The sequence below is a fragment of the Mugil cephalus genome, chromosome 4 (genome assembly GCF_022458985.1).
Source record: "Mugil cephalus isolate CIBA_MC_2020 chromosome 4, CIBA_Mcephalus_1.1, whole genome shotgun sequence".
Classification (NCBI taxonomy): Eukaryota; Metazoa; Chordata; class Actinopteri; order Mugiliformes; family Mugilidae; genus Mugil; species Mugil cephalus.
The window spans coordinates 26,478,965-26,767,322 of NC_061773.1; the positions used below are offsets into that span (position 1 = coordinate 26,478,965).

General features: G+C 40.7%; 6 protein-coding genes and 1 long non-coding RNA gene across 30 annotated transcripts; 1 reads left to right on the top strand and 6 right to left on the bottom strand.

The window, feature by feature from the left end:
- Positions 1–297: 297 nt before the first annotated feature.
- On the top strand, positions 298–62,495 carry LOC125006971 (CD276 antigen homolog). 9 transcript variants are annotated; one of them, XM_047583513.1, is made up of 10 exons: positions 298–738; positions 4,374–4,709; positions 4,945–4,952; positions 21,597–21,627; positions 22,223–22,501; positions 25,099–25,128; positions 25,962–26,057; positions 26,233–26,295; positions 27,142–27,189; positions 27,735–29,283. In XM_047583513.1, the coding sequence occupies exons 1-10, from the start codon at positions 642–644 to the stop codon at positions 27,839–27,841; spliced, it is 1,095 nt and encodes a 364-aa protein (XP_047439469.1). In that variant the 5' UTR covers positions 298–641; the 3' UTR covers positions 27,842–29,283. The 9 variants fall into 9 exon arrangements, 8 of the variants coding, with proteins under 8 accessions (XP_047439469.1, XP_047439471.1, XP_047439476.1 ...); XM_047583515.1 differs by having other exon boundaries at positions 26,233–26,259; XM_047583514.1 differs by lacking the exons at positions 4,374–4,709; positions 4,945–4,952 and adding exons at positions 19,668–19,994; positions 20,230–20,237 and having other exon boundaries at positions 308–738.
- A 21,149-nt stretch (positions 62,496–83,644) lies between these two features.
- LOC125006052 lies at positions 83,645–92,031 on the bottom strand. Of its 3 annotated transcripts, none has more exons than XR_007112527.1 (4): positions 91,914–92,031; positions 87,623–90,417; positions 85,291–85,392; positions 83,645–84,574 (listed from the first exon to the last, which is right to left on the bottom strand). It is a non-coding gene; the product is annotated as an uncharacterized LOC125006052 (long non-coding RNA). The 3 variants fall into 3 exon arrangements; XR_007112528.1 differs by having other exon boundaries at positions 85,291–86,879; XR_007112526.1 differs by having other exon boundaries at positions 85,291–90,417.
- A 986-nt stretch (positions 92,032–93,017) lies between these two features.
- Positions 93,018–98,330, bottom strand: LOC125006510 (N-acylethanolamine-hydrolyzing acid amidase-like). The gene is made up of 11 exons (XM_047582590.1): positions 98,045–98,330; positions 96,787–96,951; positions 96,543–96,666; positions 96,366–96,456; positions 96,200–96,285; positions 95,947–96,119; positions 95,795–95,857; positions 94,882–94,948; positions 94,727–94,755; positions 93,327–93,396; positions 93,018–93,234 (listed from the first exon to the last, which is right to left on the bottom strand). The coding sequence occupies exons 1-11, from the start codon at positions 98,266–98,268 to the stop codon at positions 93,214–93,216; spliced, it is 1,113 nt and encodes a 370-aa protein (XP_047438546.1). The 5' UTR covers positions 98,269–98,330; the 3' UTR covers positions 93,018–93,213.
- Positions 98,331–102,584: 4,254 nt separating this feature from the next.
- Positions 102,585–106,140, bottom strand: bhlhe40 (basic helix-loop-helix family, member e40). Its single transcript, XM_047582589.1, has 5 exons — positions 105,738–106,140; positions 105,572–105,635; positions 105,388–105,495; positions 104,861–104,984; positions 102,585–104,724 (listed from the first exon to the last, which is right to left on the bottom strand). The coding sequence occupies exons 1-5, from the start codon at positions 105,803–105,805 to the stop codon at positions 103,880–103,882; spliced, it is 1,209 nt and encodes a 402-aa protein (XP_047438545.1). The 5' UTR covers positions 105,806–106,140; the 3' UTR covers positions 102,585–103,879.
- A 1,806-nt stretch (positions 106,141–107,946) lies between these two features.
- On the bottom strand, positions 107,947–195,818 carry LOC125006285 (inositol 1,4,5-trisphosphate receptor type 1-like). Of its 14 annotated transcripts, none has more exons than XM_047582209.1 (64): positions 195,608–195,818; positions 194,293–194,406; positions 189,575–189,645; positions 182,426–182,541; positions 182,247–182,333; positions 181,509–181,667; positions 179,553–179,651; positions 179,373–179,456; positions 179,047–179,193; positions 178,806–178,910; positions 177,857–177,901; positions 177,721–177,750; positions 176,614–176,768; positions 171,958–172,057; positions 171,710–171,870; positions 171,465–171,606; positions 171,228–171,386; positions 170,969–171,141; positions 170,525–170,644; positions 170,253–170,444; positions 169,827–170,078; positions 169,601–169,742; positions 169,342–169,495; positions 168,087–168,280; positions 167,871–168,009; positions 167,693–167,747; positions 167,432–167,597; positions 167,176–167,343; positions 167,031–167,096; positions 166,802–166,939; positions 166,547–166,672; positions 166,265–166,465; positions 165,702–165,953; positions 164,173–164,298; positions 163,922–164,050; positions 163,762–163,779; positions 163,259–163,285; positions 162,858–162,978; positions 162,594–162,778; positions 158,810–158,958; positions 158,142–158,253; positions 156,059–156,094; positions 148,950–148,985; positions 147,909–147,956; positions 147,032–147,161; positions 145,171–145,355; positions 132,256–132,439; positions 131,594–131,856; positions 130,799–130,999; positions 129,244–129,354; positions 128,752–128,847; positions 128,545–128,679; positions 128,206–128,313; positions 127,479–127,671; positions 125,376–125,498; positions 120,719–120,894; positions 120,137–120,301; positions 118,387–118,576; positions 118,114–118,206; positions 117,230–117,378; positions 115,924–116,089; positions 114,828–114,988; positions 110,609–110,770; positions 107,947–109,303 (listed from the first exon to the last, which is right to left on the bottom strand). In XM_047582209.1, exons 2-64 carry the CDS (start codon positions 194,382–194,384, stop codon positions 109,217–109,219), a joined length of 8,355 nt encoding a protein of 2,784 aa, XP_047438165.1. In that variant the 5' UTR covers positions 194,385–194,406; positions 195,608–195,818; the 3' UTR covers positions 107,947–109,216. The 14 variants fall into 14 exon arrangements, with proteins under 14 accessions (XP_047438165.1, XP_047438162.1, XP_047438163.1 ...); XM_047582206.1 differs by having other exon boundaries at positions 127,440–127,671; positions 195,608–195,817; XM_047582207.1 differs by lacking the exon at positions 177,721–177,750 and having other exon boundaries at positions 127,440–127,671; positions 195,608–195,817.
- Positions 195,819–202,062: 6,244 nt separating this feature from the next.
- On the bottom strand, positions 202,063–207,203 carry setmar (SET domain and mariner transposase fusion gene). Its single transcript, XM_047581915.1, has 2 exons — positions 207,074–207,203; positions 202,063–205,369 (listed from the first exon to the last, which is right to left on the bottom strand). The coding sequence occupies exons 1-2, from the start codon at positions 207,164–207,166 to the stop codon at positions 204,581–204,583; spliced, it is 882 nt and encodes a 293-aa protein (XP_047437871.1). The 5' UTR covers positions 207,167–207,203; the 3' UTR covers positions 202,063–204,580.
- Positions 207,204–220,273: 13,070 nt separating this feature from the next.
- On the bottom strand, positions 220,274–233,780 carry lrrn1 (leucine rich repeat neuronal 1). The gene is made up of 2 exons (XM_047583486.1): positions 233,283–233,780; positions 220,274–223,412 (listed from the first exon to the last, which is right to left on the bottom strand). Exon 2 carries the CDS (start codon positions 223,241–223,243, stop codon positions 221,090–221,092), a length of 2,154 nt encoding a protein of 717 aa, XP_047439442.1. The 5' UTR covers positions 223,244–223,412; positions 233,283–233,780; the 3' UTR covers positions 220,274–221,089.
- Between the last annotated feature and the right edge of the window lie 54,578 nt (positions 233,781–288,358).

A 288,358-nucleotide genomic window follows, 5' to 3' on the forward strand; every position in this document is an offset into this window, starting at 1 on the left:
CGTTAATCCTCTTGTTCAGACAGTTCATCTGAGGTTAGATTCTTCAGTAACTCATGATAGTTTCTCAGAGTTGTTGTTAATTAGATGAATTTCTCTCTTTAACTGGGTTTTATTCTCAGGCTGTGGTGGATGGAGGTGAGATGACGACCTTTAATAGACACACATGAAACCTCCTTTAATTTGGGGAAATGAGCCTTTAATCGTGGGCATTTTGTTCCTGTTTGTGTTGATGGCTCAGGTCAGATGGAGTCAGAAATGACTGAAAGAGGAAATGGGAATTAATAGTATATGTCAGATTCTAAGAACTAGTTTTCTTTTCTCCACATTAACAGTCAGTGTGAAGAGCTGCAGCTGACTTTAGCCTCCAAGACTCCAGAGTGAAGTCTGCTTCCTCATCCAGATGGAATTCACTTCACCATAATCAGCCTGAACCTGAGTCCTTTCACCTTTCTGTGCTCAGTCATCGACGTTATTTCTCCGGAAATAACGGAGCTTCTGTTCTGAAGGATTTCACCGGAAGTGTCGGCTTGTTGCTGCTTGTACATTAAGTCTAGAAATCGAAAGTGTCCTGGATGCGTCGGTTGAGCTGTGAGGAGTGGCCTCAAGAGTCCTTATATCTGAACAAATAAACTGGTGTTACGATGTTTCTTCTTCAGAGGAGTTGGACAGAGATGGAGCTTCTTCCTCTCGTGTGTTTCTGTCTCCTGACCTGCTCTGGAACAACGTTTGGTGACGAAGGTGAGAAAATCTAATATATATCTAATATAATCTTTACAGTGTCTGGAAGGAAATGAGCGGACTGTGGATGTTTCAGATCAGTTCTCTTATATTAGTGAGTAGGTCTGAATAACGGCAGCATCTGCACCTGCTACTTCCGCGTTTAGCTCCATTTTATATAAAGAGAATCCACAGACATCATCCTCCACCATAAAATATGACGCCCTTTACTGACAGCATCCTTCTGGTTCTTTCTACTAGTTTAATCGACATGATCAGGGTTTAGATGTTATAATCTGGTTTGTTTTTAACACATGGTGGGACTGAGCTGCGTCCTCCGGATGCGCCTCTGTTTACGAGAATTAAATGCGCAACGTTTATTCCAGATGGTATTTGTGTGCCCACGATATTTATAATAATATTAACGAAGATTAAAAGGAGGTTTATTCAAATCGTTGTCGAGAACTATTCTCTTGCTTCTCCTCAACTATCTGTTTTCTTTAAATTTTCATCCCAAAATAAACATTAAATAAATATACTCTCAGTGTCATTATTGTGGTGTTGTAATGAAAGGATGAACTGCGCAGACAGACGGAGTGGAATGAACTCACGTTTAATACCGACACAAGGTTACCTCCTGGAAAGTTAGAACAGACTACAACTCCCTGAACCCAAGCACTTCCTGTCTGAGCTTTAGCACAAAACTGTGACGGGCTCTCAACAACACCAGTAGACAACTGAAGTTAAACCGGGTGATCATTATGACCTTCATGATGGATCACAGTACTTCATAGTTTGTAAATAAGAAAGCTTTAAATTCCAGAAATGCTTCTCCATCCCACCTTAAACACAGCTTCGGCTGATTCATAATGTTGGAAGCTGTTTGATATTAATACCTGCTGAGTTTTCAGCCTGTTACACTTCTCCCAACATGGACAGAAAAATCAATGAATGCAGGTGTAACCCCTCCCCTCAGCCCAGGTACAGAAGCAGAGTACAGTAATCTTTCTGGGAACCTGTTGTTATGAGGCTCTTCTGTCAGATAATCCTCCAGATCAGTGAAATTACACTAACAGGCATTTCCGATTGGATGAGAAACAAAAATGTTTATGCTTGTAAGAGAAAGAAGGAGGAAGCTCAGGTTCTCATTCAAGTGTGGTCACATAAGAAAATGATTTAATTAGAACAGAAGTTATAGTTCAGTGGAAATAATCTTCATATTTTAAACTGAGACAGAAACAAACATGACTCTGTCATTAAAACTAGTTGACACACTAAGAGGATCATCACGTCCTGACTTGATGAACTTCTATGTTAATATCAGCTTCATGTGAATCATGTCAACCCTTTAAACAGAAGCTTTTTATCAAATCTCCACATGGAAAAAAACACTGAACAACATTGACTCTGTGTCTGAAACACAATAAATCTGTGTCTCCATCAGCAGAACAGAGAAACATCTGAAAAACTGACATTTTTACTAAATGGAATCATCATCCTTCAAACATCCTGATAACAACGAGTCACTGATGTTACTGAACCTGATCTAAAGAAATCTGCAACTGCATCACAACAATGACAATGTAGCACACTGTGGCTCCTCCTGACATGACAGAGGCTTTAATAAGAGATAAAGGGACGTCCAGGGTGGAAACTTTATTTTAGCAATAAAAAGACTTGTTGATTTATTGGTATTTAATATTTATTTAAGGGGGAAATGTTTTGTGAAGAAGCAATTGAAGATTACTCGACAACGATCTGAATAATCTTTCATTCAATTGTTGTTAGTAAAGCTAGTGGACACATAAATATGTCTTGAAATAAAATAATACAACATGTCAGTTTTTCAGATGTCTCTCTGTTCTGCTGATGGAGACACAGATTTATTGTGTTTCAGACACAGAGTCAATGTTGTTTGGTGTTTTTTTTTCATGTGGAAATTTGATAAAAAGCTTCTGTTTAAAGTGTTGACATGATTCACATGAAGCTGATACTAACACAGAAGTTCATCAAGTCAGGACGTGATGATCCTTTTAGCGTGTCAACTAGTTTTAATGACAGAGTGATGTTTGTTTCTGTTTGTCTCAGTTTAAAATATGAAGATTATTTCTACTGAACCATGACTTCTGTTCTTATTTAATCATTTTCTTATGTGACCATGCATAAACATTTTTGTTTCTCATTAGATCAGAAATACCTGTTAGTGTAGTTTCACTGATCTGGAGGATTATCTGATAGAAGAACCTCATACCAACAGGTTCCCAGAAAGTTTACTGTACTCTGCTTCTGTACCTGGGCTGAGGGGAGGGGTTACACCTGCATTCACTGATCTTTGTGTCCATGTTGGGAGAAGTGTAAGAGGCTGAAAACTCAGCAGGTATTAATATCAAACAGCTTCCAACATTATGAATCAGCCGGAGCTGTGTTTAGGTGGGATGGAGAAGCATTTCTGGAATTCAAAGCTTCCTCACTTACAAACTCTGAAGTTCTGAGATTGACACAGATTCAAGTTAAGAAGTAAGTCACTATTCTCCCTTCATGAAGGTGATAATTATCAGGTTTATTTAAACCTACCACGTTCAGTCACAGTGTTTGTCTGGTTGTCGGTGACTGTTGTTGACATTTTGTCCTTGTTCTTCTGAATAAAGTCCAAACAGCATCTGTGTTTCATGGAGTCCTGCTGCTCTTTTGATTTCACATCGTTCTTACAGACACATTATTTCTGTTCCTGCATAGAGACAATGCAGAACAACCTGAATGGGTTCATGGAGGGTTGGATTAATGTGCTTTTGTCTTCCTGGTCATAGATAGAGAACTAGTCAGGAACATGTCTGATTTCACTGAGAGGGTCACTAATCATTTTACTGCTTTGAAAGAGAGACGAGCAAAGTTTCAGGATCAGTGACTAATGTGATGACGCTGATTGTAAATCAAGTAAAGTGGTTGAGTTTTAAATGTATGAATTTATTCCACATTATCATCAACACAAAGTCCCCTGCTCTTTATTCTGGATCTGCTGCAGCTAAAATGAAACATGATGAACTGAATCCCACCAGTTATTTCATTCATTCTGGTCTTTACATCCAAAGTTTGTGATAAATGGAAACCATCCGTCGATGAACACTGTGCCAAACAATGTCAGGAAGAATCTGTTTTTTATATTTGTGTTATGATGCTGTCTAGGGTTTACTGGTGTTACAACTATGTGAGATGATAACCACACAATCCAGAAGTCTGTTAATTGTGAAATGTGAAGTGGAATTTAATATGTTTAAAACTAATTTTCTCTGACTACTTTGAGGATTATCCAGTTGATGCAGGGGTATTTATTCTCTGTATGAGTTGAAACATGCGCCATAATAAAATCAAGATGTAGACTTGTACAGTTTAATTTGTGTTCTGTTTTCCATCTAGTGGCGATAGGTGGTATTGCGGTACTGTGAGTTGATACCACGAGATGGAAGCATTACACAAAAAATATTGTTAATTTAAGGACATATATGGTGCCATTGATTTCAGTTAATTTAAATAATTAATTAACTGGAGTCTTGTTGCTTGCTAAACACTTGAACAGGATTCCCACAGCAAAATAGAATTTGTAGCTTTCCAATAGAAAACACAAAAGAAATCTTACTTGATTTATTTTTGTCTTCTAGGACCACTTGTCACCACAAGGATGGTAAAACTAAATGGGGAAGTCATTTTACCCTGTTCCTTCAGCACCATTGACATTACAGCTGAAACATTTGACTGGAGAAAAGAGGATATGAAGGAGGTGTTCATGTACGCTGCAGGGAGTCATTATAATAACGGACGTCCAGGTCAAGATCCATATTTCAAAGGTCGAGTCTTTCATTTTGATGATCAGCTCCAGTCTGGTAATGCCTCCATAGTTATCAGAAACATAAAGAAGACAGACAGTGGAAGGTACAGCTGTATTTTTCCATTTCCTCAGCCTGGAAGGACAAGATCCATCATTGAGCTCATTGTTGGTGAGTACTTCCATGAAACAGTTAAAGACTCCTGATTATTTACAGAAGTGACTGGTTCATGTGTCCCAGATGAACTCAAGTCAAATTATCATCAGTCAGAGAAACAGTTTACATCATAAAATATGTTTGTAATAAACAGGGTGATCATTTCTTTTCTTGTCTTCAGTTTTATTTGACTGTCAGGTTGATGATTTCACACAAACAACTCTAACATGTATTTTCTTTTCTCTTTTAGATTGTATCTTAACCTCTTAGGGTTTTATTTACGACCATGAACATTTCTGCATCTTTAAACTGGCTAATTTTACTCATTTATAATCTAAATGCTATAAAGAACTGAAACAGACCTGTTGTTTTACCATGAAGAAAACTCTGAGGTTTCATGTAGTGTGTTAGTATTACTTGTTGCTCTAACACAGGTCATTGGTTGGAGGACTTAAAAGAAAATTATTGGAGCTATGTAGTTTTTAATCTCTAACTTCATATTCCATTTAACATTAATCAGTCATAATACAGATTGTTCAGGCTGAAATTTACAGGGTTTCACCTTCATTTAGTTTATAATCTCTGTGCCAGATTTCATGTTGATAGAGTGAAGTGACTCTGAGATATTTCAGAAAGTGCAGTTCCGAGCATCTCCAGCAGGTGACTACACAACTCTACACAAAACTCTACAAAGTGAAAAAGAAATGACGATAAGTCTTATTTATGTCCTAATTATTTAACAAAATTTCCAGTTAAACTATAAACCATATGTCATTGTTGTTCATTTAAATATTTACACGCTTATTGTCCTCTAATTTAGACTTTTTTGACATTTAAAACCAGATTTTCTCTTTAAACCGTGTTCCAACATGCCGGAAACTCCAACTGCATTAACTTCCATATATGGTCAGACAGGTCATTTTACCGGCTACAAACTCCCAGTGTTTTCACGGTGCTGACTTTCTATTGGATGAAAGTAACTGTCACTCACACAAAATTTAAGACGCTCTCCTCCGATTGACTGCTGAAGATAAAAGACCATTATTCTCGTCTAATTATTTCGTAGAAAGATGCTGATTGGTTCGTTTTGTTGGTGGGCGTTTCTTGATTTTGGAGATACTGAACCTCATTGGTTTAATCTTTGGTCAATACTTTAAATGACCAGAAAATTGTAGTTTTTAAGTTTTTGCGTCGCTGCGATAAAACTCATCGACGGAAATAATTCACTTTTGTTTACGTTAATTTTTGTTCCGCTTGGACTTAAACGAGATGAATTTAATGGTTGGAGATTTGTTGTTTAAAACGAGCCACAGTTCGTGAATAAATGTTTGTTTTTCGACCTTTAAAAGGTTTTCAACTGCTGCGAACAAAGTTAGCATGAAAGTCGCTTACTGTTCACTGGCGTAAAGTAAGACGCTGCCACATTTATGTCGTAAGTCCGTCATGGAGGTTCATGAATGTGTCGTAAAAACGATCATCTCAGCTTTCTAACGAGCTATAATATGTCTGGACGGACGTCTCCGGTCAACATGTAAATATACAGTATGTTTATTTATTAATTTTTACTTTTAAATATCGGGTCGCATCCAACCTCCGCACCTTAAAAGGTTAAAAGACAGAACGAAGGAAAATAAAGGTAAGACCTGATTCTGATGACGTCACTGATGAATGATCTCACCTGGATGTGATGAAACTAATCACTGATTATTGGACACATTTATACACCAACATCTCTTTAGTTTGTACCAGTTTTAATCCTGTAGAAGGTTTGTAAATAGTTTTTATATAAATGAAGTGACCTGAAACTATAGAAAGTACATTTTTGACGTCTGGATGATTCTCAATACTTTATTTATGATGCACTAATATTGATAAAGGTTTTGGTTTTAGCTGTTGTAGCTGTGTAGGTTAAAATCAGATGATCTTTACATCTCCATGTATCACTGATGGAGACATTATTAATATTTTATACATATATACCAGTGATGTTCTTTATTTCCATTCTAATGAATCCAGTTTCAGTCAGTGTTTCTGTAATGATCCTCTGACATTGATTGAGGCGTCTCAGTCGTCAGCTTCTCCTTCATAAAAGTACTTGAGTCTAATTCTACAGCTCTGTAGTGTCTCCTACTGCAGTTTCTGATGTTTAGTTTCATGTATATGATCATTAGGGTGAATATTTGTGGAGCTATGATAAGACATTTATTTTGTATTATTATTTCTTCGATCCTTGGTGAAATAGCACTTTATTCTTATTGTTCAGTGTAAATAAAGTTAAACATAAAATTTTATGATAAAATTCTATTCAAATGTTAACTTCAGACAGTGCTGAGAGGTTCAGTTCAGGTATATATTAAGTTTTTATTCACTCCTGCTAAACACATTATAATCCACATATATAGAATCTGAAAGAATAAACCTGAACAGTGTTACATGTTACGTTTTTGTTTTTCAAACTGTTGTTTATTCTGTGCTCACAGGTGCATCTCCAGAACCATCTGTCACAAACCTTGATCAAACAGATGACCGGGCTTTACTGCAATGTAAAGTTCAAGGTGCTTTTCCAAAACCTAAAGTCCAGTGGTTGGACAGTGATAACAACACAGTTCCTGCTGAAGAAACACAAGTCACAGAAAGTGAAGGAAAATTCAACATTATCCTCAAGACTACGGTGACCAAGACGGGCTACTATCGCTGTGTTTCCACACAAGAAGAAATTTGTCATCAGATTTATCATGAGATCCATGTGTTTTGGAGTGGTGAGTGCTATTTTATTTGAATGCGTGAGTAGTTGTCTAAAGTGTGAATTTGTGCTCAGACTAAATGTGGTCTGAAATGAAAGCCATAAAGATAAATGATGCAATTATTAACACAGATGAGGTCAGGTCAGGATAACATACAGGTTCACACATAAGTCCAACCTTTACATTGTGAATAATATTTTTATGTATAAATTATTAGGAATGTGTAGATTTGGTGAAATATTTTATTTATCTTGCGGGAAATTCGGTGTCCAGTAGCTTCATCGGATAGAAACAGAGGTCACAGTTGAAGTTAGTGTTGTACTAGATTATATTGTATTGAGGTGTTTCTAATATTGTGGCCATCCCATATTAATACATTAGTGGAGCAGATTATTAAGAACTCCACTCAGGATAAAACAACACAACACATCACTGATTCTGACCTCAGTAGTTCAACATACAGTCACTGGCCAGTTTATTAGGTACAGCAGTGAATTCATTCTAATATAACAGTCCTGCTCTAAATCTAGTCTCCATGAAGGTTCTGGTGTTCAGCTTTAGTTTCTAATCACTGACACATGTTGATTCAACTGTGGTTTCATTTTAAATACTATTGAATTGACACATGTTCCTATTATTTTGACATTGTAGTCAGTGGCTAGACTAAATAACAGAAACACTTTAGTGTTTAATTCAGTCCAGTTTATCATCACCACAAACTCCATCCTCCACAATGATCCTCCAGGTGAATCACCACCTTTCTGACTCTGATTCAACAACAACTGAACATGAGATCAGTCATGAAGGAGGATTTAATGCAGCACTGTTATATTAAGATGGACAAATCTTCTCTCGAATCAACAAACACCTTTATAATATGTTAGAAAAACATTACAGGCGTCATAGAAGTTAATTTAGAGCAGATCAGTTTCAGTCATTTCAGTAAGAACATGAACACAAAGGAAGAAATAAGAGGAGGAATCAGTCACACTCAGACTATAAAATAGTTTCAGAAACAGCTGATACAATCTCATCTGTAGAAGAAGAAAAACAATAGTCACAATTTGTCACATTTTAAAGAGGAATCTAAAACAGAAGAATGAATTAATAAATATTAAAATGTAATAAAACTGAAGAACTATGGATCCACATGTGGCTCTAAAATATACTGAAGTTCTTATTGTCCGTAATTAGAGCTTTCAGTCATTCATCATTTTATTCAAACTAAAAACTAAACTTTAACTCTAAATATGAACAATGACAGCACCAGGTAATAAAATAATACATAGAAACATAAAGGCTCAGTTTACAGTTTGATGATTAACATGTGATTAGTTCTCATTGTTTGCAGTGAAGCTCTTAATTATCAAACATGTGAATAAATAAGTCCATCACATTAAAACTGTGTCTATTAATGACATTTATTTTAGACCTTTTCCTGATTTAAATAAAAACATTGATCTCACCTTCAGATCCATCAGATCAGAATCAGCTGTTCCACATTAGCTCCAGTGATTAGAGGCTCGATAGAGAGCGACAGGTGGAACCTTCTTCATCTAAACCTCTCTAAGGCCTTCACACAGAAACGTTGAGGACGTCTTTTAGTCTGTAAAGGGATTTAAAATAAATCATTCCACTGTAAGAATATCATCTACAGGTGGTGAAGAGGTCAGATATCTCCACCAGCTCCTCCAGGACTGACTGATTCATCAAACTTAGCCCAAAGTCAGACGACGTTTCTCAACATGTGTCAGTGTCTGTTCTAGTGAAACGTCATCAGTCGCTGCCCAAGTTTTGAACCAAGTACAGTCCAGATACCTGGATGTGTTTTTACCCCGTCCCTTTTATCGAGGAACATCAGGAGGTAACTAGTGTGGATTTGGTTCAGACCGATATCCCAGAATATCAGATATCCCGCACTGTGTCCTGGAGTTGTTCAATTCAAACTTGAGAAGTCAAACTTGTCAAGTCTGAACTACAGTGAACTAAAAACGTCCTCCCATGATCTGCTGGTAACTCTGCAGCTGTTGGTGTCAAAGTGCTGCATCTACAACCAGAAAGAGATTCACAAATCTGAGCTGCATGGAGGAGAAAAAGCCTCTGGTGTCTAAAAAGAACTAAATCAGAGCTACAGTTAGTCAGTGAACATGCAGACAAAGACCAGGTCCTCTGGAAGAATGAGCTCTGGACACATGAGTCAAAGACACGAGTTGTTTGTCCACAGTAACAGTCGACGTGTTTGGATATTTTTCAGGAGACTGATTATCATTCCTATGTATTTACTGGGTATTCTTCCATTTCTAATTCTTGTACAATTGTTCAGATACTTGCACTATTTTCTGTTGTATTCTACTAATTATTACTTAGATTTTATTTTGTTTTAATCCTTTGGAGTCGATGGTGCGTTCAAATCACACGACCAATTTAAGACGACGTAGCAGCAAGATGCTTCTCACTGAGTCTCTGTTTCTACTTTTCTAGACATTATTACTTATTATTACTTAATGTGACATCTGATAATTTTGTAAGTGGTCATAAATAGTTATGAAAAAAAAAATGCCAGATTAATTTCCTGCATTTTAATAGTAGATAGTTGTAAATAAAATAGTTCTTTGCTAAATTTGTGGCTAAGCTTTTGATAAGATATGTATTGTAAGTTATAAAGTGTAACTATAAAATCTAACTTTTTAGAGTTTTTGGTTTTTGGTCCAATGTTTTCATACATTTTGTCAAAATAAAAAAATAACAGTAAAGTCACATGTGAGGCTGAAAAGAATGAAACCAAACAAGAAATAAGATAAAACTAAAAACAATTATACTGATCATTGAACTCCAGAGGGTTAATTTTATTTTATTTTATCTTTCTTTTTACTTGTGGTTCTTAAGAGTGTTTCTTTTATGTTCATCTTAACTACTGTGACCAAACAATGTCCCTTGTGGATCATTAAAGTTTATCTAAGTCTCAGTCTAAGAAGCTCAAAGTGTGCGTGAAGCCTGGAGGTGGAAATGTTGTGGTTTGGTAGCTTGGCTGCCTCAGAGACTGGACGCTTTCAGTCACTGATTCAACTCTGAACTCTGCATCAGTGTCAAAGAGTGACTGGAGATAACGTGAGGACATGTGTCTGAAAGATGAAGTGAACCTTTAAACAGAATAATGATCCTAAACTAACAAATCCACCAAGGAACTGCTCAGAAAGATGAAATGGACCCAGATTTAATCCATTAAATGCTGTGGAGGAATTTAAGACGAGCAGAAAACCTTCAAACATTTTAAAACTGGAGGAATTTATCTGGAAGAGTGAAAATGTCTCAGTTACATATAAAACCTACGAGAAGTTAAATCTGCTGAAGGTGCAGAAGGTTTAGTTACTGGAATATTACATCTGTTGATATTTCTGTTCAATAGATGATTTAAAAAAGAAGAATTTTCCTTGTGGTGTTGTTCAAATAGACACATTTATCTGGAGACCAGTTTCAAAGAGCATCACATACTTGTTTGTCTAAATATGTTAAATGTGATGAACTTATTTCCTCCACAATGACTGCAGCTTCCTAACAGCTGCTTCATTCACTGCAGCAGAACTGAAGAAAAAACACAATTAGGTTTTGACTTAAAGAGAAGATGGACATAAAATAGAGCTCAGAAAATATCTGAGTAATAAACAGAGAAACGCTTTATTTTATTTTCCTCAGTTTTATCTGATTTAGAAGTTGATGATTTCACACAAAGTCTCTAACATGTGTTTTCTTTTCTCTTTCTTATCTTCCAACAACACAATTAAAACATTAATGGTTTCCAGTTTTATTGGGAAAATGAAATAAAATCCACTCCAGTTAAATCTCTGATCAGCTGCTTTTTCGTTCAAATTAATAATTACAATTAATTTGTAATGTGCACAGTTTCCATTTAAATTTACAATTCATGATCAAAAATCTCACTGAGTCAACTCCTCTGTAAACTACCGGACTCCACGACCATAAATTCTACCTTTTGTAAAATGTTCTGTTCTTGTTGACACGGTCAGAAATGTGGCTCCTTTCTGATCGTCCTCCAGTAAAACTCCAATAAGAAGCATCATCAGATGAAGATGTCTCTGAGATGTAGTCCAGAGTCCATCCCAGCCTGGGCTCAGGGTGGAGAAAACCTCCAGACAGACTGTCAGACATGTTTTCACATCTCAGGATCACAGCAGGAGGAAAAGCACAAGTCACATGGAAAAGGCTAAAGTAGAGAGGCAGGACAGAGATTCAAAGCTCCTTCATACTGATGAACAACACGTCTCAGAAAGAGGAGGATGCTACAACATCAGCCTCCTCACTACTGACACCAAAACCTAAAGCAAGCTGTTAGCTGTGAACCCAAGCAGGAGGAAACTGGACATTAGATCCATGCTGACATCACTGAGCCTGCTTTTAATCTGCACTGACTGCTACAGTTTAGATTTCAGGACCATCAACACATGCTGCTGTTCTCTCTGACTGTGTCACATTAACTTTATGTCTTCTGTTTCAGGATCATACACTGGATGGATTGTTGCTGCAGTTGTCAGTGTTGTTGCTGTAGTTCTTGCTGTGGTTGTCTTTGTTCTTTGCAAGAAACAAAATTCTAATACAAGTAACTACTAGATAATTATTTCAACCGAACAACATCATCTTCTTCCTCTGTTTCCATGCCCAGAGTCTTGACAGTAGTTTAGTGAGAAATGAAACAGCAGAAGCAGCTGGAGGAATTTGATTCCATTCCTCAGAACAGAACCACATTAGTTCTGAGATGTTGGTAGTTTCCTCTAATCAACTGATGATACAACATTTCAACATTATTACTATTAAGGTCAGGGCTTTGACTTGTTCATGAACATTCATCTTGTTCTTCTTTAACCATTCTCTTACTTCAAAGAGAACATTCAAGAACCTCACATTCAAGAATGGATTGATGCATGTGACCATGAAACATAATCGACTGGTAGAAAACATGCATGAGAAGAATGACACCACCATGAAGGATACATTCAAAGACAATAAATAAAATAAAAATGTGGTGAACAATGAGGAAGTAAGTTGTTCTGGAGATGAACATGAATCTTATTTATAGGTGAATATGAAGTGACTTTGTTTTATATTATTTTTTACAGCCTGTTACTTCTTGTCATGAATATACATAAGTCTCTCATTTCAAACAGAAACACTATGCTCTTGTTGTTGCCATGTTTACATATATATAGAGTATATGAGGTACGTTTTTTATTTAGAGGTTCAGTTAAATGGTTTTTGTCGTTAGTAAACAATTACTGACTTAATTACTGACTTACAATAATTGCTGAATGAAATTGAATTATCATTTCTTGGAATCTTGATCAAATATTCAGTTTAATTGATTCATTGTTTAATTGTTCTGGCTTGAATGTTAATAACTAATGATGCACTTTCTGATTATCATGTAGTTTCATGCTGTGGTTAATTATTTCTATCAATAAATTTAAAAAAAAAATGTCAAAGTGGCTGTTTTGGATGTTTTTGTGTGATGATGGAAATAGAAGTGATTAAACTCTCAGATGATTCCCGTCTGGCAGCAGTTGTTTTTAATTAAAGATGCTTTTGAAGCCAAGAAACATTCATCAATCATTTCTTTTCTCCTCCCAGAGATATAGATTACATGTGTGAAAATAAAATAGGAGGGTTTTTCATTGTCAGGAGTCACTTGTGTTCGTCAGTGATGTTAAAGTCATGTTTGATCTTTGGAGAGGAAATGGATCAGAGGACAGCTCCTCTGAACCCCTCCACTTTTTAAACGACTTTATTCAGCAAAAAAAATATAAACCCAGAGATCGATTTCATACATTTACCATTCAGTTAGGCGCACACTAAGAGAACTTAAAGAGTTCAATTACAGTGAAGAACAAACACAACGATATTTACATCTTTAATGTCAGTGAATACATTTTTTTTAATATATTTAAGAGGTTCCATAGCAGAGGGCTGTTGGTCTTTGAGCCTATTCACTGATATAAGGTTATGAGATACGACTTTGTCCGAGGAGAGGTCACTTCAGCACCGGACAGCTCCTCTGAACCCTCTCTCCTACCAGACTAAGAAGGAGAGGTCACCTCAGCTCTGGACACATCAACTTCCTCTGTTTCTGGTTGAGGCTTTAGTTGAACATGTTCCCTCTCACACTACAGCTCCAGGTATCTGAAGCAAAACTAAAACCTTGTCACCAGGTGAAAGTGACCTACTTTTGTCGTGCTCGACAAACAGACCTTTCATGACCTGGCTGTTTGGCTGGCTGCCTGACCGTCTATCTGCCAGGTAGAACTGCCAAGAACACACAAACTTTTACAGCTTTGAATCATCTTTGTGTCCTGGTATCAGGACACACCCCTCACACTGCTGGTTACTGATTAAAACACCAAAATAACCAAGCTCATTTTGGAACAGAGAGAGAGTTTGTCCTCCCAGACCTATCCTCTCCACAACAAAAATAACAGCTCTTTCTGATTAATTTCAGTTATGTGAATACATCAGTTATTCTGGTCATTGTTTTCTCGTGATAAACATCTTCATTGTTCCACTTAATATCTCACCTTCCCACCAGTCTCTTAGAATTGAAAATTAAATGTCTTCAAATTTCTTTCTTTGTGGACATATGAAAGAAGAATTACTATGATTTTTTCTTCCCATCCTGTTGTGACTAGATGCTGTTTCCAAGCACTGATTCTTCACCTGAAGCAGATTAACTGCTGAATACTGGTTTATTTATTGAAGGTGTTCCTGTTGACTGAGGGAGACTGAGACAAACTGAAAGTAACTGTTGGGTCTCAGCCCATTCAAAATGGAGGATAAGGCCCCATGGCCCTCTTTGTTCCCCAGACAAAGAAGGCCTTTGGACTCAACCTCCCAGCAGCCTTCACATTTTCACACTTAGGTGTGGAACCTGTGTGTGACCCCCATTGTTCACTGTATGGCCAAGACCTCTGAGGTCATCAGGCCAATAGAAGGGAGAGATGCCTCTCTCTCTTTCTCTTACTCTCTTACTCTTACCGCTCTGACTCTTAGTGAGGAGCTGGCTGCTACTTGTCCCCAGCTCTCTCCAACTTCCATGAGGCCTGCACAAGGCAGAGGCCTCCACTGGACTGGACCTTGGTAGCGACGCAAGTGCCTACCAAGGAATTTAAGGACAGAACCAACTACCACGACACAAAGTCAAAACAGACAAACAAAACAGTACAACTATTCGACTCTTCAAGGAGAACCAAGGACCCTCCTCAACAAAACTGGAACTACACAGCCAGAACAGCTGTGGTTCACTTAACAAGGACAACAACAATTGGACTTTGCAACCCAGCAGCAGCAGGACCGGCAAATCAGCACACTAACCACCATCTTTTCTTCTGGGACGTGACTGGGTAACGTAACTGGGCCTAGTTAGTTTACCTGGCACATACCTTGACTAAGCATAGAAGACTTTAACCATGCCAGTGTATGTAGAGATTGAATCAGTTTAATACTTGAGCTTTGTTGTTGTCGTCTAGTCTATAGTCATTTAACCTGCAACTTGAATTTGTGACCTGGTGGTGAACAAAGGACACACATTGTTCCCCTCCCCCCACAACACATGTGGTTGGCAAAACAACCATCCTCCATCTTGTCCACTCTCTGAGGTCACACTTCACACCTCACACAGACTCACAGTCACACACACAATCATACACTCTCACTGACATACACACAACCACATGTGTACATAGTGTATGTAGCTCACCTTTGTTTAATGTTTTGTTGTTCATTTTCTAGATGTGTCCAATAAACTTTCTTTGAAACTTTGCTCGTCTATTAATGTTGTATAAGAGTGAACATGCCAACCTCTACGCTGTAGATCTCTTAAATCCTTCAGGTTTACTACTGTTAATAAGGTACCAGTGTTTGTGACTATTAAGTTAATTATTAAACGGGTTCTGTGTTAATTATTAGCAGACCCACCATTATGAGACTGATTTTGGTAAATTGGCTTTCTGGTGCCCCAAGGTGAATTTATGTCAGTTAAATCCTATTAATATTTTTATAGAGATTAATATTTCGATATTAATATGATAAAGTAGCTGCTAAAGAAAAACAGATCTGTAGTGATAAACTGTGTTTTTATGTCTGAGGGGTTTAGTTTCCACACAGCCTTAAGTTTACCATCAGGTCATAACTCGCACTAAAACCTTTTGGTCGTCAGTAAACCAGAAGCAGATCCACAGTGAACTCCACCAGCTTTGGCGTCTCTCCACTTGTTCTTCTCTGTGCCAAGTTCTTCTTTGGTATTTCTCATCTTGTGTTACGTCCTGTGTTTTCTGTGCTTTGATTGTTGCATTGGTTTCTCCTTGTGTGCTCTGCCCTCATTCATTTAACCTGTGTCTTGACCAATGTCTTTTGGGTGTGGGTTTTAGGATTACCCTGCCATCTCTGCAGCGCCTTAAGATTTGGTTTGCAAGTTTTCATTAAATATGTTTAATTTCCTACTCCTGCCTCATTCTTATGTTCTGCATTTGGGTCCAACTTTACCAGACACCCTGATGTGGTGACAGTTGAATATCTGTGAAAAGATAAAACATCTCTGATTATGATCAAACTAAAGGTCTCATTATTATCAGAGTGATAGAAAAACTATGAGAACAGTCAGAATGTTAGATGTGAAGTTAAAAGCTGGAACGCAGAACAAGCCTTTCACATGTTATTCACATTAAAAGTACAATTCAAACCCTCACTCCTTTCTGATCTGTTGATAAGGTCAAAGCAGCTATGAAGGCTCCTTTTACTTATCCTGCACAAATAATATCTCTTCAGTGTAAATGTCTGCTCCTCTGAAAGGCTGCATGGTGGATGTAATCTGCTCTTCATGGATCCATGGTGTGTGTGAGCCTCAGTTCAGAGCTGCTGTAGATCAGGACAATAACACTGCAGACACACTAGGCCGTTCAGTCCTTTTTTCTGTTAGAGCTGGGAAGTAAAAACCTGGACAACACCCACTGAAAGCCAGCCCTTCAAAATAAAGGTGGAGAAATTAAGAGCACAAGAGGAAACTGTTGAAATATCTAAAAGGTCGGAAAGTGAGGAAAGTAAATTAATAACATTTCAGTATTATTTGTCCATTTCTAAAAGCAGATTTTTCCAAATATTACTGAATTCATTATTGAGTTAATGTGTGTATGTATATATTAAGAACAAGGTCCTGAAACCTCCAGAGCAGCACTAAGGTGATGATGAAAACTTTATTTTTTTCCATAGAACAATAGTAATTCTATTAGAGGTTGGTTAGCTGGTGTAATGCATGAATATGTGAGTTATAAGCAGATTGAAATGGATAAAGAGACTACTGGAGAAACCATATCAGAAGCAGCAGATCAGCAAAACGCAGTCATGCAATACAGAAAAAAAAAAAAAATCAACTGAAACCACAAACCATGGCATCTGATTATTACACTCGTGAGGACATGAGTGAGCTCTTGTTCAGACCTGTTTCAGTGACACAATCAGAATCCAAAAGTTAAAATGGAGCTTGGTGATTGTCAGGTAATGACAAGTTTGAACCTTAACTGATTCGAGAGAGGTTGGGTGAAAGGCAGCAGTTACCTAGTACAAATGTAGCTCTCATTTAGCTGTTCATTTAAAGCTTTCTATGGTCCAATGTTCAGTTGATGTAGAAACAACCACAGAAAGGTAAGAATTCACCTGGATGATCATTGTGGAGGATCTAGTTTGTGTTGCTGTTGAACTGGATTTAATCTATTACTAGAGACCACAGGCTCCACAATGACAGCTTTAAAAAATGTAGTTTGGTCTGGAGCCAAAGTGAACACTGAACGTTAATCCTCTTGTTCAGACAGTTCATCTGAGGTTAGATTCTTCAGTTACTCATGATAGTTTCTCAGAGTTGTTGTCTATTAGATGAATTTCTCTCTTTAACTGGGTTTTATTCTCAGGCTGTGGTGGATGGAGGTGAGATGACAACCTTTAATAGACACACATGAAACCTCCTTTAATTTGGGGAAATGAGCCTTTAATCGTGGTCATATTGTTCCTGTTTGTGTTGATGGTTCAGGTCAGATGTAGTCAGAAATGACTGAAAGAGGAAATGGGAATTAATAGTATATGTCAGATTCTGAGAACTAGTTTTCTTTTCTCCACATTAACAGTCAGTGTGAAGAGCTGCAGCTGACTTTAGCCTCCAAGACTCCAGAGTGAAGTCTGCTTCCTCATCCAGATGGAATTCACTTCACCATGATCAGCCTGAACCTGAGTCCTTTCACCTTTCTGTTCTCAGTCATTGACTTTATTTCTCTGGAAATAACGGAGCTTCTGTTCTGAAGGATTTCTCCGGAAGTGTTGGATTGTTGCTTATTGTACATAAGTCTAGAAATCGAAAGTGTCCTGGATGCGTCGGTTGAGCTGTGAGGAGTGGCCTCAAGAGTCCTTATATCCGAACAAATAAACTGGTGTTTCTCCTTCAGAGGACTTGGACAGAGATGGAGCTTCTTCCTCTCGTGTGTTTCTGTCTCCTGACCTGCTCTGGAACAACGTTTGGTGACCAAGGTGAGAAAATTTAATATATATCTAATATAATTTTTACGGTGTCTGGATGGAAATGAGCGGACTGTGGATGTTTCAGATCAGTTCTCTTAGTTTAGTGAGTAGGTCTGGATAACGGCAGCATCTGCACCTGCTACTTCCGCGTTTAGCTCCATTTTAAAACAAAGACAATCCACAGACATCATCCTCCACCATAAAATATGACGCCTTTTATTGACAGCATACTTCTGGTTCTTTCTACTGGTTTAATCGACATGATCAGGGTTTAGATGTTTGTTATAATCTGTGTGTGTTTTAACACTTGGTGGGACTGAGCTGCGTGCCAGCCTGAGAATAAAATCCTTCGGATGCGCCTCTGTTTCCGAGAATTAAATGCGCAACGTTTATTTCAACTCATATTTACATATCAGCAAACTTTATAATAATATTAACAAATAACAATAATAAAAACATTAAATACCAATAAACCCGAAAACATTTTCTATAACTAAAATAAACTCTGAGAATAAAGTAAATGTTTTAGAGTTAAATCCACACTTCTACCAACTCTCTTAGTGTCATTATTGTGGTGTTGTAATGAAAGGATGAACTGCGCAGACAGACGGAGTGGAATGAACTCACGTTTAATACCGCACAAACTTTACCTCCTGGAAAGTTAGAACAGACTACAACTCCCTGAACCCAAGCACTTCCTTAATGAGCTTTAGCACAAAACCGTTTGATTTTTAGGATAAAACCCTCCAAGGTGAAGTCACCAGTTTAAAATGTGAAGATTATTTCTAAGGAACCATAACTTCCGATCTTATTTAATCGTTTTCTTATGTGACCACACTTGAATGAGAACCTGAGCTTCCTCCTTCTTTCTCTCCCATGCATAAACATTTTTGTTTCTCATCCGATCGGAATGCCTGTTAGTGTAGTTTCACTGATCGGGAGAATTATCTGATAGAAAAGCCTCATACCAACATCCCAGAAAGATTACTGTACTCTGCTTCTGTACCTGGGCTGAGGTGAGGGGTTACACCTGCATTCATTGATTTATCTGTCCATGTTGGGAGAAGTGTAACAGGCTGAAAACTCAGCAAGTATTAATGTCAATCAGCTTCCAACATTATGAATCAGTGTGTTTAAGGTGGGATGGAGAAGCATTTCTGGAATTTAAAGCTTTCTTAATTCCAAGTGAAGCTCTGTGATTGAGACAGATTCAAATTAAGACCACGTTCAGTCACAGTGTTTGTCTGGTTGTCACTGACTGTTGTTGACATTTTGTTCTTGTTCTTCTGAATAAAGTCCAGACAGCATCAGTCTGTTTCACGGAGTACTGCTGCTCTATTGATTTCACATCGCTCTAACACAATCTGCCATCTAGTGGTGACTGGTGGAATCACCTCACATGGCAAATAGCAGTTAACACAACGAGACAGTTGTTTAGTTGAATCCAGTTAATTAAAACCGGATGAACATTTAATGAAGCTGTTGTCCAGTTGTTAACTGAACACTCGTATGATTTCTATAGTGAAATATGATAATAGTGAAATATTTTCAATATTCTAATAGAAAACCCAATAATGCTGGTGGTGAAACATGTAAACTGTGTTACTGACTGATCACTCTGGATGTGAACACACTGATTAACACAATAAATGTTTTTGTCTTCCAGTCACCAAGATGAGAGTGACAGAAGATGAAGACGTCATTTTACCCTGTTCCTTAGACTCTACCAACATTAAGTCTGATACCTTTGACTGGAAGAAAGATGATCAGAAGGAGGTGTTCCTGTACAGTGCAGGGAGTCATTATAATAACGGACGTTCAGGTCAAGATCCACAGTTCAAAGGTCGAGTCTTTCATTTTGAAGATCAGCTCCAGTCTGGTAATGCCTCCATAGTTATCAGAAACACAAAGGTGACAGACAGTGGAAGGTACAGCTGTATTTTTCCACTTACTCAGCCAGGAACAACAAGATCCATCATTGAGCTCATTGTTGGTGAGTACTTCCATGAAACAGTTAAAGACTCCTGATTATTTACAGAAGTGACTGGTTCATGTGTCCCAGATGAACTCAAGTCAAATTATCATCAGTCAGAAAAACAGTTTAGATCATAAAATATGTTTGTAATAAACAGGGTGATCATTTCTTTTCTTGTCTTCAGTTTTATTTGACTGTCAGGTTGATGATTTCACACAAACAACTCTAACATGTATTTTCTTTTCTCTTTTAGATTGTATCTTAACCTCTTAGGGTTTTATTTACAACCATGGACATTTCCCCATCTTTAAACTTTCTAATTTTGTTCTTTCATCATCTAAATGCTATAAATAAGTGAAACAGACCTGTTGTTTTACCATGAAGAAAACTCTGAGGTTTCATGTAGTGTGTTAGTATTACTTGTTGCTCTAACACAGGTCATTGGTTGGAGGACTTAAAAGAAAATTATTGGAGCTATGTAGTTTTTAATCTCTAACTTCATATTCCATTTAACATTAATCAGTCATAATACAGATTTTTCAGGCTGGAATTTACAGGGTTTCACCTTCATTTAGTTTATAATCTCTGTGCCAGATTTCATGTTGATAGAGTGAAGTGACTCTGAGATATTTCACAAAGTGCAGTTCCGAGCATCTCCAGCAGGTGACTACACAACTCTACAAAAAACTCTTCAAATTGAAAAAGTGATGATAATAATGATAATAAGTGTTATTTATGACGCTAAATATTTAACTAAATATCCAATGTAACTATGAACTATATGCCATTGTCGTTTATTTAATTATTTACACGTTTGTTGTACTCTAATCTAGACTTTTTTGACATTTAAAACCACATTTTCTACTAAAATCTTGTCCCACTATGCCGGAAACTCCAACTACATTAACATCCATATATGGTCAGACAGGTAATTTTACCGGCTACAAACTCCCAGTGTTCTTACGGTTCTGACTTTGTATTGGGCCAAACTAGCTCTCAATCAAACGTAATTTGTGATGCTCTCTTCTGATTGGCTGATGGGGTTAAAAATCCGTTAATCTCGTTTTTTTGCTTCGTAAAAAGATAATGATTGGTTCGTTTTGTTGGTGGGCGTTCCCGTATTTCAGAGATACTGAACCTCATTGGTCAAATATTTGGTCAATGCTTTAAAAAAAGCGGTAAATTGTAGTTTTTAAAGTTTGTGTTGCTGCGATAAAACTTAACATCGGAATTAATTCACTTTTATTTACGTTATTTTTGTTGCACTTGAACTGAGACGAAATTAATTCAATGATTTGAATTTTGTTGCATAAAACGAGCCACAGTTTGTGAATAAATGTTTGTTTTTCGACCTTTATAAGCTTTTTATCTGCGGCGAACAAAGTTAACAAAAGAGTTGCTAACTATTTACTGCCGTAAAGTAAAACGCGGTCACGTTTCTATTGTAAATCGTTCGTGGAGGTTTGTGAATGTGTCGTAAAAACGATCATCTCAGCTTTCTAACGAGCTATAATATGTCTGGACGGACGTCTCCGGTCAACATGTAAATATACAGTATGTTTAATTATTAATTTTTACTTTTAAATATCGGGTCGCATCCAACCTCCGCACCTTAAAAGGTTAAAAGACAGAACGAAGGAAAATAAACCAGGTAAGACCTGATTCTGATGACGTCACTGATGAATGATCTCACCTGGATGTGATGAAACTAATCACTGATTATTGGACACATTTATACACCAACATCTCTTTAGTTTGTACCAGTTTTAATCCTGTAGAAGGTTTGTAAATAGTTTTTATATAAATGAAGTGAGGTATAATAGTAAATATGTTAAGGGTGCAAAACGTGTTTACATATTGCATCAGGTTTTAAGTAGCTAACCAAAAGGTTGAAAAAAAAAGAACAAATTAATTAATCAAAGTTTGAAGGTTAAGGAGGCTGAAGATATATAATGACAATCATGATGATTATAAATAAAAACATTTTGGTGAGAAAAGGACATGAAGTAATACAGGGATGAGTTGGTAGAGACAGATTTATGTTCTTTCTATGTCCAAGAAAGTGGTGCTGTCATATGGCATTTGTTGTTTAATAATATTTATTCTGTCATTGGTGATATAATATGTTGTTCTTATTTTTAGGAGATTATGATCCACATATATAAAATCAGAAAGGGGGAACCAAAACATTTTAGTTTTCTAAGTTATGGTCTTTTTTCAAGCTGTTGTTTATTTTGTGTTCACAGGTTCGTCTCCAGAACCATCTGTCACAATTCTTCCAGGAACAAGTGACCAGGCTCTTCTGCAGTGTAAAGTTCAAGGTGCTTTTCCAAAACCTAAAGTCCAGTGGTTGGACAGTGACAACAACACAGTTACTGCTGAAGAGCCACAAGTCACAGAGAGTGAAGGCAAATACAACATTATCCTAAAAACTACTGTGAAAAAATCTGATGTCTATCGCTGTGTTTCCACACAAGAAGAAATCTGTCATCAGGTTTATCAAAACATACAAGTACCTTTGCAAGGTGAGTGTTTATTTCTGATATTTTTTTTATATTAATACATTATTAATGGAGCAGATTATTAAGAACTCCACTCAGGATAAAACAACACAACACATCACTGATTCTGACCTCAGTAGTTCAACATACAGTCACTGGCCAGTTTATTAGGTACAGCAGTGAATTCCTTCTAATATAACAGTCCTGCTCTAAATCTAGTCTCCATGAAGGTTCTGGTGTTCAGCTTTAGCTTCTAATCACTGACACATGTTGATTCAACTGTGTTTTCATTTTAAATACTATTGAACTGACACATGTTCCTATTATTTTGACATCGTAGTCAGTGACTAGACTAAATAACAGAAACACTTTAGTGTTTAATTCAGTCCAGTTTATCATCACCACAAACTCCATCCTCCACAATGATCCTCCAGGTGAATCTTAATGGTATGAATGAATAATTTCAAGAACATTAACACAAAGGATGAAATAAGAGGAGGAATCAGTCACATTCAGACTCTAAAATACATTTAGAAACAGCTGATCTCAACAACAATCTCATCTATAGAAGAAGAAAACAATATGAGAATTAGTCACATTTTAAAAAGGTCTTTCAAATTTGAAACAGAAGAATTAATCAATAATTTTGATTATTAAAATGTCATAAAAATTTAGAACTATGGATCCACGTGTGTCTCTAAAATATCCTGAAGTTCTTATTGTCTGCAATTAGAGATTAGACAGAGACTTTAATCAACCAGGTCACACATGAATCACAGAACAAACAACATGAAGGCTCCAGCATGAAGGAGCTTTCAGTCCTTCATCATTTTATTCAAACTAAAAACTAAACTTTAACTCTAAATATGAACAATGACAGCACCAGGTAATAACATAATACATAGAAACATAAAGGCTCAGTTTACAGAGGTTAGGTACAGCAGTGTCCTCCCATGATCTGCTGGTAACTCTGCAGCTGTTGGTGTCAAAGTGCTGCATCTACAACCAGAAAGAGATTCACAAATCTGACCTGCATGGAGGACAAAAAGCCTCTGGTGTCTAAAAAGAACTGAATCAGAGCTACAGTTAGTCAGTGAACATGCAGACAAAGACCAGGTCCTCTGGAAGAATGAGCTCTGGACACATGAGTCAAAGACACGAGTTGTTTGTTCACAGTAACAGTCGACGTGTTTGGAGATTTTTCAGGAGACTGATTATCATTCCTATGTATTTACTGAATATTCTTCCATCTCTAATTCTTGTACATTTGTTCAGATACTTACACTATTTTCTATTTTAGTTTACTAGATATTACTTATATTTTATTTAGTTTTAATCCTCTGGAGTCGATGCTGCGTCCAAATCACATGACCAATTTAAGACGATGTAGCAGCAAGACGCTTCTCACTGGGTCTCTGTTTCTACTTTTCTAGACATTATTACTTATTACTGATTGTGACACCTGAAAGTTTTGGAAATGATGGTACGTAGTTGTGGAAAAAAATGCCTGAATTATTTCCTGCATTTTAATAGTAAATAGTTGTAAATAACTTTGTTCTCTGCTAAATATGTGCTTAAGCTCTTGATAAGATATGCAAGTTATAAAATGTAACTATAAAATCTAACTTTAGAGTTTTAGTTTGGTTTTAGGTCCAGTGTTTTCATACAGTTTTTATCAAAATTAAAAAATAACGGTAAAGTCAAACATGTGAGGCTGAAAAGAATGAAACCAAACAAGATGAAATATAAAGATAAAAACAAAAGTAGTCAAAAACCAATTATCCTGATCATTGAACTCTAGGGGGTTGATTTTATTTTATTTAATCTTTCTTTTTGCTTGTGGTTCTTAACAGTGTTTCTAACTCTATCTAAGTCTCAGTCTAAGAAGCTCAAAGCGTGCGTGAAGCCTGGAGGTGGAAATGTTGATTCAACTCTGAACTCTGCATCAGTATCAAAGAGAGACTGGAGATAACGTGAGGACATGTGTCTGAAAGATGAAGTGAACCTTTGAACAGAATAATGATCCTAAACTAACAAATCCACCAAGGAACAGCTCAGAAAGATGAAATGGAGCCCAGATTTAATCCATTAAATGCTGTGGAGGAATTTAAGACGAGCAGAAAACCTTCAAACATTTTAAACCTGGAGGAATTTATCTGGAAGAGTGAAAATGTCTCAGTTACACATAAAACCTACGAGAAGTTAAATCTGCTGAAGGTGCAGAAGGTTTAGTTCCTGGAATATTACATCTGTTGATATTTCTGTTCAATAGATGATTTAAAAAAGAAGAATTTTCCTTGTGGTGTTGTTCAAATAGACACATTTATCTGGAGACCAGTTTCAAAGAGCATCACATACTTGTTTGTCTAAATATGTTAAATGTGATGAACTTATTTCCTCCACAATGACTGCAGCTTCCTAACAGCTGCTTCATTCACTGCAGCAGAACTGAAGAAAAACACAATTAGTTTTTTACTTAAAGAGAAGATGGACATAAAATAGAGCTCAGAAAATATCTGAGTAATAAACAGGAAACACTCTATTTTATTTAATTCAGTTTTATCTGATTGAGAAGTTGATGATTTCACACAAATGTCTCTAACATGTGTTTTGCATCTTAGAAAAAACAACAGCAGAGCCAGTTACCCAAGGTGAGTCCTGATTCTGACGTTACTGAAGATCTAAACTATGTGATTTAGATTCACCTCTTGTCTTGTTGTTGAGTTTTATTTTCTTGACATCTAAATTATTTAAAACATTAATGGTTTCCAGTTTTATTGGGAAAATGAAATAAAATCCACTCCTGTTAAATCTCTGATCAGCTGCTTTTTCGTTCAAATTAATAATTACAATTAATTTGTAATGTGCACAGTTTCCATTTAAATTTACAATTCATGATCAAAAATCTCACTGAGTCAACTCCTCTGTAAACTACCGGACTCCACGACCATAAATTCTACCTTTTCTAAAATGTTCTGTTCTTGTTGACACGGTCAGAAATGTGGCTCCTTTCTGATCGTCCTCCAGTAAAACTCCAATAGAAGCATCATCAGATGAAGATGTCTCTGAGATGTAGTCCAGAGTCCATCCCAGCCTGGGCTCAGGGTGGAGAAAACCTCCAGACAGACTGTCAGACATGTTTTCACATCTCAGGATCACAGCAGGAGGAAAAGCACAAGTCACATGGAAAAGGCTAAAGTAGAGAGGCAGGACAGAGATTCAAAGCTCCTTCATACTGATGAACAACACGTCTCAGAAAGAGGAGGATGCTACAACATCAGCCTCCTCACTACTGACACCAAAACCTAAAGCAAGCTGTTAGCTGTGAACCCAAGCAGGAGGAAACTGGACATTAGATCCATGCTGACATCACTGAGCCTGCTTTTAATCTGCACTGATTGCTACAGTTTAGATTTCAGGACCATCAACACATGCTGCTGTTCTCTCTGACTGTGTTACATCAACTTCATGTCTTCTATTTCAGGGTTCTCTGTTGGAGTGGTTGCTGCTCTTGTTGTTATCATTGTTATTCTCGTCATTGTTCTTGCTGTTGTTCTTTACTTCAAAAGAAACCCTAAAGGTAAGTTTAAATAATTCTTTCTACCAATAAACTTTAACAACTGTAATGAAGATAAGTAAATTTACACATTCATGATATTTTGTATCCCATGTTGAGAGTTATGTTTTATTCTGTATATACTTGATATTTGAAGGATTTAGTCTCTTTAATTATTTGTCTTTCTATCTTCCTGCAGGTTCTCTATCAACAAGAACAAATTCAGGTCCTGATGATGGTCAACACCCTCTAAAAGCATGTAGTATGTCTGTTATTTAATGCGAGAATCAGTTTGGTGTTTCAGAACAAAACTGTGTGAACATCTGGTCTTATACATATTTCATATACATTACCATATTTCAGTTCATTTTCTAGGTCAGATCTATGTGTCAGAGCTTAATGTAGCTTAACCAGTTTAAGTTAAATTAAAGGCTTATAAGTTGTGACAACTGTGCTGTTGTTTTTATTTTTTATTTTCTCTTTTGTTTTGGTAATTCTTATTCTACCAGTAAATCTCATCAGACATCATCATCTTCTTCATCTTTTTCCATGTCCAGAGTCTTGACAGTAGTTTAGTGAGAAATGAAACCTTGTGTTCATGTTTCCACTCATGATGACTGAACCTGTGTGTGATTGCTGTAATCCTTCCTCCTGTTCATACTGATCCTAACATGGACAGGACACAGTCTCCAGTCCTCATTCTATTATCTGGACTTAATGTGAGGCTTTCAGCAGTCTGACTTCATCCACTGGATATTTGTCAAAGTTTTCTCCTTCATCAAACCAAATGTCCTTTCAGTCTTTCTCTTCCTTTAAGTTCTAAAGTGACAGTAACTTGTGAAGAGAGACACTTGATTTGAGTCTGACTGAGACTGATGAAGCTTCATCGGAACTTTACAATCTGGTTTAGTTCACAATGAGGATTGTGGCTTTTGACCACTATCACAGGAGGAAGTATGAACAAGAGGAGTGGATCAGAACAACGTCATTTATTTCATTTCTCATACTAAAACACTTTTAGGTGGAGGAAATGTGTTTGAGTCAGACACACAAATAAATGTTGTGTCAGAGGAAACTGAAGGTGAAATAATTGTGTTTTCTTCTGCAGACAAACGTGAAGCAGACAAATCTGGCGAAGCTCAACATCCATCATCAGGTAAAAATGATGCCGACAGGGTTTGAGTGATTTGTGTGTTTCTTCCTCATCTGTTTTTATTCCTGTGAAGATTACGTTGAGTTTAAGTGGAAACATTTGGTGAAAATTACCACATCTTCTTTTTAGTTTCTCTATAATCTTCCTAAAACACAAACATATTCTGTCAAATATAATAAAACTTACAATCCTCCAAACATTGAACAGAACAGTTTTAGTTGGAGCAAGTTAAACATACTCCCACAGTCTGACGCTCTTTAACCTCACTGGAACAATTAATGAATGAATCTGAGTCTGAATCAATAGAAAACTCACAGGTCATAATATTGATGAGATGAGGATTGATTGAGCTGAATAATCTCCAGTCCTCATTCTATTATCTGGACTTAATGTGAGGCTATCACAGGAGGAAGTATGAACAAGAGGTGTGGATCAGAACAACATCATTTATTTCATTTCTCACACTAAAACACTTTGAGGTGGAGGAAATGTGTTTGAGTCAGACACACAAATAAATGTTGTGTTCCTTCTGTGTTTTCTTTCTGCAGACAAACATGAAGCACTCAGACTAGAGAAATCTGACAAAGAACTGATCAACAATGAAGAGGAGACTATAGTTCTATCATCAGGTAAAACTGATGGTGACAGATCCTGAGTGATTTGTGTATTTCTGCTTTTATTCCTGTGGGGATTATGTTGAGTTTCATTGGAAACATATGGTTAAAATCTTTTTTCGTTCTTTATAAACTTCCTTAAACTTGCTTAAAATCCCATCTCTGTCAAATATAATGAGACTTAAAATCCTCCAAACACTGGACAGAGCAGTTTTACTTGGAGCAAGTTAAACATACTCCCACAGTCTGACAATCTTCAAACTCACAATTAATGAATAAATCTGAGTCTGTATCAATAGTAAACACAGGACATAATATCAGTGAGATTTAAATCATCCCTTCTCTACACACTGACAGCTGGATAAGACTGTAGGGATGAAATATATAAGGGTTTGACTGGTTTTGTCCTGGGTTTTCTTGTTATTTTTCTTCTTCTTCTCATACTCACAGATTTTGTCAACAGATCTGGCCTTGGACAGTCTGTGTTGACTTTAATTAATGTCGATCTTTATGCTGTGGTTTAGTTGAGGTGAAGAGTCAGATTGGCTCATTGAGTATATTCATTTAAAGGGGTCATAGAGCTGAGGCAGGAAAGTCTGGAGGAGGATTCAGAGCTGAGAGTCAGACTGTAGCTGAGATCTAGAGGCTTAAGGTTGTTTATTCTCTAAAATGAGCCAGTCTTTCATCTCAGTGGGTCCTTGTTTCCAGTGTGAGACTGTGCGTTGATTGTAACTAAATGTTTGTGGTAACAGCTGATCAGTGTCTACAGAAGCTTGGAGCAATTTGATTCCATTCCTCAGAACAGAACCACTTCAGTTCTGAGATGTTGGTGATTTTCTCTCATCAACTGATGCTACAACATTTCAACATTATTACTATTAAGGTCAGAACTTTGACTTGTTCCTGAACATTCATCTTGTTCTTCTTTAACCATTCTCTTAAAACTAGTTAGACTGAACCAGAACATTCAAGAGCTTTATTATTAAAATCTGATCCTCACGTTCAACAACAGAACAACAACAGTGAACTGTTAACATGAGAAGAATGACACCACAAAAAAAGATACATTCAAAAACAATAAATAAAATAAAAATGTGGCAAACATTGAGGAAGTAAGTTGTTCTGGAGATGAACATTTTACAGCCTGTTACTTCTTTTCATGAATTAACATAAATCTGTCATGTACAGTTTCAAACAGAAACACTATGCTCTTGTTGTTGCCATGTTTACATATATATAGTGTATATGAGGTATGTTTTTTATTTAGAGGTTCAGTTAAATATTTTTTGTCGTTAGTAAACAATAATTGCTGAATAAAATTGAAATATCGTTTCTTAGAATCTTGATCAAATATTCCGTTTAATTGATTCATTGTTTAATTGTTCCAGCTTGAATGTTAATAACCAAGGATGCACTTTCTGATTATCATGTATTTTCATGCTGTGCTTTATTATTTCTATCAATAAATTTAAAAAATGTCAAAGTGACTGTTTTGGATGTTTGTGTGTGATGATAGAAATAGAAGTGATTAAACTCTCAGATGATTCCTGTTTGGCAGCAGTTATAGGTGAATATGAAGTGACTTTGTTTTATATTATTTTTTACAGCCTGTTACTTCTTGTCATGAATATACATAAGTCTCTCATTTCAAACAGAAACACTATGCTCTTGTTGTTGCCATGTTTACATATATATAGAGTATATGAGGTACGTTTTTTATTTAGAGGTTCAGTTAAATGGTTTTTGTCGTTAGTAAACAATTACTGACTTAATTACTGACTTACAATAATTGCTGAATGAAATTGAATTATCATTTCTTGGAATCTTGATCAAATATTCAGTTTAATTAATTCATTGTTTAATTGTTCTGGCTTGAATGTTAATAACTAATGATGCACTTTCTGATTATCATGTAGTTTCATGCTGTGGTTAATTATTTCTATCAATAAATTTAAAAAAAAAAATGTCAAAGTGGCTGTTTTGGATGTTTTTGTGTGATGATGGAAATAGAAGTGATTAAACTCTCAGATGATTCCCGTCTGGCAGCAGTTGTTTTTAATTAAAGATGCTTTTGAAGCCAAGAAACATTCATCAATCATTTCTTTTCTCCTCCCAGAGATTTAGATTACATGTGTGAATTTAAAGTAGGAGGGTTTTTCATTGTCAGGAGTCACTCATGTTCGTCAGTGATGTTAAAGTCATGTCTGATCTTTGGAGAGGAAAAGGATCGGTGGTCACTTCAGCACTGGACAGCTCCTCTGAACCCATCGCACTTTTAAACGACTTTATTCAGCCTTAACACATGATTACAATTCTACAGTATTATAGTATAAAAGGGTCTGACTTATTTGATCATTACATAGATATAAACTTTCAGACAAAAAAAATATAAACCCAGAGATCGTTTTCATACATTTACCACTCAAACACAATAAGAGAAGTAAAAGAGTTCAATTACAGTGACAAAGAAACAACGATATTTGCATCTTTAATGTCAGTGAATACATTTTTTGTTTAATATATTTAAGAGGTTCCTTAGTAGAGGGCTGTTGGTCTTTGAGCCTATTCACTTATATAAGACAAATGGTGTTTGTAAGGTTATGAGATACGACTTTGTCAGAGGAGAGAGGAAAGGTCACTTCAGCACCGGACAGCTCCTCTGAACCCTCTCTACTACCAGACTAAGAAGGAGAGGTCACCTCAGCTCTGGACACATCAACTTCCTCTGTTTCTAGTTGAGGCTTTAGTTGCCTTTTCCCTCTCATGACAGAGATGAGATCTGCAGTGATGATCTGGAGTGGATAACATTACTATCACCAACATTTATTTCGCACAGGATGAGGTCCAGTATATGGATCTTCCAGGCTAGATCCTACCCAGGTATCTGAAGCAAAACTAAAACCTTGTCACCAGGTGAAAATGACTCCCAGACTTAACCTCTACACAACAAAAATAACAGCTCTTTCTGATTAATTTCAGTTATGTGAATACGTCAGTTATTCTGGTCATTGTTTTCTCGTGATAAACATCTTCATTGTTCCACTTAATATCTCACCTTCCCACCAGTCTCTTAGAACTGAAAATTAAATGCGTTCAAATTTCTTTCTTTTATGGACATATGAAAGAAGAATTACTATGATTTTTTCCTCCCATCCTGTTGTGACTAGATGCTGTTTCCAAGCACTGATTCTTCACCTGAAGCAGATTAACTGCTGAATACTGGTTTATTTATTGAAGGTGTTCCTGTTGACTGAGGGAGACTGAGACAAACTGAAAGTAACTGTTGGGTCTCAGCCCATTCAAAATGGAGGATAAGGCCCCATGGCCCTCTTTGTTCCCCAGAAAAAGAAGGCCTTTGGACTCAACCTCCCAGCAGCCTTCACATTTTCACACTTAGGTGTGGAACCTGTGTGTGACCCCCATTGTTCACTGTATGGCCAAGACCTCTGAGGTCATCAGGCCAATAGAAGGGAGAGATGCCTCTCTCTCTTTCTCTTACTCTCTTACTCTTACCGCTCTGACTCTTAGTGAGGAGCTGGCTGCTACTTGTCCCCAGCTCTCTCCAACTTCCATGAGGCCTGCACAAGGCAGAGGCCTCCACTGGACTGGACCTTGGTAGCGACGCAAGTGCCTACCAAGGAATTTAAGGACAGAACCAACTACCACGACACAAAGTCAAAACAGACAAACAAAACAGTACAACTATTCGACTCTTCAAGGAGAACCAAGGACCCTCCTCAACAAAACTGGAACTACACAGCCAGGACAGCTGTAGTTCACTTGTCGAAGGAGGATATTTTCCTCTCCTTCAGCCCAGGATCATTATACCGTTTGGAAAGGGTAGTTCACCTACGCACAAATCACATGACAACTTCTCACGTTTTGGATATTTATTTGGTTCACAGAGAATAGATATTGATTTCAGCACTGAGGCTTTGGTCAGTTCACCTTAGGCGTAAAAAGAACCAAAAGCCCCACTTCAGGGACGTACAGTGATCTTATTCTACCTAGACTCTGCCCGTAAGACAATGGGGAGGAGTACTGCCTCTCATGTGTCAGTGAGTTTCTATGTGTAGCCGATTAACTTTATCTGGTCTCCAGCATGTGAGATATTTGGGTGTAATGTGTCCTAGTCTGTGAGCAGCTGTAGCGAAGCGAAAGACAACGATTGATATGATGAGATAGCGTAAGTAACATTCTTCTTGATTCTTCCCAAGGTTATACATAGGCTGAAGGCCTTATTAACCCCTTTAAACCCAACACACTCAACAAGGACAACAACAATTGGACTTTGCAACCCAGCAGCAGCAGGACCAGCAAATCGGCACACTAACCACCATCTTTTCTTCTGGCACGTGACTGGGTAATGTAACTGGGCTTCATTAGCTTACCTGGCACATACCTTGACTAAGCATAGAAGACTTCGGTGACCTCGGCGGTGAACAAAGGACACACCTTTGTTCCCCTCCCCCCACATCACATGTGGTTGGCCTTACAGGCTGTCTTGGAGCCAGTTGGTTGTAAACCTCTTTGTCTCAGGACAAAACAACCATCCTCCATCTTGTCCATTCTATGAGGTCACACTTCACACCTCACACAGACTCACAGTCACACACACAATCATACACTCTTATTAACATACACACAACCACATGTGTACACAGTGTATGTAGCTCACCTTTGTTTAATGTTTTGTTGTTCATTTTCCAGATGTGTCCAATAAACTTTCTTTGAAACTTTGCTCATCTATTAATGTTGTATAAGAGTGAACATGCCAACCTCTACGCTGTAGATCTCTTAAATCCTTCAGGTTTACTACTGTTAATAAGGTACCAGTGTTTGTGACTATTAAATTAATTATTAAACGTGTTCTGTGTTAATAATTAGCAGACCCACCATTATGAGACTGATTTTGGTAAATTGGCTTTCTGGTGCTCCAAGGTGAATTTATGTCACTTAAATACTATTAATATTTTTATAGAGATTAATATTTCGATATTAATATTTTAGTAATTTGAAAGCCAATAACCCACCTGAGTGCACTGTAAATAGCGCCCTCTATGTGAAATAGAGCTCGACATTTATAGTGCATAACCTCGGCCGGCACCGTCTGTAGGAAGCAGTGTTCAAATCCCAACATAAATGGTGCTTCCATGAGAGGCATCATATTCTTACTAGAATATATTTACACCACAGTTGTGCCAGAGCACAACAGCAGTAACCGAATGCCTGAATGAAATCTGGGTGTGTCTGCTGCCTGTTTTTTGTCTTTATTGCTTGTAGAAGAGCTTGTGTGTCTTTCTTCTGAATCAGCGGTTTTATAAAGATAAAGTTTATTGTGTGTGGTACAGATTATGACGACCTTTGAGCTTCATTGGCTGAATAAATCACCTTGACATCAATATGATAAAGTAGCTGCTAAAGAAAAACAGAACTGTGGTGATAAACTGTTTTTATGTCTGAGGGATTTAGTTTCCACACAGCCTTAAGTTTATCATAAGGTCATAACTCGCACTAAAACCTTTTGGTCGTGAGTAAACCAGAAGCAGATCCACAGTGAACTCCACCAGTTGTGGTGTCTCTCCACTTGTTCTTCTCTGTGCCAAGTTCTTCTTTGGTGTTTGTAATCTTGTGTTACTTCCTGTGTGTTCCACACTTTGATTGTTGCATTGGTTTCTTCTTGTGTGCTCTGCCCTCTTTCATTTAACCTGCGTCTTGACCAGTATCTTTAGGGTTTGTGTTTTAGGATTATCCTGCCATCTCTGCAGCGCCTTAAGATTTGGTTTGCAAGTTTTTGTTAAATACGTTTAATTTCCTACTCCTGCCTCATTCTTGTGTTCTGCATTTGGGTCCAACTTTACCAGAAACCCTGATGTGGTGACAGTTGAATATCTGTGAAAAGAATAAAACATCACTGATTATAATCAAACCAAAGGTCTAATTATAATCATACTGATATAAAAACTATGAGAACAGTCAGAATGTTAGATGTGAAGTTAAAAGCTGTCATGCAGAACAAGCCTTTCACATGTTATTCACATTAAAAGTATAATTTAAACCCTTATTGCTTTTTGATCTGTTGATAAGACCAAGGCAGCTACGAAGGCTCCTTATAAGATAAGATAGTACTTTATTAAATAGGACAACAACATTAAACAGGCAACAAGCAACAAAAAGTGCCGTATCAAAGTACAGTACACAAAGAGACAGCAGTTGTGGATAAAGTGACAGTGTAAGTATGTTACGAATGGGCTTATCGAGGTCAGAGCTGTGTGCTGTTTACACTGCTGTTGTCTGATGGTAGTGGCACAAAGGAGTGTCTGAAGCGTTACTCATCCTGCACAAATAACATCTCTTCAGTGTAAATGTCTGCTCCTCTGATAGGCTGCATGTTGGTATCTCTTTATACTGAGGCAGAGGCTAAATCTTCCTTCATTCTTCATGTTCTAACATTTAGTTGATGTAGAAACAGCCCCAGAACTGAATTTAATGTATTACTAGAAACCACAAGCTCCACAATGACAGCTTTAAAAAATGGAGTTTGGAGCCAAAGTGAACACTGAACGTTAATCCTCTTGTTCAGACAGTTCATCTGAGGTTAGATTCTTCAGTAACTCATGATAGTTTCTCAGAGTTGTTGTCTATTAGATGAATTTCTCTCTTTAACTGGGTTTTATTCTCAGGCTGTGGTGGATGGAGGTGAGATGACGACCTTTAATAGACACACATGAAACCTCCTTTAATTTGGGGAAACTAGCCTTTAATGGTGGGCATTTTGTTCCGGTTTGTGTTGATGGTTCAGGTCAGATGTAGTCAGAAATGACTGAAAGAGGAAATGGGAATTAATAGTATATGTCAGATTCTGAGAACTAGTTTTCTTTTCTCTTTTCTCCACATTAACAGTCAGTGTGAAGAGCTGCAGCTGACTTTAGCCTCCAAGACTCCAGAGTGAAGTCTGCTTCCTCATCCAGATGGAATTCACTTCACCATGATCAGCCTGAACCTGAGTCCTTTCACCTTTCTGTGCTCAGTCATCGACTTTATTTCTCTGGAAATAACGGAGCTTCTGTTCTGAAGGATTTCACCGGAAGTGTTGGCTTGTTGCTTATTGTACATTAAGTCTAGAAATCGAAAGTGTCCTGGATGCGTCGGTTGAGCTGTGAGGAGTGGCCTCAAGAGTCCTTATATCTGAACAAATAAACTGGTGTTACGATGTTTCTCCTTCAGAGGACTTGGACAGAGATGGAGCTTCTTCCTCTCGTGTGTTTCTGTCTCCTGACCTGCTCTGGAACAACGTTTGGTGACGAAAGTGAGAGAATCTAATGGATGTTTAAGATCAGTTCTCTTAGTTTAGTGCGTAGGTCTGAATAACGGTTCCATTTTAATATAAATAAAATACATTTTAAAATGAAGAGAATCATCCTCCACCATAAAATATGACGCCCTTTACTGACAGCATCCTTCTGGTTCTTTCTACTGGTTCAATCGACATGATCAGGGTTTAGATGTTTGATATAATCTGATGTGTTTTAACACTGGGTGCGGCTGAGATGCGTCTCTGTTTACGGGAATTAAATGTGCAACGTTTATTTCAGATCATATTTATGTGTCCGCTATCTTTATTATGATATAATAATAAATAAAAGAAAGTTTAATCAGATTGTTGTCGAGTAATCTTCTGTAGTTTCTTTATACAATGTCTTTATTTCAAAATATTTACCCCTAAATAAACATTAACCTAAATAAATCCACAAACCTTTTTATTACTAAAATAAACCCTGAGAATAAAGTAAATGTTTTAGAGTTAAATCCACACTTCTACCAACTCTCTTAGTGTCATTATTGTGGTGTTGTAATGAAATAATGAACGGCGCAGACAGACGGAGTGGAATGAACTCACGTTTAATACCGACACAAGGTTACCTCCTGGAAAGTTAGAACAGACTACAACTCCCTGAACCCAAGCACTTCCTGTCTGAGCTTTAGCACAAAACACTTTGATTTTTAGGTTAAAACCCTCCAAGGTGAAGTCACCAGTCCTGTCTGTGTTCACAGTGGATGGAGGTGAAGCTGCTCTCAACAACAGCAGCAGACAACTGAAGTTAAACAGGGTGATGTTTAAGCCTTTAACCCTGGACGTCCCTTTATCTCTTATTAAAGCCTCTGTCATGTCAGGAGGAGCCACATTGTGCTACATTGTCATTGTTGTGATGCAGTTGCAGATTTCTTTAGATCAGGTTCAGTAACATCAGTGACTCGTTGTTATCAGGATGTTTGAAGGATGATGATTCCATTTAGTAAAAATGTCAGTTTTTCAGATGTTTCTCTGTTCTGCTGATGGAGACACAGATTTATTGTGTTTCAGACACAGAGCCAACATTGTTCAGTGTTTTTTTCCATGTGGAGATTTGATAAAAAGCTTCTGTTTAAAGGGTTGACATGATTCACATGAAGCTGATGTTAACATAGAAGTTCATCAAGTCAGGACGTGATGACCCTTTTAGCGTGTCAACTAGTTTTAATGACAGAGTCATGTTTGTTTTTGCCTGTCTCAGTTTTAAATATGAAGATTATTTATTTGAAACATAACTTCTATTCTAATTAAATTGTTTTCTTATGTGACCACACTTGAATGAGAACCTGAGCTTCCTCCTTCTTTCTCTCCCATGCATAAACATTTTTGTTTCTCATCTGATCAGAAATGCCTGTTAGTGTAGTTGAACTTATCTGGAGGATTATCTGATAGAAGAGCCTCATACCAACAGGTTCCCAGAAAGATTACTGTACTCTGCATCTGTACCTGGGCTGAGGGGAGGGGTTACACCTGCATTCATTGATTTTTCTGTCCACCTTGGGAGAAGTGTAACAGGCTGAAAACTCAGCAGGTATTAATATCAAACAGCTTCTAACATTATGAATCAGTGTGTTTAAGGTGGGATGGAGAAGCATTTCTGGAATTTAAAACTTTCTTATTTACAAGTGAAGCTCTGTGATTAAGACAGATTCAAGTTAAGACCACGTTCAGTCAGTGTTTCTCTGGTTGTCACTGACTGTCATCGATATTTTGTCCTTGTTCTTCTGAATAAAGTCCAGACGGCATCAGTCTGTTTCATGGAGTTCAGCTGCTCTATAGATTTCACATCGCTCTAACACAATCTGCCATCTAGTGGTGACTGGTGGAATCACCTCACATAGCAAATAGTTAACACAACGAGACAGTTGTTTAGTTGAATCCAGTTAATTAAAACCAGATGAACATTTAATGAAGCTGTTGTCCAGTTGTTAACTGAACACTCGTATGATTTCTATAGTGAAATATGATAATAGTGAAATATTTTCAGTATTCTAATAGAAAACCCATTAATGTTGGTGATGAAACATGTAAACTGTGTTACTGACTGATCACTCTGGATGTGAACACACTGATTAACACAATAAATGTTTTTGTCTTCCAGTCACCAAGATGATAGTGACAGAAGATGAAGACGTTATTTTACCCTGTTCCTTAGACTCTACCAACATTCGGTCTGATACCTTTGACTGGATGTGATGAAACTAATCACTGATTATTGGACACATTTATACACCAACATCTCTTTAGTTTGTACCAGTTTTAATCCTGTAGAAGGTTTGTAAATAGTTTTTATATAAATGAAGTGACCTGAAACTATAGAAAGTACATTTTTGACGTCTGGATGATTCTCAATACTTTATTTGTGATGCACTAATATTGATAAAGGTTTTGGTTTTAGCTGTTGTAGCTGTGTAGGTTAAAATCAGATGATCTTTACATCTCCATGTATCACTGATGGAGACATTATTAATATTTTCTACATATATACCAGTGATGTTCTTTATTTCCATTCTAATGAATCCAGTTTCAGTCAGTGTTTCTGTAATGATCCTCTGACATTGATTGAGGCGTCTCAGTCGTCACTTTCTCCTTCATAAAAGTACTTCAGTCTAATTCTACAGCTCTGTAGTGTCTCCTACTGCAGTTTCTGATGTTTAGTTTCATGTATGTAACAATTTGTGGCACTTTGATCTGGCATTTATTGTGTAATATTATTATCATTTGTTTTGTCCCCGATGATATTCTTATTTTTAGCCAAAATAATGTTCATTCTAAAAATGATAAGATGAAATTCTATTTATATGTCAAATTCAAACTATGCTGATAGGTTCAGTTCAGGTATATATTGATTTTTTATTTACATCTAAACACATTATGATCCACATATATAGAATCAGAAACGATGAACTTAAACATTTGAGTGTTATATTCCAAGTTTTTGTTTTTCAAGTTTTTATTTATTCTGTGTTCACAGGTTCATTTCCAAAACCATTAGTCACAAACCTTGATCAAACAGATGACCAGGCTCAACAGGAGTGTAAAGTTAAAGTTAAAAGATTCTTTTCTTTTGTTAAACACCTTTTGAATTATGTTGTTGTTTGTTCTGTTTTAACTCCATTCTCCCATGATACAAAATATTTTTGTTGTTAGGTTGGTAGAAATGTGTAAACATGTATTTAATAGTGAAGTTAGTGTTGTACTAGATAATATTGTATTGAGGTGTTTCTAATATTGTGGCCATCCCATATTAATACATTAGTGGAGCAGATTATTAAGAACTCCACTCAGGATAAAACAACACAACACATCACTGATTCTGACCTCAGTAGTTCAACATACAGTCACTGGCCAGTTTATTAGGTACAGCAGTGAATTCATTCTAATATAACAGTCCTGCTCTAAATCTAGTCTCCATGAAGGTTCTGGTGTTCAGCTTTAGTTTCTAAAAATCTTAGCAGTCAACTTTGTGACAGATCAGTTGTTTGAATGTGATCAGATCATTGTACGTCAGCATTTATTATTAATCTATTGTCTAGTTGCTGTTTGTCCTCCTCCCGTCTCTTCTTTTATATTTAAAACCAGAGACATGTGTCTTTGTTGTGCTACTTCTGTTAAACCGTCCATAACTTACTGGACATAGTCTAAAACAGAATCTGCCTCCAGGTGGATAGAAGTGAGTCTCTAGGGCAGTTGTGGTTTATAGTTGATTCACTGAAGGAAGCCATGAATGAGACACTCTCATATGTTGTTTTTCATGGGACTCCTAATAATTGTGTGGTTTCCTGTGTGTCCTGACGGTGAACCTCCCTGCAGCTGGATGCAGCAGCTGTTTGTTCCTTCACACTGTGACTGACGAGTTAGAACAACGGCCGAAACTGTGGAGACTGAATTAAAATGGCTTTAGTTCCAACATGTAGCTCTGATGAACAGAGGAGGAACTAAATATGTGACTCTGATGTGAACTGATCCAGAACAGAGTTGAAGTAGTTGATGATAAGAAGTCAGTGACATTAGAGACGTCACAGTAGTAGAGTTTATGAACACAGCAGTGGTAGAGGAGACATTAGATGGTAATGGTGCAGGTGTACCTAATAATATGGCCACTAACTGACACTGAGAGGATTCAACCCTGAAAATAAAACAAGTCCTTTTTTACTGAGTTATACTAAATATTATCAACATTATAAACACAGAAATTTAAAGCTTGTTCAAACTTCTCTGATCTAAATGTTGTGAAACAGAAACAGTGTTGTTGCCGTGGCGATGAGTTAATAAATCTGGAGTTAAATCTGCTTCAACGTAAGGGTGGTAAAAATATTGATATGGGAATATATCACAATACAACATTGATTTTGAACATCCCAGTTAGGGACAGGCATCGGTGACTTCAGGGCTCGCAGCCCTGGAGCTTGTGCCCTTTAAAAGAACCGGTTCCAACTGGTTCAGTTCATCCGTTATTAACCTTCATGCTTCTTATGAAGACTCAATGGCAGAGAGACTGAAACGGTAGAAAGTCTGGCTTCACTTCACTAGAAGGGACTGTAACAATGTAACGTGCAACTTATGCAGCACCATAATTTCAAGCAAGGACGACAACATCACCAACATGATGAAGCATCTGTCGACATGCGGCAAAATTCAAAACTGATGTTTGGAGACAGGAACTAATGAGACGGACAAATAGTACACAGTTTACAGACTGGGCTTCTCTCCAGTCAGATATTAAAATGACCAACTTGTGTCCTCATCTAATGAATATGAAGTATTAGCGTAGCAGCAGCAGTAAACTACACTGGATAACACAGTCTTACTTAGCTAATACACATGAATAGGCATTTTATTTTTACATCCGTTAAGTGGAGTGTTCAAGCACTGCCACACGATTTAGTTCAAGTACAATTATGAACTGTATGTTGATATTTAATTTATGGGAAACCATCATGAGCTGCTGAAGCCTCTGACCTCAGATGAACTGTGTGAACAGAAGGATGAAGGTTCAGTGTTCGCTTTGGCTCCAAACCAACATAAACACAGTCTAAATGTTGAGAGGATTTACAGGATCTATTTCATTGTTTCTGATCTGATCTCACTTTCACTTTGAAGGGATTCCAGGTGTGTGTGTGTGTGTGTGTGTGTGTGTGTGTGTGTGTGTGTGTGTGTAAGCAGCAACAAGTCAACACTTGTGGAGAAATCCTGCTGGAATTTATCAACAGTTCTGCAGCTGTGAAGAGGAAGGAACGGAGGCAGAGTTTTTCGCCCCCTCAGCTTTATCACTTACAATATGAATAAAAGCTTTTTGTTAGTGTGATAACAATCAGACCTTTGGTTTGACTATAATCAGAGATCTTTGATCTTCTTACAGATATCTGGTGAAGCTGAACCCAAATGCAGGACACAGGAATGAGGCAGGAAACTAAATGTCTTTAATGGAAACGTACAAACCAAAACTTAAAGAGCTGCGGGGATGGCAGGGTAATCCTAACACACAAATCCAAAAAAAAAAGTACGGAGAGAACACAGCAACAGATTGGTAATCTGCTTCAGATGAAGAAGCAGTGCTTGGAAACAGCATCTAGTCACAACAAGGTGTGGAGGATAAAATCTGAGTAATTCTTCTTTCATGTGGCCACAAAAAAAGGAGGGAGTCTCCAGTCTCAAGGTGTGAATGTTGTTGAAACTTCTTAGGGACAGAAGTCAAAACTGAATTATAAATAGATGGTAAATTAAATCTCAGTCCACCTCCTCTGTTTAAAGAAGGTTTTTCCACTTTGACATAGATGGCTTTCTTAACTCCTCTCTCAAACCATCTGTCCTCTCTGGCCAGGACTTTGACGTTGTTGTCCTCAAAGGAGTGTCCTTTTTCCTTCAGGTGGAGGTGGACTGCTGAGTCGTCCTCTGATGAGCTGGCTCTCCTGTGTTGGACCATGCGTCTGTGGATGTGTTGTTTTGTTTCTCCAGTGTACAAGTCTGTACATTCCTCACTACACTGAACCGCGTACACTACATTGCTCTGTTTTTGTCTGGGTGTTTTGTCTTTGGGGTGGACCAGTTCTGCCCAAGTGTGTTGCTGGGGTTGAAATAAACTGGGATGCTGTGTTTTTTGAAGATTCTCCTCAGTTTCTCCAACACACCAGCCACATAGGGGATCGTGATGTTCTTCCTCCTGCTGCACTCCTCACCTATCTAATATAGTTAGGTTCTTTTGTACACTCTAGTTTTAAATGGTAAATGGTCTTGCTTTTATATTGCGCTTTTCTAACTATTGGTACTCAAAGGGCTTTTACAGTCACAGACCCATCCACCCATTCGCTCAAACAAGCACAAACACATTCACACACCAGTGCCAGTGGAGCACTGGGAGCAACTGGGGGGTCAGGGTCTTGCTCAAGGACACTTCGGCATGTGGCACATTCCAGGAATCGAACCTCTAAACCTTCAGTTCGTGGACAACCACCCTGTTTTGTTCAATTCTGACTGCACTGGTTTCATCATTATATTTCGTGCAATAGTTTATTGATGGGGTTGCTCGTCCCGCTTGTTTCTGATCTGTGGTCCTGACCAGTATTCATGTCTAGTCATCCTAAACCTACTGTGGGATGATTAAAGGATTATTTTATTTTATACTCATTCATGCTGCTCCTTGCACTTTTAATTTCTCCACTTTCACTTAGAAGGGTTGTGGTTTCCAGGTGTGTGTGTGTGTGTGTGTGTGTGTGTGTGTGTGTGTGTGTGTGTGTGTGTGTGTGTGTGTGTGTGTGTGTGTGTGTGTAAGCAGCAACAGGTCAGTCAACACTTGTGGAGAAATCCTGCTGGAACTTATCAACAGTTCTGCAGCTGTGACGGGGAAGGAGCTTTATCACTTTCAATATGAATAAAAGCTTTTTGTTAGTGTGATAACAATCAGACCTTTGGTTTGACTATAATCAGAGATCTTTGATCTTCTTACAGATATCTGGTGAAGCTGAACCCAAATGTAGGACACAGGAATGAGGCAGGAAACTAAATGTCTTTAATGAAAACGTACAAACCAAAACTTAAAGAGCTGCGGGGATGGCAGGGTAATCCTAACACACAAATCCAAAAAAAAAGTACGGAGAGAACACAGCAAGAGATTGGTAATCTGCTTCAGATGAAGAAGCAGTGCTTGGAAGCAGCATCTAGTCACAACAAGGTGTGGAGGATAAAATCTGAGTAATTCTTCTTTCATGTGGCCACAAAAAAAGGAAATCTGAAGATGTTTTGTTTCCAGTTCTAAGAGACTGGAGGGAAGCTGAAGTTCATTAGGAGAAACAACCCAAAACTCCCAAAGTGGATATACAAAGACCAGAACAACTGAGATCCTTCCCGTGTTCTTTCATATGACTGAAATTAATCGGAAAGAGCTGTTATTTTTGTTCAAGGGAGTAAATGTCTGGCAGGACAAACTGTAATATCATCTGTTCCAAAATGAGTTTGGTTGTAATGGTGTCCATGCATTAACTGAGTGTCTGCAGAGATGTGTGCAGCCCTGAATGAAAATAATCGTCAAAAAGCCCTGTGATAGAATGGACTGTCCTCTCACCCAATGACAGTTGGGATAGGAGAGGAAAAGTGGTTACAGAAAATGAATGAATGAATAATTGTCAAACACAAGTAGACACTGTTCTTGGAGAATGTAATGGAATTTTATGTATCCTAATGCAACCTTCCTTTGTATCCTTGCATGAAATGTAAATTAACTGCAGAAGATACTCTGGGGGCTACATTTCCTGTTACACAGATGTTATTTTCCCAATCTGTGTGGAATTCTGTCTGGATTCAACCTGAACTGTAGTGTCAGCTGGGGACAGTTGCACCTGGAGAAGCACAATGGGAAGAAATAGCCTACGATCCTGAATCCAGCGTTGAGTGTCTCTTATTGTGTGGCTGCGTGATGGTACAGTCGCTTCACTAGACAGCGGGTGTCAAACTCAAATACACAGTGGGCCAAAATTTAAAACTAGGACAAAGTTGAGGGCCAGACTCGATATTTATTGAAACACTGAACAAAATTCATCATATTTTCCCTTCTCTCCAGATATATAGTGATAAACTTAGTGATAAACTGGAAATTCAGTGTTTATTTTCGATGTAAACCCTTTTTCACAGGACAGCAACAAAAACAACAACAAAGAAATACTTTTCTTCAATGAAAATTCAACTATTAACAATCCTTGCCTTGCAATAGTGCAATAGTCTGTAAATTCAAGATTCAAGATCATTTTATTGATCCCCACAGGGAAATTATTTTGTCCAGGAGTCTCAGGATAACAAAGAACATACGTGAATCAGACATAGACGTAGGAATAAGAGTCGAAATGAAAATAAAATAAGGTAAAATAAAATCCACTGACAGCATTACTTTATATTATCAAACATTAAAGCTCAGGGCAGCAGCAGCAGCAGCAATAAAATACAACATGTCTGACAGGCCACAGGCTCTTCCTTCAGTCACTGACAACACTGCCACCTACTGGAGGGTGTGAAGAATGAGCAGCAAACTTTCATGAAGCTACATTTCAAGTTTAACCCTCTGGATCCCAAGCCGTTTTTGGCCGTTTTTGGCCGTTCTTGGGATCCAGAGGGTTAAAGACCAGTGTTACGTTTCCATTTATTTGGAAACAGTAACGCTGACAATCAACAAAGAAAAACTCAGAGATAATGGGAGGCAGTTAAAGAAAAGAGATTTATTTACAATAGACAACAGACATAGGTTTCAAACAATGTGGGGGGAGAGAGGGACCAGTGGGGCTAGTGCCAAATAAAATAGACAAATTACAATCAAAACAGGCCTAGCTCAACTTTATCTGTGTGGGGAAAAAAAAGAAAAGGCCTGACTGTCCTGGTTACAAAAACATCCGAACATAAAGAAAATAGAGTTGTGGCAACAACCCATGACCTAATGCGATAACATAGTCTGTCTACGTGTGCAGATGTAGAGGGTACCCCAGTCTTACCTTGGTCCCTAGTCCCCATCACAAACCTACCTATCTCACAAAGAAGTCAGAGAGAGAGAGAGCAACACAACAGAAGCTTTTCAAAGGTCCCTCCTTCTCTGATTGGCTGGAGTATGAGCCAGTCCACAGCTCTTCACACAGGCTGGCAGCCAACCTCCCACCTCTCACCTGCAGGACGACAGCAGAGACAGCAAGAGAGAGACACACACAAACACATAACAAGAACGTTTAGTTGAAATGTTTCTCCACAACCATCATCAGGAGCCACTGGTTCATCTCTTCACTGAGACTGAGAGTCAGTTTCCTCCATGAGAGAAAAAACTAACGCTGCCTTCAAATCAAACTCAAATTACAAGTTGTGTTTATTGAATGTTTGGTTATTTAATGTAGGAAATGTTAAAGTCATATTTAAAAGATGAGGCCGTTGTGAATATCAACATTTACCTCAGACGTGATTTAAAATTAAATCTCTATACGACTTAATTACAATATATAGATTAATATATCATTTAAACACATCACAACTCCTGAACTTGGACCTCACACAAAACTTCCAGCTACAAGGTTGTTAACACCACAAGACTAAACCACAACTACTACACAACAAATAAAAACTTAAGTTAAACAAAGTCACTCTGGAAACTAAAGTGAAAAGTAACAAAACTCTAATGAGTCGACTGATTGAACCAATCACAGCTGCTGTTTGATCCCAGAATAAGACTGTAGCTCAGACTGAGATAAACAGCTGATTTACACTCAGACGTCAACACAACAATGAAACATAGAATGATATAAAAGTGTAAAAAGACTGAACTTAGATTGTTCTCCTGGAGATGAAACAACTCTCTGTGTTTATTGATGTGAAGTTAATGAGTCAGTTTGAGCCTATAACGAGTTTCTGAGACCTCTGCTCCACCAACATCATCAACACTTCACTGAAAAACCTGCTGACAACAAGAAGGAGACTTGTCATCTGCCCCCTGGTGGATTTATCCAGGCTCTGCACCCACTGGCTTGTACAGGATGGAGTTTACAGATTTATTTATGTTTTCACAGAAATCTTAGTTCATTTTCAAAAGTTTACATTAAAAACATAATTAATGTTCTGCTGCTATTTCGATATGAATAATTACTTCATTAAATCAACCTTCAACTTCATACTTAATACATTATGTTATAGTAAATCATTGGGGATTAAATGTGAATCTCTGAATAACTTTTATGTATTAACATGAGTGAATGTAAATATTTTATTAATGAGTTAAAAGTGTATTCAGAGGTTGAAGAGGCTCCTGCTGACCCAGCACCAAGAAACACGTCATGATTTGAATCTTTACTGAAGTAAAAGTACAAATAAATACTACAATGAAAAAATGGTCTGAGTTCAAAAGTCACTGAACAAATAAGAAAAACTGGGAAGTTTAAAGTATACAAGTTCACAAAACTAACAAGACTAAAGAGTGAAGGGTATGAAAGATAAATAATAAAATAAAATAGAATAAATACTGAATACTGAAGTATCGGATTACACAGATGATGATTATCATATATTGCGCAGAGTTGTGCACTGTACATAGTAAATAACAATAAATGAAAGTATAAATGAGTATAAATTGTAGTTGTTAGCGTCTTTAAACTGTAGCTGCAGTAGTAGAGCAGTTGTTCTTAGTTTGTCTCCAGCCCTGACAGTCTTGGTTGTAACAGAGCTGCAGCAGAACGTGGAGTCAGATGTTAACATGTTGGTGTTACTGGACGTCTCAGTCTGCTCAGTGAAGCATGAACCTTGTTAAGTGGAGAATATTTGATGTGAACAAAGCTCATCAATAGAAGCATCATCAGATGAAGATGTCTCTGAGATGTAGTCCAGAGTCCATCCCAGCCTGGGCTCAGGGTGGAGAAAACCTCCAGACAGACTGTCAGACATGTTTTCACATCTCAGGATCACAGCAGGAGGAAAAGCACAAGTCACATGGAAAAGGCTAAAGTAGAGAGGCAGGACAGAGATTCAAAGCTCCTTCATACTGATGAACAACACATCTCAGAAAGAGGAGGATGCTACAACATCAGCCTCCTCACTACTGACACCAAAACCTAAAGCAAGCTGTTAGCTGTGAACCCAAGCAGGAGGAAACTGGACATTAGATCCATGCTGACATCACTGAGCCTGCTTTTAATCTGCACTGACTGCTACAGTTTAGATTTCAGGACCATCAACACATGCTGCTGTTCTCTCTGACTGTGTCACACTAACTTTATGTCTTCTTTTTCAGAATCATACACTAGATGGATTGTTTTTGCTGTGGTTGTCAGTGTTCTTTTTCTGGTTGCTCTTGGTTGTTGCTGGTACCAAAGATTAAAAATAAGAAAATATGATGGTAAGTTTAACTAATTGTTATTCTACCAGTAAATCTGATCAGACATCATCTTCTTCCTCTGTTTCCGTGTCCAGAGTCTTGACAGTAGTTTAGTGAGAAATGAAACCTTGTGTTCATGTTTCCACTCATGATGACTGAACCTGTGTGTGATTGCTGTAATCCTTCCTCCTGTTCATACTGATCCTAACATGGACAGGACACAGTCTCCAGTCCTCATTCTATTATCTGGACTTAATGTGAGGCTTTCAGCAGTCTGACTTCATCCACTGGATATTTGTCAAAGTTTTTTCCTTCATCAAACCAAATGTCCTTTCAGTCTTTCTCTTCCTTTAAGTTCTAAAGTGACAGTAACTTGTGAAGAGAGACACTTGATTTGAGTCTGACTGAGACTGATGAAGCTTCATCTGAACTTTACAATCTGGTTTAGTTCACAATGAGGATTGTGGCTTTTGACCACTATCACAGGAGGAAGTATGAACAAGAGGAGTGGATCAGAACAACATCATTTATTTCATTTCTCACACTAAAACACCTTCAGCTGTTTCTATCTTGAAGACTTTCACCACTCATCCTTGTATACTTAATATGTTTATTTTCTTTCCTTCAGCTAGTGGTGATGCAAATAAAGAAAATGAATCTCATCCACTGAAGTGACAGGAGAGTCGACAGCTGGACCAACCTGATTCATTCTAGTCTGTTTTTATTCTTGTGAGGACCACTGAAACTATTCAGTGACTCATCTTTTCTTGTTATTCGGGAGATTGTTTTAAAGTTCAGGTCTAGTTTGTTTCTCTGTTAACACTGAGGTGCTGGTGAAGTTTGAAGTTGTGTCTCTTGGTTTCTTTTTTTTCTATTCTGCTGTGTCTCATTGTGACTCTTGATGTTGCCGATTTATCTAATTCATGCAGGTGGTATAATCTCAGAGGACAATAAAAACCTTCCTCTGGTCTCTGAGGACATTATACTTCCTGGATAAATGAGATCAACCTGCAGAGGAATGAAATAACAACAACAAAAGCAACGTACAGTAGAATTAACATGAGTTGTAGAGAGATGAAAGTAAAAGGAGTTTTTTTGTTTTGTTTTGTTTTCTTTTATTCATAGTTTAATTCAAGCTGCAGCTTTTTCTGATCACACTCTTGGTCATTGTTCAATGAGTCAGAGAAAAACACCAGACTTTACTAAAGCTGTTGCACTAAATCATATCATTTAGAGTTGAATTTAATGTGACTTTGATTTATATTGTTTTATTTGTTGCTTTTTTTATCTGTTAACATGAGTCTCTCATGTACAGTTAAGAACACAAACATTACACTCTTTTTAACTGTGATATTTGAATATATATATGGGAAATGTTTTTCATTTAGTGGTCCAGCACAAGATTATTTCTTCCTGTTGATGAGTAATCGATTAATGATTCACCTGTTTCTTCAATGAATTAAAAAATCAAATGCACGTTTTCCTTACAACCTGTCTATAATCCAAAGGGAATGACTTTGAATAAAATCGAGAAAAATCAGCTGATGATTTTAACACATCACAACACAAGTATTTAATTTAATCAATTCATTGACGAATGACTTCAGCTCTGATTTTGTTAAGTGATGATGCATTTGTTGATCATCATGTGGTTTCATGATGTGCTTTATTATTTCTATCAGGATGTTTAAATAATACATAACAATAATCAAACTGTTTCTTTGTGAGATCAGACCTTGAAGAGAGAAATGAGGCCCCCTGGTGGCTGACTGTAGTACAGGACATAAAGCCCATTCTCTTCCTGTTTGGAAAAGGAATTTTAACTAACAAATGAAAGTAAATGTCAAATGATGTGCCTGAAACACACACACAAAACACTTAAGGGACAACAACTTCACACTAAAAAGACATGAACAGCACAAGGCGTTGACCTGATACTAAGCGAAGCTGACACAACAATATTGATAATGTGTTTTTCCACCATTTGATTATTGTATTCATTTCTCCTTGTGTGCTCCACTCTCGTTCATTTCACCTGTGATTTGTGGAATTGTGTGTTAGGATTACCCTGCCATCCCTGCAGTGCCTTAAGATCTGTTTGTAAGTTTTCATTAAATACATTTTGTTTCCTACTCTTGAACTCATGTGACAGCTAGGGCTCATCTTCCTGAAGCTGAAGAGGAAACAATCTGCGGGGAGGAAATTAAACTGAAGTTCATCAAGTGTGTCTGCAGTGAAGGGAGGAATTATCATACATCTGAGTGGGACAGACTAAAAAAGTGGTCTAGTTATAATTATATTCATACAGACTGAGCTCCTTGATAAACGCTGCTGTAAATGTGTGGAGGTTAATCCAGCTTCAGATTTTATTCTGAGGTTCTCTGAAAACTATTTAGACTCAAACAAGACATTCAAGAGCTTTATTATTAAAACCTGATCCTCATGTTGAAGAACACCCAAAGGCTACAGTAAATGTGAAGAATGACACCACCATGAAAGATACATTCAAAAACAGTGCAGACAAAGTGGCAAACAGTAACTTAAATATTATTTAGAGGTGTAAATAAAATTACTTCATTTTGTGAATTAACAGCAACAACAACAAAATTTACAATATTGATGTGAATACATTTGTTTAATAGATTTAAGAGGTTACAGGACAGATGGTTGTTGGTCTTTGAGTCTATTATCTGATATCAGCCAAATGGTGTCTCTAAGATTATTAAATATGGTTTTGTCAGTGATATTTTTTAATTTTTGATTGGTATTCAACGTGTGTTACATGTTGATAAGCCCTCTTTACTGCCAGACACAAGGAGGAGTCACTTCAGCACCGGACAGCTCCTCTGAACCACTCTACAATAAGAGGTCGCTTTCGCTCTGGACATATTAACTTCCGCTATCTTGGCATGAGGTTTTGCTCCCTCTCATGGTACAGCTTCAACATGTTGACATGACAGAGACGAGATCTGCAGTGATGATCTGGAGTGGACAAGACCACCAATATCACCAATATCACCAACATTTATTTTGCACAAGATGAGGTCCAGTATGTGGAGCTTCCGAGCTAGATCCACGGATCTGAAGCAAAACTAAAACCTCGCCACCAGGTGAAAATGATTTACTTTTGTTTTGCTTGTCAAACCGACCTTTCATCCCTGCTGGGCTGTCTATCTGCCAGGTTGAACTGCCAAGAACACACAAAGAGACGACCTGAAAGTAATTGAACGTCTGAATTAAATCTGGATGTGTTTGCTGCCTGTAGTTTGTCTTTATTTCCTGTAGAGGAGCTTGTCTATCTTTCTTCCTCTTTCTTCCTGGTTTGTAAAGATAAAGTTTATTGGGTGTGGTACAGATTATGACGACCTTTGAGCTTCATGGCTCAATAAATCACCTCGACATAATAAAATAATAAAGTAGATAAGCTGTTACAGCTGGGAAGAAACAGCCGCCACTGGAAGCCAGCCCTTCAAAATAAAGTTGGAGAGATTAAAAGTGCAAGAGGAAAGTGTTCTAATAACTTAATGGTTGGTAAGCGAGGAAAGTAAAATAATAAGAGTTCAGTATTATTTGTCCATTTCTAAAAGCAGACGTTTCCAAATATTAATGAATTTATTTTTAATGTGTGTATGAGGACAGGGGTTCAACAATTACAGTTTACAAAGTTGGTCCCACTCTGGTTCTAAAAGAAATTGTAAAAATCTCTAGTGAACTACATGAAATGATCAGAACAAAACACAAAAACTGTGAAATACACCCAGAACAGCACAAAGCACGAGGTGTTGAATAAAAATTAATTAAAAGAAAATGAACCAGCAGCAGGTTTGACAAACAAATGGCTGATGGATGCTCAGAAAAATATCCAAGAAGAAAAAATGTGCAGCAGATAAGTAAAATACAGGCATGAGAATATGAGTGAGTTCTTGTTCAGACCTGTTTCAGTCTCACAATCAGAATCAGAAAAATTAAGCTTTATGATCATCAGGTAATGACAGGTTTAAATGTAATTACACACACAAGTAATTAAATAGACAGATGACGAAAATATGAAGAAGAACATGATGAGTCTTCACTGGAAACCTTAAAGGACGGATTCAATGAAGATGGGGTGAAAAGCTACAGTTACTGAGTTCACATAAAGAACATGATTCAAGAGTGTTTGTTAACAAATTCTGTTCACATATTTAGCTTCAAATGTAGATACATCTGATGACAGAAGATGAGAATGTTCAGAGTCTCATTTATCTCTTCACTCTGAGGCTGGCCTTGCAGCTTTACCTCATGTCAGGATAATTATGATATTATACACCTACTTGGTAAAACATTAGGTACACTAGTGCACATGAATGTGTTCTAATATAACAGCCCTCCACTAAATATTCCTTCATTCTTCATGTTCTAACATTCAGCTGATGTAGAAACAGCCCCAGAAAGGTGAGAATTCACCTGGATGATCATTGTGGAGGATCTAGTTTGTGTTGCTGTTGAACTGGATTTAATCTCTCACTAGAAACCACAGGCTCCACAATGACAGCTTTAAAAAACGTAGTTTGTTCTGGAGTCAAAGTGAACACTGAACGTTAATCCTCTTGTTCACACAGTTCATCTGAGGTTAGATTCTTCAGTAACTCATGATAGTTTCTCAGAGTTGTTGTCTATTAGATGAATTTCTCTCTTTAACTGGGTTTTATTCTCAGGCTGTGGTGGATGGAGATGAGATGACGACCTTTAATAAACACACATGAAACCTCCTTTAATTTGGGGAAATGAGCCTTTAATCGTGGTCATATTGTTACGGTTTGTGTTGATGGTTCAGGTCAGATGGAGTCAGAAATGACTGAAAGAGGAAATGGGAATTAATAGTATATGTCAGATTCTAAGAACTAGTTTTCTTTTCTCCACATTAACAGTCAGTGTGAAGAGCTGCAGCTGACTTTAGCCTCCAAGACTCCAGAGTGAAGTCTGCTTCCTCATCCAGATGGAATTAACTTCACCATAATCAGCCTGAACCTGAGTCCTTTCACCTTTCTGTGCTCAGTCATCGACTTTATTTCTCTGGAAATAACGGAGCTTCTGTTCTGAAGGATTTCACCGGAAGTGTTGGCTTGTTGCTGCTTGTACATTAAGTCTAGAAATCGAAAGTGTCCTGGATGCGTCGGTTGAGCTGTGAGGAGTGGCCTCAAGATTCCTTATATCTGAACAGATAAACTGATGTTACGATGTTTCTCCTTCAGAGGACTTGGACAGAGATGGAGCTTCTTCCTCTCGTGTGTTTCTGTCTCCTGACCTGCTCTGGAACAACGTTTGGTGACGAAGGTGAGAAAATCGAATATATATCTGATATAATCTTTACAGTGTCTGGATGTGGATGTTTCACATCTGTTATCTTAGTTCTGTGAGTAGGTCTGGATAACGGCAGAATGCACCTGCTACTTTACGTGACTTAGTTTAAATATGATGCCATTTACTGACAGCATGCTGCTGGTTCTTTCTACTGCTATAATAGACATGCTCAGGGTTTGCATGTTTGTTATAATCTGGTGTGTTTTTAACACTGGACAACAATTTCACACTCCGACCCAGCTAGCAGAGGTAAGCGGCAGCAATGAGGTAGTGGAGGGAAAGCTGCGAGCCGTCACTGGTTCTGAATCGTTGTAGAAGCTTCAGCTCAAAAACAAGTTCTGTTCTACTCCCATGAAGACTGATCTCTGAAGGGCAGAGATTTATGCTCCTTTTTTTTTTTCAATCAAACAAATCAAATGCGTTGTTACATAATCGTTAATGGAAGCGCACGGCGACTGTGCGACTGTGTTTATATCCAGCTTGTATAGCGATCTCACACTTTTAAAGATCATGGCAGTGCACTGTATCCGAGAAAAGGGGGGATTTGGAGGCAGATATCGGGCCTTGTACAGGACACAGTGATTTATTCTAATATCAGCAGCCTTTTGTTCTATTCAGTTACTAACTCGGTTACTATTTAGGAGAAGTAACTATAACTAATTACTTTTTAAAAGTAAAGCGCCCAACACTGCTCGCAAGCCAATGTCCGACAGGAAAACATTTTCCCGTTACTTGGACAAGTGTTATTCCGACGTGGAATCCAAGTTTAAAAGAACTTTCGAGTCCCTGGATCATGTGTCCACCACATTTGACCCGCCTGTGTCACACCGTGGTGAGGGTGTCTTGTCTTGGGGTTGTTTTGTCCTGTCATTTCCTGTTTTATTTTGAAAAGTAATTCTCCTCTCGTTTCAGGTCACTTGCCTTTCCTCATGTGTCTCAGTCTGATTGCCCTAAGTGTTTCCACCTGTCCCCTATTTCCCTCCATGTGTTTAAGTAGTCTGTGTTCCCCTTGTCTTGTGCCAGAGTGTTATTGTCGTCGACCTGCACCCGAGCCTTGTTTCATGTCTACACCCCATAGAAGCTGCCAAGTAAGCCAGTTATTCCTCTCGAAGAGAGAGTTTTTGTTTGTTAATTCTTTCCTTAGTTTAGATCCTTAGTCCTGAGGTTTTCCTCCATTCGGAGTGTTTTTGTGTTTTTCGATTTGTTTCTTTGATTTGAGTTTTTCCTCCTTCTGGAGAGTTTTTTGTTCTCAGTAGTCAGAGTTAGTGTCTAGGTTTTTTGTAGCCAATTGTTTGTCTCTCTGTCTGAGATCTCTGGAGAATCCAATAAAAGCCTTTTGTCATTCCTTATCTCTGCATTCTGAGTCCTACTTCGAGTCCCGGCCTGACAGCCTGGAACAAAAGTTACTGAGGAATGACGGTGCACTGGATAGACGGCATTAGTTTTAAACGTAAAAACGCTGCTCTTTGCTGCAAGAGAATGAGAGGAAGACACACTTATGATGTCATAGCTAAGCCATGTTGTCTACATTTATAGAATAAACATTAAGTGATAATAGGGCTATGATGTTTGTCCATGTATCTACTCGATAAATTAAGAAATGGAAAAGTAAAGTAACATAAGTAGTGAAGTTACTTTTCAAATGCAGTAACTAGTAAGTAATCTCATTACAATTTACAGAAGTAACTAATTACTTGTTTTTGAGTAAGTTCCCCAACACTGGAGGAGGATAACCAAGAATTCTTTATTGGCTCAATCCGAGCAGAAAAACATGACTGCGCAGTCTAGCAGATTAATACTGTGGACGCAGAGAAGGAAAAGTGGCATGAAAATCTGATCTGGTTGACTGAACAAACATGGCTTCGTCCACTTTAAATATTACACCTACCAACTCTCTTAGTGTCATTATGGTCGTGTTGTAATGAAAGGATGAACTGCGACGGAGTGGAATGAAACTCACGTTTGATACCGACACAAGGTATATTGTCCTCCTCCAGGGTTCTCCTAAAGATGTTAGGTTAAAGGTTATTGATCACCTTTCAGGTGTTAAAGTACCAGCTGTATGGTGACTAAGTCTTTTTGTGTATATAAGGAGAGTGTTGGAGCTGAACGTGAGGGGATTCAATTGTGCCAATTGTAGAATGAAGCTCCTTCAGATTCAGCAAGAGTTTTTGACACTGTTCTTTCTTTTAGTTGCTAGAGTTGCTAGAGACTTGTCAGCGGTGATCACTTCTTTTCATCAATATCGCTCAGTCCCCTCCAAAAGTATTGGAACAGCAAATTTGTTCACTGAAGACATTTGGGTTTAAGATCAAAAGATGAGTATGAGACAAGAGTTCAGAATGTCAGCTTTTATTTCCTGGTATTTACATCTAGATGTGTTAAACAACTTATATATATCACTCATTTGTATTACACCACAGCATTTTCAGGTGACCAAAAGTAATGGAACAAATCATCTTTAAGTAAATAACATTTAATATTTGGTGGCATAACCCTTCCTTGCAATGACTGCCTCAAGCCTGTGACCCATCGACATCACCAAACTGTTATATTCTTTATTTGTGATACTATTCCAGGCTTTTACAGGATCTTCTTTCTCCACACTTTGGCCTTTCCACCACTTCCATGTCAGGAGGAGCCACAGTGTGCTACATTATCATTGTTGTGATGCAGTTGCAGATTTCTTTAGATCAGGTTCAGTAACATCAGTGACTCGTTGTTATCAGGATGTTTGAAGGATGATGATTCCATTTAGTAAAAATGTCAGTTTTTCAGATGTCTCTCTGTTCCGCTGATGGAGACACAGATTTATTGGATTTCAGCCAGAGTCAATGTTGTTCAGTGTTTTTTTCCCATGTGCAGATTTGACACCATGATTCACATGAAGCTGATACTAACACAGAAGTTCATCAAGTCAGGACGCGATGACCCTTTTATCGTGTCAACTAGTTTTAATGACAGAGTCATGTTTGTTTCTGCTTGTCTCAGTTTAAAATATGAAGATTATTTCTACTGAACCATGACTTCTGTTCTTATGTTTCTTATGTGACTACATTTGAATGAGAACCTGAGCTTCCTCCTTCTTTCTCTCCCATGCATAAACATTTTTGTTTCTCATCCGATCAGAAATGCCTGTTAGTGTAGTTTCACTGATCTGGAGGATTATCTGACAGAAGAGCCTCATAACAACAGGTTCCCAGAAAGATTACTGTACTCTGCTTCTGTACCTGGGCTGAGGGGAGGGGTTGCACCTGCATTCATTGATTTATCTGTCCATGTTGGGAGAAGTGTAGCAGGCTTAAAACTCAGCAGGTATTAATATCAAACAGCTTCTAACATTATGAATCAGCTGGAGCTGTGTTGAAGGTGGGATGGAGAAGCATTTCTGGAATTTACAGCTTTCTTATTTACAATTTATGAAGTTCCGTGAGGGCGGCACAGTGGCTCTGTGGTTAACACTGATGCCTCCCAGTTTGATCCAGCTCAGGCCTTTCTAGGTGGAGTTTGCATGTTCTCCCAGTGTCTGTGTGGGTTTTTCCCGGTTTCCTCCCACCTCCAAAGACATGCTTGTTAGGCTAATTGGTGACCCTAAATTGACCCTAGATGTGACTTTAAGTGCGAATGGTTGTTTGTCTCTGTGTTAGCCCTGTGATAGGCTGGTGATCTGTCCAGGGCGTACCCCGCCTCTCACACGATGACAGCTGGGATAGACTCCAGCAACCTCGAGGTGACATGAAACAACAAGACAGTTGTTTAGTTGAATCCAGTTAATTAAAACCAGATGAACATTTAATGAAGCTGTTGTCCAGTTGTTAACTGAACACTCGTATGATTTCTATAGTGAAACATGATAATAGTGAAATAGTTTCAATATTCTAATAGAAAAGCCAATAATGTTGGTGGTGAAACATGTAAACTGTGTTACTGACTGATCACTCTGGATGTGAACACACTGATTAACACAATAAATGTTTTTGTCTTTCAGTCACCAAGATGAGAGTGAAAACAGATGAAGACGTCATTTTACCCTGTTCCTTAGACTCTACCAACATTCGGTCTGATACCTTTGACTGGAAGAAAGATGATCAGAAGGAGGTGTTCCAGTACGCTGCAGGAACTCATTCTAATAACGGACGTTCACGTCAAGATCCACAGTTCAAAGGTCGAGTCTTTCATTTTGAAGATCAGCTCCAGTCTGGTAATGCCTCCATAGTTATCAGAAACATAACGAAGACAGACAGTGGAAGGTACAGCTGTATTTTTCCATTTTTTCGGCGAAGGACAAGATCCATCATTGAGCTCATTGTTGGTGAGTACTTCCATGAAACAGTTAAAGACTCCTGATTATTTACAGAAGTGACTGGTTCATGTGTCCCAGATGAACTCAAGTCAAATGATCATCAGTCAGAAAAACAGTTTAGATCATAAAATATTTTTGTAATAAACGGGGTGATCATTTCTTTTCTTGTCTTCAGTTTTATTTGACTGTCAGGTTGATGATTTCACACAAACAACTCTAACATACATTTTCTTTTCTCTTTTAGATTGTATCTTAAAAGACAGAACGGGGGACAAAATAGGAGGTAAGACCTGATTCTGATGACGTCACTGATGAACGATCTAACCTGGATGTGATGAAACTAATCACTGATTATTGGACACATTTATACACCAACATCTCTTTAGTTTGTACCAGTTTTAATCCTGTAGAAGGTTTGTAAATAGTTTTTATATAAATGAAGTGACCTGAAACTATAGAAAGTACATTTTTGACGTCTGGATGATTCTCAGTACTTTATTTATGATGCACTAATATTGATAAAGGTTTTGGTATTAGCTGTTGCAGCTGTGTAGGTTAAAATCAGATGATCTTTACATCTCCATGTATCACTGATGGAGACATTATTAATATTTTATACATATATACCAGTGATGTTCTTTATTTCCATTCTAATGAATCCAGTTTCAGTCAGTGTTTCTGTAATGATCCTCTGACACTGATTGAGACGTCTCAGCTGTCAGATTACCAGGTTCTTCTTTTATTAAAGTGTTCGAACATAGGACTTTACTGATCTTCGTGGGAAAAAGGAACGACTAAATAATATGATAACTATATTATAGTAAATATGTTAAAAATACAAATAATATTTACATAATGCATCAGGTTTAAAGTAGCTAACCAAAAAGCTGGAAAACCAAGTGAAGTTAATTCAAGGATGATATGGTAAAAAGACTTAAGATACATAATGACAGTCATGAATTTCCTGAATAAAGACATTTTGGAGAGAAAATGACATGAGGACAGGGATGAATTGGTTTGGACAGATGTATGTTCTTTGTATGTCCAAGAAAGAATTTTCTGGATTTAAAGGTGCAGTCTCTGGCTGAAGGCATCTTTTTTTTTGTCTCTTATAATTTTTAGTTTCATATATATGATAATTTCAGTGACTATTTATTTAATGTTATTTATTCTATCCTTGAAATTCTATTCAAATTTCAAGCTGCTGAGAGGTTCGGTGAATTTTTATTTAGACTTAATCACGTTATATTCACATTATTTTCCAGAAAACCAAAACTTGTGAGTGTCGTTATCTGATTTTGTTAAAGCTTTTTTTTTTATTGTGTGTTCACAGGTTTGTCTCCAAAGCCATGTGTCACAAATCTTAATCAAGCTTATTTCGAGGCTCAACTGGAGTGTAAAATTCAAAGTGTGCCTTTAAAACCTGAAGTCCAGTGGTTGGACAGTGATAACAACATAGTTCCTGCTGAAGAACCACAAGTCACAGAAAGTGAAGGTAAATTCACCATCATCCTCAAGGCCTCTGTGGAGTCCGGTGACTATCATTGTGTTTCCACACAAGAAGAAATCTGTCATCAGGTTGATTCTAAGATACAAGTAACTTTACAAGGTGAGTGTTTGTTTCTAATATTGTGGCCATCCCATATTAATACATTAGTGGAGCAGATTATTAAGAACTCCACTCAGGATAAAACAACACAACACATCACTGATTCTGACCTCAGTAGTTCAACATACAGTCACTGGCCAGTTTATTAGGCACAGCAGTGAATTCATTCTAATATAACAGTCCTGCTCTAAATCTAGTCTCCATGAAGGTTCTGGTGTTCAGCTTTAGTTTCTAATCACTGACACATGTTGATTCAACTGTGTTTTCATTTTAAATACTATTGAATTGACACGTGTTCCTATTGTTTTGACATTGTAGTCAGTGGTTAGACTAAATAACAGAAACACTTTAGTGTTTAATTCAGTCCAGTTTATCATCACCACAAACTCCATCCTCCACAATGATCCTCCAGGTGAATCATCATCTTTCTGACTCTGATTCAACATCAACTGAACATGAGATCAGTCATGAAGGAGGATTTAATGCAGCACTGTTAAATTAAGATGAAGAAATCTTCTCTAGAATCAACAAACACCTTTATAACATGTTAGAAAAACATTACAGGTGTCATAGGAGTTAATTTAGAGCAGATCAATTGTTTGAAATCGTGTCTTAATGGTGCGAATGAATGTACTGGATTAATTTCAGTAAAAACATGAACATAAAGGAAGAAATGAAATGAAGAAATGAAGAAATTAATGCTGAAAGAGTGAAAATGTCAGAGGAGAAGTTAAATCTGCTGAAGGTGCAGAAGGTTTAGTTACTGGAATATTACATCTGTTGATATTTCTGTCTAATAGATGATTTAAAAAAGAAGAATTTTCCTTGTGGTGTTGTTCAAATAGACCACATTTATCTGGAGACCAGTTTCAAAGAGCATCACATACTTGTTTGTCTAAATATGTTAAATGTGATGAACTTATTTCCTCTACAATGACTGCAGCTTCCTAACAGCTGCTTCATTCACTGCAGCAGAACTGAAGAAAAAACACTATTAGGTTTTGACTTAAAGAGAAGATGGACATAAAATAGAGCTTAGAAAATATCTGAGTAATAAACAGGGAAACACTTTATTTTATTTTCCTTAGTTTCCTTAGTCCTCTTCTAGATTCCCCTCTGGTCTTGTTCAGAGTTTCATTTTCTTGACATCTAAATTATTTCGAACATTAATGTTTCTAGTTTTAAATGAAAATTAAGATAAAATCCACTCCAGTTAAATCTCTGATCAGCTGCATTTTGGTTCAAATTAATAATTACGACTCTTTTGTAATGTGAACAGTTTCCATTTAAAATTACAATTCATGATCAAAAATCTCACTTAGTCAACTCCTCTGTAAACTACTGGACTCCACGACAATAAATTCTACCTTTTATAAAACGTTCTGTTCTTGTTGCACGGTCAGAAATGTGGCTCCTTTCTGATCGTCCTCCAGTAAAACTCCAATAGAAGCATCATCAGATGAAGATGTCTCTGAGATGTAGTCCAGAGTCCATCCCAGCCTGGGCTCAGGGTGGAGAAAACCTCCAGACAGACTGTCAGACATGTTTTCACATCTCAGGATCACAGCAGGAGGAAAAGCACAAGTCACATGGAAAAGGCTAAAGTAGAGAGGCAGGACAGAGATTCAAAGCTCCTTCATACTGATGAACAACACGTCTCAGAAAGAGGAGGATGCTACAACATCAGCCTCCTCACTACTGACACCAAAACCTAAAGCAAGCTGTTAGCTGTGAACCCAAGCAGGAGGAAACTGGACATTAGATCCATGCTGACATCACTGAGCCTGCTTTTAATCTGCACTGACTGCTACAGTTTAGATTTCAGGACCATCAACACATGCTGCTGTTCTCTCTGATGAGGAACTGTCTCTACATGAAACTTTCTTAGTGTCACAATAACTTAATGTCTTGTGTTACAGGGCCCATTGTGATTGCTCTTGTTGTTGCCATTGTTCTTCTTGTCATTGTTTTACTTGTGACTGCTGTTGTTTTTTACAAAAGAAAATTTAAAGGTAAGTTTAAATAATCTTTCTACCAATAAACTGTAATAACTGTAATGAAGATAAGTTCATTTACATATTCATGATATTTTGTATCCCATGTTGAGAGGTGTGTTTTATTCTTTATTTACTTGATATTTAAAGGATTTAGTCTCTTTATTTATTTGTCTATCTATCTTCCAGAGGCCTGTATCACGAAGCAGGATTATATATTTAGTGTGGTAACTTCAGGGTTAACTCTAAGTTTCTGGTTTCATGATGCTGGATTCATCCTTATGGAGCTACGTTACCATGGTAACTTACTCTGAACGGATAACCTGCTTTAGGTCAGGGTAACTGTCAGGATTTATCTGAATCCGATAAAAGGCTCCGCCCACCGGCCAATCAGCTGTTCAGGAAAGAATCACGTGTCCTTTCATTGAAGACCTGACTGAGATTGGAGCCCAAATCACTAGAAGAGCGTAACGACGTGAACGCATCTTCCAGGAGATAATCACAAAAAGAAGAGGATGTTTTAGCCGTTTGTCCCCGCTAAGCTCAAACACAGCTCGGAATCAGGATCATTTCATTCAGGACAACAACCTGATGTATTGATATGATGTAATTGTGTTATCAGTTTCTATCTTTATTGTAGCCCATGTAACATTAAGAAATCCAACTCCCCAGATGAAATGATGTTGTTCTTAGTTTTATCTGCTCCCACGTTCTTTTTACTCCAGAGCTGTTACATCTGGGGGAATGAGACTAATGATCATACACGTGATTCATCAATGCAGCACAGTGATTGGGTTTCATGGCTGCATTAAATATAAACTAATTGAGCCTTATGTGTAATTTACGCATTTATGCAATCTACAGTCCTTTACCTTATGGCCTCTCTTTGATGCAGCTGCAGTGTTTGACTTTTCGAGATTTCCAGTGAGATTTACTTTTTCTTCTTCATATCTGAGGAGAATCAGTCTTTGCTCCTTTTTGCTGGTGGATCAGCCTCATGATTGTGATTGTTCTGCTGCCTTGCAACCCGCCCTCATTCGATTCACAACAAGACAAACCTGAGTTAGCGAGATGATAACCAGCGTCGTGATACCACTTATCCAGATTGTCATTGTTCTGGATAGGTTCAGCTGGATAAGTTAGAGTAAAACCGGATAAATTGAGCTTGCTTTGTGAAACAGGCCTCTGCAGGTTCTCAATCAACAACAACTATTTCAGGTCCTGATGATGGTCAACAATGTCTACAAGCAAGTAGTACGTCTGTAATTTAACACGAGAATCAGTTTGGTGTTTCAGGCCAAAACTGTGAGGACATCTAGTCTTAACATATTTCATATACATTACCATATTTCAGTTCATTTTCTAGGTCAGATCTGCTTTTAAAGAGGTGAACAGTGAAGTAAATGTGCTTTATGTAGCTTAACCAGTTTATTCATACTATACAGTCCTCCATATAAATACAGTAATACGCTGACATTTACATGTCAGCTCTCACTGAATTAAATTAAAGGCTTATGAGTTGTGACAACTAAGCTGTTGTTTTTCTTTTTTCTTTTAAAATGTAAGTTTAACTAATTCTTATTCTACCAGTAAATCTGATCAGACAACATCATCTTCTTCCTACCTCTGTTTCCGTGTCCAGAGTCTTGACAGTAGTTTAGTGAGAAATGAAACCTTGTGTTCATGTTTCCACTCATGATGACTGAACCTGTGTGTGATTGCTGTAATCCTTCCTCCTGTTCATACTGATCCTAACATGGACAGGACACAGTCTCCAGTCCTCATTCTATTATCTGGACTTAATGTGAGGCTTTCAGCAGTCTGACTTCATCCACTGGATATTTGTCAAAGTTTTCTCCTTCATCAAACCAAATGTCCTTTCAGTCTTTCTCTTCCTTTAAGTTCTAAAGTGACAGTAACTTGTGAAGAGAGACACTTGATTTGAGTCTGACTGAGACTGATGAAGCTTCATCTGAACTTTACAATCTGGTTTAGTTCACAATGAGGATTGTGGCTTTTGACCACTATCACAGGAGGAAGTATGAACAAGAGGAGTGGATCAGAACAACATCATTTATTTCATTTCTCATACTAAGACACTTTTAGCTGTTTCAATCTTGAAGACTTTCACCACTCATCCTTGTATACTTAATATGTTTCTTTTCTTTCCTGCAGGCAGAGGTGGTGTAGTTTAAGAAAAAGAATCTCATCCACTGAAGTGACAGGAGAGTCGACAGCTGGACCAACCTGATTCATTCTAGTCTGTTTTTATTCTTGTGAGGACCACTGAAACTATTCAGTGACTCATCTTTTGTTCTCATTCAGAAGATGTTCAGGTTCAAGTTAATGAAAGAAGTTTGTTTATTAACACTGAGGTGCTGAGTTGTGTTTTTTCTGTCTGCTGGTGAAGTTTGAAATTGTTTCTCTTGGTTTCAAATTTTTTTTTTTCAACTCTGCTGTGTCTCATTGTGACTTGAATCTAATGTGACTTTGATTCATATTGTTTTATACAGCATGTTGCTTCTTTTTATCAATTGATAAATATGAATCTCTCATGTACAGTTACGAACAGAAACACGACGGTCTTGTTGACTATGATATTTGAATATATATGTATTTCATTTAGTGGTTCAGCTCAAAAAATATAATAAATGCACCTTTTCCTTAGAGCCTTTCAATGTTTGCAATCCAAAGACAATAACTTCAATTAAAATATAAATCAGGAAAAAATAGCAGATGATTTTAACACATCAAATATTTAATTTAATCGAGTCATTGATGAAGGAGTTCAGCTCTGATTTTGTTAAGAGATGATGCATTTGTTGATCATCATGTGGTTTCATGATGTGCTTTATTATTTCTATCAGGATGTTTAAATAGAACATGACAATAATCAAACTGTTTCTTTGTGTGATCAGACCTTGATGAGAGAAACGAGGCCCCCTGGTGGCTGACTGCAGTACAGGACATAAAGCCAATTCTCTTCCTGTTTGGAAAATGAGTTTAAACTAAGAAATTAAAGTAAATGTCAAATAATATGCAGCCTGACACAGACACACACGCATAAGCACTTCAGGAACAACTAAAAAAACAACATGAAAAACAGCACAAGGTGTTGACTTGGCCTGTATAACAAATAGGAAATAAGTAGCCTCAATTAAGTGTAGTTGCTTATTAGTAAACCTTTCTTATTTAGGAAAGATTTCCCTGCAGAATTTTATTTTAAAGAACAAAAATAACCAGGTGTCATTTAAACATTTCATTTTGAACTTCGGTTTATCCACCTTTAGTCAGTTTGTTTTAAAATGTATCTTCTAGTAGTGATTAGTTTGTTTCTTTTTACAGTGTGTATCCATGTTCAGTGTGCCCCCCTTTGCTATTTTTATTCACTGGTTGTGTTGTGTATGTACCACGCTGTGACCACCAGAGGGCAGTGAACATTCTACCTCCATGTGGACAGTTGTAGTTACTGATAGTGGCCACAGGAACGCGCAAATAATCATAGTTTCTCTCGTGCAGTTCATAATTTCTCCACCAGAGGGAGACAAATCTCCATCATTGCTCATGTCAACGTTGAATCGTGTTTTGATCATCTGGAGACCACGTCTATTTATTTAATAGGTTAATATTCACATCCAGCTCATTCTGGACGAGTTTAAACCCTCTTGCTGTTGAGAATATAAATTAATCAAACATTAGGATCAAGTTTAAACCTGTTCATTCCAAGTTATAGATTCTTTTTTGCTATTATTTATTACATCTATTTAATTTTCTTCCTCTGATTATTTCTGGGTTGCTGCTACAGTCCCAGTGTCATGGATCTACACATTGCTTTCTCTCTGAGTTCATGTGTCAAACTTAATTTAAAATATATATCATATTTGCACATGTTACATCATACTCTCACAAACACTACTATAATCACAATTACTAAAACAGGAAGTTAGTTTGTTTAAACAGGAAATGGTATAAAGCCTCATTCCTTGAGTGGTGCACAACTCTGGGAGCTTACTGCTAGCTAGATGGAAGCTGTGTGGGAGAACTGAAATGAAGAAGGCAACTTTTTAAGTACTTTTCTTTAAGTTCTTGTTCAAAGCAACTTTTTGTTAGCAGTAAATGGTAATGAGGAAAGTTTTAGGATTTTTTTTTACAATAATGCAATGAGGTGCCTTCAGCACATTGGAAGGGAAACTGACAGGTGGATGTGACGGCATGATTTTGGATCAGTTATTCTTTGAGCTTACAGTTTTTTCCAATTGCTAAAACACAACTTTGCAAACTAGTGTGGTTTTATCAAAATACTTAACACAGTTCACAAAACCACACACGAAATGCTTATAGCATTGTCACCAAGTGGCACGCATGTCATGCATATTACCAGATTTCTGTCTAAGCAACCACACACTGTTGGGCTGATGTAAATCACTCTCATCTTTAGTATGCTTGTCATGATACTAAAATAGTTCAACTTGTACAAAATTCTTCAGATTATTCACATGCACAGAAATATTTGCAGATACACACATGTTAACTGAAAAAAAAAAAAATAGACAACAAAAATAATTAGGCAGCATCTTGCCGCACAGCTGGTCTGGCCACAACACCTCATCCACATCCCAGGTAATATCTTCCCTTGTCAGACATCGGGGGAAGAAGCACCTTAAGTGCCTTATCCATCCCTTAATCGCACCCACATCAATTTCATCACATGCCTCCTTCATAGCCTGCACTAAAGGAATGCGCACATAGGGCTGCCGGTCATATACCTTCCATCACCAGGCCGAAAACAACCCTTCTATAGGGTTCAGATATGGTGAGCATGGTGGGAGGTATTGCACAAGAAACGGTGGGTGGTCAGCAAACCAATTTTGGACTGGGGCTTCACGATGAAAGCTCACGTTGATGGTCTGCATCATTATATGCTCTGGTCTGCCCAGAAATGTGAGAACATGGGCTGTGTTGTATGGTCCAAGGTTGGCATGATGGTGGAGGACAACGTGCGTATTGGAGATGGTAGCGCACATTGTGATGTTCCCACCACGTTGGCCAGGAACATCTATAATGTCTGTGCCAAATGATGTTTCTTCGCCTTCTTCTGGTCTTTGCTAGGTTGAAGTCAGCCTCATCTATGAAGATGAACTCATGTGGGATTGCATGAGCATCAATTTTCAGTACTCCCTGGAAACAAAGAACAAAAAGTCAATACGGTGTTATCCAGTACACCGGAAAACATGTTGCATGTAATGTACTGCAGTCAATATTGTACTTACATCCACGTATGTACATCTGAGCTCTTTGTTTCTTTGGGAGTTTCTCACAAAAGGCCCCTTATAAAGTTGTTTCAGTCTGATTTCACTTGAGAATGCGAGCCAATGTGGACAGACTGATTCATTGAATGTTGTTGAATATGGTGTTGTTTTGGATGATGTGGCTTTGAATTCATGTAATCTGATTTCATTATTTTCCAAAACCAAGTTTACAATGGCAGCTTCCTGGACCCCTGTGAACATTTGGCCCATTCCTCCACCATGGTTGTGTCTCTCAGTCCTTTAGAGAAAAGAAAATACATGACTCACATTGTCAGCCCATGGCTGATGACATGATCAGCTGAAGTTGCTCTGATTTCATTTGAAAGTTGTTGTCTTCTTTGGCCATGAACTCCTCTACCAGCTCCAACCCTACCTCTCACTCTTCCTCCCCCTCTCACTCTCCCCCTCCCTCGTCCTCTCTCTGCAACGTCTTTCATTGTTGTGGTACAGTAAAAGAAAAAGGTGCTCACCTGTGGTCTTCTTATAGTCCTTATTTCCTGATTGAAGTGTTAACTATTCAATCAGGTGTTTGGAATGTTTACTGGCCAATTAGCTCATGTAGTGTCATTTTGAATGGCAGTGTTTAGAAATTGCAAAGATGTGACTTTATGTCAGATTATTGTGTCTTATGCAGAGAACAGTGTTCAGTTCATTTAAAAGGTGCCATTTTGAATTGCAAAATGTGTGTAAAGCAGAAAATGTGTTTAGACTTGTGGAGACTTGAGAGGAGGTTTTGCTCTCTGTGTGTCAGTTATTTTAGTGAGTTAGCAACTCAGCATACGCAGACTCGTGTTTATGTTGTGAAATGTCGAAAGCATATCCAGTATCACGTCATATTCATGTCTGGCATCAAAGTATGGGTATTTAATAATTATTTAATAATTAACCAAAGGTGCTGCATACTGCAGGAAAACCAAAAATAACAAAACTCACAAGAATCATGACATGGCAAAATTCATAGAGACAAGGAACATGGACTTGGCAACGAGGAACATAGGAACATGAAAACATGAGGGCTGAGGGCTAACAAGACACAGGTGAAACACATGATGACAATCAACACAGGTGAAACCAATTAACAATCACACACGAGGAAACAACAGACAGGAAATCAACTACCTGGCAAAATAAAACAGGAAATACAAAATGCAAATCACAAAATAAGAGACAGACGAACCATGACATTGCCATTGTGTTTAGTAATTTGTTGTTGTGTTTAGTAATTTGCCGTTGTGTTTTCTTTTTTGCTGTTGTGTTTTCTGATTTGCTGTCGTTTTCTGATTTGCTGTTGTGTTTTGCACCTCAGAGACACCGTAGATTTGTTCCCTTTTGCAGCCAGCGTCGACCAGCCACTCGATGAACTGTAAGTTTTTTGCACTTCCACATGGGCTTCATCGCTCAGACCTGGGGGTTCTCGCCTGAGTATCGCCCATGGTATCGCCCAGCCGTACTTGAGATCCTGCTGGAGAGACACATCCACTACCTCCACCTCTGACGAATCAGTCAAAAACTGAAAAGTTGACGTCCGTTTCAATCAAACTCTTTCACACATACTACTAAACTCGCACACATCGCATATCATTCTCTCATACATTCACTGTCAAGTTGTTCCATCCATAATAGCATAAGAGTTTGATAGTATGTGTGCGTGACTATTGTAGTGTTTGTGAGAGTTTGATAGTATGTGTGCATGACTATTGTAGTGTTTGTGAGAAAGTATGATAGTATGTGTGAGAGCAAATATAAATGATTATTTCCTAAACGGCCTCTCGTACTATACTGCCGGTGTGTGTGGTCTTGTTTTGTCAGGGTCAGTCTTTCATAGTAAACTAATATTGTTTTGAGAGTTAAAGCTTGTTAATACTAGGGTTTGTGGTTCTAGGGTTCAGGATTTAATTAGACACTTATTTGTTTTTTTAGGGTAAGAGGACAGAGAATGAATTATCTGAACAGGTGGTACTCTCAAAGATAGAAACGCAAGGCTGTTTGTGTGAAAGAAGTGACCATGAGACGAATGTGAGAGTCTTGACAGAATAAATAAGATACAAACATAAACAGTTAAATCAAGAGAAGGTTTCAATGATCTCAGTTATTCTTTGAGTAATGAGTAAAGCTACGTCCTCATCCTGAACCTTTTCTGTCCCCTGAAACTGAATAACACCTTCTCACAAAAAACAGGTGATGCAGATGAAAGTCATCACAGAAACTGATGCAGTAGATAAAATCATTTATATTTATATTTAAGCGAACACATAAACCCACACATTCTTCCAATTCGCAACCTTTTATTCAAACGTGTCTCTAATTCTCATGTCTTCTCCTCTAGAGCCATCTGTAACATTATCCATATAGGTATATATGTAATAAACCTGACTCCTGTGACAACAGATGCTATAGGAGTCACATTCTTTGTTGGAGTTCACAATCTAGTGCGTGTGCAAACTGATCAAAGAAAAATTGTAGAAGTCACATTATTGTTTTAACTGAGAAAAACATTGACTTGTTATCAGTATCCTCAACACTTTCTCTTAAACAGAAGCAGGAGCGTAATCATAAAATAACTATGGCTCACGTAGTAGTCAGGTAAAATCATAGTGGACGGTCATTTTCTCCCTTTGTGTTCTTTCAGCAAACACCTCCTGTGTATTAACCTGTGTTATAGCTCAGAGGATTTTTTGTTTTAAGGCCTGGACTAACTTCACTTTGTTCTTCCTGAAGTCCACCAGGAGATCATACACAAGGGTACTTAAATAGACAGATGACAGAAATATGAAAAGAACATGACAAGTCTTTACTGGAAACACTAACTATTAATAACTGACCAACATAGAGGCATGACTTTCCCTCACAACACAATAAATGTTTGCTCAGTTGTACAGATCACATTTGTGACTACAATGGCTGAAAAAAAAAATAAAAAAATTACTTGAATTGAATTAATATTAATGAGTGAAATATATTTTAAAAGGACTCACTGAAGGGGCTCGCTTTACCTGGCACTAGGAAGTGAAGGGAAATGGATTTATGATCATATTTACATGATATAGCTATATAATTATTTGTTTAGACTCATATTCTGCTGGCCATTTTACGTTGAAGCACTTTTTTGCAAAAAACAAAAAACTAGATAAATAAATAAAACAACAGCAAATTATTTAGGGGGTCTCAAGGCCTATTTTATTATTATTATCTTGTAATTATAATATTATACACCCACTTGGCCAAACATGTGTTCTAATATAACAGTCCTTCACTAAATCTTCCTTCATTCTTCATGTTCTAACATTCAGTTGATGTAGAAACAGCATCAGAAAGGTGAGAATGATCATTGTGGAGGATCTAGTTTGTGGTTCTGTTAAACTGGATTTAATCTATTGGTAGAAACCACAGGCTCCACAATGAAACAGTGGAACAGTGGAATGATTCAAAGCTTAAAAATGGAGTTTGGTCTGGAGCCAAAGTAACGAGTTCTTTTTAGGTTTTAAGCTTCAGCAGCTCATGGTGGTTTGACGCCTCAGGTCAGATGGAGTCAGAGATAACTGAAAGAGGAAATTAGCAGTGGTTTGTCAGATTCTGAGAACTTGTTTTCTTTTCTGCACATCAACAGTCAGTGTGAGGAGTGGCCTCAAGAGTCCTTACATCTGAACAAATAAACTGATGTTTCTCCTTCAGACGACTTGGACAGAGATGGAGCTTCTTCCTCTCGTGTGTTTCTGTCTCCTGACCTGCTCTGGAACAACGTTTGGTGACGAAGGTGAGAAAATCTAATATATATCTGATATAATCTTTACAGTGTCTGGATGGAAATGAGCGGACTGTGGATGTTTCAGATCAGTTCTCTTAGTTTAGTGAGTAGGTCTGGATAACGGCAGCATCTGCACCTGCTACTTCCGCGTTTAGCCCCATTTTAAAATAAAGAGAATCCACAGACATCATCCTCCACCATAAAATATGACGCCCTTTACTGACAGCATCCTTCTGGTTCTTTCTACTGGTTTAATCGATATGATCAGGGTTTGGATGTGGTGTGTTTTAACACTGGGTGGGACTGAGCTGCGTCCTCCGGATGTATCTCTGTTTCCGAGAATTAAATGCACAAGATTTATTTCAGCTCTTCTTTGTGTGCTCGCTATCTTTATGAAAATATTAACAACGATTAAAATAAAATTTATTCACAGAATTATTTAGAGAACTAGTCAAGAACATGTCTGATTTCACTGAGAGGGTCACTAATCATTTTACTGCTTTGAAAGAGAGACGAGCAAAGTTTCAGGATCAGTGACTAATGTGATGACGCTGATTGTAAATCAAGTAAAGTGGTTGAGTTTTAAATGTGTGAATTTATTCCACATTCTCATCAACACAAAGTCCCCTGCTCTTTATTCTGGATCTGCTGCAGCTAAAATGAAACATGATGAACTGAATCCCAGCAGTTATTTCATTCATTCTGGTCTTTACATCCAAAGTTTCTGATAAATGGAAACCATCTGTTGATTGAACTCATTATAGATTGTGACAGTGTCAGGATGCAGCTGTCCACAAATAAGGTTTAGTTTGGAGCTTTAGGAGAAATCTTGTGTTGTGCCATCTAGTGGTGACTGGTGGAATCACCTCACATAGCAAATAGCAGTTAACACAACGAGACAGTTGTTTAGTTGAATCCAGTTAATTAAAACCAGATGAACATTTAATGAAGCTGTTGTCCAGTTGTTAACTGAACACTCGTATGATTTCTATAGTGAAATATGATAATAGTGAAATATTTTCAATATTCTAATAGAAAAGCCAATAATGTTGGTGGTGAAACATGTAAACTGTGTTACTGACTGATCACTCTGGATGTGAACACACTGATTAACACAATAAATGTTTTTGTCTTCCAGTCACCAAGATGAGAGTGAAAGAAGATGAAGACATCATTTTACCCTGTTCCTTAGACTCTACCAACATTCAGTCTGATATCTTTGACTGGAAGAAAGATGATCAGAAGGAGGTGTTCATGTACGCTGCAGGGAGTCATTATAATAACGGACGTTCAGGTCAAGATCCACAGTTCAAAGGTCGAGTCTCTCATTTTGAAGATCAGCTCCAGTCTGGTAATGCCTCCATAGTTATCAGAAACACAAAGGTGACAGACAGTGGAAGGTACAACTGTATTTTTCCATTTCCTCAACCAACGACAAGATCCATCATTGAGCTCATTGTTGGTGAGTACTTCCATGAAACAGTTAAAGACTCCTGATTATTTACAGAAGTGACTGGTTCATGTGTCCCAGATGAACTCAAGTCAAATTATCTTCAGTCAGAAAAACAGTTTACATCATAAAATATGTTTGTTGATGACGTCACTTATGAATGATCTCACCTGGATGTGATGAAACTACTCACTGATTATTGGACACATTTATACACCAACATCTCTTTAGTTTGTACCAGTTTTAATCCTGTAGAAGGTTTGTAAATAGTTTTTATATAAATGAAGTGACTTGAAACTATAGAAAGTACATTTTTGACGTCTGGATGATTCTCAATACTTTATTTATGATGCACTAATATTGATAAAGGTTTTGGTTTTAGCTGTTGTAGCTGTGTAGGTTAAAATCAGATGATCTTTACATCTCCATGTATCACTGATGGAGACATTATTAATATTTTCTACATATATACCAGTGATGTTCTTTATTTCCATTCTAATGAATCCAGTTTCAGTCAGTGTTTCTGTAATGATCCTCTGACATTGATTGAGGTGTCTCAGTCGTCAGTTTCTCCTTCATAAAAGTACTTCAGTCTAATTCTACAGCTCTGTAGTGTCTCCTACTGCAGTTTCTGATGTTTAGTTTCATGTATATGATCATTAGGGTGAATATTTGTGGTGTTATCATATGGCATTTATTTATTCTATCCATGGTGACGTGAAATAATTTTCATATTTTTTAGTATGAAGTTCACTCTAAAATATTAAAATGAAATTCTGTTCAAATATGTGTTCAGACTATGCTGAGAGGTTCAGTTCAGGTATATATTGAGTTTATTATTTACTCATAAACACATTATGATCCACATATATAGAATCAGAAAGAATGAACCTAAATATGTGAGTGTTATATGTCAAGTTCTTGTTTTTCAGGCAGTTTATTCTGTGTTCACAGGTTCATGTCCAAAACCATGTGTCACAAACCTTGATCAAACAGATGACTGGGCTCTGCTGCAGTGTGAAGTTCAAGATGTTTTTCCAAAACCTAAAGTCCAGTGGTTGGACAGTGATAACAACAGAGTTCATGATGTAGAACAACAGGTGACACAAAGTGAAGGAAAATTCAACATTATCCTAAACGCCACTGTGAAAAAGTCTGATGTCTATCGCTGTGTTTCCACACAAGAAGAAATCTGTCATCAGGTTCATCAAAAGATAAAAGTAACTTTGCAAGGTGAGTGTTTATTTGAATCTTCAGTTGTTGTCATTCATTTTTGTAAACATGTATTTAATAGTGAAGTTAGTGTTGTACTAGATTATATTGTATTGAGGTGTTTCTAATATTGTGGCCATCTTATATTAATACATTAGTGGAGCAGATTATTAAGAACTCCACTCAGGATAAAACAACACAATACATCACTGATTCTGACCTCAGTAGTTCAACATACAGTCACTGGCCAGTTTATTAGGTACAGCAGTGAATTCATTCTAATATAACAGTCCTGCTCTAAATCTAGTCTCCATGAAGGTTCTGGTGTTCAGCTTTAGTTTCTAATCACTGACACATGTTCATTCAACTGTGTTTTCATTTTTATACTATACTATTTAATACCTTTGCACTGACACATGTTCCTATTGTTTTGACATCGTAGTCAGTGGCTAGACTAAATAACAGAAACACTTTAGTGTTTAACTGGTGGAACAGAGGAGGAACTAAATATGTGACTCTGATGTGAACTGATCCAGAACAGAGTTGAAGTAGTTGATGATAAGAAGTCAGTGACATTAGAGACGTCACAGTAGTAGAGTTTATGAACACAGCAGTGGTAGAGGAGACATTAGATGGTAATGGCGCAGGTGTACCTAATAATATGGACACTAACTGACACTGACAGGATTTAACCCTGACAATAAAAGATGTTAAACTTTTTATCATCCATTTCTTAGTGAGTGTTCATGTTGTGATAAGAGTCAGAAACAGTGTTGTTGCCGTGGTGATGAGTTAATAAATCTGGAGTTAAATCTGGTTTAAAGTTTAAATCAAACACTGCTGAGATGAATCAGATGTAATTATGAGCTGCTTTTATATCCAGATGTTTTACTGAGTTTCTCTTAAATATGTTTTAAGTCACATAAACCAGCAGAGAATGGATGAAAACACTTCATCACTGAGTTGTGTTTGAAACTGTGCTTCTCATAAGTTGTTATTTGTGTTCACAGATGCTGCTACTGAGTCAGAGTATGGTAAGTTTTCTCCTTCTTATTACATCTCATCTGTCGCCAAAAACATTAAATTGTGTTTAGACTAAAACAAACTGGGATTCAGACATAAAATGAGCAGCTCCAGTCAGATTTAAACTGAGTCTCTGAGGCTTCATTGAGGTGTGTCTGCAGAGATAAGAGGAAGAACTAGAAGCTGGAATAGATTTAGAAACAGCTGCTGAGACATAAAAGCACCACATGAAGATTTAGAGACTGAACTCATCAGAATCAGAGACATTTCTGTTCCTACAGTGAAACTAAAAAAGCTACAGAGTCTGTGAAGCTGTTGGTTTTAGTTCATTAAAAAATGTTTCTCCACAACCATCATCAGGAGCCACTGGTTCATCTCTTCACTGAGACTGAGAGTCAGTTTCCTCCATGAGAGAAAAAACTAACGCTTTCTTCAAATCAAACTCAAATTACAAGTTGTGTTTATTGAATGTTTGGTTATTTAATGTAGGAAATGTTAAAGTCATATTTAAAAGATGAGGCCGTTGTGAATATCAACATTTACCTCAGACGTGATTTAAAATTAAATCTCTATACGACTAAATTACAATATATAGATTAATATATCATTTTAAACAAATCACAACTCCTGAACTTGGACCTCACACAAAACTTCCAGCTACAAGGTTGTTAACACCACAAGACTAAACCACAACTACTACACAACAAATAAAAACTAAAGTTAAACAAAGTCACTCTGGAAACTAAAGTGAAAAGTAACAAAACTCTAATGAGTCGACTGATTGAACCAATCACAGCTGCTGTTTGATCCCAGAGTAAGACTGTAGCTCAGACTGAGATAAACAGCTGATTTACACTCAGACGTCAACACAATAATGAAACATAGAATGACATAAAAGTGTAAAAAGACTGAACTTAGATTGTTCTCCTGGAGATGAAACAACTGTCTGTGTTTATTGATGTGAAGTTAATGAGTCAGTTTGAGCCTATAACGAGTTTCTGAGACCTCTGCTCCACCAACATCATCAACACTTCACTGAAAAACCTGCTGACAACAAGAAGGAGACTTGTCATCTGCCCCCTGGTGGATTTATCCAGGCTCTGCACCCACTGGCTTTTACAGGATGGAGTTTACAGATTTATTTATGTTTTCACAGAAATCTTAGTTCATTTTCAAAAGTTTACATTAAAAATATAATTTATGTTTTTACTGATATTTCAATATAAATAATTACTTCATTAAATCAACCTTCAACTTCATACTTTATACATTATGTTATAGTAAATCATTGGGGATTTAATGTGAACCTCTGGATAACTTTTATTTATTAACATGAGTGAATGTAAATATTTTATTAATGAGTTTAAAGTGTATTCAGAGGTTGAAGAGGCTCCTGCTGACCCAGCACCAAGAAACACGTCATGATTTGAATCTTTACTGAAGTAAAAGTACAAATATACAAATAAATACTACAATGAAAAAAGATCTGAGTTCAAAAGTCACTGAACAAATAAGAATCAACAAAACAAACTTAGAGTAGAATTAAACAGTTTATAAATGTGCTAAATTAGAATCAGAAAACCTTTATTTGTCCTATAATTGGGACATTTAAAGTTTACAAGGGCAGAAAAATAATAAGAGTGTAGGTTATAAAGGATAAATAATAAAATAAAATAGAATAAATACAAGTATTGAATTACACAGATGATGATTATCAGATATTAGTTGTACACAGTAAATAAGAGTAAATGACAGTATAAATGAGTATAAATTGTAGTTGTTAGCGTGTTTAAACTGTAGCTGCAGTAGTAGAGTAGTTGTTCTTAGTTTGTCTCCAGCCCTGACAGTCGTGGTTGTAACAGAGCTGCAGCAGAACGTGGAGTCAGATGTTAACATGTTGGTGTTACTGGACGTCTCAGTCTGCTCAGTGAAGCATGAACCTTGTTAAGTGGAGAATATTTGATGTGAACAAAGCTCATCCATCCCAGCCTGGGCTCAGGGTGGAGAAAACCTCCAGACAGACTGTCAGACATGTTTTCACATCTCAGGATCACAGCAGGAGGAAAAGCACAAGTCACATGGAAAAGGCTAAAGTAGAGAGGCAGGACAGAGATTCAAAGCTCCTTCATACTGATGAACAACACGTCTCAGAAAGAGGAGGATGCTACAACATCAGCCTCCTCACTACTGACACCAAAACCTAAAGCAAGCTGTTAGCTGTGAACCCAAGCAGGAGGAAACTGGACATTAGATCCATGCTGACATCACTGAGCCTGCTTTTAATCTGCACTGACTGCTACAGTTTAGATTTCAGGACCATCAACACATGCTGCTGTTCTCTCTGACTGTGTCACATTAACTTTATGTCTTCTGTTTCAGGATCATACACTAGATTGACAGTTTTTGCTGTGGTTGTCACTGCTCTTCTGTTTATCACTCCTGTTGTTTTGATTGTTCAATGCATCAAGCAGAAATCTAATACAAGTAAGTTTAACTAATTCTTATTCTATCAGTAAATCTGATCAGACATCATCATCTTCTTCCTCAGTTTCCATGTCCAGAGTCTTGACAGTAGTTTAGTGAGAAATGAAACCTTGTGTTCATGTTTCCACTCATGATGACTGAACCTGTGTGTGATTGCTGTAATCCTTCCTCCTGTTCATACTGATCCTAACAGGGACAGGACACAGTCTCCAGTCCTCATTCTATTATCTGGACTTAATGTGAGGCTTTCAGCAGTCTGACTTCATCCACTGGATATTTGTCAAAGTTTTCTCCTTCATCAAACCAAATGTCCTTTCAGTCTTTCTCTTCCTTTAAGTTCTAAAGTGACAGTAACTTGTGAAGAGAGACACTTGATTTGAGTCTGACTGAGACTGATGAAGCTTCATCTGAACTTTACAATCTGGTTTAGTTCACAATGAGAATTGTGGCTTTTGACCACTATCACAGGAGGAAGTATGAACAAGAGGAGTGGATCAGAACTACATCATTTATTTCATTTCTCACACTAAAACACTTTTAGGTGGAGGAAATGTGTTTGAGTCAGACACACAAATAAATGTTGTATCAAAAACAACTGTGAAGGTGAAATAATTGTGTTTTCTTTCTGCAGACCAATGTAGAACAGCCAGAGAAGTAAATGCATGTCTGAGTGACTTAGAGGCAGAGACTGAGAATTAGAGACAGAGAGTATTCATGTGTGGAAGGTCTTATATATTAATACAATATGTCTTATCATCTTATGTTCTTTTTTTGTGTTCTTGCTTCTTTAAAATAAATTAATCCTTTACTACTGTCACGACTGTCAGAAGCTGACACAAAAAGTACAAAAAAATAAAAAATTTATTAAATCTAATATTTCCAGTTCCTCATGTTTATCGTGGAGATAAAAAGCAGCTGGAGCTGATTTTAAGGATGAATGAGACGTTACTGAAAACATGTTTAGTAAGTAGTAAATTTCTTGTAAAATATTTCTGTTACCAGGCAATCGTTTAATGTGCTTATGTAATTAAAAAGGTCTAAAGAGATAAATATTTTTGATGTGAAATATTATTTGTTGCTGTTTTTAGTTGGTTTAGTTTTGATGGTCATTTTTGTTTTATCGACTACAGGAAAGGACATGAATGTTGTATTAAAGAAATGGAGCTGCAATAAAGTCTTTTTTCCGTTCCATATTTGTTGTCTATCTATCATGTATAATATTTGCATGTGCATGTCTGATATTTCAGTGCACCAGTAATGTTTGTGCTCATCAATTAGCTTTTTAAACACACTCTTACAAACATCCTAGTTTTAGAAATGAATTTATATTTATGATTCGTGCTGGTATGCTTAAAGTCAGTTTTGAATAATTTTTTTTTTGAATAATCCTAATGTTTTTTTTCTACTTAAGAAATCCATTTTAGTGGTTTATTACATAATGTCCAGTGGACACGTCTAGTCCCGTGGGACGTAACAGAAGATGAAAAAACATCTGACCTCCATCATTTGTTATTCAAACATCTTAAATTGAACTTCCTCTCATGAACAGGAAGATGAACAGTCATTAAATCTCCTCACAAAAACAGGTGATGCAGATGGAAGTCATCACAGAAACTGATACAGAATAAAATCACTTTTATTATGTTTAAGTCAACACATAAACCTACACATTCAAACCCAGCACCATGTTAAAATAGATTAAAATTACTTTTACCAGTAGTAGTTAAAAAAAAAACATCCGCTCAGTTTGAGAATATAAACATGAAACCAGTTTTATCTGCTGAGAGTACTATACTCATAAATGGAGTAGAGTTAAATCTTTACAGTAGAGACCTTCAACACATGAACATGTTCTGTCTCCAACTGTTTGTTGATCAGAGACATGTCTCTTTGTGAGGACACCGTCTTCATATAACATGATTATAGTTTTATAAAGTTACAGATAATATCTTCAACACTTCAGGTATGATTCAGTGTCTTTTTTGACCGTCTGCTTTTAGTATTGATCATGATCATGATTTGAAGGAGCTGACAGAAGGTGTAACGTCAGCCAAGAAGTTCATATATCACCATATATCCAAGAGACCACTTCATCTAAAGTAGAAAAGCACCATTTATGTAAATATACCCCCTTTTACCATAACATATATATGAACGACGCGCCTCACCTTTGGTACATTTTGCATTTAAATAAAAAAAAGAAACCACCTCCTGAATAAGTAAACATTCCGTTAAAATGTGCCAATTTTCCACAAATGTTTCCTCTGAAACTCCTGGTGATCCTCACAGGAACTGAAGCAGATGAGTCACTCATCCACCAGTTCTCCCCATCTATACAACTCTCCACTTCCATTTTTTTGACCAGCTACACTTTTACGTCGGCCTGCAGAATGAAAAGACAATTATTCCACCTGTCACAGAGTTTACTCTCAAACAACTTTATCAATGTGTCTCAGATTCATTCCCTCCACCTAAAACTGAATGAAATCAGTCATGTTGATTAGGAAGGTTTCATTTCTGACTAAACTATTGTCAAGACTCTGGACACGGAAACAGAGGAAGAAGCTGTTGTCTGATCATATTTACTGGTAGAAAAAAAAAATTATATTTATATTTTCTTTTGAAGTAAAGAACAGCACCAACAGCAACAACTGCAACAATAACGCTGACAACAGCACGAATAATCAATCCAGTGTTTGGTTCTGAAACATAAGACATAAAGTTAATGTAACACAGTCAGTGAGAACAGCAGCATGTGTTGATGGTCCTGAAATCTAAACTGTAGCAGTCAGTGCAGATTAAAAGCAGGCTCAGTGATGTCAGCATGGATCTAATGTCCAGTTTCCTCCTGCTTGGGTTCACAGCTAACAGCTTGCTTTAGGTTTTGGTGTCAGTAGTGAGGAGGCTGATGTTGTAGCATCCTCCTCTTTCTGAGACGTGTTGTTCATCAGTATGAAGGAGCTTTGAATCTCTGTCCTGCCTCTCTACTTTAGCCTTTTCCATGTGACTTGTGCTTTTCCTCCTGCTGTGATCCTGACATCTGAAAACATTTTGGAAACAATTTATCTTCATTTTAGTAACATAAAAATCAAATCTTTATCAAATTATTTAAATGGCACTTTCAAGGCACTTGAGCATCAAGACTGGTCTTCAACTTCCTGGTTCCTCCTCTGATCTGCTTTCATCTCCATCCATTCGCATGTTGAACAAGTGCCACCAATCTGACTGCTGTTTGTTTAAGTTAGACGAGATCTACTTGAATTACAGTGAGGATCTTCTTTTGTTCAAATTATATTAGTTTTGAGTAGCACCCACTGCCTGTTTCTTTCTGGGTTTCTTTTCAGACCATATTCAGTCTGAGCACAAAGTCACACTTTAGAAAAACTACTAAGGCATGAATAAGAAAATAAGCAAATAAAATACCACTCACCATCTGAATAGATGTGGATCTCAGAATAAATCTGATGTCCATAATTCCTCTGTGTGGATACACAGCGGTAGCAGGCAAACTTGGTCACATTAACCTGGAGGGTGATGTTGTATTGCTCTTCAATTTCAGTGACCTCTGGTCTATTAGCAGCAACTGTGTTGTTGTCACACTCCAACCACTCAACTTTAGGCTCTACACAAGCACCTTGAACTTCACACTGCAGCAGAGCCCAGTCCTTTGTTTGGTTTAATATTGTGATGTATGGCTTTGGAGACATACCTGTGAACACAGAATAAATGAGAACTTGAACCCCTTCCTGTTACAACATGACTGTTCACCACAAAGACATGTGAGTTTGGTGTGCAAGAACTTGACTGACGTAACCTCATCCAAATAGAACACCTCATCTCATCGGGCAGACCGAATGAAGGACTCGGGCAAGGAAAGGGGTGGAGGGACATGCATGTATGTGAACAACCAGAGCTGTGTATATATTCCACCCAGCACCAATGTCAACACCATTGCAGAGGTAAAACATGCAGGGGAAGTATCCCGTGGCCCCCTGCCTTCATTCTACCAGTATGTGAATATTCCAACAAGAAGGGGCAATATACTGGACCTGTGTTACCGAAACATCTTGACTCATTGGGTGAAGGACAGCATTATATGACTCCAAGGTTCAGTGGTGTGCATGGTTGCAGAGAGGGTGGAGATCAAATTCTACATATACACATATCAGCCAAACACTTTAAGAAATATCCTAAATCCGAACCCTGGTTTACTTCACACATCAAAAACAGAAAGCGTTCCAACAGCAGGACAGGGTCTCCCTCAAACCAGCAAATAAAAAATGTTATTTTCAAATCCAAACTCAGATAAGAAAAACTGGAGCACACATTCAATAGTCACTGGCCAGAACACAAAGCTCACTACACGTCACTAACTGATCCCAGAATGGATCCTGTAGATCATTTCTGAAGACCATGCCCCTCCCTGATCCAGCAGACATGCTGCCGGGAGATGAGCTGGCTCTGGGTCCAGATGGCATCCATGTGCACGTCCTTAAAGACTGTGCAGTGGAACTCACTCCTATGCATTGCTGCAACACCCACCTTCTGGAGAACATCCAGCAGCAAGGCTTCTGTAGTAGACTGTCAAAGTTTCATTTAGAAATGTTTGAATAATTGAATTTCCAGTGGTTCATTCATTATTGTTCTGCACCCTTTGACCAGGCTCAGCCGTTGTGAGGCCGTGATTGACAACATGATCCACAATTGTAGCCCTAATTTCATCAGGAATCCGCCTACGACCTCTTCTTTCTCTACCCCCGTTTCACCCCCTTCTCCTTCCTCCCCACATCCTCACCCGTCTTCCACGAGGCCCGACCTCTGTTTTTTTCTGTGTCACAGTATTGTTAAAAATGGTACACAACATTCATTGGTTCATTCATATGATTCAGCTGTGAGTGGCTGTGGAGAAGTGGCTTATCATTGGTTACAACTAATGCTTCACACGTCCCTCCTCATCAGTGAAAGCCGAGGTTCACCTGAGAGAAACTGTTCAATTTAGGAGACATTTTAGTTTTATAGGGAATGACTATTCAGCCTTGACAAGGATAGTTCCTTTTGACTGACATAACATAAACAACATAAGCAAATGATAATGTTATAAAAACAGAGTATGAAAACCAATTGATGCAAGCACAAACACATTTGCAGGATGAGAATGTGCTACAATGATGTGCACAAATGACTAAATGCTGTTGAACTAACTGTTGTGTAAATGTTAATGATGTGAGAAATGCAAAAGCAACTGAGAAAACCTGTAAACCCTATGTATTAAGAATGGGATGTCAAGTTCAAGGCAGGTGAGCAAATACTTTTGGCAATATAAGCAGAGACCCCCTACTATATATAGTGTATAGTAGGGGCTCCCTGCTCCATCTCTCTATTAGCTGGAGGGGTCCTTGACCTGAAATACATTGAGGACCCCTGACCTACATTCAGACGAGATTCACTGATCAGGACTCACCTGGAATATTTTCACTTGTCCTGTCTTTTAAGTCGCCCTCTGAAAGACAAAAGAAAACACGTGTTAGAATTTGTGTCATATCATCAACCTGAGTCACAAAAGAAAAGAAAGTGTTAATCTGTGTAATCCAAAAGTAAGAAAACAAAACAAACAAACAAAAAAAAAAAAAAAAACAAGCCACAGATTTTACAGACATGATGTCAACCAGAAGAGAGTGGTTCATGTCAGTCCAGTGATCATAAAGCTGTAGTTCCTGGATTCTTGGATGAGTTAGAAACATGAACTATACAGAAACTGGTCAAGAGCAGAGGCTCAAATTATTCTTTGATCATGAACCAGTCACATCTGTGAATAATCATGAGTCTTTAACAGGTTGAAATAGATTTCCTCACCGACAGTGAGAGCAGTGACCTCTGGTCTGCCCCCTGTATAATTCGGAGAAATACAGATGTACCATCCACTGTCTGCCACCTTTGCATTTCTGAGAACTATGGAGGCATCACCAGACTGGAGCTGATCTTCAAAATGAAAGACTCGACCTTTGAATTGTGGATATTGACCTGGGCGACCGTTATTGGTATGGCTGCCTGCATTGTACACGAACACCTCCTTAAAGATTTTCATTCTGCCATTTAGAAAATTCCATTCAAAGTTCTCTGACTCCTTATAGCTGAGTGAACAGAGTAAAACTACATCTTCATTTTCTTTCACTCCAACCTTGGCGACATGAAGCCCTGGAAAAAAAAAAAAATGTATTAATCAATGTGTTCACATCCAAAGTGATCAGTCAGTTAACACAGTTTACATGTATAGGCTGAAACATTACTTTATTAAAAGTTTGGAGAACAGCCAGATTTTGGTTTTGTTCTGTTTGTGTTTCTGTATGCTGTATGTCCTGTTTACCTTCAGAAATGCACTGAATGGGCTGTTACTGATTGACTTAGCCTCCTGGTCTACATGAATGTTTTCCTGTGAAGACATATTTAGAATAAAGCACACTTTCCAGACTAAAAAAATGACAGACTCTAAAAGCAGGTATTAAAAAGGTAACGGGGCCATCTAGTGGCTGAATGAAGATGTTACTAAAAAGAGGCTGTGGGCCTGTGTGCATCACTAAACTAAACTGAACTTTCATACCTCAAACATTGTGCATAGTGTTTCAATCCGAATGACATCCAGATCCTGGTGTTATGGTTCAGTGAGTCACGTCTCATTGACGTACAACTCAATGTCATCCATGTAGAGCAGGGTGCTGATTGTTAATTGTTGATTGTTTGTGATGATCTGACTGAGGGGGTTCAGTCTAACCCTTCATCTTTGACATTCTTTCTTGGATGTCTGCCAGACAGTTACTGGTTCTTGTTCTAGGAGGTTGCTGTGGTTCAGTGTATCTCATCTATCTCTAATAGTAGTTTCTTTCTTAACCTTGATTGTGGGTTTCGAAGTATTTCTCTTCAGACTCAAGCAGGAGCTATAGAGACGTGTGGTGAGGGGGAGGCCTCACCTGCCCTCATGAAAAGTAGTAATAATAATAAAATAAATGACACTGTTTTGTGATATAAATGTGTGTGTGATTCCAATAATAAATCCAGGTTCAGATCCAGGAAGGGACACAAGTTGAGGCAGAGATGAGCCGAGCCTCACCTTAAATTGTGCAATCTCTAACAAACTGGATTGGGCTCGTTCCTGTGGTTCATCTGTTTGTCTGACACTAACATAACGTTTATAACTTTTATCATATGTCCTGACTCTCTATAGTCTAGATGGTATCGTGACACATATTAAGTCTTTGTTGATCTGACATTAAACTGCACCGAACAAGATGATGAAGCCAGAACGTCTGCCACATGGAAAAGAGTTTATAAAATGAGACAAAACTCAACATGGTAAATAATGGAAGAGCTTCTGTATTAAAAGTTGATCAAACCATCAGAATATAAAGCAACACATTAATATTTTGATAGAGGTCAAGATTTAGTTTTAGCTTTTGTGTAGTATCATTGCATTTTTTTGTCATGTTTCATACCAGGTTTCATCCTTTCGATACAAGGTTACACTTCACACAGAAATAATAATAATAACTGGATTGGTTTTATATAGCACTTTTAGATTTCAGATGCTCAAAGCGTTTACAATTGGATGCATTATTCATTTGCTCACACAGCCAAACCAGGGAAAATAAAATAAAAGTGTGTCAGCTTTTAATAACATTTAATGTGACGAGTTTGGACATCGATAGTTGTTTTATAACAAATTATTTTTTTTAAAAAAGTTTGAATTTATACTTATTTGTAATGTTTTTTTTTATGTTTTATATTAATTTTTAATGCTATTGTTGGTCTCTGCTCTTATTACATTTTCTATTTATATTATTGTACAAAAAATATTACTATTAAGAAAAGAACAGTTTGAGACAAGAGTTGTGGTCAGTGTCCGTCTCTATCAACTGTAGCTATCAAGTAATATTTTATTGGGGAAAAACACAAAGCTCCTAAAGAAGGCATCTAAACGTCCTCGTCTGACTGACCTAAAACTCTGGGGATAAACTTAATGCACCATCTCAGTTAAACAGACTTTGTCTCCAATTGTTTTAGATTAACTACAGTCTCTGACATCAGCTGCAATATTCTACTAATGATAACTGTGTAATTGTACATGAATTAATATTTACTGACGTGAACATGGCTGAAGAAATCAAGTATCTTGGTGTCCAGATACAGAGCTGTACGAGGCATCCGAGATTAACAGAGAATCTTTACATCAAACCTAACATTAAACACAAAATGCATCACATTCACTGAGTCTAATGAAGGAATAATTCTCTAAAAAACAGATTTGGACAAACAGACGTGATGATAAACTCTCCGTGTGTGATCTCTTTGAGGTCTGCTAGTCTGTCTCAGGTGTTTTAAAGAAATATTCACCACATGTTACAGTTTCTTCCTCTGCTGGGATTCAGTTTCATGGCTCAATGTTTTAAACAAATAACAAATATCTACAGAGAACCTTCATGAATCATCATCATCTACTCCTCCACTGTTCATATGTTAGAAACACTCTGTTCTCTAAAATCAGCATAAATACACTGAACCAGATTAGTTTCATTATTTAGAGTGAAACAGATTATTTTATCTAAATGTAATGTTATATTTAAAGAAGGTAAAAGTTGGAGCATATTCTCATAAAATCAGATGGAAATCATCATAGAAACTGACCCAGAAGATAAAATGTCTTTCATTCCTTTTATTTTTTTAACTGAACACACAATTATTATATTTTAGGCTTCAATGATCTTTGATATTATTGGATTACAACACAGTAAAAATGGACAAAAAAACAAACAAATACATGATAAAATCAAAAGGCAGCAACATGTGGATGATCAATTATTAACACATTAGGAGTTTCAGTCCATATGTTTCTGTACACTGTACACTGACTCCAGTTAACTCTTCATACAAGACATTTACATTTTTACAAAGTTACAGATAATATCTTCAACACTAGTGATCAGTTCTGCTCCTCAGGTGCTGAACTTTCATAGATTTCATTCACTATCAGCTGTTTCATTGTTCAGGATAGAAATTAAATTAAAAATGAATATTTCAAGAAACCAGCATCATGAATTCAAAGAGCTGACAGAAGTTTTCCTTTTCTTCATGTGTAACTCAGAGGAATTCATATTTACTGATACATTCACTGTATATTTAACAGGCCTCTTTATCTAAAGGAGAAAAACACTGTGTATGTAAGCATGCACCATTTTACAACTAAACATACATCAGTGACATGGATCCATTCTGTACATTTTGGATTTAAATGAAAATGAAACTATTCTCTGACTGAGAAAATATTCTGATAAAATGTCCCAATTTTTTCCAAATGTTTTCACTGAAACTCAAAGTAGTTTTCAGAAGAACAGAAGCAAACTGAATGTGTCGTTCATGGTCTCATCCTTCACTGTGAAAAACCTCAGAGTTAATAGAGAAACAATCTTCTGTTAACTTTAAAACTAGACCTGAACTTTAAAAAAAAATCTTACAAGAACCAAAGATGAGTCAATAAATAGTTTCAGACTAAAGTGAAACAGAGAAATCATCAGATGAATTGTTGGTCCAACGGTCGATCCTCTGGTTCATTAAACTACACCACCTCTACCTGCAGGAAAGAAAAGAAAAATACAGTAAATGTTTGGACACTGACACATGTTTTATTTGTATCTATTAAAACATATTTATGTTAAATAATAAAAATTATATAGAATTTTTATTATTTTTATCATTATTATATTGAACAGGAAGTTAAAGCAAAGACAAGAGGATGAGTGGAGAAAGAAAAAGTGTTTTAGTGTGAGAAATGAAATCAATGATGTAGTTCTGATCCACTCCTCTTGTTCATACTTCCTCCTGTGATAGTGGTCAAAAGCCACAATCCTCATTGTGAACTAAACCAGATTGTAAAGTTCAGATGAAGCTTCATCAGTCTCAGTCAGACTCAAATCAAGTGTCTCTCTTCACAAGTTACTGTCACTTTAGAACTTAAAGGAAGAGAAAGACTGAAAGGACATTTGGTTTGATGAAGGAGAAAACTTTGACAAATATCCAGTGGATGAAGTCAGACTGCTGAAAGCCTCACATTAAGTCCAGATAATAGAATGAGGACTGGAGACTGTGTCCTGTCCATGTTAGGATCAGTATGAACAGGAGGAAGGATTACAGCAATCACACACAGGTTCAGTCATCATGAGTGGAAACATGAACACAAAGTTTCATTTCTCACTAAACTACTGTCAAGACTCTGGACATGGAGACAGAGGAAGAAGATGATGATGTCTGATCAGATTTACTGGTAGAATAAGAATTAGTTAAACTTACCTTTATATTTTCTTTTGAAGTAAAGAACAACACCAGCAACAACAACAACAACAACAACAACAACACCAACAACCAATCCAACAATCAGTCCAGCAGATGATCCTGAAACAGAAGACATGAAGTTAATGTGACACAGTCAGAGAGAACAGCAGCATGTGTTGATGGTCCTGAAATCTAAACTGTAGCAGTCAGTGCAGATTCAAAGCAGGCTCAGTGATGTCAGCATGGATCTAATGTCCAGTTTCCTCCTGCTTGGGTTCACAGCTAACAGCTTGCTTTAGGTTTTGGTGTCAGTAGTGAGGAGGCTGATGTTGTAGCATCCTCCTCTTTCTGAGACGTGTTGTTCATCAGTATGAAGGAGCTTTGAATCTCTGTCCTGCCTCTCTACTTTAGCCTTTTCCATGTGACTTGTGCTTTTCCTCCTGCTGTGATCCTGAGATGTGAAAACATGTCTGACAGTCTGTCTGGAGGTTTTCTCCACCCTGAGCCCAGGCTGGGATGGACTCTGGACTACATCTCAGAGACATCTTCATCTGATGATGCTTCTATTGATGAGCTTTGTTCACATCAAATATTCTCCACTTAACAAGGTTCATGCTTCACTGAGCAGACTGAGACGTCCAGTAACACCAACATGTTAACATCTGACTCCACGTTCTGCTGCAGCTCTGTTACAACCACGACTGTCAGGGCTGGAGACAAACTAAGAACAACTACTCTACTACTGCAGCTACAGTTTAAACACGCTAACAACTACAATTTATACTCATTTATACTGTAATTTACTCTTATTTACTGTGTACAACTAATATCTGATAATCATCATCTGTGTAATACTTTTTGCACATGTCTATTTTATTTTTTATTATTTATCTTTTATCTTACCCTACACTCTTTACTCTTGTTATTTACTTTTGTATTCTGTTGTAAACTGAAATTTCTCCATTCTTGGACAAGTAAAGGTTTCTAATTCTAATTTAGCACATTTATAAACTGTTTAATTCTACTCTAAGTTTGTTTTGTTGATTCTTTTTGGTTCAGTGACTTTTGAACTCAGATCTTTTTTCATTGTAGTATTTATTAACTTCAGTAAAGATTCAAATCATGACGTGTTTCTTGGTGCTGGGTCAGCAGGAGCCTCTTCAACCTCTGAATACACTTTAAACTCATTAATGAAACATTTACATTCACTCATGTCAATAAATAAAGTTATTCAGAGATTCACATTAAATCCCCAATGATTCACTATAACATAATGTATAAAGTATGAAGTTGAAGGTTGATTTAATGAAGTAATTATTTATATTGAAATATCAGTAAAAACATAAATTATATTTTTAATGTAAACTTTTGAAAATGAACTAAGATTTCTGTGAAAACATAAATAAATCTGTAAACTCCTGTAAAAGCCAGTGGGTGCAGAGCCTGGATAAATCCACCAGGGGGCAGATGACAAGTCTCCTTCTTGTTGTCAGCAGGTTTTTCAGTGAAGTGTTGATGATGTTGGTGGAGCAGAGGTCTCAGAAACTCGTTATAGGCTCAAACTGACTCATTAACTTCACATCAATAAACACAGACAGTTGTTTCATCTACAGGAGAACAATCTAAGTTCAGTCTTTTTACACGTTTATATCATTCTATGTTTCATTATTGTGTTGACGTCTGAGTGTAAATCAGCTGTTTATCTCAGTCTGAGCTACAGTCTTATTCTGGGATCAAACAGCAGCTGTGATTGGTTCAATCAGTCGACTCATTAGAGTTTTGTTACTTTTCACTTTAGTTTCCAGAGTGACTTTGTTTAACTTTAGTTTTTATTTGTTGTGTAGTAGTTTGGTTTAGTCTTGTGGTGTTAACAACCTTGTAGCTGGAAGTTTTGTGTGAGGTCCAAGTTCAGGAGTTGTGATGTGTTTAAAATGATATATTAATCTATATATTGTAATTTAGTCGTATAGAGATTTAATTTTAAATCACGTCTGAGGTAAATGTTGATATTCACAACGGCCTCATCTTTTAAATATGACTTTAACATTTCCTATATTAAATAACCAAACATTCAATAAACACAACTTGTAATTTGAGTTTGATTTGAAGGCAGCGTTAGTTTTTTCTCTCATGGAGGAAACTGACTCTCAGTCTCAGTGAAGAGATGAACCAGTGGCTCCTGATGATGGTTGTGGAGAAACATTTTTTAATGAACTAAAACCAACTGAAATAACAGTTTAAATCTGACTGGAGCTGCTCATTTTATGTCTGAATCCCAGTTTGTTTTAGTCTAAACACAATTTAATGTTTTTGGAGACAGATGAGATGTAATAAGAAGGAGAAAACTTACCAGGAACAGACACATATGTCTCAGTATAAACTTCATGTTTGATTTCCTCTTGTGTGGATACACAGCGATAGGTGTTGGTCTTGGTCACAGTAGCTTTGAGGATGACGTTGTAGATGCCTTTATCTTCTGTGACCTCTGGTTCTTCAGCAGGAAGGATGTTTCCAGCTCTGTCCTTCCAGACTAGTTTAGGTTTTGGAGAAGCACCTCGAACTTCACACTGCAGCAACACTCCTTCCTTTGCTTCATGATGTGTTATGACAGGATTTAGAGCTGTACCTGTGAACACAAACAACAACTTATGAGAAACACAATATTAGACGCATAACTAGACACATGTAGCAGACACACAAAGGGACTGAGAAAACATTTCTCACTATCCCACAGTGAAGAGATAAAGTCCACAACAGATAAAGACAGACATATCCTAACACTGAAGGAATAATAACTAAAGTACAGAACATTAAGACCTTTACTAGTATTAAACATAAATAATAAATAGAATAAAATAAAGAGTTCATAGTGTAAATGTAGAAGTAGCAGCAACATGTTTTTCTGTGTGAGGTATTAGACAGTTCATTAGGTTCACTAGTGAATATATTCTACTGTAACAGTCCTGATCTAAATCCTCCTTCATGACCAATGTTTTATGAATTATTGGTCAGAAAGGTGATGATTGACCTGGATGATCTAGATCATTGTTGTTGTTGTATTAGAAATCATTTGTTTTTACTAGTGTACCTAATAAAGTGGCAAATGATGAAGTGTTTTCATCCATTCTCTGCTGGTTTATGTGACTTAAAACATATTTAAGAGAAACTCAGTAAAACATGTGGATATAAAAGCAGCTCATAATTACATCTGATTCATCTCAGCAGTGTTTGATTTAAACTTTAAACCAGATTTAACTCCAGATTTATTAACTCATCACCACGGCAACAACACTGTTTCTGACTCAACAACATGAACACTCACTAAGAAATGGATGATAAAAAGTTTAACATCTTTTATTGTCAGGGTTGAATCCTGTCAGTGTCAGTTAGTGGCCATATTATTAGGTACACCTGCACCATTACCATCTAATGTCTCCTCTACCACTGCTGTGTTCATAAACTCTACTACTGTGACGTCTCTAATGTCACTGACTTCTTATCATCAACTACTTCAACTCTGTTCTGGATCAGTTCACATCAGAGTCACATATTTAGTTCCTCCTCTGTTCCACCAGTTAAACACTAAAGTGTTTCTGTTATTTAGTCTAGCCACTGACTACGATGTCAAAACAATAGGAACATGTGTCAGTGCAAAGGTATTAAATAGTATAGTATCAAAATGAAAACACAGTTGAACCAACATGTGTCAGTGATTAGAAACTAAAGCTGAACACCAGAACCTTCATGGAGACTAGATTTAGAGCAGGACTGTTATATTAGAATGAATTCACTGCTGTACCTAATAAACTGGCCAGTGACTGTATGTTGAACTACTGAGGTCAGAATCAGTGATGTGTTGTGTTGTTTTATCCTGAGTGGAGTTCTTAATAATCTGCTCCACTAATGTATTAATATGGGATGGCCACAATATTAGAAACACCTCAATACAATATAATCTAGTACAACACTAACTTCACTATTAAATACATGTTTACACATTTCTGACAGTTTAACAACAAAAACATTATAAAGTTAAAAGTAGAAATTATGGGAGAATTGAAGAATCAAATAAAATACAACTCACCATCCCAACACATTAATCTTCTTATAACTCTGATCTCCCAGAATTAATAATACACAATAAATGTCTTATCATAGCTCCACAAATATTCACCCTAATGATCATATACATGAAACTAAACATCAGAAACTGCAGTAGGAGACACTACAGAGCTGTAGAATTAGACTGAAGTACTTTTATGAAGGAGAAACTGACGACTGAGACGCCTCAATCAATGTCAGAGGATCATTACAGAAACACTGACTGAAACTGGATTCATTAGAATGGAAATAAAGAACATCACTGGTATATATGTAGAAAATATTAATAATGTCTCCATCAGTGATACATGGAGATGTAAAGATCATCTGATTTTAACCTACACAGCTACAACAGCTAAAACCAAAACCTTTATCAATATTAGTGCATCATAAATAAAGTATTGAGAATCATCCAGACGTCAAAAATGTACTTTCTATAGTTTCAGGTCACTTCATTTATATAAAAACTATTTACAAACCTTCTACAGGATTAAAACTGGTACAAACTAAAGAGATGTTGGTGTATAAATGTGTCCAATAATCAGTGATTAGTTTCATCACATCCAGGTGAGATCATTCATCAGTGACGTCATCAACAAACATATATTATGATGTAAACTGTTTTTCTGACTGATGATAATTTGACTTGAGTTCATCTGGGACACATGAACCAGTCACTTCTGTAAATAATCAGGAGTCTTTAACTGTTTCATGGAAGTACTCACCAATAATGAGCTCAATGATGGATCTTGTCTTCTGTGGAAGTGGAAAAATACAGCTGTACCTTCCACTGTCTGTCACCTTTGTGTTTCTGATTTCTATGGAGGCATTACCAGACTGGAGCTGATCTTCAAAATGAAAGACTCGACCTTTGAACTGTGGATCTTGACCTGGACGTCCGTTATTATAATGAGTCCCTGCACTGTACAGGACACATTCCTTCTGATCATCTTTCTTCCAGTCAAAGGTCTCAGACCGAATGTTGTAGAGTCTAAGGAACAGGGTAAAATGACGTCTTCATCTTCTTTCACTTCATCTTGGTGACTGGAAGACAAAAACATTTATTGTGTTAATCAGTGTGTTCACATCCATAGTGATCAGTCAGTAACACAGTTTACATGTTTCACCACCAACATTATTGGGTTTTCTATTAGAATATTGAAAATATTTCACTATTATCATGTTTCACCATAGAAATCATACAAGTGTTCAGTTAACAACTGGACAACAGCTTCATTAAATGTTCATCTGGTTTTAATTAACTGGATTCAACTAAACAACTGTCTCGTTGTGTTAACTGGTATTTGCTATGTGAGGTGATTCCACCAGTCACCACTAGATGGCACAACACAGGATTTCTCCTAAAGCTCCAAACTAAACCTTATTTGTGGACAGCTGCATCCTGACACTGTCACAATCTATAATGAGTTCAATCAACAGATGGTTTCCATTTATCAGAAACTTTGGATGTAAAGACCAGAATGAATGAAATAACTGCTGGGATTCAGATCATCATGTTTCATTTTAGCTGCAGCAGATCCAGAATAAAGAGCAGGGGACTTTGTGTTGATGAGAATGTGGAATAAATTCACACATTTAAAACTTAACCACTTTACTTGATGTTTTGCTAAAGCTCAGACAGGAAGTGCTTGGGTTCAGGGAGTTGTAGTCTGTTCGCGTGTGAAGATTACTTGTCGACGATATGAATAAAACTTTACTTATTAATATTATAATTATATAATGCATTATTATTCCTACTACTATAAAGATAGTAGACACATAAATATGACCTAAAATAAGCGTTGCACATTTAATTCTCTGAAACAGGTTTGTATCTGGAGGACGCAGCTCAGTCCCACCCAGGGACCGTTTATCCTTCCTAGGGCTGCTGGAGCTTATCCATCCCAGGTGTCATCGGGCGAGAGGCGGGCTAACACATAACCAAACACAACCCTTCGCACTCACACTCTACCTAGGGTCAGTTTAGAGTCAGAGTAGGTGACTCGCCACCTACGCAGTGCGTACCACGCCTTACTTGACCGGGGTGTGTCCTAGAGACTGTACAGTAAAACAGGGACAAGCATGACGTCACTAAAAAGACACTCTCTAATAATAACACGTTTTATCTCAGTAAGTAGATCTTTTGTAGTCACACCACATTCACACAGAACCTTGATGAGTTGTTTGTAATGACACTGAATAATAAAGTCAGGAACACTTCAATACGACGATGTTAACCTGACTTCCTCTTTTATTTCTACTTCATAACTTTCATAAATCCTGGAGTCTGGTGAACCTCAGAGGTTGGTGTGTGAATGTGTGTGTGCCTGTGAGCGAATAGGTGGATGTCTGACTGTAAAAGCGCTTTGAGTACCTTTGAGTAGGTAGAAAAGCGCTATATGAAAGCAAGACCATTTACCATTTACCAATTATTGACGGGACCAGAGGCCTACTCCTACAACACGTTTGATTATTTTAACAATAATTATTAATTATATGACCGTAAAAGTCCGTCTGACGCTTTAAGTAGTAACTCTTACCTTCAACACAGTATGTTATTCCAGCCAAAGTCAGAAAATAAAACAGTAGAAGCTCCATGATGCTCCGTATACTCGCTTTAGAGACAAAATGGAGGAGACGAGTTAAGTTTCGCTTTCGTTTTCTTCTCACGTTTCTTCAAAATAAAAGCACGTAAGTTCTATACAGACAAATATCACTGGTTTATTAACTGAAGAAACATTTAAAACCTTTTTAAAACTTCTGTCCGAGACTGAGCATGTGAGCTGCAAAACTCCATTGGTAGTTATTATGTTGAGACATAACTGATCAAATCAAGAGTCATCTTTTATTTAATCCCTTTTACTTTTTCATTCTCTTATTTTACTATTCCTATTATCTGATGCTTTTAATTAGTTATCTATGTACATTTTATCATTATCAAATCTTTAACTTTTTTTTAATCTTTAAATCTTAAGTTTTTACATTTCCCTACTCCTTTTATATATTTTATTATTATTGTATTTATCGCTTGTTTTTATCCTTTCTTACTGTCTTTAATCCTTTCTCTCTTCATGGGGGCCCTCCATCCATCAGGCCAGGAGGACTGGGGGGCTCTGCATCTTGTGTGAAGTCTACTCTGGTCTCAGGCTGTGGTGCTTCTCAGTGTGGATGCCCCCCATAGGTTTTTGTTCCTCACCTGGATCCTCAGTGCCCTGAAATGTTACTAGACCTTTTACTATGTTGTGCACTTGCATGCGTGAAATTGTGTGTGTGCATGTGTACATGTGTGCATTTGTGGGTCTATATGTGGGGTTGGAAGGGGTAGACTTTTATAATTTGTTGTAATGTTTTATGTTTTTATTTATGTGAAGCACTTTTCATTGCATTTTTGTATGAAAAGTGCAAAGTAAAGAAAAGTAGAGAAACCTAAGAGTGTTTCGTCAAACACTTGAATCTTGTTGGTCAAAGTTCACCTGAGTTTTGTTGAAACTGGGGGAAAGTTAATCACAAATACTGTAGATTCATGCAGCAACTGGAACATCTCTCCTCTTGTTGCCACGTAGAAGCTACAAGAAGCTATTTAATCAAACATAATCCAGCTAATACACAGTGACACATCTACTGGGTGAAAGATCACAGCTGACTCCAGACAATCACAATCAGTTTAATTAAGCTTAAAATGTAAATTACCCGTACATAAGGCCATAAAAATTAATGCAAAAGTCACTTGATCTTGGTCATTTTAAAAATGTCTTGATTCCCTTGTAATCACATTTGTTATAAAATCTCCACATGAATCTGTTGTGAAGTTCAGACTCTCTGCAGCCTGATCCACGCTGGTCAGTATGTGTAGGGGCAACCCTAGAAACAGATTAGAAGGAATAAGTGAGCAGAGGGAGTTTCACCACTTCACTGCTTATCACTGCAGGAGTGTATATATGTCATGAGGTTACCTGTGGTCGGACAAGTGTGTCATACTTCTCAGGGGTCGCTGCACTCATTATGGTCGTGTAAACAGTGATTCTGAGGAGAGACATTCAAGTTTTATTAAAACACGCTGTGTGTAAGGGTGAAAATACGCAAAATAAGTCTGTAACCGTGTCAGAACCATGCAACTTAAGCTCTTACACAGGGCCCACATCTCTCCCCCCACTACAGGTAAAACAGAAACTGGTCTTTTCACGTGTTGTAAGAAAGTACAGCATCATAGGGCAGACGATTAATAAGATCCTGTCTATCAATTTAATCAACAACCCCTAACATTTGCAACTTGACATACCTGATTTGTCTGTCAAATTTAAAAGAAACCTTCACCAAACACTTGCTTTCTGTGCTAGAACGTGTATTCTTAGAAATTAGATGATGGATCAAGTTTCATCTCAGACTCAGAGGCAAAGAGTGACACTTGAATATGTTGCACTTGACTATGTGACGTGTAAACTACACAGCAAAGACGATGTTCTTCATAAAACATGGGGCCCATTCCTGTCATATATGGATTTGAATATTTCCACTATTATTCATGGTGAAGGACTTATCGACTTATTGAGCTGTTTTGTTCATGATTTTTGCTTGAAAACCAACTTTTGTTTCATGATACTTAATTGTCTTGAGTTGAATTGCTTGTTGATATATTTTTGTTTGGAATTTGACTCAATATCCAAGAGCTGAAGCTGTAATGACCCTTTGTTGTGTTTAAAAGAAACGTTAATCCCTGATGAACTGATCTTTGTTTTCCTCATGGTGTTAATTTATTCGGGAGGCAATAACTGGTAGTTTTTTCACCTCTCTAATTATATGTTTTCTCCGTTGATGTGCTTTTATTTCTGTGCAGCCCTCTCCGGTCATGTAGACGTATCATGCATGGCAGTGTGTATATGTGGAATGTGCCTCCTGAATCTCTCGTCTGTAGAAAGTTCAATTTTGATATGTGTGTGAGCCAAATGTATCATGAAAAAATATAAGCATATATCTAGAAAACAAGCTGTGTGAAGGTTCCTTAAAAACATGCATGAACTCTGCAGACTCTACTGCTGTTCTATGTGCTGCTGTTCCATGTGCTGCTGTTCTACGCGCTGCTGTTCTATACGCTGCTGTTCTGTGCTGCTGTTCTATGTGCTGCTCTCCTATACGCTGCTGTTCTATGTGCTGCTGTTCTATGTGCTGCTTTTCTATATGCTGCATGCTATGAGCTGAACTACGGGGTCAAACAGAGGCCTATTGACAACATTGCTGAGGTGGGACGAGGGGAACTGAAACTGGAATGCACATCATCGCCTCATCTCAACAACATGGACAGTCATGTGAAACAATAATGGGAGCACAGATCGAGAACAGACAACTTCCTCCTTACCCATTACACACTGGATACAGCGACAAAACCTGCAGGATGAGACTCGTGTTATAAATTCATACATTTTCCGAGACGTTTCACAATGTAACACTAGTGAACTTTGGCTCCGTAGTTCAGTAGTGGTGAACTATGATCGAGTTTGTTCATACTATCACCTGATAAAGTGTGTCCATGTTGATGTGAGCTTGTCCGGTAGCATTTAGCGCTTTGTTGGCAGCTTCTCTGATAAATGAACACATGAGAGAAGTAGAACAATAGCAACAACGTCTGTGAAGGTTCTCAGTCATGCAGGTTCATGGTTTATATCTAAAGGGGGTTTAAAAGAGGCAACTGGACTTGTAGAGTTTGGAGAAGATACGGCTGGATACTTACCTACAACAGGTAGGTAACGACAGGTAAGTATCAATCACTGACTGTATATACTATGGACAATAGTATATACAGGTTCCAATGGATTTGGAACCTTGAAAATGAAGCTCAAAGTGGGCGGAGCCTGCGGTTGCCATGTTGGATGAACTTTACTCCACCAACACTCGGATACTGCAAATGGTTAGCTCAAGCTATGTCACTCAAAGTGGAAACTCCTTTAATTATGCAGAATTTTAAACCTTAAATAAAATAAACAAATAAGTTAGAAAAGAAAACATCCCCGTACAGTTGTCTTGAATAGTGAAATAAAATATTGAGACCGAAAAAGACTTTTGAACCAGGCTGTAAACATGTTTAATAATGCTTTAACATGTGGGTCTATGGGGTTTTGCTCCCTTTTGGAGCCTCTAGTGGCCACTAGACGAACTGCAGAGTTTTGCACCTCAGCAGGGACTTCATCAGCTGAAGTGAAACCAGTTCCTGGTTCCTACAGAAACAAGTAAGAGCAAGTTTCCTATAAATTTTACCCACAAAGTTCCTTATTTAAACCTCAACTTCCCACCAGTCTCTTAGAGCCGAAGAAGCTTCAGATGAAATGTCTCATCAAAACTCTCCAAGTCCAGTTGCCTTTTTTTAAAAAACTTCTGGAATAGTAACAAAACAAAACTGTGCGCGTGTTCATCATGTGAGATGACTCACCTTCGATGGTCCGTGGCCGGAGGAGGACGCCAGTGGTCAAAGTTCGTCTCCACCCGGTACCAACTAAAACAGTCAGCGACACACGTTTTAAGAAGCTGTGGCATCGCAATGAACCCCCCCCCTTCATGCACCTCCTCAGATCCTACACCTACTTTCCATTCACGGGGTCCAGAGGCCAGATGTCAGCAGGGCCCTGTCGATCTCTGGTGATCACGACCCCTTCCTTGGCCCGCAGCCCGCCCACGATGAAATACACCCCTGTGATGATGGGGGTTTTTGACAGACGCATCACTGCATCCTGAAAGTTCTCTGCTTCCTCCAGCGTCTGTGAGTACGTCACACACAATTAGTTTCACTTCCCACATGCTGCGAATGTCTCCCCTCCTCCTTTTAAAACGAACTCACCTCCCTCACCAGCCAGCTGACTGGAGACCTCCGGTACAGGACAGCAGACACAAAGTTCTTCCACCAGTTCCACCAGTGATCGGTGCCTGTGACGGCCGCGAGTTGAAAGTTGAAAACCAGAAGAAACAATCAGCTGTAACTTTTCTCCAGCTGTGAGTGGTCGTACCTCGTTGGTCGCCCGACACGGTGAACTTGTGAGGACTCTGTCCGGTCCACAGGCCGACGTAGCCGGCGAAGGACGTCCCCTGGTAGGCCACCTGAAAGAGGGCGACGTCAAACAGGCTCAAGTCGACTGGTGATTGGACTTAAATGACCGTTAGCTGTGTACGCTTTCAATACATACTTTTCCATTCTTGAGGAAAACTACGTTGACAGTCATGTTCCTCAGAATAGGATGAGGGTAATCAAGATTCCTGCCGTGGTACACGTGCCCATTTTTGTCCTGAGCTACGATGCTAGTGCAAAATCTAGGGGACGCATAGAGTTTGTTGGCATGAGAAGACTTTCACCAGCTTCCTGAGGGTCTCAGCTTAGTACATGTGTTTCCACTACCATATGTTCCCCAGTGGATTCAAAGTCATACGTACGCAGATACTTCGTAGGCAAAGTTGAGCATGATGACGTCGGACAGGCCTCCTCCCAGATGAGAGGCCAGGCCGCGGATCTCCCCCGCGTAAGGCTGAGGCATGTACTCCTCCAGGGCCGCCACAACAGGCTTAATTGCATGATGAACCCATTTTGGAATTGTAGTACTGAAAAAAAACACAACAAAAAATCTAAGCGTCAGCACTGGACTAAATGCTGGAGTCGTAATATTTATTAAACAGCATCATATCCGAAACAACTCTATATACTGCTATAACACATATTTAATAACCCATACTTATACTGACACTGTGCAATAACACACGTTCACTTTCTTTTCATACTTGTACATATTTCTTTAGTAGACTCTGGACTAACCATTTGGAATAATATCCTACTGTGCAACACAACATATTCAGTGTTATTACAGAGCAACAACTCAGAGGGCATGTTCACTTACACTTTACATACATAAATATATATATGTTTATACTTTTTTAATTGATGCATGTATTCTAATTCTAATTGCCTTCAGATTCTACATATTCTAATTTGCCGACATTGCTCTTTGTTCTGAACAATTTGAGTAGGAGCTGCTGTAACAAAAGTAACAGTAATTCTGATTCAGTTATATTCAACATATTCTTCTTACATCTCATTATAAGACTTTTGCATTTGGGCAATTTTATTTGGAACATAAATGCTGAACGAATGTCAGTCTCATCCGTTACCAGCATCACAAGATAATGACTGATAATGTTTAAATGAATAAATACAGAGGCAAGAGTTTGTCCTTTCGAATTTTTATTTGTTACGTGCTTATAGTATCATTTTTTTATGCTAATCAGTGTCTTAAATAGTGTACAACTCCCAGAAAGTAGCACAGAATGATACAGAGGTCATTAAAGAAAAACATTTTGCAAAATGTGCATTTGCCCTGTACTTTGGGGAGAGTAACATACTGACTCTGTCTTAGTTCATTTATTCATGTCTTGTCAGATAATATTACTTCTGTTATAAATAAACTAATAAATAAAAATGTGATAATGAAATGAGCAGAGATCTAAATGTTCCATGTAGACACTTAACAAGGTCACAGCTCCATGCTGCTCCACTTTACTGTAATTCTATTTAGTTTATTAGCGACACGGGACCAGAAGTAGCCTGATAACGCTTAGTAAAAAGATTCAAATGACCCGATTATAACTTTATGGAAAAAGAAAAACAAAAAGATAAAAAGTGTCTAAAGTAGAAACTTACTCAATGATTTCTGCGGCCGCTTTATTCAGGTAGTCTATGTCGAAGACTTCCAGGAGAGGCCTCCATCTCTCCTCCGGAGCTGCGTCCAGGCTGATGTTCACCGACGGTGGAGGGAGCTCCGCCCGGCTCAGCGCTGCGGCTCCGACCACCTCCACCACCAGCACCGCCACCAGCACCGCCTTCACCAGCCCCAGCCCCAGCACCAGCGGCTCCGTCCGCGACATCACGTCCGCTCCGGCCTGGGTGAACTGCGGCTTGACACCCACGGCTCTTCCTGCGTGGGATTCTGATGCGGACGTAAACAAGAGCGACACTTCCACTCAGGGCCTTGCTTCAAAATAAAAGCATTTGCAGTAAATGCAGTGGAATGCAGTGGGCTGGTGCTCAGGCTAAAAGGGACGATCTGGACGCGTTTTGTTGTTATGGCTGTAAAACGGCCAGGAAATGAGTGAAGTCTGAGAGCTTTGGTCGCTTTTCCCAGGAGGAGTTGAACTTGACTTGTCAACAACTTAAAGCCTATTGCACACTACATGGTTACATTCACAACAGTTTAAAAGAAGAAAAATTGAACCTATGTCCAGAATGATCATTTTTTGAGTCTAAGACTCTGTATGTGCAAATAACAGTGCAAAGGGGGAAATGCATTCCAAACATTCACAATCACTCAAATCACATATTATTATTGTGCATGAAGTTTTGATTTGACACTTGAAATGTGAACCTATACGTGTGTGCAAAAAAAAATGTGCAAAAGAAAACTAAATACAAAGTGCATTTTCAACATTCTCAAGTCAAATATTATAACAATATAACTTTATACAGTCACACTAAAATATTACAATATCTACACATTAGCTGACTGCTCAATAAGGAAGTGATTGAAGCAGTTCCTGCCTATCTTACTACCGTAATGACCCATATATGTGCGCATGCCAACAATTCTCAGCTTTCCAACACAGCTGGATTTTTTTCTGATCGGATAAACTTTGATAGAGTTACGGTAACAACACTCTGTACATGGAAAACACAGGCCGTAGAGGATTAAGGTTATTTCTAACACGGTCACAAGCAGCGACTGTATTAAAAAGTCTGAGTGGAACAAATGTTCAGATTGTTTTATAAGTAAAAGTAGGACCCTGAGTCTGCAGTGACAATCTTCAGTGTAAAAGCATCAAAACTTTAAGTACAGCTGTCATCTTGTAGCTGGTTCAGATCAGTTTTAGCCTGTTCTTGTGTAATTAAATCATGTTTGGAGCTCTTCGTATTTGGAGCAATTCGACCTGCTCTATTGTGACTGCTTACATTTATTTTTGTAGTATTATGAACCTAATTTGCATAGGATTATTAGTTATTTGGGATAACTACTGATACTGATGTCTAACATTAGCCAGGATACTCCCAGGTCGTAACTGACAATTGTTGTAATAAATAAGAGAGCAAATAAATGTAATTTGTGCAGCATTTATTTGACTAATACAATATAACTGTATTATACTAATACGACAACTATTACTACTACCAGTACTACTGCTAATAATAATAAAGTCTCATTTTTAGCATTACTTTGCTGCAGGATTCTTTTTATTTCAATTTGTTTACTATTTTTATTTATTTATTTTTTCTTTCTGTAGTTTTGTACTGAGAACTCTTTCATTTTGAACACGTCCGTCAGGATTTGTTCTCGTTGTTCTTGGAATGTGTGAATCTAAGAATCTAAGAATCTAAGAAGAAAGATCTTAACTGAGGCTGCAAAATCAAACATAATCTGTTATGCATGATCTAAGTCTGCCTGCAGGAGACGAGCGTGCGGTGACGTAATGTTTTGGTGAAACTGTCAGTCAGAGTAGATTCAGGTTTACGGCCCACACTTCTACTGAGACGGGTGTTCATTTCTACACAGGAAGGAAGATCAGACCCTCTGCTTCCTCCATCTGTCACTGTCACAGCATAATGTTCCTGAATGTTTTCTTGTGAATCAATGATAAAACAAAATAAACATCCATGTGTAAATATTCATGTCTCTTGCGATGCCTCGCAGGAATCAGGACTCACCATCAACTGTTACCACAGAGTAAAGAAAATGAGCTTTAATGATGCTCATCCAGCCTAGTAATTAAAAAAAAAAATATGGTTCCAAGGTTTTAAGGCTGATTATTATTCCAAAACATGAGCTACATGAAATGGAATAAACTAAGCAGTGAGGTCCAGTGACCGGCACCAATTATCTTGTCATCACAGCACCTGTTAGTAGCAGGATAAAATAAGCAGTAAGTGAACACCTTGTCCTCAAAGTGTGGATGTGAGCGAGTCTGACGAGAGCCAGACTGTGACGTCTAGACGACCGGATCAGAATGTCTCCATGTTCCTGGTCTGCAGAGGTCAGCATCTATGAACAAAGGTCCAAGGAAGGAGGAGAACCAGAGACGGGGTCATGGACCAAGGATCAGTGGTTCTGATCCAACAGACAAGCTAACGGAGCTCAGACTGATGAAGAAGATGATGCTGGTTCTGATAGAAAGGAGTCAGAACATCCGGTGGATCACAGCTGGTTTAGTTTGGGGCTGTGGAGCTGCAGACCAGTCAGGGTGTCCACGCTGACCTCTGACCTCTGACCTCTGATGGAAGCTCCTACAGTTCTTTTATATCACGGGTGTGTGCCCTTACTCTTACCTGGGGAACACATGGCACCAGGAAGCATTGTGGGAAGAAGGTAAGCCAGAGGAGGCAGAGAGATGATTCTGTCAGTGTTCTGCTGGGAACCCTTGGGTCCTGCCATCCTCCCACCTCACCACTGTTTCCGACCATGTCCACTTTTTCATAGATGTTCCCTGGTGGCTCTGGCCTCTTCCAGCAGAACAAAGCTATGATGGTTCAGGAATGGCTTGAGGAGCACAACAACGAGTTTGAGGAGTTGAACTAGCCTCCAAAGTCCCCAGATCTCAATCCAACCGAGCATCTGTGGGACGAGCTGGACAAACAGATCAACAAAAGTATTCACTACATCATAAACTCTATTTATTTTCATGTGTTCTTGCAATGAGCAGGTGTAAATATTAGAAATAAAATATATATCTCTCCCACTGAGTTGATTTTAGAATAGAACAGAAACATTTGCAGGAGCAACTGAATGAGCTTCTGAATGAAACCCGTCCTCAGCCCGTCCTCCATGTTTCTGGACAAAAGAATGTTTCTTTACCTCCTCTTCTATGTCATCCTTTTCCCGTTCTGAGAAATCCTGCCCTCGTGACACACACTGGTCTCCACGGAGTTCCAGAGTGGTCTGAGCCGCTACGTCGGTCAGACGTTAATCAGGCAGATCCTCAATGACACGGTCATTCTTTTAGATGCTATCACACTTGTGTGGGTCAGGCCTTCCTGGAAGCCTGCTATTTTCTCATGACAATGAGCTAACACTTCAGTCAGCGAGGCTCCAGAGAGACCACATCCTGCCCCGGCTCAATCATCAATTCACACAGTCGGGAGAAGACAGGGTCAGATAAGACTGTGGGTCTACTGAGGACGACACAACAGCAAAGCATAAAGGAATATGTAGTAATACATTAACGCTGCGACTTAGAAGGTTACTCCCTGACAAACATCATGTGTTTGAAGTTTTTCTTAATCTTTATTCACATATCCTTAATTTCCAGAGGAAGGATCTTGTAAACAGTATTTATACCAGGGTCATCTGACATGAACCTGGAACCAGCATGAAGTGAAGCAGCGACTCCACAAGGTGGCGCCCGTGTTGCATTTTTGAGTTGAGGAGAACTTGGAGCGGTTCTGGTGAAGAGTCAGTCTAAGAACAGCTGGGATCTCTTCCAAAATGACAAAATGCTGTTGTGACTACAAGAAAAAAACACATTCCCACACATGTCGGTAGACGAGGTGGGTGGTGAGCGGATCAAGATCCTTTTTATTTTCATTATTACTTACAGCTACAGCTGCGTAACCAGCCAGGAAACAGCAGCGGGCCGAGGAGCAGCGAGTCGAAGGATGCTTAGATTCCATATTATTAAAAGTGAAAGCGAATCAAAGGCTTTAATGTCCCACCACGCACATGCAAACAACAAGCGTTCACACAGTGGTGCACGCAGGTTCAGCAGAAATTAATTATCTCTGCACATTTATTATCGTTCCACAAAAGTAAATTTACGGTAATTTATTGTTTATGTTTTCATTTTTACCAAAGTGATTACCTCTACTTTTCAATTTATAGCTTCATTTATATTATTAATATAATATAAATAAAGTGAAATATTATTGTAGCACAGTGGTGAAAGTTTAAGAAATAAATGTGATAAATAAATATTTTTTTGATATATAAATATATGTCCTTTGCAAAGATCTTTAGAAATCCTGCACAATTTGAAATGCGTACATCCTGTAATCCAAGACATGCTATTGATTTACAGAGGCTGTGCTGCTTTGTGGGTTATGTAAGTGTTATGTAAGTGTGTGTTGTTATGAGGAGCTGTCAGGTTGGCCGGCTACGACACGTTCAAGCCAACAGGCAGTCAAACACAAATTCCACGGGGAGGACAAAAAAAGAGAAGCTTTATTAATATTTTAATATATATATCAATAATACTTTATATACAAAATATGTACAACCATGTGTTAACGTTTCAAAATAAAAATCCCAAGTACCTCTTTCTATATAAAACTATTATTTTTTGTTTGAGTCTTACATTCACTCTGTTTGCCACAGACACAGAGATTTGAAGCGAACACGTCTAAACACTTGTTGTGTCTGCGAGTAAAGGCAACAGCATGAGCTAAAACCAGGCCTCGACTCGACCGGGGAACCTGGGGGCCAGGATGCACATTGGGCAATTACGCACACTGTACACGTTTTTGCAGCATACAGCGAAAATGGCCACCTCCACCTGAAACCACCTCCTTCCTCCTCCCTCCTCCCTCCTCCCTCCTCCCTCCGGTAGCTCTACTAATACCCACCAGCGGGGCCACGTATCAAAAATAGAGATGTACAAGTAGCATGAGCAGAAAAAATAATTACAAGACGTTACTTCACAGGAACTCCATCTAAAATGCACAAACAGTCATGAGTCACAAATAAAATGGTAAAAGCGCGTATGTCCACGAGTGACACACCTCGTACAGTGTCAACGCCCTGAATTCTTTAAACATCATGATCTCTTGTGCACATTTAGCTCTGACATAACTAAAGGGTGACGCCTCAGACATATATATCTATATAAATATATATAGATAGAGAGGTTTATTTTTTGGTAACATTCTACATATTGGTTTTGTTGCAGTTGCTGAAGCGACAAATACTGAAGAAGGTAGATCCTCCATGAACAGATCTACAGCAGGTGATAAGAATTCAAGCAGCATCTACGAGGGGCTTTAGTTCAATCTTTACATTCATTAGAGACGTGACGTTGTGTAATTGTGTGTTCGTGTTAATGCGAATCATCTGGAGGGCGGGGGCTTGTCTGTGCATTACATTCTGGGTTCGACTCTGACATTCAACACTGAGCGCAGAGAAGACAAACATAGCTAAAAATAAAAAGTTAAAAACCTCTCGCCGTCTCGTGTCCACGCTGCAAACCGACCGTGTTCACAGTGTTTCAGAGCAACGGGTGTGATATGAGACCTTCGCCTGGGCCACTCCAGGTTTGCCCTCAAAAGTCCGCCTTCGGGTTTGGGGGCCGATGACGGGACAGTTACCGTTTGGGGGTGCTGTGCTGGGGCGGGACTACGGCGGGGGTTTGAAGGGACGCCACAGCGTTTGTGTTTCTTCTGCCCTCTATCCGTTTCACCCCGTTCAACATTCAGAGGACAAGATTCTGTCTCAGACACGTCTGCTTAGTCTTTGGTTTCCAAGTTCAAAGGGGGGACCTGCTTTAAAGCTTTGTGGAGAGCGGGGGAGTCCATAGGGGTCTGGTGGGGTACTGGAGACCCGGCCCTGGGGGACATGACCAGGGAAGAGGGCAGCGTGTCCGGAGGGAGGCTCGCCATGGAGCCGTTCATGCTCGGGTACATGACCGGCATGCCCCCGGTGTACCAGCACTTCTCCAGCATGGGCAGGTACGCCGCCGCCGCTGCAGCCGCCGGGGGGAGGAGGTAGAAGGGGAGGCAGAACGGGGGCTGGTTGGGGGAGAAGCTCATGTAACCGCCAGGACCTCCTGCCGCGTGACCGGACAGGGCGTCATCCTCCAAGGAGTCCGACCTGGACCTCTTGGCCTGAGGCTCGTCACTCTCCCGCTTGACTGCGCCGGGCGTCCGCTCAGACGGGGGGCGCTTGAGCTCGGCCTCCCTGGCGTGGCTCTCTGTCCACTGCGCTTTGGGGTCGCGCTTGTCGTGCTCTCCCCCGTAGCCGCTGTCGGTGTCTGTGTCGCTGCCGCTCTGCTCCCCCGTCCCGTGGGGGTAAGTCCTTTGAATGACGGGGACACAGTTCTTAGCGGGGCCCTCTGAGGCCCTCTGAGGCTGCCCGGGGGGTTTGTTCTGGGTGGGCTCGGCTGGCTGAGGGCCGCTGGGATGCTGCAGGACTTCGGCTGCCACCTTCTGGATGTGACTGATGACGTTTGAAGGGGTCAGGTCTCTGCTGCTCTCCTGGCTGGCCAGGTAGTGGAGGACTTCTTTAGCGCACAGGTGAAAGCCGGAGCGGAACATCTCCTCACTGCTCTCTGCACCTTCGCCTCCATGGTCGCCTGGTGATTAGAGGCCCAGCATTAAAAACAAAACCACCAAACTCACTGCATGCAGAAATTTAGTTAGTCCACTGATGCTCATTGACAAAAAAATTAATTAATTAATTAAAAAAAAAAAAAAAAAAACTGAACGTACTGATCTTTAGGTCCTTCTGCAGCGTCATGATTTTCTGCTGCTGCTGCTCCAGGAGGGCACTCAGGGCCTTCACATGCTTCAGAGTGAGCTCCAGCACCACGGCTTTCTCCAAATGACCCAGCGTCTAAAACAGGAAGACCTTCGATAAGCATGTTGATCTTTCTTATGTAACACATTCTGCAGCTGAACAGAGGACAAAGCCTCCAACACGGAGGAAGTCATGCAATCCAGTACACGCACGCACGCACACACGGAGACACAACCCTTCATAACAAATTCAAATAATTTAAAAAAATTATCAATTAATTAAAAACACAAAATAATAAAAATAAAATAAAAAGTATTGTTAAAAACTGTCATTTTCTGTAAAAGTTAAAAATCAGAATGCATTTTTTTTTTTTTTTCCAGATTTACTCTTTTAAAATCCAACACTATTTTTTGAAGCACTTCACAAAACTGAACCCACTCTCTGCGGCTCAGAAGAACCATGTGGCTCAGACGCGCCATATGTTCAAGATAATACTCACTGTAAGCTTCAGATGTTCTGGCAGCAGATCCTTCAGCTGCGCGATGCACTCGTTGATTCTGTCCCGTCTTTTCTTCTCGATGAGCCGGTGCGGCAGCTTGTAGGTCTCCTGGAGGAAGGTCGCACTCAGTCAGACACTGATCTCTTTAAACTTGGCGACAATGAGCGTTTCAGTGAGAATTTACCTTGCTCTCATCCCCGCGCTTCATGCCCCTCCTGGGCTTGTACACATAGATGGGAAACTCCATTCTTTTTTTTGGTGGGGGGAGACAAGATAAAATTAGACGAGTGTCTAAAATGCGCAGAGAAGAACAGAAAAGAATCAAAAACAAGATGAAATGTTCATTTTACCCGTGCATGTCCAGTGACTGGCGCTTTGGAACACAGGGAGGGGGTTGCGCACTGGTAATCCTCTCCATGTCGCTTCACCGTGAAATAAAAACCCGAAGAAATCGCTTCAAAAGCCTTAAAAAACGCGTCCCAGATGTTCCGTCTGCTACCGCGATTCAAACCCACAGAGGAGTCATTGAATGTAGAAATAAAAGAGAGAAAGGAAAGTATCTCCTAGTATCCAGTGTTTGCGTTCCCGTTGAGAGTTGCAGCCGGAGCGCGGCTGGATGTTGTCACCCTGAGGTCTGGGCTCGGTAGTATGCCTGGGGAGACTCCACGCAGCGTGTGAGAGCTGGGTGGGTTTATGACTGACTACGTGTTAAATAAACCCTGTGACTGCAGGCACGTCTCTCAGCCTCAGACACACACTCCGCTCCGTCACATGAGACTCACGTGTTGGACGGCGCTTTCAACTCCTCACCCTCCCCTCCCCTCCCCCCTCACTCACTCACTCACACACACACACACACACACACACACACACACACACACACGCACACACACACACACACACACACATCTCTAGTATTCCTCCTCCTCCTCCGCTGAGTCCCGTGTCCCACCATGCTCCGTGTTTGGAGAGCTGAGTGTTTACAAAGACAGAAAGTAGAGCAACAGACCCGCAGCAGATTTTAGAAACTCTAAAGGGATTCTAGTTCTGTTTAAAAAAAAATAGATACATATATATATATTTTTTTATTTTATTTATTTTTTTTTTTGCATTTTAGCTCTTAGCTTGAGGTTTGTTCTAGAAGGTCAGAATTTAAAGATGCCCCCAGGAAAATAGTTCACGACACAAAAGTAATAATAATAATAATAATAATAATAAAAGAGATTCACATCTACCGAGGACAAATAATAAAATATTCATGCAGCGTTAATTTCTATTATTATATTTAACGTATCTACATTTAACACTTTGCTTTGTTTTTACATTCCGCATTCCGGTGTCTTCCGGGTATCACGCGCTCACCCCTCACCGTGGACACCGTGTAAGTTCAGACTGTACCGGTGGCACGTGCACCTGCGGCGAGATGACACAGCCACGGAGCGGAACGGGGAGAGGGGGGAGGGACGGGGGGGGGTCACGTTGAGCTCCTCATGGCCGACTGAGAGCGAGAGAGAGAGAGAGAGAGAGAGCGAGAGAGAGAGCGCGCGCGAGAGAGAGCGGATCCATGCCGATGACGTCAGTCTCACAGATAACCGAGAGTACCCGACTGGTCGGTCGGTTCCACCCGCCGACGTCCCGAAGCAGACAGACTATAAATAGAAACGGCTTCAAAACAACTGGAGCGGGGGTGGGGGGGTCGGACAACACTTGCTCTGAATTTCGATAAAATCTGAAACAAAACAACATAATAATCTGGTGTTTCTAACGTATCTTCATATCTTTTTTTTTTTAAATCTCAGATCTCATTAACGTGTCCAAGTCGAATTTTACGCAGATTATTCCACAAATCTTTTTAGTTCTACTAATGACTCTTTGCCTTCAGTTAAATTCAGTCTCACTGGCACATTATTAGGTCACCTCTACATTTATGACTGCAATAAATAGACGAATAAATAGACGTGCTTTGCTGCAGTTTATTTCGTCATCTTTATATATATATTTATATAAAAATAAAACAAATAAATAAAATCATTTTGGCTGTAGATGATTCTTCCTGAGACTTGTAAACAGTCTTCCAGGAAAGTCCCTGACTAATGAGGATATATGCAATGCTCAATCTTCAGATTACACACAGACAAAAGGAGGCACGGTTTCCAGTCAGCACAGACGGTTTCTCCAAAAGCCGGAAGATTAACTCAGGATGTGGCCCAGTTTATTTTTTGAAGTGGGAAATGCTGACAGGAATTCCTGCAACAATCCATGCGTTACACATCGAAGAACGGGTTGATGATTGTCACAAGAAATTGAAGTTACGTCTCCACAGTTTCCTCCAAGTATGATCTGTCTTTATATTCACGCTTTTAACGGAGTGTTGACACATTTTACTGCGTTTTAAACATAGCTGAACTAAATAAAGGACAAAACGGCAGCATGAAGACGAGTGAGTCATGAGTAACAGAGGGCGTTGAAATCCTCTTTAAAGATGAAAAAATAAAAATCCCATTTTACCGTAGTCCCATAACGCCACACAATGATCAATAAACACACAAACACGGTGTGTGAAGTAAAGGATAATTACATCCAGTTTAATAAATAATTCTACTTTATTATACAAATTGACAGTGCTTACATTTTATTTCGTCTTAACATACATAAGTAAGAGTTTTTTCTTCAGCTCATTTTTTTCTATACAAAAGCGAAGGTAAGCAACAAACCTTATTTACACATATATAGTCCAAAAAAATAAAATAAAATAAAATAAATAAATAGTTGAACTAACATGTTTTAGGAACTTAAAAGTTAGAGAAAAGCAGCAAATGTTTGAGACTCAGCTGGAGGACGACGACAGGCACAAATGGAGCAAGTTTGCAAAAAACAAAAAGGGAGAAGGGGGAAATTCTGCCCATGATTTTTATTACTGTATAAATTACACAACTCCTGAGCAAACTGTTATAGCATGAGTGACGGTTTAAATAATATTCTAAATGTCTTTTACAACCCTGTTAAATAAGAAAGCGGATTTATCATAAAATAAGTTACTGAGACGTGACACCGTTGGATTTACACAGGTGAAACCAAACTACCGCTCTCACACCATAAATATATATATATGTGTATATATATATATATATATATGTACTATCTCTATGGAGTGCAGAAGTCACTCAGGAAGTATGCACATTGTTAAGAAATAAAAGAAATGTAAAATCAAGAAGGCCAGCTTATTAAATATTAGCTCTATTTTTTTTTTTTTTTGTGCAAGTACAGACAAACCAAGAGCTTCCTAATCTATCCAGTGACGGTAAAGTACAAAAACATTGGCCCAAAACTTTTAAATAAGACGTAGTTGATGGAACTTAAATCCACACACCGGTGAGGTTGCATATTTAAGTTAATATATTGCACAACATAGAAAAATAAGACATTTAATACTGCTCAGTAAGCCAGAAATATAAACAGAAATCATTAAAGTGAAATGATAATAAGAAGAATTAAAAAAAAGAACATAATAGAAGGAAAAGACTCATTCCTGTCCAGTCAACATTATCGTGTTTCAAGTTGAACCTGTGAAAGGCCATGTGATGAGAAATCTGATTTATTTCTAGAGCGTTTGGCACCGACTCCAACTGAACAGAACGAGATGGGTGTGTGTTACCGCCCCGGGGTAACTGGTGCGTGGGGCACAGCTACACGTCGCGTTATGACTATCTATGTTACAGTGTTTCCCTACCGTTCTAAGTGACACTCAGTGCAGTATACATTATGTGCAACCTCGGGGTGAGGACTGCGAGCTCCGTCCCGGCGTCTTCACGCCGCCCCTCCCCGGCCCTCACGCCGGCTGCTGGGGGTTGACGTTCAGGTGCTGAGGGTGTCCCAACAGGCCGATCCTCTGCTTCTGCTTCCTCTGTTCTGTCATCTGAAGAAGGCACAGATAACACATTCAAAAAAATTAATAAAAACACGCTGCACCTGCCGCCATGCACATCCTCCTCTCCTCTACCGTCCTCTACCGTCCTCTGCTTCGCTCTGAGGAAAGAAACGCCGCACGGACTCTCGGCTCAAAAGAAACGAGTTGATCTGAAATCCTGACGACTTTGTCATCCACTTTACTGAGCGTCTTCTGAGGAAAGTAGAAGAATGTAAACTACTAAGACTGAGAGTGAGTCAATAGAAATTTCAGAGATCAAGCAAAGCACATGAGTCATAACACAGGTGTTAACCTTTATAGCAGAAGGAAAGAGAATGGCTTTTCTGCTAAGAATTAACTTTAATTAACATAAGGTAGTGATTTGCACCTTAGCACTGAAACGCAACGATATTAAAAGTGAGAGGAAGCGTGGTCCTGTAATGAGTGTGGCAGAAGAAATAATTCGTGTTAGAGGAAAATATCATGTAAGCACACTAAGTTTGAACTCGGCAGTAAAATGCAGACCCTTTTTTGCTCGGTATTTTTCTCAATTAAACTATTTTCTTTGGAGTGAACCATTCTAGAAACATCCGGTTGCACAATTTTCCCGTCATCTTCTTTTTATCGGCTCATAACAAAGTAGAACAGTTAAATTCTGCACGTCCTCCTTTATGAAGCTTTTTTTTTTTATATCAAATCATTTTAAAAGAGGCCCAAACTGGACGGACGGTGAATTTGGTGAAGCTGCAGTGAAATGTGACTGATGCTAATGTGCCCTTGACAAATAATCATTTCCTTCTGTCTGGGTCAAAATGTCTCGAGACATTCACTTCCTCTCAGAAAGTTGTCATTTCAGGACTAACGACATTTTTTTTTTTTTTTTTTTTTTTACAATTCTGTTTACTAGAAACAGAAATTGTGTAATTGTAACCTTTATTTGCCTTATTGTGCAACATACAGTTGTCTTCTCTCACAGGACCATGATGATAGGAGAAGAAAAACACTCAAGGCATTAAATTAGAGGTAAATAAGAAAAATGAAAGCACCAATCTTTGCTAACGGGTCAATAATGACATGTTTCCAAACTAATGTCAGTGTTTGAAATAAAATCACATTAAGAGCCTCGCGAGCCGTGTTGTGAACTATGACTCATCACCTTTTGCTTTTACTAAGCAAAGGGCAGCGAGCGGCGAGTGAACAAACCGACGTCAGCTGTCGACTCCTTAACAGAAACATCTGCCACTCATTCCACTTTCCCCAAACATCAAAGCATCAGACGTCAAAGCTCAGCGACTTGCCACCCGTCACACCGACCTGTTCTTTGAGCTCGGTCAGCTGGCCCGAGAGGTTGGACACCAGCTTCATGGTGGACTCCAGTTTCTCCTGCAGGTTCCTGATCTCGTTCTGCTCCCCATCCGCATCGCTGCTGACCAGGGACATGGCCCGCATGCGTGGAAACCAGTCCAAGTTGTGCTCCTGTCGAACACAAATCTGGATAATTAGCGGCAAGGAATAAGAACCTAACTTAACTGATTCATCACACTCTCTGGTACAGGCTTCGGTCTAAGAAGTGACAGATTTCTGTACAAACACACGTCTGTCTTGTGTTTTTCAGACCTGGGTGCAGTGATTTGAACCTCGCACTGAAAGTGTAATCAAACTAATCATGATGGGACTTTCCATATTAGAATCACACGGGACATGCAGGCATTCTTGAAATCACTCATAGCAGGTAGTTCACTGGTCGGTGACATGTTTCTGTCACGCCTGGTGTTGCTGTACATGCATTAAAACTGACAAAAACAAAAAGCAAGACTAGGAAACCGCTTCGTCTGACTTCACATACGCTCCCTCAGATAAAGGCTCAAAGCTCCTGTCACCCGCAGACGAGACCTGTGAGAACAAGCACGGAAATCTAGCTGCAGTAATGTTCACTGAAAGGTACCGTACAGCGTCATGAATGAGAACTCTTCACACCAGTACCGCACCGGCTTCAGCACGAGCCAACACAAGCACCAGCATGTGTTTTAGTCAGAGCTCAGTAAATGTGTCACAGAGGCAGTTCATTTAATTTCATTTCTGTTTATTATTAAAGACACGTCCAAGCGAAGGCTGGAATATGTGTGTGACGGATTTTTCTTAATTATTATTTTCTGTTTTTTATTCGTTTATATATTTACAACCAGGACTGAATTTATAAGGATTGTAAGAAAAGTGTTTCTTACAGATAAAACTAAATTCTCTTCTGTTATTCTCTTTCTAAATTCACTAAAATGAGACTTTAATGCACTTAGCTCACAAATGCGAAAGAAACCCAGCAGCCTCCTCAGAGTGTGTCGTGTTCTGCTCGACATATCTGAGAGTCTGAGAGTCACCCTGCTGCATTCTTTCACGCTTCTACCTCCTCTGGCAGTGACCACTACATGCCATGCCATTATGTGCTCTCCCAAAAAAAAAAACCCAAAAAAAACAAAGTCACGTGAACCGTCTAAGTTTAATTCTTCGCGAGCACACATCCATGTCGCCGTCATGCATCTGCAGTGGGCACAAACGCGTCTGCATGAATGAAAGGCGGAGGATGCTGCACAGCCGCTGAGGTCACTGGCTAGAAACGCTGCAGTGCCAAAGAACTGGGCTGAAAAAGTCCCCAGGTTTCAGCGGTCGATTTGGAGACGTAGGGGCGAGTGAGGTGGCCGTGCAAACCACAAACGCCATCCTGGGTCAGACGACAGCCTGAGGGGAATCACACAACACTAAGATAATGAGTAGCACAAACTCATTCTGAAAGGAGAAGAGGACGTCTGTGAGCAAGTTCCCCTTCCTGAATGCAAAGAGCGACAGGCTGTGTTTACCTAGATCTGAACCCGGCTTCGGCTTCTCGCAATATGCTTGTTGTTGCATATGAAAAGGACTAAGCATGTGCTGTTTTTCTTATTATATGAAGCACGGTGCTTTTCAAGCCTGTCATATGATGATAATCACGTATAGTGTTTTGCACACACTCGGTTCTTCTTCTTAAAAAAAAAGGGTCATTTCCATACAAACGCACACGTGTGTGTGTGTGTGTGTGTGTTTGCTTGACGACTTTGGCACCAGCAGCCCGGCCCCCTTTCCATCCACTGTTTACAAATGCAAGCACTTCCAGTAAACTGATAAGTGCAGGCACGACTTAAGACTCTACAACACGCTGGTTCAATGGAAATGACGGAAGTACATTTTTCATTATTAAAACCGCAGAGGCCATGACAGAGAAACAGGATGCTGTGTGGTTAAAAACCCAACAGAAAACGTCACAGTCATGCCACAAGCCACCTGATGAGCTGACAGCCCACTCACTACACAAATATGCAAATAAATGCCAAAAAAATATCACACGTCTAAACACACACGCAGATATGGTTTAAGTTTTTTTTTTTCTCTGCTGTGACTCAGAAAGTGTTTGAAATCTGCTCATGGAGCAGGGGCGTGTTTCAGTATCGGACACAACAAGAATTAGGGCACCGAGCGTGAACCTCGCATCATCCTTTTTACACCTTAGATGTGACATTTCACCCAGAGCCCTCCACAATTGACGTCAGTCCCAGTCATTGTCAGACTAGTCTGACTTCTACACCCCCTTCTGTCCTGTTGCTTCTTCCATGGTACTGCTGCATCAAATAAATCGAAACACAGTGGGAGAACGGCTGTACTGATTGAAAGAAAAAATGCCCTTGCACATTTCTTTGCTGATGGAAATCACAGATGAATAATGTCAGGTACAAAAAGCTAAAAGTAATTGAGGCATTTAATCGAGTTTTCTCTGTGTTGCGCAGAACGAACGCATCGTACATGCATGTGATGTTTACTGGATTTTCCATCCAGTTTGCAGCTTGCTTTTGTAGGTCTTTATATTTCTTTGACTGATTTAATACTGATCAGTGAGGGAGACTTGCATGGAGAGGATTTGCTTGCATGGTCTGAGCTGCTATTTTCACTGTGCACGCCACAATAAACGCCTTGAACCTTCAATCATTCTGTATTTTCTGTCTGCGTCTATCAAACAAAGATCAAATCTTCCAGACATGTACCAAAAACAACAACTACGTAAAACGCAGAGCAGTGGAACCCATTCTCCCAGATTCCGCGAACTCAACAACCTTTGGGGACAAAAGGACGAGGAGGCTCGGCATTAAACACTTGCATGTGAAGCTGAGACTTAATGAGGGACGACTGTGTCAGCTGATGGGTCATCGGGGTCTTTCACATAATGTGCACCTTTTCTGCTCAGCCTGCCCCCCTTCAGCCCGCCGTTCAGAGGGCATCCTCCACAAACTCATTTTGGCTCAGCGGGGTGCAAGGTTAACGAGGGAGAGAATGGAGGTTAATCCCAAATCAGGTGGTTCCTCACAAGACGAAGCGTATCTGATCAGGGCTAAAAGACGAGAAAGGAGGCTAAATGGCATCTCATAAGAAAGTGTGTCAGAAACTGACAGCAGCACAAGTGCGTCAGGGAAGCAACCACTTCAGAAGAAGGGGCTTTCCTTTGGCAGTTAAAACGCTTTGTAATTGCTCAGACGCAGCCAGTGTGATGCATCAATGAAAACAAATATTTTTTTTTCTGGTTTCTGTTTCTTTCTTTTTTTTTTTTTTTTAAATGGCAGATTTCCACAGATGTCATCTGATTGAAAAACGAGTACCATAAAAGCACAAATATACGTTCGTCAGTTTCATATTCGTCATCTCAAACACTATAATATCATAATATTATAACAATTATATATGTTCACAGAGTGATATATATGGAGTAAAACAGCCCCAGTGGGTCTAAGTGCTCATCATGTGTGTGTGTTTAACGGTTACCGAGGCATGGCTGCTTTAGGGGATTAACACATTTTATGCAGATGGCCGACTCTGTCTGAAAGTTAATTCTCCAGACTGATGTGATAATACTTTGGAGGGATTCAAGGACACGGAGACAGGGATTACATAACGCAGTCCTCATAGTCTGGGGCGAATGAGTTTTTTTATTATTATTTAAAAAAAAAAAAACAACAGCCCATCGCCAGCACAGGAAACAAACAGGCTGCGATAATCAGTCCTGTCCAATCTCATATAAACCTGAACACTGGAGTCATAATGTCACGTCGCCTACAATGTTCTTCAAGAATGAAGGTTAACCTCAGTAAAGACCACAGCGGCAGCTGACGCACTGTTGCACGGTACGTCTGCACATGTCGTTGTTGAGCCGCACATGAATTATTACGTGAACTTCGCAAGACGACGAGGAAGATGTACATAGTACATACACGAATTTAATGTTTAGAACCACAGATTAAGTATTTTATACGTCACGCTGAAGGAAAACTAGCAGCTGATCTCACCTCATCCAGACCTGGAAACTGATGGACGAATACGTTTATTTTATGTTCATTTTCTACCGACTCTAAAGGCGTAGATGTTTTATACCTTCTCAGGCCTTTTAAGACCTGATACCTTTCTAACACGGCCTCTTTACGTTACCTATAACATGTGACGTGAATGGCGTCTCCCTTACCCTGATCATTTCAGCCACGTAGCTCTCTGGGCCCGTGTACTCGGTCGAGTCCTTCACCTTCACCAGGACGATGAAGAACAGGTAGTGCCACATGTTGTGCTCCACTTTGATGTGTTCTTCAAAAGTTACTGTCTTATTGTCAAACTTGTCTCTCTCCAAACCTGAGAATCATAAAAAATAATACGAAACAAATACCACAGACACACACACACACACACACACACACACACACACACACACACACACACACACACACACACACACACACACACACACACCAAATAAACATTACTCTCAGTTCTCAGGAAGAGTGAAGCAATACACTGACTATATTGTGAGTTGCTAGATGACATAATAGTTCTTGTGACCTAAATGAGGACGACTGACTGAAAAAAAAACAAGAAGTAGAAGTGAGATTTACTAAAAAGTCAACACAGTGCTCGTCCCACCCAGTAATGCACACACAACAAAAGAGTTGCCAAACACAATCTGGACAGCTGACTATTCAGGTGAAACGCAGAGAAGGGACTGTTTGGTGACTGACGAGGCCGGCGCCCGAGCATTGGTACAGTCTAACGTGGTCAAGAATCATATGGGAACAGGAAGAAACACTCCTCCTCCCCAGCAACACCTCCCATGACTAACTATTCATTCTGGGAAGAGGAGGCGTTGCTTGTTTACCCAGAACAACAGCCCCCATTTTGCAAACAACCCTGACGTGAAGCTGCAGCAGCGCGCTCGTGCTAGAGCGGACCACTCGTTGGATTTCTCTTAATTTCGTCGTCATCTGCGAGCCTCGGCGTTCACACTTCACAGCTGCAGCTTCAGCACGAGTGGAACCGAGACGGCAGTTGACTTTTTAAATTCCAAGAAGGGAGTACGACTAAGATACAGCAGTGAGAGGAAAAACACAGAAAAAGATGTGTCAAAGGTCGTGAGTCACATTCCCATAAAGGTGAAAAGAATTGGTGTCTGCTGAGTCAGCGGAATGGCTCGAATAGTAAAAACAAGACAGTATTTAATCAGTCATTTCTAAATCACCGTACAGACTGAAGACAAGACGGCAGTGAGAACGTGTCTTCATTTATCCGCTCACCGCAAATAAAACATGTCGTCTTCAGGATTTCCTCTTTCTTCTGCTTCTCGCTCCTCAGGTCGGCGAACGTATCGATGATGACACCAAAGATAAGGTTGAGGACAATAATTATGACCATGAAGAAGAAGAGCAGGTCGTAGATAACCCTGGCTGCAAACAGAGGTTCCTGTTGAAGATAAAAAAAGAAAAGCCACAAACCTTCTGTAAGCAAAGCAAAATGAGCTCATGAGCTGCACCCACACTCGAGAGGAAATAATCGGTCAGTTTAGCAATTCAACCGGTTGCACAGAGCACACGTGTACATTAGAATAAGTCCGTTACTCGGCCATTCACAGGTTTTCCAGCTCATCGCTGAGCTCATATATGAACAAACTCTGATTAACATGTTGTTTGTGTTTGAGTTGATTTGCTTTAATCACCATTTTGCTGATCATCTGATTCCTAAATCTTCCTAATTGTTCTGTATTCAGTTGCACACAGAAGCTGGACACACGCATGCCAGAGGTTTCACTTGGACCACGACTCACACTCATTTGCATGAGTTTTAGAACCGATTCTTAAGGTGAGCGCATAAATGTGAACTCTGCACATGCATCGACTGAACGATTGCAGTCTTAAATAGGTCAGGTCTTTATTTAGAACTAGGAAATATCTTATTTACCGTACAAGGAGAAATAAAAGCTGTCTTCGCAGTCTGTAAATAGACACTGAATTTATAAGCCTTCCCTCAGAATAACACGTTGAGCTGAGTCATAGTGACATCTCTGTGTACAGTGTGAGCTATACGTACGCAACCTAACGCGACTGAAAACAGAATGGAGAATTTAGATTCATTTTAAGCTAAGTACGTTTATATAAATCTGTGTGAGACATGCCCTCATTCTGTGGGTCAAGCTGCAGATCTAAAGCATGCTGTGGTGGTGTACGAGCTTGTCTTCATCCCGGATAAGCAGCATTAACGCGTTTTCTGGCATGTCTGGAGTTATGAAAGACCCCCTTCCGCAACCCCTGTGAACTTTCCACAGAGCACATCTGTCATTCACGCATACCGTCGCCTACACCGCCCTTTACACAAGCCACAGGATATAAAATTAGTCACCAGTTCTATTTTTTGTTTATTGGGTCAAATATATAACGCACTTTTTGAAGTTAGAGGAAATGAAAAGGTTTTGTTCATGACGACATGAACGGCGACTTTAATTGGATTCAGCTTAATTTAATCTTTGCATTTGCCTTCGGGGAATGTGGAAGCAGGTTTTGAGGCATTCTGTTTCTTTCTCTACTGTCGTGTTTCTGTTCTTCGTACCTCTTTAGACGGCTTCCGCAGGACGTCCCCGACTCCTCCTCCACTCCTGAGGCCGTGACTCAACACCGTGACAATGCACATGAGCAAGGAGTCACACGTTCGCTCCTTGTCCTCAATCACCACTGCTGACGGCTGGATGGAAAGGGAGGCTACGGAGACATACCCCAATAATCACATTCCTTTTATGTATCAAAAAAAAAAAAACTAAACTAATCCATGAAAATGAGACTCACTAGAATAGAACAATTTAAATCCAATATAGAACCAATGCTACTGTTATTGGTTTATTGAATCAGTGCCATCGAGGGCCTGCGTGAGCTTAATGAGACTGGGAATTTTTCTCAAACAAGTCACCAGACTAATATAATTAGCCATCCTGGTGATAAGGGATTGGAATTCCTAGACGAGGCCGGCCTCCAGGCAGCTTGAGGATTCAACACTGATCAATTTGGAGGCGCTGCATCAAGGTTAGCCAGTTTGCCAGAGTTCGTTGTTTGGGCTCCAGTGCCATCACCGAGTGGACCCGCCGACCTGATGCTAATTAAGCCCTGACCTTTCAACCTGAGCCGCTACATCAGGTCTTAGGGTCGGTCCTCTCAGACCACAAAGAATCTAAACCCCTATGTTTCCCGTAGCTCCCTGAAAGACCCTAGTTACCCCGGCCGGTTTAAATCCCATGACCTCCTGCTAACTCCTGCCCAGATTTTCAGCTCAGCGGGTGAGTCACAAATCTTCTGAGGACCTTCAAATACACCGACAAACAGAACCACACAAACACAACTTCTTGCAAACCTTGCAAACTAAAAAAAGAAAAAACAATTCAAATGTTTCAAAGTGGAATGAACTTGTTGACCCTGTTGAAAAGACTCCACACATACACATACCATCCATCACGGCCTCTGTTGAACAGTTTTCTCCATTTTCTTTTTGACACGCTCCTCCAGAGAAGAACTCTCCCACCATACTGGCTCCATGTTCTGTCCAGACGAGAACAAGACACGACATTATGCACAAACAGCAAGTGAAACGCACTATATTGTAGCGTAGGTGATCCACGTGTTTCCCAGGCATACGGGAGGTCACCTGATCACTGTGAGTTGTGTGGGTCAGTGAGTTCAAGAACTAGGGGAAGGAAGGAGACTTGATTTTCAACATACCTAGTGTTTTGTTGGGTATCCTGTCGACAGCCAAAATGAAGTCGTCCTTGAAAAAGATGTAGCCCACAATAGAGAAGAGGTAGACGAGGATGAGGGCCAGAACGGCGGTCAGAACGATAGAGCGACCGTTGCGGGTGACGCTCTTTATTACGTTCAGCAAAGTCTCTTCTCGGTAGACGAGATCAAAGAGCTGGAAAGAGGAAGGATTCAGAAACGACCAAATAAATCTCACGTTTCTCTTTATATATAATACAAATTTAACATGTTCATCCAGAAGTAGTGTTAATATTTTTTACACCGATCATACATGACATTATGACCACCTTCCTCATGTTGTACAGGTCTCTCTTGTTGCCTCAGTTGGGTCTCATCAGAGAATGGACATGGGCCTTCTGAGGATGTTGAATGTTAATGGGGGTGTTTGAGGGGAGGGGCCTCTGTTTGTTTACAAGCACGTGAATAAAAAAAAACTAATTATTGCCTTAATCGGACTATAACAGGAGAACTTAAGTGAACATAAACACGTTACTCCTATTAAAGTTCTCATGGAGTTCTCACTATGCGATCGAGACGCCCAGATACTGCGATAGGAATTCGTTTTTTTCTCCACCATGTATACGGCTTAATCGCAGTATTGATCGGATGATGCGTATGCGCATGCGCCACAACCGCTGCGCTGGCATGTGACCCCGGAACAAAAACGTCCAAGAAAGCCGCTCGCAGAAGAAAAAGAAGCTAAACGGAGCCGCTAGAAGAACTGATAGCTCGGATCTTACCTGCATCAGAAGTAGCGCGAATATTACGTACGAGATTAAAAACGTAGTATTATCTGTCTGGTTGTTATTTAAGATGCCGGTCTGCAGCATGAACGACTCCTGTTTATTATGTCACGTAATAGGTCACCCGGAAATCGGGCCGTATTAACGTGGTATTATCCCGCTAAAAAGACACGTATCGCCACCTAGTGTGGAGAAGGAAAACAGTTATTCGATTTTCTAGCGCTGCACGTAAACTGGACTATAGTCAGAAAGTCGAATTTAGAGCATAGCTCCATTAAGCTCTGCATGTAAATGCACTTGTGACGGCCTCCTGCCTAGCAGGGCCTGTTTTGGTGTGTTTCCTTTGTTGCTTTGTCTTTCAGGTACCTGGCTGGTAGGCGGAGTCTAGTCAGGTGAACTGGGAGCACCTGACCAGTCTCCCAGTGGGTGGCCTATTTAGGAAGTGGCTGTCAACTCCCATTTCTCTGTCTGTCTTTTGTTCCACCCATTAATAGACACACTGATAAAAACACTGACACCCACACCCCACCCATGTGGTACGCTTTCATTGTTATTATATATCTTTGTTTGTTATAAATAGATTTCTTTAATGTTACGTTACTGTGTATCTTTCTGTCACGGCCCATGAGCTGGGTCATGACAATCATCCCACAGATACTTGATCGGTTTGGGATCTAGTGAATTTGCAGGTCAGGTCAACACCTGGTGATGTTCTTCATGGTTTTATTTTGAGTTGTTCCTTAATCTGTGTTAGGCTGCATCCTGCAGGGGATGGTGTCATTGCTATGGGATCGAAGGGGGGGCTAGTCTGGTCCAGGTGGGTGCTACATGTCTAAGTACGCACCACATGAATGAATGCCAGGTCCAAAAGTTTCCCGGCAGAACACTGACGGTTCACTTCTCCTGTCAGTGGTCATAATGTCGTGGCTGATCGGTGAATTTAGGGATACATGTTTTTGTGTCCCACATACTAGCAGGCTGTAGAAGAAGACATGGACAAAGACTCCAAGGCCGCAGATGATCAGGTAGAGAAGGTGGTAGAGGAACTCCACGTCCATGATCATGGCTTTGTATCCACGGGTGAAGGTTCCTCGATTCCCCACGAAGCTCGTCAGGAAGATGACCTTATTACAAAACTGAAGGACAATGGAAACACACAGGAAGAACAGCCAGTGGGTTCAAACTGAGTAAAATAAGGATTTGTTCAAACAACTAAAAATAAAGTGGAATGTGGTCGACTGCCAGAGTGGAATCTCCCACTTATGCTTCACACCTAACTGCTGCAGTATGAGTGACACGTCTATTAGCAGCTACAATACGACCTCATGTGCGTCTGCATGTTCGCTGGAATGCAAAATCTAGGCTGAATGTTGTGCTACACTACCAGGAGTCATAGTGTCCCTGCACTGTGTTCGCGTTATTCCTCCATGAGTAACTTTAGCTCGTGGCATGTGACCGTGCCTCGTGCCAAAGCAAATTTCACTCAACCATCTATTGAGAATTAAAGCGAATCTGACGGCAAACATCCTCAGAACGCGCTGGTGCACACTTACATTAAAGCCTCCCAGTAGGAGCAGCGTGGGCTCCAGGCCCACGGAGAAAATGAGGCGGAGGATGGTGGAGGCGATGAGCGCCCGTACACCGTGAGGCTGAGGCAGGACTATGACAATAGCCAGGGACACCAGCATGGCCATCCACAGCAGGGCAGAGAGATGGGGCTCCAGAGTGCCTGAAGATGGAGGAAGTCGCATTAGGAAGAGGATGTGAGTCAATTACTTTTAACTCTTCAAACGTTGTTCCAAGTACTCAGAAGTGACAGACGTCACATTCCTCCGCATCAGTTCCTCTACAGTTAACCAGAAAAGAAGAGTTGAATCAAGGTGAATGTTTCGAAGTTGGCAGAACACATTTTTAGGGTGTGAATGCAACTAAAACACGGAAAAAACAACAGATAAATATCTTGCTTCACACCGTCCTCAGGCTTTTTTTAAATTTGTGAGGTTTTACAGTCTCCCAGCTGTGTATATTTAAAGCTGTGACATTACTGTGTGAAGGGAAGCTTCCTGAAATGTGTTTACTTGCATATGACTGAAGGAAGTAAGACACATGCTAAGTAGATACTGGAGACGCCTTCTCCTCAGCAGAATTACTTAGACCTGTCCACTAGTGACAGGTTCACTTATTAATACCAGGTGTAAACATCATCATAGTTGTAGTAAAGGAAGATGCTTCTTTAGAATTTTTCCAATTCTGTTCATTTGCATTTTGGAAATTCTATACACTGGTGTTGTTTCCCACCAGAGGAGAAGTGTTTAACTTCTCTCTACGAGGTCCGCGTGTTCTTTGTTTCACTACACCTTCCTCATGACGTGGAACGTGCCCTATCCTCTATCTCTGTGTGTGCATTCGTGGTTTTTGATGTGGTCCACATTGCTGGCGTTAATCTAATTCCTCTGTGATAAGAATCCATTTATTAGGCTGCAAAGGAAGTCGGTCAGGTTCTCTTTAGTCTCAAACTCCAAGAAGACAACTCTGGATCACCTCTCTTCTGAGGCCTCCCCCTCCTCCTCCTCCTCCTCGTCACTCTGGGTACAAATCACATGACAGGTACTTGTTACATAACCTCTTGTTGGCTAAAAATACTCTTGGCTCCAGCAGATTTCATCAAGGATGATCCTCGGTACGGCACGGCAAAAGAGGCTGACTGGCTCGCTCGGACTTGGCATGCAACGCAGACACAGAATCTTGGACGTCACAAACACAGAGACACACACACCTACTGTCTGAGGCCATTCATCTCTTTTACCGGCTTACTCTGCAGCTATGAGTTAGACTGACCTTTACGCTAAACTACTTACACTACACTCTACATGTCTGCCTCTACCTTCACCGTCATATCAGCGTCTGCGGCCGGCTGTTAGTCACTTTGACATAGTTAGTCGTGCACACAAACATGTGACCCGAGGCACATCACGAACCTGTCGTGAGATGTGCGGTCACTAATGGTAGTCATAGACTTCCATATCTCTGGTTGATACTGGAAAAGGTTCCCAACCACAGTTTCTCTTTAAACAAACCACCTACAGGAAACCCTTCCGACAGGAATGTGAATGGGGTGCACAATAAGGTGTCACGGGACTTTGTGGTGTTTACTTGAGTCACATTTTACAAACAGTATGAAAAAGAAGTGTCACTGAAATCAGGACATATTCTGCACTACACAAGTTAAGGCTGAGATTCTTTCTGTAACCATGAAGTCAACTAAACTTAACCCATCTTGTCGTGTCCTGGAACAAACTTCGACACTGAAAACCTCATGGAATTTCTAAGCTAACAACCTCTTTTTTTTTTTTTATTGTGTTTCTTCTATACCACTGTGGGGAAGTTCAAACAAAAGGGACCTCGCCGTTTGACCCCAGACAGAACAATTGAAAGTGTATGTGTATCACAATGTGTGTGTCTTCTCTTTGGAACAATGAAAGCCTTAACGGTGGCGGCTTTTTCACAACTCCACAAACGCTGCACTCAAGAACTGAAAGAAAAGAAGAGGAAAAGGAAAAAAGAGACGGCAAAGAAAAAAAAAAGGAAAACGAAACTGCACGTAAACGCGCTCAGGTTTTCTTACTTCACAAAGAAAAAATAAAACATGTCCCGTCCCATAGGAACTGGTATCGTCTGAATTATTCATTCAGACTGTGACTTGCGTCTCTGGTGTCGGGTCACAAGGTGTAACAGATTTACTTCAGCCAGATTCTACTAATCTAAATCTGTAAATCAGTGCTAAATCACAGAACCTGAACGACCAGGGGTTAATAAGACGAGGTCAAATATGTAGAGCCCACAAATAATCTGACGTCTGGTGCTTTTCTTTGTCTGTTTTTAAGAAAGTTATCTTAAATCAAGTTCAGATTTTATTGGTTCAGAGTTGGTGAGATGTTTGTCCCACTCTTCTTCTGGATGCATACGCTGTTAAAATGCACTTGGCGTTACACTCACATAACACAGATACATTAAAGACAACTGGGAACTATTATTGTTCCTAAAATGACGATAGTTTAACCAACCGAACACACGTATACATTTTCCTTAGATGTTCTCACTGTTGGGTTTTTAGTTAAATTATGTAGTTTAAAACATTCATAACAGGGTGAATGGCAGATGACTCAATTACGTTTTTTTGTTTTTACTTAAACGATGACAGGCAGTTTAACTAAAATAACCGATGGGGCATGAATGCAGCATCAGCATCAATGTGAAAACGCTAAGAAGCAAAATGCTAACTCCTTGCCAGACGCTAAAAATAGGATGGAACACAGGAATTAGTTAAGAAGCTTCAAAGCAAGTTGTGTATAACACCATCTGCAGTTTCAATATTGAAATTAAACAATTGTGACAGGTTTTTATCAAAGTTTCCAACACTGTTGTGCAGTTTTGGTTATGTGTTCAAATTTGATGATATGAGTGTGGAGGAGGAGGGGAGGGTTGGTGCATGTGGCCCCTGTTAAAAATTTGTACCACGACATGCACTCATTTCTTCCCTTTTACCAGTGAAATGTGTCTACGCCAGGTCTACGACAGCCCAGACACAACTCTCTGAAACAAAAAATCCACTGTGGTGGATTGGATGACAGTAAAGAGACCTGACATACAAACTCTTATCAGTTAGGTGTCACTTTCAATTGTATCTGAAGCTCCAGAGTCAGAGCTGCAGCGTGATATTGTATTTCCTGGTTGAGACAGTATTTACAGTCTGCACGCACTCGCTCGCATACAGACGCACACACCAAGTTACCAGAAGTGATACATATGGAGACGAAGAGCACTCAAACCAATACCAGCGTGAGTACGACACTAGAAATCTGACTGCGTGTCAAGTCGTGTCAGCGTCAACCTCAGAGAAGAAGGGCTCCGTGTCAATAAACAGGTCTGGACCTAATGAAGAACTAATCCTCCTTCCTCTTTTGAGACACTGCTGCAGCTTGAGATCCAGATCGACGGCTAGGATTACATTCTCATCACACCTCTACTTGTGGTGAAACTCACTTTGGTTAGGGAGGTGTGAGGCTACACCCAAACCACAGGCACGGGAGCACACAATGTTCCATTTAGTCCTGTGGAAGCTTTGCACTAATAATGCATCTTACTGTATGCTATTTGATCTGATCACTTGCCCGTACCTATAAATAAATTCTCCCTGCACAAACATTTGGGACGCAAACTGCTACGTCAAGAGTCATCCACCATCGAGAGTTGAGAATGGTTTTATTTTCGCTTTTAGGAGATGTGAAGCTTCTGAGCAAAAGAGTGCTCCACCAGTTGAACATTAAACTTTTAGAAAACTCCTGGACTCCAACTGCACAGAAAAAAATCTAAACTGTTGCAACTGTGCCACAAATAATACCTTTCTTTAATTTTCCACATGATGCATTTTTGACAAATCCTAATATTTACAGTGTCTGCAGCATGTTATGACCAGTGAGAGAGATTTTGATGCGTTGTGCGAGGCAGTAACCTCAGGCAGAGATTAAAAGAGGGTGATATATGTTGGTTGATTTTTAACTTGTAGTCCTGGGCCGACACGCGGCCTTTTTAATTTTATTGTGTCATTTACAGACGAGGAAGGTTCACACCTGGTAATTCTTGCAGAAAAATGGGCGTGGCTGCTAATTTAATAGTTTTGAATACTTGCATTGGTACAGGAGAACTTTCCACAGAGCTGTCAGACCTTTTGCCAGGCACCAGGACCTGGGGGGAAATATGCGAGGGTGTAACAACCACAGCCTAAAATAAAGAGCTAAACAAATCTTAACCCAATTTCTTTTCTTGTTCATCGTTGCCACACAGGTTTCTGATTAAGGACAATATGTACCCAATGCCTCATGCCCCACCCTGACCTTAGGAGTTAATGTTTGTGCCTCTCACTCCCATTTCCTGTGTTGCAATAGTCACACTCATTGTGTTAACCACAGGGCACATACACAAACACGCAGATCACAATCAAGGCTTCATGATACAAAAAAAAAATATATATATATATGTTGTTCTCTGAGAGAGTGAAAGGAAAGAGAAAGACGTGGTTCCACACCTTTGGTCCTAACCACTTAAGTGCGAATTCATGTGTAAATAGGCAGCAGAGCAAAGCATCACGTGTCCTGTGGTTTTAAGCACTGGAATATATGGGATGTAGAGTGCAACTCAGGAGTAACTGACCTCCACGGACACCTTCCAGAGGGTAAAAGAAGGCCACCAGCAGGTTCATGAGCACAGCCAGGTTGAAGGAGATGCTGCTCCAGAATGACATGTTCCTGGAGCACCAGTACAGGATCGGCTGGGCTGTAGGACAGGGTGAGTCAGCACAGGTCATTAAAACTGCAAACAACACACTGCCTGCAGCATCCAAACATCACGACCACTCCAGTTTACAACAGCTTTGCATCTAAACAATTTGCGTTCCACGCCAAAGATCACAATCTGCCCCATGATAATATTAACTTTCAATAAAAATTACGAAACGAAGACAAAGATGCTCGACTCTGCTGCACGCAGCGCAAGATAAATGTTGTCGAAAGCCTTGAATTACATCAGCAGCGCAGTTAAAAAAGTCTATAAAAACTGGGCATTTAGGCTCGTTTTAATGCTTAATTCGAAACAAATAATCTCAGTTGTAAACATTTTAACATGTTATATTATTTGGTGCATTTTATAAATGTTGCGACTTTGGGGTGAAACACGATAATTAAAACAACCAGAGGTTTTTATTGAAATGACTTGGCCCCACTAAACCACACAAATTGTCGTGCATGTTTCACAAACATTTCCTATTTTAAAGAGGGCAAACACACTTGCATGCACACTGGCGTACAAACGCATACACTCACTCACGCACAGCCTGCAAAGGCCTTGGTCAGGAGATCAGTATCATCGCTATTTTGAGGTCAACTATTCATTAGAAAAGAAGAACTGCGGGTGGGGACTTTCAGCAGCAGCAGTCACTATATTCATGACAAGTGGTTAGCACCAGCGGAACAATATGGTCTCCAGCTGTGCTGATTCATTCGCATAGGAAAGAGGTGGTTCTCTCTACCTACGTGTCGTCACATTACATAGACCACGGATATCGCTGCAGGCCTGATCATGGGACACGCCACAGCATGCTCCTCACGAGAGAGGAGATGTAAATAAAGCAAATACTGAGAGAGAACCAGCATGGGCCAACAGGGAACTGCCCCGACACCAGAGGGAAATTCACAAGAATGGATATTTTATTGGGCATGACCTCAAAGAGGCACACAGAGGAAGCAGTTCAAGCTTTAATCCGAGTTGGCTGAGTGGAGCTAAACGCAACCTGCAAAGCTGAATTTCCATTTCAGTTTATAGTTTCCTTCCGTACAGGATCCTGTCTCTGTGATCTCATTACAAAATATATATGAAGCAAGAGAATACAGGAACTATGCGTAGACTCCCAGTGTGAAGACACGTTTTTTTTTTTTTTTTGTGCAGTGTAAGTCATCCGCTACATCACTGACAGGTCAGAACACATTCACTCCAGGGTGGAAAACATCCACTTACAACATATCCTGTTATCACATCGTAGCTTTTAATTAACTCAATAAACAACTTATCAATGTTTATAAGCTCTCTCCACTTCCATTCCTCCAGGGTTCAGAGATAAGTGGACGGACTGCAGCCCCTTTCACACGTTAGGTTCTGCAACATTTATGGGATCAGTCATCAAAAGCAGTTCATGGGATTTAGTTTGCATCCACATCACTGTGACGTTTGTCTGGTTGTACGGTTTGTTAATTTCCTAAATGGTGCCCATTTGCATTCAGGTTTGCAGTTGACACCCCAGTGTTTTGTTTGCGGTTGGCACAGCTCATACATGAAGTGACTGGTTAGACCTGTTTGATGGTGCCAGGAAGGGAGCCAAGATCTGTTAATCTGTGGTTACTCTTGTTGCCGTGAGCAGTTTTCTTTTTACTTTTATATTTTTATTTGCTTTCATTTATGACATCTGAAGGGCCACACAGGGCTTTATGTTGTCCTCTTAACCATTTTAAACACTGGACTTGTCTTTTTGGCTGAGGACTTTATGATCGTAGCGGGGGAGGAGGAGGAGGGGTGAATGTCAGCTCCCAGCTCCTGCTAGCACATGTTGCCAAAATGTCAAATGAACCTGATATTAATGTGAGAAAGGGGCTTGCGGGCCTGGAGGGATGCTAGAGCAGAGAGTGTAAACAAGGCACTAATAAAGAGTTGAGGAGGAAGACGCACAGGGAACCGTGTTTGTGTTACCAGTAGCCTCTTGAGTACCTCGCAGCTTCTTCTGCCAATTCATCTCATTGAAGAGGTCCTCAGAGCGCAAGAAAAAGTCATTGATCTTGCTGCCCTGCTCATCTCGCTCTGTGGTGTAGTAGACACGAAGCTTGGACTCTTGGGTGAGGAACTCACAGATGTTGGGCACAGGGAAGACTATCTGCTCCATGGTGCGATCCAGTCGGACAATCTGGACACAACCACAACATAATACTCTAACTCCACTAATACAGCCAAATCATCCCACGCTCTTCTTAAAGGCTCAGTGACTCTAGATTATATAAAAAAAAGGTGTTAGGGTTATACAATTGCGCTTAGCTGCAAATACAAAAGGTTGTTTTCTCTGCGAAGCCAGATAATAAACTTAACCAACAGCTTCTGCTCGGAACACCGTCAGCAATCTGCATTCCTTCTTCTCACTGAGCACACACAGGAAAACGTGCAAACATACCCGAGGCGTTTGTCATTCTGTCACGGGACACGATGAAACTCAAAAGAAGGCCAAGAAAAACATTTTCACATACCTCAATCAAAGCATGTTTCAGTTCCTCTCAAACTAACACAAATATCTTACAATAGAAGTCAGATCAGACTGCACACATGCAACAGTAAAATTGTTGGGGAAACGTTACCATAAATAAAAAAAATAAAAAAAGACAAGAAAAATGCAAGGCGCAGAGGTAAAATAGCTCAGCTCAGGCAGGGCGCAGAGCCGAGGGCTGACCTCGATCTGAGCCGTGTGTTTGGCGTAGAACTCCAGGGCCTCGTCACCCTCTCCATATGTTCCTCCTGGCTTCAGCATAGCCTGCAGCTCCTTGTTGTGACGGGCTAACTGAAACAGATAAGATGACAGAGATTTCAGATTGTTTATTAAGCGCGTGCTGCGCCGCCGTGCCAACTTCAATGACACTTAGCAGCTAAATATGTTCAGTGTGTGCCATTTCATTTTCTTTGACTGATTCAGACACATGGGAAACATGAGGTCACTGTAAATCCATCGGCCATATGTGGCTCTGCACGCGCTGCAGCTTTCACTCATGCATGTGCGTCTCCTTCCGCTTACTTGATGCGCTAGGATGTAGATATTATGACCGACGTTGCGTGGAGATGCAGAGTGCTCCTCCTCTCCGTCCTCTCCCTCCTGCGGCTCCTCCACCTCTATCTCTCCCTGCATGTAGGCCTTTTTGATCACTTCCACCTGCAGATGCAAAAACACTCGTGACGACGTGCATTTAACGTGGTGAGAGGGTTCTCATGAGGTCGTACACACCAGCTCTTTAGGCCTCATGTTGTACAGTATCCTCTCAGCGTTCTCGCTGTCATGGCGACTCTCCATAATCGCAAGGAGAAGCTTGGAGGCGTTATTCTGAGAAAATATGAGAGACACAGTTCAGCCGCATTGACTTCTTTTTGGTTCAGAATTCCTGGCCGTTTTAAGGCAGCAACTCAAGAACAACTGATGAGGAAACGTCTAATTATTCTTGCTCTGTCATCGTTATATAATTTGTGATGCAGAACGTAATAGGGAAGTATTGTATAAGCATTGTTTGGACCTGAATATCTTCTCTCAAAATAGTTTCGAAACTTTCCTGCAGTGAGTTTGTCTGTATTTCATCAGTGATTCACCTAATATAAACTGAAAAGTCCACTTCTAAAACAAAATTTCAAGTAATCCAGATGTCTTGTGTTTCTGACGGAACTATCATGTGATGTTTACATGTACTCTGTGTGACGCTCTCTTCACGAACCAGGAAACACTCACTTTGAGCTCCAGCACCAGATCCATCCTCTTCTTGCCAAGAGGGTTGATGTCATTGAGGATGAGGGCGATGATTATGTCAATGCCATTACACTCATGAGTGGCGATGCAGTTCTGTGGATGAAAGATGTAGATTATAAAATCAGAGGTTGAGCTCACTGAATCTGGCAGGTTTTTTTTTTTTGTTTTTTTGTCGAAGTCATTTGATCAGTGCTTGGCAGTGTGCGTTGTTTTCACATCAGTGAGGAAGATTTTCAAGAGAACACTTAACGCAAGAGGACAAACTCGTCGTAAACCATACTTTAACCTCGCAGACTTAGTTGAATCCATTAGCAACCATTCTGGAGAGCAACCAGAGGACGATGGATGTGAGAACACGGGCAATTTGTGAGGAAAGAGGATATGTGCCAAAGTCTTTTTTTAAAATTTACTCTATTTTATTTTTATGAAACTTTTTTTTTAAGATCTGGTGAAAGTACATCTTTTTTGAACAGAACACATTAGAACAGCAGCAGACAGAGCACAGCTATGAGCAAATAATAAACACCAATCAGCCGGGTTTATTTCTGAAACGCTCCCTGGCAAGTCTTAGGAACACGCGATATTCAATCACGCAGAAGCAAAAGGGAAGCATCTGATCGGCTGGAAATTCATTGTGCTGAATGCAGCAGAAAACCCCAAAATTAGAACATCTTCTAAGGCAGGAGGAACAACGAGTCCTGCAACTGGAGATACGATCTCGACATCACACAGTCAGTCGGGGATTATAAGGAGATGCAGAAGACACGGTAAAGTCACAGAACAACGGAAAGCCCTTCAAGGAACAAATAGATCGCAAGATAACTGGAAAACTACAAGAACTGGTGCTGTGCTGCAACAGGATCTTATGTTGTCTGTCGTCTGTAGGAACTTTACTTCCAACTTTAGTCAAGTACTGTGCAAACTGTCTGCAGGTTTCAGTAGCGTCTTGCAAAAAGAAAAAAGTGTTTACAGAAAACTTCCCCGACACAGTTATGTAGTGATGAGTTTGGTCACATTTGATAACTAAAGGTCAAACAGCATATACGTACTTCCAAAAAACAAGCTTATAATAAAATAGTAATACAATATAATAAGCTTAAATTGCTTATGGCAGCCAAATGCTTTGGTACAGTCGAACAAAGACACTTAAACCCACACAAACAGGACCTAAAACAATCCCCAGCACTTGTCTCTCTAAAGAGATTTCTGAACAAAGAGCCGTGTTTAGTCTGGCAACCCGCCTTCTAGCGCCGCTTGAAGGAATTGAAATCAGTTCAAACAGTGAGTGCATTTAGCCAGTTGCTTGTTTAGTCATGCCAGTTTCACGCTCGCCATGAAATGACCCCACAGCAGCAGGAACAGAGGATGCCGCCATCATGTGAGAAGACCAGGCAATGCTAATCTATGCCAAAGAACAAACACAGGCACGCTGCCCGGAGTGGGCCGGTGCTGAAGAAAGGCCTCAGAAATAATACTACAATACAACCGGCACAATATAATCAGTCATTTCTGGAAAAAAAAGCACATCGTGTATCACCTGATTCTCATGACAGGGTCCCTGGCAGTACTCGGTGAGGCTCTCCACAGTCTGGTTGATGAGTCCTACGTTCTTCTCATTGATGTACAGCCCCAGCAGACCCAGTCCTCCTGTGGTGCTGCCACAGATACAGTCCAGGAACTGAAGAGTCTCACACACCAGATTATAGTTGTTCTTGTTATTCTGGTTGCGTAAAAAGTTCTGGAGAAAGACAGTGAGAAAAATGAAAGACTCAAACATGATACCCATCATTTGTTTCTGTTATACGGACTCAGGTGATGTAATGTGGACAGACGACGATTATACACAAGAAAATGCTAAACTGTGAGATGAAACATTGTGTTAAAAACCCCAAAACATTTTTTTTTCTATTTGTTGTGTTATTTCTAAGAATATAGGCTACTTCGGCTTCTGAGTAGCATGGCCAACAGTTAATCAATATCCAGACGCCCACGCTGTGTCAGGACGGGCGAGACGGAGTCATTCAGCACAGAGACCTTTCATTTAATGAAAGCCTGCCACGGTTTGTGGTGTAAACACAATCGGTGCAAGAAGGAAGTCTTCTGTCTGGTCTGCCGGAGTGAAACCAGACCAAGACATATGCGATTTGGAAACAGCTGCCTCAGGATGTTCTGCAACTGATGCCTATTTTCAACGTGGTTTCGTTTCTGTATAAGTGAGTGTGGTGATTGAAATTCAGAACACAGGTCAGGAAATGTTAGCACGTCATGGGCCAATGAGGGGGTGGGGGGGGGGGGGGGGATAGTCTGACAAAAGTCTGGTCTGATGGCTAACCTGCAGATCTCTGTTGTGGTTTTCACAAAGAAGTTGCATGAGGCGCAAGATGGGCTGCATGATGGTAATAATGACGCTCATCTCGCCCTCCTCCTGGCTCTTGTCGGCCGCAGGGACGGGAGCGCCCTCAGCCGCGGCCTGGTGCTCCTCGGCCTCGGCCTCGCGCCGGTAGGTCGTGTAGGCCTTCTTGGTGACAACGGACGCCTCCACCAGCTGCTCCTTCACCTCCTCGGTCACTATCGCCACCACGGGCACATCTTTCACTAACCACAGGTATTGGAGAGTGAGTCAAACACAGACCAGTGACAGTGACACAAGTGTTGCAAAAAGTGTTGCAAAAATGGGACACGTACGATATTCATCTACTGATGTTTAAATTTGCGAAAATGCACAGACCATTAAGTGACATGAACCACAGCCACAGAACAGAATAAATGGGTTAAATGAATGAACCAGTGTGCCGTTGCCAGCACCTTATTTGTGTTTTGCAGCAGCATAGTAACAAGCAAAAAGCTCACAATACCGAGCATTTAGAGACTTTATTATGGGTTAAATGCTGCATACAGAGAAGATAATTTTAGCTTAAGAGTGTCATGTGTGATTCACATGAGTGTCAGGCCTAACGTTGTTTTTCTTCTCCGGCCTGTTGTCTGAGCCCTGACCTTTCTTTCGTGCTGGCGTGTCTTTGTCTGGCGGTTCCTCGTCCTTCTTCTTGCTGCCCAGGTCACTAGTATTGACCGTGACCGTGGCTTTAATCTCCTGCTGGGCCAGCTTCATCCGCTCATAAAACACCTTGAAGAATTTCTCAGACTTGTTGTCCCCCGTTAAACGATGATAGAAGGAGCGCTGGAGGAAATGAAGAAGAGTGGAAGTTTATTTTATTCTCTGTTTATTTTTTAGGAATTAATGACTAAACCAAATTAAACTTTAATTTGAATTTAAGTGCTTCCACATATGGCTCAACATGTTACCAGCCGTTTTCTTTCCAAAATCATTTAAGTGAGAATACATTTGTGGTTTTGTTGCAGTGACTTCTAATCTTTTTGTGCAGGGCTGCGTGCCAGGGGTTTGGTTTGAAGTAGTTACATAAGACTCCTCCCATAGAGCCAGGAAAGCATGATGTAAGGCTGCATCACCTGACTCACCTGACTCCACACTACCTGCTCTCTGCCCGTTGAACTGTGCACACAAGAGGCAGTAAAAACATACACCGGATACATTTGTGTCATGCGACAACACCTTAAATTTTCGCAACCGATTTGTGAAGTTTTGTGCAGAGAAGCATGAGAAACGGCCTCCTCCCGAAGTCGTGTGAGGAAGGACGTGTCCTGCTAGATAAAGGGCAGCCTTGTATGAGGCTTGTTTTTCTGCAACAGGCTCATATGTTCTGTCCCATTTTCCTCTCAACAATCCCTCCTTACATAAGACCTGTAATCAGCTGAGTGGTTACACTGAGGGCACACAGCGCCTCGGCTCTAACGCTGTTACATCAGCCCTATAGAGGCGAGCAGGGGAGAGGCAGAGAGAGGAAGAGGGAAAGAGGAAAACCCTGCCCTACTTTTCCTTGCCAGAACGGCACGAAGCGAGTGTGTGGTGTGAGAGGGAGGAGGAATGGTCTGAAAGTGGGAAGCGGGGTGGGGTTGTGGGGAGGGGAGGGGGGGGCTCATTGATGCAAGCAGGAGTTATCACATACAGAGATTCTGGGGCAGTTTTGAAAGCCTGTTGCATAAGATTAAACCTTTCCAGGTTTAACTTAACTCACTTAAGTTTCTGACGAGGGGGAAACACGCAAACAGTGAAACAGCATACAGGCGCAGGTCACGGCTCTGAAGTAACATGTCGCAGAAAACCTTTGAAAATACGAAACAGTGAAACCTATTGAGAGGGAATCTATGCGGGATCACCTGACTCAGAGCCTGAGGGGAGAGGAGCACTTAATGAATTAAGTTGTTTTCCTCCTTTGGTTTATGCAACAGTTTCTTCTTGCCTGTTTTTCATGTTGTTGACAAGATGAGGCCATCCGCGGTTGGCAATCTGATTATCAGTGAGCCTTATGCAAGCAAGCAAGCGAGCATATTTCTGCAAACAGGTCTGGGACGGCATCTTTACAAGATTACTATATTAAAGCTACCTCATGACTGTGGCCTAAAAAAATACAATTTCTCCACTAATGTGGAGGAAATAATTCTCTTAGCGCCTGTCTGACGTATGTGCACAAGGAACGGCGTGCAGCAGCTGTCTCCCCACGCTCTGTCTGCAGGGTGGGGGCTTGGTGTGAAACCCCAGTCGTTGCTCTGTGATGCACAGGCTGGTGTCACATCACAGGTTTCAATTATTATTATTATTATTATTATTATTATTGTTACTATTATTATTATTATTTAAAGAAGTCATTTAAACTTCTGGGTGTTATTTTGTTGGCAGTGATTAAACATTATCCATCAGTGCAGGATCACACATTATAAGAGAATTAGTACAAATTAACAAGTTAGAGAAAAAAGTAACAGTGTGCACTCCCCGTGCACCACAGTCACAGATGTACGTGTGTGTGTGTGTGTGTGTGTGTTGGGGGGGAGGGGAGGGGCTGGTGTGAAACCCCAGTTGTTGCTCTTAACCAATCAAGTATTTGTGTTGCTAAAGGTGTCAGCAAATAAGTGAGAATGTGGCTTAAATGTTTGCACAGACTGGTGCATCACAGCTTTAAATTTTTTTTTTTTTTTTTTAAGAAATCATTTAAACTTCTAGACGGTCTTTTGTTGACTGTGATTAAATATTAGCTGTCGGAACAGGGTCACACATTATGTGAGAATTAGTACAAATAAACAAGTTATGTAAAGTACAATTTAGCTCTAGTCAAAAATTAATCTTTAGGCCTCATAAAACATGCGAACAATGTTTATAAGTAAATCACTTACAGACAGACTCTAATTTTCTGCAACATGTTTGGATCTCAGTCTCAATTCTTAATTCTCTGTCTCAAAGTCTTAATTAAATAATTTTTTATTACACTGTTTATTTTATTTTACTAGATAATTTATTTTTATTTTATTTTAATCTAACCTTATTTATTTTATCTTTCTTGTGGTTTTTAAGAGTTTTAGTTTTAAGTGCAACAAAGTTACTGTGACCAAAAAATTCCACTTGTGGATCATTAAAGTCTAAGCACTTGCAGATAAAGTAAATTATATTATATATTGTTTTATTTGATAATAATCAAAGGTGCACGTTAAGATCTGTGATGAACTGAATGTGACGGTTCTCACAGTCGACATACTAGTTTCTCCAAAATGTTGCTGGTTAGGCTTTGACCTTAGAATGCGAATAAAACTAACAAATGCAGGAGAAGGAGTAACTGGGATGGAAAATGAGCAGCCATGTGTTGTGACAAGACATGATTCATAGATGTATTTCCTCTTACATAAGAAAAAAAGTCCAGATAACAACTTTAGTAGCCCCCACTTATCTATACAGGCTGCTGAGTCATTCTACAAAGAAAATGGTCAGTCAGCCAATCAGCCTCTTTTTCCCTCCGAGGGGATTTAACCCTGCGTGTGGAGCCATTAAGCCTCCTGGGAGCTGTGCTGATCCTGCTGCTGCCAGTCATGTTCACCCCAGCAGGTTTACGTGGATGCATAATTTTGTCTCCAGAAACAACATGGCGGCCCAGCGGGGGCCTCCTTTCCTATTCTGCACTTCCACGTTCTCTTCATTTCCCGTCAGCTGCCACCCCAGCCTCCTGGAACCAACACGGGCTGGTTATGTAAGGCCTGTTTATACCACCAGCTCTCCCTTTCTTTTTTATCCGTCTCCCGCCTTAGCAGCCTGACACCTCGGTGAGTGACAAAGCCATCTCTGTGCCTATTGGAGGGCTTGGGTTGCGTACGCTGCCACCGCCCAGCCCGTATCCACGGAGATCTGTTCTTTGAAGCCACGGCAAGACTGCCAAACAGAATAGTTGCTTCAAAGTGAAATACACGTGTTTTCTCAGAAATCTGTGCAGGCAAGCAACCACGCAAAGTCTAAAATGAACTTCGACAACAATATTAAAAATGTGCAAATGCACATCTGTGACTATAAGGTTACACACTTAAATCATATAAAGTTTTGACCCCGCCCCCCCCGGACTAAAACGAGAGCAGGTATGTTGATGGCACCGATGCCGGGAAACTCATTTAACAGAATCTTTTTAAAGCTTTCCAAGAGGTAGCGGTAAAGTGAACTTGAACCCAGAAGAGATGAGGGAGGGGGCTGAGCTTGGAAAGGGGATGAGGGTAGCGGCGTGCCACAACAGGCCTATTGAGTAAGAGTGGTGGCACCTGTTCGCTCCTGTGACAGTCAGGGATCTGAGGCCACGAAGACAGCATTGAGAAGATGGGTGGGTGGTGGGCCGGGAGGAGCAGAGATTTTACACTTCTTCTCTTACGTAACACACAGAAACACGGGCTGTGTTTGGAATAGGCTCTGGAGCCTCTAAGTATATCCTGCAATGTGTGTGCGTGTGTGCATGTGCTGATGTGGTGCACAGATGAGTATGTTTTTACGCTATGATACGCCGCGTGTGCGTTTGCTACGTGTCGGGTTAAGTTACCCCAGGAGTGTCCCGGCACTCTGCTGCTTATCACTGGAGGGTGTAGGCATACGTGTAGCACAACGTGTTATCTTGTCCATAGCAAGTTGTGCAGGCTTCATCTATTTTTGGCAAGTTATGTAGGTCAATAACTAATGTTTGACATATGCATGCAGCTAAGGATAAGGTGAGGGTTGTTTGTTGTCAGACTTTTCTTCTTTAAATACAAAACTTTACAAGATTACAAGCGTAAAACATTTATCTACTGAGACTATCTAAGTGAGAAACGTCCCTGTGAGCGCTCTCCCTGGACTGTGGTCATTGCTGCCACTGCAGCGTTAGATATTTATATGATTATATAACGGGTGGCAGAGTGGTTAGCACTGAGGCCTCCCAGCCAGAAGGTCCGAGTCTGAGTCCGAGTCCAGCTTGAGCCTTTCTGGGTGGAGTTTGCATGTTCTCCCTGTGTCTGCATGGGTGTTCTCCTCCCACCTCCAGAGACATGCTCGTTAGGCTAATTGGTGACTCTAAATTGACCCTAGGTGTGAGTGTGAGTGCGAATGGTTGTTTGTCTGTGTGTTAGCCCTGCGACAGACTGGAGACCTGTCCAGGGTGGACCCCGCCTCTCGCCCCATGACAGCTGGGATAGGCTCCAGCAAACCCCCACTACCCTAGTGAGGGTAAGCGGTAGTAGAGGATGAGATTATATAACCTGTGTATCTTTCATATCTGTTTCTTGATGAAGCTAACATCGAATTTCACCTGGGATAAATGAAGCATCGATCTATCTATGTGTGAACTCTAAAGGATCCCTATTAGTGCATGGGTAGATGTCTAAATAAGCAGTTGCAAAAACAGGCTTTGTTTAAGGTCATGAGATTGCATGAAAGTATTCCCAGTTCATGCATCACTTTTACGAGACAGCGTTTGCATAAAAAAGCAGAGTACGACAGGTTCTCAGTTTTTTGGCATGAACTCGGATTATCTGCATTAACTGTAAAGAACGTAACCTGACATGCCAGCGGCCGTTACTAGGATTTAAAGAGACGATCTCCAAGATTAACGTTTGACTCTTTAGCGACACCTATGGAAATCAGTGGTAACTACACGTGAGGCTCACTTCCCAGAGATCCAAACAGCACTAGCTGTGTGAGGTCCACTTTTCCATAATAGCAACATGTATAGTCATCCGTCTTCTTCAACTGTTTGGCCATACTAGCAATTACATGTAACTCCTGGAGAAAACAGTGCGCCGCCTCATACGCACGCTGTGATTTTGCCTGGAAATGTCTCAATAGTATTATAAATGGAAGGTCTTTCATGCAATTTCATCAGTGACTCGTGGAGTCAGACGAGATTATGTTACCTGATTTGACATTTATTTAAATACAACATTCAATTAAAGGAGGGTGGACATAATTGGGAGCTGTTGTTCCCCGTTTAAAAAAGCTGGGAACAGGCTGGCAGGACTGTCCCTACACATTTCTGTTTGTATTGACCCCGTCCCTCAAGGCCACCATATCAAGCGAAGATAACAGAAAAGCTCAAGGCCCTGGATGATTCATTCGGAGGCCAACAAAGAGCTCTCAATCTCTCTCCCTATCATTTTTGTTGGCTCGGCCACAACCTCGGATTACCTTGAAAACAAACAAGCAGCCTGCTTGGAAAAATCTGCGGGGATGTTTTTGTTCTGCTTTCTATTTCATCCTTACTGACCGCCAGAGGCGGTGCTTCAAGCACTGAATGCATCCATCTCGCGCATGCGCAGGTCGAGTATTATACCAACAAAGTCACCTGTGACCCCTGATGACCCCGGTCACCTATATCTTCCGGTGACATCAGAGGATCGGTTCCTTTTCATCTTCTCGCTTCGCAGGTAACTGCACGCCACTACGCTAGCTAAAGCTAAGTGGCTATTGCTTCGTTGCCGGTAGCCTTGCGACGTTTCGTCGGAGCCGCGAGCTCTCGCCCCTCCAAAGGCTGCAACGGACTCCGCCGAGAGGTTTGTGGTTTGCCGCGGACACATCCGCATCGGCTTTTCATCCTCGGTTGGATAAGTTTATTTCGTTCTATTATATACATTCTTAAGTGCAACCGGTTACTCGTTGGTTGTATTTGTTTGTTTGTTGGTGGAGGTAGTGTTCCCGCTCCCCTCCCCGGCATAATATTATGTGAATCAGCTGTTGGCATTGCGTGTGCTTGCCATTAGTGCTGACTATCGGTGCAACCCTTTTGCATTCGCTTTGTTTTGTTGTTTCGTTTGCTGGTGAAGGCAGTGGCCTCGCTCCCTCTCCCGGCATTCGTACCGGTATATGGTTGTATTATATATTTGTATTATATTTTCAATTGTTGGTGAAGGCAGTGGCCTCGCTCCCTCTCCCGACATTTGTACCGCTATATATTTGTATTATTTTTTCAGTTGCTGGTGAAGGCAGTGACCTCGCTCCCTCTCCCAGCATCTGTACCGCTAATGTTTGCCAATTAGCTGTAGGCATTGCGTGTGCTTGCCGTTGACTATCGGTGCAACCGATTGTACTCGTTTTGTGTTGCATTTTTCACTTGTTGGTGACGGTAGTGATTTCGCTCCCTCTCCCGGCATTTGCATTGCACTTGGTATTTCAGTTGATTGATGTGCATCAGCGGTCATTTTCTTGACCGTTTGATACTTTTCTTTCCCTATTAATTATTACCGGCGTTTTTCGCTCGGCCTACCTTAGTTTGTGTATTGTGGTGCCATTTTGACTGTGCCCGTTTTGTGCAAATACCCCTAACTGGTGAAGGCAGTGCTTACGCTCCCGCTCCCAGCATAGGTGTGATTTTGTAGTTGGTAGCAGTGTTCCCGCTGAGGCTAACTCATCTCCTGCAACATTTATCTGGTGACGGCGGCGGTTTCGCTCCCTCTCCCACTGTCTGTTGCTTTCTGTTTGTTTTCCTGGTTGTCACCATGTTTGGCAACCATTCTTGTTCGGCCTGTATGGCTTCTCTGCAGCCTGAAGATGGCCATGATTTGTGTCCCTCATGCCTCGGCCTTGAGCATCTGAAGGAGGCTCTTTCAGATGACGCCTGCATGAACTGCAGCTTCATGCCCCGGGCAGTGAGGGCTGCCAGACTAGCTGAGGTAGAACAACTGTTGACCCTCAGCCCATCAGCTGAACAGCTGACCCCAGCACAGGGAGTGGTTCCAACTCGGTCTGGCAGGCCCAAACGTCGTGCTGCCGAGACAGCAGTCCCCACTTCCAGGAAGAGGGTTAAGGAGTCCAGCCTTGCTTCCAAGGTGGACCAGTAAACAACAGAAATTAATAATATGAAATCCCTCTTCCTAACCTTCCAGTCTGGGACTAGTGCAGGGGAGCCAGCTGCTTCAGTGCCTCCAGCGGCCACCTTGGAGCCGGAGGAAGATGTGCTTTCCATGGCGGCGTCAGCCACTCAATTTGCTGAATATGAGCCGGAAGTGGTTGCGCAGGATGTAACCTCCCGTGCTTCCGCGGCAGGCTCCTGCTCATCGACCCACAGCTCCGCTGGTGGTTCTGATGATGGCTCAATGGGAGCCATCATTCGTATGGCCCTGGCCCGTTTGCAGTTAGACCTACCGCAAGCTCAGTCGGCTCCAGCCAGTGCTTTCTTCAGGCGTGGTCCATCCCACACTAACTTTACTGTCCCCCCATCAGAAGAGTATCTGAGGGAGTTGCATGCATGTTGGAGGGATTCTAGAACTCTCTCTCATGCAACATCTGATGGCCGCACCCTGGCAGCCATGCAGGATGCACCCAGATTTGGCTTGGGCCGCATGCCAGCAATTGAGCCCCCTATAGCTGCTCTGATTGTCTCGCCTGATGAGGCTCTGAGGCCAGATGCGAGGTGTCCTCGTCCCCAGTGTCGGGTTACGGATGACCTACTCTGTAAAGCCTATGACGCAGCGGCACGCATGGGACGCATAGGTAATTCTATGTCCCACCTGCTGCTCGCGCTATCAGCATCCCTGCAGGAGACTACAGTGGATGCTCCCGTCCACAATTTCAGCGACGCTTCCCTGCAGGCATTCGCGCTGATGTCTAGAGAGCTGGGGCGATTGATGTCCACTCTCGTCCAGGCTCGCCGTCAGGTTTGGCTGGCGCAATCTCCTCTGACTGATGCATGTAGGAGAACTCTCCGCAGTGTTCCGGTGGAACCTGGGGAGCTATTTGGGTCTGCGGCTCTAGAGGCGCTTAACCGCACAGTTCAAGCCAGACAGACTCGATTTCAGCTGTCTGAGCTTCAAAGGAATATGCCCCCTCCTAGCGGCCCTAGGAGCTCTTCAGTTGCCCCCCAGCGCCGGCCTCATCCACAGGCTTATCCCAGTAGCTATCGCAGGTCTCAGCACACACCTTCACTGCCTGCCCACCAGCAGGCACGGGGTTTTCGGGCCTCTGAGCAGCTGCCCTCTAGGCAACCTCAGGCCTCTCATGCTGCCCGTCGTGCCCCCAGAGCCTCTAGAGGCCGGGGACCCGGCGCTGAGGCCCAGGGGCCGGTCGTCGGCTGTTTTTCCCAGCAGCAGCTCAGTTACTGGGCTGCTTCCACCAGGGACCCCTGGGTGCTTTCCACCTTGACCCACGGGTACAAACTTCAGTTCCGACGCCGGCCCCCAGCCTATGGCCGGGTCAAGATGACCATCATACGCGACCCGGCAAAAGCCCAAGCCCTCAGCCAGGAGTTGTCCGTCCTCCTGGACAAAGGTGCCATCGAGCCAGTAGATCCCCTGTTGCAACCAGGGGATTCTACTCCACTTACTTTCTAGTAACAAAGAAAGACGGCGGACTCCGTCCCATCCTCGACCTGAGGGGTCTCAACAGATTCCTGAAGGTCTTGAGGTTCCACATGCTCAGCAATGCAGAGGTTCTGCGCACTGTGGCCAGAGAGGAGTGGTTTACATCAATAGACCTGAAGGATGCCTACTTTCATGTCCCCATAGCTCCAAACCACAGACAGTTTCTGCGGTTCGCTTTTCACGGGCGTCATTACCAGTTCAGGGTGCTCCCGTTTGGCCTCTCCCTTTCCCCACGGTTTTCACCAGGTGCATGATGGCAGCCCTCTCACCCCTGCAGTCGCAGGGCATGAAGGTCCTCCCATATCTGGACGACTGGCTCATCTGTGCACCGTCCCAATCTCAGGTGGCCCTGGACACGACACATCTTCTGTCCCACGTGGCCCGACTGGGCCTGAAGGTAAATTTTACCAAGAGTTGCCTGGTTCCCTCGCAGAGCACACTCTTTCTCGGAATGACTCTCGATTCAGTCGCCATGAAGGCCTGTCCGTCACCACAGCGGGTGGACGACATTCTCCGCCTCCTTCTCTTGTTTCAGGAAGGCAGGTGGTTGCGCTATGTGGAGTTTTTTGCGCCTCCTCGGAAACTGACGGCTGCTGCCAATGTGGTTCCTCTGGGACTGCTGTCGCTACGTCCTCTTCAGAGGTGGCTGCACAGCTTTCATTTCGATGTTCGATGGCACAGGCACAGGAGACTCAGAGTGTCACGCTGTTGCCTTCTTGCTCTGGCCCCATGGAGAGAGAGATCATTTCTCCTTCAGGGCATGCCCTTGGGTTCCATTGCATCCCGTCGGGAAGCCATCACAACAGATGCCTCCCTCTCAGGGTGGGGCGCCGTGTGGCAGAACCGGACAGCTCAGGGGCTGTGGTCTGCTCGAGACCGCTCGGTGCATATCAATGTTCTAGAACTGTGGGCTGTGCACAGGGCACTGCTTTTCTTCCTTCCCTTCCTGAGAGGCCGACATGTGCTTATACGGTCGGACAATGTCTCAACCGTCTCCCACATAAACCACCAGGGGGGCACCAGGTCTGCCCAACTGTTGCAGGCATCCCGGGACCTGCTGTTGTGGGCAGCCCCACGTCTGGCCAGCCTGAGAGCAATGTATTTGCCCGGGGAAAAGAACCAGGCTGCCGACTTCCTCTCTCGTTACAAACCGCCGCCAGGGGAGTGGCGGCTTCATCCAGAGGTCGTTCTCAAAATCTGGGAGGTCTTTGGCAAGGCAGAGGTGGATCTGTTTGCCACGGAGGAGTCGACCCATTGCCCTCTCTGGTTCTCTTTGACAGAAGAGAGCAGCCCTCTGGGTCAGGACGCTCTTGCCCACGATTGGCCAGACAGTCTTCTCTATGCGTTTCCGCCAATCCCTCTGATTTTTCCAACTCTACAGAGGGTCCTCCAGCAGGGCCACAGACTGCTGTTGGTAGCCCCCTTTTGGCCAGGCAGGACGTGGTTCCCATTGCTGAGCAGGCTCTGCCGCAGCTCACCATGGCGCCTCCCCGACAGGAAAGATCTCCTGTCTCAGTTACAGGGCCAGATTTGGCATCCCGACCCTCCTCGCCTGCAGCTATGGGTCTGGCCGCTGCAGGGCCCAACCCCCTACTGACAGAGTGTTCAAATTCTGTCTGTAATACCATATTGAATGCCAGGGCGCCTTCTACCCGGTTGCAATATGAAAATAGGTGGCAGCTGTTCACTGAGTGGTGTTCAGACAGGGGTGAGGACCCTGTGAACTGTTCAATCCCTAAGATTTTGGAGTTCCTCCAGTCACTCTTGGATAAGGGTCGGTCCCCGGCTACTCTAGGGTGTATGTGGCAGCCATTTCCTCTCGACATGTTCGGGTGGAAAATGACACAGTAGGGTGCCACAGATTGGTGTCACTTTTTCTGAAGGGGGCGTGGCGGTTGCGACCCCCACGAGCACAGCGTGCCCCAGCATGGGATCTGCACCTGGTGCTAGATGCTCTGTGTTTGCCTCCCTTTGAACCCCTGGAACAGGCAGAGCTGAAGTGGGTCTCTGTTAAGACTGCCTTTCTCCTTGCCATTGCTTCAGCAAAGCGGGTCGGAGAGCTACATGCTCTATCCGTCAGTGATTCATGTCTGAGGTGGAACTCGGATGGTTCAGGGTTACTCTTTGGCCAAACACAGCCTTTCTCCCGAAGGTTCTGTCGTCATTGAACCTCAATCGACCTATCCACCTAGCACAACTTGTCCCCCCAGCAGGGAGGACAGGTTAAGACTGCTGTGTCCTGTGCGGGCTCTGAGAACCTATGTAACTGCGACCGCAGGTATAAGACGGTCAGACCAGCTCTTCCTCTGCTATGGTGGTCCTAGGAAAGGCTGTGCTCTCTCCAAACAACGACTGTCTCATTGGGTTGTTGACGTCATCACCCACGCATATAAAGGAGGTGGTCATCCCCTGCCGTCAGGGGTGAGGTGCCACTCTACCAGGGCCGTCTCAACATCATGGGCGGCCCTGCGTGGTGTGCCCCTGGAAGACATCTGTGATGCAGCATCATGGGCATCACCAAGTACCTTCTCCAGGTTCTATCGGGTGAATGTTGCCACCCCCCATCCGATGGGTGTGGTCCTGTTGCCTGACTCTGCTGTTTCCTCTCAATGAGGTATGCATTGGAATTCTTCGTGACTTTGTTGTTATGGGTCATCCAGTGCTTGAAGCACCGCCTCTGGCGGTCAGTAAGGATGAAATAGAACGAAAGTTACGTATGTAACTACGGTTCTATGAATCCTGGATGACCGCCAGAGCGTTCCGTCACTCAGAATCCTCGTGCACTCGCGAGAAGATTCTGCAGGAACCGATCCTCTGATGTCACCGGAAGATATAGGTGACCGGGGTCATCAGGGGTCACAGGTGACTTTGTTGGTATAATACTCGACCTGCGCATGCGCGAGATGGATGCATTCAGTGCTTGAAGCACCGCCTCTGGCGGTCATCCAGGATTCATAGAACCGTAGTTACATACGTAACTTTCGTTTCATTAAGACAACAAAAACTCTTCTGTTCTAAAAAGGGAGCAGGCGACCAATTGTTGTGTAAGACAAGGAAATGTGATGCATCTGCTGATATGTTGTAAATTTACTCCGGATCATACATGATTCTGCAACAAAGCTCACTTGTACCCCTGTGTTGGCTGAGGAGCGTAAAACTCTTCAGAAACAAACAAGCTCATTTATAAGAGAGTTAGAAGTTTTTCTTTTTGCCAGTAAATGTATGAGACTGTCCAAGAACAGGTAGAAAAGCTTACATTTGCTCTAAAAACCCCGCTCTAAAAAAGTGGTTTTGCTACTTGCATGTGCTGCCACTGGGCGTGTGCATGATGCCCTATTATGAGGTAATCCAGTGAAAGCCAGTAAGTCAGATAAGTGTCCTGAGAGAGCAGGGACTCATGTTTCCCCAAGTTTGCAGCAGAGTGTCTGAAATCTCCAGGATCTCTCCCGAGGCCTCTGAAGGGTTGTGCCTTTTATTGCCCCCTTTCCACCAGCAAAGCGTGACCCAGTTAAGAGTCTGGTAGGAATGTTAAGAAGCCCGGGGCTCGGGGCGTCATTCACGCAGGCACAGAGGCAGGCAGCAGCTTATGTAACAGGAGTCATGTGAGTGCCTTTGTGTACTCTTTGGGAAGTCAGGTAACGATACTATGCAAATAGGAGCCCATTATGCAACGATCCTGTTTATGCAAGACAACACACAAGAGCACGCATGCACAAACCACAAAACCAGAATACTCTGAAAGACAGTTTACAAGCAGCTCACACACTCACTTATACTAATGCGTGCACATATTCTAGCGCGCACACACACACACACACACAGGCGCACACACCCTGCAAAGCTGTAATAATGCAGTAGCAAACACAGCCTTTGCTTTCTGTGAGGTTTGCAAAGAGTTAGCGTTGCCTTAGCAACCCCTGGCTGGCTGTGGGGAGGTGATGACGTGTTTGGCTGTGCAGCTTGGACGTCTCCCAGCAGACTACGGATCGTCTTCCTTTCTAGTTCATGGCCTGAGCTGACATTTCCTTTTTTTTTTTTCGACATCAGTAAGTTTGGAACACGCTGAGACGATTTCTGCACCCAGCTGTGAAGTTTAACTTTCAGGATATGACGGTTGATGCACTGGCAGCAGTAACAATCCTTTCCTTATGTAACTGCAGGTCAGAGGTGTGCACCTTCAGCCGAACCCAGTAACCTCCTACTTGCCTGGATGACCGTGTTTCCACCCTCCAGCAGCGCGATGGCTAACAATATGCTCTCCTGGAAGATCCGGTCACTGGTGGCGTTCATGATGAGGTCAATGACCAGATCAGAAGCTCCTTCTTTGTCCAGGTGACACTGGACCTCGGCCAAACTCAGCTCCCCTCGACCGCCGACCCCGGAGCTGACAACTAGAGTCACAGGAAAGGAAGCTGATTATCTTCTGCCTCCTACGTTTATCCTGAAGCATTCACATTCCGAAAAGGTTACATAATAGAAGCTTGTAATAAATTATTATCATATTTTATAGTTTGACCACTGACGTCATACTTTTATTTATGTTATTAATCTTCATGTACGTCTAAAAAGTTAATAAATAACTACAACGTGTGCTACGCTAGTTTAGCTAACAAAGCGAGTGGGATGCTGATCAGGACACATCAGGATTAGGCATTATTAAGGATTATTAAAGCAAGTGCACTTGCGAGAGAGATTACAGACAGTCCTCTGCAGCAACAGCAACTTCCATTGTTCAACAAATCACAGCAGTCAATAACCACGGAGATGCTTTAATCACATTGCTCCAATCAGGTTTATGTAAGATGCAATTTGGTCCAAGAGGACATTTGGATATTTACAACAGGCCACAGGTGTCTCCTTCAGCCATTCAGCCACGGCACACAAACAAGAATACACCATAACATGCGTCTCGAATCCGCGGAGATACTTCTACTGCTGCTACCGCTGGCGACGCAGAGCCGGTCAGGGCAGAGCCGGTGAGATGACGGCACCCATCAGAGCCATCTCTGGCTGTGCGAGCCACTGAATCAACAACACATCCCATTCTAGACGGAGCTTGGCTCTCCGGTCGCCTGGCAACAACACGGCCTACGTTATGCCGAGGAGAGAGCCAGCACGCTCGGTGGCAGAGCCGAGGTCCAAGGGCTTAATGGAGTACAAGGCCACGGCTGTCAATAATATCACTTTCAGTTATTTTTTTTATTTTTTTTCCTCCGTTCTAAAACGTTACTCGTGATATATGAGTCATCTCTGCGACAAGCGACTCACTGGAATGAATAAATGTCAGTTACAGACACTATTAGATTTATGAATGTCAGTCTCAATAGATGAAGGGACAGAAACGCTGCTTTAGTTTGTGGTATCAGTCGTTTTCTGTTTACATGCGCAGTCGGCCTTTTCTAAATGTGAAATAGCAGAAGCGGCAGTAAGCCCGATACGCACCGTGTTTACTGCAACCCACTCGAAGTCGACACTGACGTCTTTCATTTGCTTTGTAATCTGAGTAACTAACATTTCCAGTATGAGTGAAACTCAAAATAATCAGTCTGTTGTAAAATCTTTGCTTGATTTGAGAATGATTTAATAAAAAAAAATAAATAAATAAAAATAAAAAGATGCTGACAGCTCATGACAGTTACCAGGTTAAAATACACTAAGACCTGATTTTACTCTTGCAAATAAACAGATTAAATTATTATTAAAACTAAAGAAAACCTTGAATGGGTGAAAGTTTATTTTGGTTACTGATAAAATCTTAAAGCAGACGATTATCATGATGATAATCATCACACTCACTTAAATTTGGTTAAATGTAACTCAGAACGATGTTTAAATGTATCTGGTGTCTAGAAATTGTCTGTCCATTAAACCCATACACCTCTTTATTTTAACTTTCAGTGACATTTCAGTTGCATGAGTAAAAACTTAATTTAGTCTTTAGACGGCGTGTAGGGTTCCTGCAGCACTGACCCACTTTCCTTGAGTGAATCATTTCAAGATTTTCTTATCTTTACGGCAATAACCCCGCAGACACACACACACACACACTGTACTGACACACACACACCTGTGGGTGATTTTCCCTGCGCTCCAGGAGCCAGCGGACCGTTGCTGAAGGTCGTGAGGCTGTCTCTCCTCTGGCCAGCTTTGACATTCCCGTAATATCGATTGACCAGAATCTGTCGCAGAGCTTCGCCCTGTCAAGGAAAACGGATGTTAGGAGGAGAAGAGCAGTTTGTTTGTTTTTTTTGCAGAAACTGAGCTGTGAACCAAAGTTAGGACTGTACAAAATCAATTAACGGAAGATTAAACTCACACTTACAGAATAGTTTAAAGTTTAAAATGTTTAAATTTTTTTTTAAATGATCAGATTTGTTGTCTTTTTATTTTTATTTTGGTATTACTTTCAGAGCTGTTGAAGGTAATAAAATAAAGTTTTAATGCACCGCAAATGGAATTCTTTAGAAATCAAATTGATTATTCAAAATTGTAGTTATATTAAACTAATTTAAAAATTAAATTAAATTTAAAAGACACAAAGGTTTAAACTAACAAGACGTCCGCCTCGGAATTATACAGGCAAAACACACACACACACACACACACACACACACACACACACACACACACACACAGAGTTTCGTTTGATCTCAGATGAGGATGTTGAAAATGCGTCACTGCGGCTCTTTACTGCTTTGGCGTAAATCACAACTGTCCCATCAACTACATGATCCCAACACATCAGCAGCCTTCAGAGGCGACCGGAGCTGACGCCCCCCTGCTGATCTCTCACATCTTACACATCGTATAACTGACAGGGGAGTGAGTGCCATGCCGTGGAAGCAGTGCGACTGTGAGGGCGTCACAGTGTGAGGTCAGACAGACAGTCAGGGGTCGAGCATCATTCAGACGGAGGCCTGGACCAGACCCGACTCTTTACCTACCCTCCTCTGATCCTCCAGTTGCTTCAGTGGCTGGTTGGGATCAAGCTCCTTAAAGGTGAGGTGAGTTAGCAGAAAGCATTAAAATAAAAAAATAAAAAAATAAAAAATAAAAAAGGTTGGAAAGGAAAATAATTAGAAAACAAAATGGCGTGTTAATACAGTGCAAATTAGTTACTTTACTAGCATGCAGGAAACTAGGTGCAAATTCGATCATGCAGTTAAGAGGGAAGTGGTTGTGTCAGGGAAGATGTGAGGTTGAGTCATGCAAGGCCTCATTCTACCGAGGACTGATTATTTTATAAGTTTGTTTCACAGCCTCGCCGTGAACACCTACGATGTCCCGTCATCAACATTTGTTATTGGGTTTTTTTTTTTTCTTTAACTTATAAAAGTTGAGACGCATCAAGTGCCCACAGCAATTAAGGGGGAATTTCAAACGCTGTGTTCTCTGGCGTGTGGTGACTCCCTCATTACTTTACAGAGACAAGAGACAAGAGACGAGCGCTCCTGAATTATTTACATGAGAGAACGACAAGCTGACGGAGGGGGAGAAACACAAGCCATGAGAAAGAGGGTGAAAAGAGAAAAAAAAAAAAAAGTTACATAATAGAGTCGTGAGCTGCTGACACACACTGTAAGCACCGATATGGCATGGAAAAACACCTCGCCCATGACTTCAACCCCCTCCCCTCGCCCTGCAACCCTCACTGAAAGAAGGTCAGGAAATTGGACCTTGCTCAAAAACCAAAGAGCTGGAAGGAAAGATGGAGGAAGGCAGGAAGGAGGGCGGGAGGAGTAAGGATGAGTAGTGGTGAGAGGCAGTGTGCAAACAAGGGCACAAATGTGGCATGACATAAAATCTACAGAGGCAGCAGAGATGGGGTGTGATGCATGAGGGGCCTTCGAAAGAGGAAATGCAACGAGGGTGGGTCGTAACCTTTATCTGGTTCGATAAAGACACGCTACACACTGAGCACAAATGTAACAGGGCGGGGGGTGAGCGTGTAAACACTGATCTCTGAGCATGGCTCTTAAACACACCTCAGCAGGAACTTCAGGCTCAGGTGGAGGTGCCAGCTGATTGGAAATAAAAGGATGGTGTTAGTCAAGGTTAGGAAATGCTGCATTTATCATGTTGTTTCTGCCTCCAAAGAGGAAAACCTCTATCTAGCCACCTACTGATATCTGTTTCTAGATTCCGACAGCTTGCCACCCAGTGACATGCACAACGGGACAGTGTCAAGAGCAGAGAGGAAGCAGACAGAAAGATGCTGAGGTGATTTCTTTTTCTACGTCTGTGTGTCTCACATTATTAGTTTTTATGGGGTTAGCCTGGTGACACAAGCATGGATGAGTAGCAGCATTAACCTTTTGCAGCGAGAAAGCAGAAGCTGTGTGTGCACAACAACAAAAAAAACGAATTCACCATTCATGTGTACAATGCAACACTCCGTTGAGTCCGTTGTTCCTTATCTGCACATTCATGGTTATAGCTTCCACGTAAAGTCCACAGAATTATGTGTAATTTGGCATTTTTTCAGCTTGACGGCATCACGGTAAGAGAATACAGTAAGAGGAAAAAGGATAAAGCTGCGTTCAAGAGAAATAAATAAACCCCATTAACAGACGCCACAGATCTAATTTAAATGCACAGCTCGTGACGATTGACCACTAAATGTTGACTTGCATGTACAGAACTACAGGAAAGGAAATATACAATAAAAGATATTTTATAAAACAAAAAATAATAAATAAAGCAAAATAAACTAAAAGGTCAAAAAGTAAAATTGTAATTTCCACACAAACAGTGAAATCTAGAATCTAAAGAATTTCCTTGTCGCCACAATAATACAAAGTCCCTTTTTTGTTTTAGATTTATTAAAATTACTTACAATTAAATTAAATTATTTAAAAAAAATCACTTACTACATACGAGCACACACTCACGCAAACACGTAAAATGTCACTGAGGGAGGTGGGAGGACAAATGTGAGAAACCAAATAACAAACATGCAGCCTAACACTTGCATATCTTTCACTCTAGTCATGCAGCTTTATGCTGATCAATTGTGCAACTGGACAGGAATTCCCCCAAATCAAACCCCATTTAATGTCAACTTGTTTATTTCCACGGAAAACGGTGATGAAGCAAGCCAGACACTGAAGGGACGCACATGTATATCTCCATTCTAATTAGGTCAAAATGAAGTGCTGTTCTGAGGGTGGGACACAGAAACTTTAATCTGTAAACTCTGATCTCATTTGCTACGTTAACTATTGTCAACAGCTCATTTGTAGTTGCAAATTCTTTCAGGTGTAATAAGATGCATCATCCTGTTTGACCTGGTAATTGCATCAGCTCCATTTGTGCTTCCCAGAACGTGCGATAAAATCTCCAGAGAGGCGATGCCAGGTGTGCCAGACAAACAAACGAAACAAGATTCAGGGCATGTACAGATATGGCGGCGGTTAAGGTCGCGCAGGCTCTGTGAAAATAAAAAAAAAAAAACCTGCCGCATCTTCTCTGGAGGGGCAGCCAGCAACCAAAGCAGCGACCTGTCTGGAATAACATAACTGAGATTGTTAGCGTGAACTGCGAGCGCTGCTTTGCCTCATCTCATCAAGGAAACTGTTCAGATTTCAAAGAAAATAGACTTCAAGGAAAAGGCCAGACGGAGGGTTTGGTTTCTGCTGACGACAGAAAGTTGGCCTTGTACCTGGAGCAGAGCTCAGACCTCAGAAGGTGGTGGGTTGGCTGAAGCGTCCATTCACCACCAAACGTAAGTCCTGATTTTCCCATGCGCCCCCCCCCCCCCCCCCCCCCCCCCGACCAAGCCCCCACTCCTCCACACTACATGGTCTGAGTCGTCGTGCACCGCTGCTCCTGTCTAACTGGAAGACGTGTCTGCTGCACTTTCACTACCAATTACCGCTGAAGGTCACACATCAGTGGAGAGTTTATATTTCCAGAAAAACACAGAAAAAAGAAAAATTGCCGGCTCTTATGTAACTGCTGCCTGAGAGCTGGCTGCAGCCCAAGAATCGTGTGGAATTAAGTTAAGGGAACTGGGACAGCGCTGCGTGCCGCTGAGAAACGTCTGCAGCTCCCCCTGTTGAGGACAAAAATACACAGCAGTCTGTAGCCTGGTTTCACCCAGCGCGGCGAGCGTGAGGATAAACGAGGACACGGAGAGGCTATCTGAGGCGGTTTGGCAGAGGTACTGATGGGAGTGGCCACTGGGAAAGTAAAGAAAGGACTAGAAGAGCTGAAAGCATTGCTTTAAAAAAAAAAAAAAAAAAAAAAAAGGAAAGGCTGAGCAATAACGATCGGAAAAGGATCCACTGGCGGGAGATGACGAGACAACGTAAGGAAGCTGTAATCTACAAATCTCGCCAAACAATCGGTAATTGGTCAAGATAATGAAGAGGGAGCACTGGATAGACTGACACAAACAGAAGGAAATAGTTCCTCCTATTATATAACCTTCAGCTCAATGTGCATTCACACAAATCCTGAGCAAACCTTTCTACGCCCCCAGACGGACCTCTTTAAAGCCCTTTCAGTTTTCCAGACAAAGACACGCAAGAGGAGGAAACAAACGCACGCAGCTGATGATGTGATGGGGCCTGACAGTGAGTCTGGCCGGGCTGGTCAAGCTGGTCTAGTTTTCCCCTGGCTCACATTTTATTTCTATTTCGGGAGGAGCGTGATAGCCTCTCGCTAATGGGTGAAAATTTTATTCCTGCTCTCTCATCACCCTGACTGGTCCAGCCCACCACAGACTGGGCACGCAGCGATTCAAAGTATCATCAGGGAGCAGTGACACGGACAGCTGCACTGATTCCTAGAGATCTTTGGGGTGGGTGCTTTTTTGGCTGGATGGGTATTTTTTTTTTGGGTGGGAGAGAAGCAGCAGCAGGTTAAACACTCGGGTTACGTAACAGCTCCAGCTCTAATGTCTGGTTATCTTCTGCTGCTGCTGCTGCTGCTGCTGAGAGGAAGTTTGGGTTTTGTCCTGCCTGTGTCCCCCCTATGAATATCACGCAGTCGTCCTCGGCACGCTGTTGTTAATCTGAGCGTGTGCATGAGTGAGTGACACGGAGCATGTGCTGGGAGCTGGGGGCTGGGGGGGGGGGGGGGGGTTGCGTACATTCTTGGGATGCTGCATATCGGAGGAGCAGATGAAACAAAGCGCTCCTCTGTGGGAACACTCTCGTTTTTGTGGGAGCTGGGGATTTCCACCGCTGCAGAATCAAGCAGCGCGTACGACGAGGGAAAATAAAACACAGGCATAACAGAGAAACTGAAGGCAACTTGCTTCCAGGCAACTCTGGAAAGACCCTTTTGGACAATTTCTCCATTTTCCCAGCTAACATATTTATTCACTTCCCTCGCACTCACCACAGCCTTGATTCAGTGACTATTGTGCCACTGGCCTGTTTTTCACCCCACACTGTTATTTGACTTTTGGCCTGGATTCTCCTGCTCTGACAATGTGTGCTCTCAGTTTTGATCAATTTAATGATTTTAAGAGCCAAGTAGGCCGCGCAGATTGAGTTAAGAAACAAGCCCATCTCAGTCTCAACCGCTCGTGTTTTTTAGACAGGAAAACTGTGGTTTTCCTGGAGATGAATCTTTCGACATCCGAGCGTCTATTACATCTAGAAACCCTCATACAGAAAGGACCCAGGTCCTTGGGTTTGACTTTTCTTTTTTATGTCAAACTACTATTGACAAGGTGAATAATTAACTATCATGTTTAATTTAAGCCAACAAGGATGATAAATATAAATAATATGGTTCAAAGGTCCAGAAGAGAAGTGAGTTGAGCCATTAGTTTGTCCAGTTTTTGGATTAGATTAGATTTGGATTAATAACAAATAATAATAATAATAACAAAAAATGGTAAAAGAAGAGACAATTCCACAGGACCTGATAAAACTGTGCGAGCGATTTGAGATGAATTTAAGGTTTAAGACCGTCCCAGTTACACTGAATTATTCAGGCAGGAAGTCTCAAACCTGATAGGCCCCAGACTAAAAAGGCTCAGTTACCCCGATAATCAAATACTCAGGTGAACCAGGCAAACGACTAAAAAGGATAATCCTTGGTTGTGCTATGAAACATAAGGAAACTAAGCATGCATTCATTTGAAAAGGCATTAATAACGTTTTAAGATACGTTCTAAAACTATAATTTCCTAGAAAAAGGTCTGAAGGCTGACCTGAGGGGGCTAAAGGTGTGTGACATAAATAAAGAAAGCTGCAAAGGGAGAGGAAACAAACACGTGGACTTTCTGACTATTTAAGATTTGGATGATGTTAAAAAAGTATTTGGATTAAATCCACAGGTTAAAAGTTAAGTTTAACACTTCAAAGAGCATTTAATGGGTCAGAATTGACATTTAAGAGATGTGCCCTCTGTAGTGACACCCTTAACCCTCGTGACAGAACCAACTTGTTTATGAAAAGGTCGCAGGTCATGGCCGCCAACACGGTCCAGCTCTGTGCCATGAATCCGTTAGCTGGAGCATCCCCGGCTATATATACACATTCACAGCTGCTCTTAACACTGAGGCAAAGCTCCCTTGCCACCATCCATCATGGGGGAGCTGTGCGGTATGTAGATTGAGTGACCGAACAAACAGGAACGGCTCTGTGATGTAACGTAATGTAACGCTATAGCCCTAATAAATAGCACCGCACCACGTTCAGGCTGTCTGCACGTGACTTAACTTCATTTGGATTGTATACAGTGGTTTAGTGTTTCAGTGTCCTGGACAAAAATAATTAAAATAAGTAAAAACATTTTAAATGGATGTTTTTGCCTTGTAATGCACATGTTTGATGGTTTTAAATTGGTTGCTGTTGCTGAAACTAGTTGCTCTGCAGCCTCCACATGAACACTGTCCCAGTCATTCACTGTCCAGTTCTGGTAATTTCATTCATCTGTTGCTGTCAAGATGTGATTAAGATCAAGACAATTATGAGAAATGCGTACAGAGTGTGAGGGGCGCAAGTTTCAATTACTGGAGGAATGTGAATTTTGAAGAGAAAGGAATGCAACTGGCATTTAAAAATAAAGATAGAGCTTATATAGAAAAAGACAAACTAATCTCTGAAATGATTTTCAACTGTCTAGGACTGTTACAACTTCCTTCATACTACTGCTACCACCTAGAACCTCAACCTCCTTCTATATCACATCATATATACAAAGCACCCAAGTGTCTTATTTGACAAAATAAATAAATAATAAACAGATTCCCTCAGGTCCTGTTTCTTTCAGCTCAGAACCATCTCATAAATCAGGCTCTTCCTATCGCCCTCCGACCTGGAAACAGTTGTTAATAAATCCCTGCATGGTCTCACCCCTTCATATATCTCTGAGCTTCTCCCCCTTTACACCACCAGCAGAACCCTCAGATCCTCAGACCGTGGTACGTTGGCTGACGGGGGAACCGGGACTTTTCCGTCGCAGCCCCTCGGCTCTAGAACCAGAACCTTTTAGGAGCTCTGGACTCTGTTCAGGCTTTTAAGAAGCACCTTAAGACCCATCTTTTATCCTCAGCTTTCAGTGGCATTTGACCTGTTTCCTGGGTGTTAATAGCTTTTTTTAATAATATATATATATTTGGGCGCTCTGCTGGACTCGACTTTGTCCCATGTGAGTTACTGTATTACCACTTGGTCTCTGGCAGGAATTACAACCTTCAAACCAGTCAACTCTTTATTTAAACAGGCACCGAAACTATCTGCTAAAAAACCCTCTATTTATCATCATTGCAGTATCCTGTGTCGGGTTAATTTTGAGAACTTCTTTTGAAAGTTCTGCACGGCATGTCTCCACCCCTCTGAATAACTTCATTAAATATAGATCAGACACTAACTCAAACTGAGTCACTAGGGCCTGCTGTGAGGTGCCATTTAGAAGAAACACTTTTGGATGTCCTGTCGTTTAAGAGTTGTGTTATGAGGAATAATCAACCTCCTTCTATAAAGAAGTGCCCCAGTCTAGACTCCTTAAAGTCTGATCTGAATGTGTGGTTCAGATCAACTCGGTCCTGTAACAATGGAACCAGCCAGTAAGGCTGTAATACCCTGACGTCTGGTTACTCTGGTTAAAATGTGCAATGTGTTTAGGTACATGTATTCTAGTGATATGGAACAGGGGTAAGTCCTGTAATAGGTTATGTAAAATCTGGATCTTGGGTATTTCTCCTTTCTTTTTCTTGGTCACTAATGAATAGATACTTTTTGTTCAAACTGGATTCAATCTGGCACATTTACGTTATTTATGATGTTCATTAATATGCTCTGTCCCTAATTTAAACAAAGAAATTTAATAGTTCTTCATTTGTCCATACGCTGATAATGATCTGTAATTTACATGTTTTATATGACATGTTGAATGTGAAACACTTTGGTGCAAATGCTCTTTGTTTTTAAGGTGCTATATGAATGAAATAAATTTAGAATTGTCCTGTACAACCCTGTCAAAGTCTCCTAAAGCTCATTACACACTCCGAAAGAAAGTAGTTTCCACTCCTAGGGCTGCGAGAACAAGAAAAAAAGTTTGTTTTGGCCAGGTCATTTATATACTTCACCAGAAACTCAAGAACCTCACAGAGCTCTCACACTGAGAAAGATAACGCGAGTCACTTCTCTTATTAGATTTGAATGTCGGCCAGTTGCTACAACAACAAATTAGAGGTCAAACGAGTGTAAACTTCTCACTTCTTGCAGAGCATGTAGCAGCCTTAAAGAGTCACAAGAGCACGTCCTAAAATCACCCCCAACGGAGTCAAATTCAAAGCGAGCAATAATAAAACACAGCGACATGTTGTTTATGTGAAAGCTGCACTACAAAAGGGCAAATATACACACAACAACCGTGAGCTGGCACGGAGAGACGAGCGTATCGCGTAATGTGAGCCGTGTTTGGGAGATTAGGAGCGACTCTTAACTGGCACACAGCGGGGAGGGACGGAGGGGGTGAGGAGGAGGAGGATGGACTAAGCTGCCGACACATGTAACAGATGGGGGCTGCGATGCTACAACTATCTGGTCTATTTGGAGAATGAGCACATCTACGTTGTTAGTAGGAGACAAAGCGAATGAACATGACAATAGTAAGTAAAATGATCAACCTCAGCCACATCCATTTCATCATCAAAGGCAATCAGCTGCAAGAGAAAAAGTAAGGAGGGGGGAGGGAGCAGACAGTTAGTAGAGCTCGATTAGTGCAGATAAAGTTGTGTGCAGATGTAAAGCTCGTCACACACACGCAGCACGTAGTGAAAACAGCATCGTCAGGGTTAAAGCTTAAAAACAGAACTAATTAATAACAGGAGAGAAAAGTCTCCTGTACATCTTCTCATCTCTTTGCCTTAAATCTACAACAGCAAAGGTCCTAGTATACGGTGTCTCAACCATGGAGCCTGTAAACTTTATGGTTTTCTAGAGTTTGAAGCTGTGGCTTTTTGGGGGCATGAATTATCTTGTATCTTGTATCTTGTATCTTGTATCTTGTCACTTTCAGTGACTGGAACATGCGAATAGAGACATGTTCAATCTGAAGTAACTTGTTAAATGTTTCTTGTGCTGCACATTCAGACATTTTCTCCCTTCAATATTACATTTAAAGAACGTTACTGCTTCTGAACAGGGTGCAAGAAGAAAAATACAGATGCTTTTCAATTGTGGTGCAAAGACATTAAACAATAAAACATGGAAGGAAGCACAGACACTTCTTATTTTTATAGGAAATAGGACAAAGTTGAAGTCTAAATAAAGCCTCCACAACACTCATATCACAACAACAAATATAGAGTCAGAGCTTCTTGACCCTTAACCACACAACAACAGTTAAAGGTTTTGTTGTCGTATCGTTTGAAGTTGACTTTATAAACCAAAGACATTTGTCTGAAATTATCTTCAGAGAACCCATTTGATTTTTAAACACATTTGGATAAAATTCTGTTATCTGCTGAGGTGCCTCATTATAATTAACTGAAGCACAATTTTCTACATTGCTGCTCTTGTCATTATTTCCTGAGCCCGTCTGAACAGGAGCCACTAGTACAATGACAATGATGAGATACCTTCACTGACTTCCAACACAAATGACACCCAGCAGAATACTGAGCCAAGACCAGGAGCGTCACTGAAGGACTGGACACGTGTTTCAGCAGCGGTGTTAGTAATCTACTGTATACAGATGGACAGATAGACTTTATTTATCCCCTGTGGGATAAATAACCTACAGGATATGACCATTTTGTGGTTACACATTGTGTTACTAGTGGTCACAATGTAACTTTAAAACCTATAAACAACCACACAATCAAAAACAAAAATAAAGAAGCCTTTAATTTAATTAAATTCTAAAATTGGTTTAAGCTGTGAGGCCTGGTGCTTTAGCCTTGAACTGGAAAACAAGCTGACAGAGAGGAGGAGACAGTGGATGAATGGACCATGCACGGTGTTAATAGTGTTAATATTCATAACTTTGACCGTGTACTCTTTGCTGATGTGTTCTCAAAAAAAAAAAGCAATGAGGGAACTGATTATTTAGTCTGTGCTTGTTTTTAGTTAAGATAAACTGTACATTTGTGTTATTGTCTTTCAGTGTGATATACAGGCAATCAAAGACTTTCAGTAAGTTTTATACATTGGAATAAAGAGCAGTGAATCCTCAGCCAGAAGAGAAAAGGTGTTGTTTTAAGCATAGACTGTATATAAACATGGACAAGGGTCTTTTTTCCTGAGGATACGGGGGCGGAGCCTTGTTGTAATTTTAGACCAGAGTTTGATCAGTACGGCCCGAGAGCAGAGCCGCGATATCGATGACCCGACCACAACTTCCTCTAGACTCTATACTTTTTTTTTTTTTTTTTTTGTACTCTCAAGGTCCTAGGAGGTCCTACATAACCAGGAGGTCCTAGCTTCATCATTACATCACATCCTGCTTCTATAGCGCCAAATAACTAAAACGAAACTCATCAGAAAAATCCATACATTAGTGTTACATTAACTATGTGAAATGACTGAAATCATCAAATTTATTTCATGTGCATTTTATTGTGGAGGAGCTGGAGTTTATCGACCTGTACTGCAGTGGGGCCACTTTTGAGGAGCAGTTCTGTTGTCCATCTTTAATATACAGTCTATGACTTTACCTCATGAGCGGGTGAATGTTGAGCACAACTACAAACTGATGCAGGTACATACCTTCTCCCCATAGCCTCGGTCTTTTGTCATCATTTCCCTCAGGGTCTGCAGTACTTTGATGCATAAGCGCTCCTCATTCTCCTCCAGCAGCTGCTTGGTGTGTTTGATCAGTCTGGTCGAAGGTTAAGAGTAAAGAGTAAGTACATGCGTCTGTATATGGGTTAATAACTTCAATTATTTTCATTATTTTTAAAATTATTTTCTCTTCTTTCAGCCTAAAACCACAGATTTGGAACTTTGGCCTGTCTTACATGACAAGGCGGCAACTAGGTCAATAACTCCAACACACAATGGTTTAAATGTGCTCAGAGAACTGCACAGAGCCGAGTGATTTCCCAACGTTAGCGAAGGTTGACACACTTTTACACAAAACTACCACGAGTCCACAGTGGCAGCTTTAAGTTGTTGGATAATCCCTGAATCAACAACGTCTCTCCGTCCCAGAAGATTACCTGTAATCCAACCTGACCCAAAATAAAGCCAAATATACTTCACATATACACGTGTGAGTGCATGTCTGAACACGTGTACCTCTGCTACCTGGAATAAAAATCATTCTGTTACAGTAAACCACAACAGACATGTGCATGCACGTCAAAGAGTTCAAGAAAGAGTTCAAAGGGTTTATGACCCAGCTCTGGTCTTCATGTTTTAAAGTTAACACTCACTTCGATATGAATCCACCGCTTTCACATTTCTTGCGAGCTTCTGTGTTCTCAGGGAAAAGCAGTTCAGGGCGGTGAAGGACATCCACCAGCACCGAGAGCTCAGCCTGGACCAGCGGCCTGAGACGGTCCTCCAGCGCAGACACGATGTCCTACAGTGACACAACCAGAGGTTAACGGTAGCTCATTACTGTGGTTTTATGATAAAAAGACTGAAGCGTCAGAAATCATAATTAAATGGTTTAAGATGTTCAGATGATTCATTTATTTTCTGTAGCCACTTGTCTTCTGGAGGGTCGCATCACCAATGAACCTAACAAGTGCGTCTTTGGACAGTGGGAGGAAGTTTAAGATAATAAATGTAGCTACAAAGAAAAAAAAAAAAAAAAAAAAACAAATATCCACAGTAATGAAGCTTTTCTAAATCATCCTACATATATCAATAAAATAACCCATTCAGCATGTAGTCAGTTTTTATATATAAAGAAATACTAATACCATTTATTATAGTATCAGAGTAGTATAGTTTAAACATTTACTCCCTGTATCCACATTTTAACAGCTCATTTAAGAGAATGTCAATGTCACTTTTATTGTTTATATAGCTCATTTAAAAAGCCTAGGACGGCCAAAGTGCTTAACAGGATAAAATAATCGACAGTGATAAAAACAGTAAAACATTAAAATAATAAAAGATCCAAAACAGGTGACTCTCTCAGTCAAAGTCTAGCTTGCTAAAGCTAAAAAGGTGGGTCTTAAAGCGGGTTTGAAACGTAGGAAAGCTAGTCACAGGCCGGACGGAAGCAGGCCCTCCTAAAAACAATCCTGTACATAACCAGGAGCCAACACAGAGAGGAAAGCAAGAGGAGACAAAAAGCTGCTGCATTCTGGACAAGCTAGAGACGGTTGAGCTCTGATCGGCCGATGCCGACGTACAGAGAGTTACAATAATCTAGACACCATATGACAAAGGCATGGATAACTTTTTATAGATCTTTTGATAGAAGCTGAATAAAGCTGGTCTCAACCACTGAGCTGACCTGCTTGTCCAATTTAAAATGCCCCATCAACAATCAAACCCAGATTCTTAGGCTACGTATGGTGCTAGTGGGTCAGAGGAGCTGCCTATTTTTTTAGTCTATTTTCACTGAAAATTTTAAAATTAAGTCCATCTATGCTTTAACGTCTCTTTAACGGCCCTCCTTTAATGGCAAATACACCTGCACATCGTCACCATGTTTCCTAAATATGGACCCCAGGTTTAGCATATCAGGTGAGAACAGCAGAGGATCCAGAACTGACCCCTGGGGGACCCCACAGGTTAAAGGGGTAGCAGATGAGGAAAACTGCCCCGACTGAACACAGAAGGAACTTTTTTTTTTTTTTTTAATTTATTTTTTTTTCTGGCATTTCAGCCTTTAAGAAGATTGTTAAAAACTTTTAAAAGTGTAGTTTCAGTTGCGTAAAGAGGCTTAAAACCAGCCTGAAACCAACACTGGCTCGAACTAAAAAAATCCTGGAGTTGCTTGAAAACAACAGAATAATGTAAGATAAACATACGGGGATTTATTCTGAGTACATATGACTCTTAACCAAATCAAACTATTTATATGATGCACCACCACCTCCTCCTTCCTGTCACATCTGGTGAGGATTAGTGAGAAAATATGCAAATAGCTGAAATGGACCATGAAGACTGCTGTTGTGCTGGTTAACATGGCACCGTGTGAGCTGGTGAGTGGAGCAACAACCAGAGACAACGAAAAACACAAACACAGACGCACATACTAAACCGTGCTGAACCATGCAGGCTGAGGAATACTCTTCCCTAAAAACAAAAAAAAAGGCAGGAAAAATGGGAAGGAAAACACTTTGGGAAAGTGCTCTCGTTCCGGTAATGGGACGTTGAGTAACACAAAACAAACAAACAATACCAGGACAATATTGCTCCAGCGTGTATGATACGAAATGGTTTGTCTAATTGGAATTCGTACGAACTGTGTAAGTGATAACAGCTGACCTGAACCAGACAGGCCGGTGATTTCACAGACTACCAGAGAATACTGACTCACTGAGCGCTGGGTTACAAGAAACTTGGGTGTAGCAGCTCCCCTATTACTGAAACCACCTTTTATTTTTGTTTTTCCCAAGACGCAATACGACCCTCTTTTACAGTAATTTGTTTCCCCCTTAACAAGACCACTACATCCCCAGTAGAAATGATGAACTACAGTCAATCGTGTCTTTTAGAAAGACTAGAATTTTGCAGCTGCAGATGAGCCCTTGGAAGAAAAATCACACGGCTCCCAGATTCATTTATCCAATCAAACCATAAAACAAATAAATAAATAAGAACATTAGCTCCCTGTGCAAGCTGTGCATTTGGCATTAAGGGGACTTGCACCTTCCTTATTCCAGCCTCAGCCAAACTGACTATGACATAAATGAAAGAACTCGATGTCCTGTTCCTCTCCGTCGTCAGATGCGCTCTTTACAAAAGCCATTACTGCCATCTGCTCTGCTCTATAAACCGGCCTTCTCTATACACACACACACACACACACACACACACACACACACACACACACACACACACACACAGGTGAAAGAGTAATAATCGTAGCAGCTTTTCACCAAATAACATGCCTTACTTAACTTAATAAACACGTGCAATGCAAGGTTTTGTTGCATCTTCTTATCCCTTGTGAAGAATCACTAATTAGAACTCGTTTAATTGTCTTTCCACATAAATAAACATGCTTGTGCAGCCTTTAAAACATGTATAAATATGTTAATACATAGAAACCTAAGAGGATCAGATGTAAGAAACGGACATTTCAAATTAAAAGTACATATTGCAACTCCCTGAGGCTGTTTGGAAGGAAAGCCTAATAGTTTAAGATTGTGCATCCCCTCCACTGGTCTAAAGTAAAACTAACCAAATGTCTCCTTAATGCGGACGCATTGTGTGATCGATGTAGACATGAAGGCACCAGCCGCGCACTCGCACATGTTCTGGTTTTGTTCAAAGCTAGATCCCTTCTGGCAGTCGATATTTTAAACCTCATCAGGTGTCTTGAAAGTACTCACATAGCCCTCAGCTCTCATGCAAAAAAATATGACAGCCTTTGCATCTCAGAATCAGAATCAGAAAAAAACTTTATGTATCCCCGAGGGGCAACTGGGAGAGCGAAGAGCGGTACATAAACTTAAAGAGCAAGAGAACAAGTACACAAAGGTGGGTGGGCAAAAGCAGCACATTGTGTTTGATGGCAGACCATTTTCACAAAAGAAAATGCTAGCAAGGCAACTTAAATTGTTTAACAGGAAAGAAAAACCAAAAGACGTTACACATCATTTGACATTGGAGAAAATTTTCTATTCTACAAGAGGCTGCGCTGAGGTATTATGCTGTTTGTAAATCATTTTTAATCTTATTAGAGGATATAAATACCAGGGACATCATGGCTTTGTGGCAGTGACATCAAGCTATGTATAGTTTTCCTTTATTATTACTTTTATTTTTTTATTTATCGGTTCTTTCTTTACAGATTCATTATTTTCTATTTTTATTATGTCACTTCTACACAATTTTAGTAATTCAGTGTTTATTGTTTTAATTAACAATGTATCTGTCTGGTGACCTAATGCTGCAGTACATGCTACTGGGGGTGGGTCAGTGCAACCACAGTTTATTTTGCTTATTATGAAAAATCAGCATGAACAATGAATGACTCATAATCTAATCAAACTGACTGATCTGATCAAACAAACCGAGTCCACTGACCTGTAGCCTCTCGATGATGTTTCTGTAGTCTTTGGAGGTAGTGAGGCCGGAGTCCCGTCTGGAGGTGTTCTTAGCCGACAGTCTCCAGCTGAGGATGCTCTTCTGCACCACATTATTGGACTTGACAAACAGGTTGTTCACCTGACTGTCCAGGTCCACTGGGATGGCGATGGCTCTGCTCTTGGCTGGACAGAGGCCAGAATGTAGATGTAACATGTTCTTTTCACTGAGGAGAGCTTAAACGGGAATAGTTTGTCATCTTACCCACGTCTGAGAGTACTTTGATGCAAGCTTCAACTGAGGCCTTCTGCAGAGGGTTGAGCCAGTTGCAGTGGTACACCCTGAAGACTCCCTGAAGCAGCTGCACGAATACTGGCTGGCGAGTCTGTAAGACAGAGAAGAAAAGAGAAAGGTTAGACTGTAGGTGCAATAAATAAATTTAAAAAAAACTACAGGGTGATTAGAGTAGGTTGAATTCATAACCCATTGTGTGGTGGACAGGACAATGTGAGGACACTACAGCTTCTATTGTGAAAGGGTTAACAGCCTCGGTGGTGCAGTGGACCAGCTCTTCTTTATCATATGCACTCCCAACACAAAACCGGTGTTAAACAGAGAGTACAACTGGTCTCTACCTGGCCACAACCCTACAGTGCAATAAATACCTCAGTTATCTTTCCAAGTATGGCTGCCTGTTACAAAAAGAAAAAGCAAAAGAGTCGAAGCGTGGTCATGTATTGTGGTAATTGTGCAAATGTTTACATACAGCACATCAACTATTTCTACGGGAACCAACTTGAAGCACAAACAGCTCCACAAAACAGATAATAGGATTTCGAGTGGCAAATCCAAAAACCACCAAGTTACTGTAAGAGGGAGCTATAGAGACTGAGGGTGGTGGGTGTGATTTATTGGGAAATTCGTGGGCGACAAGACACGGCTACAGCGAGGTCTGAGAAACAGAGTGGCCGCATTTCATCAGTGCATCATCTGCACCACATCCCAGCACATTGTGTAACACACCCACAGATCTGGGAAGGACAGAGTCTGTGTGCTGACTAAGCTATGAAAAAGTGAAAACCCACACAGTGGACACTTCTTGACATTCTGTAGATAAGGAACACACCCAGAGGTTGAGAAATAAGTCTGGGGAGCTGCTATTACTTACATACATGTGATGAGCCATCTATGCAAAGGGAAGAACGTGATATTTTTAAAGTATAAATATGGAGACGTGCTTGTGAGGAGAAGTTCTCTTTCTCTCTCAAACCAATAAACCAGAGACTTCACAGAGGAATGATCGTCCTTGCAGGATGTATTTCATTTACCTGCAGACTTGTGCTCTGGTCAGAGAAAGGAGAGCTGAAGAAACATGTGACAATGCTCATGACTGTCTCGGTTACATAATGCTCCAGCATGGTATCCGCATGCTTCCTATCACTGGTGTTGTTGCACACCTAAGCAGGGAGAACAAGATATTAGCATGACGCACAGTCACCGAATCAGACTTCCTGTATGTGGGCGACGGGTAACATATAATGACTGTGTGTACACAATCACACAACAGGACTCTGCTTACCCGGCAAATGTCCACCAGGAAGTTCTCAAACAGCTTCCACATGTGGTTGGATGTGTAAATCTCCTTCATCTCCACCTCAGTGTCCACATAACAGTGGTTTAGGAAGTTTATGTAGGCAACCTTCACCTGTTAGAGTCCAGACGAATAAAGTTATTATTAGTTTACTAAACTATACACTCAGTATAGAGTTGGGAGTTTGCTGTTAGCCCTCTTTTGTGCGTTTGCTCCCAGCACCTTTTTCGCACGGGATTAGTTTTACCTGAGGACGTCCTGTGATTCAAATATTACCTACCTCTCTGTGTTTCATGTGGGGCATTCACACGTCATAAACAAACTCTGTGTTTTACTCAAATTCATGTTCATGCTCTGCTACTTTCCACCTCACTCCACTGCATCACAGACAAATAATATAATAATTATAATTAAATATTTCATACTATCCCAGGGGAGAAATCACCAGTCAGTATTTAAATCATCGTTTCATTTGTCTAAACAGGTGAATAGTTCAGTGACATCTTGACTTTTTGCTCTAATATTTGTCCAAACTTTGAATTACAGCAAATCTTTCATAATTCTGACAAGTGACAAGAGGCAGATAAAAAGCCATGAACCAAAAGTCCCAAAAAAAGTAAAAACTCACGTCAAAATCACAGAGATGTCGATTCAGACTGGATTAGTTTTATCAGAGGACCTCGGTGTTACGAGAATTATGATTCAGGTAATTTGAGGTGTAATTTTAACTTTACAAATCACGGACATGGACGATTCCTAAGGGATTAAGATCACAGACGACCTCGGTGATTGTTAGAAATTACCAGAGGTCCCCAGGTAAAACTAATCCCATGCAAATAGGACTTAAGTTGATAAATGTGAAACCTGTTTCTCATTATTTAGTCGTATTCACACAGGACCAGCTCCACCTGGGGACTTTCAGTAATTTCTAATAATCACAGAGGTCGTCTCTGATTTTAATCCCGTGCAAATCGTCCATGTCTGTAAAAAATAAAAATTCCCCGAACCCTACTTTTCCTAACACTCTTATCCCTTAAGTATCATGAAGGACGTGTTAGAAAATCAAAGCCTGGACAGATATTAGGGAGTAAAGTGTAGACGGCTCTTTATTCATTAATCCAAGCATTAATGTGCTCATAAAGGTGGAGCTGATTGTCTCATCAAATCATGTTTTACATAGTTTTTATTATCAGCTGGAATTTGCAAAGTAACTAAAGCTGTAAAATGTCCTCTGACATCCAGTGGAGGGAAGTGGGAAAGTAGCAGGGACATAAATATGCACCATGAATTTGAGTAAAACAGCTGTTTGAATGCACCACATGAAACTCAGATGGGAGGGGGTGGGGGCACTTCTGAAACACATGACCTCACCAGGAAAAACTAATGTAACTGGCCTAATGTGGACTCTGGCATCTCTTTAGAAATAAAATATATATGCATCCTGGACATTAGATTTAATTTCAGTGTACACATATTCTGGATACACTTCACCTCAAAGAAAAAGAAAAATATCCCACCTCAGGAATACAGTCTTCGTGGGTGACGACCCGAACAATATCATCCAGGGGTAACAGGGAGTTACACTTGATCTCAGTGTAGACGTTCTTGCCCTCCGTGCAGACGGCCAAAAGTTCAACCAGGTGGATGTGGTACATGAGAGCGCTGTTTTCATCCATGCGTTCCCGCTCCGAGCGCATCATCTGGACCAGGGTCTGGAAGGAGGCTCGATCGTTGTAGAAGACAAGGACGTCCTCGCCTGAGTTCACCAGCTGAGTGAGGACAATGAAGGTGTAATTACTGCAGTTCTTCAGGATCTATGAAAACCTCTCCTGTCTATAGTATCACCACTCTTTGTCTTCACTAGCATGGCTGAACAGGCAAATCAAAGAAAGTACCAGTACTATGAAATTTAAGCACTTTTGCTTCTTCTCTTCCGCTCTTGAGACTGTTTGTGTGTGCCATGTTGTTCTATTTTTGTTTTTTATTCTTATGTTTGTTTGGTTCTTTTATGTTTGAGATGAATTCAAACAATAAACGAACAATAAATTATGGATTTAATTAGAACCGACACAGAACCCACCTCCGCCATGACAATATCCTGACACTTCTTGATGAACTTGTTCTCCGCCTTGACGATAGTCTGCAGGAACTTGAGATACTGGACGTGGCGACCGTGCGTCTCGGTGCAGTGGACAAAGTGCTGGACCACGCGCTCGTTTATCTCACTGCACAGCTGGAAGTTATTCATGAATATGTGCTGCATGGTGACAGCCTCCAGGATCTGAGTGGGAGAAAAGGGAGTCATCATCCCGAATCCCGAACATCAACGTGACGCTTTGAATCGTGCAAACTGGTCACTCACCCCAGGGTTAAGAAATAAGTTGATGTGCTTGTGGAGAAGAGCCTGGTTCTGTTGGTTCCCAGCACAGAAGTTCTGCAGAAACTCATGAGCCAGTTTCATGATTTCCTGCATTCGAACATCTTCACCCTGGTGCAGATAATACACACCCCAGTTTTATTCATGTTACACTAACGGGGGGACTTCAAGTGTGCATGAACAGTGCAGATGCTGTACTCTTCATGCATCCTATATGCAGTGTAAGGTTGAGGGGAGCACCTTCTCATAGGGGATCTGCAGGAGTTCCAGCACCACACTGTGAGCTCCCATGTTCCTCAACAACCTCTGCTGCTGTTTCTTGCTCTTCTTCCCTGAGGTTCCCTCCTGGACACACAGCTTACTGAGGCGCAGCAGGATCTGATCACAGGCAGCACCACAACTTCAGTTATGAACAATAAGTGGTAAATATGAGAACATATACCTCGACACGCTGTACAAATAAGTATACCTCTTTTACAACTCTGTAATTGTAACTGCTGGTACTTTCTGTCTTCTTTTTATCTGAAGGATCTCCCTGGAAAACAAGAATAAATAATAAAGTCATTGCAATAACATGTAATTTAAATTCCATCTCTTTGCACGTCTCAGAGTACCTTCTTTTTACTCTCAGACTCTGAAGGTCCATCTCCATCCATCCCATCTTCTCCCTGCCTCTTGTAAACCCACAGTTCAGACTTCTCCACAATAGATCGCAGCTGGTCTAGATCGGACTTGATCTGCTTGTAGTTATCAACGTCTTGACTGGTCACCAGCAGCTGGACCTAAATAGTAAAAAAGTGAAATGTGACGCTATCCTTGATGCGTGCATAGTTTGATATTAAAGTGTTGAGTGTGGAATGGCTTGGTTACCTGTTTGAAGGCCATGAGGACCTCCTGCCTCTGGCTGAAATGTCTGAAGAGCAGATGAAGCGCTCCAGATACGAGTGGTGGGTAGTCATGCATGGTCAGGTGCAGCAGGACTCTCAGAAAGGTGCGACCACCATGGTCATCCAGGTCGAGTGGAGTGTTCTCCTCACTTAAAAAAAATAGTCACATGAATTCAATCTCTTTATTTTAGTGGTTTAGTTGTTGTTAGCCATGACACAAAGCTTTGGGAAATCTATAAATTACCTTCCTCCAAAGATTCCCTCTGCCTGTTCCTCAATGTTCTCAAAGTCAAAATTTCCTAAAGACAATTAAAAGAACACAACCTTACAATACAAACAGGTTTAATATTTGTTTATGTGACTATATATTAAACAATGATGACATTTCTATAGTGTTGTCATTACATTATGAGGCTACCTACCGGGCATCTGACCTGGAACATTATTGCTTCCGTTCTGAATGGCAGTGTTGTCTCCTGGGGGGTTGTTCTCATCAAACTCACGTTTGAAAATGCAGAGGAGGCAGGATATTCTGTAGTCTAACCGTACATTCAAAATGAACTAAAGGGAAAGACAAAAAATGTTACACTGTGGATCCGAGGGTTTGTCTTTAAGGAAGAACCAGTTTTCTTTCTTACCTGAAGAATCTCAATGACTTTCAGCTTGGTGTCCATGACCATAATGTCTTCTCTCTCTGGTTCAACCTGAGTTTTAACCACATCTCCTTCGGGCTGATGGGTCGGTGTGGTGGGCAGCAAGCCGCCTCCTCGCAGCACTACCTGGGTCATCAGCTCCCCAACTCCATGAATGGACTTCATCACATTACTGCCAGCTGCACAAAACATGTGACAGAGCAAGACAGATGTTCAGGTCTACAGAAATGAGGAACATTTGAGGGACATCAGATGAGTCATGTTTAAAGAATGACACATTAATGGAGTCTCATGAGTTCTGTGGTTTGGAGATTTTAGTGTGATTGTGCCTTTTCTTTACTTGCTGTTACAGTACCTGTAAAGTTAATTAACAAGGTGCAAGTTAAATTTGTATCAGACGTGGTTTATTCCAGTTTAAAGGGCTCCACAGGCTTCATTTGTCTAACAGCAGACTTGCCAGGATATATCCAGAGGTGGACCCCACCCCGGCTACCCTCCACCATATGTTCTGGGTATGTCTGGGTATGACAGTGTCTTATATCTGTGATAAAGAGATAAGCCCTGCTCCTGAAATTGCATTATTTGGTGTGGTCCCATCTGAGGTCAGACGCCATCGTCTTTGCATCCATACTAACCAGGCATATGATTTTGTGTAAGTGGAAATTCGTTAGGTCTCCCATGCATAGGCGCCGGGTTGCATTTAAATTTTGAGAAGTTGAAGCACTGAATCAGGGGATCAACCCAGAGGTTTTACAATGTCTGGCAGTCATTTTTGAACTACTTTAACCTGGAAGTCCCAGTGAGAGACACTGAGACTACTACTTAATTGAGTCACAATATCTATGTATCAGAATTTGTCTTTTTTTTCAGGTTTTGTTGCTATTATTATATTTATACATTTTCTGTTTTATATGTCTGTGATTGTGTTATTTTCATATATCTTGTGATTGACTTGCTGATTGTATTGTATGTGTTTGCAGTTTAAAAAAGCCAATAAAAATATTAAAAATAATACTGTCTGCATTTTATAATCTTAGTAATTATATTATATTACCAATTGTTAATTCCCATTCTGCACTGTATATACATTATGTCTTCATATTTCTTTGAGTGTCGTTATGTTTCTTATATTTTGTATAGTTTTTTCCAAATTTGATATAGTTTTTCGTATTTATTCTTGTCTCTTTCTGTGCTACTGTGACAAGGTAAATGTCATATCTATATCTAAGTGAATGTGTACCTTTGCTTTCCTCTCCCTTCTCAATCTTGTTGATGGGGTAAATGGTGCTGACGTGCACACAGTCTAAAATGTTCAGTAAGATCTTTGTCAGTCGGAGGAGATCACTAAAGTTGTAGAAACCAAAGTAAATGAGGTTCCTCGCCAGATTCACGACCTACAAAAAAACAACAACAAAAAAAAATCCAAAGGATGAATAATTTCTAATTGAAGTAAACCAACATGTGTCATTATCTGTTCAATTAGGTATTTAAGGAGTTACCTCAAATGTCAGCTTGTTCTTCTCCTTGTCAGAGAAGGGAATATTTTGGGAAACCACCTCTCGCAGATAGTTCTCCACAAATTCCATGGTGAGGCAGAACCGCTCTTTGATCTCGTCTCGGGTGGTTCCGTCATTGTCGTAGCTACACAATAAGAGGAAAGACGCGTGTAAGAGGAGCCATAATAATACAATTCAATTAACAAGAGTTCTCAATAGATTAACTCACTCGTCTATAGCAATTTTAGAAGGAATCTCAGACCACAGACGAGCATATTTGACGGGCGTGACCTGCTCCTGAGGGTCACGGTCCACGTGCATGTGCAGCATCAGGCGGCAGAAAGACGCCCGCAGGTCAAAGGGCAGGTCCTCGTCAGACATGCAGCGCAGGATCAGATCCACGTCCAGCTGACCGGAGATCTTGTTGATGGCCAGGTACTGACGGTCAAGACACATCCGCGCAAAGAGGTTGAGCTGACACCTGGCAGCAAATACGACAGTTTGGATTTATTAGACAGAGAAAAAATGAGCAATACTCAGATAGAGCGTTGAATATAACTTCATTCCTCAGGGTAATGTTTTTAGAAAATGGTTTGTGAATAAAACTGTATTTATTAAACATGTGGCTGTTTTGGGTCATTCTAATATATCTAACCTGTAGTAGCTGACCACCTCCTGGTCCTCCTTCTGACCCTCCTTAGCGTCCTGGGCCAACTCCCGGACGCTCTTACTCCTGATCTCCTTACAGTTGTCTTTCCAGAACAGCCACACCTCCTCCTCATCTTCGGCCTCCACGGGGTTCTCCCCATTTGTCGTCACCTCGATCTCAAACCTGGAGAGGACCAGTCTGGAGAACAACACAGATCTTATTCCCAAGTGTGCTCATTAGGTTAAGTTTTAATAATCGATTTGAGACGAGTAGCTCACTTGGTCTCAATGAGGATGTCGGCGTTGATGGAGTCCAGCACTGCGTTGCAGATGAGCTCCTGTGTCACGGGGATGGATTTGCTCATGGACACACAGAGATCCGACAGGTAGTCCAGAAACCTGGGTACATGATCAGATATTAAATGTGTTTTCACAGACAGTGTAAGAACATAAAGTCCTACATTAGAAAATATGTAAAAACAAAAGCTATATTAGGCACCAACAGTCTTTGCTCTTTATAAAAAACGTTCTTCTTCTTCAGACTGATTCACATTAACTGTTTTTGAAAGAACTAAACCTACAACCTATCCAATAGTTAGCAAATCCCAAACTCATACACAAGCAGTTCCACTCCTACCACACATATTGGACTATATTTACTCTTGGCGCCTTCTATGTCTGTTTTATGATAACAGCCTAACAGTGTCTTCCTGTAAGTCTCACCTCGGCTCCCGGTTCTTCCTCACTAGAGTGACAAATGTGTCTATCTCAGCAGCAGTGATATGTTTCTCCAGCAGCTTCCGGTTATTGTGAAGCAGAGCTGTTATCGTGTCTTCCGCCAGCACATCATATCCTATCTGCTTCTGCATGAAGCGAAACTGTTTGGCTATATATTCCTGTAAAAAGACAAATGTAGGAGATAATTAAAGCAGATGAGAAGGAAGAGATGACACTGGAGCAGAGTCATGGTGGGAAAACCCACTTGGTTCTTCCGGTAGTCCTGCTGGGAGTGGCGGAGAACTCTGTAGCAAAGCCTGCAAATGTGTCTAAAAGGAGCGTGGCGCTGGTCTCCGAGCTCCTCCAGTCGCAACATGGGTCCATCGCCGCTGTCTGTGAAGGGGGCTTGGAGGAGTTTGAAAATCTGCAAAGAAAATTAAGAAATAAACTAAAAGAAAACAAAAAAAACCCAGAAACGTTAAACTCGAGGTTGAAATCGTACCTGTTTAAGGATATTCTGCTCTCTCATGAGTTTCTGCCTTTCTCTGTTGGGCTTGTTAACCATGATCTCCAAAACATCCTGCCCACTGTTGGGAATGTCAACCACGAAGAAAACTAGATCCTCCAGAAGCTTGGTCACAAACCTGGTGAATGCACAAGAAAAAAAAATTCAATTTCCTTTGAGCAACACCAAAATTACACAAAACATACATAAAGCCTAATAATGTGGAGGATTGTCATGCATACCTCCTTTCATTCTGTGTAATGGTACCCTTCTCCAGCTTTCCAGCAATGGACGCCAACACTTTACTTGCATCATTAGCGAAGTCTAAATCACGCACTTCTGCTGGTGGCACCGGCACAATAGCAAACGCCTCCTTGTCTTCTTTCACTGCTGATGTTCCAATCTAGGAAAAAAGCAAAAAGGTTAAACTGCGACTGGTCAAAAGACCTCAGCTACGTTACACACGTTGTCCAACCAACCGGCTACTCACCCGCAGCATAACAGGTTTCTCCTCCTCTTTGTCAATCGGGTTGTTGGTGCTGTGAACCCATGTGTTGGTGCACAGGTGTCTTAGTCGGACATAGGAGCTCCTAGAAGTAAATAATAAAAAAAAGAAAAACCATCAAGAATACAAATAAAAGAAGCTGCGTATTAGTCACTATGGAACAAAGTGAGGAAATGACATATTGGTTTTAAAATCTGATCAGAGACGAGACGTTAGATGCGTTAGGCAAATAAACCCTAAAATCATCTGGGATGCAGAGGAATATTTTAACAGCTGATGTCTCTGATGGATCTCTGCCATTGATCCAGAACCGACAATAGCTCTGTTGTAGGACTCAAGGATTCAAGCATTTTTATTTGTCATTCGCAACCATAGAGAAGCATGAGATGGAATGAAATTATGAACTCAGGCGTTTAGCTATGGGATTAAATAAAAACGGTAAAATTAAGTGATGAATAAAAGTGATAAAAATAAAAAATAAATTAAAAAAAAGCAACATAGCAGCATGAGTTTGTACACGTTTTTTCAATTCACACAGCTCCGCCGGTGTGTCTCATGACTTTGCCTTCACACGTTAAGTTATTAGTCATTGATCTCCACCCTGACGTTAGTTAGACCTGCACAAAGCTCAGGTTATGACTCCAACCCCGGAAGTTTCTATATGCACCGCTAATCTCTGGTAATAAATGAATAAAGACGATGATGAATGAGTTAATACTTAACAGAAATACACTCCTGCACCCATATTAAATACTTTTATTTGCAAATTCTAACTTAGATGTATTTATTTTTGTAGTTAGTGAACAGCTACATGGACAGAATATGTTAAAAATGCTCTCATTACTAATGAACAAACATCACTTCTGTCACACCGTGGTGAGGGCGTCTTGTCTTGGGGTTGTTTTGTCCTGTCATTTCCTGTTTTATTTTGAAAAGTAACTCTCCTCTTGTTTCAGGTCACTTGCCCTTCCTCATGTGTCACCAGTCTGATTGTCTTCCCTGATTCCTGATTGTGTCCACCTGTCCCCTATTTCCCTCCATGTGTTTAAGTAGTCTGTGTTCCCCTTGTCTCGTGCCAGAGTGTTATCGTCGTCAACCTGTTCTCGTGCTTTGCTTCATGTCTTCAACCAAAGTAGTTCCAAGTAAGCCTGTGAATCCTCTCGAAGAGAAAGTTTTGTTTGTTTAGTCTTTTCTTAGTTAATTCCTTAGTCCTGAGGTTTTCCTCCATTCGGAGTGTTTTGTGTTAATTTTATGATTTGTTTCTTTGATTTGAGTTTCCTCTTTCTGGAGAGTTTTTTGTTTTCACTGATCAGATTAACGTCTAGGTTTTTTTGTGGCCATTTGTTTGTCCCTCTGTGAGGGATCTCTGAGCAATCCAATTAAAGCCTTTTTTGTCATCTCTGCATTCTGAGTCCTGAGTCCTGCTTTGAGTCTCGGCCTGACAACTTATGGGCTTTATCTTTTTCAGTTGATCATTGAGTATTTTTTTTTTCTGAATGAATGAGGCAGGAGCCTCAAAGTTGAGACACATTGCATTCACACTCCCAAAGGGATGAGGACACATGTGACCCAAACCACATCCAAATCTTTTTCCGTCCTGTGGGTGTTCACACCTGTGTTTTACGTGATCGGATCTTAATGCAAAGTCTGAACAGGTCCTACAGGGCCCACGACCAAAAATAAACACCAAAAACAGAATACTATGAGAATCCCAGAGGTAGAATGTGTACATCACTGTGTGTTTTCCTGTCACTGCTGCTCAGAGCAACAAGTGAGAAAGCAGGTGTGTGCAGACCGCTTACAGTGGCTTACTGAGCCCAGCGTGTGCGACACGATTAGCCAGTAGTGACCTATACAGCATCATCTCCTCTCCATTAAGCACTAAACCTTTACACGTAGTAAAGTCTAAGCCAGCGCGTCCTTCATTCTCAAAGCATCCAGCTCTCTCCACGTGTGTGTGGGAGTAAGCTTGTGTGTGCTTATTTTGTCAGGCTTTCAGACAGTAGTCATATTTTTGTATTTTTGGCAGGCATTACGTAACCGCCTACTGAAGCTAACAGGCTTACCTTTGTGTAACGACCCCTCCTACCCCCCAGGCATTAATTAGTCACCTGGCTAAATATTTCTGGGTTATCTGAGGCACTATAAACACATTGCTGGGTTGTTTCGCGTTGGGTCGATGAGGTTGAAAGGGGTTCATTTATTACGGCTGGTTGGGTTAATTTGATCCAACTCCTGGTTCATTAATTTCCCCGTTCATTTATTGTTGAAATCTGGTTTTGTCTGGATCCAAGAAGGAGAGTGAAGGGCACCTCAGACATAAGGTTTAAACTGAAGATTTAACTACATTTTTAATAGTTTCTTACTTAATATAATTCACAAGCATGGTTCATAAGTAGGTTTAATGTTTTTTATTCTTTGACATGTATTAACATGTCCGTTTTACTTGCTAAATCAACCCTCTCTAGCTAACTATGACGATAGCTCTTTGAATTTCACAATTTAATGTTTGGTGTTTCAGGGTCTAGTCACCATTTTGCTTTTCTATTCCATCGCATATAATCACATACTTATCTTTAAACTTTAACACAGCATAATAAACAGTGTAGTTCACTAATGGGTCTCTTCTGTGCCTGTCTCTTGACCTGCATTGTATTTCTAAATTGCTTCTGCTAAAAATATTTTTTATTGTTTCCTTTCCCCTTTTTAAACCTATGTTGATAATATCTTACATTGCTTTTCACTTTCAGGATGCCCTTTACCACCTGGTCAGGGACAACAGCTGGAAGTTAGCTTAATTAGCTAAAGCTAGCCTAATTACTGGCACCTTGTACAGTTGATTAATAGGGACTGTTCACATCATAATAAACTAATAAACTAAACTAAAACAAGGGTGACTTCACTATTGTAATTGTAGAACTAGACTTTCACTATTAAAATACTGTGAACAAAAATTAAGGAACAAAGAGTAGCTGCACGGGGCAGACGTCAAATCACAAAACTTTACACTGCTGTTATTTAGGAAAGAGTACAGGATGTTTACAGCCCTTCTGGTTTATGGTTTTACCCCAGAGATACAATAAGGAATATGACATTTTGAAACTGAAAGGTTTTCCCCTTTACTTCCCATCCTCCATGCTGGATCGGTTTTCCGGGACTTTCCTGATTTTAAAATTACCAAGAAATGCAAAATACAAACTCATAAAATGTGACCTCATTCTAGCCAACAACGTTTTCTCCTTTAACTGCACTTCAACCAAAACGCAGAAAAGACGAGTCAACAGTCTGTGTGTTACATAGTCAGTAGGAATGTGACTATAAAGCAACAGGTCATCACAAGATCCACAGCAGACATAACAAAACTGGTCCTTGTCCAGAGTTGCAACACCAAGCGCAATCGTTACCTCAGAAACTCCCTTTGCACGGATGTCCCAAATTCCCCCTCAACAACACACATGACTCAAAAGTTTATTGTAGTCACTGTTTGCATTGTTGTGGTTGTGACATCATTGTGGTCTTGTGTAGAGACGTTTGACATTCAGTATATTTTACAACATTTTACAAGTGCTGTTTTTTTTTTGTTTTTTTTTTTCCACTGAAGTGTTGGGACAAGTTTCCAGTCGAGGGTTATTTGACGTCACTTGTGACATCATGTGTGTGTAATATTTTTGAATCACCTCTTAGATGCTGTAGGCATCTTTTTACACATCCTTAACGCCTTTTTTTTTGTGCATTTAAAGACAGACACGGCAGCAAGAACGCAGTTTTTTTTTGCTTCATTAACACGTCTTCTATCGAACTAGTGAAATGAACACCTCATTTCTCTACACTTTATCTGTGTTGCGCCTCTTATTTGCTCCTAAAATCTCTGAAAGCTTTCTAAGTTGGCTCGTAGCACTGTGAGCCTCGTCTCTGCCCCGTTGTGAAGCTCTTTTTCTCTTGCAGAAGTCTGTCGCGTCCAAATATGGTCATATCCTTCGTATCAGCAACCAATCTGATATATTGATATTATATACAATACGTTGCTATGGTTATATGACGAAGGATTTGAGTAGATTTGGCTTTGGTACATGGTGGTTTCAACGTAAAACTTTAAAGGCTGTTTTCTCTAAATGAGTTTTTCTGTATACTCTGAGCCACTTCACTCGCACGTACACACGCAAAACTTTCCAGATGTAACATGCTGCAGGTATGTACAGAGGGGATTTTTCATATATCCTTCAGAGCCTGATTTATAGAATGTTTTACTCCTAAAACACGGCAAAAGTGATTTTTTTGGACTTATGGAGTTATACAGAGAAATATCTAAAATTCCCTCAGTAAATACCTGGAAATATAATATGCTGACAAAATGAAACAAGAATTTTCAACCTCACTCTAGCCATTACTCAGGTTTCTGTTCTGGAAATGTATGCAAATTAGTGCATATTTAAGTAGATAACTCCTCATTTGCATATGTATATATAAATTCTCAGAGAACCTGTAATACGGAAAAATGATTGTATTCGTGTTAGTAATCAACTGGAGAAGTTCCATGGTGATATCTGTTAGTTAAAATGTTTACCCTATTCACCTGTAGTGGCTTCTTTTTGTAAAAGGAACGTTCTTGCTCACTATTGTGGTTGTGTTTAAGAGTCGTACCTGGGCACCATGCAGTCCCCTCCTCTCAGAGTGGTAGGGTCCAGCTCAAAGATGGAGGATATATCCATACCATCAGGAACAGGCACCAGAGTGTACATGATTTTCTCCTGTGGAGCCCGCAGGCGCCCCCGTAAAGCTTCATTGTCTCCGTCCAGCTGGAGGAGGAAATAATTTGGTGAGAAGGAGAAAATACATCGAGCTGTAGCAAGGAAAACAAACGTGAATGGAAATCAAACCACAGATAAATATGCTAACCACCTGCACCCGTCATGAGGTGGTGCGGAGGTGTATGCAGATTCTGACTTTTTACCTATTTGTCATCACTGACGGTGATTTCACAACTTAAAACTCATTCCTGAAGGAAGTGGTTTCAACCAGAGAAATCAGCAACCGTGATCACTTCAGACCGTTGGGCCTCGTTAGTGGGATGTTGTGATTAAACATCTACACACAACATCCCTGATAACAACACTGCCACCTAATGACACCTTCCTCTGAGACTTGAATCAGCTGAAATGATGTCATGGTGACACCATGTGGTGACCCAGCGCTACTAAAACGAAGGCACACACACACACACACTACATGTACACTGATCAGCCATAACATTAAAACCACTGACAGAAGAAGTGAGTAACATTGATCATTTGTGGTAATTCTGCTGGGAAATTTTTGGACCTGACATTCATTCACTAGATGTTACTTAGACATGTAGCACCCACCTAGACCAGACCAGGCACCCCCACCCCATAGCAATGACACTTCTTGATGGCAACAGCCAAGGTGTTGACCTGGCCTCCAAATTCACTAGATCCCAAACTGATCAAGTATCAGTGGGACGATCCACAAGACACAGTCTGAAGGCCCATGTCCATTCTCTGAGTCACAACTGTTCTGGAGACTATGTAATATTAGGAAGGTGGTCATAATGTTATACCTGATCGGTGTAAATGAAAAAATAAAATATTTGGTGATCATTTTGTGTGCAGATGGAGAAACTGGACACAAAGCGACAACAACAAGTGTCTTATCTGCTTTACCCAAGACATGACAACAACAACAGATTTTTTTATAAGCTGCAGCCAAGTAAAGATTTTATGACAGTACCTGGAAATTAAAAGGTGTAAAGTCCACCACCTGGAGCAGGAAGCAAAGATCCAGCATAGATTTTAACAGATCAGATCAAGCAGATCAGTTAAGCAGCGTTGACGTTGCAAAGCCCTCAGAGATTAGGCCTACTTACTGAAGACCGCTGTTCAGCACTCTCCTCCTCAAAGTCTGGATTCACCTGGAAATCAAACATCCACCTCAGTGTCACTCAAGTCATAATGTCTGCCCTGCTCTGTGCATCATAACATCTATCACCAAATGGTATAGACCCATTTACAGATTGTAAACAATGTTACGGTTTTTTTCTGAGGGGGCGGAGCTTTACTGGAGGCAAAAGATCTCAAACACTGTAGCCTGTAAACGCCGGTTAGCATATTTCAGAGGACTGTTTTTGCAAGAATGGACGAGGAAAACTCATATTTTAGAGAATATACTAATACACTCACTCTCAGAGACCGTGAGCGTTATTTTAAAAAGTTGACTCTTACTGATGGGACTATATTCACCGACCCCTACACCGAGGGGACGTGACCTGAAACGTACAGCTAATGTGGGGTTATCTCGCGGTTAGCATTAGCATTAATGTGTAACAAGAATCCCCCGAATAATGATTAACTTGATGATTAACGTAATTTCAGTCACAAATCAGTCTGACCTATAGCGTCATCCAGGCTGAAACTAATGATGCATTACATATAATCTTATCTGATGAAAGGGGCACATGGTTGATGCTTGTCTCATTCCAGTCCTTTCTTTTAATCACCAAAGCCAATCCAAAGTTGTCTGCAACTTTGGTTTGTGATAAAACTTCGAGTTAGTGTTTTTGATTTTTCGGTTTTGGCCCCAAAAATAAAACAAGACGACATTTTCACGGTTGACGGTGACAGTGTTTGCCTCAAGCTTCCCTCTGTTTTGCCTCCAGCTAACATCATGACGTCAGAGTGACGCAGGCCATGAAGGGGTCTACACACAGATCATCTTTATTTATATTTTTAACCAGAGGTTCTCAAGAGTGTTTCATGCACAACTACATACAGGTGGATTAGAGTGTGAATATCGAAGGTAGAAATGTTGACACACACCTCACCCATCTCAGCAGCCAAATAGCACCCAGTGGCCAAATGCTTGAACCTGAACAGGCTGTTCCAGTAGCCTGCACCCCCCCTACATGGGTCATGATGGACGACCTGATAATGACAAAACCACGATTAAAATAACCATTAACCTGAAACGAACAAAGCAGTGCTTTCAACAGACAACAGAGATCACCACTTTTTACACAAGACATACATAAAAAAAATAAAACTGTTATATTTTGCTAACCTCCACTTCCCACAGTGCTTTGCTGCTTGTGGCAGAGGTGGCTGATTGTCGGCCCGTAGTTCTGAGAAACACGTGTTGTTTCTTCCTGTGGTCGTCACAAGTGAGAAACTTCTCCTGCTCTGCGTGGAACAAGCGCACCACATCACCCTGTAATTACATACAAATACACACGTACACACATGAACCATGTGAAACACAACACTGCGGTTTCAGTTTCGGTTTCAACCATTACTGTGATGTGTAGTCAGATAATGAAGTTGCAACATCTGTAAAAAAAAAAAATTAATTGCTAGATCGGTAGCCGTGTGAAATGTGAGAGTAGCTACCCCTTTGAGGATTGTTTCCTTGTTGTCACTCCACTTCATGAATAGAACAACTTTCCAACTTGTGTTACAGTTCACAGAATTGACCTAAAAGACAAAAGAAGCAAACGTTTTTAAAAGGACATGTATTTTCATTTAGATTTCTATCTGGCCTTTATGAGCTCTGTGAGACGGCAGTCGTACCTCGTTGCACCCTGGGTTGTCAACGAGCTGGTGGCTGCTGGCATGCAGAGGCTGTCCCGCATTCACGGGGTTAAGTACGACCTTGTCCCCAATCACCACCTGCAGGCGCAACACAAATGCAGAGAGATACACTCAAATGAGAGTCAAATTAATGTCATTAATATTAATGAATATATATGAGTGGGATTGATTAATTGAAGAGCTATGACACCTTTTCTTTTCTTAACCCTCAGGCATCTGTTTAATTTACTGCCCTCTTGTAACCTTAGCAGACCTTCTTCTTTTTTTCTGCTCTTAAACCACTTCAGCATTTTACGAAACCAACAAAATCAAATAATTTTGAGGAATTTGATTATTTGAAGTCACACCTTAAACACCTTCAAGTAGCTGCCAAGCTCAATAACAAAAGCACAAAAATGAATTAAATAACATTTTTTCATAGGCCCTATCATGGGAAATGGCTGATTGTACTGTTGAACACTAAAAATGACAAATCTGACCGATTTTGTCATAAATGAAACCCTAATACGGCAGAATGAATGATTTTATTGTGTCATGGCTGAGAGATTATAAAAATATAGTCATAATGGAAGTTAATGTCACATTTTTGTCCACTAAGGTCACAAGAGGGTAGTACATTTTTAAATCTGATGCTACAAAAAAAAATAAAAATGCAATAAAGTCAATATTTTAGATAATCTGAGACCTAAGACTGATCTGAGAAAAGTGCCCCAGCCTCCCAACATTGGTTTTACATAAAAAACAACAGCAGCTTCCGGTTAATGAAACTGGCATTTAAAGGGTCAAAATTTGGTTGTTTTGTAAAGTGCTGAAGATTAAGAGATTTATGCAGAAAAAAATCTCAATCAGTTTTTATAGTAGTTTTTTTCATGGACGTTTTTGTCTGCTCCAGTTTCTGGTCGATATTTTTTTCACAGTTGACTTAAATTTTTTTATTATTTAAAAATTTGTGTAGACATACAAAAAGTGTTACAAAAAATTGTGCCATGGGCACTAACATAGTCAAAATGAAGAGGACGTTTTTGCACAGATGGACAAAAATGTCCCTAAGGTTGCCTGAGGGGTAGAGTGAATACCTGTTGGTGTGTTCTAGCTAAAGTGTAACCTCCAGATGAACACTAGGTGGAGCTGTACACCATATTATCATATGTGAAATAACTGGACCAACCAGAATCATTAACTGTAGCTCTACTTAGTCATCATTAAGGAATGTGAGCAGGTAGAAACGATGAGGAAACAAATAAAACAAATTCTCAGTATCTTTTTTGCATTCGCTTAAATCACGTGTGAGATGTACAGCACGTTAGACGAGTACGTTAAAAACTATTTTTGTCACAATTAGGTGCAGCCTGCACATCTCTTGCTGCACAGATCTGATTTTATGAAAACTAATCCAGTTGTGGAAGTAGTGGAAATTTGTGCCTCTGAGCAAAAACTTCCATTTTGTCCTATAATCGGTACACGGCTTGTCATTGCTCCTGACCATGACGCTGTGTCGGAGCTGAGTCAGCAAACTCTGCACTGGAGCTGCCCTCATGCGTCCCCACAAAATGCAGAGGACAGAATTCCCCGGAGGGATTAATAAAGTGGAACCTAATTAGCCAAACTAATTCCACGAGCTTCCATCAGGTACTAGAAACGAACTGCAGCCTTAGCAGAGGAGAGGTCATGTCCATGTGATGTGTCTTACTCTGCAGCCCACTTAACAATGTTGGGCTTCATCCGTATTTCTGCTTCATTATCTTTGCAACTCAGCTGGTAAAATGCAATGATCACTAAATAAAAGGCAGGAGCCTGAACCAGTGCTGAGATTCTCTCCTAATTAATTCATTCTTACGTATATATATATATATCTATATAAATGCACTATTGAGCACACGTTCCTTCTGCTAATTAAACATAATTAACTTCAGTCCCACACCCTTCTCTACCCACACTGTCTCCCAGGGATCTCAGCTTGTAGAAAGGCTGGATGTAGAACCAGGAGCCCTCGTTTCCCGCCGAGTCCAGAGTCACTCTCATGGCATTCTTCTCCAGCAGTGCAGGTAGTCGCTTGTTCACTGTCAGATATTTATTGCTTTTCAAGTGCAGCAGCTGTTGGCAAGACAGCAAAAACAGTCACAAGACATGGTTAAGACCCACTGCAGACTGTCACAGCAGGACTAAAAGTAATGTGCATTTCTATAACTGCTTTGTGTTTTACGTCTTCTCCAGATCATAATGCTTCCGATAACCTCTGTAGCAGTTCAGGATCATCAGCTTATGCAAATCCCAAAACTGTCCTAAGTGAATGTTCACCTCAGTCCTGCAGTGTGACACCTGAACAGATCATTTCTTAAATCCGTGTCGTAACACAAAGTTTCAAGTTGAACCTCTCATCACAACTGGGGAATAGTTCACTGTGCATACTGTCTCCCTTCTGCATCTCATAGCATAGGAATGCATAAATATTCTTGTGTTTCACATGATCTCATACCTACAGTAGGTGCAACACATTCCTGTGGAAGGAGGCTCGATAAGACTTTGAAACAGACAAATGTATAGCACATCTTTGTGGCGAAGCAATTATTTAAAACTCCTCTCTGACTAAAACACACAGGGTCATATATGGCATTAAACGTGGCTGTATGTCTAATGTGCGAGGGAACTTATCTGACTGGCACCTGAACGCACCTGAATGACATTTCCATACTGGATGACCGTGCCCAGCAGCTTGCGGTTTTCAGACTCATTCTGCTTCTTCTCGAGGTCAGCGGCATGCTAATACACAAAGCAGGAGACAAAGGTGCTCAAGGAAACACATAACACGCAACACGGCAGTAATGAAGACGTCTGGAAATAACGAGTTTTACATGGAGTTTATTGAGGAGGACTGTGTCCGTGGTGCTGTTGCCTCCAGGTTTCGCCGCCTTCCAGAACTGCTTCTGGGCCGAGTATCTGTTCATGGGACACAGTTTGAAAAGGCAGTCTGTGGGAGAAACAAGAAAAGAGAAAGGTAAAAGAGGAGGCGTTAGCATTAATCTCCTCAGACACATGGCTACCCAACCTCAACAAAGAACAAAGCAAATAGGTGGACGGAATATGATGCACGCCATGTTAACCGTTTTGCATACACAACATAACCAGCAACAGTTAAATCTGTACAGCTATTAAATAAACAATATGCATCTGCATGGGTCAGAGAACACACTGCACACTCTTGCTTTTTAATGCTTCACCGAATCTGCACTTAAGATTCAGGATCTGAGGATTGAGCAAATGAGTTGTGCAAGATTTCCAGTAAGTCTTGAGGTACGGATATACCAAACAGACATCCAAGAACGTCAGCCTTCGAAGGCCGACTGTGATCTTACCCAACCTAGTCTATGTCAACCTCAAAGAATGTCAACACATAACGTTATGTTCTCAGCCTGCGTGCAAGGAAGTGAGTCTTTATACCAGCAGGTGGCAGTAGTCTGTATCCATCACACAATAAGGTGAAACATGAATAACTATTAGCTGTGTGGCTATGGGAGCTTATTGAGAACTGTCCTGTAGATAGAGCTCATATCTCCTGCATCATGCTAAGCAGGTCGTTGTGGACACATTTGTCTTTATTACTCTTTAAGTCAAAGGTCAAAGAGGTTTTTATTGTCATTTCAACCATATATAGCAGCTACAGTACATAGTGAGATAAGAGGATGTTCCTCCAGGCCAATGGAGCCACATGAAAACGCAGGACTAAGGACGATACAAGGGACTTAGATTAGACGAAAATGAAAAAGAAGAAGAATGTGTTCCTGTGTTCCTTTAGAAAAAACAATCCTGTTTCCTAAACAAACAATCAGAGAGAGCAGCTCGATTGAAAAGCTTCAGACAGGAGCCAGACAAACTATGTTCAAAGAGACTCGCTGACACTCTGACCGGTGAAACCTTGACCATCTGCTTGGTGCAAGGCCTTCTAGGATGAATGTTCGTTATTCCATCAGCCCGTCATCGCAACAGCTGGTCAGATTTACACAATATGTCTTGTTCATTATTAGAGAATCCATCCTTGTTCAGACCCGACTTTAAAACCCATCTCTTCACCTTGGCCTTTGGTAGCCTGTAAAATATTGACTTTTTGCTTGAGTTTTATTCATCTATTTACGTATTTATTTTATTATGTATGTCTGTCATTTATGTCTGGTTTTGAAAGTGCTTTATAATTAAAGTTGGGTTAGACTGGATGCACTGTCTTTCTGGCAAAACCAGATCTCACATCCACATACTTCACACTACGAAGATACTGCTATTCACTAAAACCCATTAAGTATTTGGGTACTCTGCAGTTCAATACAGTTGTTGTATGTGTTTGGAAACAGTTCTGCTATAATGGTTATTACATCTTGTATAAACATGTTCCTCATCTGAGCTACATATAAATAATAGTTACAGTATATGTGTGTACTAGTATAGAAGAAACGATGAGCTAGAACCGTGGTTTAAAATAAATAAACTAAAAAGCCACTCTGACGGCCTCGGTCAGTAACACGGCCATCGCTCGAGAGCCGAGGGATTAGGAAGGAGGACAGGACAAGAGAGGAGGCCAAGGACCAATTAGGAAGCGGGGCACTGGGGGAAGATCTGCCCAAAGGAGGAAAGAAAGAAAATAAACCAGGAAGAATCTGAATTCAGTGGGCAGAAAAGAAAGGAGGATCATTTACAGTTTAATACAGCTCACACACTTAAACCAGGAGCAAAATGAAAGCAAAAGTTTTTTTGTCTATCTTCTGCACTCATTTCACAACAACAATTTTTATCATTTAAGCGTATTGTAGTTGTTACAGCACACACAATGCATGTTTAAGTTCAGTATATTGGGTGGACTAAAATAAGTTTGTAGATATACTGTAGCCCTTTAAATATTTGCTAATCTCTTGAGATGCTATCACGATGTGTGACTGTCTAAATAAGTATCACCTGGTCTGTAAATCATGACTAGTGTGGCTTGAAACGCTTCCAAAAAGGAAAAGAGTTGTCACGATCTGCATACTGTTTGCGGTACACTGGTGCAGCGAGTGTGACCGAGACAGGATTTCTAAACTGAAACGTCCAAGACCTGCACGTTTCGGCTCATGCTGGAGGACACCTTAATGCAGAAGAACATTTTCACTGCTTTGTATGCAAACGGGAAGAGTAACCAACATCTGACTAGGCATGTGTGTAATTAACTCATAGGCAAACACACATTTCTTTACCTTTCAAATATAGGTCACTCAGATTAGAGAGATCGCAGATAGACATGCAGCTCCCTGCGACTTAGATTGGGTCTAAGTATGTTCTCAAACAACAGTGTTCTCCAGAAAACAAGAAAAGTGAAACATATGGCGGCGTCTGCAGTATGTGATCACGCAGTGACTAAGTGCTGCACCCGCAGCACATTCAGTGTCTCTGTGCTCATACTGCAGTGTATGATGTTAAAGCCACATGTTTGAATCTGATTTGAATAGGTCAGTTAGACACAGACAAGTGAAGTCACTCATATCCTCAGGTGAAAAAGGCTGGGCCTTGTTCAAATCCATAAAACACAGATACCCATCTGTCATTAACACAATCTGCAGGACTCTCCCTGTGCAGGAGGACAGCGCGGGATTCGCAGCAAACTGTAATAACCTACGCTTAACATTCGGTGCATCAGTCACAATAAACATCATCGAACATGTAAAGCATTCATTAGCCATCTTTAAGTAAAGTGACATATGTGACAGGACGGAGGACTCTCTTTGTCGAGCTGTAATGCTGCTAGGTTCACTGTTAATTGAAAAAGCAATACATTTATTTTAATATCTGTAATCGTAGTAATATATAATATTTATTAATTTATTTGTTTATTACGAATTCCCATTAGTCCTCAACATGGTGAAGGCTATTCTTACTGGGGCCCAAGTATTTACACTTCAAACTTTTAGTTTGATCTGTTATGTGTTGTTAAAATCTCCAAGAACCTAAAGAAAAAAGCATCATCTTTGAACAGGACGTTTAATTCCAACGTCCTCAAACAGGTACTTTCTGTAACTCCTTACTACTGAATCAAACTATAGAAGTTAATATGCATAAATAGACAAGTTTCAACCATAAAAATAAAAGAACATAAAGATTTTGCTGAATGCTCGCTATGTTTTTTTGTTTACACCAACTACTGTATTGACCACTAAGTGGCAGATTAAGGCGTCCACTTATGAGGACAACGGGTCTAAATGAAGTAGAATAAGCTACCACAAACCTAAAATAAAATGTCCTCATACGAGGACGCTGAGTCCCAGGAGGTTAAAACAAAACACAATAAGATACAATTATCTTAACTTAAAACATAACTAAGTCAAACAAAAATGATCTGAGATTAATGGAATTAATCTGTAAAATTGTAGAAACAAACAGAAACTCAGAATTTCAGAATAGACCAACTAACTAAAAATGACTTCTTGTTAATCACTGCTTTTTTTTTATTTCTTTTTTGAAGATTGCTTTATTGCTTATTGTAATTAAATATGGTGGAAGCGTATTCCAGTATGTTACTGCTCTATAAACTGACGTGCATTAGTTGCTGGTAGAGGCGGAGTAAAGTGAACACCAGACCCATATCTGGCGGCATATGTAACAACAGATTATGAGGTTTACCAGTAACACCAGGTGTTAAACAAAGATAAGAGTATGAGCAGATTTAATGAGGCAGACAATCCATTTAACTAGAAGAAGAAATGGTTCTAATGTTAACGGAAACTAAACTGTTTACTGTTCAAACATCAAAATTGTATTTTGTGCACACATTGGCCACGTTCTTGTGTAATAATCCTGCTTCCCATGAACAGCCCCCACACACACGGGCTGGGGTTTAATAACATTTTACTAACGGATTAATTTCACATCTCTGATCAGCTGTTGTTGGGCTGGAGTTAGTGTGGTAATCACCATAATAACAACATCACTTTTAATGTCTGTGAGATATTGGACAAATTAATTATTTTAATATATCTGTTTGTACTTGAATGGTACTCTGTGTGAAGTGGTTCCAGCCCAGACACTTTTCTTATCAATAAGAAATATTTGCACTGAACCCAAATTAGCCACATCCGGCCTGCAGAAGCCGAATGTCTGGCCTGTGTATGGTCATGCTATGTGAGATAATAAAATGTTTACGCCCTCCATCCAAACTGAACCCTTGACCATTGACCTAATCATTATCAAACAAGACATAGTGCAACTGTAGATGCTCCTTCACTCAATTAGCCGCTGCCTGAAAAAAGTTCACATCTGACTGAACGGATGAGTTTTATTTTATTTTACTGGACCATGCCAACGCTAGGTTGTCTTCCTTTGATATGCATGAATGGGTTAATGCCATCTACTTCAGACCTTCACTGTCATTGTCCCACCGACTGAAAGCACATTTATTTTGGAGCATTTGACAATAATTACAACAACAATACTTATAATTTTAGTTCAAATGCTACAGAGCTTAATTCAAAAGAACAAATAGAGGCAAAGAGAGAACAGCAACAGTGGGAAAGGCAAAAGCTAAACTTTAAATAATAAAGACAGCATAATGTGTTGTTGTGTTATTGAGGTATTTAACCTAATATTTCAAAGGTGACAAACTGAAAATCTTGTTCTGTGTCTGTTTGTCTTCCTGTCTCGGCCTTTGAAGTCACTACATTCTTCTAGAGGTGAATGTGGTTGTACAGATGCCGCAAATAACCATCTCTTTGGAACGTTTTGCTGATGGGTACACCGTTTAACAACCACCGTTTGTCGTTACTGTTGTTATTGGTGGCACCCAGAGGTATCTTCACAATGGTTTTGAACTCGCTTTGTTTCAAGAGTGCATTTTCTTTCCTGGTTTAATACTCAATACAAGCTTAATGAACCCCTGGCCTGAATTATTAACCCAGAGAGTCAGAGTCAGTTCAGGTAGAAACAAGCTAACTCAAGCCATCGGGAAAAACTGATGAAGCCCATTCTACTGTGACACATCAGTCCTGAAATACAACTGAAATACTACTGCTATGCATCTGACAAGACATCCTAAGGCTAATGCTAACGCTAACAGAGGAACGGTCCAAATTCTCTGGACAGAAATACGACTAAATTCCTAGTGCAATGCATCTGAAAAGACATGCTAAGGCTAATGCTAGCTAATGCTAGGAACGGTCCAAATCCTCTGGACATCAGTCAGTTAACAACTTCACCAAACATCCTGTGGTAACACAGAGACGGAGGCTGCACATCGACTATTTCATGAAGTTATTAGAGCTTCAGCTGCAAAGAAATACCAGCTACTGTAGTGAGTACTATTAAATGCTACTGATGGTGCTGAGGTACAGCCTGTTTTTATACAGACTATGCATATCTGCAGTTCATCTGCATATGTATTCAGGTCAAGAATATGGATTTCATTACTTTCTCCTGGGTTTTTATCTGTGACATCATCAGGGAGTTGTCGGAGTCAGCTTGACTTTCATCACATAACAGTTTGAACTCGTGCTCCCGCTACGTGGTCTTAACAACGACCAAAAACATATTGTGTTTTTTAACAAGTAGCTGGCAGCCAATCCGTGCACATGTTCACGCTGTCAGCGCAGAGCCTGTTATCAGAGGTTAAGTTGTAATGACAGGTTGTCGTGATGGGCTTTGTGCTTAATTCCGCCTGGCATTGTGCCTACGAGACGCCATTCAATCTGAGATCCAGAAGCACCAACACCGACACCACAAAGATAGATATTACCGACGTATGCACACACAACGCTGCTACTATTTATTTTCACATGCTGTTTTTGGTGTAAATCTGTAAATATGCTCAAATAGCGACCGGAATTTGATGCATTTCAGGAATCCTGATTGAGGGACATAGTTCATGGCATCAAACTGTGTCTGCTACTAAAAAAATAACAACTATACAATCCACCCTGTAAAAACGTCACAAAATATAAAAAGGTTTGTCTCTAGACTGTAAAGGAAGGATAAAATACAGTCTCTCCACAATCTCTTAAAGACGACATTAAAGAGCATCAGTTGTGACATCACAGGGACGTGCTTGGAGTGCTTGTGTACAAAAAGGCCAATTTAATCCATTTGATAGGAACACTGTTGTAGATTAAACAAAATTACCTTGGCAATTGTGTCAGCCCAGTTGTAATTCATTTACTATACAACCCCATTCAGAAACCTGCCAAAATAAATGGTTTTCAGGTGCTACAAAGGGAGTGCCAATTGGAGAGTCCATTTACAGTGGTGGGTATATTACAGAACTTGTCTCCTGGCCAGGTGTCCACTTCTCTAGTGACTGAGTTGTGCCAAATGTCTTCCTACCTCGGGTGCCAATTGAGAATATGAATATACCAGTGTGACCACATCGACGTGGGTTCAGACCAGCTTCCAAATACATCACAGTACATCCCCTTTACTGAAAGTGTGGTTTAAAACCAATAAAGTGCTACTGAACCAACAAGGAGAGCAATGTGTCTTTAAAAAGACCTGAAAATTAAACTCAGAACAGCAAACATCAAAACCACTGAGTCTACATCCTATAAATGACGTTTTAAAAGGAAAATGTATAAATACACTACACTCCTTAAATGCAAGTTTATGTCTTAAACTACCTGTCTTCATGTAGCTCCATGGTCCTGGAGGATCGTCCTCTCGTCTCACTATGTACTGCACCTCCTTTATTTGGTTGAAATGACAATAAAAACCTCTCTGATGTCTCTATATTTACCTAATTCCTCACAAAACTAATTACCCTTACGTGTGACCATCCAAATTGAACCAAAACATAAACACACCATTTCTTTTATTGGATGTACAACTACAAGCCAGTTCCTATACCATCTGCTTGTATTGGCTCCTTTAATCCGTTTGTCTTGTTTGTCCACTTTTCAATTCAGTCAAACAAACACTGAGATGAAATCTGTCTCTGTCAATACCACCTTGAATGCGACAGGTTGCAACAACCACAGCTGGCAGCCATCTGGGGGGGGACTTACCTCTGAATTTCTTGGGCGGGTTGTTGAGGTCACCGGTGTCTGGTTGAACCACACAGCGATCATCCACAAGCCTGCACGCAAAAACAATATAATGAGTCAGTTAAGACACATGCAACTAAAATAGACCAAAGATATTTTCTAAAAGCAATAAACCATCACACTCCTCCCTCCAGTGTGGGTTATGATTCAGGTAATATAAAACCACTAAATTATTTTTGCTAATTCATGCAGCTCATGCAACTAAAACATCAACTAATCCAATAAATGTCATCAATTCTTTTACAGACAATGTGATAATGTTTTACATTTCTATCATATTTAATAATTTTGTATTTAATTACACAAACATTTCCAGGGGTATAGATTGTGACATCTCGTAGATTTAAGGTCTCAATCTGAGAGGACAGTGATCTGGACAATTGGCTTATACAACACAAACGATTTGTAATTGTGACCTGCACAGTTCCGTCTCTGAAAATAACAAACTGATGTGCAGTATTGTCACATATTATGCAAACTGGACTTCCTGGGTAGTATTTCGTAGTCTCACCAACATAAAAACCTATCAAGATTACGAAATCTCTTCTTCAACGGAGGCCTGATGAAGGTGGCAGCACAAGTCACTATTAGACTGTTAGACACCATCGAGAATAAACACAATACTCAGCTGAAATGGGATAAAAGTATGCAATTTATAAAGAAAGGAAATAACCATTCCAGCAGAAATACTTCTCTATGTCGTCTGGGTAGATTAAAGAACTAAATATCAAACATGCTATCTGAAAGTGAAATTCTCCAACAGTAAGTTTAACTCAGATTTAAACTTGATCTCCTCTGAGTTGTTTTGCTCGTTCCTACCAACAGAAATCACAAGGGTGTCATCAGCAAAACCAACGAGTTCGTGGAACATGAGACCGAGCATTTTGTAATAATTACCACACAGATTTCTAAGTATTTTGTTAGGTAACTCAGGCCTTGATATTTGAGCACCAAAGTGTCATCAGCTCATTGTTAAGTCTGAGTGAATATTTCTGTTTTGAAGACAAATCCCCTCCCAAGAGTTCCAGTCATATCAATTTGACGAGGACGAGACAGACGCACGGATGGACCGACCACCTGAAAACATTATAATGCTTTGGGCTACGGCAACAGCAAGAAGGATTAAAGGTAGTTTTGACAACTCTGCATTAATACCAACACGTTTAGATTCCAGAGAGCAGAATCACTACACTTTAGAAGCAGACAACAAACTGTAAAAACAAGACAGACAACTGGACTTGTAGAGTTTGTTGAAAACAATTCAGGCGTGTAGCACCTTCAGTTCTAAACAACCAGTGGGGAGTTGAGGTTTAAATGGTGACATCTGTGGGTGTCACCCAACAGAAACTTGCTTGACTAGTGTCTGCTAATGTCTACATATTTACCTATCCCCGTCCTGTTGTTCTGATAAATGTTGCTCTGAGGACTCATTATCAGTCACAGGCTCCAGCCTCAAGATGTAAATAGGGGTGAAACTTTTGTTAACAGATTGCATCTCAGTCCACCTCCTCTGTTCAGAGAAGGATTTTAGACTCTGACGTGTAGTAGTGTGCAAAAGTTTTGGGCGGGCGTGGAAAGTACGAATGCTTTCAAAGATGGAAGTGTTAATAGTTTACTTTCATCAATTACCAAATGCAGTGAATAAACAGAAGAGAAATTTAAATCAAATCAATATCTGGTTGTGTTCCAGACAACATTCGTTCCAGACAACATTCAACAGTTCTTCTAGGTACTTGCACACAGTTTTGAAGGTTGTTCCAAACATCTTCCTCAGATCCTTCTGTCCCTTCGTACAATCCCAGACTTACTCCATGATGTTGAGACCAGGGCTCTGTGGGGTTCATGCCATCACTTCCAGGACTTCTTGTTCTTCTTTCCTCTGAGGATAGTTCTTAATGACCTGGGCTGGATGTTTGGGCTCTTTGTCCTGCTGCAGAATAAATTTGGGGCCATTCCTCCTCCTCCCTTATTGATGGATGATTATCTACCAGCTTTCTCAGCATTGAGGACAATTAATTCTGACCAAATCCCCAACTCCACTTGCAGAAATGCAGCCTAAACTTTTTCAGGAGCCTCCACCATGCTTCATTGCTTGCAGACACTCATTGTTGTATCAGCCCGTCAGTGAAGAAAATGCCTTCTGCTGCAGACAAATATTTCATATTTTGACTTATCATAGCCTGCTGCCACGTTTCTGAGCCCAGTTCCTTTGTTTTGGTGCATAGTTGAGTCTCTTGGCCTTGTTTCCATGTCAGAGTGATGGATATTTGGCTGCAACTCTTCCATGAAGGCCGCTTCTGGTCTCCAGATAGTTGATGAGTGAACCTGGGTCCCACTGGTTTCTACCGGTTCTGAGCTGATGACTGCTCTTAGGATTTCAAAGGGAAATAATCTGTTTTTCTTCTGCTGCACCAAGTTTCCTTGGTCGACCACTGAGTCTACGATCCTACAGAATCCCTGACTGTGTGCAAGTGTACCTATAAGAACTGATGCTGGTTTGAAAGCAAAGGGTAGTAACACCAGATACTGATTTTTCTTTTGTTCGCTCACTTTGCATTTTGCAAATTAATAAAAAGTAAATTCATATTTTTGAAAGCATTAGTTAGCTTAGTTTATAGGATTTTGTTTTGATGTTTCTTCACTTTACTACCTACGTCTCCTTGTTATTCTCTAAGCCCTTCTTTAGCACTATTACTCTAAATAACAAAGTGTAATGTTCTGGGGAGGAATTCTGGGGAAACCCATGAGGGAATACTACACGATAGTAGTTCAGCACAAAAAAACATTGTAGGACAAACTAGCCAGCCCAGTTGGTTGCATCTGTCTTTTTATAGCTCGTGCAGAATACGCTGCACCACAGGAGCACTGTGGTCATGTAGAGTAAAGTCGCATTATGCGAGAAGCTTCTCTCTAGGACTGGAGAGCCGTGATTACACTGATGCACCGATGGGCCAAGGTCCAAAAGAACAAGAGTCACTGTTATCCAAGGTCAAGACAACACGCGATCTTGCATTCAGGGAGGCGGCGTCATGTCTGTATCACGGCGCTGGTTCACATCCACGGTCCAGGTGGTACAGCCGCATCTCAGGGGTCACATTCAGTATGCTCGCTGCAAAATCAACACGTAACACAATAATGCTATTTATAGTAACACACTCTCTGCTCCTTTCTCTAACGTAGAGAAGGCAGCAGTGGAAGGGGAGGGAGGGGGGTGATTACCAGGCATTACGGCACAACATGGGAAATTTGACGAATGAGCCCTGTCATGGTGGCAGTCTTCAAAGCTGTGCACACATTTGTTGCCATGGCGGGTGACGCACAGGCCTAAACTGTGAAAGAGAGCATGGTATGAACAAGCTGGCAAGGAGGAGTAGCTCCTCAAGGCCTGTGGTGAGTGGCAAATAGAACAGTGACATGGGGAGAAGGGGAAGATAGCAGCGTGCAACAGAAGAGGGAGGACAGAGAAATGCTGCTGATGCTGTGTTCATTTCCACTCTGGAAGAAGAGCAACAAACTCCCCGGGGGGTGGGGGGGGAATAGAGAGGAAGCACAGAACCTAACATGCCAGATACTCTGGATAAAGATGTCACCCTCTGCTCTTCTGCTTTTAGCACCCGGTTATTTCTGTGGGTGTCAGGTGTGTGTCAAGATTTGCTCAGTTTTCACACAATGAGATGCACTTTTTACTGATTGCCTACAATTAGGGGGGAGGGGAGGGGGAGACGTCAGCTATTTAAATAAATGGTTCTGAGCATGTAGCCGGAAGAGAGCCGGGCCGTCCAAAGCACAGAATCTCAAGGAAATGAAGGTAAATTGGCTACTACAGGATCCAGCACCTCTCAAATAAAACCACTTGGCAGACACTGTAATCCAGAGTGATTCCGTATGCTGCTGCTTATTCTTAGAGAAAACCAAAACATCCGCTTAATGGAAACTCGACGTTTGACTGCATTCAATCCATCCCGCCGATCAGGTGACCACTGAAGGTATTTTTAGAGCCGGTGGACAACATAATGTATACACTGCTAATAGCAAGTTAAAGAGGATTTTCTGCTTACAACATTTACCAGGGACTGTTAGGAAACACGTTACGTCCAAACTACAACTGGGCTGTCATTGTACTATTGCTTGACCTTAAATAGTCGCTAGCTATCACTAACCTGGCTTCTTAAAATAAAGTTTCAATCAGGTTAAGTCCAGATATATTTGGAGGAGGTTTGATTTAAGCTTCCTTTTCCCTCTCAAGCAAAACCATCGTTCCATGTTACAACTGGATATCATTTATTTTTCTAGGAATACTCTAAAAGTGTATTTTGTTTTACTAAATCAGCTTATTATTCAGTGCAAATGGATCGTGCTTATGCACAGCTCATCTTACTTGACAGTAATTTCCACCATCCAAACAGGGACCTTAAAACCCGTCTATTACACAACCCCCTCTGCACAACCACCTCTTTGGCTGAAAAAACAAATCATTGCACCATTGCATGTTTTTTTTTTCCTTCTCATGTTTGTTTTGTAGCTTGTACAGAGTTATTGCCGTGTATGCTCTCCACATGGAAACAATATTGGTCTGAAGGTCCGTCTGTCCAGCAGCCTCGTCGGGGACCTGATAAATGTTTCAAAGTGGGAAGTGGAGCGAGTGTCTTTAAAACCCACATGAAAATAAGCAGGCTTACCCTAAAGTGCTGATAAATCCACTGGTGGAGCCCTCTGCATAAAGGGAACAAATGTCCCCAATGTGGAGGAAACTGGACATTTTGTCCGACATGGTGTCTCTGGGTTGGCTACACCTGAGAAGAATGGACAACACAAGTCTGTTAAATGACAAGTTGATTCATCGGTCGAATGAAAAGTCACCTTTTTTAATTAACATATTGATTCTTAAAGTTAAAATCTTATGCTCGTGTCTGCCAGGTAATGAAGCAGAAAATAAACTGTGGTTCTGATCACTCAGATGAATTAGCTTCTTAGCATTTGCTGCAGCTGCCAGTTTGTGACTCTGACGTTGCAGCCGATCCTGCAGTAAGAGCACCAGCAACAATATCCTAAAGTTAATACTATTTGCATAAATAACCGAGCTACTAAGATAATCGACCGCTTCTGTTATCGAGTCCCTTCATCCTGTCATTAGCATTTGGAAACTTAAGACATAACCAGCAGGAAAGACGGGAGTCTATAACCCTACAGTGCATTTGAAGCTGGACACGTTTACGTAAAACCCTGTATGGGGATTATTAGAAACGAAACAATGAAGGAAATATCTGAGAAATTAGAGTTACCCTCTGCGCTGTGCTATTGTTAGCTGGGTGCACCCAATACATCTTAAATTTAGGTCACCAGTCTGTTTCCAGGTTGTGTTAGAGAACCTAAAACCACTCCTTTTTTTCCATTTACCAAGAATGCAATTGTGTGTTGTATGTAGCATCAAACCACAGTAAGAAAAAAAAAAAAAAAAAAAAAACTGTATATATTTATGTGGTACATTTATCCTAATTCAGTTAACAAACCACACAAATATAAACTTTGTATTTGTAGTTATTTATATAGTAACACACATAACAGTGTGCATATTGCTTTTATAGAGTTTTGGACATATACATTCTTTTTATTCATTGCATTTCACTTTTATTTTATTTTTGTCCTCTGTCTCTGTGTAATGATGCTGCTGGATACTGAATTTCCAACTGATATCCATCTATCCATCTATTAAAAGAATTTTTAAAAATAACTTGTGAGACAATTAAACTATTTTCTGAGTTGGCACACACATGCTAGCTGAATTAAAATTCAACCCGCCTCCTTTTCTATTTTTTATTTAATTATTTCATTTCATTTTTTTTTTTTTTTTCCGTAGTCGCACGAGCTGCAGCACAACAACAGAAACAACTGAGCGCGTGGGCTACTTCCTTGAGAGGGATGCTTTCATGTCAGTGACAAAATGAACAAAGGAAAAAAATAACAAGAGCCAAAGAGAAAGAAGAAGCACTTTACCTGGAAGCAGTGGAGGAAGAAGAAGGCTTCCCTTCTCAGAGAGGAGCAGAGAGGACGAGAAAGGCGTGAAGAAGTGGGTCAGCACAGGATAATTTCCACAGCGCTATACTCGGTTAAGTCCATGGCGGTGAGAGTCCAGGTAGTCTCTGACAGCTGAACGCGTCCTCGGCAACAATCCTCTTCTCACCTCCTCCACATGTCACCGCGGGAACGCCCCTTCCCTTACTATTTATACCGCAGCAAAGCTCTCTGGGTAATGAAGTTTATTTGGGTGTCTTAAAGGCAAAATCGTATGTGGAGGACTTTTTTGACCCTGGAGGAGAAACAAGTTCCATATTTTATTTTAATTCCCAGCTAGCTGACATACTAATGATCAATTAGCAATATGCAATTAAAGGCACCAAAAAAAATCTTTATTTATGAGGGAGTGGAAACACTTAACTAACCGAATAACTGATTGGATCCATTTTCAGCATAAACTAAAACTGTCCCATAATTTACAAATTTTCTCTGTGACGACTGTTCCTGCGTCTAATCTCCTCAGTGTTTTTTTACATACTGCACTTTTAAAATGTTTCCTATTTTATCATGAATTGTACAAAGAAGAACTCAATTGACCCACCTGGGAAAATGAAGGTGAAATAAATTAGTTTAAAAAAATAAATAAAATAAATAAATCTTACTACTGTAGTAAACACTTCTCTGAGTGATCAAATGCATGTGACTGTTGTGTTTTTTTTCTGTCAATGTCTATATTATTTCATGTATGTAATGTCAAGAACAGATGCACACATACTGCCTCCGAAAGAGACGGTCATGCTGTGCATGTCAAAGAGTGAAAGGACATGGGATAATGACATCAGTCGTGTGGGCAGTGTCCTGTCAGAAACATGGATTTGGCCTCTAAATGTCAGATTCCTGGGTTTATTTATTTTACAGAGAGGCTCACCTAGATAGAGATGATCTGACCTGTGGACAACCAAGTTTCTAAATTTGTAATGTAATTTTTTTCTCAGCTCTCAGCTTTGAGTGACCTGGTTTATTTCCATATGATCCATTAAAACCACAATGTGACATTGATAACTGGAACTGGAACATATTTGTCAGTGTATGACAAGTGGATATATGCAAGAGTGTTGTAAGACACCAAACTCATAAAAGCCTGGGACAGCAGCCTCCTCAGGGATCCTCGTAGTTCTTCCAGATGACTACGAGCTTTCATGCGATAAATGGCTGCATTTGAAAAGTCTCTAAACGCCTGAGTGTTCATAATTATTCCTAATTGCAGCATGAATGGGAGATAGAGAGGCACACGGAGAGACGGAGCACTTAAATCCCTAAAACGGGTCCAGTGACATTAACCAAACCCATCAATTAGCTCTTCATTTGGTCCACAGCTACAGGATCTGGAGATAGCGGAGGCAGGGAAAACAAGTGTCCATTACCATGAAAGTGCTTCTTTTCTCTTTCCACATTTGCTTTTCACCATCCACAGCGAGGTCTTTGAGATGGAAATGGTTTAAGATTGCTATGTTATTTAGGCTCAGATTGCATCAGCATGTTCAGTTTAATGATGTCCATGGCCTGCACGATGTAGTGGATGTAATTTTCTGCACTGCCTGATACGGTCACGGTTATCTAATATTATTCAAAGATCATTCCGATCATTCGCTCGTGGAAAAACAGACTACGCTGCTCCCGTTTTCTTTAAAGGAACGATGGACTGCCTGCGTGTCTGAATGTCATGACATCACACAGACTTCTTCCCTCTAAAAGTGTTTCCAGGCTCTGGTAAAACGTTGAATACAGATCAGTGAGTACATAGTTGTCATGGCTACAGTGTACAGACGACTGGCTGCCATTCTACCACATAGAGAGGGAGGGAGAGAAAAGGTTATAAATAAATAAATAAAAACGGACAAAAAAAAAAGGGCTGCTGTTTGTGAACTGCAGTAATTCAGAGATCAGAAACAGTTTGGTTTGTGGGTTGGACATACTCCCCGTTTAGTGTCTGGGTATTTTTGGTGAGTATTTTATTCTAGCCACTCATCCCACACACATACACAATGCATAAGCACAACAGAATAATCTAGATAGATACGGGACGTGTGTGGAGACAGATACCTGATTTCTCATGCGCTGTAAGGGCCACAAACAAGAGCACAAGTTTGGTGGGAGTGAGAAGGGGTGTGATTCATCTCCACTGGTAGCCGGACTCGTCGCTGACGTAGAAACACTGAGGCTGTTTGCTCCAACTGAAACCGCAAGTGACTAACAAGTCAACAAATACAACATCTGCACGCTTGGAAAGCGCCACAGACAGTGGAATGACAAAATGCAGCGACCATCTGTGTGGGTGCAGGGACTGTGAGATTCAGCATTGTGCGTGTGCTGGAGTCAGTATTCGAACGTGCAGATTCAGGCCTTCCCTCGGTGGCAAAAATGCTGGAACAGCAGTCGGTGGTATTCTGGTAGTTTCATGAGTTTTCTGTGTAGGGCCCTGCAAAGCTAATCCTGTGACATGAATTAGTGGAAAGGGGTATCTTGTGTTTTCATTACTGCTCTAGGAAAGAGTGTTAAATCTTGATTTCATATCAGATCAGGTTTAAAATATTAAGTGTGTAAAATGATGGATGTGTAACCTTATAACTTCCTAAGTGCTGTGGTGGAAATGTCTGGGACAACAAGGCACTGAAGACACGAGATAACCTCGCTAATGGCTAATGGCTAATGGCTCATGGTTAACGGCTTATTGGCAATTTTCAAGCTAATTGTAGAATTAGAAACACATTTTTAAATGGATATTTGTTCTATTAAGACTGATGGAAACAACGAGTCGTGTCACGTGCACAAGTCAAGGACGGAGCTACTTGGTGTGAGAAAACGAGACATCATTAGCCAAGCAGAAGATCTTCTGGATTAGTGTGAAATGAGACAACGATCTATCATCTCACCATCTCCACAGCCGTTTTCAGCCTGTGACGTATGCACGCTGTAAATGACACCACAGCCCGGTGGATTCCAGGCCTCTGCACGGTGCCTCAGTTCACTCAGATCACACACACACACACAGCTACACTCAGACATGTTGATTGCCACATGGGTATCTGCCCCCTCCCATTAAAATTTGCATGGTGGCCCTAAGACTCTTCCGCTTCTTCTTTTGCTGACCTCAGACAACCACTGAAAAAGAAGTGAGACATCATGCATTAGATGAAACTGTGTTATGAACTTGCAGTCTTTTAGTTTCTTGAGCCTAAAAAAAAAAAAAAAAGCCACAGCCTACAAGACAGCAGGCGCTCGTAAGGCAACCTGGCATAAGAGATCCACCTCACTAAAAATAAAACACAATTATGCTGGTATAATGGCCTCCATATCCCCAGTGGAAATAGTCTGATTAGACCAGCTGCAGAGATGTTCTAATGTTCTAATTAGGCCTTGTAACTTGGTACCAATGAAGGTAAAATAAGTTTCATATTTCAAGCTGAATCTAAATACAATGCAAACTCCGTGGAGAAGTATGTCGTGGTAACGATGACATTACTGAGCATTGGTTTTCTTTCACGTCCTGGCAGAAATGTAAACACTGCACACACAGCAGAGGATCACTTCACCTCATCCCTGTGGTTACAGCATAATCAATAGGAAACACCGTAGATATGCAAGGGACAATTGTCTGCCACTTGTATTTTTATATATGTGTATATATATATATATATATACACACTGTACACACATATACACACACACAGACTTGAGTAGAGTTTTGCACACTGATTCTCCTCAAACACTTTCCCGCTTCAGTTAATCCCACTGGTGCAAAACTATGTCCAAGGAGGCAGTGGTTCTGAAGTCACCTCTTTAACCTGCAGAACATGCTCCGTAAGCTGCTTTAACGGCAGATAATCCATCAGGATCAGTGGGATGGGAGGACTCCTAGCCTCACTTTCAATGCATGTTATAAACTGCCTGGTGACTAACTCATTGTGCGAATGCTGCTCTTGTGAAGAGTCGTTATATTGCTGTTTTTGTTGTTTTGTTTTTTGCACCTTTAGGTTATGGAAAATATCCAAAAATTACATAAATGTCACTGTGTTAATTAAAAGTAATACACAAAAGTCAGTGCTTAATGCTACAAGGTAGGACAGGACAATCCTGCATATGATTAACACCAGAGCCAAGCACATAAGGTCCCTACCGCATTTAGAGCCAATGAGCTCATGTGAAGTACGACTGGGTCATTTTCCAAAATCATGATTGCAGTGGGAAATAATGACAGGGATTAATTCAGTGGGAAATCATGAGGATGTGCTATGGCTATGGTGAAACCCAGCATTATGCAGGTTCTCTATTAAATAAAAGCTTCCATTTCTCCTTCCTTTTAATTAAATGGTCCGTATAATCCTGAAGTTCCAATCAGCCACATTGTGAAGACCGAACTGAACCCTCTAAGATGCTAAGTTGTCGCTTTTTTAAACGATAGCATCGGTGCAGTTGAGATACGGATGTGTGAGATCAGCGCTGAGAGCAGATGTGGAGGCGGGTGCTTCGTTGGCTCCAGAGCTTCCTGCTGAGCCCTGATGCAGGTGTCCCGGGCCAAATTTAACCTCACATCTGTGCAAGGAGGAGCCAGACTGAAAAAAAAAAAACCTGTTAACCACACCTTCCCTCAACGCTGAAGTGAAACTAAGTCGTATAACGCACCCCATTGAACAACCATTACATCAGAACAACACAGCGTCACGAGGGTGCAGCTTTGGAATTCTGCTTTGATGAATAATTTGCAATAACAGCAATAACAGAAATCAGCATGTACTACACCATGTAGTTCAAAGAAACGAGTTCATGATGTAAGCATGCAGGTCTCATGGGTCATGCTTTATGGGTTCTGTGATATTACTACATGGAAATCAACTGTCATCAGGTCACCTCCCGCAAAACCTTAAAATGCAAAGAGACGTGGACCAGTATTTTGTCTCATATCAGTCACAACCTAAGCACAGTCAAGAGAATTTCAAATTGGACTTTGAAATGCCTTTGCCAGCTGAGGCCCAGCAGATAGTTGCCATGCCCCCCATCCCCATCCCCACCCCCACCCCCAATTTGGCTCCAAGATTCAAGGCAAGGACATCTGCTCCCTCATCAGAGAGGTGCTCCACTTCTGAACAAATGGACTGCCAGCAGCAATTTCTCCACTGGTCACTCACCCTCTGCAATAGTGTCTCATTGTTTTATCAATGTGATGCACGGCTCCCATAAGCCTCAAGGTGCACCGTACCGGTTGTCTATTCAAATTAGTCATGCTGTGAGCAAACCCTATTTACAAGAATCTAAATGTGGTCGAACTGAGTCTACCAACGGTCGGTTTCGGCGTATCGTTTTAAACTGTCAAAGCTGAACGGTAGCTGTAATGAGAAGCAAGTTAGCTTAGCTTCGTGTAAACTCTAGAAACAGGAGGAAGCAGCTTTTAGGAGTGATAAAATCCACCTGTCACCTGATATAAAGATGTATTTAATGCATATTATGTCCTAGTAGCTTCAGCTGTCAGTTTAAAAGTTTAAACTGCTTGTTGGCATTTGGTTAGAAGCGTTAACGCTTTAGAGTCTCTACTGGTTGCATAACAGGCCTGGATGTTAATTAACTGATTGATTCTGATTGGGTCTTTGCTTTTGAACTAAATTAATTAACTCTTCTAAAATCTAGATTTACATATTGAATAACTGGTGTGCTGTGAAGGGGCTGGTGTGTGGCTCATGTCCCCTCTGGACAAAGCTAGCTGTGTTCTGGTTTACTCTATATGCTATGCTAAGCTAATGAATTGCATCTTTGTCATGAGAGATAATATTCCACAAGGAAGTGACTTATTGAAGAATATTAAATAAAATGTCAAACTACTGATGAAGGCATTGGTGTAGGGAAACCTGAGAAGCACAAACATGGTTTTGTTTTGTTCTTAAATGTTTCTCGGTGAGAAACGGTTTCTCCATTACACAGCAATGCTAACATTAGCCTGGGTTCACCACCACATACCACTTTGAGAAGAAAGGCTTTGACCAAACATGAAATATATATTTAGGGTCAGGTCTGTGGTCACGTCCACACGCTGCAACTTTTTTGGATAATTCCACATTTTTAACCCTTTATAGGGCGAGGAATCATATCTGGTTACTTCCAGATAGATTTTAACTTGTGACCCCTGTTCCTCTCAGTGAGGTTTATTGTCATGTGGTTTTCATTCAGCCAATCAGAGAAGATCAAGGAAACATTGTCAGGTCTAATCAGGGTCTAATGTGGTCTACAAGGTCCCCCTCTGCATGAACTCTGAGCACAACTGATTTATTAGAAGTGGTTTAATTTGGCTTAAAGTGTCTGAATCCAGGCACATTTGAAATTTCAAAATGCCATACTTTTTCCAGACTTCTCGGTAAAATAAAAACATAATAATAATAAAAGAAATCACTAAATAGTTGTGTGTCATGTAAATGTAAGTCATTAATCCGAACATATATGTGGTTATGTCACCAAATTCCTAGAGGATTATAGCAAGGTAACGTAGCTCAAAGAACAAAGAAGTCAGAGATAAATACAGGTTTTTTGTTTCATTTTTTTTACTGTAAGTTGCAAATAAATAACTGAACTACCTGATGTTACAAAAGACTTGGCCTCACTGCTATTCTTAAACATCAAATAAGTATTCAAATAATTTAGTTACATGTTAAAGTGTAAGTCAAATACAAAAATAAATAAATCAAATATAGAAATATATAGTTCTCATTTTCCATACTTTTCCAGACCTAAAAATGTATCAAATCAAATTCCATACTTTCCATAGTTGCGTAGATACCCTGAGAACCAGCTCTTATGTTACGATGGCCCAAATACATGTTTACATTTGTTTACCACTTAAGGACAAGGAACCATATATGGGGAATTCATTCATCTTGATTTTCTCGATGAAAATGTAATTTTTGTGTAAGTTTTCACAAAAGTAAACAGGTTTTCTTATGTCCTATAATAATAACACTCTAGGGTTGAGTATTTCAGTGCCCTATAAAGGGTTAAACATGCCCCCACCTCGCAAAGTCACCAGACATAAATGAAGTTTCACCAAACAATGAAGGAAATTGATTTCTCTCCGGGTGTGTAACTGAAATGCAAGTCAGAGAAAGTGTTGCACGCACAAAGACAATCTACAAATTGCATAAAAGGTTCCTGCATTGCAACACGCATCCTTGACATGTTTGTTTTCCTGTGAGTGAGTGCGTCTGTCTGTCTGCGTATGTGCGTGTTCGGGGCTGTGAATGGAGTTCGACGGGGAACTTCACCTCATGTGATTAACTGCTGGTTGCTAGGTGACAGCGCTGGAGAGGAGCCATTCATCAGCAGCGCGGCTCTTCAACACCCAGGATTTCAGATCAGCCTTCGTGCACCTCGGATCCGACCGCCGCTGCGCAAAACCTCCTCCTGTACACACAGTCGGTTGCCATAGAGATCCCAGGGACATCTGACTCAAAAATGACATGAGTCACGAATTTGATTATCTGCAGGATTACAGCCGCTCGACTGAATCAACTGTGAGAGGTGAAACATCAGACCACTGCACACACGTTTGTGCCCATCACGGAGGGGGAGCAAGTATTTCAGACAGTATTTCTGATGCTGTATCATGTCTTTGAATCTATGATAACTTCTATTTGTAGCATCCAGCATTTATAAATTCACGTTATTATTCTATAGGAGCAGGTTAAAGCTGCTGAGCTCCAAAGTGCATCCATGCTAACCGGTTATTCGGGTTAACTTCGTCTTCTGTGTACATGCGAGAGCCTGGCATTGGTCGTCTCATCTAATTAACAAAGTTGAAAAGCACATTTTTACAAACATGCCAAACTGTTCCTCATTCCTAAACCCTGAATGTGGATCAGAGCAGGTGCCAAAAACCAGAAATAACACCAGGTAACCCTCACAGAGGAGAAAATATAGGTCGACGCAACACTCTCCACTGGGTGACACAAAAAACCAATCAAATAGCAGTCTCCGATCAGCAGAAGGCATCCATCGCTCCCCCCCCTCCCCTCCCTCTCTTAGCCCCAGTGTGGCTGGAGCACTGGTCCCATTTCTGGATGAAACACGGTCTCCATCCTAATTAACCCAGATGTGGATATTAATAAGACGAAAGCAGGTCTAGACTGGAAACGGGGCAGATTGGAAAAGAGAAGGTCCTGGTTTCAGAATGGTCACGTTAAAGTGGGACACCTTGGCCCCTCCTCCGACAGGGGAATGGAGTCTGTTTCTATAAAAGCTTTACCCCCCGGCCCTTTTTAATTGGTCCCACCTCTCGTGAGGTTTGAGCGCGATGAGGAGCTGAGAATATCTACGAGGGGAGGCCGTGCTGCGTGACGACAACAAAGAAATCTGATAGAGACACGCGAACAGCTACGACTTTATATGAGTGTTGTCCACGTTAGAATGACACAAACCTGGTGTGAAGGCTTAGAAACTTTGCAGCCTCTATGGCTGATACGTAGAAACGCATTGAACAACTTGCAAATGATTCTCGTTTTATTTATACGTTCATGTGTGATGTGAGAAATAGTAGGGGATACTAGGGCAAGATAATAGCTACGACTGTAAGTCCAGCGGGACACGTCCTGTAGATGAAATGGATTGTGTATTCAGTGTTCTAGCTTGTCAACAAGTGTGTTCGCTCTGAAATATAAAAACTAGTTTTTGTGGTTTTCAGTGCATCATCTTTCACTGAGTGGGAGACAACAGCAATAGGACTGTGGCAGATCAGGAGACCCTCAAAGGAAATAATGATGAGCAGAAGACATGAGTCATGCAGTAGATTGTTTTTCATGGTGCAATCGTTGTGTTGCACTATCTCGGCCTAATGTGTGGCTGAGTAAGACGGTTTAAATGGGAATCCATCTCTTAACACTCGGATAAAAACAAACAGATGTGTTTTGGATGACTTCAGCTGAGAATCGCTAAATCCAGTGGAAGGAATTGTGTGCAGTTGGTAGCGCCGCAGTGGCACGCTTTCCTCCGGAGGCCGTCTGTCCTACTGGCCCGAGCTGTAGCGTCACTTCGCAGCTCTGCGGGGCTCTGTTTACTGTCTCCTCCCGAGTAGTCGAACGTCAGCTCCTCTCGGGCATCGATGTCACGTCCAGCAAACAGAGCCAGTCTGGGAATTACGGAGTGCACGCGTACCGGCACCATGAAGAGGTTTGGGCGGCAGGAGTGGTTCAGAAAGCGGCCTACGTTTCCCACCTGTGCTGGGTCCACGAAGGTCTCAACGACAGAGCCCGTACCCGAGTGCTCTCTTACTGCGATGATGTAGTTATTGTCTTCAGACCTCTGGGCAAGTTGTCTCCGTCTGGCCTCCTCAAAACCAATCACCTCCCCTGCGTACTCGCACACAAACGTCCCACGTGGGATCTCCTGGAGAGTCCGGACTCCCCAGCCCCGGTTCCTGGTGCCGTAGACCTGCAGCCTGAGCCGGAGCCCCCTCTGCACCACTCGGTTAGAGCAGGCGTCACTGCAGGGGCAAAGGGTGTTGCACTCAAACACGGGGGAGCAGTACCCAGAGTCGGTCCTGCTGAGGTCCAGCAGTGCCCCCGTGCTGTCGTACGCCCGCCCGTGAGTCTGCAGACAGGAGCAGCTCTCAGAGCAGCAGGAGTGGGAGAGGCAGGAGCATCCGGGGAGGGTGACTTCACTGGGGTCTACGGTGCATCCCGGCCCCTGGACGTTATCTGGAGAGTACTGAAAACAGACAGAAAATAAAACCAGTAGTTAAACCGAGGTTTTTTTTCTTTAACATACAGTAGATTTAATATATCTGGTTTGGGTGCGACCTTTTTACCTACAGTTTCATGAAGCCCGCAACTGATGAACAAAAATAAATAGCTGCAGGACCAATTCAAATGTATTTAAATTTATGGGACCTTTTTTTTTTTTTTTTAAAGAGCACAAGTGTGAATGATTTGCACCTGCCTACTTGAAACCCATTTACCTCCATAACAACCACACGAACAGAAACAAACCACCTTTACACCAAAATCAGAAATATCATAACTTATACAACACGTCTTTTAGGATTCTGACAAAACAAAACATGAACATGAAAGATTCTCTTGGGAAAGGAGAGTGAAGAACTTCTTTGTTTGATTCAATGCTGCAGATCGATGATGGGGCCGTAATGATTTGCTGCCATCTGCTGTTGAAATAACGCAATTTTTATTTTTTAATTTCATAATGAGCCCAATTGTGTTAGTGAGTTGTACTTTTCAGTTAAGAATAGGATTAAAATTAACGTTTTTATTCACATTTTACACACTGAACTTTGAGACCAGTACATCAGCACATCTATTTATCATTCCATTCACACATTTTACTAACACAATCTGAATTTACAACATTATTAAAGCTACTGTATACTATAAATGATGGTATGCAAGTTAAGAGGAAAAAGCAAAAGAACACAGAAAGAAATAAGGTAATTATATTTAATACTGACAAACAGAACTTTAAGGATGTTTCCATATATTTGATGATGTGCTATGCTATCTCTGTGACGTTTAAAAGCGGACGTCCAGAAGAGAATCTGAGTTGGAAATACATAATGTGTTCTTTTAAAACCATCACGCTGTTTTTTTGGTTAGTCAACATATTATTTCAGTTTTTTATCAGAACAAAATTAGTAATGGTGTCGAAAGTTCAGTTTAACAGAATATTAGTATGACAGGAAAGACAACATGAATATTTTACAATATATTAAAGAGGAAAGACGTGTGTGTGTTTACTATCTTATATATCTGACTATACCTTACATGATATCCATTACTTTACCATTATATACCTTTGTATCTTATATTAATAGCTTGTATATTGCATTTATAGATTTTGAACATATACATACTTTTTATACATTATACCTCACTTTTATTTTATTTTTGACTGTTATTCCTCCTCTCTGTGGAATGATGCTACTGGACACTGAACGTCCCACAGGACAAATAAATCTATTTCTCTATCTATGGAAAAAAGAAAAAGAGTTATGATTTAATTAATCAGTCAGCTGATTAGGAGGTCATCACCTCCAGACTACAGCCCTTTTTATCCAAGTATAATCATACAGCTGAGCTCTTAATGACATTATACCTGCACTTGAACACAGACAATGTGTTCTTAATGAAAAGCTGCTGCTTCATCCTTTTGACAGTATTTATTTCATTCATTTTTATTTTTATAAGTTATGTCAGTGGAGCTGCATCTTCGCTGTACAATGACAATAACGGAATTTAATTCAATCCACTTCCATTGGATCAGGAGGAACTCAGATTTACTCAAATTTACAGCACCAACACAGGATGTAGTGTCCAGAGACAACACAACACGTTTACCGGTCGATCATGTCTGTAAGAGTCTTCATTTAAAGAGAGAAACGAGCTGAAGCGAAGCCTGAACCTGAAACGTGGGACGTGTCCTCCCTTCAACTGGAACAGGAACCTCCTCAGAACCACAACTTAAGTCCGCACCGTCTCTGTGAAACACGTCCATGTCTGAGAGGAAGCACGATACAACAGCAGAGATGTAAACAAACACTGAACTACACGCCGACACTTCCGGTAGCTTCGTCCCTGATTATCGCCCCCTAGCGGCGCGTTTGGGTCGTTACACATTTGGATCCATGTACAGTAGGTCCTCAGTCATACAGGTCATAGTTTATTCTAAAAGTCATACAGGAATGGAAACAATGAACATAAATAACAGTAAATGAAAAAGAATAATAACAAAATAAATGGAAAAATAAAGCAAACATAAACTGAATATTCCATCCTTTACATGTCCTAAATGGAGTGGGAGGAAGCATAGATCCATAATATATGCACGTATTATTTATGGCCTTCTTGGCTGTATGATTGTGGATAATAGAGAGTGGGTGTGAATGGTTGTATTATATGTTTATTTTATATATAGTTTGCACTGTTCAGATCTGACGTGTATAATTTCGTTGTGCTGATGTGCAGTGACAATAAAACTTTCAAAGTGTGTTCATTAAGAGGAAAAAACACAGCACAGGATGGGAGATAAATGTCTAATTTAAACGACTATAGGGGTAAAATTGGGCAGAGAGGTAAACGTTATGTCCCATTAATTGACCAAAAATCTTTCTCTCTTTCTCAGAATAGAATAGAATACAAATTTATTGCTATTTACACAGGCACAAAACAAGTACACATTGAAATTCTTGTGGGACGTTTTTCAGCTTTTATATAAATAAAACAAAGGTTGACATTTTAAGTATCAGCAGAAAAGGAGAAATCAACACTAAATACACACTATTATTAATAAAAATATGTACACAGTTAGTTATTGCTCTGAAACTACTGCACATTGTGGTGGTGGAAAGACTAGATCTGTGTATAACAGATAGAGACGAGGCTGGGCTGAGGTACATGGACGTCTTCACTGATTAATTAGTTTTCTCCTCTTAAATGTGCAGTTTGCTCCTCCAGTAGTGACGTCACGCCGCCTGCAGATGGCACAATCACACAAGGGGAACTCCTGGTTTCCTCTTTTGACTCCAGAGTAATTAAAGCTGCTGGATGACTAATACAATTAAATTATTTGAGCTGATTGTAATCTGTGTTTACAGCGATTGATGGGAGCTTAATGTGCCGTAACTGGAAGTGTTCTCTGTCGATCTCTCCTCACGGATAGAGCCACTAAAATTCAAAGAATGTATCTCACATATTTATGGCCATAGGGTTCATAACAGCCCATACACACAAGGCCAAGGTCTTGTACTCACTGGTGAGTAAATAGTGATTTTGTTGGAATGGAACTAGTCCCCGTGAACCCAGAGTTTCCCTGTAGCCTATAACCTTTCCTGGTGTTGCATTGTCGTTATGTGTAATTGATGCTTCATTGTTCGCTGGCCATCAGAGGCAGGTGGGGGGAGGTCACACTGTCAGCTGGCACTTCCACGCTGCACACAAGTGACCAAGGATTTCCTTTGAGAATCGGCCTTCATCTGTGTCCTTGGGCAAAATGAGAGCTGTCAGTAGCTCTGCATCTAGACCTCAGATCACACAGTCAGCCACAAGGTGAACTGTGGAGGGCCGCTACCTGACAGCGAACTGATGGACTGATTAGTGGGACACCAAGGTACACTCTGACAACAGGGCTTTTTTATTTTGGCAACAGTCTCGATACGTTCAGTTTTATTTAAGCGTTCAGTTTCAGTTTAGTAGATCAGTTGGAAGTTGTGTTTAAATGAAAGCAAATGATATAACTTTTATTTAACCAGGAAGAGAATAAGAACCTCTTTTCAAGGATACAAGATTTTTATTTCTCATTAACAACCACACATAAGCATGAAACAGAACAAAATCATTCACTCAGGTCCCGGATTATTTCTCATAAGTAACTATAGTATATAGGTACTAAATTAAAACAGTATAGATAAAGAATAAAAGATAAATAAAAGTAATGAACAGTGATAAAATTCTAAGGGAAACCTGACCAAGATAGAGGCAGCAGCAAATAAAAAACACAGACAAATAAAAATAAAAAAAAGATTTACCAGCTGACTATAAAAACAAATGCATTTGTCTCAGTTTGGATTTAAATGAATTTGGTTAGTTTTCAGTTATTCTGCAGCATATTCCATGCTAAATGTGCCAAGTGGACATAAGCCTCTTTACCCACTTCAGTAGAGGCTTGTGGAGCCGACTTGTTACCCCCACCAGCTGGATGCAAACATTAAGCTAAAGGAGGACTTGGGGGTATTTATTAGCAGAAATGTAATTAAAGCATTCACAATTTTATGGTTTCATTTGTGTTTAATGACCTTTGAAAACAAATGTGTTTGTTCTACCAGCTCAGAATGAGTGTCTCATATTTACTCACGGAGCACATTCTCATGACGGGACAAAGAGAAACTGGAATCTGTCTCCTAGACAGGATTCATTCATGCAGGTGTTTCTACAGTAGAACATACAAACCAAACACTAAGACTGGAGAGGAAATCTTAGCCGCTGTAGGTTTTCACATGAGCTTGGAGGGATGAGGCCGGAGAATGAAGTTGGCTACAATCTCACACTTCACCACTAGATGTCACTAAATGCCAAAATCCTCATGCTAGCAAGCTAATAGTTGACATAAAAATGATTGTTAATGTTGCTATGCTTTCATATGCACACTGGACTGGTGAGACAGGCTACATCCTACCAATATTTATTTACTTCTGAGATATTTTACGCAATAAGAACAAAACTTGAACCTCTCGTGGTGCGAAAGTCAAGGAATCACCAGTTTACCTGGGATTCATTCTTTGAGGACCATGAACATCTGCATAAGACATTGTGTTAATGTATCCAACAGCTGCTGAGCTTCTTCAGATCAATGTGGTGAAAAGAGCCACGGAGATGGAGATAAAAATGTATGAGATTATAAAATATATCCATAAACTCATTTACAGACTTAAAAGACATATTTCAAATAAAATATTTGCATATAAAACGAGAACCAGTCCTTTTCTCCCGTGCACCCTCACAGACCATCTTCCTTTAATTATAGTAACTTTGTTAATGATTGCAGCATTTTTAAAACTTTGATAAAATGGTGCAACATCTGCTTCATGTTTCATCTTCTCCTGATTAAATAATTGAGGCAGAGTCTGTGATATTTTTTTGTTCTGTGAGCTTTAAAAGGTTCCTCTACCGGAGGACATGATATGACTTGACGTTGTGGTTGTACATGCGTTGGCAGACAATGGAGCGAAGCAGCTTCCCTTGTTCCAGATGAGGCAGGTTGAAGGAGTCCTCAGTGGGCGCCATTGTTAAGGATCCTTTGACTTTAATGAGAACACACAAAGCACACCAACACAAAAGGAGCTGAACTTTGAGGCCGGACTACAATTGGTTGCAGAGTTAATGAACCAAAGCCATGACAGAGCACGTTCTCCGGGGAGATTATCAACAACAGCCCAGCACTCCCTCTGATACTGCGCTGATTGACTTGGCCTCAAATTGGCTGCGATGCTTCTCCCGGCTTGTGAGGCGAGCCGTGCTGTGGCCTGCTGGATGCACTCTTGTCGGTTCTCACAGTGGAGAACAAAGACCATTTCAAAGGGTTTTCTCATCTGCCTGTGCCGGCTTGAGTAGGCATGTTTATAATGAGTCAGCCCCAGAGGTCTCAGTGGGGTTTTCCTGACTGCTACAGTGAGTTCCTTAAAGGCCATCAAAGGCAATGAAACACGGGAAGTTGACATGCACAGATGAGAAAGCAGAGAGAGTTTTAATACCGAATCTGAGGAGGAGAACGCGCGGTTCACAGCGGGGTGACCTCATCCTGCAGCAGTCATCCTGGGTGTCTTCCTCCGCTGCCTGCCACCGGGCTGTCAAAGTACGCCCTCACATGACAAGCCTTTGTGAACCAATTAATCCAGAAGTCAAATCAGTTCACCTGCTTCCTGAGACCTGGCGCCATATTTACCGCAACGCACCAAGTTTGACACAAGAATGAAGAAATTTGAAGATCCTCACCCTAAATGATGCCACAGACTTAGAGTATTTGCAAGGTTTATATCATGCTCTTTTCACATTCCCTATTTACGCCAGACTGTATGACCTGTCATCACCTATTTGTGCATCCACCAGATGGGCACACATGGAAAAATGTCATTCTCGGAAATAGGAGATGATTAATTCAGCATTTTTGCCTGGTTTTAACCTCCTGAGACCCTGTGTCCTCATACGGGGATAAGTTTTAGGTTTTATCACAGCTTATTCTGCTTAATTTAAACGTGTTAGTCTGCCAGGTAGTGGTAGCAAAGGGTAAATACATTAGTTGGTGTAAAAACAGATTCATTCTACGGACAATGGCCAAATGCAGACAAGGAACAAAATCTCATTAAATTCTAATTGTTGAAACTTTAAATTTATTGTTTATGTTTCTAGTTTGATACAATGTGCAAATTTAACAAATTTTATCAACAGCAACGAGCTACAATGTCGCTAATTAGCAAGTACTCATTTGAGGACGCTGGGGCTTCATTGTTCAGTCTCTGTTCAGTCATGTTCAGGTATTAGAATAAACAGTTTTATATGTTGTTACACATTGCGTGACTTAATTGTAATATAAATAATGAAGAAAAAAATCCCCGTGTCCACGTATAAGGACATGGTTTTTTTCGAAATCTCCTACTTCCTGTTGAACGATGACACTTACTTTTTATACGTCTTATTTCTTGCTGATCTCAAATGCCTTGGAAAAATTAAAAAAACAGACAAAACAAAAGCTCGGGTCTCAGGAAGTTATAGTAAAAGCAGTTTTGGCACATGTAACTTGGAACTGCAGCACCAGGTTTGATTCCTGGCCAGTTGCTGCACATTTCCTAATAAAGGCAATTTGCAACATCAGATTGAGATGTTTGACTAGTACACGGCAGAATTCTAAGACATGATTACAACTTGTAATTATTACTTTTGACCACGATAAAATGACACACACATGACACTCAGGTCTGCATTGCAGCAGGGGCTGTTACATCACATGTCATGATGCAATTTAATTTCACAACATGCAGTCAGAAACATAATGGAATAATATCAGCCAGTGCACAACCTCCAGCAATCAATGCACAGCTGAAGCCAGCTGCACATGTTCCCTGTAAAGATGTTAAATTTCTCAAGAAGACCCTTCCTTCCAATCCAGTCGATACCCTTTGTCTGTTTCCACTTAGCCGGCTACAGGTCAGTGTCTGTGTTTTAACTGTGGGTGTAATAACCAGTGGACACTTCCTCAGCAGGATCTCCTCCATGTGTGGAGAGAAAAGAGTCTCTCATCAGTCTGTTTGCATTTAGCCGTGTTTAAAAGACGTGCTCGCTGCACCACGTTAAACGCAGCCTGCTACCTGCAATCAATATGCTAAACAGTACTCTCACTTAAATCTGACGGCTCACTTCCATTGTTGCAGCAGAAACAACATGCCGTCCCGACTTCTGAATCATTAGCATCACACAGGTACAAAGCCACAGGTCTCTTCTCGTCATTTCTTTTATAAATAGTCTTGTTTTCTCAGCCTCTGCCTTGTAAAGTCTAACTGTCAGCAACATGACACAGTGTTTGCGCTCACTGTTCAGTGCTAATGTTCCACCCTTCATCAGTAATAATGATACAACCAAACAGGCTGCATATTTCTTCCGAGGCATCATCTCTGCGTTCTGTCTCCGGTGAGCACACAAGCATGAAATGGGCTGCCTGCGACGCGTCGGCTTGCACCAATCAGACCGGAGAATGAGCGCAACACACTGGAGTAAACACTTTTTAATGTAATGTCACCATCGTAGCGAACAAACGAAAGAAGCATTTGAACAATAGAAGGCAATGGGCCTTTGTTACCTGAATAAAGTACAAACTGGTTTGATGTGATCCTTTCAGAAACAGTTTGCTATTGAGGCCAGAGCCTTAATTTACGTTTGAACTTGAACTGAACGGCTGCACGCTCCTCTGTGACTACAGCCATCAAACAGACATGCCTGAGGATGTAGCAGACTCACTCCTCATCAAACGGTAACACACCGTTTGGATTGCATGACTTCAACTAGAGAAAAAATACCACTGGAGGCACATGGTCCTCCAACCAATCAGAGCCATATTTTTCTAGTCCATGGCGCTCAGATGACTATGATGCTGACTACTGATGAGGGGATCTCATCCATTTAAAGGCTTAATTAGCATAATATCAACCTAATATCAGCTTTGTGTTGTCTGATTTGAGAGAAACGTTGAGTTGGACTACGTTTTAAAAGTGGCTGATTCTGACTTCGGCTCTCCTCACCTTCCATAGTTACTGTTGCTGTGCCCTGTCAAGTGTTAGAGATGCATGAAGAAATAATTTGATTTGCCAGAGCCTAATCAGTCCCCAACGGAGAGAGTCCAGACCAACAGGCTCTACTTAATGCCCAGACGTGAAGCAGCTGCACGCTTCAAAGACTACGAAAAAAAAAAACGCCTGACTAGCATGTACACACTGCTGTGAGAAGAAATACTCCACACCAGTAGGTGGCGGTAGCGAATCTTCTGTTTATGTTGTCCAGAAAACATTCTCCGATTGTTGGTCCCATTTTCTCTCTCATAGGCTGCTTCACTAACAGCCTTTTATCACACTCACAACATTTTATAGACTGGAACTTGCACTAAGCTGCACTTTATGTACATAATTACATTATTTACATTTTGTCTGTACTTATTTATTTTTTCCAGGGTGTTCATACTTCTCTTAAGTGTTTTATTTAAATGCCTGTGTGCCTTTTAAGTCATAAATCTTATCATTATGTTCTCATAATTATAATAAAAGACTCTTGATTCTTGATTCTGCGATCTCTGAAGCTTTGCAGATATTCAGCTGTAGTCAAAGTACTGGATGCATCAGAACGTCTTGGTGACTTGGTACGTCCTGACATTCTTGCTAATACAGTAAAAATTTCATCTTAATTTCTTTAAAATAAGATTATGATCTTTAGGTATTTGGGATTAGTAGGACCTAAGAAGTAGAAAAAAAATAAGCATTATCTTTGAACTGGAAGTGAACACAGGGATTATTTCACTGTATATTACAATTTAAGTCACCAGTGTGTAACCAAAATATAAAACTGTTTATTTTAATGCAAAAGCAGAATTGGTATTTGTGAATGTGTTAAATTTTCATCTCATATCAAACTAGAAAAGTTAATAATAATAAATAAACAAGTGTATTGACCCTGCACTACCAGTACAGATAAAAGTGTCTCCTTATGAGGAAGAAGCAGAATGAGCTGCCACAAACCTAAAACATAACGTCCCCGTATGAGGACACCAGGTCTGAGGAGGCTAAAGTAGTGATGGTATGTCATCTAACAAAGAACATCTGCACCTATGAATTACTGGCGTCTCTAATGAGGTCACTGGGTTGTAAAACGATCTATTCAGTAGTTGCTGAGATGTTTCAGACTGATGTACCAACCATCTATCCTATTGATAGCTCCTAGCTCCTAGCTGCTAGCACTTTATCTTGCAGCTATGTAGCGTCAGATTGATTAACCCATTCATGACTCTAAACCCACGGGTACAATTAAGCCTCTCGTTCAGCTCTGTCAGACCAGATGTTTCATAAGCTGCCAAGTTTACAATTTGTGGCTTGAATTGAGTGGGAAGCTACACAGAGGTGAAACAGTTTTCTGTTTCCCAAGCTGCCCTCTGAAGTCATTCAAGTCAGTCAAAGGACGCTGAAAAGGCAGAGATCTACCGGCTGCTGTTTAATGGTAACATTAACGTAGAGATACATGCCACACAAATCATGTGGGTCGCCACTTTCTTCACGAGTACACAGCAATCAATACGAGAGCACACTTTACATCGTTCTGATGAGCAGGCAATCAATCATGAAGTGAGGTGAGGTCATCTCTGATTGTACTGACCCGTCATAGTTTGACCTCCATGAAAGTGTTCAAACTGTTTCCCCATTACAACAGGACGGTGTGCGTTCATCATTATTTCCCACTTGTTTATTCAGTGCACTTGCTCCAGTTCTGAATTTAGACTATTGTTCCCATGAATGCAGACTTGGAGCAAAGACGCAGCCCGTACCAGTGTAAGCTCTGTCTTAGGAGATGGAAATGAGCTTCAAGGCTCCGTGTCAGCGCTGAGACTTAACATACATTCACGCTCACAGCGCGCTGCAGGCAAAAAGCAAAGCTCTTTAATTGGGCCCTGAGAGAAAACAGCAGAACAATCCGTTCTACAACTCATTATGCATTTAACAGATGATTAACGTTACTGAAATGCATTATGTTTCCACACTATCGCTGATTTTTTTTTTTTGTTTGTTTTGTGCCATTATTCAGACGGCACAGAAGCAGAACCCACCTCTCTCCCTCGCTGGTTGATTGAATTCTGTTCATTGTCACATGATGATTTTTACCTCCGCTCTGATGCCCGACCACCATTCACTGAGAAGGCTCATTTTGTTTTTGTTGACATGGATGCAGCTCATTGCCTCATTGCCCTATCGTGCAGAGAGTACATCTGTTTATTTTCCTTCTCACTGCCACTGTTCGGTCACCATTCCTGCAATAGTTCATTTGCATTGTGATGGAGACACTAACAGGAGATGGTGGAGGTGCTGCATGCGACGTATGGAGTGGAAAGTAACAAATCATTTGTGATATGTTGACTCTGGTTAATATTCACTGTTTTAACTGTGCTATATTTAAATATAAGGTTTTAGAGCAGTATCCTCTAGTATAGTTGGTCAGAGCTTCATCCTACAGCAAGATAATGACCCAAAACTTTAGTCCAAGCTCTACCAGAACTACCTCAGGATAAAAACTGGATGGAATGAACCATGGCCCGGTCTCTAGACTTTAACCCCATGGAAGAGTGAAAGAAAAGCATCCTACACAGTGACACATATTTCTGGGAACTTCTGCAACAAAACTGGGAAGAACTCCAAAGATGGCTACTTTGATGAGTCCAAAATTAGAAATATATTTTGGGTTATATATTGATTCTGTGATTTTTTTTTTAACTTCTCTTGTTTATTTGGTCTATGCTTTCATTTCAATAGCAATAGGATAAACTACATTTCAATGAAAAAAGAAAGAAATATAGGAGTGTTCTAAAACTTTCGACTGCTAGTGTAGATGAATGGACCGTAGTTCTCTCATATGATCTTTTTCCTTGTAAGTGAAACTGATGCAGGCGTGTGACTCTCAGGCAAACAGCTAACAACCTGTGATGCACCTGTCACCCCAGAAATTAGACAACCTTAAGGCTCGATATAAAGACGAGCTACACATGAATCCACCCCCAGACACTTGTCATGAATAGGGACGTTTATAGATATGTGTGTTCCTGGTGTAAACGGGCAACGCGGTGGTGAAGAAGAAGAAGAACCACAGATGTGTGCAAGAAGGGGTTCCACAGACTTTTTACCTGAGGAAGCTGAGATCCTTCTTGCTGTCTGGCTCTGTGACTGGCTGCAGAACAAACTGACCACCCTCTACACCATTATACTAGAGCAGCCTCAGCTGTTTGCTGTTTGTTCAGTCTGGGAAGCTGCTGCTTGGTTCACCATCACAACATGCTAAAAGCTACAAATACTTATTCTCAGGAATACAATTAGTTTTACAGGTAATTGGTTTTTAAACTACGTATTGGCAGAATGAGGAATATAACTGCTTTTTGCATGCTTTCTCCACACATTCTTACAAATCAAAGAGCTTCAATTTCAGCATGTTCTTCACAGTATTATTGGAGGAAGTCAGATTTATCTTTTTATATGTGAGAGTTTGGAAATAACTGGAGAACAGGGACACACGTTCTGCATGAAGGCAAGAAGTCACAAGTACTGCACTCAGACCAATAAAAATGAACCTGACTGCACCACCGTGATCACTCTGTCAAACGAGGAACCTTATGAATGCATCACGTTGTCCCGATACAGAGAGGAGGTGCATAGGTAGGGATATATATATATTTTTTTTTCCTGTAATAAAACTACTCCAAGTTTTCTGCACAGTGAAACTCATCATACCTGTGAATTTCAACAGGAAAAAAAAAGTTTATACTATACTTTGTTTAGTCAAAATAACAAAAGATACTGTGCAGGAATGTGTGAAAAAAACAAGACCCAAGGAAGAACTAATGGTTCAAATACATGCGCAGTTATCAGTGTATAACCTGAGGGTGACGGCAGCTGAGAGAAAAACTGTCAGTTAGGAAGAAGGAGAAGAACAAAATGTCTCTAGTGTTGGTGAAAAACAAACAAACAAACAAACACTTTCTCTCTTTACTGAGAAGATCAACGTCAAGTCGCATAAATAATTCATCCTTGAAATAATCAATTTGCACAACTTATATCTAAATGTCAAAGTCACTCACAGGAATACACTGATCACCTGATCAAAGCGACCAATAGCATTTGAGCTTTTCACTTCTCTGCGCTGGTCCTCATTCAAAAACCTGGCACTTTGATAGTTTGATAGAAGCTCCACAACAATGTTCTCCAACCGCAGACGCTTTGATTTTCTTCATGTTGAAGGCTCTAACGTTTTAGTACTATGTAAAAAAAAAAAAAAAAAGTCCAAGGAAGTGATTAGAAGATCAGTGTCTGCAAAGACAAACTTGTCCTCTTAAAAATATAAACTGTCCAAGATAAATAGCTAAACTGATCAGTAATCATGTGGACTCACAGCTTTTGTCTCCAGTCATTGTGTAGACACACTGATCAGGCACAACATTATGACCACCTTCCTAATATTGTGTAGGTCTCTCCTTGTGCCTCCAAAACAGTTGACTCATCAGAGAATGGACACGGGCCTTCTGAGGGTGTTGAATGCTCTTGCTGTTTCCCAGCAGAACAAAGAATTGTCACAAGATGGTTTGAATGTTATTCACTTCACCTGTCAGTGGTCATAATGTTGTGGCGGATCAGTGTATGTGCCCATTTTGAGTGTAAAAGCTCATTGACCTGATGTCAGCTGGATGATAAGCTTAGTTAAGATGAATACATTTCATTTCAGTTGGAAACCATTAGAAATGAGAAGGCAGATTTTACCTTCAGCTAATCTGAGTATTAAGACTTCTAACATTAACATTTAACACTGACAGTAACTATGGACACGGACCAATAAAACACACCGTCCCCTCAGGTCCTTCCAAGCTTTAAGTAGGCTTCTGTAATTCTTTTAAACTCACGTCTGTTTCCTGGAGTATTTTCACGATTTCTGCCAGTTGAGATAACTGTTAAAATAATGAGGCTATTATCAGACTATTCAAGGCTTTAAGAGGCTCCCTCCACTTGAAACAATAACCATTCAAATATTTGCACAATGACGTTTTATCTCCTGCACAGCATTCACTCAGTTTTTACAAGGAACCCCTCAATCACGTCACGAAGCAGCAGCCGAGGAAAACTCTCCTGCTTCACCTTTAGTCAAAGGATGGATTTTTTTTTTTGCTCCACACCTTTGAAAGCGTACATGATGTTTTAGTGGTTTTCCACCTGCAGGGTGTTGACCTTGTCAGTGGTATTTCAGGCTCTAGGGACTTTCTCTCACTTGGCTGCCAGAGCCCGCAGGTGGACGGAGGGAGGGGTTGTCATGGAAACAGGCCTCGGGGACGGGACACGGCGCAGACTCCCGGCGCACGCTTTGAAAAGCTTTCATTGATAGCTGTCCCAATGAGCTGATTTCCGGTCTGTTACTAGGCTACCCGCTGAGCCGGCAGAAAGGCTCGTCCGTTTCCTGCAGATAAAAGGACGCCGGCGGATGTTTCAAAGTGCTCGGGTTTCAGTGCACAGGTCTAACAAACGCCAGACTGCGGCAGCTTTGTCCTCCTCTTGTGACATTCACAGCTATTTTCTTGCATCGCATCTGACATCTCTGTACAGCAGGGGAAGCAGCAGCATGTCCAGACGCATTAAAAGCCAAATCAGTTACAGACAACAAGCAAAGAGTTGACTGTTTAATGTGTGCAATAGAACTGCTCAAAGACTCATTGAATTTCATAGTAAGATGGTAAAAGTTCATGATCTGTTGCACCTTAATAGATTAGAATCATGCATAAACAATTAACAGTTTCCCTCTAATAAACCATAGAGCTGATTCACGCAGGAATTCATATATTATACATAATTGTTATACATAATTATAAACGGCGGTTTGTAAATGTGCACGTGGCGGCTCTTAATTGTTTTCTAGATGTCTTCCACTGCATGCATTCATCCATTAACTGGTTACACATACTGTAGTAGGAGTTATAGTTCTTGGCAAATACCCTGGCTACCCTGTATTTTTTTCTATATAAAACTTCATCACTCGTCTATATAAGCCGTATATTCTGCCTGGAATAAAAACTCTATATATACGAAGCCCACACCCATGGATATTTATGCAAAGCTATAAACTCCATAAGTAAACACGGAAGGATATTTACCTCCATCCCAGCAATAATTGAGCAAGGGGGAGGGGTGGGGGGGTGGGGGGGCATGCTGTCATGGGAGACTAAACGGAGATGGTTTGATTGCTCCACGAGGCCCAGAGCTGTCAGTTAACATCAGAGCTACAAACAGTGTTTCTAGGCTCCTGCTGGAGATTGAATTTTCTGGATTTTTGTCACAGCTTCAGTTTTGGATCTTGCAAAGACAGTTGTTTTTGGGGGGAGTAATTCAACAAGTTGGAAGAGCTGATTGTTGTTTCTTGTAGTTTTACTGATAAAGATGAAAACAGGTCTGTAGATGTTCTGTATAACGCTACAGTGTCCTTTGGTTTCACTTTTTCCTTTGAACAAATGAAAGAGGAAGAGAAGGAACCTTTGTGTTTTCGGTGGCTAATTTCTTTGTTTTGAAGTTATTGTACGCACTCCGAGGCATATTGTGCTGTAATTATATTCTACCGGGACTGGAATTTAAATATGTTCTCAGATATTTGCTTTGCAGGGGGAAACACTGCTGCAGTGTGCATGCTCCATTTCTTCCCAATCAACACCTACAGCTAAGCTCATCACACTGATAACAGCAAAACGTGTAAAACATTAATATGAGGTGTGCTCTCAGCCAGCAAATGCCCCGTCTACACGCACCGTATATAAAAATGACACCTGGTGTTGAAATCACGGTTTAGAAAATACGAGGAAAGAAGATTTTATTTCACTTGCTCCTCAATAAACAACATGTGTGTATGTGTAAACCACAACAGAACCTGTGATTGTAGACGTATTCTAGCAAAATAAGAAAGAAAATATTTAAGAAATTTAAAAAGCCTTACATCTATTTACCTAGTTCATAACATTCATGTTTCTATTGCTGGTTTACAGTAGTTGCTCTGCAAACTTAAAAGTCTAAATCAAACATACTGTTATTTTAATGTACAAAAAGTAAATTAAATCATAGCTGATACAACATTACAGAAGAATTTCTAACATTATTCAATAGACGGTATATCAAGTCTAAACGTACTTTGTCAGCTTACATTTGAGTTGATAGACAAATTAGTATATATATTTCAGTGCACAATAGTCAACAGTGAAACTGTTTTACGAGAGAAAGAAAGACTGCAGTCTCTAACAGTTCTGCCAGAGAAACATGTCAAAAACGGATCAGAGTTCAGCTTTTTCCTTTGCTCAAGCACACTGAATCCGTGACAATGCTCATGCTGTGTTCATCAAAACGAGTACTAAAAGTAAAGCACAGTGAGTACTAAGTCCAGGAAGCTAAACAAAGCTGCCATATTGTGTGTCAAAACAAGCGAGGAGGTAAAAAGGCAGTATGCTAAACTAGAGATCTGAAAATGTCGAGTCATTGTTCCTTTCAGTCTGAGAGAACCAAAGAAAACAAACGAGAAAATATTTAGTTCACTTTTACACAAAGAAGCAAGTATGTATATTTGTGCTCCTGAAACAAATATCTCTGTATTTCCCGCTGAAGAGCTGCTTTCACCACATGTAATAGCTGCGTGTGGTGTCCACCTGGCTGGGTTTGGTCTCAGAGGAGCCCTCCTTCTCCTTCTCGCTGTCGGCCTCCCACAAATTGATGAGAGGAGGGTACAGCTCGTTGAGTGGGATAGAGGAGGTTTTCTGCATGTACTTTTTCAGGGAATGGTGATAGTTTTTCCTCTTCCACCTCTTAGCGATGTACACACCCAGAGAGGCCAGACTGATGAAGCCAAACATCGTTCCCATGACGGCCGCGAGAGCGGTGTTGGTCCCTTGATCGGATATCTCCACGGCGAAGGTCGCTTGCTTGGTCGTCACGTTCACGCACGACTTTTGCATTTGTTGGTGGATGTTGGAGACGGTCAGGCACACCTCATACTCTGTTGCTGGTTGTAAATGCGTGAGGTTGTACTCGTGGACGTCCACGGGCACCCTGGCAGTGTAAGTGATATGTGGGTTGTCTATTTTCATGGTTGCAGATGACCACTTGAGGTTAGAGGTCATTACGTTGGAGTTTATTTTCCAGGAGACGAGGATTGAGTGGGATTCAGTCTGTTTGACGTAGATCTTCATAAGCTGTGTGCTGTCCAGCAGAGTGCCGTTCACACGTATGGCTGTCACCCTGGTGTCAGCTCCCTCTGAGTTTTGAGCCACACAGGTGTATCTGCCGGAGTCTTCTACCTGGATTTGATTAATTCTCAGCGTCCCCTCACCGGTGAGGCTGTACTTGTCAGAGAGGGTGTCCATCATGATCTTGCTCCCCATCGGAGTAACCCAGTAGATCTCAGGTTCCGGCTGAGACATGGCTCTGCAGTCCAAATCCACGGTCATGCCAATGTCCAAGTTGAGGTGGCTGGGGAAGGTATCATGTGATATCATGGGCAAGCACTGATTTGCCAAGTTATTCTGAAACACCTCCCGGACGTGCATGCCCCTGACCTCGGCCGGCATGGCGCAGAACATGGATAGAGGTTCCATAAAGCGAACTGTGGTTTTGTTGGAGTTCATCCACTGGATGACACAGTCGCAGCGTAGAGGGTTGCTATGGATGCTGATCTCACGCAGGTTGGGGAGAGAATCCACGGTGGATTGATAGAGGGCGTTTAGGGCGTTGTTGTTCAGCATTAGACTCTCCAAAGCTGGAACATCGCGAAAAGCCTGACGGTTGATGTAAGAAAACTTGGGGTTGTTTGTAGCTTCCAACTTGGTGAGCTCAGGAAGGTTGTCCAGCGAATAACGATCAATAGACACCAGCTCTCCCATGTTGTTTATACCCAGCTCCTTCAGTCTCAGCATGTTCTTGAAATCTCCCTCCTGAATCTTGTGCACTGGGTTTTTGTTCAAATCCAAAAACTTGAGATTTGGTAATTTCTGAAGGGCTCTCTGGGGAACTCGGACCAGCTTATTGTCATAGAAAGAGAGGCTCTCAAGATTGTCAAGTCCCACTAAGGCATTTCCAGGGATGTCTGTCAAATCCATCCCAGCCAAAACCAGGCTTCTCAGGTTGCCCAGTGGCTTGAAATTAAAGTCCATTATTCCAACAACAGGGTTCTCCCCAATCATGAGGATCTCTAGATTGGGCGTAGATTCAAACCACTGGCCGTTGATAGTCTTCAGCTTGTTGGAGTTGAGGTGGAGCCTGAGCAGGTTAAGGAGCCCAGAGAAGGCATTGGCAGAGATTGAGTTGATCTGATTGTGGTTGATGTAGAGTTCCTGCAGGTTGCTGAGGTCCTGCAGACAGTAATCGGGCATTTCCGTGATCTGGTTTTCCTCCAGATGAAGCGTGGTGAGCTGGGACATATTGTTAAGGCCAACATCTCGAATGCTACTGAAGTTGTTCTGGGACAAGTCCAGCTCAGTCAGGTTGAAGAGCTGCTCCAGCTCCTCACTGGTCCTTGCAATGTAGTTGCTTTGTAAGAGAAGAACCTGAGTGTCACTGGAGAGGTTCCCAGGTATGCGTGTTAAGCGCAGGTCGTTGCAGTCCACAGTGATGGCTTCTCTGTAGGTGGACTGGGGGGTAAACCAGGGTCGGATCTCGCACACGCACAGCTGGGGGCACTCATTGCTCTGGACAAAAGATAGTCCCACTGATACCAGGATCAGGCCAGCAAACACCTGGCCCAGAAGAAGGCAGTTTACCCTCCGTCTAGCCATGCTGAGGAGGGACAGGAGGAGGAGGGTCAGATGACTTTGGATGAGGTTGCGTTACAGTCATCAACCAAACTTTCAACTGATTACGTCGTTCAGTCCATGAAATGAAACGGTCAGCGGCTGAAAGTAGAGAGTAGATTCTTACACCAGGGTCTTGGAGTCACGGGAAAATCTGGAAAAGAAAAGACAAAACATATGTTTCAGTTTTCAGAAAACAATGTCAGTGCCCATGTGCAGAATTAAAAGGTTTTATATTACTTAAATGTTTTTTATAGCCATTCTGGTAGAGTGATTGGCAAGGTCACCCAGATGGTTGGAAGAAGACATTTATCTAGAACCTGGCAGAACAATTCGGGGCCCAAATATATTTGGACCGTGCCTTGCCCACTGTATAGTGTTTTTCCCACCGTATCTACGCCTGCTCTCATTGAATATTATTTATTGGCGCACTTCCACTCCTGACCAGAGAACAACAGATTGTGATAGATTGATGGTCAGGTGGCGCTGTTGAGCTCCTACCAGCTCTTGTGAAGAGAAGAAGACCAGTTAAGAGTTAAGCAGTGGCACACAGACTAACGAAAAGTTGGGAAAAAGATGAATGTCTTTGTAAATTCTGACTGAGAAAAAAAAAAATTAAATACATTCACTCCAACTACAATTTTTTAAGTGGACTTAATTCTCTTTGTTTTACACTCTAATCAGTATCAGTCTTCAAAATAATTTTGTGATAGTATTCATTTTGCACATGCATGATATATATACGCTATATATACTTTATGTATACTTTATGTGCAAAATTTACATTTTGGCCCACTGGTCTAGAATGAAACATCGACTAATTAATGAATATAACTTTAGAAAACCTGCAGATTTTTCCTATAATGCAACCATCTGCTCTAATTTCTTATGTGCCTATACCTGTTAAAAGTACAATCAGTGTGAGCTGTTCTTCCTTATAGCTTGCCAAGCTATAAAGATTTGCATGGTAAATGTTTTGACCAGCCAGATACTCATTGCTCACTACCAGTGTGCATGAAGAGAAACATTCGACAGGCTGCAGCTTTGCCTTGTTGTATGTATAATTACTGAATTATTACATCATGTTTCACATAATGTTCCTTCTAAACGCTGCAATTAAATAAGACAGCAGATTAGCTAAGAGGAACAACTGTTTTTCCGATATTCCTTTAGAGACTGCGGGGTTATGTGCAGCATCAACAGTTTTGAGAAAATGCAAGTTCAGCTCGTTGCAATGAACGCAAAAAAAAAAAAGAAAGAAAAAAGAAAAAGAAAACACTGTTCTGAACCGCTCGGAAACAGATCTAATTCCTTTGAGGACTTTCATCTATCCAACAGGCTCATACGGACTGGATCATTAGCTTCTCTGAACATCATTAAACACTGTGAGATATTATGCATGTGCCATGCCTCAAAGAAAGCTAGAAAAAGATGCATGTGTTAATTTTTAATGCAACGTCTTCTGCATTCTGAATTTAGGGCAAACATGAAAAAAACTAAACTTTTCAGCAGGATAGGGTCTTTTTCACAATGATTGGTTACCGAAGGAAGAATGCCAAAACTTTCTGCAGCATTATTTAAGTGTAAGAACTCCTCTGACTACAGAGAGGGATCTGATTAGAGGCTTGTGAGAGTACGAAAAACCTTCATGCAGCTCGTGCGTTTACTTGGTTTAGGGAGTGGGAGCTCCTGAGAGGTGTAATGGGCATCTGCTCGCCCATATGGCAGTAACACTTACTCCACTGACTTGGAAGATGAAGCCTTAATTCTGGCAGCTTTTACTTAAAAGCAGTGCCACAGTTCACCCCTTACTGGGCATGGACACATGGAAAATGCAGCCGTCTCTTTTTTATCTGGCCACGGCAGTGTTGAAATAGCTCATCCAAGTAATGGATGGATTACCTGTAAAAAAAAAAAAAAATGTGCAAAGACTGGAAAGTCATAGAGTTTGGTGCAGATATTTGTTCAACTCAGAGGACGAGTCATGATGATATTAGCGCAGCCACAAATTGGACATTTTTGAATCTGAGTTGGTCGGATTGTCATTAAATTAAGTACTCATGTTCCTCTAAAGACGAACTGAATATCTTTTTTAACTTGCACCATCACCATCAGACTCAGCTTATAACCAAATCCCTGCAAAACATCAAAATCACCACATCGGCCGTTGCGCATGTTAAAATGAACACACAATTTTTTCCTAGATTTAGCTCCAAAATACAAAATACTAAAAAAATTGGGGTGTGACTTTTTCCAAATCACTTTCTTTTATCACCTTTATTAAATGTTAAATCTCAATGTTTGACGTTAGATCTAAATGTTAAATGTTAAATCTAAATGTAAAATCCAAATGTAAATATTAATTCTAAATGTAAATGTGACATCTAAATGTTAAACGTAGCGCTTGGCGAAACTAAATATTTCGCTAATATGCTAATTGACGCTGCCGTTCTAGTATTGTGGAGCTAAATGTAGGAAAAATTCCATGTTAATTTTTCAACTTTACAAACGGCACCCCATAGGATTTTAGAGTCATGCAGACGCATGTGCAACAATATTTCTCTCCTCATTGCTTATTAATGAGATTAGTCTGCCAGCAGGTGTCTAACAAGCCGGACCCGCTTGCAGAATACTACAGCAACACTTAAGCTATCCCATAACTCAATTACACTCAGTCTATTTAGGAGGCACCCCACCCAGCGTAAAGCTACGCAGAAGAAGCACCGCGCTTCCACCTTCTTTGTGGTCAACACCAGCTTAAGGAGATAGCACTTAAGAGGCTTTCAAACAAGAGAGCTGTGTGATACATCTGAACATAAACTGCCTGGCAACAGCACCGGGGAGACGGGAACATGAGTGTGCTCCTCCTATACCAGCCAGGGATTCCCAAAGGAACGGGGCAGAGGAACAGGGATAGCACGGCATCTTGTTTTCCAGCTAAAGTGGCGCATATTGTGACGATCGCCGCGGCAGTTTGGATTAGCAGATGGAGATGGTGAAGTGGAGATTAGCTGGGGGTGGTGATGCACTGGATTCAGACCCGGAGGAGAGAAACGGGTCACTTAGTAGTTTAAAAGCAACATATCAGTTGAATCTAAGACTGCAGAGAGCATGAGAGCTATTAATTCAAAGGTAATCTCATTGCAAAATGAATTGCTCAATGGATTTTCTCTGACTGTAACAGAGATATCCACGTGCTGCCGTAAAATAGCTTTCAAATACACTGTGAATACGGATTATAAGGCAGATATAAGGCGGGTTTTTTAGATCCTCTTAGATTGTCCCCGTTTGGTAAAGGTTTTATCTGTGCTTTATTCTTCTTTATGATAAGATTCAGAGGTTTCTGCTACACTTTAATACCAGACACGGAAAACATGACACGGTTGTTTTATATTTATTCGTCTTTTTTAAATGCTGCTCTGACCCCAAACAACATCCAACATCCTGATTTTTTATTTTGTCTGGGACAACGTGACACATGCTGCACGGTCCATTGTGAGGCCGGAGCCACAGGAAAGCTCAAAAGACACACACAACGGGTGGAAGAAGAATCAACAACACAACAGCAAAGACAGGAAGGAAAAACCCAGAGGTTATCATCACGTTCTCCTTTCAACCCGGGAAATAAATACCACAGCCTCAGATTTTAAGATTTAAACTCTGTTGTCTCAGACTCTGTTTGTAGATGGTAGCTTTTGGGGCACGTATTGAAACTCTAAACTCACAGAAACTCACACCCACCCTGACCTTATAATCACACATTTTATCCACACATTCAATGTTTTATATGTTTTTATTTAACAAATTCCACTGATCCCTGTCTGTGCATTAAAGCCAGTTAGGTCTAACACAGGTGACCTCATGATAATTGTAAGAATTCAAATGAATTCACTAATGCTCGTTCAGACTCGCCACTCGCTTTCTCAGTTTCTGATCTTGCCAGTGCCCTTTAAGGATTCATTTCCTGTGCTTTGACTAAAGTGATTAAGCTCATCTCACGCTAGGACAGAACTTTTTCACGGTGCCAGAAGAAATTAACTGAGCGGCCGTTTTAATTATCACGACGGACACCTGCGCAAACAGACGCAGTTTGTGGAGGCTTATATGTGGGAGACTGTTCCGTCACGCAGCCGCACCGCTGGTACACAAAGATCTTATTTAGATGATATTCTCTTCATTAATTAACCTTTGTGAGAAGAACATCACGGCGTCTTGCAGCTGCGCGGCTTTTATTAGGAGTGCTCTTCTTGTTGAATGCATTTTTAATATGAGTAGACAAAGAAAGAAAGTATGTAATCACCATGAGGCAACAGCCACTGATCTGACACTGATCTGATCAAGTAATGGGTAAAACCACTACACACCAAATGCAGAAACCTTCCTGACCGGAAGATTTTTTTTCTATTTGTATAGACTTTAAAATGTTTATTGTTGCATGTTGCCAGTTCTAACTACAGTGGAGCCCAGTTCAGTAGAACTTTGACTGGACTTGCAAAGCTCTTCTGCTCAGTGTGAACAGCTGCAGGTGCTATGAGAAAACATCCTGCTAATTCAACTCTGAGCACATCTGAGAGCCGTGAAGAGCTCGTTTCGTTACGTGTCGCCTCCATTTGAGACACCGTTCCTAATGATGGAGCATTAAAATGCTGCTTGTTTCATATCAGAAAACTATACTGGGTGTTTACTGTTATTTATTTTTGTGATATCTTTGGAAATGTATGTATGTTTGTAAGTTTTTTTTTTTTTACATGTTTGAAATAAACTAAACTAAATTAAAGAAATGTCTTTAAAAGACATTTGGGCACTGCTCTGAGTAGCTTCTCCGTCTCTTAGGAACTGGTGAGGAGTTGAGGATTAAATAGGGAAATCTGTGGGTGTAACCCATCAGCTTGATTTGTTTCTGTTAACGACCACACACTCGATCCGTGGCCTGGATGACTGAGACCTTCACACACATTCGTACGTACAGACAGAAACCTGACGGTGATGGTGCAGTAAGAATAGCTTTCTTCTTGGTTGCCACGGCTACGAGACACAAGCCCCATTTTACCTGTTAAGGCGTCTTCAATTCACACCAAGTACTTATTCAGGTTATGTCTGTTATCACGCTCATAATGTTATGAGATTATAAGGCATTTCTGGACCACAGCTCCACTATTGACAGAACGACCTTCGCTACTTCTAAATTGTTCAGTGACTGACAGCAGCGTACAGTGAATCAATGCATGTGACATGTGCCTTAAAAAATGATCAGAAAACTGAGAAATGGATCAGGATTTACTGCCCCTTTACTCTATATATATGCTGCATGCGGCATGCGAGTCATGTTGCTATGGCGCTACAGCTGTCACATCACTTTATTGGCGTTGTGAATGCAAACAGCTGATGAGGGTACGTAGTTCTCAGGGGATCAGCACCAGTCAGTATCTTGAGAACTGTTCATAAATCATCCTTCGTCTCCAAGAACATTTCTGATCACCACATCCCTGTGTGCGTCTGTCTGAGGACAGTTTACCACAAAATGTGATTGGAATTGAGAATGACATGAGGAAATAAAATGCCCTTGTATCAGCGCTGTCCTGGGAGGACCGTGTTCGCCTTTCAAACTTTAGTTCATCGACTCGCAAACGTGGACAATGGAACAGCTCCTCTAAACTTAAGCCAAAGCAAGTAGAGCTCCCCCTGGTGACCGGCTGCAGTACAGGTCATAAACCCCGCCTCCTCCATGTTGGTGGGTGGGACTAATATTAACCTATTGTTGTTTATTTGAACCTATAGAAACAGGATGTGACATCATGATTACTACAAGTTGCCATGACAACCACTCTGTGAAGCAGTCCCCTACAGTTTATATATAATCCAGTATTTCTTTGTAACTGGTGGAGGTGGAGCAGAGCACAGTATTAATTAATTCATTAATTAACTAATTTCTCAGACCGTACTGATCAGACTCTGGCTCCAAACTCAGATTCAGATTCAGACAACTTTATTTATTAATCCCACCAGGGGTAATTGGTTTGGACCACTTGCATATTATTATACAATAAACGTACAATAGAAACAGATAAAAGTAGAATAAAAAAAAAGCAGAATGGAGCAAGTAAAATGCAGAGGAACTCAATGGTCAATAAATAGAATAAAGAGATAAAGAAGATTACCCAACTCACCAGTAACAAAAAGAAGCACCAAGATAAAAGATTATAGAGAACTTAAGAGAGGGCGGAGGGAATAAAAGATTTTAAAAGACGATCTGTCTTACAGACAGGTAGAGCATACCGACGACCAGAGGGCAACAGAGAAAATTCACCAGGAGAAGACAAAATGTGGGTTACTTTCCTAAGAGTTTGTTGGTTGTAAAAGCTGGTCAAGTCCCTAAACTTCCCTCCTGTGATCCTGGAACGTGTTTTATAATGTTGTAATGTTATGCAAGCTTGCAAGATGGCACCGTCCGTATAGTATCAATTAGTCCAGTGCAAGAAAGTGAGGAAGCGTCGTCCATATTTATATACAGTCTATGTTTTATCCAAGCGCACACTTACAGGAGTGGATGAGATTAACAACCCCAGAGCTAAGTGAGAAAAACACTGAATTAAATGCCAGGACCTGAGTGACAAGAAAAGCTGACAAGTAGGAATATATCTTATGAAGAACCGAGCGTTACTGTGACAACAAAAGCTACAGAATATCTCAACAATAACACCTTCCATGTACACTTCAGTCCTGTCAATTATTTTCTTTCTTAATGAGGATGGGATCCAGGACTCATTCTCTCCGGGGATTCGATATAACAACACTCAGGCTCCTCCGAGGAGCGTCTGAGATGCCTTTTAAAAACGACACCGGGTTGTTGAGACTACGCGGCCTGTTTATGTGAACGTGCTGCAATGTGCCGGCTTCCTTTGGCATAAGGACACAACATATGTAGGATGATTACACTAAGTAGCAGACATCACCGTAAACACTTCATGCCATTTCATGCTGGATTTCTTCCATATTTGCGCATATGAGCGAGTGTAAAAGCTTCCACATTAGATGACTCACTCATTATTGATTTTACAGCGGCTTCGTTTCTGCACTTCCTAAAATAGTTTCACCTTCAGAGAGTTGAATAGAAGTGGAAATCTTCAGCCTCTCCACAAGCTGCTTGATTAGTTAAACAGCTCCTTCTTCTTGTGTTGGTTAAGAGGAACCAACCATATCTGAAATGCACACATTGAACTAAGATAAGAACCCTTAAAAACAAGTTCTCACAGTACAGTTTGAGTATACACCGATTAGGCATAACATTATGACCACCTTCCTAATATTGTCCCTTGCTGCCTCCGAAACAGTTGTGTCTCATGAAGTTATTAGTCAGTCAACAGCAGATTAACTAAAAACTCCAATATCATGATTCAAATACAGAATTCAGTCTCCAGAAGAAGTTGCAATCACTTTTTAAAATGCTTCTTAAGACTCGTAGTCATTAACCTCCTGAGACCCTGCGTCCTCATATGGGGACGTTAAGTTTTAGGTTTGCAGTAGCTTATTCTGCTTAATTTAAATTAATTAATTAATTAATAATCATCATAATTAGATGATAGTTGTTGTAAAGACATGATAGTGGGCATTTCAGTGGATTCATTCTGCAGCCGATCACATAACAAATGTGGACAAAGTATAAAACCTCATCAGATTTTACAGTTTAAATTTATTTATTTAAGCTTATTAAATTTTTCTAGTTTTAACATTACAGGCAAATTCTATCAATAGTAATGAGCTATAACTTCACTAATTAGCAAGTACTCGATTGACGACTTCAATATTTGGAATTCTGCTTTTGCACAACAATATTCAGACATGAAAATTAACAGTTTTATATATATATTTTTTTAAATATTATAATGTTGAGTGAAATAATCCCCGTGTCCACACACGAGGACATTTTTTTTTCCAACAATTACTTCTTGTTCAAAGGTGATATTTAGTTTTTATAGTTCTTATGTCCTACTCATCCCAAATAAAGAGAAATGGATAAATTAAAGATGCAAACTAAATAAAAGCTCAGGTCTCAGGAGGTTAAGGCTAAATCTTCAATCTGGGAATGTTAAAGAGGAACATTTAGCTCTTACTATTAACATGTAGAGATCAAATGTACTGAACTGGCTGAACTGTATTAAGATAAGAGGTACACTCAGTTTTACACAAGTTAGCTCATCAGTCTGTAAAGAAAGGCTGGATAATGTCCTCTACTGCAAAAACAACCTGTGATGATGATGTTCATGCCCGGGGGTCGTTAAAGTCACGTTGGCTTGTGGAAAATGTGGGATCCAGTGTGAACTCGCGGGCCTCGGCTGACCCTTTAAAATGCACCTGTTCTAATGCAACACCAACCTGAATGAAAGCTGCTTTAACCAAGTTCTTCCTAGATGACGGTTCAGACTACACCTGTGGCAAAAAGAAATCAGGAGTCTGATGCAGGGAGGAGTTCTACCAGGGCCCTAACGGCGTTACGCTGAGCCCTGACGTCTTCCTTTCTTCCTTCATGTGCACACAAGGACCGAGTCCTTCCTGCAGCACGCGCACTGACGTCTGAGCCCAACTGTCTGCCCAGAGGACAAAGGGTTAAAGCCGTCTTATAGGAATAATAACCCCCCTCCCTCCCTCCCTCCATCCCCAGCCCTCACCCTCATGCTTTCTACCCTCCAGACCTAAGTGTTGGTGGGGTTGAAGCTTCTTACCCCCACCTCCCAGAAGCTCTGCTGTCTCTTAACAGCCCCACCCACCCACCCCCGCACACACAGAGACACCTGCAGCACACACACACACACACACACACACACACACCGAACTAAAAATACTTGATTCTCATGATTCTCTTGATCGAGATAAATACATCATGATGGTTATTCGCTTCGCCAAGTCGAGGCCTGATGCCCCCCCTCGGAGGGAAATATCCATCAGGTGATTCTTTTCTGTTCATTCTGATGAATAAATGTTTCACAGATGCTTTTTTTTTTTTTTTTGCCTGAGAGAAAACTTCCAGAAATAAACCTCATAACCTCTTTATACCCCCTGAATCCATTAAACACAGTGAGGTCTTTGTGTCACTGCTCTGTTAAGTTGCTGAATCAACGCTCACTTAATTTTTTTACCCACGGCTCCTCATGAGGAAAGACGCCTCTCAGCACTGGGGAGGATAGAGGAGGGGAGGGGGGCCATAGACGGAGTCAGGCGGGCAGACAGTGAAGTGAAAAAGCGATGAAAACATTTAAAAGCACTGCCTTTAACCTCTCTACAGTAAGTCCCCCTCTCTGCCTAAAGTTGAGTGATGCCAGTCTCCATCACAAAAGCGCAACAGCTGCAGCGACAGAAGCAGCGTTGTGAGCCACAATGGACCCCCTGCTAACGCAACCCCATTCTCACCGCAGCATCTTCAGCACAGGACAGGGCCCTGCCTTTATCCCCCACAAGAAGACGACTTCTTTTTTTTTTCTTTTTTTTTTTTTTTTGCACAGAGCGGAGGAATCGAGACATCTGCCGACATACTTTGACATTAATATGCAAATCACATCTCCAGCACAGCGCCGCGCTCGGAAAGAAGCTCCTGCTGGCGCCGCGACTACCGCAACGAGATCAAAGTTTGTTTTGTGTGGAATATGATTTTGTCGCATAATTAAAGGTTGACACGTTTGATCGCATGTGCCGTAAGGTTAAATGTTCCGATATCACCACATCAGTCTCACAGGCTCGTGCACCGATGGGATAAAGCCACACTGCGTGTATTTATATATATATATATATTAAAAATATCTGATTATGCCCTTGATGCGTCTGCATCCTAAATATATCTCAACTCGTTGCATCGCCCTTGCAGGGGGGCATGTGTTGTGAATGGAAAAGGTTTAACACATAAAAGCAACGTTAAGCTGCTCGTGCAAGGCTTTATAAATATATATAATTATTATTATTTCTAAATGAACTTAAAACTGTAAAAAAAAAAAAAAAAAAAAAACCCTGCTTCTCCTCCACTGAGGAGTCTCACCTTGTTGGCATTCCAGTCCGATGTTCCCAAGCGCGCAGGTTCTTCATCCACACACACGCGTCAACACGCAACAATAAACCAGATGAACGCTACGGTGCCAACGGAACGGGCTCATCAGACAGCACATAGCACGGTCCCCTGAATCCTAGCGGCTTCAGCTGGAGGCTGTTTACAACGATTTGTCGCTCGCGTATCCGATCAGTCCCAGGGCGCCCCGGGGAGAGGCATGGTGCGGTCTGCACGGAGATCTCCAACCTGCTGCAACCCACCGCCACCGACGACCGGTTTGTCGCCCCGATATTCCTCCGCTCTGCTCCTCAGCCTCTGTCGCCGCCGCCGCCGCCTGCTGCTGCTCCTCCTCCCACGGATGGAGAAGAAAAATGATAAAAACACCTGGCGCGGTCCAGACCAGTCAGCTGATTACCCAGCAGGCTATTGGCTGAGCGCCCCTGTCTGTCACTGCCGGCCAAAGCAAAGCAGAGCACCATCTGCTCCGGGCTTGTTGTGATGAGAACAAAGGCAGGAGAGAGGGCGGCGGGGCGTGGGGCGAAGAGGGGGGGAGTGTGTGTGGGTGAGGGGTGGCACATGGCATCACTGCTAAAAGAAGAAGAAGAAAAAAACTCCCTGAGCCTCCTCTGCACATAAACCTTAAAACTAACATGGATACTTCTTTAAAATCCCAAAATATTCCAGAAAAATGCAGATGTTTGCACAAAAAACTCTTTCAGTTCCACCTAAAACACAGTCTCAACCTTAACACTCTTAGACTTTGACTGTGCATGCGACCAAAAGTCCAGTATTCATGTTCAGTCGCTCTAAGAGGCAGTTATTTATTACAGTCTCCTCCACGGTGGGTCATGCAAGGAAACCTGATTAAAACCATCTGAACTGGAACGTCCCAAAGCTGAAGCCGTTATAAAAAGAGTGAAAAGTGGGAAAAAAAATGTCCATTTAATGACTTTGTGTGTCTTTTGCACCTGATAAATATCACCACATCAGCAGCTAATTCATCCTGCAAACATTCACACTATCGGTACAATATCCCAATCATTTATTTCACATGTGAACTAATGAGATCACACACAAACACATACTAAGGTGAATATGCTCAGGCCACCGGAGTAAGTAACATCATGCTGTGACCCTTCATATGTAAATCCAGCTAAATGCGGGGTCGCATTAAACCGACACTTAGGCTGGAAAGCTCCCTGGCTCCATTAGCATCTGTGCCACCGTTTATGCTGAAGCATTAGCGCGGTTTGAAGAATCCATTTGCTCGTGGTTGTGGCGAGACAAGGAGATTATGGACCCGCTGCTGCCGTCATGTGCGGGTGGAGCTGAACGCGCTGCACCCACTCAGGCCTGTTGCCGCGTTCCGAAGTGCATGGCAACTGAAGCAAAGCACTAAAATACAGACGTGAAGGGGTTGAAGTAGGTGCTAAATGAAAAACTGCTCTCTGCACACGGCCTAAAAAAAAACAACCCTAATCCTTCCCTCAAATGCATCCAAACATCAGCATTAACTGATAATGGGAATAACTTATTAGCATTTATGGTGTGTGGTTAAAACACTGAAATCTTCTCTGGCGAGCGCTGGCTTTTACTGGTTGGAGAGATCCTTACTGAGGAGCAGTGCGCTCTGTCCTCTGAAATCAATTTGCTCCATGAGTGTCCTTCACTTTGAAGCATCACCTTCTTAACGCACTGCTTCACATGAGAGAGCTGCGTGCTCTCGAAATCTTGGGAGCAGGAGGCAGCCGCAAACACTCGGGTGAATTTAACGCACGTTGTAGATGTACCTACAGATCTACCTACAAATAACACATGCACGCCAGTGTGACAACACCTAGATGGGCAACATCTAAGAGCACTGCATGGGGAGAAGCCGAATCTGTAGAGCGATGAAGACGGGTTGGACGTCTTCGCCTGCAAACCCAGGCTGGACCCATTCAGAGCCGATAGAGGGAAACGTCAGGTTCTCTGCATGTTGCATGGGAGTGCAGAAGTAAAAGTGGGTTTATGTTTTATGCATTAACCTGCAAACCTACACAACGTGGCACCGCAGGGGTCACATCAGGAGGATCTTTGAAATCTGACCATTATCAGTGGTATTTTCTGAAGCTTGTTCTTTGTTCTTTCTTTGTTCAAGTCATTCCAGCCAAAGAAAACCAGCAACTACTTTGCTTTTTGGAATATCTCATCATCACAGTCCAGCTCACCAGTGCTTTAAAATGTCATTTCTCATCTGTATTTGTGTCACCACCGCATTTTCTAAATAGCGTCCTGGCTTATGTAAATGATATTTCATTATAGTTTGCCTTTTTTTCTCTCACTACATCATTGGTCAGCAATCATCTTTCATTGTCGACACATTAGCTCACAGTTAGCAATTTAAGCTTGAATTTTGACCTACTTCATACCGAGTTCCTTTCTGCGATCACACATTTTCATCAGCTGATTCAGCAACTACAGACAGATCAAGGCAGAACTGATCATCACAGAGCCTTAGGTGGGAAATACAGAGGAGTATGTAGGTCTGAGCACAGACATGGTTTGCATGTTTAATTTCCCAAATGGGCCCAACATTTAGTCTGGGGACTGTGAAGGAAAAACTTCATTATTGTGTTATATTAAATACTGTAGTTCTCTTTGACCTAGCCTTGTTTTTGTTCCTAGAGGTATTTGACTCAGGGGAAGGATCAGGACAGTCTGGAGGAGGAGGGGGGTCAGATGAAGTGGTAAGGTTGAGATTATGAGATAGAGAAACAGTTGGAATCTGAGCTCACGTCCTCTTCTCCCATTGGAGCAAATAGACTGAAGGTGTCCGTCTCCTGACGGGACGGGGCTGTGGTGCAAATCATGTGACACAGAAACACTTAAACTACTGTTAAGTGCATTGTCTTGTCTCTAAACTGAATAAAATCTTACTGACCCAGTATGTTTCCAAGAATAAACCGAATCCCACAAATGTGCATCCAAAATGGTTTAGTGTGTTTCACATGACATTAAAACACACACACACACACACACACATTCCTGCAGAAACACGTCCAAGAGAGTTTATTTTGAGTGAGCCCCACGTGCACCATCCCGCTCTGTAGCACTCCAACGATAAACATGGTCCCCAACACAGTCATTTGACATTTCTCCTGTTTGATAGAAGCTGCCTCTATTTATGGAACTGAATGGCTCTTTTCTTCCAGGACTCTATATATCTGCCAAACCTGGCACCGTATGCACACGTGTTTTATATCAGCTCCTTCTGAAACACATACTAATCACGGCCAACTAGCTCTGTCTCCTCAGATGCTTCTCTGTAGATGGTCTGAAATCACTGCCCACAGGCTGCAGGACTCAGCCTCCATAGCCTGCATCCTGGAAATCATTCATCTTTTTCACCCTGTACTCTCTGATGTTTGATCTGTTCCCCTTTAGACTTGTTATATCTGGGAAGAGAAGCGCCCTCATAACATTTCAAGGGTGCCAGAGAGTACCCCTGCAAGTGTTTTTTGAAATGCCCTGATGCATGGAGCATGAACCCTCATGTACTTGTATCCATTAGCGTCCAAGAAGCTTACGTGGATGCACTGTTACAGCCCTAGTTGTGACACTGCGATAAAGCCCAGCAGGCTACGGCTAAAACAGATCAACGGTTGTACCTGATTCTCTAAATGGAAGGAGACATGTGCAGAACGTTGCTTTGGGCTACCACTGACCCCAAAATGACGATCTGTCTGGTTCCTGATCAAGTCCTGTAAACAAACTTCCACGTGCTTGAATTTGTTCCACATGAGGACAATATAGAGTAAAATAATGAAGCTGTCTCTCTATAAGACAGAGTCTGGTGATAAACTATAGACCCCTTCACGGTTTGTAAACAATGTGATGTTTTTTGAGGGGTGGGGCTTAACTGGAGGGAAAACATGTCAAACACTACAGCCTGTAAACAGCGGTTAACATATTTCAGTGGACTGTATTGACAAGACTGGACGAGGATATTTTAGAAAATATACTAATACACTCACTTAAGATATGACAAGAAGTAAGTGGAACCACTGTGGAGTTTTGGCCCCAAAAATACAGCAAGACGACATTTTCATGGTTGAAAGTGTTTGTCTCAAGCTTCCCTCTGTTTTGCCTCCAGCTAACGTTGTGACGTCACAGTGACGTGGGCCATGAAAAGGTCTATTACTGCAGGACATTGTCAATATTGTGCTTGTACTCGGTGCAAACGGCTGAATGTGTGTAACTAATCGAACTGGGGGGCCCTCCGGTCTGGGGCCCTTGCACAAGTTGCATCCTTCTCCTGGGTGTTTTCATATTGTAGTGTTTTGGCCTTAATTATGCAAGATGCTAACTCTATACATAGAGCAGAAAGTGGCCCTGCAGTGTGTTCAGTCTAACACACTGCAGATGTGGAAAAAGATTGTTGGAGACCTTCTGCAGAAATATTCTCTCATAACATTTAAGATCATAATTTTATTATTCATCTGAGCATCTAACCTGTTTATGTGATGGGATGTCTGACAAGATCATAGCATGTAATAAAATGAGCTTTTGTTTTTTCTTCCCTTTTTTATTTTTATTTATTTTTTTTTTTTTTTTGAAAGACCTCCCCTCCTTCAGTATTTCCCCAGGTGGTGATACAGTCTAATTTGAGCCGTTCAGTATTCGGGGCATCGAGCGCAGGGTATCGATCGCCTCTGTTAACCTGTGCAGTAAACACTGAGGTTTATCAGACCTTGTCATCTCCTCACAGGATGAGACACTGCGCCTGCTAAGTTTCAGATAACACAGGCAGCTTTCAAAGAGGCTCAGGGAAGCAGCAACAGAACAGCGAGGGCGTGTTTCGGTCTCTGGCAAACTTTAATCTCTCAAGAGCTGGATTGAACAAAAACTTCGGGTCTGATGAGTGCCAGGTGCAATCATACGACAGCTTTGTCTCGACTTTAAGATTACAAGTCTATGAAATTAGCCTTTTCTACGGGAATATGAGGCTGTAGAAGTTCTTATTTCAAGGCGGATAACAAATATGGATGATCTCCCCGCGGAGGCTGTGTGTGGTGTAATGACGTTATGTTCCTTATATTAGCACTACCACTCTCAGTCTACACTGCAGAAACAGAGGGAACCATAAATAGAAAGAAACAGATAATTTTAGGTAGCATCAAGTGTAAAGGGGGTGGGCGGCTGGCGCTGGGTGTGAAAATGATTGAGGGCCAGACCCGGGTGAGGCCAGGCCTGGTGTGACGCGGCATTTGGCTGCGCGAGCCTCCGGGAGGTCAGGCTGTCAGGACAACTGACTGTCAGCTGAGCACGAGCCAAGTGATGGTGCTGGGAGGAGGCAGGAGCAGACGGAGGTGCTGGCTGGCTGGCTGGCTGGCTGGAGCCTCCGCAAACCACACTCCCAACCCTCATTTAGTGCGATTCACTGTGAAGCAGGAATGAGGAACACCGGCCAAATTCACACCCGGCTGAGAAAGAGGAAAATAGCGTGATCTTTTTTCCCCCTTTTGCCGTTTTAGCACGTTCCAGCTGCACGCTGCCAAACGTTCCTCTGGCCAAGTTCTTCATGCTGAATTCTTACATAAAACATCTGCCTCAAGATGATGATCTCTTCATCTGTTGCCCCGTCCTGCCTACCTCGGCCCCTCCATCCGCCCTTGTCTTTATCTCCAGTCAGGCTCAGAGCTCGCGCTGCTGTTTCCTCAGGCAAAGGCAAACCATTCTCCTGGGGCTGATTCAAGCTTCAAGCGTCATCCTTTCTGCTTCGCACACGTTTCTCCTTCACAATGCACAAAGGCAGAGGTAAAAAAAAAAAAAAAATAGAACTCTCACCTCTCACTGGCTGAGGATTTGTTTTTCTGCTTTGATTAAATTTTCAGAGGACGGACAAGTGAGTGAGTCAGATCATGTCCAGAGCCAGTAAAGGATGCAGGGACCAATTTGTCGTCTAATCCGTTACCTGAGGCTCCGCTGCTCTAAATTTAAAGTTCTACTGCTTTCGCTTCCTGTTAAGGATCCACCAGAAGCTGCAGTGAAGGTTGATTTTAGAGCAACTAAAGCTATGTTTGCAGGAAAAGACGATGGGATTATCATCTGAGCTGCACTGATATAATAAATTTAACTGACTATGAGGACTTTGTGTGTATGATATGAATGGATGGCTGTTATTAGACTAAATCGTCCTAATGGGAAATGTTGTGTTGCAAGAACCTTTAAGACAAATACTCTGTTCTATAATCAAAGGTTAAAAGGACTAAAAAGGTTAAAACCTCAGTGGATTATGGGGGAAAAACGTTTATGAATGGAGATATTGTGGCACCATTGCACAGCATAGATTCATAAAGAATACAAGACATCAGAGTAACTTATTTATTTATTTAAAACTCTGAAGTATATGGAGGTAGAGGCGTCATTTACTATATAACCGAGATAATACAGAAAGAATACGTTGGTAGGAATTACTCAATAATCATTTCAAACAAATGCAAAAACAATATTTATTATATATATATTTTTTAATCTTTTTATTTCCTTTCTTATTTTCTCTGTTTGAGAATATCAGTTGTTTGTTTCCCAGTTAAACACAGTGGAAAAAGACAAGAGGGTTAGCGATATGGAGCTGTATAAGCGCATGCAAAATAAAAAAGAAATTGAAAAAAACAAAACAAATCAAGCTATGTTCCAGGACCCACAGTAGAATCAGGACCAGGTTAACTGTGACAAAATCCATGTCCTTCACAGGGAAACACTCATGTGTGGCTCAGTGGTTGAGGTCAGGGTTTTATTAAGGTTAGGACCAGACCAGGACATGAACGCAACTATAAACTCCCCAGAGTCACCAAAGTAAAATGAGGCGCGCGTGTGTTTTGGTTCCCCGACACAGTGGAGGTCGCTCAGTGATCTGTTTATCTGCTTATGTTGCATCTCTGCACGGTCGCTGATCAGGATTTGCATGCATGGACATATTCTGGAAACGATGTTTAAACGCACCCAAGCTGAATGACTCACACACAGTCGGTACAGGTTGAAAAGATCAGATGGGAGCAACGAGCTGATTGTTGCTGAATTAACTGCGGTTGCCGGGCAGATTTGAAAGCTTCACATTGGTTAGAAGCTCTGATCACTTTCTCACTTGTTCTTTTTTTGTCCTGTTTTTTTTTTCCCACCTCCTTCCCTCCTCATGAAGCTGCCTTCTCCCTACGTAACAGATTTTAGAGGTGTTTCATTACTCACACACTTCCTTCTCCATCCATGCATCTCAGGAATAAGACACGAACACACACACACAGCCATAGCAAACTTACGCAAAAGTATTAATTCTAGACTTCTAGCATACGTGCAAAACAAAGATTGTCTCTGTGCATCCTCTCGGAGGTCATGGACTTTAGAATATGAATAAGCAAACGTGCGGTAAGTGTGTTTCTCTGTACTCTGTCAGCCTGCATCCTGCATCCAGACGAGTCTCATCGCCTCAACACATGTGAGGCTTTGAAGCATTTGCACCACTAAAGAAGTGACTTTACACCGCAACCTGCACAAGAACACTGGCTTTAAATATTAATAACATCTGCCTAGTAACCAGGCAGGAGCTCCCAGTGGAACGCTCTCCCGCTTATTGCCCAGAGAGCAGTGAAAACATGTCAAGCTGCAGAGAGGGAGGTCAGCTGCTCAGTGGGAGGATTCATGGAGGGAAACTCAAGAGGTGAAGAAAAAAAAGAAGACATCAAAGACAGATCAAAAGCTGTCCGTTAATCTGCTCCGCTCCCACAGCTCCCATCTCTCGGTCACATACAGTGGTGGATACACTCCTGGGCTCACTGAGCACCTGCAGGGTGAAGTTGGGAGTCAAACTGTTCTGTGAATGGATGGATCCCTTTTTCCTGGGACGCCCTGGTGGGGGGAGGGGGCTGTTACTCCTCAGATTCATAATCAGGCTCCAGCAGCCTGAGAGAGCCGAGGTGATTTCAGCACCTTGGAGAGAGTCGCTGGTTTAAACCCTCCTGTTACCTTCAGATCCACCAACACATTTTATCCTTAAAGTCAGTTTGAGCCCAGAAATGATCAGAATTAAAACTATTACCTAAGTTTATTTTGTTTGTTGACTATCTAAATAGTTCTTTAAATAAAACAACCCCGCCCACCCCTTTTATACACTACATACCTGTTATGCTGCTATGGAGGAATACGCAGATCACCATAAAATGTAACTGATTGACCTAAAATTAGCAATAGTTTGGTTTAATTGGCTTTATATTATGTACATTATTATATTGCTATATGTTCTCTATGACATGTGGTATAAGAACCCATTTCTATTACAGAGAATACCATATATTAAGGTTATTATGGTATTAAGGTATAAAGCTTTGCTCTAGCTTCGCCTTTTGACTTATTCTGCTAAAATGAGCTCCTTAATGTAGGCTTGTAAGTAGGTCACATCCAAGACTATCAAAATGTCCCCATAAACTCACACCTCACTTTGTCATTGATGGCTGAAATTCTGATTTGATGTCTTGCATGTGACTGACGTGACTTTTGATGTCAATTTGGAGGCAATTAGACCAATTTGATGCATACAACATGTGTACAGGACATTAAAAACACATCTCATCTTCTACTACCACTTTTCCCTCACTCCACCCTGGACAGGTCTCCAGTCTATTATGGGGCTAACAACCACTCACATCTACCGGGAATTTAGAATCATCAATTAATCTAACGAGCACGTCTTTGGAGGGTGGGAGGAAACCGGAGTACCCGGAGAGAACACATGTAGACACAGGGAGAACATGTAAACTCCACCCAGAAAGACCTGATCCAGACCCAGACCTTCTCACTGGGAGGCATCAGTGCTAATAGGAGAATATAGTAGGAGGGTTTATATACAGTTAATGGTTTAAAGGTGGGAATTTCACTCAGGTCTTCACACCAGCCTGGAACACTACTTAGCTTCCACTCAAGTAAAGTCTGCAGAGTTTCTATCTCCTTAATCATTTTTCTGCAGCTCCTTGTTTGACATTAATGCCTCGTCATACTCTGCTGTTCCATCTGCGTCTTGTATTATTCACAAACTGCTGGTTGCTTTAAGGAGAATCGAGGGCTGTCACTGAAAATGGGTTTCAGCGAAAGGAAATAACATTCTGGATGCTGCTTTCACGCCTGATCTGTCTCACTTTTAACGCCCTGTAATGTGCAGTGAATCTTACAGGTACACAGGATCAGGGAGGAGGGGGGTTATTATAATGTCCTTAAAGCTGCTAGAATCAATATTTTACATATAACATGACGGATTATTGCTCACAGTGATAAACCTGCAGAGATTCATTATTCATCTCGTGAGTTCCCCTGAAGCTCCACACAGCTCTACGACGTCTTTTGATGTGTTCGTCCCCGAATTGGTTTGTGAGCAGAAGACGTCTGTTTTCAGCTGTGCTGGCTGCACACGGCACGAAACAACACACAGATAACGTGAGCAACTACACAGTAAGGGAGTGGATATCAGGCTTTATAAAAAAACACCTTTACAAATGGATGTGTCTGCTGCCGGTAGTGTAGGAATAGTTTGCTTTAGCTTCATGGTGTCACCACTGCGTCCAATAAAATCCTGTTTTAAAGTTGTGAGTAGAATAAAGAGTCGCTGCATTTGGCCCTGAGCATCTTTAGAAACTCACACTCTAATCACTGAATGTTTTTTTTTTTAGTCTGCACACAAAAACCACCCGAGCAAAACAGTTAAAACTAGAATCCGCCTGTCCCACAGTGATGCTAAAAAAAACAAAAAAGGAAAACAAGATTAATGGATTTGTTACTTCCAGACTGAACTGTTGTAATTCTGTATTATCAGGTTTTCCAAATTCTCCTCAGGAAAAAAAAAAAAAAAAAGCTCCAGCTGATAAACGCTGCAGAGATGAGCATTGCCTGGGAATAAGCAGAGATTGTATTTCTTTATTTTAGCTTCTCTTCAGTAGCCGCCTGTTTCTCCTTACATACTCCATCATGTCTTAACGATCTCCTGGTTGCATGCAGCCTCAGCTCAACTTTAGAAAACACATCTAAATGAAGAGCAAACTGACGACGTCCAGGCTGGAGCCACTCAGGTTGTCTGAATCTCTCTCAATAAATGATGAATCATAAATGCTGCAGCCAGAGCAGTTCAGCTCATACAGAAACACAACTGACACAAGTGGCACAAACGACGAGGGAAATATTTGCAGAGGATTCAAAAAAAAAAATGGATTGATGAAAAGGCTGAATGTTATTTATTGATCAATCTGCAATAAACTGTGTCTTCAGATTATGTGAATGTGACAAGTTAATGAAAAAAAACAGACAGGATCCCAGTCGGGTTCATCACTTGTTCTTGAAGTGTTTTTTCTGTATTTGCTGGTGTGTTTTCTTAAGTTACAATACACTAAGTTCTCTCTGCTACTGTAGAAAAACTATAAGATATATAATATACGTTCTGGAGAATATAAACAGCTAACTAAACGAATGATGCGTTGAAGAGCTGAAGCTGAGATGAAGTCAGAGAAGTCGGGTTGAGAGTGTTTCAGTTCATGTTCAGAGCAGTGAACATGTTGTGAAGGATGCTGAGGTTAGAGCCTCCGGGCAGGAGATCTGGAGCAAACTCATTTTAGTTCAGGGGCCAAATTCATCCCAATCTGATGTGAAGCAGGCTGAGCTAGTAGCGTTATAGCATAATAACCTCACAGGCATTATAACACCAGAGTTTCCCCTTTGTTTTAGTTCAAAGAAGAACATCATGACGGGGGCGTCAGTAGACCAGGTAACCAAGGTCACATTATTAAGTGTTAAATGAAGTTATTGTCCTGGTCTGTTTATGTTCCATCTTCTTTTATAAGTGACGCCGTTCAGTCACTTGTTTTGTCACATTTGGAGTATTTCCCTCTCATTTGGTCAATACAGCTCAGAAACGTCTTAAAAAAATGTCTCTATTGTTCTTTGAGTGTTAGTGTAGATACACAAACAGTTATCATGGCTAAATGTAGAGGATAAATTAAAATACTGTCTGTTTTCTTATATCGTACAGTTTTTTATATATATATTGTATTTACAACCACATTTATACTGATATTGTGCAGTAACACATGTTCACTTTGTTTTCATATACTTGTACATATTTCCTTATATATTATTGGACTCTGGACTCAACATGTGCAATAATTTCAACAACTCAGAACACAGGTTCTCATACTTGTACATATTGTTATATATATTTATTTTCTTACTTATTCTTATTGCCTACATTGCTCTGTGTTCTGGACACTGGTTCACTTTGTGTAGGAGCTGCTGTAATGAAAACTAATTTCCCCCTGGGATTAATAAAGTGATTCTGATTATATATTTATATATATGTTATTCATTTGAAAATTTAAGTTGCTGTTTAGTTCTTTTAGTTCTGTGTCTCAGTGTCGTGTTGTGACCAGATCAGTTAGATCGATCTGGTCCAAAGTTTAAAAAGCCTTCATTAAAAGTAGATAATACAGTGTAAACATTAAATGGTGAAAAAAAAAGACGTATATACGAATATAGATCTCTTGAAACCTAAGTGGATCTAAGGCCGTATGAAGCATTTAAATCCCTCCCAAACAAAGCAGAACAATCAGTTTCCTCGTTCAGGTCTGGATGTGTCAAAGTCTTCAGTTCCAGAACATTTCCTCCTCCGAGAGGTTTTGAAATATTTGCTCTTAATGACTTCTCATTTTCACACTTTGCAAATTCATCCTATCATGGGCCAGACTGGACCCTGTGGCGGGCTGGTTTTTGGCCCATGGGACATATGTTTGTCACCCCTGGTCTAGAGGAGGAACCAAAGAGGAGGTTCATGGATGTAAGTGAAGGACGACACAGAGGGAACAGCTGAAAAGAAAAGAAAGGAAAAGAAGACTGTTCATTAATAACGTCTACAGCTGTGTACGACTCTATATCGCCTGTTGGAAACTTTTTTATATGAACCGGTTGCTGGGTACATTTTGAAATCTTTTACATACAATGTTGAAACCATCTCGGGCAAGACTGATGCAACTGCAGCAACGTGACAGTCACCGAGCAAAACTCCGGAGCCAAAGTGAAGTATCCTCAGCACATCAGTGGAGTAATGTTCCAGCAGAGCACCCAGCGGGAACATGTCACCGCTTTAACAATTATCTGCCCCAGGATGAAGAGAGTCATGAAGCCGTGAGGTTACACGCTGCGTGGAAAAGCTGAGAAACATAAAGATGGAAGCAGAGCAAAGCAGACAACAAACAACAAACAACAAACTAAATCTGGAAATGACTTCACAGCTTTGTCTCTGTGAGCGAAAGTTACAAAGTGACATTCATGTTTTCCCAAAGCTGTGCATCCTCACGCTCACAAACTGAACGGGACCAAGGATGGAACAACCTCTCTGTGCCTGAGTCTCCCTGAGGGAGCTCTGTCCTCCTCTGAGCCTGGATCTGACCGTCCTCAGTGGATCATCATCACTTTTCCACGTCCTCGTCTCCTTTATGGAACATTTCTTATTAGGACTTGATCATCACAGAGTTGCTGCGTTAATTATTAGAACATGGAAACTAAAAACTCATTTGATTTCTGGATGTCATGTAAAAGCAGGTACGCGAGCTCAGCCTTGTGGGTTACCAGGGGGCTGATCAGGGAAGTCTGAGTTTGCACATTGAGATATTAGATGAAGACTGAACCCCTGCTGCCCTCCATTAAGCCGACTGGAAACACTACACCTGCTAACCCTCGTCAGTCAGAGCACAAAGCAGCTTCTAGAAACACAACAGGGCGACATTTACACAAGAGGAGGAGACACAACTTTAAGGGGGATCCAACACAGAGTTATGGACCAGCAGCAGCCCGGCTACCAGCAACACATCTCACTATTAAACACGATCTCAGGTACATTTATGTCTGCGCCTCCTTCAGGAGATATTTGGTGTTTCATTGATCTCAGAGGGCGGACGTTCACGTCACACCTGAGTTATCAGTGTTCCAGTAACAGAAGTCAGACACTAGAACTAAACTAGACTAATGAAAGCTCTTGCTTTGTTCAGATATAACTTCATGTGTTCAGTATTTAGACTTTTTGAATGCAGAGTCAATTAAAGTTTTTTTTATTCTTGCTATAATATTAAGCTAAATTTAGGCTATTTAAGTTCCACAAATTGTAAATGGAACAGATGACTTGAGTCAACTTTTTTACTATGAAGGAGGCAGAAATTTATAAAACATATTTAAAAGTTTTAATCGTTTAATCTAAATGTAGAAAAAAATACTTTTTGGTTTGGTTTTGGTTTTATCAGGCTGTTGTTTGTAGCGACATGGGCTAACAAGGGCACATTAAAAACGTATTTACACTGCAACAGCATTTCAACATATGTAAGTGAAACAATCCTGTCTGTACGGGCGATTTAATGCAACAAAAACTAATCAGAACAGCTAATAAACAGAATATTACAGGTGCTTCTAACCACTGTTTATACATGGAGCGGCTATGTTGAGGATTCTACGACTTACAGAGGAGAAAATCCGACTTCGGGGGCGTTACAGTTTAAAATTCTGGAAATTCTGACTTCTGAGCACAAATGGAGCGAACCTACTGTCCATCTTTGAGTCGGGACTTTACCTAATGGGTACACAGAGTACACTTAGAGTCACTCTTATTGGAATAAACAAGATCACAGGAGCATCAAACTTCACATCTATCTCTGCAGATCATTCTTTTTTTCTGTAAAGAACGGTTGAAATTCAAAGGAGAAAACTTGGAAGCATCAGGGAGCAGTTTTTATTCTTTTTTCATCTCAACCATGGACACGACAGAGACCAAACCATCTGATGATATTAACAACACAGACTGTGATTGTGTTCGAATCTGTATAATAGAATATAAATAAAGAAGAATCTGGTGTTTAATTTACTCTGCAAGAAAAAGCAGGAATTTTCGGGGGGTGAAAACAAATTAATATTATGAATTATACAGTTTTCATTCAGAATAAACTGTGAAATCAGAACCAGTTATGTAATCATCTCTCATTTTAAATGTTTGCAGACACTGAAGCAGAGTTGGCGTCGGTGGAGCTCGTGGGTCTGGGGACTCTCTGCTGCAATGACTTGCATTTCTATTATGGTTTTTGCATAAATTGCCACTCTGAGACCAACAAGTGGAACTGATGCCATGTAAGGTCTGGCAGGGCTGCCCTTTGAGGCAGAAAAAGAGAGCGGAGAAAGAGACGTGCGCATTTGCATTCTGCAGCGGAGCAGATGGAGCGTCTGTCATCCATATGCATGAGGCGGCCGTCATCTTGACCCGGACCGCGGGACTGTGACCTTTGGACTCAATGGGAGAGAATGGGACCAGTCGGAGCCGCGGTGTCGAGGCTTTATCCCGGGGCTGGGAAAAGTGTTTGAGTCTCGTGGCTCCTGTATTCCCGGGCCGTGTCTGAGCCTGTGGAGGAATGCCTCTCTGCTCTCCAACACCTGCCCGGGTGCTTGCAATTCATGTTAGTGAATGATGGATGGAGGAGGAGGAGGAGGAGGAGGAGGAGGAGACGTGAGAAAATGTCACAAAGACTCTTCTGTATTTGAGGCAGACGCCTTGGAGAAGAGAACAGGCTTCAGAGAGGGACGGAGGAACAAGGGATACTTTAATAGACGTGGTTCTGTGATTTAGGTCCATATCTTCTGCATATGAACAACTCTCCAACATTTTTCCATGATCTGGCAGAGGCAGTAAGAGCCACTTAATTATACAATTAACCTTCACTCCGTTCCAGGGAACCCAAAAACAATCACGGTGAGAAATGCAACAGAAATGACTGTAATCCATAATTTAAATGAAAGTTTACGGAGCACTGTCTCGGCCCGGTTTGGTCTCTTGTGTGGAAACTGATTTCTCCCACAGTAATGGGAATTTATCTGTGCCTCAGAATGCCAATGGAGGTGACCTTTACACAGAAGAGACAGAGCCACAAAGACGTGCCATGAGGAATGAATGATATCTGTCAGCGCGCGGCAGCCGATAGATTTCTGTGTAATGTGTTGATGACTGACGATGAGACTCTGACACAAGTTAGAAAGGAAGCTCAGGTTCAAGCTGGTTCGAGCACATCAATAAAACTCGAGTTACATCCCACATTAATTTTGTGGGATGAAACTTGAGTTTTATCTCGTTATAAGTCTGTCTTGATGAGGCTTCTTGGCGTGGGCGTTATACAGGTTACAGTTTTGAATCTTTATTAATCAGGACAGTAAACACACATCATTACACACTCACACAACCCTCTACAGGATAAGTGGTTATAGACAATGAGAACGATTTGTAAATGAAGCGACTATAAACTCCTGTCAGGAGTCTGATGGCAGTGGGAAGAAAAGGACTTCTTCAGTCTTGAATTCCTGCATCTCTCCCTCCTGTACGTCCAGTGTGGACAGTCCGTGTGTTGGGCCATGTTGGGGGGTTTCGGTGGGTGGGTGGGGTCCAGTTCTACTCTGAACTATGCTTGTGCATCCTCTGTTGTAGGAGTCTTCACCAGCCTCTGCAGACGACGCTGATGCAGCTGGTCGAGATGCTCCGAGCGATGCAGCTGTAGAAGATGCTGAACGTCCTCAGGAAGTAGAGCCGCTGAGCCGTCTTCACCAGCGGTGAGATGTTTAGTGTCCTCGTTAATGTGGAACCTCAGGGAGCGATACTGAGTAAAATTCAGGCTGGTATCGGCGATACCGAACTAATACCGAAACTTTGTGTTAATCCACCCTAATGTGTCTGGTAAAGTTCAAATCATAGCTTCATAAAGAACACAAGACAACAGACTGATTTATTTATTTATTTATTTTAAATTATTTTAAATTCTGGAGTATATTGAGGTAGTGGCCTCATTTATTAGATAGTCGAACTAATACAACAACAGAAAAACCAAACATAGACACAATCACACAAAATATGTGAAAATGTCGTTTCAAACACTAAAATAAATAAATAAGTTTAAAATTGTCTAACTATTAAAAACCTCTATAAAATGAAAACTTGTATTTGTTACTAAATTACCTTGAATGACCGAAGTATCGAAAGTATCGATGTTTTGATTTGAGAATCATAAAGAGCTGGTATCTATTTTCATTAATGTGTAAACATCTGGTTACTTGATGTAACAACTGGTTTATAAAGTCGTTTCTACCGATCCTGAGCTGTGCTGCTCAGTTTATAAAACTCATATATATCCACGAGGATTATTGAACGTATACTTTATATAGCTCAGCAGAGATCTGCAGTGATTAATGAAGTCCTATGGCTTACTGTGCCTCAGAGAGGCTTACGGTATACGGGGTAGACGCCCCCCCTCCACCCCCCTCCCTCCCCGTCCCTCCAATTCATATACTTAACTTTATTTAACTGCTGCAGTACATCACTTTTTTGACTGCACCATATTTGTCAGTATTCCCAGCGCACACGCACGACAACACATTTGTCACTGTAACCGAGGGATTCCCACGTGGAGGCGGAGAGTATTTCGGGTTAGGCTGCGTCTGCATGTACCTTCTGCGGACGAGAGCCGGGCTGGAGAAACGAGGGCAGGGTGCCACTGTGATGAACACCACAACCAGTTTGTCCAGCAGACAGCAATACAGCGATGCATACAATGCTGAGGCAAGCACAATAAAGAGACAGCGAACACAAACTGGGGTATGACACTGAGTGCTGTGTGCTTGGGGAGAAGCTCAGAGAGATGAATCCAGATCCAGCTCGCCTACTTGGTACATGCACAGATAAGCAACAACATTAAAACCCCCCCATGTAATATTGTGTGGGTCCCTCTTGTGCTGCTGTGGAGCCGTTGGTAGATGAAGATGTGCAGAGGAATCAGATCTTTAGTGTAAAAATAAACAAAGGCAGCATAAAAAATAAAACACAGTATAAAAACCCTGTAAAACAAGCAGTGTATCGTTAGCCTGTAGCATATTTGAAAGTTTTTGGAAAACAAGAACAAACACAAATTTTAACAGGCACATTACAATTTTTATTGATAGCAATTATGCTATTAGGCTCACGATATAAAAACACAATGAGGTGCATATAAAAGAGCAGAGTGTGTGTGTTACAAAGAAACACTCAGCAGTAATATACAAGTCGGAGCAGCAGGAATAAATATGTCTGTATATCCATCAATCACATTTTATTTCTACAGCCCTTTACAATAATCAAAGGGAGCCCACAGAGCTTTACAACAAAGCCATAAAAAACACATAAAATCAATGCATAAAAAAAAGAATTGGGAAGTGCTACAGAGAGAAGTGCATAAAACGATAAGAAACGTAAAGATAACAATAATAAAATGCAACTAAAGCCAAGGCTGCTATAAAAGCAGGTCTTCAGCTTAAAATGAAGGTAGCTTATTATTTTTTTATGGACGTACTGTGAATTGCACATTACCAGTGTCAAGTATTAATTAGATACTTCACAGACCAGAGCTTAAAAACTGTTGCATCATTCTGTACGTTGAGCGGTAGTTCTGCATCAGCAAACATGGTTCATTCACCGTTTGCACAGTTTTGTATTGTCTCCATAAGTTTGCACACTTTATGCTCAGTGCTTGTACTCGCTCCTCTGTCTCCAGTGTCTTCATGTGGCTCCATAGTTCTCTCATCTCACTATGTGCTGCACCTGCTACATATTCTTTAAATGACAATAAAAACCTCTTTGACTTTGGTCTGACTCTGACACTATTGTAGCTGCTTGGTGATGTGAAACTTCATTAACTTAATTTTATGGATTTAAGTTCCTCTGAGGCCAAAAAAAACAAACAAGCACAACTTTAAATGCAAGTAACAACAAATAGTAGAAATCTGTAAAATGTGCAAGTCAATCATAAGTTGACCAAAATTAAAATGCATTAGAGTTAGAACAACAACCAAATGGAAGCAAATGTGCAAAAGTTGTTTATTGCTACTTAACAAACTCTCTGGTTCTAGGGAATATTTAACATTTTACTCCATCGTGTCATCCTTCCAGATCATTCTGTGCGACCACGTTTCCGACTTAAAATGCAAAGCCTATTAAAGGTCTACACATTCACCAATTATGAATGTAGCTGACAGTATATTTGGAATCCCACATATCATTTAATTCCTGTAACAACGGCCACATTGTTTACTGTAATCACCTAATTAAATTTCCTACCAGCACAAGCCTTATTAATTAAAGCCCCCACACAGTTCTGTGACAAATAGGATTTTCACTGTATGCGTGCAGCGGGTGGTCTGAATATGTCTGTGTGTGTGTGTCTGTGTGTGTGTCTGTGTGTGTCGCTCTGCACAGTCGGGATGCCTCAGTCTCATCACGTTCTTGTCGTCGTCACCCCACAGGAGTCTGGCTCATGCAACTCATCTCTCACCCCCCAATGTCAGGTGTGTTTGCTTAATTAAAATATCATAGTGTAAATAAAGGAATCACAAGGGCTGCTATTGGAATTTTTCACTTACTGACATAATTGCATCATTTAAAGGTGCAGGCTGTCAAAAAATTAAATGAAGTCACTGTTATTATTAACCTATTAGGACGATGATCTTGCAACAGTTGCAGCTGATCTAAAGAATGAGACCAAAGCTGAGGAGCTGTCAGCGTCTTCATCCAGGAGTGATGACATGCAGCACCACTTTCTGATTTGATGCCAATACAATACTTACGTATGTCAAGTAGTAGCAGTGTAATGGTATTATAATATTAGCATTATGATGACATTGCTTGTGCATAAGAAAATATGCATCCACACATTTATGTCATGCTTTTAACCCATAGCATAGTCTACCCTGGATGTAGAAAGGTGTGTGCAATAAAAAAAGAATTTTGCAGCCGATAAATTCTATATCAAACAGCAAGTCCCAACCCTGTGTTGAACTGTTAAACGGGTATGTTAACGTGTGTATTTGCTGAGTATTTAGTTTATGTAGGACAAGCAGCTAAGCTAAGCATTGGGGAAAGAGGGACCTCCTGAAAATAAAAGGACGGGGGGAGAAGTAATTTCCAGAATAAAGGAAAGCCTGAACTCTCTTGGAGTTATCTGGTGCTGTAAATCTAACAATGAATGTCAAGGCATGTTGATGAGAGACTGTACTTCACCCGCAGCCGGCGGTGGTTTGCAGAGTCTGAAATCTTAAACCGAAGACATGTTCTCCTGGACTACTGCTTAAAGGGTTACACCACCCCTATGTGAAATCTACTCACTCACCATATTCCCCAGAGTTGGATAAGTGACATAAAGCTTTTTGAAATCGGCCCCGGTATCGTCCTAATCCGGCAGCACGGCCATTAGCTTTAGCTTAGCATAGGTGCTGTATTGCAGTGTTGCCAATTAGCAAAAGTGATAAATAAACTCAAGAATTTTCCTAATAACTTCTTGTGACCTGTACATTCACACTGAAGCAAAGCACTGGTGTCACCACACAGCACCTGAAAACTAGTCATGCCGGAAAATTGGGGGTTTTCAGGTGCTGTGTGGTGCTTTGTCGGAATATATTCCCAAGTCTTTACCTGCCCTAGGTAATCCCTTCGTGGAACTGCATTAACATTTGTACTCTTGAACCGGTTTAAAACAGCTTTTTCGTACTTATTCAACTACAAATACATCCAGTGACTAAATTTCACATAATAGTGACGTATCCCTTTAAAAACACCATGAACCCTGTAGAGCAGGACTAGCGTCGTAAGGAGAAATCATCAAGTGGATCTTGTGCACTGTGTGATGAACCTCCACAGAGCAATGTCATGAAATATGCCTGGTGAATATTGGGTGGCTATTTTATATCACGAAGGAAAAGTTTGGGCAAGTTCTGGCCGGGAGGCAAACATCCACGGGGCAGGAACTGGAGCCACATGAGCAGAACAGAGAGGGATAACAAGGGGCTGGAGGCTGGTGGAAGCAGAAAAGAAGAGGTCTGCAGTGGGGAGGCCTCTGAACTGTCTGTCAATTACACTGAAGAAGTCTGGCATGACAAAAGACAAGGAAGGATTGTTCCAAATAAAAAAAAGAATCACCATCAAGGATTACAACCTCAGCTGACGTTCTGGGTCTGTCTCGTCTCGAGCCGTCACACTCAAGCTCATCAAAGTGCCACTGGTGTCCGCTGGGTCCAGATTAGGGTCAAGTCGTGCTTTCACAGTTTGTAGCAAGAGGGGGGGAAAGGACTCAAAGACAGGACACCCACACAAGAAACCAAGGACTGAATATAATAATAGTCTTTAGCTTAATGAAGAATCCAGGAACTCCAATAAATCTAATAACACACCGTGAAATTCACAAAAAAAAGCAACATCAGAAACACCAGGAAACACGAGGATCTGAATAGAAACACAAGGCCACAAAAGAGCAGCTGGGTTATCAAGACTCAGGTGAAACTAATGAGCACAGAGCGACCAATGAAACAATCAAAGGAGGAAAAACACAGGAAGTAACGGCAAGACAAAATATCAAACCTTCAACACAGAAACAGGAAACGCAAAGAAAATGGTAATGGAAACACCTAAAGTTCCAAAAAAACCTCTCAAATATCTAAAGCTAAAACGTTTCTACGCTCTCAAGAGGTGGTTCTTCAGATATGTCGATATAAAAGTTCATCGCATAGGTGTGGTGGAAACATATTTTTGACATTTCAGTTGACATTCCTAGAAGTGATGAGAATTTAAGAGAATTATAGGATGTCGCGTAAAGACGAGACTTTACGAGAGTTACAGCTCATTCGCAAAACCCTTTTTAAAGGAAACACGTACGATTTCACAGCTACTACCATCCATTCATGTCCTTATGCATCACGGGCCGTTGAAGCTTTTTCTGCAGGAACAGGAAAACCTGGAAATATGAAACATTAGAGGGTCTGTGTCTTATTTCAAATCCAACTCTTTAACATTCCTCTGGGTCGTACTGGGACAGCAGTAGCTTTTTGAACCAATCTGTACATGAGTTGTGTTTCAGTAAATGCTGCATGCACCAACACATTTTTTTCAAAACCAGAAAATTCAGGCGCACCCAACAACTTGTTATTTTTTAACTGTGTGCCAACTTTGATTCCTCCAGAACAAAAACACTTTGAAGTTTCTGTCACAATAGTCAGAATCACTCTGAGCCTTGATTTAAAAAGAGATCAAGAGCATGAATGAGCTCCAACATGTTCATGAACAGCATTCAATTTAGTCTGGGTGTGTCCTACATTTTTCTTGCAAAAAGGCCAGAATGATAAGAGGTTAACGGGTCCCAGTGTTTCTAAAAGAGCCTTTTTAAATGTATGTGTCAACATGTCATGGATTCATTTGTTTAAACCATTCATAAGTCACCTTATAAATGACCTACTGTTCATTTTTATTGTCAGAGTTAGCAGTGGTTGTTCACATCAATCTCATGTTGGTCACAGAGTCGTACACGCAGCATATAGACAGTATTAAATGACAGTAGAGTCCAAGGACACCGTGCAGCCTGGAGAGCATTTACTCCATCATAGATAGAGGCGAGGTAAGCTCAGCGATAATCAATAGTATCACTGTCAGCTCCTCCTTACCTGGGGGAAGGACGTACATACATACTGCTGCAGCTCCTGCCCTACTTTCCACATTCAATGTCAGAGTTTCCAAAGAAGACAGAACCATTATTTGGTTTTTAAAAGCCCAGAAGACAAAAAAAAACAAAAAAAAACACAGCGTGAACTGAACTGCTATTGATTCTGAACCTCCCTCCCTCCCTCCCTCCCTCCCTCCCTCCCTTCCTTCCTTCCTCCTCCTCTGGGATATGTATCTGTGCAGATCTTTTGTCACAGTGTCTGAGCAGCCACAGGTGCCGAGTGTGTCCAGCTCACATGCCGCCACCAGCGCACAAACAAAGGGCTTAAGAAATGCAAATACAGCATCCATCGGCGCAGGTGTCCTCAGAGAGATAAAGCATGTGAGCGTGTCCAGAGGAAACTAATTACGAGAGTGAAACCACCTTACAATTAGCCGAGCGCTGACACCCTTGTTCTGTAGATCCACCCGTCACATCTAACGAAATGATTCATCTCAAATAACGTGGGGTTTGTATGAATTCCTCATCAGATGTAGGCATCCGTGTCCACAGAGGACTCTTTGCAGCTCGGCAACATGAAACCGCGCATGAAAGAAAGCGAAAAAACCCAGCAGACGCTGGATGTCAGAAGTTTAAATGAGACGGCTTCCAGCTGTCAGCCTCTCAGGAGGTTCTAAGGATTGCCACCTAATCTGGAACCTCTGCATTTCACGGGCTTGAGGTGTGATGAATGCGGGGAGGCGGGTGCAGGTGAAAATATATTTATTTAAATCATGAAACTTCACACATCAACTGTTTGAAAATATGATTTTATCTGAACTTAATATTCAACATGAATCTCGTCCTCAGATTCCAGTTCTGCATGTTTTTGTTCTACAAGTCATTATCCTGCTCTTATGCATGAAGTAGGTGGACACATGCTGTGCCTTCACGGACCGAGACGGTCGCTACTGGAGCCTAGTTTCATCAGCGTACGACCTGAGGCTTCGTACTGTATTTCCTCAGAGACTTAAATCCACCTCCGAACCACTTACTTACTCTTTCCTCCTCCTGTTCGCTGGTTTCCTCCTAGCAACCAACCAAGCGCTGATGTTGCGTTATCTGCTTTGAAAGGACACCATTATCTCTCTATCCACAACCCAAATAGCATAAATTAATAAATCTGCATGCTACATGTAAGATTACACCGGCCTTTTTAAAATTTTAATATACGAGACATTTGCATTGGAAATGAGGGCGTTTCTACTCTTGTTAGTCGATTAAAGATGAATGAATCCCTCACGTCTCCACGTTAATCACAAACACCGCTGTGAGTAAAGGAACAGTACGAAGGCAGAAAGGACGCGTGGGTTCAAAATATCTTCCTCATCACCAAAACTGCACCACAGCTCAGATCATAGACGCACTGCTACAGGAAAATAAAGACAAACTAAGAGCCATGTACGCATGGAGCTCCTAGCACTCTGAGCAAATGGTTCACATAAAAGAATTCAAACGGTTACTAAAGAATCATTTCATAAATAGACACATATAAAACTATTTAATTATTATTAAAAGGTTATTAGTTAGACTTTAATGATCCACGAGGGAAATGACTTGGTCACAGTATCTTAGTTCCACATAAAAGTAACACTTTTAAAACTCTTAAAAACCACAAGTAAAAGGAAACATAAAATAAAATGAGATTAAAAGAAAAGAAAAAACATAAAATAAACAGTCAAATCCGAAAATTTGATGAAATTTAAATTGTGAATTGTTTTGTATTGATTCTTTACATCCAACTTCAATGTGAGTGTTGAGAGAAGCTCTATTCTTATCTTTATTTTTGTTAATTTTTGTTTTTATTTATTTTTTTCTACTTTTGTATTATTTTAATTTGCTTTTTTTTCTTTCCTCTTCTTTTTCTATGCTACCTCTTTAAGTCCTTGTATGTCTTGTATATCTTGTGTCAGACCCCAGGAAGAATAAAAACCAGTCTAGAAACAGTTCAGAAAACGTATTAATTTCTTCACTGAGGTGGTGCAACGAAACCAGCTTCTACATTAATGCTAAATTATTCCGTTAGCAAACATCCAGTGGAAGGTGTAGACGGCTGGAGGCACATTAACACTGACTTTCCCCTTTTTATCATCGTCCCTGCTGGTGTTCAGATCTATAGTTCTCACCAGAATTAGATGTTTCTCAGATACAGTATGTTTTCATTGCATGAGCTGTAACATTACCTGCTGCATCCAGCACACACTGAAATAACTGGCAGGTCATTCCACACAACAATGCAGAGTTTTTTCAGGCTGAACATCGTGACATTTAAATAATTCTGTTATATAGGAGGCAACAGAAAAAGGTCAGTTCAGGGTTTTTGAATCGATACTTTTGTCTGATCGATGATACCAAGTCAGCAGCTGTGGACTTAAAGTCATGAGGGGGAACCAGCACATGTTTCTATACATGCACCAACTGGGCATACACCAATCAGCTCACCTTGCTGATATTGTCCAGGTCTCCGAAACAGTTGTGACTCATCAGAGAATGACATGGGCCTCATCAGGGTGTCCTGTGGTGTCTGGAAACGCCTTGTGCTGTTTTTTTGTTTTCTTTTAGTTGTTCCTGAAGTGTTTTTGTGTGTGTGTGTGTCTGTGCCAGGCTGCATCCTGCGGGGGATGACTAACATCCACATGAATGAATTCAAGGTCTAAACATTTCTCCTGTCGGTGGTTTTAATGTTGTGGCTGATCAACGTATGCACACACAATAATATGATGTCGACCTCTTGACAGCAGGAGGATCAGTTGCTTAGATCAGAGTGTTTGGCTGCACGATAAAGAAACGTGTCCAACAGTTTAATGAGAAACAAATCTTCAGAAATTCTGACATGCAATTAAGTTTTTTTGACACCGTGGAGCTAAAACATTGTTCAGTTGTGCAGCCGTACAAACACTGGGATTAAAACACTTCCCCAGGAAGCACAAGTAAACAGAGACAAATGACCTCTGCATGCAGCATGTTTCAACTTTATTTTTAGGCTTGGCACACTAGGTGGCTCTTTGTTTCCTGAATTGTTGCCTCTTTGTCCAATAAAAGATGGAGGCATGGTTCTCGTCTCTCCGCTGTCTGCGGGCGTCTCTAATGAAGAGACATGTCAGTGTCCTGCAGCGATAGCATCAGTTTAGGGTTCAAAGTTAGCAGCTCTGTGCATTTCTGTGGCCTCACAGAACACAACACAGCTGCTTCTTGTGCTGCTCCTGGCCCCCGGCCCGCTGCTCTGATGAGCACTTAGTATTCAGCTGGGACCTGTGGACTGCTGCCCATAAACAGAGGAGCTCTAAGGAGCAAACTGATTACTCACTACAAATAGAATATTCATTATATATTATTTTAATAAACCCCAGCTCTCAATATGAAAAATCATGTTGAAGGTCCCGTCCTCTCACTGACAGGTGGAGTGTGAAGAAAGTCATCTTAACAGACTCGCATGGTTTGAGGAGTCCCCTCACGTCCGCAGTTTTAGGAGTTTTGAAATAATACTTTCAAAGTCACCAGGGTGCAAGTGCTGAGAGATGAAGTGGTGGTGCTGCTGAGATGATTATCTGCTCTCCCCCAGGTGGACGCTGCACACGTTAGATGAGCCTCAGACGTGAAACGGTTCTACGAAATTAAACGGTGAATTAGGTTTAGGATTCGCTGATGAGCGGGATCTGGCTTAATATCAGGTCCTGTGAACTGTCAGCAGCCCCCATCAAGAGGTCTCACCAGGACGTCCGAATTATTACGGCTTTACCGTTACCTATGAGGGACAGATGCCTGCAGATGAGGGATAAAAGTGGAAGCAATGGTTGACTTTAAGTATTTTTTATTTTTTTCTCCTCAGAGTTGAAAAGAATAATTGTCGGAGGCTGGAGGCTGGTTGACAAGGCCTCGGCTGTGATGCAGAGACCCCATCACTCCTGCTCTGCGTCGTGTCACGCACTCGTCCCATCATGGCGGGGCTTAATGTCAGGAGCAGAGCGAGGCTGTGCGGGTGAGCGATGGCTGCTGTGTCATCCCCTGGTCCTGGTAGATGGATTCCCCTCAAAGACAGAATGAGGAGAGAAGGAACAAACAGTCGGTTCAGATCTCTGCGAGGTAAACGGCTGCTCGTTTAGTCCTGGAGTCTTCAACGTTTTTCAGGCCAAGGATCCCGAAACTGATGGAGAGACCGACTATATGTTTCTATATTAAATTTGGCCTGGTGCTATTCATCAAAATACCTTATTAGTAGTATTTTGCATTTAATATTGAGCTAATGTTGCTAATATGTTGGATTCATGTTAATGTGCATTTAAAGAAATTAAAATTTGTGGGGGAAATTAAATAGATATATATAAAAAAAAGTCTAACATTTTGCAGTACCTCAACAGACCCCTAGGGGTCACGGACCCCCCTGATGAAGACCCATGCTTTAGTCCATTTAGTCACCATGTTGCACGTACGTACTGAGACAAATACCTGACGTGAACACACACATAGAGCAACGTATTTGACAGTAATGACAAATGGAAATTAGAGCGATCGTGACTCATGAGATAAATGGACTTTGACTAGTTCCTTCTGCCTCAAAAACAGTTACCAAAATCTGAATCTGACTTGAGAGAAACACCAAATCAGAGCCATGAATAAACCTCTGATTATGATCTGATAGAAATACTGGTCAGATGTCCAGAGGTGGGAGTAGTTCCTCTCAGACTCCACTAATAATTTATTGTTTTATTATGGATCCCAACACTGTAAAATAGTTACTGTGAAATTTACAGTAACTTACTGGCAACAATTATCCAGCGAGTTACTGGGTTTACTTTTTCTAAAGAATATGCAACATTCTGCAACCTCTAAAAGCAGTGATGTGTTTTGATAAGGGTGGAAAGCGTTAAACATAAAACCTACATCTGGTCCAACACGTTCACATCACGGATCATTAACAGCCCGGGGACGTGTTCAGGGTTCAGCACAAAATCTTCTGATGTTTCTTATATAAAAACCTGGTTCTTCTCCAGATTCACAAGACAAACTCTCTTCTCTTTGTTCTTCATTGTCTAAAAAAAATGGTTTTAATTAATCAAATAACGTCTGTTTTCTCATTTTTTGTTTCCATTTTTCATATATATATTAATTATTATTATTAATGATTGTAAAACAAAACTTGAAATACTAAATAGTCCACGTAGTGTCTGGGTAAATCAAAATAAATCTCGTTCAACAGCCATTTCTGACAGAGTTCCAAAATTAACATTATACCCTAAACTCCATTTTCCTCAACTACTTATATCTCATGGTGTCACGGTGCATCATGAATGATGCACACTGGAGGAAAAGCTTGGTCACATGCAGCATTTAAATGTTCATACTCCTTCGTGTGAGAGATTTTGTTGCATTTAAAACAAAAAAAAATTACCGACATGACCCTCATCTGTGTCACAGACCTAAGGTCTCATCCTCACCCCAGCAGGCTGCTATAAGGACTCTTTTATTGTATCATTTAATAAAAACAACAACAAAAGAAACGTGTTGTCTCCATGGAGACGTGACAGGGGCGGGGACCTGTAAATCAAAATGAGTAAAAATGGAAGCTGCTCCACATTAGTGATGGCTAATTAGCTCGTAGCAGTGACGAGCGGAGGCCGTCTGCTGCTCGTCTGCGCCGGGACCTCTGGGGGCTCCTCCTGAGCCCCCCAGCGTTGTGTTTTCATGGGTCGTTTTACTTCTCCCCGGGGTGCTCTGAAAACGACGCCATTTAAAACCTGTTTCCACCAAACGGATGAAACACGCCGCTGATGTGAGAGAGGAGCACAAATGAGAACAAGCTGACGTCAAGCTGATTGGCCCATAAAAACCACCGCCTCATCCTTTTCAGCGCGGCAGCGTTAATGGTGGGAGGTTTTCAAGGGTTTATAAAGTTTGGCGATGACTTCCTGCCACCCTCCTCTATATAAATAAATAAAAACGCCTCTTGGCTGCGCGCCTGGCTGGCAGAGGAAGCAGCATCCAGGAGGACTCTTTGCGTGCATGGTTAATTTTTAAGGCACTTTCTCGTCCTTTTACTCTGCTGATAGAGGCAATGGGTTCTGTCAGGCCTTTGAAATTCAAATGACGCTTTCCACTTTGTGTCCCGCTGGCTGACGGCTTTGAAAACTCTAATAAAAGGAGAACAACCGAGATGGGAGCGACACGAGCTGAAGGAGAACAGAAAGACACAAAAAAATATCATCTTCGTCCCAAAAATAGACAACGGCGCCAAAGGAAAGCGACGCAAATAGATAATCAAAAAGATACTTGACTAAACGTGTCGGAGGTTTTAAACATATAGGAGCGTGGCTATTTTTGTAAGGACAATGCTATTTTTAATACAGTACAGTGGAACATTTACTTTAATTTGTTTTTTTGTCCTTTCTGCAGACTGAGGTGTGGACTCAAGTCGTTTATTTGATGCCTTTAGACTTGACAGAATGTAAAAAGAGTTGCAGCTCCACTTTAACACCAGTGATTTCTGACGTCATTTGGACTTGAGCCTGACTTAGAACCTGAAGATGAAAAAGTATGTCCTCTCTCTGTACGTGTGCACACTTGGGACTTGTTAGTCTTGACTTGTGTGACTTTCAAAACAATGACTTGGTCCCATCACTGCTGATGCAGTTCTGTTGCTTGTACGCCAATAAATATTAAGGCCTTAAAGTCTACAGTCATGCTAGAAGCACTTTGACTTCTATGCTATTGTAATGTAATGCTAACATGCTAACATGTCGACTATGGCTGAGTCTGATGGTGGAGGATGTGGTCACCTGCAGGAATTTGAGTATAAATCACAATGTTGTGCAAATGGACCTGTGCACTAGAGTAAATATTACAGCACTATCAAGGAAACAAGGAAAAAAACAAGGATATATAATTCAGCAGCAGTTTGTTCTGTGGTTGTTTGCCATGAGTTGTTAAATTCATGTAGAAACCAAGCAGCAACTTCCAGGTCTGAACAATGAAGCTGATGTGGAAGATCAAAAAACTGCAGTTTTGTGCTGGAGGCCCCAAAAAGGATCAGATCCCCATAGACCCCCATGTTAAAAAGCTTAACTTTACAGCATTATTAAACATGTTACAGCCTGGTTCAAAAATACCATTTTGACCAAACGACTCTCCTCACCATGCTGAATGTGGACATGAACGCATGAAACAGAAAACAACTTCCCAGAGGAAATGAGACCATCCACTGAGCAGGTGAAAGTTTTTATCATTATTATTATTAGTCCTTTCCTGCACAGAACAGAATTATCAGACGACCCCCGTCACTGTTGATTAGTGGTTTTAGTCGTGAATATGTGAGAAAGAAGGAGGTTGTAGAGGTGTTGAGGACCCACATGAATTCAAACAAAAGGTATTTAATAATTAACCAAAGGCGCTGCGTATGGCAGGAAAACCAAAATACAAAAATCAAAAAGGAATCATGGACATGGCAATGAAAAACAAGGAACGAGGAAACATGGAACAAGACGAGGAACATGACGTGGAGACGTTAAAACGACGCAACAAGGAACAAAGGGAGGCAGGGCTATAAATACACATGAGGGCTGAGGGACGACAAGACACAGGTGAAATGCATGAGGACAATCAACGCAGGTGAGACCAATAAACAATCAGGGGACGAGGAGGCACAAGTCAGGAAACCCAGAACTTAAGAAAATAAAACAGGAAACTTCAAAACATGACTCACAAAATAAAAGACAGATACAGACATGACAATATGCTCAGTGTTCATTGCTTAGTTAACTTCCCAATCTAAGTCTTATGCAGAATAATCCAACCTGAGTATGAAACCTCACATATATGTCTTTATTATTTCAGCGCACTCACCTATAATAAACTACAACCCTCTTTATTATTATAACAGTAGCTTTATTAGCACACATTACATCCACAAAGAACACTTCCTATCTATTATCAGTCAGACATCACGTGGTATCATGGTCTCTTGTCTGCACATTTAAATGTTATCCATCATCCAGTTGCATGTTTGAATTTGTCTGTTCCCCGTTTCTTCTTCTCAGAATCAGAATCAGCTTTATTGGCCAAGTATGAGTGCACACACAAGGAATCTGACTCCGGTCACTTTGCACAATGGCACGAAGCAAAGCACTTAAACTAGCATCAGAGTAAAAGCATAAACATAGAAAGACTGTACAACATATATTAGACTATTTAATAAAGAATTTAGCAAATGGTTGTATGTCTCAGTGTTAGCCCTGTGATAGGCTGGCGACCTGTCCAGGGTGGACCCCACCTCTCGCGCCATGACAACTGGAATAGGCTCCAGCAACCCACCCCGACCCAGTGATGATTAAGCGGTACGGTACGGTAAGATGAGATGAGATGAATAAAGAATTTAGAGAAAAACTAAAGGGTAGAAGCTGATCCTCCTCTTCTGACTTCTCCTCTGTTGCTTTTTCTCTTTCTTCTTAGATCAACCTCAATATTTGGTTCTCACATCTGGGCTGGGTTATGAAACTGAGATTTCCTGTGTGACTCTTACCTTAGTGGTTTTTCTTTTGGAGGGTTCAGGCTCTGGTTCGAGCTGCTTGGATTATTTACACTATTTAAAATGAAACTCTGATATGATCTTGTGATTCTGCTGATTTTAGGTGAATATAGAACTGTTCTGCTGTGGTCAAAGTTAAAACTAGGTCTGTGAGCGGATGTGGGAATACATTTATTCATTTACATGACATTGCCTTGAACCTGAGGCATTTATGAGGATCCATCTGAGCTGTATCCGAGGCTCCTGCCGACATTTCAGACAATCATCTGCACAAACTGTGAACGTGTGATAAACAGATAAGCAGAGGAAATAATTCTGGCACTTCATTCACAAATGAAGAAGAATCCCATCCCTAGTCCCCGGCTCGGCTCTGCACAGGAAGCTTTTTGCTGTAAGAGTAAGATGTTGATGAGTGCAGGGGCACCGAGGCAGCAAGTGTCTTAAAAGCTCCCTCAAGGTGGCTGGTAATTGCTCGTAGTTTGTCAAGCAGACCACATGACCGCATTCCTGGAAAAGCTTCAGAATCCCTGTCTGAATACACCCGGGCAGTTTTACAATCCATTAGCAGGATAGAGAAGGAAATGTTGTGGTTTTATGGATCCTGAAAGACCGACAATTAGACCAAACACAATTCATGTGACTCCTGCAGAATACGCCCCCAGTGAGGGATGAACAGACGCCGATCATGTCGGGGTTTTTTTTCTGTTTTGTTTTTTTCAGTCAAGCTGTGAAAGAAGAGCAGAAGAAGAAAAAAAAGGGCTGATATCTATGAAAAGATTGTGCGAACAGATTCCAGCGACTTTAAACACTCTGTCAATCCATATGTGCTTTCAAGAGCCGTGCATAATTACGGGCAGACTCTGCACACGTCACCAAGTACACAAAGATCCCCAGTTGATTGTGTTTGATTTTGGATCGTCAACCATGCATGGAGTGTATATAATTAGGTCCTCTCACTCAGTGAGTTCATAGTGGAGCGTTGCCATAAAGAAATGTAAATTCCTGCTTCTTCGTAATCTCGAATGCTTGAGAAAAACATTTTAACAATTTTTGCAAAGGAAATGAGGAAGTAGCTGCAGTGTACTGTACGACAAAGCTTCTTGTCTCTGATGGGATCGGAGTAAAATGCTCTTAACTGAGCAATCTGAATGAGAAGTTCTTATTTACAGCGAGGGCCTGAGTGAGCAGCTGCAGGGGATGAAGTGTTTCATTTGTACACAATCACGCTGGCAGCGGGCCACCGTCCTCTCAGCTACTACCGGAGGAGTAGTCTCATCCTCCTTATTGCTGCCCAGAGTTACAGTTAAACATTAAATACAGTCAAAAAGTTAATGGTGAATGATGACTTTAATTCTGTACTAGTACAGTGAGCACGTGGAGAATAACGCAGAGAAAACGCTGGAAATGCTTCTTTTATTTTGTCATGTCAGTGTTGTTTTTACTTGTGTTGTGTAGCTGACGTCTAGGATTCAGTCATAGGTATAATATACAGTATAATATACAGCATAATATACAGTCAGTGAGCTCTTTATTATTAGTGGCTGCGTACCATTACTGGGTTCAGCCTCATTCGGTATTGAAACGTCTTGGTTTCCAACTCATTCCTCTGAGATTATGCTCCAATCTGTGAGCTGCTCATTCATGCTGAAAATCTGTCATTTCTACCATGTCCCAACATATTCAGACAGACAGACAGACTGGGGAGGCCACCGACATGCCCCAAACTTATTGTCATGTTCATGCAACGAGGTGAATGGGCAAGAAGCATTATCCTCCTGAAAACAACCATGAAAAGATGACTAACTGTGGTCATAGAGGAATGCACATGGTCCACACCGACATGTTCAGGATGTGAGGATCGGTTTTAGGGGGAAAAGTGTCCAAATGCAGCAAAGAATGGAGGAACCAAATGCAAGAAACCTAACCAAAGGTGTTACGGTATTCCAAGAACAAACTTTTAAGTGCAAAGGAGAAATTAAAACAAGGTAGAACCCAAAAAGAAGAAGACAAGGCACAAAAACATCCGAGAGACAAAGGCAGAGAATGTAGGAAAGGAAACACAGACAAATGATCCACAGACTGGGACAAAGACAGATATATATATGACTGCAGGACACACAATCACAAATGACAGACAGGAAGTAAAAGAAGAAATGAAACAATACGGAAGAGAAAATAAAACAAGACACAAAATCAGAACCAGGCAGGATCAAAGAAAATCTTAAAAACTCAATATCTTGAATGTTCAAAGCACAATGTCGTGGCACTCAGAGTGTGCAAAGAAATCCTTTCACACACCTTTACAGCACCAGCATGAGTGTGAGCTACCCAGTACGTTTACAGGCACAGTTTAACGGAGCTATGCTTGAAATCTGACTTTCTGAATGTGGTCCTTGTCCCGGTTTAAATGGGGTAACTGACAGGAACATGACCTCCTCCTCCTCAACACTAGGTGGCGATATTTGTCTTTTCAGTGGGTAAATACGGCCTCTTTTCTGGTTGACATATTACGTCATGTAATAAACAACTGGAGTGGTTCATGCAGCAGACCAGCATTTCAAACATGGTGGTTCTTGTACCGGCTCTGTTTACCTTCTTCTTCTGTGACCGGCTCTCTTGGATGTTTTTGTTACAGGGTCATCCGCCAGTGCAGCAGTTGTGGAGCATGCGCACACACATTGTCTAGTTAAAGTCAGATTAAGGTGTATATATGGTGGAGAAAATCGTTTACCAATCACATTATCTTGGTGTCTTAGTCAGATAAGTTGAACTCCGATATTAGTCAGAGTAACGTGTTTACATGCACTTAAATTGTCCAGTTAAAGTCGGATTAAGACAATAATTAGTTTTTTTCACATGCATGTAAACATATTGATTGCCCCAAGGTAGGCTGAGGTCTGTGGATGAATGCTGTGGTTGCTAAAACCTTCTGTGCGCTTTATTGAAAATGAGTTCACCGTTCTAGGCTCAGTTCTTTCACTTTTGTTTGTTTGTCAGATTTTTAGCTCAATTTAGAACCTCCAGTTAACCTGACACCTGTCTTTGGACACGCAGACACAGGTAAAACATGCAAACTCTACACAAAACCCAGAACCTTCTTGCTGTGAGGCGTCAGTGTTAACCCTGCTGCTACATGATTGGTGGTTCAGAAAGATGCACGAGTGAACAGATATACAGACGCTTCAATTCGAATGCTTGGAGGACGTAGTCAGAATGTGATGGAGTACAAGGTAAGTGTTTTTTCGATGTGAAATATACGGGTTGAGATTTACTGTAGCTACTTAACATAGCGGCTGGCATTGCAATCATTAAACTGTCCATAAACTGTGTGACTGGAGCAGATTCCAGCCCTTTAGAATGATGTTATTGTACCATAAATCCAGAGAACAGAAACATGTCTCCGTGCTTGGAGGACGTCCAGGTTTGCATTGGTGGATCTTACTCCAGGACATTATGCACACGGTGACACTGACATTTGCTGAATCATCAAGGTTTTCCAAAAGCACAAATACACACATAACCTCTTCTCAGATAGGAAAGCGACTCAAAATACAGACGCTGCATACTTGGATTTGAGCCAGGTGGCCCTACACACATCACATTACAGTCAAATAATCTATAAAGCACTTTACTGCAGTGCAGCTGTTACAGAAAGAGACGAATGGTAATTGTAGTAGAATAACACAGCAGCCATAACACCTCCGCGAGCTGGATTTCACAGGTAGCATCATTTCATTAAGATTTCTGAAGGTGTCGACATGAACTGTGAAAGCGTGTGTGTACGAGGGCCCGTTAGCTGCCTGAGCAATGCTCCACACGTGTTCGTTAATCGCAGAATGCAACATGGCAGCTCGCCAACACCTCACCACTGACTCACACTGACATGTTAATACACTCATTCTTAAAAACAACATCTATTTGTCTATGCACAAAGAATTCATAACATTATTCTGAAAGTTTCCTCAACTTTAACAACTTCAGCTTCAAGATCCACAGGTTTGTTGCATCCTGTCCTGTGCTGCTGCTCATAAAAAGCCACAAATCATCACACAGCCTCCCCGCCAGCCTGCAGGGACTTAATAATGACAACAGGGAAAGCAGCAGAAGGGTATTTGAGCAAGAAATGTCTATTAGACACGTGTGCCTAATAAACCAGGAAAAATTAAAAGGATCTGTGCAAGTTTCTGGTTTTGTCTGTGAACATTTCGAGGAGATGACGGTTTTATTGTGAAGGGTAAGGGACGTTCAGTGTCCCGTCTTTGATTCTAGTTGAGCCAAGATGGCGTCCATTTTTGTGACAGAAAAGCATATGTAAGAAGTTAATATTAACTTAAATCAATTGTGAAGCATGTTTCATTCGTTGTAAAGTGGATATTAACGGTGCACTAGCTTTAGCTACTAGCTAACTGGCATGCTATCTGAAATGCCGTTCTGTGACTGCTAACACTTTTCCAGCATCTGGGTCTTGGCCATAGAAAATGACCACAATGAAAGATGTTGAGCCATGAACGTTAGTGTGTGTGATACACTAATAGATTTCTTTGAGTTAGCTTTAGTAATTTAAACCACAAATATAAATACATACTTTACAGCCAAGGCAGGTTCAGGAGTGGAGGCTAAACACATTTACAGTTAAATACACATTAAAGGGTGCAGATGCGGGGAGTTGGATAGGATGACACGGAGAGGACAAGGAGCAGGTTTACCTGTGCAGACCTCGCCCTCGATTGGAAAAGAACTCCCAATTATTTAAATTTAATTTAAACCCAAATAGCAACTGGGTGATGCCTCTGCAGCCAGTGAGTGGTATGCTTTTATCTGCACCACCTCGGGTGTGTGTGATTGGTGCAATTAAGGCCATGCACCATCCGTAGGAGCAGAGCAGTGGTGCAGAGAGACGTACCACGCATACGAGGACACATCAAGGCCTAAAAGTTTCAAAAAGGCTTAGATTTAAGCAGGGGCGCAGCTCCTCAACAGACAAACGCTGGGAACTCCTTGGGTCTGAAAGCCGCTAGGTGTCTGCCAAGGTTCTGACGAGCTTTAATCTTCAGCGGTAGCGACGTGCGGTTTCAGTGACAGCTGTAGATCTCTCTGCGGTGCCCTCTAACTGACACAACTCTTTTTAATACGCATATGACAATTGCACCCAGGTCAAAATGAAGAGAGAAAAGTAAGAAGGTGAGAAGTAGGACAATAATAATAATAATGATGATATCTCCATATGAGCTGGGAGCTATCTGTCAGATCTAGTGATACTCTGGATTTAAGCCTATTTAGTATCGTATGAGAAATTCAATGTCAAACGTCAAGATAAAACTAGATGTGCAAGGGGTCAAATCAGGGTCTATAATGCAGAGCAGCTGATGCTACTCAGCTTAAACATATTGTAGCTCTCAAATGTCTCTCTGTGCACAAACCGAGTATAACTAGTTCTCTTTTAAATGTAGACTGTCATTACTGCAAAACAAATATAAGTGCACTGCTCTGAGATATATTCAGTGTGTCTTTTTTTTATTTGTCTGTTTCTTCTCTGACTTCCTGGATCATCGATGCTATTTGTCTGTGAGAGAAATGGTGCGAGACAGATGGTAGGTCTCTGTATTATGTAGAAAAACCTGCATCTAAACATTAAAGTCACTTCATATCATCTCTATTTTAATCTGCGCCTACACATGGATGAGTTGATATTGACCATCCTCATTTCATTTTATTATTTAATTGTTAAGATATAAAGAGAAGGTGAGACGGGAAGAAAAGCTCCGAGCGTGTTGTGATGTAACTCTGGCCGGCTGGGGAGCGCCCTTTTCCTCCCCAACACTGGTCTCCTTGTTGTGACTGGATCTCGGAAATGTAAAACATCTCCATCCGCTGCAGGGAAGCAGGGACCCCGGGGTGCATCCGAACACAACAGCCCTCCCCACCCTTCCCTTCCACCCGCCGCCCTCAATTATTCAGCGCAGGGAAGGACTGCAAGTATACGAACTGTGTGATCAATTATTTATTTAGCTCCATGTATTATTGACTTGGCAAGCTGGAACATTTATTGGGACTTTGTTTTTCTGTGGTTGTACAACAGCAAAACAAAACAAAGACCTGCAGATATTGTTCTACTTTTCTTTGAATGACCCCTAAGTTACATTTGCAGAAATAATTCAGAGGCTTTTGAGCTTTTAAGAAGATGCTTGTTATTTTTTTATTTTATTGCCTTTAATTGCCAAGTTTTTTTTTTTTGCCAAGTTAATCTGCTTTCTTACACGCGCCAATTAACACAATTAACACTAGCTCTGGGGCAGACGTCTAACAGCCAATCATCCTCATCCTCATCACCATCATGATCAATATGCATGTTCCTGACCTTGAGAGAGCAAACAACAGATGAGACGAGGGCAGAACTACTTCCTGGATACAGTTCCTCGTCTTGTTTCCTGGGGGTGGGGGTGTTCTCGTACAGTGACTGTGTGGGGTTGCATCACCAGGGATCCTGCCACGCTCGGCTAATGCGATTTGAGACTGTGAGTTTAAGGAATGTCTAATGAGAAGGTGGGGGAAAAAATCAGTGTAAGCTTCAGGCACATCAAAAGCAGCATCAGATCTGAGGCAGGATGATGAATATTCCACGTTGCAACGGCGACTTTGACAAAGAGAAAGTAAGCTGAGGACGCAGCACGTCAGCTTCACAGCAGATCACATTCTCTATTTATCACCAGAGAAGACGGGAATATAAGCTGCTCATAGACTCTAGAGGAGCTTTGAGGCGATGTGCTGCGGTGTGGATGGTTATTATTACTGGAACTGTCTAACTTCTCGTTTGTCTGTCCTCTTAACTTTTTCAAAATTCACAGGAAAAGCAAATCTCTGAGTTTTTAACCAGGTAATTTGATTTAATTGACTGAAGAACGGCATACACGAAGGAAATGAGGGTTAGGACCGGTACATTGTACACGACGGTGCGCTCTGACTTGAAAAAGATATCAAGAGTCATTGTGTGGCACATAACAATCCCATTTCTCCTTTTGGAGCTGCAGGGTAAAGGTCATTTTCTCCATAACATGGATAGAGTTCACTATATTCATAACAGACCTTATGGTAGGAGGGTTTCTCTGGAGCCAGCGTTTAGTTATTGCTTTTTTACTGGCTACCATGAACATCTTCAAGAGGTAGATACTGGGATGTCCCTTTGGCTGAGGCCTTCTGGAATTTTTCCAAGATGAAGGAAAGTGAATGTGAAATTAAAATGTCTCAGCAATTTGTTGCACCACATCTTTCCTGCAGAAACTACACACCCACTGAATCTGGACTTCTGGTGCGGTGTAACAAAAAAAAAAAAAAAAAAAAAATGGATCAGGGTCTTCCAACAGAAATCATGGCAAAAAGGAGAATTTGTAGAAGTGTAGAAGAATTTTGATTTTTCCAAATTTGGAGCCATGTTTCTTCCAAAATTATTAAATTAACTTATTTTTCCCAGCACTGTCTGATATAATCTACTGTGTTCCTTTTCAGTAAAATAAAGTTTGGCAATGACACCTATAGTTTAGTATCATAAGCATCAAAAAATATCTGCATTATACTTGGGGTTCCTCTAAAGAAAGAAGGGCCTTTTCAACCTCAGTTGTTCTATTAAATTACTGTTTGACTTATTCATTCATTCATTTTTTGCTGAGTGGGTACAAACATACTTTATGTAGTTGGGCTATCCAGCAGTTGTGTGCAGACTGGGTGTTTGTATTGGTTCAAACACGTGTCACCAGACTCATATTGAGTCGGCTCGCAGGTCTTTATAGTAATGGATGTTGGTGTTAAACCACCAGCTTTGATAATTTTCTTTAGTGCCATCTGTGATTTATTTAGAATTAGTTCATTAACAGGTGTTAACAAACTGGTTGATTCTATGAAAAAGAGACAGAGAAAGCAACCAAGACCCCCTCACAGTCAACACGGGAAATAATGGACACAGATCTGCACAGATTCTGTCTGAATTACAGTTGTATGTTTGTGAAAACGCTTGAATAAAGCTTCATTTGATTTGATTAGTTTAATAGAAAGCAGTGCAGGTTAGTAGCTGCCGACTGACTGTTTGCGTCTAGAAGCCACCAAGTCTAAGGGTTAAATATTTTGCACCTTATATATGCAGCATGTTACAGATTTTATATTAGTAACAGTGTTGCTGTGGAATATGTGGGTAATAAAGGAATGAAACAGACATTGCCTTGATTTAATGCGAACTTGCTCTGAGTGGCACACATTGAACCAGAAATTTCCATTTTTGTCTTGTCTTTTCTGTTATATGTGTGTGTGTGTGTGTGTGTGTGTGTGTGTGTGTGTGTGTGTGTGTATATAAATGCAGACTCCTTAATATCACGCCTGACCACACCACATGTCTATGACGGCTCTTTGGGGCGAGTCAACAATGCAAACACAAATATCCCCTTAAAAATGGATGAGAAGTGAAATTTTAGTGCCGTATGTGTGAAGACAAATATCCATTTAAACGGCCAGACAAGATGTGATAACTTCTCCCTTTTACGGTCTCCAGGGATCATTCACTCTGTTTTTAAGAGGCTTTCTGCTTTAGAGATTTGTGCCGTTGAGGTAAACAGCCTAAACACTCCAGCATTCACCTTCCTCCTCGGGCAGACAGCCCCGGTCCTGAAACAGCCAAGTCCCGTAGGAGATGATCTCTCTGCTGGGAGCTGGTCAGAAATCACGCTGTCAATTTTACACGTGTCGAGTGGGCCACACTGAATCACACCAGGCAATTTCAGAGTTGACTCCCTTGTAACCAGTGTTACCGTGGCCGTAATTGGATAAGCTGTCAGCCGGGGCCTCTGGGACGGAGTCTAGGCCTTACTGTATCTGCTAGCATGCAGCTGAATGGACCGATGCCTGTGCTGGATCCTTACATATTCACAACTCTCTGGATTAATGTGCTCAACTGGAGCTCATTGCTCTCATGAATTATCTCATGTTTGATGCAACATTGTTCCATTAATCTGTTCTGGTTGTCAACCTTGTTGTGAGCTGGAAGAGGCGGATCATGTATTTAGTTAAATCCGTCATATCCTCATTTTCATCTTGTCTGAGTTCTCTGCCGTTTAATGTAAAAAGCCCTATTTGCACGGGATTAGTTTTACCTGAGGACGTCCTGTGATTCAGATATTACCCCCTACGTCTGTGTTTCATGGGGTTCATTCACACGGCATAAACAAACTCTGTTTCCGTTGTTATGGCTCTGCTACTTTCCATCTCACTCCACTGCATCAGAGACAGTTTTAATTATTTTGCAAATTATAATGGATGATAAAAATATATGTTTGATGCTATTTATCCCGGGGAAGAAATTACCAACAAACTTATTGGTCGATGTAATGGTTTCATCCCTGGTGTAAATGGGCGAATAGTTCAGCGACATCTCGACTTTGTGCTCTAACATCTGTTCATAATAGCACATCCTGCATAATTCTTAAGTGGCAGGCAGAAGAAAGACGCAAATCAAACAAAAGTTGTGAAAAAGTCCCCCTTAAATCACAGAGATGTCGATTCAGACTGGATTAGTTTTATTAGAGGACCTCTGTATTAAGAGAATTATGGTTCAGGTAATTTGCAGCGTAATTTTTACTTTTCAAATCACAGACATGTATGATTTGCACTGGACTAAGATCAAAGGCGACGTCCTTGATTATTAGAAATTACCGGAGGTCCCAGATAAAACTAGTCCTGTGCGGATAGGGCTTAAGACATATCGGAAAATAAAAGAGGTGAAAACAGCGGAGGCCATCCGTGACTCTTCTCCATCTATATCCGCCTCAGTGTCTCGCCTCCAGCTGTTTTCGGGTGTGTGATGGTGAATGTCTGAATCTTCTGCAGTGTCTTTTTTGTCATTTTCCACGTCTCTGAACCATAGAAACGGATGTTTTTAACACTGGCGTTGAAGATCTGCAACTTCATTGCAATATTGCGATATTAAGACATTTAAATCGGTTTAAATATTGGTAGAAAAAATATTGCAATATATTGCCATATCGATATTTTTTCCCACAGCTACTCAGAGCTCTTTGCTTGTGACCTAATCGAGAGGTTGAAAGTGTTTGAATGTGGGTTTTATCACAGTTTCATCATAAAGATGTTTTTCATCCAACAGATTTAATGTTTTTTTTCTGATTTATTTTTCTCATATTCATCTAAGTGGATGAATAGCTGGTGCATCATAATCAGAATCTGATTAATTCATGATCCATTTTTAGCAGTTTTCATCTGTGCAGAATAGACGGCTGAAGCGAGTGGAGCACTTTATTAAAAGTGAGACTTGTTCTGAATTCTTTGTACACGTCTTTCACATGAAGCAATAAATATCACACGTAGTCTGCAGCGAAAGGTTTCATTAAAACCTTTCGAGTAATAGCTTAGATCTTGTGATTGCTATTTTAAAAATAAATGTTTGACATGTGTCCCTGGAGACCTGCATTCTGCTCCTCAGAGATGTGAAAATACGTGAAAATGAAACACCAGTCTCTCTGTAATTAGAGGTGACGTATGCACGCTGTTCAGGTCTGTTCTTACCTTCAGTGACGCATTTAGTTCAACAAAAAAATAATAAAACACACTGATATCAGTCGATGTGTGGCTTTGTAGTTTGATGAATGTTAGTTGACTGTTCCAGAAGAAACTTTCCCTTTCGCTTAGTGCCATCTATGTTAGTGGTCTGTGCATGAAGATAAAAAATGCTCTGACAATCAAACAGATCCATTAGCATCCTGAAAATGAAACCATCAATCAAAATAAGTGGTCATTGGTACATTTGAAATTGTGTTTGGTTGTTTAGAGTAGCCTGAACTCTTGAACCCTGAAAATACATAAAAACTAAAGCTCTAAATTTTTAAGTGCAGTGCAACTACAGAAAAAAAAGATAATTTAAAGTTAAATACATTTTATTTTTTAATGTACAGTCCAAGTACAAAAAAAATCTAAACTTTCAAGTGTGAACTGGTTATAAGTTTTATTTAGAGTGAACTTAAAGGTCCACATTTTATTAATCCACTTAATCCGCTCCTGTTGAGTTTTCGGCTGCGGGAAGAACACGAACTCCCACAACCAAACTCTTTGGGTCACCTAGAGTCAGACACTTTTAGCTTTAGCTTTTAGCAGAGGTTGGCAACTTGACAGGCCTTGTTTCCGTAGTAACGGTTGCTAGGATGTATGATTGGACAATGACCGTTTGGGGGCGGGGTTTATGAGGTTTAAATTGATCGAAAATATGCAGTAAAGTAAAAGTAATTAGGTAGTTAGGTGGTTCTGTTTTGTTACTATACATCTACAAGAGACATTATACTGTAAGAGACATGTTAAAAAGTTAAAAAGGTTGGGATCAAATCATTGTGTTCTTACAAAATCATGCTTCATCTGATCCTGATACGCTGGGACGTTTTTATGTTCTACTGGCTTCTTGTCTCATCCATACACTGAAAATAAATAAATGAATCTTCATACCTCGAGGCAAAATAAATGATTACCCAGACCCCTCGGAGCAAACCACACAGTCATCAAAAACAGCCGTGAGCCCTGAGTCACAAACGTCCGGGCTCTGTTATTGCACCCAGCTCAGATGACATCCCACAGAGCATGGAGACAGTAATCGGATTAGCCGTGGTCTCGAGAAGACAAACATAACATGTTGTGCTCTGTCCTAAGACGTCCCCTTTGGCGTCGTCTTCATCAGGTGCCATTGTCCCTTATCTGCTTCCCTCAGCGCCTGTCCCCCCCCAGGGACACAACACTCACAGCCAAACCAATTTACTCACATCCAACAATCCAATCACTTCCACAATGTATCCGTGTCAGTGTCTGATGGGGGGGGGGGCTCTTGTCCAATGATCTTTGAAATGCTCTGAAATAATTGGATTGCTCTCTGTAAATGGTTCATGTGACGGATGGAAGTACACAACAGAGAAACACTGGGACTGAAAATTAAGAAGCTATTTATATCTCTGTAATAGTGTAAGACCTCTATTTTATAAACTGTTTGCTCAGCTCATCCTCCGTGGGTTACTTTTAAAATAGCCCTGCAGAGAGGCGGCGTTGGTTGCTATGACGCCATCCTGAGGAGGGCTACAGGGAGCTAATCCACCTGTCTCCGAACCCAAGGATGGTTAGAGCAGGAAAAAAAGGAAGAAAACTGGGATGATCAATGAATATTTCTGCAGAATAGATGGAAAAAAAAACCTTTACCTGTTTGGAGACAATAACTGAAACCATAAACTTTCACTTCTGCTTCATATTGTGACTCCTGTCAATCAACAGTGCATTCAGTAAACACACATCAGCCATAACATTATGACCCCCTACGGGAGAAGAAAATAACAGCATTTAAACCATCTCGTGACAATCCAGTGTTCTGCTTTTTCTGAAATTTCTGGATTCTGGAAATTTCTTCATTCATGTGGATGTTACTTAGACATGTAGCACCCACCTAGACCAGACCAGACACCCCCTGGTTTTGGAGATGACAGATCAGATTATTATTTTATTATTCATGTTTATACGAAAACATATGATACATATATTACGCGTCTGACTTCCTGCTGGAATTTTGAGGAGGTGTACTTGCAGCTCAGTGGGGGTGATGTGCTGTGGATGTGTGTTGTTTGCTCAGCGGGGTCCTTCTCAGTTGAAACAGCAGCGATGCATTCATGACCCCAGACACCCGCTGGCCGAGCTGGCTGACTTCCTGTTAACTCTCAGCAATCGTGACCGTGAAGAAACTGCTCTTCTAAACATTTTCTTTCATCAATCAAGGTTCATAGGAAAAGGTTTTTTTGGTGCAGTAACTTGGAAATCCAGGCTGCTTGTCCAGCTCTGCTGTCTCATTTACATAAAGATTTTGTTTTACTTTGAAATTTAAAGTCTTGTTATGATGTGCAGCAAGGACGCAGGACCTCGTGATGACAGTGAGACACTGAAGCTTCGATACGTGCAACAGAACCAAAGATGCTTCAAAGATGCTTTAGTGCAAAAAAAAAAAAAAAAAAAAAAACACATGAGACGACTGAAGCAGCAACTGTTTCACTGCTTCAGTTAATCACCTGATTGAACCACTTACTTTTCAAAACATTCAAGTGGTTCAAAAGCTTCCATCACTATTAAGACTTTAATGCAGGACCAAACACAAGAACCAAATGAAATAATGTTTGGTTTAACGAAAAGCGCTGCAGCGTGAAGGAAGGCAATGCAAAAAAAACTACAAAGACCTGAACAGAAACTGAGCAGGTAACTTAAATACAGGATATATGTATAAATATATATATGCACACAAATGAAAATAATGAGACACAAGGCAAAATAGTTGGGTGGAATCACAGAGAACAAGAAAAGACAAAGACAGGAAGCAAAGACTTAAATGCAAAGAGAAAAACGATTACAAAATAAAAGAGGAAACACAAGATCACACGACCATTTCTGTCAAATCCATTTGTCAAATGTTAACGTGAGCAACAAAAATGAGACACTGCACAACTAATTACTTAATATCCAGATGTAATTCAGGAGTCAGTAGCAGTGATCCAAAAAACAAATCTGATGAGCTCCATGCAGCAGCCCCCCCTCCACCCTCCACATCACAAACGTCTCCTGTCAGCAGGATACACTGGACCCCTGCTGTCTGTATCATTGCTCCTTTATTCACTGTTTTCAGCCTTTAATTAGTCTACATGGCTCCACTGATAATACCTGTCAACTTGATGTTTTCTAGAGACGTCTGTGGTGCACGGCAAACGTTTCAGGCCCCAAATATCATGAAACCTTGATTATAGAGAATCACTAAGTAATATACACATTCACCACAGACACTGTGTCCATATGTTAGTTAACTCTCAGTGGAGAAAACATAAAGTGGTGGCAATAAACTGCCCCACTGGGAACATAGTGTAGTCACTTAGTAACCATCAGCAACAGCTACAGAGCCAGACCGGACGCTGTTCCTTCAAACTCAGCTGGTCAATCTGTCAGATCCAATCTCTGTCCAATTCTGCTCATCTTTCACTGAAAGTCAAGGGTGCTGCTGGGAAACCGCAGCCAACAATAACTCATGCTGTGTAATGTGTAATCTTGGTGTTTTTGTTTCCCCCACTGTTGTTCTTCCTCAAGCAGAGTCTGACTCTGACACATGTAAGACAGCAAGATTAATTAAAAACATCTTTCTATGATAACAGCATGACAATGAACTATTGTTCACTCCAGGTTTAACAAAATAACACTCCAGGGTTGGTCCGAGCATTTATATTTCAGGCTCTCCAGCACATTCCTGTTAACACGATACCTCAGGAAATTTGGCACAGATGTCCACTTATACTCACAGATGTATTATTTTTTTACACAAATGTCTAACCTTACCAGTTGGTGACATATAACAGAGCCAACAAACGGATCCTCAAGGCCAGTGATGCTGTTGTAGGCGTGGACTCTTTGAACACAGCGTCAGAGAAGTGTTGGTGGCTCTTAACAGTTTAAACTCCAACAACCAGACCACGTTCAAAGTCCCTTAAATCCCATTTCTTCCTCATTCTGATGCTCAGTTTGAACTTCAGCAAGTTGTCTTGATCTCCTCTACATGACTAAATGCATTGAACTGCAGCCATGTGATTGGTTGATTAGCTATTTGTGCTAACAAGCAATTGAACAGGTGTACCTAATAACATGTCCAGTGCTGTTTGCTTCCAAACAGCTCACTGGAACATTGTTACACAACAACTTTGAAAATCCTGCACATCAGTTCCTCAGTTTATTAAGCTAAGTTAAGCTAAATTAAGTAAAGCTAAGCTAAGCTATGAGGCTGCTGGAATGTAGTGTTTACAAATACACTGCGTTACAATTATACATCACACATCACAAATCTAATCCGTTGTAAGCATAAAAAGTACAACACTGTGCAGCTTTAATTTGATTTATTCCTTCAGGCTTTAATAAAACCTGTCAATCAAACAAAGAGTTTAAGAAATTCCTCAGTCACATCAGGCGCAAGGAAAATCAAAATGAATATGTTAATGAAATAAAGTGAGTAATCAGCTCATCAGCTCATCGGGCGACACGCTGTAATGACAACACATCAGCATTTAGGAGCGATAGCCCTGCTGGAGTCGATCCAACACACACAGCTAATCTGAGCGCGTGTGCAGCTGTGTGTTATCGTACGGAAGGACGGGAAATCATGTCTTATGAATAAACAAGTGTAATCCGAGCTCTGCGGAACATTGTTACACAACGACTTTGAAAATCCTGCAAATCAGTTTATTCATGCAGCTTCACGGCCGGCGAGGCTGCTCGACGTGTTCGCTGGAGGAGGACAGACTTACAATATTTTGTGATCTGATCAGCTTTGTTGTTGTGAAATCCGCTGTAATTGATGACGGGGACACGTTCTCTCCGGCAAATCAGTTTCAGAGGAGATGACGGATGGAGGGGGGACTGGCTGCGAAAAAGTGGCTCATCAGTCTTCTCTGTGCCAGGGTGACGAGGGGCATGAAGCTGTCATTTTCATTTGCTCCACCACTTGCTCTTTTTCCTCCATTCACAACTCAATCCGCGCCAGCCTCCAGCTCCAGGCCTCTCTGGGTTTGTGTTCTTTGGACAGTTTTGAAATTCGTCTAATATGTGACTCACTGAACGTGTTCCTGGGGCACGGATAGTTGTCAGCTAATCTGGATGACGTTTGTCGAGCTAGGAATGACTGATAGTTGCTATCTGGGTATGTTTAAAGTTTTCTTCTGTAATTTGTGTTTGTGCTGTGAGACAGTGTTGAACAATGCAACAAACACCACCTGTATGTACAAATATACTTGACAATAAAATCTTCTGAAGGTAAGCTAACCTAAGCTAACCCAAGCTATCAGGCTGCTGGAGTGGTAGTGATGCTTTCAAGAAGCCCAATAAACCATTTGACAACACACCATTGTTTTAAATCAGAGTCTTCAACATATCTACTGTATATGCAGCCTTGTGATTGGCTCAGCAGTGTTAGGGGCGGGGCCTACTGTGTTCAGGAGACTTAGATTGACAGGTCTAGTGTGTTGTTGAGACAGCTCCTGTATCGCTGAATGAGTGGGTTCATGTTAATGTGTATTTCAAGAAATTTTAATTTACATTAAAAAAAAGTATTTTGCATTTACCCCCACACTTCCTTTAGTTTTCACCCTCCTCCCTCCTGCTCTGATTTGCCTTCCAGGCTCTTTACAAGCTCTTTGTGCCTTGGGAATAGCGGTGGAAGCCTAACATGTTCAACATCAGGCAATTTAACGTGATCAGAATTTAATACTCTTGCATCCGCTCCTGGTTTTACTGGAGTTTATGAGAATTTTTTTCAATTTTCCACTAGAAATGTGGTGAAAACGTGGCATGTCTTAGCTTAAAAGAATCGGTTATGACTGTTGTCTTCTTCCAGGACGGTGATAGTTCGGCTGAAGGGATGATAACTGAGACAGAGTGAGGATGTCGGTGCATAACATGTGACCTTCTCTAAAGGTCCCCAGCTCACCCTACAACGCAGGTACTGCAAGATGCAGACTGTGGATGGAAACAGGAAGTCCAGGCTGTACGTGCATATATCCAGCTCATGTGCACATTACTCGTTAGCAGCATGAGCAGCTTCATCAGGCTCTTTTGTCGCTGTGCTGCAGGGAAGCTGGGAGGACGCCAGAGGTTTGCAGAACAGCTGTAAAAACTCAAAGACTCAGCTCATCCGGATAGATCTTCCAAATAAATGTTCTGCAGAGATTGAACTAGAATAACAATTAACAAGAAGCTAGTTATATATTTAGGTATCTCCACCACATTTAAACAGAATCAAGCTGAATAAGAATGGTTTCTTTAGGGTTACATGTTGTTTGCATGTTCTGTGAACGTATGAAGGAAAGTTTCCTCTCTAGTGTCTGTCCCTGTCTGAACGCTGCCTCCTCGTGCATAATCTGGATGAATAATGTACACTAAGTGCCAGCTGCAGCGGAGACCTCCTCTGCATCCGTCCAAGGAGCTGATTATCCTGAGCCTCCAGCTCCACAGTCCACACACGGCCTCAGAAAATCTCACTTGATTGGTTAGTTGTTGTTGTTGTTTTTTTCTTGGGTAGATACAACCACAGTATATCACCAGAGCACGATGCTAAATGTGCATGTGATACAGACGCACGGTCGGTTCTGCCTTGTCGACAAACTGCTGAATCATGTCTAGTATTGACAGGCCGGGCTCTGACCTTGGGAGGTGTCTACCGCAGCCTGATTGATGGCAGATAGATGCCAAGAACAACAGAGATAGCGTGATCGATCTGGCCGGGACTCACCGATCCCCCGCTGCTGCCCAGACCCACCAAGCTGTCGAGATGGACACTTCTGTCTTGTCTTCTTATATATCTCTTACGTTTTACGCTTGAAGTACAAGAATATCACTTTCCTGCAGGACTTCTGGAGCAGGGCGTGTCCAGGTGGAGCATGCTCCCATTATGTGACATTTAGAAGAAGGAACTTCATCCCAACTGCTACATAACACCAGCCAACAATGACTCACACCTGAGACTTGTCTTTGAGACCGGTTTTGTCCTTTTATAGATTCTCCATATTTACTATCTTAGTAGTTATATTATATTTGTTTAAGCATTTCTTTAATTCCCTGCCCACATAGTATATACTGACTGTCAGAGTGCTGTTATATTCTTGTATGTTTTGTACACTCTTTTAAATTTGATATTGTCTTTTATTGATTTTTGTGAATATTTCTGCGCTACTGTGACAAGGTAATTTCCCATACGTCTTCTTTAAACATGTGGTCACAACTTAACACAACTTCTGACTGTCTGTCAGAGATTGAGTGATGATAATAAACTACTTTTTACTACTTTTCTATACTAATTAATTTTGCAGGCAGTCATCCACACCTCCTTTTTCCAAATAATCATCACCCCTTACTATAATCCAGCCATGCACCGTTTGTGTTTTTCATATTGTGTAGGACAGCACTGACATCTCCTGGACAGAGACCAAACTGCAACAGTGAAGTCACCAAATACACTGTGCAGCACTGTGTGAACAGCGCTGCCACAGTTACCTTGAAAAAGTCAGACTTCTGCTTTAAAAAGTGTTGTGTCAAATAGGAGACGTTTGTCAGAGAAAGCCGCTGGCAGATGTTCACCTCGGCCTGGTGGAGTCTTCTCTTTGGAGTCTGGTAGAAATCGTCACAACAGTGCACACAAAGTTCACCACAATCCTACTCTGAAGTGTAAAGGCCTCTGTTCTCGTCTTAAATCACAGGTCACACCTTCTGTCCATCCCCTACATTCGGGGCTCACCTTTATACCACCTCTTCATTTTGACCAATTACACCGTTGGAAATTTTCACCGTCACTGTTGCTGAGGCTTCGTGGCCTTGGCAGCCAGGTGGTCCCGTTCATCTGCATCATGCGTCGTGGCCCTGGGAGCCTAGTGTTCATTCTTATGCAGCATCTTGATTTATTCCAACTACCTTTTGTTTTCTTCAAGGTTCATTCTAACTCACATTACATCAGTAGCTTCAGAATTCCCCTATAGGCTCCCAGTTTTATAAGTCACTCCTGTCCATTTTACACCCTTATTTTCTAATCCACTTCTAAACTTTTTTTTTTTTTAAATAAAGTTTATTAAAAACAAACTGTGAATTTTACCAAGTGCAATAAGTGCAACTACCTTCTACATACACTTATGCTCTTGTGAGTAACACAGTAGATATACTTTAGGTTCCAGTGTTCTCCCTCTGTGTTCTAGTAGCATATGCCTGGTTTAGGTCCATCATATCAAATATCATAATCAAACTGATCAGACATATCATTGTAATCAATATAATATTATAATCAGACATGACATCACTGTCATCTGCTTGGGTTTTTCACTTATCTTCTTCTTAGCAAAGCACAGGCTTTAAAATTACACTACAAAAGTAAATTCATTTCTTTACTAATTCCCTGACTTGAAAAGTAACTAAGTTAGATTACAAGTTACTTTATTAGTTACATTCAACAAGTAGTGCATTTTAACAGCTTTAACTTAAAATACATGTTTTTATTTATTTATTTTTTTGTCTTTTAAAAAAGGCAACATTTCCTCTACAACATTCTGTCTGACCAACGTCTTCACCTCTACCCCTCTTACTGGTTTTGCACCAATGTCCAGCTTTTGTTGTTTGGGTGGTGGTGGTGCTGGGGTAGTGACGGTATCTCCATCTAGAAAACGCTCATCTTTCTCCTCCCTTCATTGTTGTTTGTGTACGTGTATCTGCGTTGTGTATATGTGACGTCACTCCCCGAGATGCAAAAGAGAAATAAAATATATATCTTTTTACTGGAGAAAATGGGACGAATAGTAATGCACAGTGACATGGATGTGTAACTTTAATGTGAGTACTGGCTTGGAAATGACTCATCACTGGAAAAAAGTAGTCAGATTAGAGTAACGAGTACCCGGCAGATTATTTTATTTTAACATGATGCTCGTTGGGTTAACTGACGATTCAAAATTCACACAATGATGGCTGTTGTACAGAAAATAAATGAATGAATGAATGAATGAATAAATGGAAGAATGGTGTGGCAGGTTCTTGTGAAAGCAAACATTTCCCTGTAGAGGGCGCTTTCTTCTTTCACACAGCTGTGGCCCATTCACACATTCTTTTTGGATGTTTCCAGCAGCACTGCCTACAGCAGGCATATTAAAATAATGTGGAGGATGCCAACGTCTCCCTGCTTCATACACTTTAAACATACGCAGAGAAAGCACAGAGAGTATCAGAACTGGATAGCCAAGGCCAACACTACAACACTGTCACTTTATTTCTACTTTTATTCCTTTATGCTCAGTCCCTTGTATCGTCCTATCATCTCACGATGCACTGCAACTGCTATTTAAGAATCCTAAACTAAAAACCTTTTGGACTTTTGACTTACAGGTCGAGTATTTGTTTTTATGTGTTATTCAACCCTCAGTCTGTCTTAGGATTTTGTATAAACCACTTAACCCTTTTAAATGAGGACTGACAACAGATGTAAGAGCAGACAACCTCGTCTCCTTACTCATAAAATGAATTATGCGTGGAGTGATTGTTTCGTGACCAGTGCACCGTCTGCTCCAAATCCTATAGCTTCTCCCTATACATCCTACACATTTATATTCAGTCTCAATTACGTTCCTCTCTGCAGCTACATTTTCTTGCAGCTCTCATCTTATCTTCTTGTCTCTACTGTATGGATGTTATCCATGTTCCACCTCTCTGCAGATGTTGTTGGTTGCTTTTTCCTGAATCGAGACATCTCATAAAATCATTGTGTATCATGGATACGTGGTCTCAGATTGGCATCTAAACCCAGGCATCATTTTTGATCCTGTGTCGTCCTTTAATAAACTCACTGCAGAGTAGCCGCTGCAGAAATTCTAACCCGTACCCTTTTCATTTCAAGTAAATAATGATTTGTTTTCTTTTATTTTCGGGTCTTCCCTACTTCGCGGCTGCACAGTAGATGGATTTTTAAAGTTTTATTATTCAACTACACAGTAAAAGCAAAAGGCTGTGCTCTTCCCCGTATCTGCCCTCTTATATTCTGTGACGCCGTGATATACACAAGACGACTGTATGTATCTGCTGTGCATAAATCTGCTGCTGGCTTTTGATTCTTTTCTTATCATTCTTATCTTAAACCCCATCTCCTTCCACTGCCTTTTAACTATTTGAATTAATGTCTTCAGTGTTTGTACAGTTTTTATTATATATTATTGTCAGATGAAACTAATTTTCTAATCAGGGTCTAGTAAAATATACGAATATGCACTAATAGCCAAAAGCACCATCTCACTGAGTTCGTTAAGAAGGTGTGTCCAAACTGGTTGTGCAAGTGTCAGCACCGCCCTGTCCAGAGGATCAGAGGATCAGAGGATCAGAGGTGTGTAGTTTTAGATTGTTTTTTTGGTTTTATTTTATTTTTTTTATTTATTTCAAACAAAACAATTCAAATGTTCCCAGATCTGAATGAAAGGGAGCAGAGAGAAGAAGAATAATCTCATATAATCTTCCACTTTACCCCAAGAATCAATTTACAAAGACTTTAAATTAAAAACATCATAATAAGAAGCAAAAATAATGATAATAATAAAACTAAAAAAAATAGGTGTTGGCCGGAACTGAAAGTCACGTTTCCATTTTAGATCCCAAGATGAAAAAACTAAATGTTTCCTTTCATGACTACACAATAGGTATAACTGTCAAACTAACGTGTTTCATTATATTTCCTAAACATACCGCCTTCAATCGTTCTTTAAAATGTAATTTTGACTTGGTTTCTTTGTTCAGATTGTTCCATAAACAGTTTCCTTTCACAGAAACGTTCCATAGGTTTAGTCCTAGGTTCTCGATAGTCCAGGACCAGGTCAGACCCCAAGGAACGCGTTATGTCTCAGACTTCAGAGAACTCTCGGATGACTCCTCTACTGACAGCTGTAGTTAGGAGTTAGTGGTGGAGTTAGTTAACTTCAGGTGCATGTCTATAAGTTCCTGTAGGTTCAAATAAACATAAGGCTGGAAGCGCTTTATTACCAACAACCATCAGACTCCAACCTCAATGAACTGGGACTCAAAACATCATGTTCAGGTGCTGTATTTTATTTGCGTATTTATTGTATCGCACATGCTGTTTGTTTTTGATGCTGCACATGCACATATACTGTAGATGCATGAATGAATACGCAAGTGTAGAAGGAAAAATGTTTTTATTCATGTTTTTATTTTCTTAACCCATATATAAATACACATTCCTGTTTTTCCTGTATTCTCTTGCTGCTGTGTCACTGTGCATGTCTCCCATGGGCATCCCTGATAATATCTGATAGCATATTGAATGACCAAGTATCAGATTCAGCTTCCAGACACCTGAGGTCTGCAGCTTTAGCTTTATCCACTGATCACATGACTTTGCCTGAGCAATGGAAATGTGAAACTTCTGCCATTGCTGGACCTTGTCTCCGTCCTCAAATCTGCTTGAAATTCAGTGCGTTACATACACCGACCAAGCGTAATATTATGACCAGCGACAAGTGAAGTGAATGGCATTGATTTTCTCTTTATCACGACACTTGTTAGTGAGTGGGATGTAATGGGCAGTGAGTGAGCATTTTGTCCTCTGAGTTGATGTGTTAGAAGTAGGACGTGCTCACATTTGACCGGGTCAGAACCTCTCTGCAGCTCTTGTGTGGTGTTCTTGGTCTGCAGTGGTCGGTATCTATTAAAAGTCATTAGCATGTAGGGCGCTCAGTGCAACACAGTTTGTTGCGTATGGGGCTGCAAAGCTGCAGACCAGTCAGGGTGTCCATGCTGACTCCTATCCACATGCAAAAGTGCCAACAATGGACATGTGAGCATCAGAACTGGACAATGGCACAATGGAAGAAGGTGACTTCGGGTTTTCTTTTACCATATGCGCGTGGGTACACATGACAGCAGGATGCATTATGGGAAGAAGTCAAGCCGACGGAGGCAGAGTGATGCTTTGATCAATGTTCTACTGGGACCGCTTGGGTCGTGCCATCCATGTGGGTATTACTCTGACGCGTACCACCTACCTGAGCTTTGTTGCAGACCACAGTGAATGGTAAATGGCTTTTTACAGCCACAGATGGATCTACCCATTCACTCACGCAAGCACAGGAGGCGGCGTTCCCTGATGATTTGTAGCCACTTTCAGTAGGACAAAGGAAAACATGGTTCAGGAACGGTTTGAGGAGCACAACAATGAGTTTGAGGAATTGACTTGGCCTTCGAAGTCTCCAGATTTCAAACCAATCAAGCATTTGTGGGATGAGCTGGTCCCACATCACAGCTTAAAGGATCTGCTGCTAAAGTCTTGGTTGATGAGTCAATGGAAAGAAATTGGGAAAGTGGTCATAATGTTATGCCTAATTGGTGTGCGCTGTCACTCTGCTTGCGGGCAACAAGTATCAACCGCGCTGACAGTACGTGCTGGTATTTACAGCGTAGACTTTCATGGAAATGATTATATGCGTTTCCCTATTGATTCTAAATGTCTACGTGTCAGTGAATTCATCAGAACCTGAACAGTAAATATCAGGGAATGATTGGTTCTGGTTGATCCCTGTCAGCTACAGGATTCATCACCAGGCATTTTAATAACAGCCTAATTCTGATAAAGCAATTGTACTATTTTATTTAAATAAATAACATATTCCTTTGCCCTTGTTGAATTGTGCGAGCTCCTGTGGTCTAGACATGGAGGGGAGGAGAAAGAAAAAGCATTGTTTGACGAGTGTGTTGGTGGATGCTGTATTTTGTTACACAACATCCACCTCATGCACTTGTATAATCACTGAGCTATTAGAGACCAAATATGAAATCTCCACATTGTTTCTGCCCTGGAGACTGTGCAGCTTTTTTAGCCCCGTCGCTGTCTTTCTGAAGCACATACAGCTTCACATGCATCTGATGCAACGTTCACATCACAGCAACTGCTCTACATCAAGTCCATCACTGACATGAAAGACCCATCAACTGCCTTCACATGTCGTCTGAATTTAGTAGAGAGAGACATAATGATCGATGCCAGTATTTTCAATGGCTAGTTTACTTAAACAGCGTAGTTCCTTATCAGTCAACCAGGTCATGCTAATCCAAGAAGCTTCCGTTCTGAAGAAGTGAGAACGTCTTCTCAAAGCTCTATAAGTCCAGGTTTGGGGTTTAGTACCTTCACACACATTACGCCAAGCATTGACATTGGTATTTCATGTCTACAGCCCTATCTGCAGAGGCAGTATGTTGATCCCACATCTGTGCTGATAAACCCTGATACTTTTCTACATTTGGAGATTATAGAGACTTTGTAGCCTTAGTGCAAGGAAAATTGCCTCCAGCTGAATGTGGGAAAAACCAAAGGGATGATGGTGGTGGATTTTCCACACGCAGCAGACTCTACCTGCTGAGATTGCTTAGCTCCTTTGGAGTGAACTAATGAGGTCGTTCTACGACCCTGGGGTTGTATCATTTATACTCTACGGAGTGGTTTCAGGAGCAGCAGCATCTCAGCGGCTTACAAGAAGAGACTGAACAGACTGGTGAAGAAGGCCGGTTCTGTTCTGGCCTCTTGAGCCTGGGCTGGTCAGGCAGCATCTTCTGCAGCCGACTGTGAAGGAACGTTACCTCAGGTCCTTCCTTCCTGCTGCTGTGAGGCTGAGCCACCAAACCAGCTCCCAGCGGACCACAAACGTAAAACTAATGTTCTATTTAAATGGTTATTTATATATTTATTTAACGTTTTACCTTTCTTCTTCTTATCAGAATCAGAATCTCTTTATTCCCATCATCTCTATTACCTACTGCTGGTGTCTAGGCTAATTAGCTGGGATTTTAAATTAAAAGATTTAAAACCTGGGATAAATTAAAAAGATCTTATGTTATTATCTGAAATTAAAACTAAAGGATTATCTAGTTTAGAAGATACTGTTATCTACTTACTTACTATTATTGTGTAGTTATGCAGGAAATGTATGACTGTTTGTATGCTTAAATGCATTTATTTTATATTTTACGTCCTTTGTGAACCCCATCCAGCCAATCCAGCAAGATTAGTGGTCGCCAAGGCGGCAGCTAATGAGGATTCATCCAATGAACAATAAACAATTTAAGACTATGATGATATATTACCAGTTTCAACACATGATGGAAAAGGTCCATTTCAAACATTCTGTATTTCTGCTTTCATTTCTTGCCGTTGAAGGGACTGGATGAGCCGTGGAGCTCGGCGAAGCACGATCAAACACATGTGAGAACCAAGGAAGCATGAAGATGTGTCATATATAACAAGAAGAATAGGGTGTGGGTTAAGAGCAGGGTTCTCTGCGATTTAACACCATTTACAACTTGCTGGAAGATTTGTTTGAAATGAGCAGCCATGTTTTTTTTTG

Coding starts and splice junctions, on each gene's coding strand:
- LOC125006510 (XM_047582590.1), bottom strand. CDS start 98,268: ATGTCGCGGACGGAGCCGCTGGTGCTGGGGCTGGGGCTGGTGAAGGCG. Junction 96,667..96,786: donor TTTGCCTACGAAGTATCTGC/GTACGTATGACT, acceptor TGCGTCCCCTAG/ATTTTGCACTAGCATCGTAG. Junction 96,120..96,199: donor TCAGCTGGCTGGTGAGGGAG/GTGAGTTCGTTT, acceptor ACGTACTCACAG/ACGCTGGAGGAAGCAGAGAA.
- LOC125006971 (XM_047583513.1), top strand. CDS start 642: ATGTTTCTTCTTCAGAGGAGTTGGACAGAGATGGAGCTTCTTCCTCTC. Junction 22,502..25,098: donor CATACAAGTACCTTTGCAAG/GTGAGTGTTTAT, acceptor TTTGCATCTTAG/AAAAAACAACAGCAGAGCCA. Junction 26,296..27,141: donor ACACCCTCTAAAAGCATGTA/GTATGTCTGTTA, acceptor TTTCTTCTGCAG/ACAAACGTGAAGCAGACAAA.
- lrrn1 (XM_047583486.1), bottom strand. CDS start 223,243: ATGGCTAGACGGAGGGTAAACTGCCTTCTTCTGGGCCAGGTGTTTGCT.
- setmar (XM_047581915.1), bottom strand. CDS start 207,166: ATGGACGTGTTTCACAGAGACGGTGCGGACTTAAGTTGTGGTTCTGAG. Junction 205,370..207,073: donor GGACACGTCCCACGTTTCAG/GTTCAGGCTTCG, acceptor GTCTGTTTTCAG/TACTCTCCAGATAACGTCCA.
- LOC125006285 (XM_047582206.1), bottom strand. CDS start 194,384: ATGTCGGACAAAATGTCCAGTTTCCTCCACATTGGGGACATTTGTTCC. Junction 131,000..131,593: donor ACCACAACAGAGATCTGCAG/GTTAGCCATCAG, acceptor GTCTTTCTCCAG/AACTTTTTACGCAACCAGAA. Junction 120,895..125,375: donor TCTGGAAGGTGTCCGTGGAG/GTCAGTTACTCC, acceptor CTCCATCTTCAG/GCACTCTGGAGCCCCATCTC.
- bhlhe40 (XM_047582589.1), bottom strand. CDS start 105,805: ATGGAGAGGATTACCAGTGCGCAACCCCCTCCCTGTGTTCCAAAGCGC. Junction 105,636..105,737: donor CAGTCACTGGACATGCACGG/GTAAAATGAACA, acceptor ACCAAAAAAAAG/AATGGAGTTTCCCATCTATG. Junction 105,496..105,571: donor AGCGCGGGGATGAGAGCAAG/GTAAATTCTCAC, acceptor ACCTTCCTCCAG/GAGACCTACAAGCTGCCGCA.